This window comes from Lissotriton helveticus, chromosome 1_1 (genome assembly GCF_964261635.1).
Source record: "Lissotriton helveticus chromosome 1_1, aLisHel1.1, whole genome shotgun sequence".
Classification (NCBI taxonomy): Eukaryota; Metazoa; Chordata; class Amphibia; order Caudata; family Salamandridae; genus Lissotriton; species Lissotriton helveticus.
This window is the reverse complement of record NC_136057.1, coordinates 1,889,649,028-1,889,917,285: the sequence shown is the minus strand read 5'-3', so window position 1 is coordinate 1,889,917,285 and position 268,258 is coordinate 1,889,649,028. Positions and strand designations below refer to the sequence as shown.

Below are 268,258 nucleotides of genomic sequence, written 5' to 3'. Positions count from 1 at the left end.
GTTAGTGTCCTAAGGAGACTGTGATTTGTGGTGTGTGTATTCAGGTAGAAATGCAGCTCTTCGGGTCCCTAACTAGAGTATCCAAGTTTCTGTAATGTTTGCAACCATTTGCAAGAAATGTCATGGTGTATGTGCTTTAGCTTAGTGTCCCTGGATGTGGTGTTAATGCCTCTATGGCATATGGCAGAGTTGAGCATTAGTACCCCTATGGTGCAAAAATGTAAACAATATTAGAGGCCCAGGTTGCACTGTAGAGTTTGTGTACAGGTTTGAGTACTTTCAGATTCAGTGAATTGCGGTTTGCTAGAATTTCTACTGTGATCATATAGCTCCATGAGATGGAGTCCACTGTGGTAGGTTGGTGCCATTAGGGTACTATTGCTACTACTACTACTATGTTGCTTGTTATTGTTCCTGATTTGCAATGTGAGGGGTGACTAGCCCTGGAATGTAGTGTGGTTGGTTAATGCTATTTGGAAGTAATTAAGTAATATCGGGGATTTCCCTATGACGCAGGGTGGATTGGATAATAAATGATCATTAACCGTGTGGTGAAGGACAGTATGGATGAATAGTTCACCTGAGTCATGTAGTATGCTTGTTAGTGAGTTCCAAAGGCTTGATGCAGTGGGACAGCCTGAGCACACCCAGTGTGGTTAGTCATTTCACTTGGATAATGAAATAATGTTGGTAATCTCCATTGGGTTAGTTGAGGTTATGAACTGTCCCTGTGGATCAGTCCAGTGAGGGAAATAGTTCACCAGTGAAGCAGAGCAGTATGTTTGGTAGCAAACCTTTCAAAGATTGAGTGCAAGTAATGGGCTGAACATGCAGAGCGGGCAGAACAGAAGCAGCCACACACATATATACAGCAGGTTGGTACATGCACTATTCTGGCGAGGCTTGCCACAAGCGCTCTTGTATCTCCAGTGAGTGGATGATTGCCCTTCCTTAGCCTCTGCTATTCCTCGAGATGTTGCAGCTGACCACAGATTGTCAGCAGTGGTGGCTGATGACATTTCCTGTAAAAGTTGTGGATGAGTTTTAAGTAGTGAAATAGCCCGACTGGAAGGTTAAGGGGGTCTCCTCTGGAGAAACGTTTGGAAAAGTCTATATTTTACTACTAAATAGGTAGCCACAAGTGCGGTTAACTTGCAGACAACAGGGTCATGGTCTGAATGGTGCAGTAGATGTATTAGCACCGGCCTAGAATTCATCCAAACTCCTCTAAACACATAATATTGCTATATTTAACTACTAAACAGGCAGTCACAATTGCAGTTACCTTACAGTTGAAAGGGGCTTGCTGCTTATCAATATAACCAAAGGTCTTCATTACAGACTTTGAGATAAATACCAATGCTGAGTACCTCACATAATTGTTTATTTATTGATATCTTTAGAAATTACGTATATTGAGGAAATACAAGCTACTGTGATTTATTGGACTGAACATGTTGAGACAGCAAGCAATAAACATTAACTGGTAGTAGGGCACCCTACAAGGACGGTACGTCTCATTAAGAGCAACCAGCCATAAATTGAACATTAAACTGATTGAATTTAAGCATAATACGTTAAACACCATTAATTTCAGTGTCTCCAATATCTGTACAGCAGATAAGAAACAACTGAGCAGGTCACAAACGAGCAGCATTAAAAAATGGCCACAAACTTCAAGAAATGTTAGGATTAACAAATTGTTCACTTTTTTTTAGACAAAATCAGCACGTCTGTCTTCGATTAGCAGCTAACTTCTCAATAAGTTGAACATTAAAGTCTGGGATTCTTTTACCTAGGTCTCTCTCTATGGAGAGCATTGCTAAAGCATTCAGGGGCATATTGGCAAGAACCTCGTTAAAATTATCGCTGTTTTAGCAGCAGGAAACTGCCGCTAAAACGGCGATAATGGGCTTGCTTAATATGCGTTATAGAATTCCAATAGAAGTCCAGGTTAGATGTGCAGGACATTTAACCTGGGATTCTATTGGAATTCTATAAAGCATATTAGCAAGTGCATTCTCGCTGTTTTAGCTGCAGTTTCCTGCCCCTAAAACGGTGATAATTTTAACGAGGTTCTTGCTAATAAACCCCTCAATCTTTCCTGAATCATGGTGTTCCTCAAGGATGTCTTAATTCTATTTGGAGTGGAAAAACACCATTCCGTCTCCATGTTGTCATAGGAGTAGTAAAGCCACTGTCTCTGTAAGTGACTTTTCAATTTTAACTTTCTGAATTAAAGCCAGCAAAGAAATGGCACCAGTGGCCTTCCAGTATACACTCATTCCATACAGTACAGTCAACTCAGTTTAGTTTTCAGGTCCTCTTTGTTGAGCATAGGATAAGCTTCCACAGCCTCATTCATAGCTTGCTCAGGGAAGGATTGATCATATTTTACAAAGTGTTCACTTTACAATGAAGCAGCACTCACCAAATGTTTTGTGAAAGAAAAATGTTCTTGTGCATGCACAATTATAATGTCACATATCTCCTTAGCAATTCAGACCAGATTGCTGATGTTTTTCCTGCTGTTTGAAAAAGTAGAATCCTTTGGCAGTTTGATGTCTAAATTGTCAACCCCATCTCTCACTTTGCTCATGCTGGTGACAAACATACTGGTATCTCTTTGCACAGAGACAGTATCTATGGCTTGTTATTGTAACTGGTTGTATAATATGTCGACATAAAGCATTATTTCATGAAATTAAAACAGAAAGAACTGAAACTCTCTGTCTTGTAGTGTACTAGCAAAGCCACTGGCTTCATTCTGACTTTTGAAATCAAAGCCTTCATTGGCTTCTATGGCGTCAAAACATTTCTCAAGTTCCTCCCTATGTTGATATATTAGGTTGATTGTTTGTATGGTAAAGTTTCAATGAGTTGAGGTTCCCATTGGAAGCCTTTTAGCCACAATCTCCTGAAGTACTTCCATTCTTTTGGGGGAACGTGAGAAGAATGCTGCAATGCCTCCTACATCGAAAAAGAACATTCATGTCTCTGAGATCTTTGATACTGCCTGTTGCATAATAAGATTAAGTTGGTGGGCGTAACAGTGCACATAATGAGCATTAGGGTACCCATCTCTAATTCTTTTCTGTACTCCACCAAGGCTTCCGCTCATTACGGACACACCATCATGGCTTTGTGCGATAAGTTTTGTTTTTTGAGACAGCACTGGAAAAACCATGTTCAGTTCATGCAGTATAGCTTAAGTAATGGTTTCTGCACTAGAGTCTCTTAAATGTGTGAAACCATAGAACCTCTCCACAACTTTACTGTTATTGTCAAGGTACCGAAAGACTAATACGGACTGTGTTTTTGTGGCCACATCAGTGGTGTCATCAGCCTGAATGCACCTCTTGGATAATATGGTTTCTCATAATTTCTAGCATACACTCAAGGAGTTCATTTTGTATAATTTTAGAGGTGCCCTTAAAGACTGTAGCACTTGCTAAATGTGCTTCCATTTCATTGTCTATGCTTGCTATTAAATCCACAAGGCCTCTGAATATCCCTGGATTTGAGGAAGTTTCAGATTCATCATGGCCTCGCAATGCCAGTTCGAAAGCACAACAGGAATGAATGCAATCAATTATTTTTGATAAGGTGTGTCTATTCCTATCAACTGCTTCATTGTGTTTCTGTATTGTTTTGCGGTATGCGTCGTTTATGTGGTGCTCAATTGGTGTGTCTCCCAACATTCCCAGTCTCATCAGGTTTTCTATATGGATTCTTGTGTGTGCAGTCATCCTTATTTTGTCAGACAAATGCTTCAAGTCTGTTACTCCTTGTTTTTGTCCAAGGAATGTCACCACCAAACAGCAAGCACGGGAAGCAGAACAGAGAATTTCTTGACGCGCACCCTGTAAGCCAATCAACTTTTATGTACCAGGTGTTTGAGAATGTACATTTGTAAGTCTTCCCTCTGTCCTGGGAAATTTGTTGTAGTTTTAGGTTGGGCGATCAGGTCCAAATTGCTTTATATTTAGTTTCTCTTCAAGTCTCTGTCCTAAGAATGCCCTTGCAAGTAGCTGTTCTACTGTATTCATGGTAATGCTGACCTTACCAATATTAAAGAAACCTGTCAATAATCAAAGTACAATGTATAAGGTTTGGTAGAATAATATAAAATTTCAGTATAAATACATATCTTGTGCATTATTGCAATATATCTCCAACAGATCCCCGTTGCACAACAGGACAGGACAGGCCTTACTGCCTGCTGTCTCTGTGTGCCACACTGGTTGCTGAAGGCACTGAAACAGACACTGCTTGAGGGCCTTTAACAAGGCAAGGGATAGATAGTGCCTTTAACAACCGTCATAGCCCAAAGCACTCGGCTAAGGCTATTAGTAAATTCCATCCACTGAGGGTACAATGTTCAAAATGTGCACCCACCATGTAGAGTGCCACATATATAGCCCTAACTTCAATGTCAAGAAATATAGCATCAGTTTCCTTACCTTTAACACTAGTGTTTGCTGGGTTGTAGGGGTGAAAGAGCAGCAAAGGAGGTTGGGGCCTCTTGTTCTTTGCCCCAAAATTGCCCTAAAATTAGGTAATGTTTGTCAGGCTTTACCGGGTGCTGAAAATAAAAATATAACAATTTAGTCAACCAAACACAGACGGTCCCCTCACAGATAAGACAGCGCCCCTCAGCCTTTAAATACAGGAATCAGTTCGTCCAACAACCCATCCATCCACACCCACCCACTTAGTCATGAATTCACACCCCTTCAAAAATGCAAACTGAACCCACAAAAAGTGTGTCTTTCACAAATAATTTATAGAAATGCAAGTTTTACATTACAATGAGAAAACTGTTCATATTCTGCCTTTCAGCTTACCAAGGTCAAACATCTGTACAAACAGTGCGTGCAAATGTAAAAGCAAACAGTATTTGGCAAATCATGACAGGCAAAACAGGCACAATGTCTAGTTGTAACCAAAAGCATGGGTACCACAGTGGAGCATCAGTTAAACAGGGTGCAGAACGGCTCCTTCATTGAGTGGTGGAGGTGACAAGGGGTGAATGGGGCAAACCCATGACAGTACATCGCATACAAAAACTTTGATTACTTTGCAAATATGTGTAACTCCAGCAGACCTTCAAACTTCTAAGCATTTTCACTGCCTGAGTGGAGGGGGCTGGGCCTTTGATGGGCTAGGCTTTGTGCCGAGCACTGCGTAAGAGAAACTTTTACCCCCGTGTCCCTAAAAAAGGCAAGACCTTCTTAGTCTGTCACCGATGTCCTTGGGCGTTTTCATACCCAAGGGGACATTGGTTGTACAAAGGCTCCAAATTCGAGCTGGAAACCCACTTCATGCTTGAGTTTCCAACCCTTCTTTTGTCCACTGTGTGATATCCGCTCCTCGGCAGGTGATCGTGTGAAGGGAGCTGATATCGTGTGACAAAGGGTGGTACTGTGTGTGTTAGGTCTGCATCAGGCTCAGGGAGCTAAAGTGATTCACCTGGAATGGCACAATTTGTGGTCAGATGCCAAAGTCAGATTAGACCCCAGTTACTCAAGTTCAACATGTAGTAACAACCACTAGACCTCATCTGCTCTTACAGGCAATGCTGGAAACTTTCAGAGCAGAGTTCTTACAGCAACTGTTGAGCCCCTTGCTCTCAGCTGTAAGTCTGCTTCTTACAGCCCAACTAGAGCAGGTAATGCAGGACATGACCTTGAAACTACCCTGGCAAAAGGGTGCCACTGAAGGAAATTACAAGATAGCAACTGTACATCACGCACTTCCAGATTATTAGCATGATGACCATTTCAGTGAACGTGGTATGTCATGTATAGCATATTTTAATGTACACAACACACATCTGTAACTTCATAAAGGGCGAATGTTATAGCAGCATTATATCCGCTCTGCTTGTAACTCGGCCAGAAGAGATTTAACAAACGGTATAGCTCATAGGTCACATTTGAAGCCTTCCAATTAGCTGGCCTGTTCCCGTGTTCCACAGATGGTGCTTACATGAATTAAACATATTAAACCACGCGCACTGCGCATCTTTGTCTCTACATTAGCGGATTGGTAGCAATTTTGATATGATGCGCATTTATAATTGACCAGACAGATAGATTAGTTAATCACTTCCAGCAGAACAAAAGCAGTGGTTTACTCTTGTGGCACTCCTGACTTCCTCTTGGTTTCAAGGAGTGCGCCAGATTTTAACGAGTAAGCCATATTTGAAGGAGTAACCATATTTTAAGGAGTAAGTCATATTTAAAGGAGTAGTTAATATTTAAAGGAGTTGGCCATATTTAAAGGAGTAAGTCAGAAATAGCAAGATCTGTATGGGTCGGGTCCAGTGTCTTTATATCACATTCTGGGACTATTTTTGCAGGAAGAGAGTTATGTGAAAGGTTGAGAGACACATGCTGTTGAGGCTGATCCCTCCATCTACCATAACAGTTCAGACACACTTATATACATATGCACTTGGAGCGGCATGGTTAATTAGTTACACGTGACTGGGAATAGTTTCTATTTATTCTTTTTTTGCTTGATTCGCTTTTCTTTTTGTTAAAAGTGACATCATCCCCCCTAATTTACTGGTAATCCCTTTTTTATTAGACTGGTTATTAGGTCCTCATAGATAGCGCTTTCAGAACTCCACCCTCTGCACCTAAAACACATGAAGACTTGCCTGTTTTAATAGATTTTTGGGACACAATAACTGTTTATGGCTTAGGGTGTGCAGACCCTACGCTTTTAAGGTTGCACAGAAGTGCTAACGAAGGTCTGTGTGTCCTTAAACATTTTTGACCTTACCATTGTATGGGACTAGTGCTTGGGAAACAAATTAAAATTACCAAAATATAACCATTACATTTTGGGACTGTACTCATCTGTCAACAGAACTCTCCATCACATCCCAAAACCGCAGACAGCAACATGTAAAGTATGGAATAACCTTCTAAAACATTACGAGAGCAGTGAATAGGTACATCAGTGCTTGCAGTATCAGAGTGGGTGTATGGTCTGCTGCGACGTCATGGTTCCTCGCCATTATCAACTATAGAAATCGGGCCAATCACTGTCTGCATGGCTTCACATAAGCCACAGTGATTGGTCAACTTACACTACAGTGTGTCACCCATGCGCGGCACCCAATGCCTCAGGACTGCGCTGGAGAGCGGGAGAGGCCTGGCAAACGCGTGCCTCTCAGCCTATCTAGGCTCTGCTCCAGCAGCGCCAGGATTGGCTTGAGCAGAAGATTCTCTCCGCCCATTAGGAGACCGGGGGCTGCTGCATGAAGCAACCCTCGGTCTCCTAATGTGTGCAGGCTAGTGCGCATGTTCAGGCTGGTCGGAAAAATTACCAGCCTGAAACAGAACATGCACACTCTGTCTTGCTGCTGCGCTAGTCCACCCTTGCTAAGAGAACATGCATTGCAAGCAAGCCTTGCTTGCAATGCATGTTGTCAAACTTGTCAGTCAAACCCTGCTAGCCCACCCCCTTCAGAGGGTCCTGACTACCACGGGCGTGGCCTGGTGACCGGCAGGCCTGGAATGCGAGTAAGTTAAGTTTGCTGCGCGGGCCTGTGCCCGATGTGACTCTAATGAATGTTGCCATGTGGCATTAGTGGGGCAATGCCCAAGCGCCCTAATGGATGCACTGCCACTCGATTATTGCTATAGTTTACTCCTAAACAAGACAATCACAAGTGCATTTATCTATCAGGCAATAGGTCATGATTTGAATGGTGCAGCAGGTGCAGTAGCACCAGAACCAAAAGCTCCAGGCACCCCACTAAATGCCTAATATTACTATGTTTTACTACTAAACAGGCAGTCAAAATTTCCGTTATCTTGCCGTTAAAAGGGGCTTGATTTGAATGGTGCAGCAGGTGCAGAGGCCCTGGGGTTGAAAAGCTCTAGGGAGCCCACTAAACACAGAATATTGCTAAATTGTACTACTAAACAGGCAGTCACAAATACAATTATCTAGCAGGCACTAGGGCATGATTTCAATGGTGCTGCAGGTGCAGTGGTAGCTGGGACCAAAAGTTGTCAGAACTGCTCTAAACACCAACTATTGCTATATTTAATTACGAAATAAGCAGTCACAAGTGCAGTTACCGTGCAGGCCCTAAGGTCATGATTTCAGTGGTGTAGCAAGTGCAGTGATACTGAGGCCCAAAGCTCTAGGACCCTCTCTAAACACCAAATATTGCAATATGCTTCTACTAAACAGGCAGTCACAAGTGCAGTTACCTTACAGGCAATAGGGTCATGATTTGAATGGTGCAGCAGGTGAGGTGGTACTGGGACCAAGAGTTGTCATAGCTCCTCTAAACATCAAATATTGCTATATTTTGCTACTCAACATGTAGTCGCAAATGCAGTTATCTTCCTGGCACTAGAGGCATGATTTGAATGATGTACCTGGCCCAAACGTTGTGAGAACTCTTCTAAGCACATACCATTGCTATTACATCAATTAATTCTATTATTTCCCTCTTTCATTTTATTTTTCAAAATTTGCTATTACCTACACACACTATACCACTAGTAACATCACAGTATATCGCCTTCTTGTACATAAACAAGTCATAACACTTTAACAGACTTTCTGTAACTTATATTGTACAACTACTCAGCAAGCAACAACTTACAAGAAAACCAGCTGATTATTATGAACATAGGCGATACCTAATGCATTTACCAATGCGTGTTTATATTGCACTGAAGGAATACATTTTCCATTACCCTCCCCACTCGATAGGTTCCAGGTTGTTGAGGACGCTGGTGGCAGAACAAAGATGCCTTGGTCTCCAATGCGAGAAATGTAAATGGCCCCTTGACACCAAGCTCGGTTGTCAAAAAAAGAGAATACAGCTAAGGTTTGCTGTGCGGGCCCCTCAGGCACTTATGCTAGACTGCGCACTACAGCTGATATATATCACTCAGCGCTGCATTTTGCCATGACGAATCGCTGTAAACAACAAGTGGCAATATGACCAAATGTGGTGGTGACACTTGCTTCGCCACTGGGTTGGCCACACAAAAGGTGGCTCCACTGTAAAATTCAAATCTTACCTGAAAACATTATTTTTCTCTGGGGAGGTTCATGGATGTTTAGGATCTGCATTGTGTCTGCAATCCAGACAGACTCCCTGACGCCAATGCTGTTTTTTTCTTTTGTACATGGGATGAACAAGGACTGATTTACATCCGGTATAGTTTTGAAGTATAGATTTTTTTAAATGTTGACATTCATGCGTTGGTTTTAATTCAAGTTGTTTTTTTTGTTTGTATTGATTTTTCAAGAAAGGAACAATAATAAATGAAATCACAGTAATAATAACATAACTACAAATAATAATGACATATAATGAAAGCTAGGAAAAAATGTACAAAAGAAGGAAAAGGACAGAAAGTTATCCGAGTGCGTTGCAGTAGGAAATGCAGTTATATTAGAGAGGTATAGGTGGACTATAAATGTTTGTGGTCAGGTCACCAGGCTCCAGTCCTGGGCTTTGTGTTTGAAAGTCATTGTTTTTCACGATGCATTCAGGATTTCTTGTATTTCTCATCATCATCATCAAGAAAGCTTTATTTGGACCAATTTGTCATAAAAAGCATTTACAGCATTGAGTGCAAATTACCAGTAAAAGATTTTTCCATCAGACAGGAACATTCATTTTAAAAGTTATCAATTCATCAAAGATACAGCTTAAAAATTGGATTACAATATTAAAACACTTGGAAACAGCGAATATACATGATAAAACATAGAATAGATTAGGGACCACGGCTCAGAGGGAAGTAGCCAATGAATCTTACATATATCTATAGCATATATAATAGAATACAGCTAATTAAAATCAAAGCGTATTGATTAAAACACCAGCAAAAATAGGGAATGTAAACATTTCAAATGGATGGATGGCGCCAAGGCTCAGCAGGAGCAGTAGCATATAGATAGCTCCCCGTTCACAATGTCCAGATGTAAGAATTTCAACATTTTCAGAGACTATAGAAAAGGCACATCTTATCATTCATGCAGTAGTGGTCAGCAAGAATGAGTTGTTATACAAAATGCAACGGGTATACAGAACCCATGTTCAAAAGAAACAATCGTCTGACAGCCCAGACAGACCGATGTGGTGTCGATGTTGATGGCATATGACTTTACATATTTATTTACTCTCATTAGCCACTGATTTTGATCTAATGCACCACATCCAGCTTAAAAATGTGGCTATGAAGATTGAGTAACATGTTGAGGGGTGCATCATCAAGATTCTCAGAGCAACACTACTTTGTCTGGTGCCCAGATTCTTGCAAGTCTCCACTAACCAGACCTTACGGGGAGCTGCATAAGCAGGACAGACAAACAGAATGTGTGAGTAGGTTTCTGCATGCTTGTTGCAGTGGGAGCACCTGTTATCTCCAAGTGATGACCATTTTACTGTAAAGGTTTTTCGGGGCAGGGTACCCACTCTAAATTGAAAGTAATGTTTACGATCAAACAATGGCAGGGTTTAGTTGAGATCAAACTCATGGTCAGAGTGGTACTATCACTCGGTCTGAAGGTCTTTTGCCCCACCATTTCCCAATATCTTTCCTTTATGGCTTCTTTAGATAGAGACTGCGTGCTGGATGGTTTTGGGACCCACTGGAGGGGAGAAAATATGCAGATTACTACAGGGCCCAGCTTGCAATGCGATTTGGTATAAAAAGTTAAAGGCACACCGGAGGCCAGAGACATTGATTGAAGAAGCATGCAGGGGCCACTGGGAAAGCATTTCATCATTCCAAACGCTGACTATGGCCTCGAGAAAGTAGGTTGCCAGTAGGTAGTTATAGTTAGGACCTACTTTCCATAGGAAATCCACAACATTCTATTTGGAATAACTTTGGCGCCGGTGGACGAATCTACGCGAATTTCTCCAAGAAAATGGCCTGCTCAGTCTCGCTCCTTCCTTGGGGGTGATTCGTGAAGTGGGGGCCGAGAAAAAAGGGGGGTCCCAAAACGTGTTTTCCCCATGCAATTTTCTATAGGGACCTTTAGCCAGGGCTACAGCCCGAACGGCTGAACGGAATTACACCAAATTTGGCAGAGAGGTCGAGTTTGGTTCGCAGATTGTGCTTTTTGTTAAATGGTGTAAATCCGTTCAGTAAAAAATTATAGCGATATCTAGAGACGAAGTACAGCACGCGTACCGAAATCCGTACAATTACGAGCACGAGCAGTGTAGAAAGATTCTGACCTTCTAGGCCTGCTCAGGGGGTCCCACATGGATCTTTAGGCTCCCAATTAAAATAAAAAATAAAAAAAATAAAAAGAAATCGCTGGGTACATGTATAGGTAAAAAAAACTAGAAATACGTTTTAATCTTAATTAGCCTCCCGGGGGCCAAATCTCGGGGGCAATTTTTATCCATAAAGGGGGGCTTGTAATGCCCCCGCAGCCCCAGGGACCACGACCCCCTCAGGTTTAAAAAAAAAAAAAAAAGTATGTTCTCAGCTTCCCCTCCTCCTGTACATGCCCCAGGGACAGCTACCTTCCTGGGGCAGTAAAATGTAAAATGACCTTTCAGTCCCTGGGACCTGCACCCCCCGGGGCTTTTTAATGTTGGGAGGGGGTCTTGCGGCCCCCCTCCTGGAGCCCTTGATGGCCATGGGGACCACCGCTTCCCAGGGCCGGCTCCTGCAGTGTCTCAGGGTGCCTACCCCCTGGACACTGCTGTTTGCTGTGGTAGGGCAGGAGCGTCGCTGTTCCCACTTTACCACAGCAAACCGCTTTCCTATTTGGAAGAGAGAGCAAGTTAATCTGCTCTCTCTTTAAAGTAGGAAAGCAGATTTTTTCTATAGAGAGAGCAGCATGTAAGCTGCTCTCCCTGACAAAGCAATGCCAGCTCTCGAAGGACGCGGGAAGGATCGTGGGGGCATTGGGGCTAAAAAAACAGGGCCATATTATCAAGCCTGGGCGATAAAATTATCGCCGCTTTATCGGCAGGAAACTGCCCTTAAAGTGGCGATAATGGGCTTGATAATATGCTCTATGGAATTCCAATCGAAGCTCATGTTAAATGTGAAGGACATCTAACATGAGCTTCGATTGGAATTCCATAGAGCATATTATGAAGCCCATTATCAACACTTTATCGGCAATTTCCTGCCGAGAAAGCGGCGATAATTTTATCGCCCAGGCTTGATAATATGCCCCACAGTTCTTTTTGAGAACTAACTTTACTGGTGAAAAAAAAAAGCTATCGGCCATATTATCAAGGACCGGTGTTAAAATTATCGCTGTTTTATCGGCAGGAAACTGCCGATAAAAAGGCGATAATGGCCTTGATAATACGCCCTTGTTAATTCCCATACAAGCCCATGTTCTGATGTTAACATGGGCTTCTATGGGAATTAACAAGGGCGTATTATCAAGCCCATTATCACCGTTTTATCGGCAGCTTCCTGCCGATAAAACGGCGATAATTTTAACACCGGTCCTTGATAATATGCCCCTATATTTCTATGATAGTATGTTAAACTTTCAGGGTTTTTTTTGTGCACCAGTTGTACTCTCTATGCATGAGCAGCCTTGTTTCCAAGACCATGTTTCTTTCTTTTTCTTTAAGTTCGCCAAGCAAAGCTGTCCTCATTTCAGGTATTAAATTTGCCGCTTTCTTTTCCCGGGCCGTGTGTGTCAATAGCTGCTATACTTTTGTAATATATTAATAATCATATTGCGGAGGCGCCAACCGTTGATTACATACTCCGTCCTCCGCTATTTTAGTAGTTTTCCTCCGTTTTTTTTTAATACTTGTTACTTTCATTTTACCCTCCGCCTATCTTGTCTGTGATCGATGAGATGTCCTGTGTTTGTCTTTGGCCTTCGATGTTATCAGACTTGGTCACACGTATACGTAAAAAGTAATTTAAAGCACGTAAGCCACAGCCATTAAGACGAGTGTCCGTCACCAGAAATCCATTATATGCTTATGCCTTTATCATGGGTGGTAAATGTATATGGCTAACGACATACTCGTGCTCCCATCATTATCATTGCAGGTTCTTCTCCCACTCAGTGCTTTGGGAACCACTAACTCAGTGAGCAAAGAGGCCACGCATGTAGTAGTGGGCCCCTTGTTCGGTACTTTGGGAACAACTCTAAAATGGCGTAGAACACGTGCGCCCCCTTTTTTTTATACATAGGGTCACGTGTGTAGTGACGGATGTGCTGGATAGGTGTGGTGTGGGTGTATACCAGCCATGAGAGAGTGTGTGTTGATCTGACAACTAGACCTGCAACTAAGAAATCACTACAATGGAAATCTGGGCTTTGTACTGTTGTTGTGTTTTGCTGGTAGCGTAAGCACAGTAGGCTGTACTAACGTATTCAGTCTCGAATAATTTCCCACCTCCCCCAGGGGCTTTTAAATGTTGGGAGAGGGGTCAATAATTGTGTTGACTTTTCTTCTTTAGTGTGCTGTGCTATATTGTTTTATAAAATGTATAAGTCTTCAAACTATCTTTACTCTTACGACGTACGTGCGATATTTCCGTAATTGATTTTAAAAGTAATATTCGCTTTTTTAAAGTTTAAAAAAACTATTTTTATGATTATCCCAGATAACGTCTTCTCTTAATATGTACATTAAATACATAAATATACATTTTTTTAGAATGTTACGTGGAGTACGTGTACGGGGCGCCGTATATGAAGTCACGCTGCATATATATATATATATATTTTTTTTTTTCAAAACGCACGGTACGCGTTTTGGGCAAAAAAGAAAAAAAAATACGCGAAGCCCGCTTTATTGTTAATTAGCCTCCAGGGGGGTCAAATCTCTGGGGCAATTTGTTTTTCATAATGGAGGGCCTAAAGGGTCTCTCCTGCGTGGGGATCACTACACCCCGGATCTTTAACTATATGTATGCGGGAGGGCTCATGGCCCCCCGGAGTTCCGGGGACCGCTTTCTCCACCGCTCGATCCCCCAACCCCGGGGCCTCTTTTTATTAAACTGTGCAAAGGGGTTGCAAATGTGGTATTTTGGTTTCGTTTCTGTCTTGTAGAGGAACCAAGGTAAATATAACGTTTTTTAGTACAGCCACTACTTTTCTGCCTGTTACCATAGTAACAGTTCATGGATCACTTGCGTGAGTACAGAGGTTAGAAGTTCATCGCAATATGTTGCTAATTGAAATACTTACTGTGCTGGAGATTTATATTTATTTTTTTCATAGGAACCGTTAGTCGTAGAAAAAGTTTGTGGAAAGGTTTTATTAAGGATTCCTTCCTGTTCGGGGAGTATTAGGGTAACGTGCTCCAAGCGGGACTTTACGAAGTTTAATGTTTATTGGCTGTAAAGTATTAAAAGTAGAAGGCTTAGCAGTCATTCCTTGCTCGTCTTTGGAACAAGATGGACATTTTATTGGCTAAAGTGTTCCGAACACAAGTTTGCTCCTTATTGGGTGGGAATGGTTCATTGTTGTCAGTGATATTGTGATGCATTTTGTAAAGGAGTATGGGGAAAGAAAGTAGTAGAGGGCAGGTTAGGAACACTATTAACTGTGTACAGTGCCCATAAGGTGGTGGAGAAGAATTATGGGGTAAACAATTTTTTATATATGTTTCAAGGCCATTTATATAATTGACGTGTGGTGTATAAATCACGGCGGAAAAATAACAGTGTCTTGCGCTGTTTTCTTTTATAAAGTTTGTAGGTGACATACTTCTTAGTAGTACAATTTACTTATAATGTGGTATTTACTTTCATGATGGGGAGGTGTGGTTGCAAAGCAAAAAATTCAGTCTAGGTTTGAAACAGTTTTCATTGAGCAAATACAAATAAACTTTCTTCAGAAACTGTTGCAGTATATATGAAAGGGGTGACAATTAAAAATGGAATTTCATAAAATATCAGTTAAGCGTGGCTATATAGTTCATTTGTGCTACAGTTTGTAAAACTGTTGCCCCACATTCTTGTTGATGTAAGAGGGTGTCAGTTACTTTTAGATAAAGTAAAATAGAAGTGCTACAGCAAACACTCCCGCACTACATTATCTCAGATCAAGAGAACAAGTAAAACAGTAAAATCTAAATTGTTTCATAATACATAGAAACACATGCATTATTATTTTTAAAATTTGTATTCTGTACAATTCAGAAACATGCTGTCGTAGTGTTTACAAGTTGCAGACTGTTCCGCTAACAAATCACATACTCACCAAAGAATATATAGAATGTTACTCTTATAATATAAAGTACTGGTCTTATATATTCTTTAGGGAGAAGGTGAATAGGAATTGCAAATAAGAATAGAAATTAGAAAATAACATTCAGAAATGTAGCGTTTAATAAATATTTAAAGTAACAAAGTATGCATGATAGCTATATTTTAATATATATATAAAAATATCTGATCAAGTTTTTATAAATATTTGATAATTATATTACGGATGGCGCTGAAAAATCTCCCATTCCTCTTCTGTAGCAATAGGACAATCTATTATAATATAACGAGTGATACCATTGTTACAGTAAAAAGAAAAGGAAAATAAAGTTATGTATTTAACAGATCATCCATAATGAAATAGTTTCGAGCGGTAATTATTTACTGAAGTTCTTTTCTCCGGGAGGTGAAAAAATTAGATCTTCATGGCGACGGGTCATAAACTCCTCTGAGATCATGACGGTGAGAATATTAACATGTATATATTCTCACAGCATATGATCACAAGGGGAAAATAAATTGAAAGCCGCAAGCCCGTAACGTTGCTTACTTATCGTTACTGTTTGTGACGACGGATTGTGAATTCGGCTAGGATCACTAAGACTGTTAATGTTATAATATACATATTAACAGTATGTGATCTCTAGGGGAAAACATAATAACAAGTGTATCATTGTCACGTTGATTGTAAATGTTTAGGGTTTGCGTTGACGGGTTAGCAACACTTCTCGAGCAAAGTACAGTATCAATATTATAATATAAATAGTCACTATATATAAGGTAAAAGGAGCCAGAAAAGGAGTAATATTTGTTATAATATATCTGTTTCTAAGAACAAGCTGCTGACGTTACAGAGAAAAAGCGGAAAACATGCAATAAAATTTTTTTCTACTTATAAATGTTTAAATATTGACAAATAGTCACAATTTATAACTAAGTACTATGCCTATGCCATCTTGAAACAACTTACAACTCCGGAATATGTTTGTTGACGCAAAAAGAGAATCCGATGCTAGAGAACGGAACCTGCAACAGAGATTGGCGAGTCAGAAATAATTCGGGAAAACGAAACTAATTGCACAGTAGGGGGCCGATTAGGATGGCGGTTAATCCACATCCCCCGGGCCGGCGGAAGCCACCGCCGGCCTGGAGGATGCGGATTAACCGCCGCGGCCACAGACAACACCCACCGCCTAATTAGGATGGCGGTGGGATTGCGGTGGGACCAGCGGTCGACGGCTGGTTCGTCCGCCGCTGATCCACGGGGTGGGGAGGGCTATTTGGTGACGGTGTCTGCAAGACACAGTCAGCCAAATTAGGATGTTCACGGACACATGCTTTTCTGCCGTGGAAAAGCATGTGGACATTGGTGTTTGGGGGCCCGTTGCGGGCCCCCAGGGTGTCGGGGGGGTGCAGGTACCCCCCCAACATTTACATGCACAAAGCGGCAGGCACCGCGCAGTGCCTGCCGCTTTGTGCATGTAAATGTAAAACATGCAGTTTTAACATTGCGGCGGGTGCTGCTTCAAGCAGCACCCGCCGCAATGTTAAACATACAGGATGTGACCGCCAGGGTGGCGGTCACATCTTAATTTGCACGGAGGGACCGCCGCGGCCCCTGCAGACGGTCCCTCCACCTCTGGGGTGGCGGACGGACGCAGGTCCGTCCGCCATCCTAATCGGCCCCTAGGTGTGGTTTATATATTTTTTTGTTATTTAGTAGTCTATGTAAGGAAGATGTGGCTCTGCCTATGTAGATGGCACTTTTTGCAGTTTACACGTGCTCACGTTTTAACTGTTTTTCATCTGCACTTGTTCGGAAAAGTTTCAAACTGTGAAGCTGTAAAGGTTTCGATTTTGAAAGTAACACATATAAGGTATTATTATCTACATACGTTGGAGAGTTTATAAAGTGTTACTCGGTAAAATGTGTTCTTTGCATTTTCATGAATTAAAGCATCTAAATAAAAGACGTATAAAAAAAATATCGTTATCATTAGAAGAGAAAAAAAAGGTTTAATATTTGTTAATTTTATGGTTCTTAATTTAAAAAATGCTAGCCTTTGTAAATCGTAATCCTACCCTCGGAAAGGTGTGCTGGTGCTTGGGGCTTTGGGAAGGTTATTAAATAATAAATGCCCCTTTCTATGCACCTGTAGACTTGGCTTTTAAACTTTCAATTGCCTAGTCTGTATATTTACACTTCCTCCAAACATTTTGGTACTGCTATTTTAGTATTGCAGTCAGCCATTCAGTAGTATGTGTTTATGTATACACTGTTCTAAAAGTGAAGCTGCTGTACATTTTGCCAGACACTCTCCTTGCAGAATTGTAATAATTCAGCCAGTACCCAAGTAGTCATGGTGCAAAGTGGGCCTTAGGGCATGGACTGCTTCAAACTACTATACACTATGCATGCAGTCTTCTATGCATGGCAAACTTGTCTTTTATAGCTTTTATTATCCAGTCTATATTCTTACACTTCCAGCAAACTCTTTGTGATTGCTGATTCAGTATTGCAGTGAAGTATTTAGCAGAATGCCCTGATGTATGCACTCTGCTAAAAATGAAGCTCTTCTAAATTCAGACAGACCCTCTCCTTGCAGAACTGTAATTATCCAGTCAGTACTCAAGTAATCATGGTGCCAAGTAGGACTTAGGCCATGTATTGCTTTAAACCTGTATAGAGTATGCATGCACTCTTTTATGTAGCTGCACATTTGTTTTTTATACATTCAATTGTCCAGTCTGTATCATTAGACTTTAACAATCACTCTTCCCTACTGTTTCAATATTATAGTGAGCCATTCAGTAGTATTTTCTTATATATGTACTGTGGTAAAACTGAAGCTTTTATAAATTCAATCATGCGCTCTCTTTGCAGAACTGTAATCATGCAGTCAGTACCCAAGTAATTATGGAGCAAAGTAGGCCTTAGTATATGGACTGCTTCAAACTCCTATTTACTATGCATGTACTGTTCAATGCACCTGCAAATTTACCTTTCATATTTTGAATTTCCCAGTATCTATCCTTACATTTCCACCAAACACTCTATCATTCCTGTTATAGTTTTGTAGTGACTCATTGATTAGTGTGTAGTAATGCATTCACTACATTCAAACAGTAATCAGCAGATGTACAATAAGTGGTACATTCCCAGAGATATGGCAGTTATTGTGCACTGTGATATCAGCACAATGCATGCACCGTATTTACAATGTAGTGTATTATGGAGCAAAAACGGCACAGATATGTGATGTATTTGTGTTGTGAAGATGGTGCATTGCTTGACTTGCGTTCCAAGTGCATCGCAGCTCCAGCAATGCTCTTGGGGTTCTATGCTCACAAAGCTGTGTCAATCCTTACACCTGTTTCAAGCAGGTGCAGGGTTTCCACGTAGCACAGGCCTAAAAGTGACTGAATGAAATATTATAGATTTCACTCAGTCACTTTTAGGAGGTGTTCCTCTGCTAGAACACCTCCAGTCCCCCCCCCCCCCTCTCTGTGCAGGAAAGTGTCTTTCTAGCGCAGGGCTTTAGAATGTGATGCATCTTACATATACATCACATTGTAAATATCAGGTACTATGGTACATCTTTTGCAACACCGCTGCATCACAAAAGTGACGGAAAAGATGTGTAAAAGAGGTACAAGGGGGTTGTAAATTCACTCCTAACACATACAAATTCAGCCAGGCAGTTTCATTAGCAGTGCAAATTGAAGTATAGACTTCTAACATATTAATATGGATGTGTTACATTGAAGTGCTTTGGAAGTACTACAGTATAGTATAGGTAAACACCTTATACATTTATGCTGTAGCACTCTCTTATAGTTTTGCACTGTCACATTCACCATACAGTACTAATTCATTCGTTCATTTATGCACTACACATTCATTCTGACAAAGTTTTACACACTAATATAGAAATATAGTTCTGTTCTAAGCCAGTGGAGGTAGTTTTGAAAAGAAGTGGGTTTTTTTCTTTTTAGTTTTCAATTTTTTTGTACTTTTCCAGCAAGTTTTTTTTTTTTTTTTTTTAAACCATAAAAATGAAACTGGAAACAAAAAAAACGTGGAACAGAAAGAAAAAAGAAAAAAATATATTATTGTTTTGGGCAACGGTGCTCTTCTTTACTCTTCACAATGAGGTGAATAGACTGCTCACCGTAACAAAGGAGTTCTCTGCAAAATTTACAATGAATTGTGAGATCTGCAAACTGAGGCACAATATTAGGATGCGGACTGCTCGGAGTAGGTGATGGTGCAGTTGAGGTAGAAGGAACTGCAGGTTGAGGGTTCTCCTGGAACCTTTGTGTTGCCATCCTTCCATAATTATTTGGATGCAATATTTTGACATGGCGAACCATTGAGGCTGTCCGGAAAGATTACTTTTTAGTGGGGTCAGCCCTAGAAAGTGTTACCTCACAGATGTTTTATGTTACTTCCGGTACATTCACCTTTTTCTGTCCCTCTGGAATTGAAGAAAACTGTTCTTCTTTTCTCTTTTTCTGAGGTGGCTCAGTAACAAAAACTTCCTTAGAGGAATGTACTGATGAAGTCTCAAAAAAAGCAGCCATGTAGAGTTTGGTGGTAAAAGACTACAGCTCCATAGAATAGATGTTTTTTCTAGGAAAGTCGAAGTAGGATGATCAAAATGAGAGGGGTCTTGCAACAGTTGGAATAGGAAGTATTATGAACCAATAAAAACTCTCCTTTTATGGTCACATGACTTTTCGTACGCGTACAGTGCTCTTACAGTGCTCTTAAGATGCGAGTACGTACGATGTACCTCTGCGATTTGCGTAATTGCTTTTAAAAGTAATATTTGCTTATTAAAAGTAAAAAAAAACTATTTTCATGATTGTCCTAGATACTGTCTTCCCTTAATATGTACATTAAATACATGAATATATGTTTTTGAACAATTAGAAGCTTTTGCGGCTTACGGGGCACCGTATATGACGTCACGCAGAAGCGTTGATGCGATGCGCAAGGTCAAAGCGTATCCGTAACGAGTGCGCGGCTACGCGCAGAGGACCATTTGCCGTACAAAGTGTGGTGCGATCACTGTACGCGTACGGTGTGATTAGCAAAATAAATATAAAAAAGGAATTATACAGATTTTAATTGTAAAAAATGGGAAAAAATGTTTATATAAAGAAAATTGGGATTTAGTTTTGTTATTATTTTACATTAAGAATATAAAATATAATTTAAAAAATCAAATAAATATAAATATTTTTAATAAAAATGTAAGAAATTAGTATAAAAAGAAAGAAATGTAAGAATTTATACATTTAAAAATTATCCTTTACTAAACCTTTGAAATTCACTGAAAAAACCATAGGTTTCAGCCACGTTATAGTTAGGAATTAGCATTTAAAAAACCTTGCAAATTCGCTGAAAAAACCATAGGTTTCACACATGGTATTTTTAGCTGGAGATTTCACTCATACAGAACCATTGAAATTCCCCCGTTGTAGTTAGTTCAGCTAACTATAACTTGCGCGCCCGCAATGCACTGCTGATGACATCACATACTACATCACTCATGACATGGTCAGTGACATCACTGATTTAAAATCACAACTTTTGGTAAAGTTGGATTTTAAGTTTCAAATCTGGAAGTGAGAAGAACTGAACCTGCATCTCTACATCCCCAGAACCTAAGTGACTCCAAGGGCTTGCCTCCTGTTCTGAAGTCTCAAGGACAGCAAAGACTACAACAACCGTGCTTTAGCCTCTGATTTCTGCCAACTGTGAGTCCTGCCCTGCCAAGAAATGCAAATCTAGTCCTGGGCCCTTGGAAGCGGGTTTGCTGGAAAAACCATTTATCGCTGTTGTTGCGCCGGTAGGAAACGACACATCTCCCCTCTGATGTAGTACTGCTGAGGACAAAAATACGCATTAAGCGATACAAAAGGGGATGATGGACGGAGCGTTTGAACAAATCAAACACTCATCCCCAGTCAACTGATCTGGGTTTAATCCATCACCATTCTTTAGTTCACTCAGCCACCCCAGTTCAGACATGGCTATATGCAAATCAGTCTGACCCTGTTGCCTCATGGGAACAGTCCAGCCCAAACTGCCAAGACATGTCTTCCCTGGACCGGAAACAAGCATCCTGGGACCGGTTTCGGATTCATAATCCTCATCAGCCAGGCTATCTTGAATCCAGTGGCCAAGTGAACAAGGGACTCACGTCTGAGCATACCCTGCCACACTTAGGGCGAACAAAGCGATACAAAAGGGGATGATGGACGGAGCGTTTGAACAAATCAAACACTCACCCCCAGTCAACTGATCTGGGTTTAATCCATCACCATTCTTTAGTTCACTCAGCCACCCCAGTTCAGACATGGCTATATGCAAATCAGTCTGACCCTGTTGCCTCATGGGAACAGTCCAGCCCGAACTGCCAAGACATGTCTTCCCTGGACCGGAAACAAGCATCCTGGGACCGGTTTTGGATTCATAATCCTCATCAGCCAGGCTATCTTGAATCCAGTGGCCAAGTGAACAAGGGACTCACGTCTGAGCATACCCTGCCAAACTTAGGGCGAACAAAGCGATACAAAAGGGGATGATGGACGGAGCGTTTGAACAAATCAAACACTCACCCCCAGTCAACTGATCTGGGTTTAATCCATCACCATTCTTTAGTTCACTCAGCCACCCCAGTTCAGACATGGCTATATGCAAATCAGTCTGACCCTGTTGCCTCATGGGAACAGTCCAGCCCGAACTGCCAAGACATGTCTTCCCTGGACCGGAAACAAGCATCCTGGGACCGGTTTCGGATTCATAATCCTCATCAGCCAGGCTATCTTGAATCCAGTGGCCAAGTGAACAAGGGACTCACGTCTGAGCATACCCTGCCACACTTAGGGCGAACAAAGCGATACAAAAGGGGATGATGGACGGAGCGTTTGAACAAATCAAACACTCACCCCCAGTCAACTGATCTGGGTTTAATCCATCACCATTCTTTAGTTCACTCAGCCACCCCAGTTCAGACATGGCCCAGGACGCTTGTTTCCGGTCCAGGGAAGACATGGCTTGGCAGTTCGGGCTGGACTGTTCCCACAAGGCACAGGGTCAGACTGATTTGCATATAGCCATGTCTGAACTGGGGTGGCTGAGTGAACTAAAGAATGGTGATGGATTAAACCCAGATCAGTTGACTGGGGGTGAGTGTTTGATTTGTTCAAACGCTCCGTCCATCATCCCCTTTTGTGTCGCTTTGTTTGCCCTAAGTGTGGCAGGGTATGCTCAGACGTGAGTCCCTTGTTCACTTGGCCACTGGATTCAAGATAGCCTGGCTGATGAGGATTATGAATCCGAAACCGGTCCCAGGATGCTTCTGTCCGGTCCAGGGAAGACATGGCTTGGCAGTTCGGGCTGGACTGTTCCCACAAGGCACAGGGTCAGACTGATTTGCATATAGCCATGTCTGAACTGGGGTGGCTGAGTGAACTAAAGAATGTCGATGGATTAAACCCAGATCAGTTGACTGGGGGTGAGTGTTTGATTTGTTCAAACGCTCCGTCCATCATCCCCTTTTGTGTTGCTTTGTTCGCCCTAAGTGTGGCAGGGTATGCTCAGACGTGAGTCCCTTGTTCACTTGGCCACTGGATTCAAGATAGCCTGCTGATGAGGATTATGAATCCGAAACCGGTCCCAGGATGCTTGTTTCCAGTCCAGGGAAGACATGGCTTGGCAGTTCGGGCTGGACTGTTCCCACAAGGCACAGGGTCAGACTGATTTGCATATAGCCATGTCTGAACTGGGGTGGCTGAGTGAACTAAAGAATGGTGATGGATTAAACCCAGATCAGTTGACTGGGGGTGAGTGTTTGATTTGTTCAAACGCTCCGTCCATCATCCCCTTTTGTGTTGCTTTGTTCGCCCTAAGTGTGGCAGGGTATGCTCAGACGTGAGTCCCTTGTTCACTTGGCCACTGGATTCAAGATAGCCTGGCTGATGAGGATTATGAATCCGAAACCGGTCCCAGGATGCTTGTTTCCGGTCCAGGGAAGACATGGCTTGGCAGTTCGGGCTGGACTGTTCCCACAAGGCACAGGGTCAGACTGATTTGCATATAGCCATGTCTGAACTGGGGTGGCTGAGTGAACTAAAGAATGGTGATGGATTAAACCCAGATCAGTTGACTGGGGGTGAGTGTTTGATTTGTTCAAACGCTCCGTCCATCATCCCCTTTTGTGTCGCAAAGATACGCATTGCCTGCTGGGCAGCTCGACAACTACGCATTGCGTTCATCGTTATGGGTTCACCGATGATGCATCTCCGACTGCATGGATTGGAACCAACGCATCGCTTACATCCAGCCGGATCGACAACAACACAATACCTCCTCTGCTCCTATCATCAGGTCTTCAACTATAATGCACTCCCCATCCAAAGGTACTTTTTCAACGGGGCAAGGTTGGTCCCTTTATCGGACCCATGTTCCATCGAGGTCCGCCTGAAGTTTTGGATTTACTCCGGTCTAGCGTGACCAGGTGTTCCCAGTTGGCCATTATGCTGTTAAATACTATATTTGTCTTGGAAGGTCTGTATAATTGTGGTGCTCTGCTGTATGCTGTGATACATTGCCCTATAGAGAGACATACCTCTCATCATGGATGAGGACTACAGACTTGCCAATGGACGTTGGCTGTTCAAAGTCTCCGAAAACGAGCTGGAAATGAACTGTTTATAGTGGTTTTCAACATGTTTTTTTCTCCCACTGTGTGACATTAGCTCCTCATCGGGTGACTAAGTGAAGGGAGTTGATATCATGTGTCACACAGTAGCACAGTGTGAGTTAGCAGGTCTGTGGCTACCAGCCACTGCCAGAGAATGATGTTGGACATCAGCATGCTGACAGTGATGAAGAAGATGGCAGTGAAGTCAGACATGATTTGATACAATGTACACTTGGTGCATGGTAAATTAGTAAATGCATCCCTGTACATTGATATTTTTTTAATAGATGATATTTAAGTAAATTACTACATACTATTTTCATTGTGTGTTATGTTAGAAATTAAAATCACACTGAAACATGTTCATCATGGTCTTATGTATGTTGATGTACTTTTATACAGTCATTTTACAAATTGTATAGTATTCACTGTTAATATTCAAGTAGTAATACTTTGTTTTATTTAAAATGTATTATGGTTTGCATATAAAGAAAATAGAAGTGCAGCTCCTATAATGAATATGTTGTTTCTTATTCATAGGTCAATTCATCTAGTCAACTGGGGCTTGTTATTGAGTCATGTGTGGATCCATTGAACCTTAATCAGAATCTGAAAGTGAAGCAAAATTAACTCCTAGATGCATGCACATTATTTGAATGAAAGTGGTTATGGATGCGGAATTCCAATTCTCAATCACAAATGTTGTGTATTAAACATGTTTATGTTTTTTTTATTCCTAGAAAATGTAGATACCTTGTGGAAACATAGAAGTTAAACTTTTTGAGAATCATCAACCAAAAATCCACCTGAAAATAAACGACTAACTGCACACATAGAGACACGACTTTCATAAGATTAGTATTAACAACAGAAAATGTTTATATTCAAATACAATTGGCACATTATATAGAAGTGAAATAATTTCGCCGTAATGCAACACATATATATCTCAGCAAATGGTGAGACAAATAACTTCTTTGAATTATACTGTAAAGTAAATCATTCTATGTCAACAATAGACATTTATCATGTTGTAGCATAATCTGTATTTCTATATGATGTCTTATTACTGCATGGAATGTACAAATCTTGGTGACCTATACAGCTCATGCCAACAAAATAATATTATTGTGTCCTTCGTTCCAAGGATGCGGTTTTACATTTGCCATTATTTAAAATGATGTAATTATATCGCATGTACAATGAGAATTTTTTTGTTACATTAAATTTGAAATTAAACGTAATGCATAAATAGGGTTGGAAATATTTCTTTATTAGCTAACTTGTATTTTGAATTCATTTATCTGAGTAAAAATATTCTTGCTTTGTAAAAATGAAATACAAACAATTAGAAATATGATATTTTGAAAACTATCTCTACTACACATCTTACATATACAGTTTTTCTATTCTTCTGCATTATATTAGCAAAAATAAATTAACACATTCTAAAAAACATGCATGTATGTGTACCATAAGACATTTGTTTTTGTATTTTAATGCACTTCATAGTTCTTTGGAGGAGTACCCTACTCCGATGATTTTGTCTTCAAAAACCACCTTCTCTTACTGGTCTTTTGAAAAAAATTCCGATTTAATTTAGGCATCTTGTATTTGAATCAAAGTCATTTTTTTGCCAATAGGACTGAATGTTTCTAAATGTGGTTTTTAATGTCCTTAGTTCAACTGATAACCATGCATTCTTTTTCTTAGTAGCAAACATCCTGGCACCTCTCAGTGTGCCATTGTACCAAAGTCTTTATTGTATTTGCCCACTAACTTAATTATAGTAGTCTTTGTTTCTGGGCCAAGACAAACAGAGCAGACACACAGAGGGCAGAGAGGGAGAAGGAAAATAAGAGATACACAGGATTCCCCTCACCCACAAAAGTGAAACAGTGGATCTAAGCAACCACAGAAAAAAAGGTCACAGGGAATTCTTTCAACATAAAGGGCATTCCTTAGGATGGATTTAACATTTTGGGAATGGTATTAGTTTGGAAAAATTGGAGAAAACAGGTTCATAGAGAAATGTTCTTCAGAACAGTTTTTTAAGTACCAAATGACCCGGAGACTGTAGCTGCAGTAAAAAGTCTGCTTACCTTCATATGGTCATGGGTCCTGACAGTTTGTATCAGAGTAATAAAGACCCATGTGGGTTTCGTGCTCCAACAAGGTTGTTTGACACAGTGTTTTCCAGGGAGGAGTTGTTTTAATTGAACATGGTATCAATGTAGGGCCCCTGTTTATGTCAGAGGTTTTCTGCTGGTTATCAGTCAGAGTTGTAATCTCGCTGAGTTGCAACTTCTCTAGTTTGCTTCTCTGACCAAATGGGTCCTTTGCTTCTGAATTATGTTTCCTTCTACCACAGCCCTATACTCCTGTGACCCTTTTGGGAAGAGGTCATCTAACTGTGGGTGAGCCATATAGGGCGTCTGAATTGATGTCAGTGGGTGGAGGGCCCACCATCCACCGGTCCGAGGGAAACAAGACGAACATCATGCTGACAACAATGGTGTGTTTTTAATGAAAGAGAACCAAGTGGCAGCGGACCCCTCTATGATGATCCAACAGCAATGTTTGTGTCACTCATGTTCGGGAGGTGTCAACGTAGGTGTGGGGATCCAAATGACCCTCAAAGCCCCTAACTCTGAGGATGCCTATAGGGAAACTGGGCTAAGGATGCTATGTTACAATTATTTAAGAAAGATGCACATTCACTTGATCAATTTCATACGGAATAGGCCTATTGTACATAGTTTTTTTTCTGTGTTACAGCCTTGAAAAAGCAGCAGGTGTTGCAAAACACGTTGGCTCTTTTTTGGTTTGATTACTGTGAAAAAATATTAACTATCCGTAAATCTGTGTTTAATTGTTTAAAAAAAAAAATAGGAAACATTAGTGTATCAAAAGGAGGGGTTGGGTGCAGTGTTTTTCAAAAGATAGGTCTTAATCATTGCCCGAAAATATGGTGTTCCAAACAAGGGCTTGAATTTTCCCTTGATAAATGATGAAATAATAATTTGGGAATGTCAAGCAGATACCCCCGATAAAGCTGAAGGCAATCTCTTTCTCCTGGAATTTTGTGAGAACTCAGAGAATAGATGCACAGAACAGGTAGAATAGGAATATCCACACACACTCTGATGTGCCCTGTACTGGTGCATCAATTCTATAGTATTGTGTATGAGGGTTGATCTATTAGCAGTTTCAGATCTGTGACATTCTGCAAGATACTGCCAACTTCTAAAACCAATTATGTGGTGCCATGCTTATGCATCTGGAGGAAAGAAACTTTTTAAGTAGCATGGAATATCATTTATTGGAGAGGACAGGAGGTAAGAGGATGGTTCCAGGTCAAATCAGTAAAAACAAAATAAAATAAAGGTGTCTTTTTAAACTCTTCAAAACGTAATTACTATTTTAATTTCGTTTTGATATCAAAACCAACACATCTCTCCTATTTTTTATTCCAATAATAGTGCGGGTGCTCTGATTTCGAAGCTTCCTTTTCCCTCCTTCCTTTTTACTTTAATCTCCCTGTTTTTCCAGTTTTTCTTACATGTGGTGTTCTCCCTCCCTTTACTGCCTCCACTCAGGTTCTCTTGGCTTTCAGTGAGAATTTCTTTCTGAATTATCATCACAGCATTTTGTCACTGAAGAAGACACTTTCCCAAGAAACACCATGTAAAGTTGAAAGACCTTTGAATGCCTTTTTTTCTATTTGAGGAGATGAATGTGTCCTAAAAGAGACACAACCATAACCACCGTGAAACAAGCCACAGGATACTTATAAGCTTGCTAAAGCCAGGTTTAGAAATGCAAGTAATTGTTCTGTGACTGTCACTTTAGTAAGAATGGATCAGTTCACCATGTTTAGTAGGGGTATCGTCACTCAGAACCTCCAGCAAGTGATGTATTGCTGTAAAGGTAGATTGCATAGGCACTTGAAAAAAAATGCCTGACTCTTCTGCAGGTAATATGGACAGTGTTGGTCATGAGGGCACATCTTTACCAATTTTAAATTAAAGATAAAAGAAAGCAAGCGGCTTTGTATGTCAGAATGCTAAATAGATAGGCCACTGCCTGAAGAAATGGTGGAAGTGTCTCTAAGATAAGAGGCATATTCTGTTTAAAAAAAGCAAAACACAAACAATATGGCAAAGAGGCCTAGAAGGACCGGCACCAAAAGCATGAGAGAATACTCTGTTTGAACTTTCACATCTCGATTTTTGGTGGCTGACACAATCCTGTCCCACTGAGTTAGAATGGCGTGCCGAGCTCCAGGCCACTTCCCTGGTCCAAACAAACGATACTGGAATGGTGTACAAGAGCCAAAGAAGAGCTCCAGAGCCAACCATGGATCCGTAAAGAAGAGACATGGGATGTTGGGCTTGGCACCAATCTCTGTGGCAAGCTCATCAAAATAATCAATCTGATCCAGCTGAAGGCAGTTCTTCCGCATTGTGCCAAACCTTGGAGACAAAAAAAAATGTTAGGATTAAATGAAACTGTTGGTAATTTGGATGGTTGTTGTTCGGCATAGAAGAGAGAAAATTAAAAAAGTTGAGAAGGCCACCTATGGTTGAAGAATCGTGTAATATATCATTATTTATTTGTCTGTGCATAAGTAGCAAATGTCACAATCTGCAACTCAATGGCACTGGATTGTTTGACTGCCCAAAGATACAAAAATAGTTCTGCTCTACCAACATGTGGCACACAACACTTAAGAGGCAAACACTAAACTCACTGAAGTCATACAGTGCATTTGCATAAAGGCATGAAAATGCTACTTACCCAGTATACATCGGTTCTTGGCATGTAGAGCTGTAGAATCTCATGCTTATGCATATATTGCCATCTAGTGTTGGGCCTGGATATTTGCACTTTGTTTTTCTTGAAGAAATCTTCCTAGTCACAAGGTAGGTGACTCCTCCTTTTGGTGATAATGCGCATGGTCATCGACTCCAACTTCAGATTGTTTTCCAGCAGAGGGTGAGAGAATGGAGTAGTAGTAAAGAATAGAGATGTCCATGTGTATGTATGAATAGTAACAAGAGAACTACAGCAGCCACAGGTACCCGGGGAGGTGGGTAGGCTCATGAGATTCTACACCTCTACATGCCAAGAACAGATGCATACTGGGTAAGTAGCATTTTCAGGTCGAGGTATGTGAGCTGTAGATTACATGCTTATGCATAGACAATACAGCAGTCTCCCCTAAGCGGTGGCTATCCTGTAACTGATGGAGTTGTCTGAAACAGGATTTTAAGTACCGCTTGGCCCACATTAGCTTGTTGTCTGGCTAACACATCTACACAATAATGCTTGGTGAATGTGTGTGGTGTGGACCATGTTGCAGCTTAGCAGATGTCAGTAATAAATATGTTCCCCAAGAAAGACATAGTAGCCCCTAGCTTACGAGTGGAATGTGCTCTAGGTAGTACTGTTAGAATCCTTTTGGCTTTTGCATAGCAAATTTGAATACATTTAACGATCCAACTAGCAATACCTGATTTGGATATAGGATTGCCCTTGTGAGGTGGTGCAAAAGCGATAAAGAGTTGTTTAGTCTTACAAAAAGATTTCATTCTTTCAGTGTAATACAACAGTGCTATTCTAACATCTAAGGTGTGTAGCGCTCCTTCTGCAACGGAGTCAGGTTGAGGGAAGAAAACAGGTAATTCAACGGACTGATTTATGTGAAATGCAGATACCTCCGTAGGTAGGAATTTGGGATTGGTACGAAGAACCATTTTATGTTTGTGTAGCAGGAAAAAAGGTTATTCTATGGTTGGTGCCTGAAGTTCACCCACTCTCCGCAATGAAGTGATTGCAATGAGGAAAGCTGTTTTCCAAGTGAGGAACAGTAGTTCACATTTGTGCAAGGATTCAAAGGGTGACCCCATTAATCTTGTGAGGACTATATTTCGATTCAACTCTGGGGCAGGTGAAAGTCTTGGTGGTAGAACTCTTTTTAGTCCTTCCATAAATGCTTTGATTACAGGCTGTGATAGAAGATAGAAGAGTGATAAATGTTGCCTATTTAGAAGATAGGCTGCAACTGCAGCGAGATGCAGTCTGATGGATGTATAGGCCAATGATGACTGCTGCAAATGTAACCGTTAGCAGATAATGTTTTGTATGGAGGCATCAAGAGGCTTGATGATATTGTTATTGCAATAGATAACAAATAGCTTCCATGGGGCTGAGTACCAGGCTCTTGTGGTAGGCCTTCTGGCTTCCTTAATGTTGTTAATACAGTCTGGTGGAAGGTTGAGATAACCATGCTCTATGACTTCAGGAGCCAGATCACGAGGTTCAATTGTTTGGGATCTGGGTGTTTGATTTCTCCATGGCTCTGTGTGAGGAGACTGGGAGTTAAATGTAATTTTTAATGCGGTACCAGAGAGAGGTCCAACAGGGTTGTGAACCAGGGTTGACGTGCCCATGTTGGAGCTACTAGGATTAGTGTGAGAGATGTTTGCCCGAGTTTCCGAACCACTGATGGAATGAGTGGGAGAGGTGGAAAAGCTTAAGCAAATATCTCTGACCAGTTCATGCATAGAGCATTGCCTTTAGATAATGGGTATGGATACCTGGAGACGAAGCTTTGACATTTTGTGTTTTGGGGTGTTGCAAACAGATCTATGTGAGAGACTCCCCAACTTTGGAAGTATGGGTAGAGAACTTGAGGGTGAAGCTCCCATTCGTGTATTTGGTACCCATGCCTGCTGAGGAGGTCCACGATCTGGTTGTTGATTCCTGGGAGGTGTCCTGCTAGGAGATAGGTGTTGTGGTGAATAGCCCACCTCCAGATGTCTTGGGCTAAGTGGGACAGCTGGAGAGAGTGTGTCCCCCGTTTCTGTATGTAGTACTTAGCTGTCATGTTGTCAGTTCAAACCAAGACAGCCTTGCCAGATAGGTGATCTTGAAAGGCTTTCAGAGCTAGAAAGATTGCCATCAGCTCTAAATGATTGATGTGGAGCAACCTTTGCTATTGGCTTCACAGGCCTTGCACTGTGTGTTGTTGAGATGAGCTCCCCAGCCAATAATGGACGCGTCCGCTCATAATACGGTCTGTGGAACCGGGTCTAAGAACGGCCATCCTTTTGACACATTTTGTGTGCTCCACCACTGCAGAGAGCGAGGAGTACGGCCGCTTACCAACACTAGATCGCTTAATAGACCCTGTGACTGATTCCACTGACTGACTAAGTATTCTTGAAGTGGACACATGTGCAGCCTGGCATGGGGAACGATCATGATGCAAGACGCCATCATTTCCAAAAGCTGCATAAAAACTCGAACTGGAAGTGACTGATTGCCTTGAAACTGGTGCATTAACGCCTGAATGTTTCGAATTCTGTCTGTATTGGGAAATGTTAGAGCCCTTTGAGTGTCTAAAGTGGCTTGAGGTATTTCTGAGTTTTGACTGGCTGAATATGTGATTTTAACACATTGACTTTAAACCCAAGTTGGTGAAGTAACTGAATGGTTACAGAAGTATGCTTGCAGCATTGTTGATACGTGCCGGCTTTGATGATCCAATCGTCCAGGTATGGGAAGACATAGATGTTTTGCCTTCTCAGATGAGCAGCTACTACCACCACGCACTTTGTGAAGACTCTGGGGCAATGGTGACTCCGAATGGGAGTACCTTGAATTGGTAATGTTGTCCTTTCTACCAGAAACCTGAGAAATTTGCGGTGAGCCGTGTGGATTGGAATATGAAAGTAGGCATCCTTTAAGTCTAGAGTAGACCGAAGTCGCCCTTTTGCAAGAGAGGTAGTATCTGTTGATGTGTTACCATGTGAAAATGGTCTGACTGTGTGTAAAAATTAAGGGGCATATTATCAAGGAACGGCGTTAAAATTATCGCCGCTTTAGCAGCAGGAAACTGCTACTAAAACAGCGATAATAGACTTGATAATATACCTTAGAGAATTCCAATAGAAGCCCATGTTCTGGTGTTAACATGGGCTTCTATTGGAATTCTCTACCGCATGTTATCAAGTCCATTATTGCCGTTTTAGCGGCAGTTTCCTGCTGCTAAAGCGACGATAATTTTAACGCCGTTCCTTGATAATATGCCCCTTAGTTCTCAGAGATCTAATATTGGTCTGAGAGAGCCATACTTTTTGGGAATTAGGAAGTAAAACGAATACACACCCGACCCTTGATGTTTTGGTTGTATGGGCTCTTTAGCTCATTTTAGTAGTAAGGACTGTACCTCTTGTTTGAGGAGGTGTAGGTGATCCAGTGAAAGTTTGTGTGACTTTGGGGGAATGTTTGGAGTAGTGTTTATGAACTCCAGGCAGTAACCAGAATGGATAATTTGTAGAACCTTCTTGTCTGTTGTTCTTGACTGCCACTTTGGTAGGAAATGTGACATTCTTCCCCTGACAGGTGTTAAGTAGTCGGGGGGAGCTATGGGCAAGTCACTTCTTTGTATTGGAGGGAGAGGTACGTGTGTTAGAACCTCTACTTCTGCCTTTGCAGTTGTTCCCTCTGTAACCCCCTCTGAAGTAATTTTTAGAGCCTGAGGGTTGGTTATTGCCCTTATAGGTGGATGCAGTTTCCAAGGAAGTATTTTTGGACCCTGCCCGATAGAAAGAGCGCCAAAAGGAACCACAGTTTTGTGCAGACTGAAGGGCTCCCATAGATTTAGCCACTTCAGCATCTTTTTGTATCTTCTCAAGTGAAGAATCTACCACTGGCTCAAAAAGGTGTTGTTTATCAAAAGGTGTGTTCAATATGGATCCCTGAACCTCAGGTTTGAACCCTGATATACGTAGCCAGGTGTGTCTTCTTAAAAGGATTACCGCTCTGGCAGGTGTGTCAGCAGCATCTAGGGAGCCTCTAATTTGGTTGTTTGAAATTAACTGTCCCTCACGTACTAGGTCTTGCACTTTAGATTTATGTTCTTGGAGTAGAAGTTGGATGAGTTGTTCCATTTCATCCTAACGCGCACAGTCATACCTGGCTAGCAACGCTTGTGTATTAGATATGCGCCAGACGTTAGCTGCCTGGTAGGCTGCCCTTTTCCCTGAAGCATCGAGAAGCTTTGACTACTTATCTGGGGGTGGAGCTTCTCCAGTAGTTTGGGAGTTTGCCGTTTTGTGTGCATTGTAAACTACTAATGAGTCTAAGGGTAAATGTCCTTTTATGTAGACTCGATCAGATGGTGCAGGCTTGTATTTTTGATCCACCCTTGGAATAAGGATAGGTGCCCTAACCAGATCATGCCTGGTCATTCCTTTCAGCATGGGTAACATATGTGTTGTTGAATTTTGTGTGCTGTTTAATGTATCAAAAAAGAAATCCTCTTCAAGGGTTTCTTTATGGAGCTGGACCCCATGGTAATTGGCAGCCCTGCCTAGCAATTCAATATAGCCTATACTCATCTGGGGGAGAGGGCCTGGTAGGATATAGGTCAGGATCATTGTCTGTAAGTGAGTCAGTGTTGTAGTCCCACTAATCAATAGGTTCATTATCATTATCCCCATCCCCATCACCCTGATTTGTCAGGTGTATGTGGTGGTGAGTGCTCAGGTGAAGTTGACACAGGTATAGACTGATGCGAACGTGGTGATGGAAGACCAATATTTTCTGTTTTGGATCCGGTTTTTGGAGTGGATCACCAAAACTGTTTCTTTAGGTGACTTTGGAGCATCAGTCTGTTTCTTTGCCAAAGGTTTTGGTGCCGACGGCTTCAGGGTTAATATTTTCAGATCCGAGGTAGTTTTCAGTGCTGAGTGGTGAGGTTCTGAGCCGGACTTTGGCTTCGACCCCGAAGGCTTTGGTTCAGTCCCTGACTTGGCGTGGGGTGTTTCGGTGCCCGAACGTTTTTGGTAGGCTTCGTTGCTGAGCCAGAAGGCGGGGCGTCGGAAGCGTGGTCTCGGTACCGACCGGGGGCCGAGGATGCGGGTTGGTCTGGAGCCTACTGACAGTACGTAGCCCATGCGTGATGTCTTCATCATGGTCGGAGCCGTCATCGGAAAGAGATCTGTTCCTGTTCCTCCTCAAGTCCGACAGCGTCGCTGGCTTCTTCATCAGATTCAAGTCCAAAGAGGTCCGGAATGGAGCCTGTGTGTTGGCTCTACATGTCGTGGTTGTTGAGCCTGACAGTTTCGGAGAGTCTTTTTGGAGTGGAAATCTCGGCACGCGTCGCAGTCCTGTTCACTGTGTTCTGGTGACAAACACAGGCTACACACTTCGTGTGAGTTGGTGAGCGGGTATTTCGCGTGTGACAGAGGACAGAATTTAAAGGGAGTTTGTTCCAAGGACTGCAAGACGAACCAGGGGCTAGGCCCGATGGCCTACCATGAGCTCTCCAATAGGGTTTTTATCAATAAACACGATCTGCGAAGAATGGAACACGCAATCGGAAACAATACCATCGAGGGTGAGTGTTCTCCGCACCACAGGAAATCGAAGGATCGACGTTGAACCGGAGCGCAGAGAGTAACATCTGAACCCGATGGCAGAAAAGAACAGTCTGAAGATGGATTCGATGACCATGCTCACCAAAAGGAAGAGTCACCTACCTCGTGACTAGGAAGATTTCTTCGAAGAAAAACAAAGTGCAAACATCTGGGCCCAACACTAGATGGTGATCTATGCATAAGCATGTGATCTACAGCTCACATGCCTCAATCGTGTTATTTCTAACCCGGGGCATAGACCTCCGCACTGCTCGTGGAGTGTGCGGAGATTTGCCTTCTCCGCCTTCTGCAGAGAAGGCAAATCTCTGCACACTCCGCGGGCAAAGCGGAGTTGGCCAGCCCCGCCTACACCCCCACTATTACAAGTAAGTAAAGATTAAGTAAAAATACATTTAAAACACTTACCTACATACTGCAGCATCCCGGGCTGCAGTCCTCATCTTCCTTGCTGTATGGGTAATTCTGATGAAAATTGTACAGGCATTGTCCAGCATTCCGTCCATCAATTTTATAGTTGCATATGTACTATCAAGATGGCAGCCGCGAGTCGCTGAATACAGCAGTAGGCAACTGCAACACAGAGAGCCCTGTGAGGGTTCTACCACTGACCCCAAAGCTGCCCTGCTGACTGGGAAGAGCTGGGCCCTCAACCCTGGGCTGAGAGTAACCACAGCGCTGGCCCTGCAATCTGCTGCCACAGTTTGAACTGCTGCATACACCCTGGTGATGCCAGAGGCCATCAGAGAATGCCTGATAGCTTGCAGGGGCTGAACTATTGATTTGGTGGTGGGGACCCCACCTTGGGAAGGGAGGAGCACAGAGGTCAGATGTGTGACAGTGAAAACAAAGGCACCAACAGTGGTATTTGTACTGGAAAGGGCTCCAAGACAATTAGACGTCAGGGGAGAGGCCTGGGCTTCAGTGACTCTGACTACCCTGGTTATAGCCTTATAGACTCCAAGGGCCTGGGTGGAGGGGCTGCTGAGAAGGGGTCCCGAGTGGGCAAACGACACAGCACCTAAGGCCCATTAACTCGCCAGTGAAGCACCTGGGTAGACTTGAGGCCTCCATTTGACTTCCCCTGGTGAATTGACTGTGACACCCACAGACATAAACCTAAAATGAGGAGCATAAGATCCATTAAGGACTTAGGAGGCACTGCTGTTCATTATACTACATCCCCTCAGAACTGGACAAGCCTGGAATCATCCTGCCTGTGATGCACAGGAGGATTAGCTGTATGAGATCCTGGAGGTGGTGCATAGCTTCAAAGAATGCCTAGAGGCCAACATTACAAAGTGGTGATTGACCTGGGCATACTGAAAGGTAACCACCTCAAACTATGGGATAAGGAGAAACAGCACAAGGAAGCAGTGGATGAGTTGTGTCTCACAATGATGGAACTGCAGTCCCAGGTAACTTATTTGCTAAATAGGATGAAGAACCTGGATTAGAGAGTGGATGATGCGGAGGTTCACAACCACCACAATAACATCCGGTTGATGGGCCTTCAGGAACAGTTGTAGGGTGGAGACATGATCTTCTACTTGGAACATGCTGCAAGCTGTTATGGTTCCCGAGGGACTGTAGCCATTCTTCTCCCTGGAAAAGGCGTACATGATACCAGTCTGGTGACTGCCGCTGGGGGTGCCACCCCGGCCTGTGGTGGCACGAGTCCTCCACAATAAGTACAGAGGTCAGATCATTGAAGAAGTGTGCTTTAAGCCCAACCTGCAAGTGCAAAACAGCAGAGTGCACATCTCTCCAGACTATACCATGGCTATGCAAAGACAAAGGTCCTCATTCTTTGGAGGTCAAGGGGGAGTTGAGAGTGGCGGGTATCTCATACATGCTCCTCTTCCAGCGCAGCTCAAAGTCATGGTCATGGTAAGCATGACTGACTAGAACAGTATAAAAATGGCACAGCTGTGAATCCTGAGCAATGACCACCAAGACATGGCACAAAATTCCAGAGATGGCAGAATAGACCAGCGGATCGGCACCAGTCAAGGGAACAGGTGGCATGCTCCCAGGCAGAGGCAGTGGAGGTGGCATCCTCTTTCTGAGTGTCTGACCACTGATCGGAGGAGGACAGTCTGACTGGCTCAAAGCGAAACAGCATTGAACTAGACTCCTCCAGTGTAGGTACATGAGGCATCAATACTGTGACATTCAAGACCAACTGTAAATTCACCTAAGTGGCGCCTACTGGCACCCCACACATACGGTGGGTGGCAAAGTGGGTAGAATGTTAGCTTGGCTCGTCCGAGCAGAGTGCAGGTGCCTGAGACCCAACTGGGTGCCATTGATCCAACTCAGTTCAGAGGAGTGTGGCATGGTGCATTCACAAACAGACATCCATAATGTCTTCAACAGACACTATTGCGAACTCTATCAGCAGTGGGGGAAGTCTACTACGGAGGACACCGAGTCCTTTGTGAAATGAGTTCTGCTACAAGGCCTGCCAGGAGATGATAGTACAACTTTAGAGGAATTGAGTACAGAAGCAGAGATTAGGGGGGCACTGAAAGATTTGACTGGGCAAGACCCTGGGCACTGATGGCCTCCTGGCAGAGTTTTACCAAAAATATACTGCAATTCTTGCTCCTCTTTTGGTAGGGCTGTATACAGCCTACAATAGGTGGCCGCTCCACGACACGGTTTGAGAGGCGATCCTGTTGACAGTCGCTAAACCACATAAGTAACCAGCCGATGTATCCTCCTATGGGCCACGATCGATGCTGAATCTTGACTACAAGATCTTAAGCAAAATACTAGGAGATTGGCTCTGCCCTCTCATTATTTAATCAGGAACAAAATAGCTTTATTCCACAACACGACACGTCCTCTAATATACATGGACTGTTTTGAATATTAGGAGAGGCTCATCCCGCGGCTTACCCAAACACGGCGGTCCTCTTGTTTGATCTCCATCAGGTGTTTGACTCGGTGCAATGGCAATACCTTTAAACAGTCATGAAATGGATGAGACTAAAGGACATATGGGAATGATGGGTGACACTCCTCTATGGATGGGTGAAGGCCCGGGCACAGAATGGGCAGCTAATATCAGACCCCATTGAAATTGACAGAGGCACCCGAGAGGGTTGTCCCCTGTCTCTCTTACTATTTTCCCTAGCCTTCGATCCATTTGTGGCCCTGATACGGATGGAAGGACTACACCGAGGCATTCACCTAAGGGATCATGAACACTCCATTTCCCTGTGTGCAGACGATATGCTGCTGTTGATTGGGGATGCGGAGGCAGATGTACCTTGGGGAGCTCAGGAACTCAAACATTTTGGGAAAGTATCGGGACTTAGACCTAACTGGGACAAAACAGGTGCATTCCTGGGGTTAACCACCATGCTGGAAGCCCCACAATCTGTGCTGCTCAACCTACACATAAAGCGGGCAATGACATTTAAATAGATGAGTGTCAAGGTTTATCATGCAGATGGAGATATTAGAGATAGCAATTTGGGACCTGCACTACACTTGTTGTGGGCTGCAGTGACTTTCTGGCGCATGCTACATATGCACCTCACGGACTGAGTGGCCCTATCTAAAATGGTGATACTCCCTCCAATTCTATATTTGATTGCAGCACTATCAATTGCATACCGCAGATGTGGTTTAGGGCCATGAACACTCTCCTGAAAAGCACCGTGAATAACGGCAGCTCACACTCGGTTGTTCCAGTGCTTTTGTAGTAAATGTTTACAGCAAATCGCACGTAATTATGTAAAGTGACATAATGGCATACTTCTTGAAATTTCACACAAACACAGTGAAATTGACATATAGAAGCACATGTAGTCAATATTTGGAGTACTGCTTTGCTTCTGAGAAGCAGTGGCACTCTTCAATTGAAAGTATTGCACCTCTGCTGAGAACCGCAGGCTACCCCCCCCCCCCCCGCCCTCCCACTCAAAATAAAGAAGTGCAGATACTCAGTGCCTGACAGTACTGGCTCATTTAGAGCACTGAACTAGCGTAACATGGAGTTCCCAAACTTACCCAAATTACACTATTGTAATTTATATATGCCTTGGCCTAATTGGAATGTATGTTAATGCCCTTTCGGAACTGCCTGATAAGCAGTTTGCTTTGTAGGCCAAAATTGTATTTTAAAACATACAGGGGCATATGTACAAGACACTGGCAGAGTGCGGTGTTGTGGCAAAGTTGGTAACGCTGCGCTCCAACAGTTTGAAAATGCAGGGATGCGCCATTTTCACAAGAATGCGGTGCAACCCTGATTTACCCATAGCGCTGGCACTAAAAGCACTGCCTAGCACCAGGGCAAGCACTCTAGTGTCATTTTGCAAAGGTGCCTGCTCTGTTGGCAATTGTTAATGTGCAGGAAGGGACACCTTCCAGGACATAGACAATCCTTGTAGGTGATTTGCTCCATCTGTGTGTGCTGCTGAATGCAGCACACGTGGAAAGAGTAAAATCCGCAGAGAAATAAAACATTTCTCCTCGTATCGCCTGCTTAAGACCAGGTATTCCCTGGCAGTACTTTTGGAGCTGCTCCCTACCTTGTAAATATGGAGCATATAAATATAAAAAACAATGGGTGTTGGGGCATAATGCACACGGCAACACCCATTGCATGCCCCTTTCAAATAATGCCCCTATTACTGAGTAAATTGGGGCAATATTTACAAGGCGGTGTTAAGCTACATTAAGTGGCTTAATGCCACTTTGTAAATAAGGCAAAGGGGTTAACGACACCAGAACGGTGGCTTAACGCCGCCTTGAAAATGAGGCACAGGAGTTAATGACACCAAAATGTCGGATAAAGTGATGCTCTGCTGGCTTTAAATCCTTGTAAATATGAACCAGAATTTGACCCTATTCCTTTTACATTTCTTTACTGCAATTTCCGCATTGTGGCCAACCCGTGTTGGTCTCGGTCAGATGACCCAGAGTGAAACTGCTATTTGGCAACACATAACCCTGGCAATGAGCCACTGGTGCCAGACTGCTACCATTTTTAAGTGAGCTTCCCGACATGAAGATCAGAGCCTAGACCTGGACAAGAGTATGTTTCTCACCTTTTTATCAGTATTTCATTCTTGTTGGCGATATCCTCCATGATCTTCTCCAATGGAGGAAGTTTACACAAGCCTAGAAGACAAAGGGTTCTTGTCACTCAACCAGCAGCATTGATCATATTTTTGTTCTTATTTAAAATATAAAAGAGCAAAATAAAATATTTGAAGAGTATGACAAAAGAGTTAGGCCACTGCTCAGTAGGTTCTGCGCCAACCAAGAGAATTCAAAATTACAGATGGCAATCCTTTGAGTGTTTTGTGGGAATGTTCAGTGCTCGTGATATTGTTCAGAGAGAGCTTAAGGAACACAAATTCTAACATTAAACTCGTGCATGATTTGTAAAAGAATAGATGCTGGGACCCAAAGTTTTTCTCACTCTTGCAGGTTATTTTTCATCTCTGCTATATCCCTTTGTCACTACCTTTTGATCCTACTCTTTCTCCATTTATCCACCTTTCCAGCCTTTCTGAGTCAAGAACTCTTCTAATTAGAATGGAGGAGCCAAATCTAAAAACATAATTTAATCAGTGACTTTTCTGCTGAAAATCTGAGCAACGAATAAAACTTATGGCAACTGCTACATTTGAGAACAGCCAGCTGGGGAACAGATTAAGACCACTTACGTATGGTAGTTGGCCAAAAATTGCCTGCAATGATATTCTTACAGTTACAAGTGTTCGGTGCCAGATTGGAACCGAAGACTTATTGTTGTTTATATTTTTATTAAGTCAGGATTAATCAGATCACATACATAATACTACAGTAAAATGAAAAAGAGAGCGAGAAAAAGGCCCGAGGATACTGCCCCATTGACAAGCAAATAGGTGCCAATAATTTAAGCAAACATTAGTATATCCAACATAAACGATACACCAAATGAACAGGCAAAGGAATGGGTAGACCTGAAGGAAAAAAGTACAATACAGTGCATGAGTGGCAAAACAGACAATACAGCACCAACAAAAATGCGAACATTCAATCTCTGCAAGAGTTTGAGTTTAAAAAATATTTTTAAAAAAATGAGTTTGAGTTTAAAATATTTATATAGCGCACTTTCACCAGCGGTTTCATGGCGCTGCAATAGACAGGTCTCCAAGGTAGGAGTAGGGGAGCAGAAGGGAAGGGGGAAAACATCAAGTGGTTTTAATTGAAACATTTGGAGAATAGGTAGGTTTTAAGTTTCTTCCGAAATTGAGGGTACAAGTTTGTGGATCTGAGGTCGAGAGGAAGGGAGTTCCACAGAAGTGGGGCAAGAGTGGCAAACTTTGATCCTCCCCATTTCTTTCTCTGAAAGCGGGGGGCTGATAACAGGTATTGCGAAGAAGAGCGTAATTCTCTGGTTGGAACATAGGGCACAATTGCAGATGTTATGAAGGCTGGAGTCGCGCCCAGTCGAGCTAGAAAGGTGATGGAGGCAAGTTTAAACTGGACGCGTTCGCGGACAGGGAGCCAATGTAGAGATCTTAGGAGGGGAGTTACATGATGGGATTTCGGAAGGTTGAACACTAATCTTGCCGCCTGGTTCTGGATTAATTGCAACCGCCGTAAACTATATGCAGGAATCCCTGCATATAAGGTGTTGCCATAATCCAGGCGGGAGATGACCATTGCCAAAGTGATCAGTTTCAAGGCCTCGAAGGTGAAAAAGTGAGAAACCTTGCGGATGGTGCGGAGTGACAAGAAGGAGGAAGATACCACTGAGCTGACCTGGGAGTGAAGAGTGAGCTGAGAATTGAGTTTGATACCTAGAGTTTTAACTGAGGAAGAGGGGACCGGGGGGGAACCTAGGGAAGGGGGCCAGAAGAGTGAGGACCAGGGACTGGAGCAACCACCTGTTAACACCAGCTCGGTCTTATCCGGGTTAAGTTTCAGGTGGTTGTAATTCATCCAGTCCTGGATAAAAATCATAATGGACTGGAAATTTGAGATGGAGGTGGGGGAAGAAGACAGGTTGAAAACAAGTTGGAGGTCGTCAGCATAATTGTATATGCTGACGTCCATTTGTTGTAGTGAAAAAATGAGAGGGGCAATATACAGGTTAAACAAAAGGGGTGAGAGGGTGGAACCTTGGGGGACCCCGCACTGAACTTTCCGGAAGTCCGCAGAGAACTCACCCAGGCGGACAGCCTGGGTGCGGTCCCTCAGGAAGGAGGATAGCCACACCAGAGCGGAGCCTCCGATCCCTGCCGCCCCGACACGGGAAAGTAAGATGGTATGATCAACCGTGTCAAAGGCGGCTGATAGATCGAGGAGAACCAAGGCCTGGGTCTGGTTGGTGTCCCTTCCCTCCCTGAGGTTGTCAAGGACCGAGAGGACTACGGACTCCGTAGAGTGTGCGGGGCGGAAACCGGCCTGGTGGGGTGCGAGGATCCCATACTCCTCCACGAAGGTGCTCAGGGACCTGGTGACATGGCGTTCGAGCACCTTCGCCAGGAATGGTAGGAGGGAAATAGGGCGGTAGTTGGCGGGGACCGAAGGATCAGCGCCAGGTTTTTTTAAAATGGGGACGAAAACGGCGGTTTTCAGAGGGTTGGGAACAACCCCCTGGGAAAGTGAACTGTTGAGGAAGTGGAGGGGGGGTCTGGACAGGTGGTATAGATGTGGCGGAGGATGTGTGCAGGGCAAGTATCCAATAGGGATCCGGATTTGATAAGAGGAATTAATGAGGCCAAGGAGTCTTTAGTCAAGAGAGGAAAAACATCAAGTTGTCCTTTGGGTGGGGGGTCCTGAGGGTCAATAAAGGTCGGGGAGGGTGAGGGAATATTGGTTTTAATAGTAACAATCTTCTCAAAAAAGAAGTTATTGAGAGAATGGCAGAGGTCCTGGGACGGGGAGGGCTTAAGAGATGTCCTGTCGGAAAAAGCCAGGTTGTGGACAATTGAGAAGATTTCCCTCGGTTTATTCTCAGCTGCATGGATCTTTGCAGAAAAGTAGGCCTTTTTTGCAGCTAAGATGGCATTTTTATATTGAGCGAGGAGCGTAGTAAACTCAATTTTAAGTGGGGGGGAGTAATTCCTTCTCCAGGCACGCTCGGCGCGGCGTACTGCCAATTTGGTGGTTTTAAGGTCCTCATTAAACCATAAGTTGGCATCTTTCTCCCGTTTAGAGGATACCCGCTTCAGTGGGGCGATTAAGTTACAGCTAGAAGAAAGCCAATGTTCAATGGCAACGGCCTGAGAAAGGGTGGAGAGGCCTTGTAGGATAGGATAGGAGGAAGCTAATGCTGCGGTTAGGTTCTCCGGAACCACACGGTTCCATGAGCGGACCCAGACATTCTTTGGGAGCGGGGGCCTGGTGGAGGGATTGATGGGAAGGGTAAACTCAATCAAGTGGTGGTCGGACCAGGTGCAAGGCGAGATGGTCAGAGAGTCTATTGGGCAGTTCAAGGACCAGATCTGGTCTAAAATGTGTCCTTTGACGTGAGTGGGAGAATGAGCATGTGATACAAAATTGAGGGATAAGAGTGTATCTGAGAATTCCCTAGAGGAAGGGCATTCAGCTGGGTCTGAAGGCCAAAAGTTAAAATCTCCCAGTAGAAGGATGGAGGAGTTGTTAACCGTCAGGGTGGAAAGTACCTCTTGGAAATCGGGGAGGAAGGATAAGGGTGACTGCGGGGGGCGGTAAATGAGCATGCAAGTGAGAGGAGGAGTGGTAGAAGTAGTGCAAATAGCTAAGTACTCTGTTGTGGCAATGCCTGGTAGGGATAGGCATTGAAAGGGGAGGGCGGACCGAGCGATCACTGCTACGCCGCCTCCATTTCTGCCATTGCAGCGGTCTGCTCGGAGAGCATAGTAAGGGAGAGGAAGGGTGGCCAGTAGGGTGGGGAGAGAATCCGCGCAAAACCAAGTCTCTGTTAGAAAGAGAAGATCGGGTGCGTGGAGGTCTAGCAGCACCGACAATTCGTGTGAATGGGCTACTGCTGACCGGGTGTTAAGATAGTAGGCCGAAAGACTTTTAGATGAAGCTGGGCTATCGACCACTCTAGGAGGATGGGGGAAGTGGGAGGAACAGGGGGGTTAGAAGATGAAGGAGCAGGTGTTAGGTCCAGTGTAGATATGAGAGAACGAGTAGAGGCAGGGAGAGGCCAGGGGCCCTGAAGGTTGCGGAGTTGTGTAGGGGAGTAAGATGTTAATTGAGCAGAGTGGCGTGCCCCTAGCCCCGGTCGGCCGCGGACAAGCGCAGACGGGCTTGCCTTAGGCGCGCCTTCGGCGCACAAACGGCGCGCCCACTGCGCGTCCGGTATCTACACATGATTTATGGGTCAGTAGGAGGGGCGGGAGAGGGGCGTGGCCTCAAAAAGGGGCGTGGCCGCGGCAAGCGCCGGAAATGGCGCCAAGAGTGTCCCGGTACCAACAGCCGTGAACGCTAAATCCGCTGCACGGGTGGTCTGGGCGAACTGAGGTCTGCAAGCAGCAGATTTGAGGAGCGGAGGTGAGTGATTAAAAGCACAGAAATAAGTGACATTCAATGTTTTAAAATCAGCAATATAAACAAAAGTGCGTGCTCCCGGCTTTCCGCCTCAGGAGTAGTCTGTCGATCTGGCTGGCGCTAGTGATTCAGCGCCTTTTGAAGCTAGGAAGGGGGCGTGGCCTCGAAAAGGGGCGTGGCCGCGGCAAGCGCCGGAAATGGCGCCAAGAGTGTCCCGGTACCAACAGCCGTGAACGCTAAATCCGCTGCACGGGTGGTCTGGGCGAACTGAGGTCTGCAAGCAGCAGATTTGAGGAGCGGAGGTGAGTGATTAAAAGCACAGAAATAAAGTGACATTCAATGTTTTAAAATCAGCAATATAAACAAAAGTGCGTGCTCCCGGCTTTCCGCCTCAGGAGTAGTCTGTCGATCTGGCTGGCGCTAGTGATTCAGCGCCTTTTGAAGCTAGGAAGGGGGCGTGGCCTCGAAAAGGGGCGTGGCCGCGGCAAGCGCCGGAAATGGCGCCAAGAGTGTCCCGGTACCAACAGCCGTGAATGCTAAATCCGCTGCACGGGTGGTCTGGGCGAACTGAGGTCTGCAAGCAGCAGATTTGAGGAGCGGAGGTGAGTGATTAAAAGCACAGAAATAAAGTGACAGAGTCACAAGTGTCGCTGAATCTAAAGATCCCAATTGAACCTATTCATGTTCTTTCGAATCTCCTGGGTTACCGAGCATTCCTTGGTTTAGCCAGAGCCTGTTCCGAGTTGTGTATTTGCCTGACAGTTGCCCAACACTCAGTAGTTCGCGGGGGACTACTGATCACCAAGTTCTAGCAGTACAGAGTCTGGCACAGACTATAAGTATAGACAGCAACCTTCTAAGCCTTATATCATATTTAATTCTGCATCCTAACAATATTTCCATAGGAGTAAACGGAGTATCATATCCTGAACTTGCCGTAGCCAGTAGTCTCCCCTTCCCAGAATTTCATAAGGGCGGGCATCAGTGCTTAATTTGTAAAATATGAAGTGCAGGTGCTCACAGTTTTTAAAGAGGCCACACCCCCTTTCCCAACCCCACCCACTTCCTCCAGTGACTCCACCCATTTCCTTTATTGATTCCAACCACATCCACAAGTCTCAACACATCAGAGCCACCTCCTCACTTCTTGAGTTCCGCAAGAAGCTGAAGGCCCGGCTCTTCACAAAAGCACCTTAGCCACCTCACACTTACACACCTGCCCATGCCCCTGAATACCCTCCTGGGTGATTAGTGCTCTATGCAAATCGATATAAGATAACATAATAGACCATATAGGAAGCCTATGACAAACACTTAAACGTGAACTCAAATTAGAGAATGTGTGTAAATCTTAAAATGCAGCTTTAGAAAAGGTCATTTGAGGACTTGAGGCAGCTTTGCAAACAAAAGAAAATGTGCTTGTACGGTGCTGTTTAAAAGAAAGGAGGAAAGGATGAAGGAAGGAATACATTAAAGAAGGCAGTAACAATTGCAGGCAGGAAGAGGAGCACTGGAGTAAGGAAATAAGTAAGTAATGGATGAAAGAAGGAGGAAATAAGTAATTAATTTGAAAGGAAGGAATGAAAGGATAGAGGGAGAAACATACCATGTATGTTTGTTAAGCACACATTCACTAAAATGGGCCTTGACACCAAATTAAAAATGTTCTTATCCGGCTCAATTGCATTAATTTTATCTAAAGATGAAAGACTGCATGGCCACACCAAGATTTCAATGTATGACCCTGCAATAGACACAGATTCCCGGAGTGGATATAAACATGTGTGCAAGAATGAAAAAATTAAAAGGGAGCGTGAGGGAGGAGGAGAGGTCAGAAGGCAAAGATAGATACGATAGACAAAGAAAGTGAAGAGAAATATGGAAAGCAGAGATTGGGTTTGCAAGATTGGAGTAGAACGTGATGAGAAGGAAAAGTGAAAAGAGGAGAAAGGCAAGGGAAGAAGACCGGACAGCGGGGAGCGTGTGTGAGTAGAGTGGCAGGGATCGGAGTGCACCGCACGGCTGTGTAAGGCCCGTACGCTCGCAGCGTACCAGCCGCCTTGCACTGCGGTATTGAGATCCCCCGGCAGCCCTGCACTTGAAGAGTACGGCCCGTACGTTTGACACGTACCGGCCGCCTCTTGCCGCGCTGCCTCGCGTCAAAAAGGCATCCCCGCTCTGAAGGAGCGGCTTGTACGCTGCATCCGGAAACCAATGCGACCAGACCCGGACCGTCTGCCTCGCCCCCGTGGCCCCCGCTCTACGCCTCGCAGAGGATGCCGCAACGAGCCGGGGCTCGCATCAAGGAGGGGCCCACACTGCTCCTGGCCCACCTGTTTCTTTTGCCCGCATCGTCCAAGCCGGACTCTACAAGTTTAAAGGCACTGTGCCAAACGACTCGCACCCCAGTGGTGTACACCTCGGACCGGAGTGTCCGCAGCGCTGATTCCTCCTATTAGACTCTTTTCCCAACGCTGTACGAGTCGAGCCAAGGGCGCGAAGTGCACAGAACCAAAAGATACGCATTTTTAATGAACTCTGAAATTGCTAGAGGTATTGTGGCCTAATTTTAAACGTGATTTGGTCTTGTGCTAAGCCTCATATAAAATAACTATTTTTGATACAACCCTAGTGTGGTATCCTTTTGTGGTGTTGTCCCTGAGTTACTGTATGTGTTCACAAATACTTAACCTGGAAACGCTTCTGAGATAAGCCTTGTCTGCTTGCGCCACACTACCTAGAGGGTGAGCAGGGGTTATTTTAGAGGGTGATCCCCTTATCCTGACTAGAGGAGAGGTTCCCTGCTTGTCACAAGTAATTACCTGTGCCAACCAGAGACCCCCGAATCTAACAAAATCCCACTGTCAACTATTTTCAAATGAAGTTAGACATTCAACTCCATTCAGACAGGCTTCCACATACACTTTTTAACTAATAAAGCACAAAATTCAACCAAGTATGCTGCCAGTGCTATATTAGGATTGTAATGTATGATCAGCAAGTAACAAAAGGAAGTCTGTGACAAAAACAGAAACCCACTGAGCTATCCACATAAATACAGTTCGGTCATCTCCATGGTACATGTTCTACGTTACCCCTCTGCATTACAGTCAAAACTACAAATAGACAAATCTCTGATCTCTCTCCAATAGGCACATAAGGCTGTACTGTACGTATGCAGCAGGGGTCTATGGGACATGGGTCTTTGGAGGTGAGGAGACAGTTTGGGGTGATAGATCTCAGCAGGCTTGTGTGGGTCGGGGGAGGTACAGAGTGCTCAACACAGCCTAGCTCCTCTGATAGCACGTTATGAATCAATGCTATTTTTCTCCAGATCAAAGCAGAAAAGTTCCCCTTGTATCCTCTCTCTGGTTAGGGGGTAATTGGGAGAGCCTCCTGGTTTGAGTGTCCAAGACTGAGTAGGGATTTGTGGTCTCACGTGCAAACTCTTAAAAGTATGGCTACTCAGGGCCCTGTGCAGGCTTCAATTCAAAGCTATAATGGGGAGGGGTACAGTGAGAGCGAGGGCGGGAGCCAAGGGGCACTGTAACAGGAGTGAGCAAGTGCTGTGGCAATGAGGGGCATTGTAATACGAAGTGGAAGGGGATTGTAAGCAGAGGGGCACTGAGAAACAGGTGAGAAAGGCACTGTGGAGAGAGGAGCATTGTGATAGTGGGAGAAGGCCACTGTGGAGAGAGGAGCATTGTGATAATGGGAGAAGGCCACTGTGGAGAGAGGGGCACTGTCGGAGGTAGCGGTGGGGCACAGTCACAGTGGCAGGGATGGGAGGTGTTCTTCAAGGCGCTTGTGGCTGCCACAGTGCCCATTGCAGAAGGGAGAGGATGGGTGTGATAGGAATGAGACGGTACCGGGACAGATAGGAGCGAGTATGAGTATACAAACACTTTCCCCACAAGCCTATGCGTTCTGTGTCTTTGAAACTCTGGAAGCTGCATGTACCCTGCTAGCATCAGCAAATCCTTTGCCTGCGCACACCTCATTTCACTGCCCCTTTCAACAGAATGCTTTATTAATCACTCAGTAACATGCAGTGTACTTTTTGCAAACTTCCCGCCTATCATGATTTATTTAAAATAAAGTTTTCTCAGTATCAGACAATTCTCAATTAAACCAGATTTCACTCCAGTGCTTACTGAAATGCCATCAATAGTGTATAATCTAGGTATTAATACACTGACTGCCAGGAAGAACATTTTCACTTTCGGACCACCCTCAGCTCCTTTCCATATTTTGTTATTACGCTGCAAGGCCATGTCTGTGCTACTGGGGCAGGCAGTTACTGGGCAGTTTGCTGCAGGTGCTGCAGTGCTAGAATCAATTGATGGTGTCCCACAGCCAAGCACTATTCTATCACTCTGTTACCTGTAGAATGTCAGTTGTGTGTAAAATAATGCACGCACAACTCGCCTAACCTTGCAGCTTCAGTTACACTGGAAAGCGCAGACCGTTAGCTGGTGCAGCTGAAATTAGACTCCCAGTTCATCGTGAGTACAGTTTATACTGCCCATGACACAACACACCCGCACTTCCCCCACCCTGAAGACCAGGCACTTGCGCACGCCAAAGCAAGCACACCAGCAGCATGCACCAAATCTGAACGTGCGTCTGTACAAACCTCAGGGCTTGTCCTACCTTATACTTACAATGCACCCTGCCCTTGGGCCTACCATAGGGGTGACTAATATGAAGTTAAGGTAAGGTTTGGGGACTGGCAAGTAGGTGCACTTGCCCAGTCAACATGACAGTACCAGACTGCACGCAGGTTCTGCAATGGCAGACCTTAGACACATTTTACAAGTCTGCTTCTGTGGGTGGCACAACCAGTGCTGCAAGCCCACTAGCAGCATTTTGAGTTACAATCCCTGGGCACCCCTGGTGCACTTTACTGGGGTCTGACAGTAAACCAAATAAGTCAATCATGGAATCCAATCTATATGTACATTTTACACAGGGAGCACTTGCACTGTGGCACTGGTTGGCAGTGGCCGAGTGCTCTGAGCAGCTAACACCAGCAAAACACATGAGGCAACAGTAACAATAATGGAAGGGAGACCCATGCCAATGGTGCCAGGTTTAACAGATTTCATGACTTATAGCCTGATCATGTAATAGAACTATTTGTTTTAAGCATGAGAGTGTGGTTCTTCATCAAAGTGTAATCCCAATGGTATAACTGGCACTTTATTATGGGGCCGATTAACAGAACTAACTTAAGACAAAGTCCTAAACTTACTACTTTTGGTATTCACAGAAGGCCTTTAGTAGTAGTAAAGTTAGGATTCTGTTTTAAGTTTGACTTAAGACAAACTTAAGACAAACTTAAGACAAACTTAAGACAAACTTAAGACAGACTTAAGACAGACTTAAGACAGACTTAAGACAGACTTAAGACAGACTTAAGACAGACTTAAGACAGACTTAAGACAGACTTAAGACAGACTTAAGACAGACTTAAGACAGACTTAAAACAGACTTAAGACAAACTTAAGACAAAATCCTAACTTAAGTCTGTCTTAAGTCTGCCTTAAGTCAAACTTAAGACAAAATCCTAACTTCACTACTATTAAATGCCTTCTGTGAATACCAAAAGTAGTGCGTTTAGGATTTTGTCTTAAATTAGTTCTGTGAATCGGGCCCTATGTTTTTATCAGGAATACCTAATGTGATGGCACAAAACATCTTTTGATAGCATAAAACTTAGCGCAGTTAAAGAATCGCGATTGTGTGTCTTGGACATCACTGCAATGCATTGATGATACAAGACAAGAAAGATACACTCCTGTCACCCCTCAACTTTACATAATTAATTATTGTATATTCAATAAAGCAGAGGTGTATTCTTGCTCTCCCTCAGTATCTGCTTTTCTTCCTCCCCTTCATACCTCACTCCTTCCCTTCGCTCCAATCTTCCATCACACCTGCCCTACATCAGGGTTTTCTCTTAATCGCCACCTCGGCTCATTAAATGCAAACCCAATCTCTGCTTTCCATATTTCTCTTCACTTTCTTTGTCTATCGTATCTATCTTTGCCTTCTGACCTCTCCTCCTCCCTCACGCTCCCTTTTAATTTTTTCATTCTTGCACGCATGTTTATATCTACTCCGGGAATCTGTGTCTATTGCAGGGTCATACATTGAAATCTTGGTGTGGCCACGGAGTCTTTCATCTTTAGATAAAATGAATGCAATTGAGCTCGATAACAACATTTTTAATTTGGTGTCAAGGCCCATTTTAGTGAATGTGTGCTTAACAAACATACATGGTATGTTTCTCCCTCTATCCTTTCATTCCTTCCTTTCAAATTAATTACTTATTTCCTCCTTCTTTCATCCATTACTTACTTATTTCCTTACTCCAGTGCTCCTCTTCCTGCCTGCAATTGTTGCTGCCTTCTTTAATGTATTCCTTCCTTCATCCTTTCCTCCTTTCTTTTAAACAGCACCGTACGAGCACATTTTCTTTTGTTTGCAAAGCTGCCTCAAGTCCTCAAATGACCTTTTCTAAAGCTGCATTTTAAGATTTACACACATTCTCTAATTTGAGTTCACTTTTAAATGTTTGTCATAGGCTTCCTATATGGTCTATTATGTTATCTTATATTGATTTGCATAGAGCACTAATCACCCAGGAGGGTATCCAGGGGCATGGGCACGTGTGTAAGTGTGAGGTGGCTAAGGTGCTTTTGTGAAGAGCCGGGCCTTCAGCTTCTTGCGGAACTCAAGAAGTGAGGAGGTGGCTCTGATGTGTTGAGACTTGTGGATGTGGTTGGAGTCAATAAAGGAAATGGGTGGAGTCACTGGAGGAAGTGGGTGGGGTTGGGAAAGGGGGTGTGGCCTCTTTAAAAACTGTGAGCACCTGCACTTCATATTTTACAAATTAAGCACTGGTGGTATAGTGCAAAAAAGATACAAAACGTTTGGAAGAAAATTCATTTTGATGATATTACAACGTCTGATCATGCTAATAGAGAGCCTATTCCACAGCCGTTGTTTGAAAACGCAGCCTGAAGCAGTGTCTCATAGTTTAATTTAAAAATCTTATCAACCTGAGCACTTACTTTTATTCCCTAGTAAGTGGCTGTAGTTACTACCCCCGGGTATTAGGGTTGCCAGCTCATGATTTAACAGCAGTTGGCTCTTAGCTACATTATTTTTATAACCAGAAACTGACCCAAATTCATCGGCCTCCTCCACTATGCATTTCATAGCTATAAGGGGCTCAGTAGAATATTTGGCCACATCATCAGGACATGCGCTCACCTTCAATTTGCATTCACCAGACACCATAGGCCGGATCCCAACATTATTCTACAATGATTGAAAAAAAGGTTCTAAAACAGTGCAAATAAAATAAAATAGGGAAGAGCAGGCACCCCTGCCAAGTGCCCAGCTAAATCTTAAACAGCGATGAAGATATGCCAGCACATACAGGTTTGGCTGAGGGGGACCTATACAAGGCCTGTACCCATTTACAAATTCGATTTACAACGAAGAACTAGTATATTTGCCAACCAGTACTTTAAAAAGTGGAGGTACTGCCAGGTACTTAGTACCTGCTGTTCTTTCATTTGGAATAGATAGTACCAGCACTTATCAGCACTGCTTCAATTATTTTAATAAGAGAGCACCAGCAGTTCTCAGAAGCAAATGGGTACTCTTGGATAAGGAGCACTTGCAATTCTATTTTTCCATTTCAAGCACCTGTACGTGCTCATCGATCCCTGATGTCCTGTGGGCTAAACCATGAGAATTGAAATTCTGCAGTTTATAATGCAACCTTTTTTATTCTCTAGAATTTCCAAACTGAATCCAATTCCATAACCAACTTGCACAGACTCATTTTTGTATTACTGAAGATAATATTAAAACAAAGGTTTTCATTGCTAGATCTTGGAAAGGAAAAGGTTATCTAAGGAGCATAGAATATCACATTGACATTAAAAGAAAACTTGTCATTACTTTTCACTCACCCTTAAAAACACGCGTGACCCAGGGAGCCTGCATCTCTGTGGTAGGCATGATGGCGCCAAGAGGCTGGATGAGGCCAATCACACCCAGGGTTGGATGCTCCAGGGTGGGAAGGAAGATCTGCCGATAGAGGGAATTCATGGTCTGGTTGTTGAAGCCACAGTCTTTGAGGAGAGGGCAAGAGTAGGTGTATCCTGTGGCAAAAATGACAACATCAATGTCCTCCTCCACAGTCCCGTCCTCGAATTGAGCAGACGTTTCGGTAAACTGCACCACGGTGGGTTTCGTCACCACGTAGCCACAAGTGATCCGGCCGGGCAGCTCATCATTGAACAGCGGCTCTTTCCACTGAGAGCTACATAGGGCAAAAAAGAGTTTCCATTTGAAAGAGCAATCTTTCAGCCATAAACCTGAATTGTCTTTGCTATTTATATTTTGCATTTTATAAGGCCCAGAGATTGAGAGCTTTAGATTTGTCAACCCTACTTGCCAAAGTAAACATTGTCCTTGTAGAAGGGTCATTTGCAAAATGAGGTATTCAACATGTAAAGGTCTGTGTGTGTTTACGCCTACCAATCTCTTTCTCTGGCTCTCTTTCTCACACACTCTTTGCACCCCTCTCAGTTTCTCTCTCTGTCTAATGCTCTAACACACAAAGGACGATAACATGAGTTGCCTAGAGGCAAACCATTAAAGTACCAGAAACATGAGGAGCCCATAGCTTCCTCTAAATCCCCTATGTGGAATGAAGGCTATAAAGTAGGGCACATTTCCATGTTCCCTAGGACAGACGGAAAATAGCGCAACCTGTGGTGTGGAAAGAGAGTGGGTGTATCAGCTTAAATGTGGATGTGTGCATAGCAGGGTGTCCCAAGTGCAGTGCATTTTGGAGTAACCTTAACTAACTAAAGTGCCACCACTACGTGCATAGCAGGTCTGGAATTCTTTAGATGTCACCTTTCCCCACAGCTGTATGTCAGAATATCAAAGTCAGAAATATCCACCATTACAACCATTGTTTAGTCAAGGTCAACATATACAACAAGTATCGATGTAGTATTCATAAGTTTGTATCTATGTACCTTGAAAAAAATATATATATATATATACATTCACTGAAAAAAACCATAGGTTTCAGGGACGTTATAGTTAGTTGCACATTTCACTCATACAAAACCATAGAAATTCCCCCATTATAGTTAGTTGAGCTAACTATCACTCGCGCCCCCGCAATGCACTGCTGATGACATCACACATTACATCATTCATGACATGGTCAGTGACATCACTGATGATTCAGTGAATTTCTAAGGTTTTTTAAATGCTAATTTCCAACTGTAACGTGCCGGAAACATATGTTTTTTTCAGTGAATTTAAATACTAATTTCTAATTATAATTAAGGCTCCCTGTTTTCCATTTTTACAGATTTTTACCGATAAATACAGACAGAAAACAATGTGTTTTCTGTCTGCATTTATTTTTTAAAGTGGATAAATACAGAAAGTGGTGCTTCTTTTAAGTGATTCTCTGCGTTTTCTTTCGTGAATTATAGGCCAGCAACTGAGCAGATGGACAGCATGGGAAATTAAACAAGCATTAACATAGCCAATAGGTCTCGCTTTCTGGACCCTATAAGTATTTAGTAATGCAGCAGAATATCCTTGGTGCAATAACACCAACTGTTGCATGGATAAAAATGTATAAGGTCCCAAATGTGAGACCAATTGGCTATGCCAATGCTTGTTATCTATACTACAGTAGACCCCGCCTAGAGCGACATACCAAATGTGCCATCCCGGTCTATAGGTACCAGTATGAGACCCTCTGGTGAAGTATGACACCAATAGGGCGTGTGAGGGTCAACAAAAACAACGCAGGGTGGCCAGAGTCAGGATTGCTGACTGATACAATATGGTTATACAATGCATTTAAGGTGACAGTTACAGACTGGGAGAAAGTATCCTATCATTCCTAATTTCTCACCCCTTCCCATAACAATTTAGGATCTGGGTATATTTTTTCAGTACCTTATCAAATACATTACAGCCTGACAGGGAGAATCCACAAAATGACTTTATCTGCCATTCGACCTGACTCTTCCCCAGTGCTCCAGGCAAGAGGTCTTGTGACACTAGATTTCCCCAGAATATGACAGCTCAGCCCTTGGAGCCAAGAACAAAATTTCCCCGGACTTGCCCTTAGCTGTGGTCTGCCTGTGCTCTTGTAGTCCCTCCCTCCTGGCCCCCTCTCACTGCTGCATTAATTCCATTGCTTGACAACGGATCGGGGAGTCTGGCGGTGGAATTGCAGGTGAACTTAGGCCACTCTAAGGGTATCTAAAACAGGGGCTCCGGGCTACTGTGGAAAAGTAGGGCGCCCCACCGAGAAATAGGAGAAGCGAAGAAAGATTGACGGGTCCTTATAAGTAACAGGAGAAAACGAAAGAAAGATGATAACGAAAGAGAAACAAAAAGTAGAAATACGTTGAAAGAGATAATCTAAGCAAAAAACGAGAAGGGGAAAACAAAGAGGGAGGAAGGATCGACAGATAAATGCACAATACACAACGATATAAGGTGAAACAAAAAATTAAATAACTTGAGAAAGAGCTGGAGATGTGTTGGGATCTGTTAGACGCTGCTTCCGGCTGTCTATCTCTACTGTGCATGGAGGGAGTTAGCCGTGCAGGGAGTGGTCGTGTAACCTGCAGGACGTGTTTGTGCACTCCCTGCGCTGAGGGCAGACAAGGCTCTTTTAACACTGAGGACATGTGCTGCAGAGACGGTCATTGCCAAAGATCCGGGGAAGCGCTCTTTTCCTGCTCCTGCTGCTGACATGTAGGACCTAGCCCCCGGGCTGGAGTGCAGCATGACCCTTCTCCGGAGCGCAGAAGGCTGTGCGCTCCACTGGCTGCAGTGCCTGATGCTCCTGGGTAAGTGAAAGTCTCCCCATGTTGCTCTCAGCTGTCCAGTGTCCACGACACTTCTCGTTAAGAAAGCTTTAAACTCAGCACAGACATTCGTAGCACATGCTTCCCTCGTGCTCATAACAGCCCAGGAGTTCAGCCGCGAAAGTGAAAGTGCATCGCTATCGTGATGCACTTGGTAGAGAAAAGATTTATGGCTGCATTAAAAGCGCCCTCGGGAACAGGGGAAGTAAACAATAACATGGTCGGAGCTGCACGGCGTTTGCTAAAATGAAGGCATGTGTGCTGCCGTTAAAAAATAAAAAAACTGCAAAAGTGAAAGCAGGGGTGCGCGCACTCGCCGGCAAACACGCAAGTGGTGCGCGCGCATCACGGCCAAAAGTGATGCGCGTGCAGCAGTGATCGTGCTGGAAGGGAGGCAGATGGCGGCTGCGCACTTGAACGCAAGCGCTAGGCCGCCTGTGGCGGCACTTTAAAAACCCGTATACTAAATGTCTCTCCGAGCAGCGCATGCGCTGGCTCAGGTGAGACCTAAAAACCGGATGAAACTTCTTTAAATAACAGAATATGTCAACATACATTTATGGTATAATGCTAGTATTTACCAGTGGATGTACTGTTATGTAATATTTGGCACTTTAAATAGCTAAAAAACAACAGACATCATAGTATGAGTGCGCGTCTATCAGTCAAATGGATACGGAAATGTACAGTTTTACAACTTCATATATACGAAAGACACAAAATAAATATGGATAAGTACAGATAAAATGGCCAAAAAATAAATATGGATAAATACAGACGGAAATGGGCCAAAAATAAATACCATAAAACCGTGAGCCCTAATTATAATGTTCATTAAACCTATCTTTTTTGTCTGTGTTTTTAAATTATCATCCCATTCTCAACCTGGTCAAAACTACAAATCTCACCACTTTTCCATCAATACCTTCGCCCAAAAAAACACCACAAATGAGAGCCACAACTAATGCTAATGATAAGCAAAGTAGGCGTTCCCGTGAAAAAAAACCTAAATCACCACTTCCCCATATTTTCAACGACCAGCCAAATCTGCAATGCGATCCAAAAAGCAGGCGATAAACTGAGTTAGCAGTAAGAAATTAACATCAGCCTTTAACTGGTGTAAGGACGTCGACTATCTACAGTGTGAATTGGACCCAACTCACAGCCATATCTAAACACCAACACGTGATACAGCTACTGATCATGCAGCTCTGACAGCCAACAAGACCACAACACCCACCACCACCAGGACCTCCACCCGTAACACCCCCCCCTACTACCACTGAGGCAGCACAAAACAGGAAAAAGGACCTTCCCAAAACGCCATTGCCCCTTAGCCGCACAATAGCTGAATGTTGGGAGATGTGAGAACCAAGTATGTGTGAAGGAGGTATTTCACCCATCAATAATAATGCACACAATACCAAGTGTAGAGGGGATCTGCTGGAAAGACCTCAATATGCAAAGCACAAACCTCTTCATGTGGACATATACTACTGATACTTGAAGTGTTGTGCACAATGGACAGAACCATGTTACTTCAGGCAGTGGGGAAGATCTCGGTCATGTAGCTGTGTTTTTCCCCCCCCTGGAAGTGGGAGCGGAGTGGGCTGGTATAACGTACGGAACTCCAGCGTAGGAGTATGAATAAATAGGCTAGGGCTCTGGGCGTGGTTCACTTGTGGGAAGGTCAAAGCGTCTGCCAGAGCGGCTGACCTCACCCTGCCACGTGGCTGCCGTCATGACCACGGGCCTCCTAGACACAGGCCCCCTGCGAACTCAGCGGCACAGCACTGCAGACTTATGTCTGTACAGACTACTGCCTTCGATCTACACTGCCGACAGCAGGGCTCACAATTCAGATGCAGTGGCGATTGCAGATGACGCACTCCGGTAGGCAAGACACGTTGCTTACAGTGCGTCCCGTGCGGACCACGCATGATCGCAGGCTGCACACACGCTGAGCGCCAAAGGTACCATTAACTCAGTGCAGCACAAGTCAACGCCACGTGGCCTCATCAAGGCAAAATTCATTAGACAAAAGACATTGCTCCCAGTGTGGCCCACCGGGACCACGTATCATCGCAGGGTGCGCACACACTGAGTGCTCCAGTGCCACTAACTGGGCAGCTCAACTCAACGCCACATGGCTGTGCGCCCATCCTGACCGCTGCCTTCGGCCTCCACTGGGGTTAGCACGGTTCACAATTCAAGATTAGTAGCGATGCAAATTGTGTAAGAGACTATAATGGGTTAAGAAGGCCAAATGCTCCCGAACTGTGCAGCTTAAGTCAACATCACATGGTTGTGGGCCTTTGCTGCCCACTGCCTCCGTAGTGCCACTAACCCTGTTCAACAGAAGATGATCCCACATGTGGAACTGTGTCCCGAGTCCTGAATGGCAGTGACCCCAAGTCCGTGGCAGCGAACACAGCACCAGACTCCCTTCGATCAGTGAGGCATATTACCATATGCAAGGCCGGCGACACATGGTGCCACTAACCCTGTTCAACACAAGCCCATCCCACATGTGGAATTGTGTCCCGAGTCCTGAATGGCACTGACCCCAAGTACGTGGCAGCAACCACAGCACCGGACTCCCTTCAATCAGTGAGGCGTATTTCCATATGGAAGGCCGGCGACACGTGGTGCCACTAACCCTGTTCAACACAAGCCGATCCCACATGTGGAACTGTGTCCTGAGTCCTGAATGGCAGTGACCCCAAGTTTGTGGCAGCGACCACAGCACCAGACTCCCTTCGATCAGTGAGGCACATTTCCATATGCAAGGCCTGCGACACGTGGTGCCACTAACCCTGTTCAACACAAGCCAATCCCACATGTGGAACTGTGTCCTGAGCCCTGAATGGCAGTGACCCCAACTTCGTGGCAGTGACCACAGCTCCAGACTCCCTTCGATCAGTGAGGGATATTTGCATATAGAAGGCCGGCGACATGTGGTGCCATTGAACCTGAACTACACAGGCCGGTGGGGCCACCAACCTATGCACGTGGCTGTGGGCCCTTGCTCACTGCTACCTCTGGCCTACACTATGGTCAGCAGGCCTCACAATTCAAATAGAGTCCTGATTGCACATGACGCAGTCCAGTAGGCAAGAGACATTACTCCCAGTGAGGCCCAGCCGTGCCAAGCATCATCACAGGCTCATCCAGTCTCAATGCTTCTGGTGCCACTAACTGTGTACCTCAACTCAATGCCACGTGGCTATGGGCTCTTGCTGCTGCTACCTCTGGCCTACACTGCTGTCATCAGGGCTCACAACTACAATTATTTCTTGATTCTTTAACTACAGAGTCCAGTAGGCAAGTAATTATCCCAGTCCTAAACCCTACATAATATCCTTTTTGTATCCTTGCTTCAAGAACTTTTTTCATATCAGTTGAAGCTTTAGTACAATGAATAAGCTAAACAAAGTGGAGAGCAAGGGTTTTAAGGGGCGAGTCCTTTGGCCAAATGTATAATGTAGAAACAATGTGGACTAGCCCACTGAGTTTGTAGAATATAAATGAATATTCTGGGTCACTGTTGGCAAAGGCCTTGGTGCTAGACCCAAGCGGTCTTGTTTATAAACCCCTCACACACCAACCTGGTTGGTGTCATGCTTCATCATTGGGGTCCAACCAGGCAGCTGAGTGCCGCCTGGTTGTGCTACTACGCCTGACTACAGCGGAGCGGGTGTCGTGCAGTAGTGTGATGTGGATGAAGGTGAATGTTAAAATACACTTCTGGGAATCCTTGCCTAGTAATTTATTCTTGGCGGCCCAGAGTGTCAGGATAAAAACTATGTGATGCAACTACTAGTAGAGAAATTATATCTACGAGTTGACTCTGTGGTGGTGGTCTACATGTTTCAGTCCCTTAAAAATTTGACGAAACTTTCTTCAGGACCAGCAGACGGACTGCGAGTGGCAAAAGTGGTGCCACGGGTGTGTTATCTCCTAAACATGCGCTAAGGTGTGTGGAAAAAGGAAAAGTAAAGGGGTGCTGCTGTTTACTTACAGGCACCTGGTATTCGCGAGAAAAATCCTGTAAGGAGGGAAAAGAAGACGAATGCACAGCATACTAAATCAGGAAAATATGCAGGCCATGAGTTATCTAGAGGTGTTCAGGATTCTTTGTGACATGCGGCATGCATAGCTAGGTAAGTATCGACCAGGACCAGTGACGTACTTGAGCATGAGCGCAGCATGCACGTAGGGAAGTGGAAGAGCATGCTTATATTGAAATGCGCATCATACTGTGTGGCATGATGTTACATGTTATTGCGGCGGCGTGAATAGCTTGTTGTGTTCTATAGCCGCCTGATACAAGACCGACCTGGTGGTCTGTATAGAGGAGCCCTGGTGTGGCTATTACAAGGGCCGCTACCGTGTGGTATCACTTAATGGTGAGACAAAACAAACATTTAAAAATTATGTGGTTTTGAGATGAAGTTGCGCCCACGAGGGCAATCATTCACCGTGAGACAAAATAAACATATAGAAATTACGTAATATGTAGGGCACCAACAATTACTTCGCTATAACATGGTTTCCCAGAGTTTCGGGGCCCGGGGGAGAGGCATCTCTGTAATGGATCTGTGGGGGTTTGTAAAGAACAATGATCAATACCACAGATCGTCACGAGAGCGAGGAGAAAGGAATCCGCCTTGCTGTCCGGCAGATAGGGAGACAACACCTTACTTGTTACGAGCGTGTCCTCTGCAGGGAACCTAACTCGGGTCCCTCGGCGTCCCGGCTGGTGAGGAACCGCCAGTTGTTTGTGCATTATGTTCCATCCCGTTCAATGTCTGGGTTCGGCTAGGGGCGGCACCACCTTCCAATGCGCATGCGCGTTGGAAACAGGAACTGCGCATGCGCTGGGGCACAAGATAGTCCTGTGAACATGGCGGCCATCTTATAATGGGTTTTTGTTGGCGCAAATGAGTGTGTATAGGCATATATTACTGAGGCGCACGAGTCAATGTACTCAATGCAACTGAAGATTTCATATTTCATATCCCCATGTATGTCTAGTTTGGTTCATAATAGCGCATCGGTCGATATGAGGCACAGTGCAGCCCAGGGGTGACGATATGGGGTAGGTTTGTGAGGGAAATGCTGGTATCTGCGCGTCATTATCAGCGGTTGCTCAAGGTATTCCACTGAATGTTGTCGTTTAGGCCGGACTTGTGGGTAGACAGACGGTAAACCCTCCTCTGTTCTTTGTTCAAAAGTATGTCTTCGCTGTTTGACCCCTCAGGGTTAATGCTCTCAATCACGACCCACCGCATGTCATTGGTGGTGTGGCCCATTTCTAAAAAATGGTTGGTTAGTTTGGTGGTATTCGCTTTGCACCTGATGGTGCTGCGGTGTTCACAGATTCATGTCTTTATTTTGCGGCTTGTCATCCCAATGTACCAGAGGTTGCATGGACATGTGATGCGGTAGATAACATGCGTACTGTTGCAATTGGTGTGGCTGCGGAGCTCCCATAGTTTGCCTGGTTCCAATGCCAGGGTTTTTGTTGTGCTGGTCAGATGGCACACACTGCAGTCGCCACAGGCAAAGTGCCCTGTGATGCTTGGGAGGCCCCACGCATTGGTGATGGTGTTTCTAGGGGTACGTTCAACCTTGGGTCTGGTTGAGACAACAGCGTCCTTTATAGATCTGGCTTTTTTGTGTGATATCAGGGGGGATCCCACTGTAAGTTCCCTGTCTTGATAATATTCCAATGTTTTTAATTATTTTGGATACTTGGGTTGAGACTGTGTTCAAAGTGGTTACACATGTCAGTGGTATGGGTTTGGTCTCACGTTGGTATGTCTCTATTAGAGTCTCGCGGTTTTGGTTTTTGGCACGTTTTTGTGCTTTGTCTGATACTTTTGGGATAACCTCTTAGACTTAGTTTCGCACTGAGGTCTTTTGCCTGGGTTTTGTAGTCCGAGGACTCACTGTAATTGCGTCTAAGTCTCAAAAATTGACCATAGGGCAGGTTCTCCCTGAGAGGTCTAGGGTGGAAACTGGAGCAGTGTAACAGGGAATTGCGAGCTGTAGGTTTGTAATGAGTTTTGATTTTTAGTGAACCTGCGGACGCTTCTATGTCAAGGTCCAGGAAGGTGATTTTGGTTGCATTGAAACTGTATGTGAATTTGAGGTTCTGATCGCAGGTGTTCAGCCAATTGCAGAAGTTTGTTAGTGATTCTGTGTTTATTTTCCAAATCAGTAGGATATCGTCTATGTATCTCTTGTAGAATTTGATTTGGGGAAACTTTGGTACGTTGTCAGTGAATACATGCACTGATTCAAAATGGTGGACATATAGCCCTGCTATACTGGGAGCGAAAACGCTTCCCATGGATGTACCGTACGTTTGCAGGTACAGCTTGTTTTCGAATTCGAAGAAGTTTTCCTTCAGTGCTAGTTTGGCACAGTCCCATATGAATTTGGTTGACGTGCGGTGTGGCCAGTCAGTGTTAGCCAGAGCTGTTTCTAGGACTGTGAGTGTGTCGTCCTGTGGTAAGCTAGTGTATAGGCTTTCCACGTCCAGGCTGACTAAAAGATGTTTCAGGGTTGTACTGTAAACCGACTAGCAGCCTGAGTAGATATTTAGCGTCTCGTAAGTAAGTATTGGTGGACTGTACCATCGGTTGGAGGAAGAAATCACAATAACATGAGAGTGGTTCCAGGAGTGATCCGATGCTGGAGACGATGGGTCTCCCGGGAGGTGGAATCTTGTTCTTGTGGATTTTTGGTACAGAGTTGAAATATGGGATTTTGCCTTCAGTTGTGGTGAGGAATTTGGCTTCACTTGGGGTAATAAGACCTGTCGCTTCTGCTTCCCCGACTAGATTGGTAATATTTTCTCTGAGCTTGTTGCTCGGATCCTCTTGTAGTCGCTTGTAGTTCTTAGTGTCACTCAATAGCCTGTGGCATTCTTTTCTGTATTCTTCCTTGTTATTGACCACTGTCCCTCCTCCCTTGTCGGCCGGTTTTATGATGATGGCCGCATTTTCCCTGAGGGAGTTCAGGGACCTGCGTTCTTTAGTGCTTATGTTTTGGAAAGGGTGTCCCTCTTGGAGTTCCTCGATATCCTTAGACACTGCTTGCTCATACACTGAAATTTCAGCAGGGATGGCAGTTGGAGGTGGCATGAAGGTGGATTTAGTTCTGACGGTAGTGTCTCCCTCAGCTTCAGCGGATGTTTCAAAAGAGGGGGCGTTTTCAAAAAAGGCCTTCAGTTTCAATTTCCTGAAGAAGGAGGCCAGTTCACAGTGTAACTTGAATTTATCTAAGCGAGCGGTGGGGACGAAACCAAGTCCCTTCTCTAGGACAGCCTGTCGTCTGGGGTGATTGTATGCGTGGACAGATTTGTTACCAAGCTCACCTCGTGCTGCACCCTGGCTGTTCTTTCCAAATTCCAAAAGGATCTTAAAAAAATGTCATATTCCAAGACATACCCCTATTCAGAACCTGACTACAAGGCAACCAACAAGAGCGATACCTCAGTTGCATCCTCGGATGAGGACTCATCTGGAAGCAGCACTTCAAGCACCAATAGCTACAAGAGAAGACAACAGGGAAGAGGAAGGAACCCCAACTGGCAACCTCCCTGGACCACCATCCCTCCAAGTCCACAAGGACAATTCGCAGGCCAATACCCACCAATGCACCCACCGTATCGCTATGGATGGAGCATGCCTTATGGACCCCCGCCCCCGCAGCCTTTCCCGGGCCATAACCAGAGGTTTCCTTTTTTTAGGAAGAGGCCCACGAAGCAGAGGCAAGAGACGCCGGGGCAACCAGGTACATTGGGAGGACGAGAACGACGGAGCAGTGACAAGGAGCAAGGCGAACGAACAACAGCCAGGGCCCAGCACGAGGTAAGCTTGGTAACAAATCTGTCCACGCATACAATCAGCCCAGACGAACAGGCTGTCCTAGAGAAGGGACTTGGTTTCGTCCCCACCGCTCGCTTAGATAAATTCAAGTTACACTGTGAACTGGCCTCCTTCTTCAGGAAATTGAAACTGAAGGCCTTTTTTGAAAACGCTCCCCCTTTTGAAACATCCGCTGAAGCTGAGGGAGACACTACCTTCAGAAATAAATCCACCTTCATGCCACCTCCAACTGCCATCCCTGCTGAAATTTCAGTGTATGAGCAAGCAGTGTTTAAGGATATCGAGGAACTCCAAGAGGGGCACCCTTTCCAAAACATAAGCACTAAAGAACGCAAGTCCCTGAACTCCCTCAGGGAAAATGCGTCCATCATCATAAAACCATCCGACAAGGGAGGAGGGACAGTGTTCATGAACAAGGAAGACTACAGAAAATAATTCCTCAGGCTATTGAGTGACACTAAGAACTACAAGCGACTACAAGAGGATCCGAGCAACAAGCTCACAGAAAATATTACCAATCTAGTCGGGGAAGCCGAAGCTACAGGTCTTATTACCCCAAGTGAAGCCAAATTCCTCACCACAACTGAAGGCAAAATCCCATATTTCTACTGTGTACCAAAAATCCACAAGAACAAGATTCCACCTCCCGGGAGACCCATCGTCTCCAGCATCGGATCACTCCTGGAACCACTCTCATGTTATTGTGATTTCTTCCTCCAACCGATGGTACAGTCCACCAATACTTACTTACGAGACACTAAAGATCTACTCAGGCTGCTAGTCGGTTTACAGTACAACCCTGAAACATCTCTTTTAGTCAGCCTGGACATGGAAAGCCTATAAACTAGCTTACCACAGGACGACACACTCACAGTCCTAGAAACAGCTCTGGCTAACACTGACTGGCCACACAGCACGTCAACCAAATTATTATGGGACTGTGCCAAACTAGCACTGAAGGAAAACTTCTTCGAATTCGAAAACAAGCTGTACCTGCAAACGTACGGTACATCCATGGGAAGCGTTTTCGCTCCAAGTATAGCAGGGCTATATGTCCACCATTTTGAATCAGTGCATGTATTCGCTGACAACGTACCAAAGTTTCCCCAAATCAAATTCTACAAGAGATACATAGACGATATCCTACTGATTTGGGAAGGAAACACAGAATCACTAACAAACTTCTGCAATTGGCTGGACACCTGCGATCAGAACCTCAAATTCACATACAGTTTCAATGCAACCAAAACCACCTTCCTGGACCTTGACATAGAAGCGTCCGCAGGTTCACTAAAAATCAAAACTCATTACAAACCTACAGCTCGCAATTCCCCGTTACACTTCTCCAGTTTCCACCCTAGACCGCTCAGGGAGAACCTGCCCTATGGTCAATTTTTGAGATGTAGACGCAATTGCAGTGAGTCCTCGGACTACAAAACCCAGGCAAAAGACCTCAGTGCGAAACTAAGTCTAAGAGGTTATCCCAAAAGTATCACAGACAAAGCACAAAAACGTGCCAAAAACCAAAACCGCCAGACTTTAATAGACACATGCCAACGTGAGACCAAACCCATACCACTGACATGTGTAACCACTTTGAACACAGTCTCAACCCAAGTATCCAAAATAATAAAAAAACATTGGAATATTATCAGGACAGGGAACTTACAGTGGGATCCCCCCTGATATCTCACAAAAAAGCCAGATCTATAAAGGACGCTGTTGTCTCAACCAGACCCAAGGTCGAACGTACCCCTAGAAACACCATCACCAATGCGTGGGGCCTCCCAAGCATCACAGGGCACTTTGTCTGTGGCGACTGCAGTGTGTTCCATCTGACCAGCACAACAAAAACCCTGACATTAGAACCAGGCAAACTATGGGAGCTCCGCAGAAACACCAATTGCAACAGTACGCATGTTATCTACCGCATCACATGTCCATGCAACCTTTGGTACATTGGGATGACAAGCCGCAAAATAAAGACACAAATCTGTGAACACCGCAGCACCATCAGGTGCAAAAAGAATACCACCAAACTAACCAACCATTTTTTCAGCAATGGGCCACACCACCAATGACATGCGGTGGGTCGTGATTGAGAGCATCAACCCTGAGGGGCCAAACAGCCAAGACATACTTTTGAACAAAGAACAGAGGTAGGTTTACCGTCTGTCTACCCACAAGTCTGGCGTAAACGACAACATTCCGTGGAAAACCTTGAGCAACCGCTGATAATGACGGCGCAGATACCAGCATTTCCCTCACAAACCTACCCCATATCGTCACCCCTGTGCTGCAATGTGCCTCATATCGACCGATGCGCTATTATGAACCAAACTAGACATACATGGGGATATGGAATATGAAATCTTCAGTTGCATTGAGTACATTGACTCGTGCGCCTCAGTAATATATGCCTATACACACTCATTTGCGCCAACAAAAACCCATTATAAGATGGCCGCCGTGTTCACAGAACTATCTTGTGCCCCAGCGCATGTGCAGTTCCTGTTTCCAACGTGCATGCGCATTGAAAGGCGGTGCCGCCCCTGGCCGAACCCGGACATGGAACGGGATGGTACATAATGCACAAACAACCGGCAGTTCCTCACCAGCCGGGACGCCGAGGGACCCGAGTTAGGTTCCCTGCAGAGGACACGCTCGTAACAAGTAAGGTCTTGTCTCCCTATCTGCCGGACAGCACAGCGGATTCCCTTCTCCTCCTTCTCGTGACGATCTGTGGTATTGGTCATTGTTCTTTACAAACCCCCACAGATCCATTACAGAGATGCCTCTCCCCCAGGCCCCAAAACTCTGGGAAACCATGTTATAGCGAAGTAATTATTGGTGCCCTACATACTACGTAATTTCTATATGTTTGTTTTGCCTCACGGTGCATGATTGCCCTCGTGGGCGCAACTTCATCTCAAAACCACGTAATTTTTAAATGTTTGTTTTGTCTCACCATTAAGTGATACCACACGGTAGCGGCCCTTGTAATAGCCACACCAGGGCTCCTCTATACAGACCACCAGGTTGGTCTTGTATCAGGCGGCTTTAGAACACAACACGCTATTCACGCCGCCGCAATAACATGTAACATCATGCCACACAGTATGATGCGCATTTCAATATAAGCTTGCTCTTCCACTTCCCCACGTGCATGCTGCGCTCATGCTCAAGTACGTCACTGGTCCTGGCCGATACTTACCTAGCTATGCATACTGTATGTCACAAAGAATCCTGAACACCTCTAGATAACTCATGGCCTGCATATTTTCCTGATTTAGTATGCTGTGCATTGGTCTTCTTTTCTTTCCTTACAGGATTTTTCTCGCGAATACCAGGTGCCTGTAAGTAAACAGCAGCACCCCTTTACTTTTCCTTTTTCCACACACCTTCGCGTCTGTGTAGGAGATAACACACCCGTGGCACCACTTTTGCCACTCACAGTCCGTCTCTTGGTCCTGAAGAAAGTCCCGTCAAATTTTTAAGGGACTGAAACATGTAGACCACCACATAGTCAACTCGTAGATATAATTTCTCTACTAGTAGTTGCACCACATAGTTTTTATCCTGACACTCTGGGCCGCCAAGAATAAATTACTAGGCAAGGATTCCCAGAAGTGTATTTTAACATTCACCTTCATCCACATCACACTACTGTACGACACCCGCTCCGCTGTAGTCAGGCGTAGTAGCACAACCAGGCGGCACTCGGCTGCCTGGTTGGACCCCAATGATGAAGCATGACACCAACCAGGTTGGTGTGTGAGGGGTTTATAAACAAGACCGCTTGGGTCTAGCACCAAGGCCTTTGCCAACAGTGACCCAGAATATTAATTTATATTCTACAAACTCAGTGGGCTAGTCCAAATTGTTTCTAGGCTTTAGTACAATGACCAAATTAATCTTCAAGTGCAAACGAATACGCAAAAGCAGTATACACTGCGGGCAACACAGCTTGCAATTCAAATTTTAAATGCTAATTTCTAACAAGAAAATTGTACTCAGAAAATACAACACTTCGACAGTGTATTCTATACTTATTTCATCTATTCATGATACGCCTACACTGCGGTCAGTAGGGCTCACAATTAAAATTAAATCTTGATTCGTTAATTAGAGAGTCCACTAAGCAAGTAACTATCACAGACCTAAAATCTACATAATATCATTTTAGTATCCTTTCTTCAAGAATTTTTTTTATATCAGTTATAGCTTTAGTACAATCACCAAATTCATTTTCAAGTGCAAACGAACACTCATTAGCAGTCTACACTGCGGGTAGCAGAGCTCGCAATTCGAATTTTGGACACGTCGTGCCACTAACCCTGTTCAACACAAGCCACATCCCGTGGTGCCACTAATCCTGTTCAACACAAGCCAATCCCACATGTGGAACTGTGTCCTGAGTCCTGAATGGCAGTGACCCCAACTTTGTGGCAGCGACCACAGCATTAGACTCCCTTCAGTTTTATTTGTTGAGGTTTTCTTTAAATAAAATGTTTTATATGTAAATCTATACATGACTAAGATTCTTGTTTGTCTAATCGCACAGGGGCACCCTGGCCCATGAAGGTTGTTGGGGGTATGTTGGTAATGTGGGAAGAGGGTGTGTTACCTGCTGATGTGGGGAGAGGCAGCGTGAAATGGGTATCTCTCTCAGAAAGAACTCCAGTATGCTTTCAGAAATGCCTCGAACAGATGCCGGCTGACGGACTAAATCACAAAATGTTTTTTCAATACTTATGTATTGTGAGTTATGAACAGTTCACACCCGGCCTCGCAGAGGGACAACTGCAGCCCGTCCGCTCAACTCACAGATGCAGTACTACGAGTCGTCAGCTCCCAAAGGAACAGAAGCGTAGTAGCTCACAGAGGTACAGGCACAGGAGCGTACTAGCTCGCAAAGGTAGAGAGCTGCGAACCAATGGACTGGCTTCTAACGGCATAGCTGCGAAGTGGTGATATTGGGCAGAGGGAGCGTGAAAGAGCTATCTCGCACAGACAGAGCTCTGGTATATTAAATTGCCCCCGAGACCTTTCTTTTATATTTTCCCTCTATGCGAAAAAGCGTGCTTTCTGGAACAAGATCTTTCTCCCTGCCAAATTTGGCATAAATCCGTTCAGCAGTTTGACCTGTAGCCTTGTCTAAAGTTTCCTATGGAAAATCCATTGAGAAAACATGTTTTCAAACCCCCCACATAGCTACCTGGCGCAGGCGTACTCGCTGTTGGTGTGCAGGTCAGTGGTCTTGTTGTCAACATGTCACGTTCACTCCCTAAGGATAGGTTTGCACACACACCACACACATCCAGCACATGCGTCACAGGCCATGTGACCACGCAACTATAATGGATCGACAACGTCACATCCTTTATTGCCGGTGGTGACTGGATGGTGGTCGCTCCACTGGTCTGAATCATAAAGAGTCCATGAAAAGTTGCGCAGAGGGTTAGTCGCACCCTAAGCTGTATGGCCATCAGGGGCCTACTACCACGTGGCGCGGACTTGAGTTGCACAGGGTTAGTGCCACCCAAAGCTCATGTGGCAGTCAGGGGCCTACCACCACGTGCCGTGGACTCGAGTTGCACAGGGTTAGTGCCACCCGAACATGATGTGGCCCTCAGGGGCCTACTAGCACGTGGCGCAGAGTTGAGTTGCACAGGTTAGTGCCACCCGAAGCTGATGTGGCCATCAGGGGCCTACTACCACGTGGCACGGACTTGAGATGGACAGGGTTAGTGCCACCCGAAGCTGATGTGGCCGTCAGGGGCCTACCACCCTGTGGCGCGGACTTGAGTTGCACAGGGTTAGTGCCACTCGAAGCTGATGAGGCCGTCAGGGACCTACCACCACGTGGCACTGACTTGCATTGCACAGGGTCAGCGGCACCAAAAGCTGATGTGGTCTCCATCATTGATGACTCAGTAACATGTGTGAGATCTGCCAGGTCGCGGAGAAGCTGATGTGGTCTCCCCATTCATGACTCAGGACTCAGCGACATCTGTGAGATCTGCCGGGCCGCTGAGCTTTGACGGGCAGGTGGAGTGCCTACTTGTAGACACTCCGGTGGCAGCAGGTAATTATTTGGTCATGGATGCGCAGGGGCGGCAGTGTCTCTCGCTCTCTCTCTCACTTCCCTCTCTTCACTCTCTCTCTCACTCCCTTCCTTTCCTTCTATCTCTCTCACTCTCTCTCCCTTCTCCCTTTCTCTCTCCCTTTATTTCCTTCCCTCTGGCTTTTTTTTTCCAAGCTGTGTCGTCGACATTCATGCTCCTGACAGGAGTTTTCCGCCTTGTTGTTTTGTGTTCATTTTGTTAAATTTAGTTATCCTTTATATATACGTTTACGGAAAATAAAGTTTGGGAAAAAAAATTCAATCAAGTTTTTGGTTGTTACTTAAGTGCTGTGACTTTCTCATTCTTATTACTGTTATTTGCTGGTGTTCACCATGGTGTTAAATTTTGGGGCAGTTATCGCGGGAATACTGGAGATGTCTGCAGTTTGCGACAGCTTCTGAATAGTTTGTTAGATTTATCGCAACTTTAGTTTCATTAAAATGCTGATAATGAAATGCAGAGTGGGCATTCCCGTGCAAAAAGACACAAATGTGCACCTTTGCTATTTTTTGTAAATACTAAAATCCTGTATTGAATTACACCGTGGTAGTGGGTGCACTTACAGTGTACATACAAAATCAATGAAGAAATCTCATTGTATTGATATTGATTGGGAATAGTGGGTGAGGTGCTGGATTTTGACGGGATACACTGCCCAGTTCATTATTTTTTCTGTACACGAAAACACCACATCACAGCTTTCATAACAACTGCGATGCGAAACAAATTCCTGTGATAAGCCGCGTTAGCACCGGGGATTTTACATCTGCTTTCTGCTTGTGTTAGGCAGGATAACTACCTGCAGCATGAAAGGGAACACAGCCAAGAGCCACACCGGAACACCCACAGGTGCCATAGAGTAAATGAGCATGATACAGGGATACCCATGAGGGCCATAACACTCATCGCAACAACCCCAGGACCGCCAACGCCACCCGAACCCGCATCTGAGAGTGTGTGTCTGTGTGGTCATTGTGTGAGCATGATAGGCACAGGCCCTGCAACATCACAATGTGCTGTCCTCAGCGGATGTTACCATGTCACCTCAACACTGGCAGTGAGCCTGGACATGTAGCTACGCACGCATCCTCCTGCATGCACAACCGGCGTCTGCTGGTCCGGCGTACACAGGTCAGTGCAGGGGTGTCCCTATCTGGCAAGGGGAACGGGGTGTCTCGGACATGTCCGTGTGCAGGAAGTGTGGTAAGTGTGTCTCTGTGTTCTGGTGTGGCCACCACAAGGACCGCAGCAGTCGATGTTGTAAAGTGGCATGCACCACCTCCAAACGACAGTGTCACGGTGTGGTTGGACATGTGCAAATAGGCATTACAATGGTGTACTGTTGGAGTGTACAGGATACAACAGCGCTCAGTACAAAAGTGTGGAGGCTCGTGGGAGGGAGGAGCAGCTGTTTGGCAACATAACACACAGTGAACACACCCATGTGCCACATCCTGGGCATCTCATCCATGATGACCAGGGTCACAGACCTCCCACAAAACCCACAACCACCATTTGTACTCATCCTGTATGAATGCAGCTAGAGAAGTTACTGTAAGGATGAAAGGTTCTTTGTCTGAGATATCTTGCGCTAGCACTTCTGCTGCTCCAAGAAGGAACTTGCAAGTGGCCAACCGCCCACCAGACAAATACGATAATACTTGCATCCGTCTCCCACACTACGCACTGCCCGATCTGAGAACGAGTACACATCCCACAATCAAAAGTCCTTCGTCGTAGTTAGCCTGCGTGAAATGGCCTTCACACGTACTCCCACCACACCCCTGCCCTGTTCCCATTGCACAAACACTCATTGCACCAAGCTGTGCCATTTCCTCCACAAGACTGGCACACGGCAAGCCAGGGCAGCTACAAGCAGAGCCACTGACGCAATGGCAGGGCATCCCGAACACATGGTCATCAACTCCATTCACGTCCACCTATACATTGCACGTCTGCTGCATGTCCTGGGTGCACTGCCTTTGGCAGTAGTGCTGATCACTTACCGGGTAAGCTTCAGCATTGCGGACGTCACCTGCATTCAACCTGTATTGCAATGTCGCACGTGCCTATCCGAGTGGTGCATGGATGTGTGCCTCTCCAACGAGTGGGTAGCTGACATGGATTACGATGGGTTGTGCGTCCCCTGTTGGACCAGGAGCGTCATGGTGAGTCCAGCTTATGGCATGCATAGATGTTTGGCAGGCATGTTGGGAACTGGGCTTGGGAGATTGCACGTGTTCTAGTATGCAGTGAGCAAATTGACTCACTTCCCGATTCTGCTTTGGTGCACATTGGGTACAATGGTTGGCGTCAGCACATCTATCCCGGTCAGCTGATTTATTACGTCAACAACATGTCAAATATTGTGGCCAATCATTACTCATTAGAGATAGCAGCTTATGCAGCTGCACTCGAGTTCATGGATGAGTGACAAGGTACCAGCAACCACGACTCAATGTGCTACATTGCATGTGTCCCGCCGCATCATTGCACATTGTACATCTGGTGACATGTCAATAGTGCATTCTACATCTGGTGACAAATCATGTGTCCGGCGCGGACAACCAACGCCGCTTGACACTGATGTGTGTTGGTGATGAACTACCCCGAGGTGAACATGGACGTTTCCCTACATTCCTTATTCAGGCATGCTGCTGCATTTGTCTGCATATCGTGGCACTACTCTTGGCCGTTCTGACACACACTTTTTTTTAATAAAGTTTCCACATTTTCACTTGTCTCCAAATGTGTTGTGTCTTCATTTGTATGCAATGTGTGTGTCACGGACTCTCTGCCTGCCAGCCATACATGAATTGCTAACACATCTGAACTGTGGGTTTGTACTTATGCGTTCTCATGCGCCTGTTTCGTACTGATGATTTTGGATGCTTATTCGCCACAGGCGAGTGCATTTGTGCCTTGTGTTTGATTGTTCGAATGTTTGTGTCTGACAACAATGTGTTGGATGTTGGTGTACTCTGCTTCCTATGTGTGTGTGTGCTGCATTGTGTGCGAGATGTCCCTTCATGTGAGCTTTTGTTCACCCATCTCCCTTTCAGGCAGTGTGATCTTCTCTTCTATGCTTGTTCAGTGGTGAGATGTTGGCAGGTTGTCTGACTTGTGCTCCTTGTTGGTGTGTTTTATTTTAGCCATGGTTTGTCTATAGTTGTGCTGTACTTAATTGTGCATGTGTGCCATTGTGCCCATCTCCCCCTGTCCCCCACTCCCTGCTTCTTTCTCTTCTTGGTGCTGTGTGTCTGTAATTTTGTTGCTCCACACATAAATACATGCAAAGAACAAATTAGAATAGTTCATTGATTCTTTTAGGTTTCAAAACTTCTCTATTGTTTTTTAAAAATACTCCAAATAAACAGTTTTTTGAATATTCAAGGACACATACAAGTCAGAAGTGCAACGTATTCTATCAACACACTTTCTAGAACATTCTACAACACGTGCAGGTTAAAAGTTCATCAATTTTTTTAAACCCAATATTCGTTTGCAACATTTTCTTGAACATTTAATGGCACGTGTAGGTTAAAAGTTCACGATTGTTTGATTGTTTTAGGTTCGAACAGTGCCTTCCAAATACAAGTAGCAGGTGTGGTTGAGTTGAGCAAATTTTATCCTATGATATGTACTCCAGGTTTAAACTGCTTTTTCTTAACCAAACACAAAGATGCTTTTCCACAAAACGAATGTGCACCCTACTTTTAAAAAACAATGCTTTTCATCTCCCAATCAGTTAGCATTTTGCATGGCGAAAAAGTAGTTCCCCTTCTTTAAACATATCTTTTATTATACGAACGGACTGCATGAGCTACAGACATCTATCCATTCCTCCCACCCATACCTTCAAAATGCTAGTGTGGTTCATAGGACATAGCTATGTTTTCTGGTGCAAGAGGTATGCAGAACAGAGACGTATTGACTTAGACCTAGGTGTACAAAATGTGGACATTAAATGGTTTGGACAGAGAGGATTGAAGTAGCACCTATTGTTGCCTTTGGTTTAAACCCGTTTGCATCTCCAACACCCTGACCTCATGATTGTACACTGTAGTGGAATCGACATAGGCACATTGACTAGGGTAGGTTTGGAAATGCTAATGAAGGACACCTTTTGACAATGATGTTGCTTTTGCCTCAAACTGTCTTTGTATATTCCAATATATACCAAAGAGAGAAGTGGAAATGGTCAAACTAATTTCGTCCTCAGATTGAAAAATCTAGGAAGAATGTCAACAAAGCTGTGTCTGCATACCTCAGAAACCATAGAATGGGGTCGATCTACAACAACAAACATACGTTTTGATATGGCTGCTATCTACAGAAGTGATAGAGTACACTTTACAGATCAGGGAAATCGAGTTTTTCTGAATAACCTAAAGTTGTGCAGCCATACTTATATGTAGCTCCAACTAATAAACACAAGGGCTCTTTTTAGAGTCGCTTTATATTCCCAATATCGGTTTGCAGAGTGACAGCTGTGATCCGGCTAGCACAGGGAGACCTGCGGGCCGTCGAGCAGCCTCGCAGAGGGACACCTGCGGCCCATGGGCTCAGCTTGCACAGAGAGAGCTATGGGCTGTCGGATCGCACAGTATAAGCTATGGGCCATCGGCTCGCAAATGCACACCAGCGTGCTGGCTCAGAGAGGGAGAGCTCGGGTCTAATTCGCAAATGGACACCAACGGGCCAATGCCCCTGCTAGCAGAGACACACCTATCACCTAACAGAATGACTCACACATGTACAGCTAGGGACACAATGGCTCGCTGACGGACTGCTACTGTTTTATACTTTAGGGTAGTACAGTGGTGTTTGGGTAGTGTAGGGGGTTGTGCTGGGGAGCCTATTTTAGGGTTTAGCGTAGTGCAGTGGTGTTTGGGTTGTTTAGGGGATCGTGATGGGTTAGTGTTTTAGAGTTTACGACAGTGCATTGGTGTTTGGGTAGTCTTTGGGTAGTGTATGGGATCATAGCGACAGACTGACTCACAGAGCTCTGAGCCCACAGACGGGCTTCAATCAATCAATCAGTCAATCGGAGTACTTGTAAAGCGCGCTACGTATCTGTGAGGGTCTCAAGGCACTGAGGGGAGGGGGGGGTGCCGCTACTGCTCGAAGAGCCAGGTCTTGAGGAGTCTTCTGAAGGTGAGTAGGTCTTGGGTCTGCCGTAGGTGGGTAGGGAGGGTGTTCCAGGTCTTGGCGGCGAGGTAGGAGAAGGATCTGCCTCCGGAGGTTGTTCATTTGATGCGGGGGACAGCGGCGAGGGCTTAGCTGGCGGAGCGGAGCTGGCGGGTGGGAGTTGTAGAAGCTAAGTCTGCTGTTCAGGTAGGCTGATCAGGCGTTGTGGAGTGCTTTGTGTGCGTGGGTGAGGAGCTGAGCTTCTAAAGGCATACCCGCGACCTGGTGATATGAGGAGAGGCAGCGTGAAAGGCATATCTCACACAGACACAGATGCCAGTGTTGCCTCGCACAGGTAAAACTGCAGACCCGATGGCTTCTACACGGAGCGATGCGAGCTCACGGAGTAAATCACAAAATGGCTGCCAAAACTTCGTGGCTTCAACCATTCACAGCCAATAAGCCGCAGGCAGGTGCTTGTAACCCCTCAGCCAATCACATGTCAGAATTCTCAAATATCGATATCTGTAAAATTTTATATTTCTCCAAAAACTACTGAACAGATATACACCCTTTAAACAAAAGTGTGCTTTCTAGACCATCACCTTTCTCCCTGCCAAATTTGGCGTAATTCTGTTCAGCAGTTTCACCTGTAGTCTTCTGTAAAGTTTTGTATGGAAATTCCATTGAGAAAACACGTTTTAGGACCCTCTTTTTTCTCAGCCCCTCATACACCATTCACCCCCAAACTTTCAATATAGGAGCTAATCCAAAAAAATGAAACTTTTTGGATACTTCAATAAAGATTTGTCAAACGACGCCAAAGTTACAAGCACATAAAGGCCCCAGGAGGGGGGCCTCGCAACCCCCCTCCCAACATAAGTGAAGCCCCGGGGCTGCGCAGACCCCCACGGACCCCCGTAACCCCTGCGAGCTTCTGCTATTATTTTTTAAGAAATTACCCCTGGAACCTAGCCCACCCAAGGGCCTCATTAAAATAAAACGCGAGAATCCGCGACCCCAGCACCAATTTTTGCAGATTTTTTTTTTTTAATGATTTTTTGGGCCCTTAGTAGAAGCGAGTCACCCGAAAATGGAGAAACAAAGGTATAAAACAAGGGAAGGGGGCAGGGTAGAAACACCCTGACCTCCTAGGCCTGCTGAGCCACATGATGGCTCCCAACACTTCCTGGTTTGGAGTGCTAGCAGCCAATCACAGTGAAGCTCGCGCATGTTACTTATGCTCCGCCCAGATATCGAAACTTTTATTTTTCGAATTTCTCAGCAACTACTGAACGGATTTACACCATTTTTAAAAAGGCCGCTTTCTGCCCCAAGCACTACCTTTCTACCAAATTCGGAGTAATTCTGTTCAGTAGTTTCGACTGTAGCCTTGCACAAAGTTTCCTATGGGAAATCGATTTTTTGAATTACTCAAAAACAACTGAATGGATTTACACCATTAAAAAAAGGTCACTTTCTGAACCAAGCCCTATCTTTCTGCCAAATTTGAGGTAATTCCGTTCAGCTGTTCGAGCTGTAGCTCGTCGCAAAATTTCCTATGGAAATTAAGATGGAGAAAATGAGTTTTGAGACCCCCCTTTTTTCTCAGCCCCCGCTTGACGAATCACCCCCAAACGTTCAGGATAGGAGCTGAACTGGATAGACTTTTTTGGGGAGAATTTCAGAAAGATTCTTCAATCGACGCCAAAGTTATTAGCAAATCAAAAAATTATTTTCCCATGGAAACTAGGGGCCAGATGTAGGGGGTCAATTACCCGTCGGTAAACCCGAAATTCAGTAAATTTCAGGTTTACTGACCGGTATTGAGCCAATTGTGGTGTAGGGGAGGATTCGGTAAATAACGAATCGGTATTCAACAATTCGGTATTTACCGAAGCATCATTTACCGATTCGGTATTTACCGAATCGGAAAATGACATGTAGGAAGCACTTTAAAGAGTGCTCATGCGCTTTAAGGATTCGTTATTTACCACCAACTATTAGTTGTTGGTAAATAACGAATACCTTTGAAAATGCAAATCTGTGCATTTTCAACTGTGCCATGTGACAGACATACATGCCCTTAGGGCATGTATGTGTGCCACATGTGCATTCAAGCACTATTCACGGGTGCAACAGGGTGTCAATGTGACACCCTGCCACCCTTGAAGCTTTCCCTATTTTACCGAATCGGTATTTACCAATTTGGTAATTCACATTCATTCAGGCCCATAGGAATGAATGGGAATTACCGAATCGGTAAATAATGGTTCGGTAATTTTTACCGATTTTTTAGCTACATAGCATTTACCGATTCTAAAATACCGAATCGGTAAAATTCGGTATTTTAGAATCAGTAAATTTAAATTACCTACATCTAGCCCTAGGTTCTAACTATAACTACCTACTGGCAACCGCCAGTAGGTAATATATATATATATTTATACATACATATATATATATATGGCTCAATTTCTGTCCCCAGTTGAAACCACAGAAGTAACGGACCACCACACGGCTTGCAGAGTGTCACAGCGTACTTTTATTATCCATTTTACAGCAGCAGTTCAGGTAGGCATGACGCGTTTCGGGCAGGGACTGCCCTTGATCACATTGATATATGTATATATATATATATATATAGATAGATAGATAGATAGATATACATACACATATATATAAATAATGTATATACACCTTCAAGATATATATATATATATATATATATATATATATATATATCAAGAATTCTCCTTTCCAAAAAAATATATATATATATTCACTCAAAAAAACATAGGTTCAGGGACGTTATAGTTAGTTGGACATTTCACTTGTACAAAACCAGAGAAATTCAGCTGTTATATTTAGTTAAGCTAACTATAACTCGCGCCTCCGCAATGCACTGCTGATGACGTCACATATTACATCATTAATGACATGGTCAGTGACATCACTGATGACATCATCCAGTGACTGTGTGTTTCTGTAAAGTTTAAATGTGTATTATATATATGCCAAGATGTATTGAAGAGTAGGTGTAGAAGTGTCTGGATGTACGATTTAGGAGGTGTTTGACTGATTGTATAAATATCTGTGTGTATGTCTTTATCAGTCTGTCTGTTGTCGTGTAAGCTGGTACATGGGTTGGTCAGTAGCTACATGAGTGTCTATATGAGTTATTTATTGTTTGCCTGAGTATTTGTATGGGTGTTTGAGTGTGTGTGTGGGTGGGTGGGTTGGAAGTGTGTGACTCAGTGCATCGATGTGTGAGTAGTTGATTCACTGGGTGTATGGGTTCAAGAGTGCATGTGGAAAGACCTCTATGTGTGGGTGAGTGTGTGTATGAGCGTGTTGGAGAGTGAATGGCAGTCTCAGTGGTACATGTGCAAGTAACTACATATTTAAAAGGCAGTATATGCGAGTGATGATGGTGTATATAAATAACTGTATGAGAGAGTGAGTTATTGTGAAAGTGGCTATATGAATGATTGTGTACTTGTATCAGTGATTATGTAAGAGAGTAAGTATGCGTTACTATCTGTATGAATTAGTGAGGTGGTGTGTGTATAACTGTAAAGGTGAGTAAATGAGTAAATGAGAATGTGATTAATTCTTTACATAAATGACTAGGTGTGTGAATAACTCCATAGATGAGTGGAGGTGTGTGAGTGTCTTAATAGGTGTATGAGTGCATACGATAGTGTTGTTTTCATGAGAGACTGCATGTATAAGTGATTGTATGGGTGAATGAGTGGATGTGTATATAGAGCTAGGAATCAGTGAGTGCGTATTTAGTAAGTGGTATTGGTGTCTCGCTGGTTTCGAAAATGGTAGTCTGTATTTTACAGTTGGTGTATCAAAGCTCATATTAGAGTCTGAGGAGGTGCATAAGATTTTCACGTGGATGATGTAATCAGTGATGTTGTATATTGCATGCTGGGTTCCAGTGGCTAGTCAATCTTATCACCAAGAAACATGTGGCAATGGGGAAGAAAAATAACCAATGCAGCAAAAGTTGTAAGACAAAATCTGTGTTATTCCATTACATCAAACAGGAGGAACATCCAGAAGACAATACATTGAGGGCCATATTTAACAACCTTTTCACAGTGCAGCAAACCACCTTGCTCTCTGCCTGCGCTGGCACACCTTGTGCTGCCTAGCGCCAACGCAGGCACCTTTTTACCATGGGGCAAGAGTGCCTGATTCGGAGGCAGGTTTGTTTTTGTGCTCAAAGGGGCACCTTCTTGCATAAAAACAATCCTCAGAGGAATTTTACTCTATGTAAGTGTGCTGCAGAATGCAGCACATTTAGAAAAGGGAAACAACGAGGAGAAATAAAGATATTTCTCTTTGTTGCACCTCTGGTGGGGAGGCGTACAATTCCGATGCATTCCCAGGGCTACCACTCATACTACATCTGAGAATTCATCAGGATACATGGGTGGATGCGTGGCAATGCCCATAGTCCACCAATGTAACACCCTAACCGCGCAGTTTAACGCAAGGTAACGACATCTGCTGCCATGAATTACATTAGATTTAAGGGGGCGTGGCTAAGCCAGCAATGGAGCCGGACGTGCTCGTGTAGATCTCCGTCGCAGGCTCCCTTCCCTGGCCTCGAAGCTCTGATAACATGCATCCGCAGAGGGCTGCCAACCAGCACGATCACCCCGGGAGCTGCCCTTAAGCTCAGGTGAAGCTGGGACGTGGCAGATGAGGGAGGTCGGAGCGGCCCACTCGGGTCCTGAAGCCGCCCAGCGGGTCCCCGTTATCCATGGAGACATGGACTACGCCACATCGGGGACTGGCCCCACCCACTAGGCCCAGTCCTGCGGCGCAGCTACTAGTGGGTGCCATGAATATTCCCAGTGTCCGGGACGGGCTAAAACTGCTCCACTGACGGTACGAACATCTGTGGCACAGCGTGCATACGGCGTGCCTTCTCTTCCTCTTGTAAGAAGACAGCACACTCAGCGGCGCGAGCGGACCGCCGAGCTCCGGCCTGCTGTCCCCGCTGCTCTTGGCCCTGAGGTGACGCCACACGGACACATCACATTCTCTCCCCCCCCCCCTGCATTCCTAGATGGTCAACGCAGCTGTGTCATGCTGCAATGAACAAACACTACAAGTGAGTACTGAGGTGCTGGGAGAGCGGCGCCTGCTGGAAGTGGTGCTTGGCGGTGGTGACGCAGTGAGATTGAGCCCGACTCTCCGTTAAGGGCCCCACTAAGACACTGCCCCATACCCCACACTGCCCTGTCTGCCCCAACAACTCTGCAAATGAATGCCACATCACTCCAACTGGGGTCTGCTATATACTGTCGTGGAGGAGACGTGGGAAGAGGCGGTGGGTGCAGACAGACGGGCAACGTGAAAGCACGGGAGGCAGACTCCATGGGGCGTCTGGTGGCCGCTGTGGTATGGTCCCATATCCTGAGTGCTTTTGCCTGCGTGGAGTGCATCAAGCAATGGGAAACCACGCGGGGAACTGACGGTGGCAGCCTCCACAAACCCACCCCATCCAACAGGCCAACGATGCAGCCCACAGAGGTGACTGAGCGCGTGATACAGTGGCAGGGCCTTGCCCACCGCCTGCCCCTCTTGAGTGAATGTCCAGAGGCCCATGTCACGTGGGGGGCACAGAGACCGGTGTTGGAGGCACACCAGCCCCTCCCCCACACACCAGAGCCCAAGCAGACAAAATGGCAGGCGTGGAAGTGACTGACCCGATGTCTCGCAAGTTGGATGCTGTACTGGCGGCGGTAGAAAATCTGGGGGAGACCATGAACCAGATCCGTACCTCCCTGGAAGGCAAAATAGACAAGGTAGCTGTCGACCTTACTCTCCTCCATGTAGACCACCGTAAACTCGCAGACCGCACCGCTGCTACTAGAAATTACATTGCTGACGTTTCTCCGTGAGTGGCTACAGTGGAGAAACATATCCAGGGCCTTCTCAACCATGTGGAATTCTTGGAAGACAGGGCTGACGATGCTGAAGGTCGGGCTCATCGCAACAACATCCGCGTGGCGGGCCTGCCAGAGGGGAAGGAAGGAAAAGATGCAGTGGTCTATACCGAACATTGGAAGCCCTATCTCCCCATTTTGTCATTGAATGAGCACAGAGTGCCAACCAGGCACCCCCCCCCCCCCGGGCTCCAATTCGCGGCCGTTCTTAATCCACCTGCTGAACTACAGGGACAGAGATGCTGTACTCCAAGAAACCAGGAAGTTGCAAGACATACAGATAGACAATCACAAAATCATGTTCTTTCTGGACTACACACTACAGGTTCAGAAAAAACGACAGCTTCGACAAAACAATCTCAAATATTCATTGCTGTTTCCGGCAAAGCGGAGGGTGGTGCAAACGGCAAAACCCATTTTTTCACTACCTCGGAGGGGGGGGGGGGGGGGGGGGGGGGGGACTGGCTCGACACCTACGACCCCGCTGGGGACAGGGACTCCACCACCGGACGGGGAGAGCTTAGCCCGGAGGTCTCCTCATGGTCCTCTGTGTTGACCAGAACAGCGCTTTAGATGTCTCGCTGGATCACTCCCCCCCCCCACCCCCCCACCTGCCAGGTACGGCTACGCACTCTGATGTGAAAGAGTTAAACAACTGGGTGACACAGTGGCACTTAACTAATGGTACATTAATGGTATTTCCAAATGACTATTAAGACACGAAACTGTGTCTTGAAGCAAAGTGTTGCATAGTACCATGGCATTTAATTTCATTGCTGTTTGGTGTAGTAGGCGTGTAACAATGGCACCGCAAGCTAATAGTTTTTTGGTTGCTGATAGAAAATGCTAGATTTTGTAGTAGTCTTGTAGTACAGTACTTATAACATGTAACACCTTTTAACACTTGCAACTGCAAAATGTGTAGTTGAAAGACCTAAGTAATAATGCCACCGCAAACCTTTTTTTTTTACTTGCTGTTACAGAGTTGGAAAGGTAACTGAGGTGCAAGTCAAGCAAAGATTTTGGGTTTCTACGCTAAGTGCAGCAGAGTAACACAAAAGGTAAAAAAAAAAAGGCCGTTGGTGGTTTAAGAGTGAAGCAATGAGATGTAAAGGCAAATTTGCTATGTGGTGATTGAAGTCATATTTGTACATTTTTTTATTCCACCCAAAAATGTGTTGGGTTATTGACGGCAGAAAATGCATGCTTATTTATTTCGATTGCAGTACTGTGTGCATTTATTGACCGGCATTAGCAAAAATGTGTCTCTTATCTTTAAAATGCATGTTTTTGTTTTGTTCCCACATCAAATGTCTATCTTATCTTTAAAATGCATGTTTTTGTTTTGTTTCTACAGCAAATGTCTGACCCAAAGGTGGCGAAATACATCACCTCAAGCAGAGGAAACCGCCTACTCAAACACAGCGGTTATATATATTGTAAAGAGAGAAATTCGGAGCCACGGGGTCATTGGAAGTGTGTGCAATACTACTCAAGCCAATGCAGAGGACGAGCGGTTACTGTGGGTGAGTCTGTTTTAAGAAGCACAGACCATAACCACTCGGCCTCTGCAACTGCTATTGAAGTCAGAGAATGTATAAACGAAATGAAAGTGATTGCAGGCAACTCCAATAACCCTTGTGGTGCCATTTTAAGGGAGGTATCCCAACACATGACTGAACATGTGGCTAGTAGTATGCCTGCCATCCCAAACTTACGTAGAATGATCCAACATAAGAAACACGCGAATCACCCAAAACGCGTGGCACCACAAACTTTTGGGGATATTACAATTCCCGTTGAACTCTGTGTTACCGTTTCAAAGGAACCGTTTATTATGTATGACAATGACAATTGTCATAGGCGCATTATAATATTTAGCACCCCCCGTAATCTCAACCGCTTGGAGAACAGTGATGTGTGGATGATGGATGGAACCTTTAAAAGGACGCCCACCCCTTTCAGCCAAATCTACACCTTTCACGGGTATGTTAATGACATTGCAGTCCCTTTAGTCTACAGTTTACTACCAGACAAACAATCCTCAACATATACTGAGTTTTTGTCAGTCCTCAAATCCAAAATCCCAAACAAAAGTCTGAGAAAGGTCATCATGGACTTTGAATTACCCATGATAAATACTATAAAGAAATTGTACCTGGATATCCAAATACAAGGATGTTTTTCCACTTTTCTCAGGCTATTTGGCGCAAAATCCAAAAAACATCCCTTATTGAGGATTATGTGTCTGATAGTAAACTACAGTTTGAGCTTAAAAAACTATCTGGACTTTGCTTAGTTCCTCCTAATAGTGTAGATGAGTACTACACATCGATTACAGAGTCTGAATACTTTATGGTAAACGAAGATAAATTGGCACCAATATTAAATTATTTCGAAGACACATGGATTGGCCATCTAAGCAGGTCGGGTTGCCGGAGGAAACCACGTTTTCTTGTGGACTGGTGGAACTGCTACTCCACCTGCTTAGAGGGAGGAGCAAAGACAAACAATGCCATAGAGGGTTGGCACAACTCTTTAAACAAAAGTATTGGCAAACCGCACCCAAAGTTCTACAGTTTTCTGGAGATTTTGCAAAAGGAGAAAAGCTACCAGGAAATAAGCATGTCACAATCTTTAGCAGGTAATCTACATCCACGTGTTTCTCACCGCTCAAAGGAAATGTCTGCCTGACTTTTGGCAGTATTAAAACTTTTCACCGTGTCTGTGCCTTCTGACTACCTAGCTTCCATCGCACATGTACTTAATTCCTTTGCGTAAAGAAGTTTGTACTTGTCTATGTTGGATTTCATCATCTGAATTCTTACTGTAGTGTACCATAATCCGATCTGTAAATTGTACCCCTTTTTATAAAAAATATTTTTAGGGATATGTACCATCCTTAAATTGTTAATGCATAGTGTCATTGTTTTTTGTTGTTAATTTTTTTGGCTATTAAATACCTAGTAAGTATTTAAGTATTTGATATCAATGCAATGTAAATATAATAAAGATAATAAAAATGTTCCAAATTGTTTATTGGGGGTGACATTACATATCACCTTCATTTATATTTAGATTTACCCATTGGCTTCATTTTTGCATGGCACACCACAGCATTGTGTCCGAATCATCATTCATAAATGTACACTTACAGGCTTACTGTTTTTGTGAAAATGTTTCCACCCGTCTACACATCCATCCCCCACCCATACCATTCATCATTCATACACCCTGCCTCACCCTTTCGTTCAGCCATGCAGACAGTAGACATTTTGTATTCCATAATAATTTCATGAATAACGGCACGAATAACAAACTTTATTTTTCTGTTTTTTATTTCTGATGTGACTGCTTTAAACATTGTAAAGCGGTCGAACTGCCAATGCAAGCGGCATGAATGTGAAATGTATTACACTTAAGGCATTACATTGATGTCGACCGTGAGACCTGGTGGTACTGATGTGGGTGAGCTCCAGGGAGAACATCAGAGCTTGGGCAAAATTTCTGTTCATGGCTAGCGTGGTGTTGTGTGCCTTTCTGATTCTACCTCTGTGTGTTTTTTACTGGTGGACTCCATTTGCTTCGCCCTTGTACCAGGGTGTTGAAGAACCCACATTTTAGATTTGTTCTTGCTTGTGTTAACACCTCGTGCTTGTGTTTTGTTCGGATACACCCATCCATCATGCATCCATCCATCCATCCATATATTCCATCATGCATCCATCCAATCAATCCCCCCATACATCCACCACCCACACATCATGCATCCATATATCCCATCATGCATCCATCCACCCACCCTTCCATCCATCATGCATCCATCCATCCACCCTTCCATCCATCCATCATGAATCCATCCACCCACCCATCCACCCATCCATCATGCATCCATCCACCCAGCCATCCACCCATTCATCATTCATCCATCCATCCCCCATACACCCACCACCCACACATCATGCATCCATATATCCCATCATGCATCCATCCATCCACCCATCCATCCATCATTCATCCATCCATCCATCCATCATGCATCCATCCATCCCCCATACATCCACCACCCACACATCATGCATCCATATATCCCATCATGCATCCATCCATCCATCATGCATCCATCCATCCCCCCATACATCAACCACCCACACATCATGCATCCATCCACCCATCCATCATTCATCCATCATGCATCCATCCATCATGCATCCGTCCATTATTCATTCATTCATGCATCCATCCATCCATCACCCATCCATCCACCCATCCTTCATTCATGAATCCATCAACCCACTAGTGATAGCCAATGTTTTTTTTAAATTGTAATCTGCACCATTATAACATATCTAGGCTGTCATTACACCAAAGTTATGCATGTGAATACATAAAAAGTTAATGTAGCGCTGCACTTGTAAGTGTGGTGACTTGATAGGAGGCGTTGATAGGAGGCTCGAACCCTGGTTGACAGCACCAAAGTCGTCATAGCTATCCATCATACCACATCCTCTCACTGTCATCGATGCGGTAATTCTAAGATATATAAAATCATAAAAACATAGTCGCTGGTTGTTAAATCTTGGCAACTGTTGCTTTAATATTTACATCTACGAGGCTGAGCAATGTCTTGTCGACACATCTTGTTGACACAATATGTGCACCTGGCACCTGTTTCTTAATAGTTTAGATTTGCAACCCATTGTAACGGGTGTTCCCCAGGAAAAAGCCTTGGGGTATTACAAATCAGTTTATGGATGTGAGTAGGCAGAACAGAAACATGACTTTACCCCATCTATGCATCCATCCAGCCATCCACCCAGCATCCATCCGCCCATCCACCCAGCCATGCATCCATCCATACAGGCATCCATTCATCCATCCATCCATCCATCCATCTGCCATCCATCCACCCATCCATCCATCCATCCATCCATCCATCCATCCATTCATCCATCCATCCATTCATCCATCCATCCGCCATCCATGCATCCATCCGCCATCCATCCATCCAGCCATCCATTCATCCATCTGCCATCCATGCATCCATCCATCCAGCCGCCCACCCACCACACACATCATTATACGGTCCACCATCATGCAGCCATTCATCCATCCGCCGCCATGCACCCATCCACACTTTTCCCCATCCATGCATCCATCCATCCATCCACCCAGCACCCATCCATGCATCCATCCACCCAATCAATCAATCAATCATAGCATTTGTATAGCGCGCTACTCACCCGGAAGGGTCTCAAGGCGCTTGGGGGAGGGGGTCCGCTACTGCTCGAACAGCCAGGTCTTGAGTTGTTTCCTGAAGGCGAGATGGTCCTGTGTCAGCCGTAGGTGGATGGGGAGGGAGTTCCATGTCTTGGCTGCCAGGTAGGAGAAGGATCTTCCTTCGGCGGTGGCTCTTCGGATGCGTGGTACGGCGGCGAGGGCGAGGCTTGTAGAGCGTAGCTGGCGGGTGGGTGTGTAGAAGGTCAGGCGGTCGTTGAGGTACTTGGGGCCCAGGTCGTGGAGAGACTTGTGTGCGTGGGTAAGGAGCCTGAACGTGATCCTTTTGCTGACTGGGAGCCAGTGCAGGTCCCTCAGGTGGCCGGAGATGTGGCTGCGTCGGGGGATGTCCAAGATGAGTTGGGCGGAGGCGTTTTGTATGCGCTGGAGTCTTTTCTGTAGTTTGGCTGTGGTTCCCGCGTAGAGTGTATTCCCGTAGTCCAGTCGGCTGGTGACGAGTGCCTGGGTTACCGCCTTCCTGGTTTCGGTCGGGATCCAGCAGAAGATCTTTCGGAGCATGCGCAGGGTGTTGAAGCACGACGAGGAGACGGCGTTGACTTGTCTGGTCATCGAGAGGGAAGAGTCCAGGATGAAGCCCAGGTTGCGTGCGTGGTCTGTTGGCTTGGGAGCGGTGCCCAGGGTGGGAGGCCACCAGGAGTCATCCCAGGCGGAGGGCGATGGTCTCAGGATGAGGACTTCTGTCTTGTCTGAGTTCAGTCTCAGGCGGCTGTTCTTCATCCACTCGGCGACGTCTTTCATCCCTTCGTGTAGGCTCGTTCTGGCGGTGACGGGGTCATTGGTGAGGGAGAGGATCAGCTGGGTGTCGTCGGCGTAGGAGATGATGTTGAGGTTGTGTTGGCCTGCGATGGCTGCGAGAGGGCTCATGTAGACGCTGAAGAGGGTAGGGCTGAGCGATGATCCTTGCGGTACGCAGCAGATGACTTCGGTGGCCTCGGATCGGAACGGGGGGAGGCGGACTCTTTGTGTCCTTCTGGCAAGGAACGAGATGATCCACTCCAGTGCCTTTTCTTGGATACGGATGTTGCTGAGGCGTTGAACTAGGGTGCGGTGGAAGACAGTGTCGAACGCTGCAGAGAGGTCCAGGAGGATGAGGGCTGCTGTTTCCCCGTTGTCGAGCAGGGCTCAGATGTCGTCGGTGGCTGCGATGAGGGCGGTCTCGGTGCTGTGGTTGGCTCGGAAACCGGACTGCGAGGGGTCGAGGGATCCGTTCTTCTCGAGGAAGGCTGCAAGCTGTCTGTTGACGGTCTTCTCGATGACTTTGCAGGAAAAGGGAGGAGCGAGATGGGGCGGAAGTTCTTGAGGTCGGTGGGGTCTGCGTTTGGTTTCTTCAGTAGGGCGTTGAGTTCGGCATGCTTCCAGCTCTCCGGGAAGGTGGCGGTGTTGAAGGAGGAGTTGATGACGTCCCGGAGTTGGGGTGCGATGATGGAGTCGGCCTTGTTGAAGACGTGGTGGGGGCAGGGGTCGGTCGGAGATCCGGAGTGGATGGTGTTCATCGTGCGGGCTGTGTCTTCGGTGGTCACCGTGGTCCAGGTGCTGAGGGTGGCGGTGGGGGGCGATGGTTCAACGGTCGGGTGCTTGGAAGGTGCGCCGAAGCTGTTGTGGATGTCTGCGATCTTGCGGTGGAAGTACGCGGCGAGAGAGTCGCAGAGATCTTGTGAAGGAGTGATGTCGTTGTTGCCGGTGCTGGGGTTGGAGAACTCCTTGACGATGCTGAAGAGTTCCTTGCTGTCGTGGGCGTTGTTGTCCAGTCGTTCCTTCAGTGATTTCTTCTTGGTGGTGCGGATGAGCTAGTGGTGCTTGCGGGTGGCGTCTTTGAGGGCGGTCATGTTGTCTGTGGTCTGGTCGAGGAGCCAGGCTTTCGAGGGTGCGGCAGTTCTTCTTGGAGTCCTTGAGTTCGTCGGTGAACCAGGAGGCTTTCTTGCTTCTGGGTCTGCTGGGCGTGTTCTTTAGTGGCGCGAGGTCGTTGGCGCAGGCGGTCAGCCACTGTGTGCGGTTGCGTGCTGCTTCGTTGGGGTTTGTTGTGCTGGCGGGTGGGTTCTGGCTGAGGGAGGTGGTGAGCTGCTCGGCCGTGATCTTGCTCCAGTTCCTGCGAGGAACCTGTTGCGGGTGGTGGTGGGTCGTGGTTCGTCTGAAGCGGAAGTGGACGCAGCTGTGGTCGGTCCAGTGAAGTCCGGTGGAGTGGCTGAAGATGATGTGCTTGCTGGATGAGGAGACAGGATCAAGCGTGTGGCCGGCATAGTGGGTGGGGGTGTTGACCAGTTGCTTGAGTTAGAGGTTGGCGAGGTTGTCCAGCAGGGCGGCGGTGTTGCGGTCCTTGTTGTTCTCCAGGTGGAAGTTGAGGTCCCCTAGGAGGATGTAGTCAGCGGAGCGGAGGGCGTGCGGGCTGATGAAGTCCGTGATGTCTTCGCTGAATTGTGTACGTGGTCCTGGGGGTCTGTAGACGAGGGTGCCTCTGAGGGTCGTCTTTGGGTCGGTGTGTATCTGGAAGTGGAGAAACTCGGCGGTGGCGAAGGTGTCGTTGGAGTCGGCCCATACCCATACACCCCATCCATGCATCCATCTATACAGCCATCCATTCATCCATCCGCCATCCATTCATCCACCCATTCATCCACCCATCCATCCAGCCATCCATCCCTCCATCCGCCATCCATGCATCCATCCAGCCGCCCACCCACCACACACTCATCATTATACGGTCCGCCATCATGCACCCATTCATCCATCCGCCACCATGCACCCATCCACACTTTTCCCCATCCATGCATCCATCCATGCATCCATCCAGCCATCCACCCTGCACCCATCCATGCATCCATCCAGCCATCCATTCATACATCCATTCATCCACCCATCCATCCATCCAGCCATCCATTCATCCGCCATCCATTCATCCACCCATCCATCCATGCATCCATCCATTCATTCATCCATCATCCATGCATCCATCCGCCATCCATGCATCCATCCAGCCGCCCACCCACCTCACACTCATCATTATACGGTCCGCCATCATGCACCCATTCATCCATCCGCCGCCATGCACCCATCCACACTTTTCCCCCATCCATGCATCCAGCCATCCACCACCCATCCATCCATCCATCCATCCATCCATCCATTCACCCACCCATGCATCCAGCCATCCATTCATCCATCCATCCAGCCAGCACACACCCATCCTTCATTCATGCATCCACCCAGTAGTGATAGCCACTGTTTTTTTTAAATTGACATCCATTCATCCGCCATCCATTCACCCACCGACCGACCACACACACATCCATCCACCCATCAATATTGACATATGCGCCATTATAACATCCACCATCAGCCATCCTTCCACCCATCATTCATGCATCGATCCACCCAGTTGTGATAGCGACTGTTTTTTTAAAATTTACATCTGCGCCGTTATAACATATCTAGGCTGTGAATACGCTTGATAGGAGGCTCGAACCCTGGTTGAGAGCACCAAAGTCGGCAGAGCTATCCGTCAGACCACATCCTCTCACTGCCATCGATGCGGTAATTCTAAGATATATAAAATAATAACAACGTTTCTGTTGCGATTGTGTCGCCCAACAAGATTGTAGCCAGCATCTCAGATTGTTGCATGCGTCGCATCTCGTACCGTTTCTGTTCTGCATTTTTATAAAGTGGGGCATGTACGTGACATTGTAATGGCATCATTTTTTAAAGTGGTCTCAGCCCGTCTCAGCCCGTTAATTGCATGCATTGTAATGGCATCATTTTTTGTTTGTAAAGTTGGGCATGTACGTGACATTGTAATGGCATCATTTTTTGTTTGTAAAGTTGGGCATGTACGTGACATTGTAATTGCATCATTTTTTAAAGTTGTCTCAGCCCGTCTCAGCCCGTTAATTGCATGCATTGTAATGGCATTATTTGTTTTTTGTAAAGTTGGGCATGTACGTGACATTGTAATGGCATCTATTGCGTTGTATGCATTGTAATGGCATCATTTTTTGTTTGTGAAGTTGGGCATGTACGTGACATTGTAATTGCATCATTTTTTAAAGTCGTCTCAGCCCGTGCATGCGATGTTTTTCTATTGCGTTGTAATGGCATCTTAGATGTTTTTCTATTGCGTTGTAATGGCATCTTAACATCGTATGCGTTGTAATTGCATGCGATGTTCATGCCATTGCGCCGTTGTAGCATGCGGACTAAAAGGCTGCGATGTCAACAACCATGCGATGTAAAAGTCGCGGTAATTTACATCGATGTAATTGGGGTTTCCCGGCGGACGCACTCGGATGATAACCCGAATATGCTGGAACTGGAGTGGGAAAACAGAGTGCAGCCGTTCCCAGTCTGGCATCTCCAGCCGGACGCTTTACTTGATGCGCCTTTTCGTGATCTGTTAGCTACCAGCATAGCACAATACTTTGAGGAAAATGCAGGCACGGCCTAGTCCACACTGTTGGAATGGGACACCCTTAAAGAATTTGTGAGAGGGCACTGTCTGGGGGCTCAGGCGGGCATTCGAGTGCAGTTAGAGAGAGATCTCACTACTATCGAGCGAAAACTGGAATCTAGCGAACAGGAGGCGATAGAGGTATCCCCAGGGCAACTTGCACGACATAGGGAGGAACACGCTCGCCTGCTGGAGCAACTGCGCTGCCTTAATTATGCGGCGCACTTGGCGCAAACACACCCCATGGGGGACAAAGCTAGGAAATCAGTCATGTGGCTGATGCGCCAAGAATGAGTCGACGGCCCTCATGGCTTCAATACGTACGGCATGTGGGTTTACAGTATACACGCAGCAAGACATACATTGCAAATTTATGACGCGTTATAAAGATTTATATAAATCCCACATGCAGGCTACCCCTGTGGAATTGCAACTTTACATTGAGGGACTCACCTTGCCACATTCCACGAGGGCTCAGAGAGCGGCACTGAATGACTCCATCCTTCTAGAGGAGGTCCGGGATTGTATGTTTTTGATGTCAAATGGGAAATCACAGGCATCAGATCGTCTACCGACTGATTTTTGTATGGCCTATGCACACATACTAGTGCCACAACTGCTTAAAGTGTATGAGGCAATGGTAGACGACTCTACACTTACTGACACGCAAAACAAAGCGTTACTGGTCTCTCTCCTTAAACCCGGCAGGAACTCTGAATCCCAGGGCTCCTATTGCCCGCTGGCCCTCCTGAACACGGACTACAAGATCTTCACATTGATTCTTGCTAAGCGCTTGTCGGAGTTGGTAAAGACTCTGGTGTACCCTGATCAGAATGGCTTCATCCCCGCAAGAAATACCTCACTTAATATATACGCAGATTCTTCTGGGTGCACAATTATGCACTATACAGCTGGCCATGCTCTGGCTGCCTAGTGCTAGACTTGGAGAAGGACTTTGACTCCCTGGAGTGGCCCTATCTAGCTTCGGTACTACACAAATATGATCTGGGAGATCACTACACGAGCATGGTCCAGCTATTCTACCAACGACCCATACTTCGGGTCTGAACTGGTCAGCTTATATTGGATCCCATTCGAGTGAGATGAGGGACGCACCAGGGTTACCCTTGTCCCCATTGTTCTTCTCTCTAGCTATGGAACCGCTTGCGATGTTACTCCGCAGGGGTGGTGACGAGTGGGGCATCCAATTGGGCGATGGGATTCATGCTGTCTGTTTATACGTGGATGATCTGCTGCTGTACGTACGCAACATACATAACATTCCTGCTTCCATAAAGGACACACTCCGGACCTTTAAGATGATGTCTGGCCTTCAGGGAAACTGGGCCAAAATGGAAATGTATTCCATTAGTGAGCACACGGCTGAAACGGAGGTGCTCCTCAATGGCTCCACTCTTCAGTGGTACTCTGCTACATTCCGCTACCTTGGTGTTTTCATATACCGATCGCCCGCTGATATACTTGAGGGCAACCCGACTAGAGCTATTTCGGCTGTCAGAGCCCAGGTGCAATTTTGGAAGTCACTCCCGCTGAACGTCATGAGCCGTATTACTCTGATAAAGATGATCATCCTTCCTAAGTTATTATATTATTTTTTGAATCTCCTGATCTATGTCCCAACCAGTGTTTTACGCGAGCTGGAGCGAATGTTCCATGACCTAATCTGGAGGAGGGGCAGGCCCCGGGTGGCATTGTAGAAACTATATGCCCCCACCAGCCAGGAGAGCAGCAGTACTTGGCGGCCCAGTTACAATGGGCGACAAAGTGGCTAAGTGGCAGGAATCTGGAGGAAATGGCAACCATGCAACAACCCTGGACCCAATCCCAAATTTACCACTTGTTCCATCCCATTGCCAAGCCTCCACCCCATCCCAAATACACCTGGAACTGGCGCATAAATGTTACAGGAGGAGCCTAGGCCTCACCAGAGAAGTAACCTCATATGCCCCGATACTGCCACTTGTGGAGACACCCAGAGGAAGAGCGGGCACCTCTGAGGAGATCCTCACTAGGCCTGGGCGAAGCACTCCGCTCCGCTCGCGGAGTTTGCGAAGTTTTTGCAACTTCGCACTACGCGAGCGGCACGTAGCACAGTGCGAACATGCGTAGTGCAGCGTAGCGTAGTGCAGCGCTCATTTTTTGCTTGTTCGCGGTCCTGAACGTCATGTTCGCGACCACGAGCAAGCAAAATGACATCCCGGCGAGATTCTTGCTTGTTCGCGGTCCTGAACGTCATGTTCGCGACCACGAGCAAGCAACGCTCAACGCGAGGAGGTCAGGTTTTTCATTGCGAGTGGTTGCGCATGCTCGCGACCGCTCTCAATGAGAAACTACCTGTTCGCGTTGAGAAAGCTGCCGCTCGAGTAATAATCTCCTCGAGCAGCAGAAAACTACAGCTCGCACTGTGCAAGATGCCGTTTTCAATGCTTGCACAGTGCCGGATGCTTGTTCGCACTGTGCAATCATTGAAAACACATCTTGCACAGTGCGAACATGCTACTACGCAGCTCGCGTAGTGCTACGTGAAGTTCGCGTAGTGCGAAGTGCACTTCGCGTAGCTTCGCGTAGCACTACTTCGCGAACTACGCCCACCCCTAATCCTCACATACTGGCACGCAGTGGGCATAGACACAGTGGGCGATTTATATACGGATGGCTCTCTGCTTTCCTTTGAGATGCTAGCAGAGGATTTTGGCTTGCCGGCAGGACAGTTTCTCTTGCACACTTCTCTCACTAGAGCCCTCTCGGCTGCCTGGGGGGACATGATGGATGAACCAACGACACACCTGCTATTGCAGTACTTGCACGTAATGGGTGAGGGTTCACACATAGTGCACTGGCTAGTGACAGCTCTGCTTACACACACGCTGAAACCCATGCTGAGTCTTCGCACAGGTTGGGAGGTGGACAGAGGGAAACGGTGGACAGAGAAAGAGTGGACTACCATCCTGGCCAGCCCCACCTCTATATCGAGGAGGTCAAAATTTAAGCTTGTACAAACATACATTATACATAGAGCATTTCTTTAGTCCAAGAAAATAAACAGATACTTCAACATTGCCACTTCCGTATGTCTGCGCTGTCAACAGCTTAATGTGAACCTGTTACATATGCTCTGGTCCTGCTCCTCCCTACAACTCTACTGGCACAAAGTAACCACAGCACTTGATGCCTGTAATGACACGCCCCTGCCGCACACGTGGGAGGTTTGTATGCTGGGACTATATGTCAGATCAAAGAAAAATATGGTCACATCCCGGTTTCGAGATCTGTGTCTGATAGAGGCGAAGCGAATGATCACGAAGAGATGGAAACACAATACCCCTCCAGAAACAGTTAGCTGGATAAGATTACTCACGATATGGGCACAAGCGGAAGGCACAACACTGCACAGGGAGGAGACAGCAGGGCTTTGCAAGTATCCAATAGCACAGCAATGGGACACCATACTTACATCTTTCACGCACATGGATGACACTGAAATTGTTGATGCCCCCTCTGACAATGCCTAGCGTACATAGCAAAGACTCTGAGCCCGGGAATCAGTGGCAACTATCACTACGATTGCAGCCCATGGCACAACATATCTGAGGCCTAAACCTGCCAATGTTAATCTCCCCTGATCTTTCATCAGCTATCTAATATACCCTGCCCCTTGTAGCCTTAATAAGTCATGGTGCTCCCCCCCTATTGACTGTAAATGGTATAATCGGTTAGACTTATGTACCCACACCCAGTTGTGCATGGTTCCTTGATGGTAGTTTGTTTAGTTAGATATTAGTTTAGTATATCAGTAAACGGATCTCTTATTGACACAATTTGTGAATTCCTAATTTATACTGAGATGGCCATACGTTCACAGCCCCCACATGGTTCGCTTTTGTATATTACAAGTATTCGCAGTGTGATATCATATGAGTCGGGACTGCATATTTTGCAGAAGTTGTTATCTGCGAACAAGAGGCTGGTGTGATGCAATGCGGAGAATGAGCAGCATGCAACTGTTTAATGACATAGTGCACATGTGGAGGTGCGTATATGCATATGTGCCCATTACTCATGTTCCTGCTATACACTTCCGCTATGTGTACTCATTCACAGTACAGATCTATACTCATATGTGTATTTATCTGGATGACCTCTATGTGTTATAAAACCTAAAAAACCAATAAAGATATAAAAAAGATTTACCAAGCCACGTAAGTGTAAGCAGGGTGGGCTTTGGTGGCTTGATAAATCTCATTCTAGGTTTTGTGCCACCCTGTGTCACCTTGCATGGCACAGGGTGATGCAAAACATATATGCCCCCCAGTCTCTGCACAGCCCAGACATCAAATGCACTTCTCATTTGAACGACAACATGGTGTCATGAAGTACATTCCACTTACTAAGAAGATTCCGTTTGGAATGCAGCGTATTTCATGACAACAGAAGCCCAGTATATAACATAGTGTTTCATGGAAGAGCCAGATGTAAGAAGTGGGCAACATCTTTGGCGCCATGATTCCTTTTGTAGGAGTAGTTTTAAATGACCTGAATATTAGAACGCAGTCTACATTGGTTGGCCGTCTTGCACCCAATAGAGAGGGTGCGCCAACTGCTATTAATACAGAACTTTTGGTATTTTGGGCAATAGTTTTGCAGAACAGACTTCATTTACATATCTTACTCGCCAAGCAAGTCGTAGTCTTTCACATGTTAGTCGTCCACCAGTGCTGCACTTTTATGACTAACAAGAGTAGTGAAATTAATGCATTTGTTACTAAAATTACTGAGGTTTCTAAAGATTTGAAAGGGTTAGTAGAAACAGGTGCTTCATAAGCTACAGGGAAAGGATTTCCTGCACTTGGTAGATCGCTTAGTATGATATACTTTTTATTGTTACAATTAATTAGAATTGTTACAATGGAAAACCAGCGGAGATGTTCCAACACTTAATTAATTCAGTTATGGTCGGTATCTATTCAACAATTAATAAATACCACATGAATAAAATAGATTTAAAATGTTACATTTGAAGCTAAAACAAGTAAAACAGTACAAATAGTGTCAATGCCTTAAATGAGTTACAATCCCTGATTTGGCAATGATTTAGAGTTCTCATTGAAGTGCAAACTTTCGCTAATTTTTGTGGGACCTATAAAAGTTTCCATTGCGACTGTGCTGGTACGTGTTCGGTGCTTTTGTTGCGAGGACTTCAATTAAAGTGCAATGTATGAGGCATTAGCTAGAAGTTCTTTCACCTTGTGTGCGAATTTCGCAAATCTTGCCAATTCGGTTTGAATGTCCATGCTAAAGAGTAGTTCCATTGCATTTTGACATGTACGTGTTCCATATTTTAGAAACAATGGTTTTAGTAAAGTGCGGCATGCCTGTGATAAACAGTGGCATATGCAGACCAAATGAGCAATGGTTTCCTCATACTGTTGGCACAGTCGGCAACTACTGACCACCTCCAATGATTTCCAGGGCATGTTAATGTCTTATATCGGCAGTACCATAAGTCTCACTGCTAAAATTTGCTTTAAGATTGACTTATTTAAGGTGGCGTCAAGGTAAGACTGTTTTGGCCAGTCCTCATAGGAGGTTTCAAGAACCCTAATGTTACTACTGGAGAACCTCAGTTCCTTCATATCCTCTTCCTTAGAGAGTAATCTAACTTGTTTTCTTAAAATCGATTTTAGGATACCGGGCTGATGGATAAAATCCGGCCAGTTGGACATGTCAAGATGCTATTCAGTACAGGCAGTGTGCAGGCTGTTGGACCACAAGTTATTTTCTTCCTCAAAAATAGTTTTTAAGATTGCTTTCATTGAATGTGGGGTAGCCGCACATACCCCACGATAGAACCGCACAATCGAGTCCCAATGCTCGTAGCTCTGTTTGTTTAGCGCGAATTCCAGTCGGAGCAGTGCATTCCAGGCATGTATTGGTATTTGAAAGATTCACTTAAACGCTCGACAATTGGCTTGTTCCAAGAGGTTACTATAAGCTGCTGGGAATGCTAATTGGCCATATGTGAGAATTAGTATTGCCATTGGTAATGGACTATTAGGAACTATATTGATTGCCATACTAATCATTGTAGTCTTTGTGAGAAGCTTATTTCTTTTCCTTAGGGGAATTAAACTAATGACTGCCAAAATGAAAGGGAGGAGAACTGGTGACAAAGGGGAATGGGAGAAAAAGAAAAAGAGAAGATCTGAAACGAGGAGTTGTAGAGTCATATTTATGACAAATTATAAAGGGACCTACTAGAGTCCTTTCGTAGGCAACAAATGTCAATCACTGGTATATGAAATAAAGTTTCAAGGGTATGTATTTATTTTATTTTAGCTGTTTTATAGCGCGCTCTATTACTACCAGAGTATCCTGGCGCGAAAAGAAAGACAAGCAAGTGGCCAGCAGAAAAAGTTATAAAAAACTAGTAAGCAATTCTGAAAAGATACGTTTTAAGTGCCTTCTTAAAAGGAACAACATTTTCAATTGATCTCAAGGGTAGAGGCAGAGTGTTCCAGGTCCGTGCTGCGAGAACAGCAAGTGACTGGCCTCCCAGACGTACTCGCTGAAAGCGGGGCACTCTCAAGAAATTGCAGTCAGCTGAGCGTAGAGACCGAGTGGCGGTATAGCGGCTCAATCTTTTCCTCAGGTAGGGAGGCCCAAGATCATTGACTGCTTTAAATGCTAATGTTAGGATTTTAAAAGTAATCCTTTGAGCAACCGGCAGCCAATGTAGTTCCTTCATATGTATACGCACACTTTCTCTACTAGGCACATTACACAGCAGTCAAGCGGTCGCATTTTGGATGATCTGCAATCTCGCGACTAAGAAGGCAGGAGTTCCGCTAAAAAGAGTTGGCATAGTCGAGCCAAGATAAAAATTAAAGCCCTCGCAACAGACTCTCTTGCTGAAGATGGCAAATAAGGAAAGAACTTTCTCATGGCTTTAAGGGATCCGAAGCACACCCCTGTGAGTTTTTTTATGTGTGCCTCAAATCTCAGATCCTCCCCAAACCAAACTCCCAAGTTCTTTGCAGGGATAGAAACCGAACCTGGTTGGGGAAAATCAGACGGCCACAAGAGTTCTCTAAAATTAGGCGGAAATTGGCCATACAACAAAATTTCAGTCTTGTCTTCGTTGCATTTCAGCTGTGCCACTGCTAGCCAGTTGAATACAGCAGAAAGGCACGAACAGATAACCTCTGTGTTAGTTACTGCATCAGGCCATGTAAATAAAAGTTGCGTGTCATCTGCATACGCTATAATTTTAGCTCCCATTTGTTCGGCCAACACAATAAGGGCGGTAAGGTATACATTAAAAAGCAGGGGGCTTAATGTAGATCCCTGAGGAACCTCAGAAGTAAGGGGCCTAGTCGAGGATGAAAAAGGTGGGATCCAGACCTGCTGAGACCTATCCGATAGAAAAGACTTCACCCATTCTAGTGCAGAACCCAACACACCAATCTCAGCCAAACGAGTCCGGAGGAGTGAGTGCGGGACAGTGTCGAATGCGGCAGAGAGGTCCAATAAAATCAGAGCCGCTCTGCCGCCACTGTCCAGACACTCCCTAATCGCCTCAGTGACCTCCACCAAAGCCGACTCCGTGCTATAGGCTGCACGAAATCCAGACTGAGCAGGGTGTAGAGCCTCTGAAGATTCCACAAAGGCATTCAACTGAGCAAAGGCAAGTTTCTCTCCAATTTTTGCCATGGCTGGGAGTAAAGATATGGGTCTATAGTTGCTCGGCACAGCTGGATCCGCACCTGTCTTCTTCAACAAGGGAAGAAGCTTAGCCTGTTTCCATTCATTAGGAACCCTAGCTGTTGTAAAGGATAAACCCATTATTTGAGAAACCTCTGATGCCACTAGTTCTGCCGCTTCAGCCAACACCCGGGCCGGGCAGGTATCACCGGGGGCACCAGATTTTAGCGATTTGATTGCCACCAAGGTATCATCCACTGATGGGGGGATAAATCTCTCCATAGTATGGATAGGTGAAACATTAAGTCCAACATTATCAGCAATCATACTCCCCCCACTGATTGCTCTAAGACTTTGTTGAATTTTAGCAATTTTGTTAAAAAAAAAAAGAGGAGAGATTTTCACACCATTCAGTGGAGGGTTTCATCGATATTTGCTCAGCACAGGGAGAAAGAAAGCTCTTAACTATAGAAAACATTTCACGGCTGTTATTAGCCCTCTCAATTCTTCTGGCAAAATATTCAGATTTAGCCAGTTTAATGCTAGCATAATATTCTCGCTGTGCCGAACGGTAAGCTGCCTTAGCTTGTGGGCAATAGGCCACCCTCCATACTCGCTCCAATTTTTTGCAAGCTAATTTAAGAGTGCGTAGTTGGGGCGAATACCAGGGTTGCGAAGGGGTCATCCTATTTCTGCCTGAATCTGTCCCCTTCGATGAGGCGGACATTGCTGTTCTTAGCCAACTATCAAAAATCTGAAATTCAGGATCTAATTCCCCTCCCAGAATGGGCCTGTTTTGATCAAGCCAGGCAGTAAAATTGCCTACATTAATCTTTGGGGGGCACATTTTCCTAGAGGACTTGGGTAAATCTTTCAAGGCTGACCACGTAAATCTAATAAGCCGATGATCAGTCCAAGTTAAAATTTGGGGGGCATCAACCTTCAACGGAAAGTTAGAACATATAACGTCTAAAGTGTGCCCACCTGTGTGTGTAGGGGAGGATACCCATTGGGTTAGAGAGGCCAGATCTAAGGAGTCATATAGAAGCTTACTTTCCTGACGTTCCTGACAGTCAACATGAATATTTAAGTCACCGAGCAGTAAAAAACGAGAAAACCTCACTGCTCGGGGAACGAGAGTCTCTAAAAGAGCTTTAAGAAAAGGACCGGAGGGGCCCGGAGGTCGGTAAATAAGGGAGCCACCCAATGTAAAATGTGGGGACAGGAGCAAAGAAAAGTTCACAATCTCACCCTCAGCTAAATCATCTGAATTTTCAATATTAAGGACCCAAGAGTCTCTAAAAATGATAGCTAACCCACCACCCCTACCACTAAACCTATCTTTCCTTCGGATCTTAAACCCTCTGGGAATGGCCAGTTCAATGTCAGGAGCACATGAGTCATTCAACCAAGTTTCCGTAATAAATAACAGGTCCAATGTACCATCTTCTAGCAAAGAAAACATTTCTGAAGCATGTTTGCACATTGAGCGCGCATTTATTAAAGCCGCAGAAATAGAAGCTAAATCTAAGATAGAATCTGATGGAATAGTGTCGTTAGTACAGCAAGCAAAGCCGCAGGCAGAGCAAGAGTTAAGACTTGCTGGATCAATGTTTACACAGGTTAGTCCTATATCAGGCGGCGGGCGTAGCGCCATCAAATTCGATCGAGTGTATCTAATCGTAGTATTAATCGAGTTCTGTGTCTGCAAGGCAGCCCGCCCTGCGTCCGCCACGTCCAAGGCGCGGACGGGCGCAGACGGGCTGACCTTTGGCTTAACTTTGGCGCGCCTATGGCGCGCCCGCCATGCGCGACCGCTGCGCGCTAATGAAGGCATGCTAATTTTATGCCGTGTCCTCTCTCCCCCAGATAGAACGCTGCCACCAGTTCTGCTGGGGAGAAGGACTACTCTCAAGATGGCCGCCCACCCTCGCCACAACCGTAACAACAGCCGCGGTGAAAGGGGCCAGGAGAGGCTTGTAAAAAATAAAGGGTGAGTCAGAGCTCGCCGGCGATGTACCTGCACAACAAAAAAGGGTTAGGCAGAGTAAAATGTAAATAAAAGAAATAAGATCGTTTTGTATTAAAAATCGAACAATCAGTCTTAAAATCACCGCTGTTCTAACTATTATGGCCACAAGCTAAGCGGAAGTAACAGGGAGCTGCCACCACCCCAAACACACTGTATGAACGTAATGTGTGATGACTAAGTCATCAGAGGGGGAATTGGGGGTGCTTTTTATTACTAAACACTTTGTACGAGCATTTAAATGAATCTGCAACCCGCAATATATATAGTGTGTGATTTTCACATAAATGTTGACAAAAGTTAATGTTAACCTTGATTAAAATAGCTCATGTTAAGTTGCAAAGCTTTACAGTCTTTTGTGTATTTGACTTTTTCTTGTTTCAGGAGGCAAGCTGGAACAGTCAATGTTAAATAAAATGCATTATATTGTTTTTTGGTTTTTTGGGGGAATGATTCTCTGCATATGTTCCTTGGAGAGCTGAATATTGAACTCTGCACCTGCAAAAAGGAGCTTTTGAACGAATTGTATCATCCCAATACAAGATATACACTGAAGGTCACACATCAGAGACTCCACTGGGCAGTAGCTGGGAAGAACACTGAAACTGTTATCACAAAATGTTCGATCCGGATTGGTTCTCTTTATGGAAATCAGAGAGTTGTCTTTGATCTAGAAAGCATGATTTAAGCCATGCATTGAAGAGTTAGTTAGATCAGATGCCTTTCCACTCTCATTTAAAGTATACACCTATTTTTCTCCCTTTACAGCTTATGTCTGTGCTTCTGCCCCAAAAAATAGACTACTTGCCAAATCCTTTCTCGCTTCCCTGAATGAATATTTATTTGATTCCGCCTTTAGACGTTTTATTTTGCAAACACCTTCTCTAGTTTAGCGAATTAGAGAACTTTCCCTTCATTGGAAAATGTGCCTGTTTTGTTTTGTACTGAAGATCTGCATGGCGCAAATCGGCTGTATCATGTGTGTATCCCTGCCACTACATTCCTGCCCACTGAGGTCCATTGTGCTAGCCTGCTGGCACGCCCCCCATGGTCAGCTTTCAGCCCCTGCAATCCATTATCAATGTGTGCACCTCTGCACCATGTTGCCTGCCCTTTACAGCTGGTTTTTGAGGGTCACAAAAAGGAGTGCATATGAAGGGTGATAACACATTTAAATCATTTTGTTTGTGGTTTTAAACTTATTTTAAGAATTCAGGTGACTTCTCAGTGATTTTACTCTATAAAAAAATACTAATCCTCTTCTGGAATTTGATAAGCCACTTCTAAGGAAAACTGTTTTCTCTCATGATTTTCTCATAGAGTGTATGGGAGGTGCTCCATAAGCTAAAGTAAGAGCTTTTTCTCTGTAAATTCACAATATCTTTCTCAGCCATATGAGGATAACATCTCAAATACTAAGTAAAAACATGCACTCCCAACTGCAATACATGTCAACACACCCAATTCAGGTGGGAGACTCCCAGTTTGTAAATCCAAAAATTGCTTTATTTGAGCAGTCTCCCACCTAAAATTGACTCCGGTTCAATACAATTCAATGAGGAAAATAAATGACTCTAATTTATTTTTCAAAACCTCCCTGCTTCTTCCTTCCAAATGTTGGCATGTATGAACTTCTGCAAGCAGCCGGTCAGATGATGCCCCGGTGCTGTACTGCATCCTTCCTCAGTGTTCTAATGAAGAATTGAAGAGCTAGCATTCTTTATCATGACAAAACATTTGGTACACCTGAAACCATAGTGATTAAATCTAAGCTGTAAAAATTAAAAAGAATTCTTTGGAAATTAACAAAATGAGGTGAATCGTTTTGCCATAGAAATTAAGGTTAGTGTTGAAGAAAGCAAATGTAGGACACATTTTTATGTACTTCCAGCACCAGTAGCAGTCTATCAGTTTAATTCCTGGTGATCAACTACAGCTTTAACATAATGAACAACTAGAGAGCCAACATTCTGAATATATGACAGCAGTTTGGCACACCTGAGCACCATCTTGATGGAATCAAAGATGTTTTAACAAAGGAAAATTAGAACTGCAACAAACATTTTCATTTACGAAGGTACTCCACAGAGAGATAGGAAAAGTGAACACATGCAGGCAAACCCACTCTTCAGCACCTGCCTCCAAGTATCCTATAGCAGGAATTTGATTAGTACATTTACAGTCCATTAATTAGGGAAACCGTATGCCCAGAAGTGGGTCCCTTGCTCACTTTGCCACTGGATTCAAGCTAGCCTGGCTGATAAGGGGTGTTACCCCGAGACAGTTCCCAGGATTCTTGTTTCCAGTCCAGGGAAGACCTGGCTTAGCAGTTTGGTTTGGACTGTTCCCATGAGAAACAGGGTCAAGACTGATTTGCATATGGCTGGGTCTGAACTGGGTGGCGAAGTGAGCTAAAGAACACTGATGGATTCAACCCAGATCTGTGACTGGGGGTGAGTGTCTGAAGAGTTTCAGCGCTCTGTCCATCATCTCCTTGTGTTTGCCTTAATTAAGGTTGCCACCTTTCCTAGAGAAAAATACTGCCCATATTTTTGTTGTTTTAAGTTCCTGCAAAGGCCTGGACTTGATACTAAATAGTACTGTACACAAAATCGTATTTATTCATTCATAACATGTGTCTTCGTTTACTTTAATTATTACTAAGGGATAATTAGCAAAGCTCTAGAACTCATGTAAAAGTGTTTCCTCTTTACATTTGCTGTTTGACATCTACAGAGATCAAGGGTAAAATGCCGGCTTTTGGTTAGTTTTTGTACTAGCCGGACATCAAAATACCAGTGGTGCCGGTAGAAAACCAGCGGTGTGGCAATCTTAAAAGATGTGAAGAGACTTTGGCTGGATTTAGAAATATAAATCCACTTACATTTTCTGGGCTGTATGCATACTCAGGAGCAACTTTGAGGCCTCCTCACTTACTCTTAAATGCCTTTGCAAATTGACCTCAAATCATATAAAATGAGAATAAAATGGGAATAATCAGGCTATATTCATGTACAGTTAGTACAAATAGAAAGGACTATTCACTAAGACATTTATGTGTATGTGAAGTAGTGCTACTGCAGTACCAATTTGTGTGCTCATAAATGCCTTTGTGAATTGGTTCTACAGTTTATTGTGCTCTATGTACACATAACGACCCTTTAGTACAACTGCTATTTTTTAGTGAAAGAAAAGAAAGCAAACAACCCGGTTTGAAAAGCATTATTCTTAAGCATGTTGTGAAATTACAGGACACAGAAACAAAATAATGGGGTTGATGCACATCACAGACACCTCCAGAGAACATACCTGTCCTGGGGGCGAAGTCCGTAGTTGGCATGGTCAAACCAGGAATTCATCTTACGGTCTGTCAGCCAGATGGAAATGGAGGTGGGCAGGGAATTCCGCAAGCAATTCCTAAAGCGGGTGTTGAGCACCATATCAAAGGGGTAGCCCATGTCGTGCACTCGCCTCATTACCCAGGAACCACTCCTGGTGCTTAGGAAGACCTGTAGAACACATACAATCACTCAAGGCTAGGCTAGTTTAAAGAGTTGACTTATCTTGCAACCTTAACAGAATTCCTCCTAGACTTGATTTCCAATACGGGACTTCTTTCCAAAGTTTACATGAAGCATATTCATGCCAGCTTACTCTAGCAGGCATATGTTGGCCTTGTGCCCTTGCAATACAATGTTACTATTCCTAGGTTTTTATTTAACAAATCAATACATTCTGCAGCTTATATTCTTGCAGGGCAGGTTAGAGGACAAACCAAGGCTAAACTACTTCCTATGGTGCCGCACTGTCCCTAAATGCACCAAATGTCACACTAGTACCAGAAAGGAGAAGGAGCAAAATGCTACATCACCTACGACGACAAAAATCCTAGCGCCGTGCCTCTCGGCATTCTAAATAATTGAATCAATCCGTCATAAATTGGGTTGCTGGTTGAGGAGTGTGAGAGCCTGTCTAAAGCAACAAACCACAATCCCCGTTGGGGTAAGCTACAAAAGTCACTGAATTCACTTGCGCTTAACCATCTGGTAGTGTGACACAAAAGCTGTCATGCTTAACTTTGAGGCAATGTGTAAAGTATATATGCAGCACTCAAACATCAATAGAGTCAAAACACAACTCCAGGCAAATCTCATATTGATTAAGAACAATAGAGTAAAATGTAATACATTTTTTGACACCAAAACAACAAAAATACAATCTGTAGAACCAGAGTTTAAAGTTTAGAGGTAACAATGCCAAAAAAACCAAAGCGCCAACTGGAGATATTTGGTTGTGTGAGACCAGGGCAAAGTTGAATGTTAGAGATGACCACAATGGAGTGCAGCTCGGATATACAGAGTGGATTCTACCCAGTTTGTCCTTACCTTTGAACTTAGAAGAATTTTGAAGGAAAATTTGTTGAGATGGTACATATTCAGCAGGGCCTGGCAGCTTGTGGTATCAGAGAAGGGGTCATCGTCAAGGAGCCACTGCACAAAGTTTCAGTTAAGATTTCTGCGTTCAGACTTAGTCTCTTTTTGGAAAAACGAAAATCTCCAGCAGAACGAAGCTGCAGGCTGCAGGTGGTTGCCAACGAGCTCTCCAGGAGGACGGACATCCTTCTGAAGAGGAGCTGCTGAAGAGTAGTCACTGAAGAGGAGCCGCTTAACAGAATTGGCTGCTGCGAGGAAAAACGTAGCAACCTGACTAGCGATGCAACTTGGGCGTATGGCGAGCAGGTAAGCCCCGGTCTCCTCTCATTTCTCAGGGCACTTTTTGACGGAAAATTAGGAGTTTGGGATTTGAGTTATCTGGTCACCATTAGCACCAATTTCAAGGCTCCAGAATTAGATGGGAGCCACTTAGGGGGTCAGGACTCACTCAGACTGAGTGCATGTGCGGGGTTCAAGGTGATTGGAGCCTTTTCTGTACCTGGGACTCTTTCAGGAGGCCAGCCAACTAGCTATTGGAGTCACACTGGAAGCCCTAGGTTCAAGCAGAAGTTCAGGTCTCAAGGATAATCCTGAGGGCAAATGGTAAGCTTCAGGAAGCTGGGCAGTCCTCTTGGAGCAGCAGGGCAGTCTTCTGAAGCAAACAGCAGGCCACAGGCAATAGGGCAGTCCTCCAAGAGTCCTTTGCAGGTCCAGAAGTGAAGTGAAGAGAGGTTCTGAGAGTCCTATTTGTATACAGGGTGCCAGCTTTGAAGTGGAAGAAACTTCTGGTTTTTTCCCCCCACAGAAGTGTTGGGAAGTTTCTGCCTCACTCCCCTTGTACCCAATTGTCAGGAGTCACAAAAGGCTAGTCTGAAATTCTTTGTGTGTGTTCTGATGCAGTGTCTGAAGAGAAAGTGGGCTGGGCACATCTCTCACCCTCCCTCCCCCAATCCTGCCAAAGTAGTTGCTTTGTCAATATTATCCCCCCAGTGACTTGGGTCCCTCTCTAAGGTTTACAGAATATTACATTTGGAATTGAATTTTTAGGACGAGCCTAGCACAGCGCGCATGCACTGCTCTAGGAGATGACCTCTTGGAATCGGTCTGCACTTTTCTGAAACTCGTGCGTGTGGCGGCCTCCACCTTGCAGGAGCTAGCAGAGGCTCTCAGGGTGCCATCTGTTCCTAGTCATGTTTCCAAGGGTCGCTTTCAATAATGCGGCCGCATGGCCGCGCTTCTTATTTGCCTGTTCCCTCCATTCTTTTTTTTATACATGTAACATTTTAAACAAACAAAACAACATATCCAAGTTAAGAGTGCTTTAAATGGGCCTGTACCAGCATTTTTTTTATTTTGCGAGGGAGAGTACCTGCATTTCCCAAGAAAAAAGTAATAGTTTTAATTAGAGAGTAACGTTACTTCTCAAAACAAGCAGGTACTCTGGTGCAGCAGTTCTATTTTTCCATTTCAAGAATTGCCCGCAGGCATTCACAACAATGTCTACTCGTGCCCGCGCTTTCCTTGAACACGCACACTTTTCCTCAAGCTGGCTGTTCTTGATACTGTAAATCGCTCCCATGCGCGCACAGTACACTGGTGTGTGTTTCTACAATCATTTGTGCAGACAACTCATGCAAAGCCTAGTGCATTTCAAGTTGTGTGTTTCACTGATATTTTGATTGTGGCAACGGACAAATGCTTTACTTACATTTATTCCAATGGAAAGAACACGAGAGCACCGATTCGACAACAGTGTAACAGTTTCATATATGACAACGAGTCTGTCTGTGCCAAAGCAAATGTGCGAGTTGGGAGTCCAAACCCCTTTCTTAATTAAATCTCCCTAATCCTTATGTAAACTAAACACAAGACAGAGGGGCATATTAACGAGGCCTTATCTCCGATTTATCTACACCTTAACACATCAAAAGTGGAGATAGATCTCCACGGTAGGGGACATTTGGCACAAGGGGAAGGTTATGACATTTGAGCGCCTCCAGCAGCAATATGAGTTAGCGTCCAATGAACTTTTTAGATACACACAGATGAAACATGCTCTGTTAGCGGCCCTATCGCCAGGTACTGAGGTCCAGGAAGCCTCGCCTCTCGAGGACAGGTTCCTGGCGGACTGCATGCATAAGCGGGCTACTTTATTCACTTACCGGAAGTTAATCAACAACCTCTCAGGCACCACGACATTGCTTAGAGGGAAGTGGTCCCGCGACGTAGGGGACATTGATGACACGGACTGGCAGCAGGCACTTGCTTCGCCAAAGGAGGTGGGTATACCCTCACGGCTGGTACAACTCAAAATACAGCACTGAGTGTATTTCACTAGACTCACCCTACATACAATTGGTAGAATATCACATCCATACTGCCTAAGGAGATGTGGGGAGGAGGGAACTTTTTACCATACCATATAGCAATGCCCGAAGATCATGGATTACTGGGTGCAAGTAATGAGAACGGTATTGCAAGTGGGGGAGTTGTCATTATTGCCAGAGCCCAAAAGATGCTTGTCAAATGTGTGGGAGCCGAATGACCTTACTCACCCTATGCAAGACTGGGCCACTCTGGGGTTAATAGTTGCAAAGCGCTATATTGCTCAGAAATGGGGGGCAGCAGAAGTGCAGACGCTCACCGCATGGTGCACAGACATGGATACGGCAATGATAACAGAAAGAACAGTGTTTATTAATCGTGGTTGTGCCAGGAAATGGAGCAAGATCTGGGGGCCATGGAATGCGTTCAGGGGCAATATCTGTGAACCACCACAGGATCACATAGATGAGGCTTTGGAAGAAACCCTCTAGGAGGGAAGAGGTGTGGGACAGATGGGGTGTTGGACATGACTTTGATGTATTGTGTAATGCTGTAATAATGTACTGGAAATGTATAATGCTAGGTCTTTATTAATGTACATGTATCATCTGGAAGAACAATGCCTTGATAAAGCGGATTACAATAAAAAGAGTTTAAAAAAAAAAGTGGAGATAGAACTAACACCCCATTCAGAATTCCAGCGATAACAGCCACAAAACCTAACACAACGGGGACACCACCAACTAACCCAAATGAGATGCACAATAGGCATTCCCGGGCAGAAACATATGAAAAAACAACAACACCACTTTCACAGCGAACTGACAGATCCACGAAGCGAACCAAAAACAGGTGATAAGCCACGGTAGCCGCAAGTATTTAACACATGCCTCAAGTAGATGTAAAGACTGACGACTCCCTGCAGTAGGCAATGGAGCCCCGCACACAGCCATACCCTAAGAACAAACAACGCCATAGAGCTATTCATCATGCAGCTCGGAGCCCCAACAGGGCCAAAGCACCCACCGCCACCACCCCCAGAACTGCCACCACCCTCAGGACCCGGACCCGCCCCACCCCCCGGACCACCACAGAGGCAGCGCAGAGAAAGACAGCGGACCTACCGAAAATGCACCACTCTCACAGACCTAACGCCCAAGGAAGTAATTGCCCAGTACAGGCTCATAAGGACCACCATCATCCGCATCATGACTCACATCGTCCACAGGTTGACGGTGCCAACACAGCGGAGAACCAACATCCCTCCACAGACAAAGCTGCTGGCTGTGCTGCACCTGTTGGGCTCTGGTACCTTCCAACCAACAACTGCCAGAGTCAGAGAGGTCTCACAGCCAGCACTCTCAAAGTTCATCACACCTGTCCTGGATGCCATCCTCAGCTTCATACTCCAGTACCTTCACTTCACCAACACTGCGCAGGAACAGCTGGAGACAAAGCAAGGCTTCTACACCATAACCAGATTCCCGGCACTGTTGGGGGCAATCAACTGCACACAGGTCCCACTTGGGCCCCGTGCGGGTACTTCGCACCACCACCGAAGCAGAAAGCACACGCATTCCATCAATGTGCAGGCAATAGTGGACCACCGGGGATTCTTCACCAATGTTGTCGCCAACTACCCAGGCAGTGTGCATGATTCCTTCATCTTCCGACAGTCCATCAACCAGCGCTTCCACGATGGCACATGTGGAACGGGACTGCTCGTTGGTAAGTACCAAATCAACATCCCAAAGCCTCAAAAGCACAATGCACAACTGTGGGGATGCATACATGACCAAACCACATTCAACATGTCGAACTTCATGACCACCTACCAGACACGACCATACCACTCCATCGTCATCCGGGCCTACCTCTGCACCCAATACAGACATTTCATGGCACCACAGCCACACACCAGTTGGAGATGCGGAATGCAGCCATGACACATTTGAGGCACTGCTGTGCCCACATGACCCTACCCCAGTCTCCCGCAGGTCAGCGTCCCATGGCGGTGGGCCTGTGTCGCCCGCTGTCCATCCGGGGCCACCAGCCCTGTGCGACTCGTGTCATCCCCCTTGTAGTTCTGACATTGCATTCCTGAGTGCCTGATGTCTGTTGGTGTAGTTGTCAGTATCAGCTACTCCCTGCGGGCTGACTTACAATCACCCCACACACAGCCAGCACAGGCTTCACTGGATTGGTGGACCTGCCATCACATCTTGCCGAACCAAGTATTGACTCTTTTCTCCCTGCACTGTCACAGGTTGTCAATGATATGCACTCTGCCCTTGGATGATGACACCCTTCTGAGACCTGGCCACACCCGCCCAGCGGTAGTACAATGAAGCCCACATACGCACCAGGGGAATTGTTAAACGCACATTGGGCGTGTGGAAGTCACGTTTCAGGTGCCTGGACGACACATATGGGAAGCTCCTGTACAGCCCGGACATCATGTGCAAGCTGATCGTTGCATGTTGTGTGTTGCACAGCAACTGTGTTCGCACTAGGGCCCCATGGATCTCAGTTCCAGAGGTACCGGCCGATGGTGGTGGTGGTGGTGGTGGTGGGGCAGATGGCCCACATCCTACTGCAGCAGCGGCAGGAATGGCCCATAGGAATACCATCATTGACACTTACTTCTCATGAGCATGTCACATTGTGACCATCCATGGCAATCATGCGACAGTAAAAGATGTCCAAATGCACTGCATGTGTGAATAAAACATATTTGCAGGTTACAGACTGTACTTGTACATTGTTGTGAGAAAATGGCTCTATATATACTGGACTAGAATGAAATACAGTGTGTATAGAGTCCACCAACCCCAGAGGTATAACAGAGGTAAAAGTCAGAACTGACCTTACTCTCCAAGTGGTAGCTTGGTCGAGCAGTGAGGCAGTACCAGAGGACACTGTAAAGCATGTGTTGTACACACTCAGTCAGCAAAAGGTTTCACACACTCAAGGACTGAACTCCAGGCCAATTGTTTTTATATCCACAGATATAGTTGTTTTATTTTTTGAACCAACAGTTATAAAAAAATAACTTTTCTCGTTATGAGTACTCTCATGTAATTACTTTGCAAAGGAGCAATAAAGTTTGTGCACACAATTAATACAGTATTGACAGTAAGCAGCACAATCCTAAAACACACTATAGCATTGAGCTCAATGAGTTTTCCACATGCAAGTACAGTTGATTACTATACAGATTACTTTAGTAGTCCCAGGACCAGATCCTAGGTTCAGTCCTGGGGTCTAAGATGAAACCAGATTAGCAACAACATTTTAGTTACTGTAGTGAATTTTCCTGAATATAAAGCTGTTTTTCAAGTTCACACTTAGAAACTTTTCAATGTAAATCTGACAATGTTATTCAATGGGAGAAAATTCATGGTTGCAGGTAAAGTACGATCGCGTCACTTTTGTAATCCAGCACTGGCCTCCTGTGGCCAGCACTGGCGTCTTAACTTAAAACAGGTAGGTAATTGTGTTTCAGTATTTAGTACGATTTTTAAAGAATATTTCAAGTTTTCAAAAGTAGACAGAAGAAATTTCATAGAAAAGCAGGCAATGGGTTCCTATGGAGAAAATACAGATTACTAGTAAACCCGGCACAGGTTACTTTTACGGTTCAGTATTGTGCTGAAAGGTACAGTATTGACTTCTCCCCTGATCACAGGTGAGTAGTTCGGAGTTCGGAATTCGGCTGATTTTATATGAATATTTTCAGTTTTCAAAACTTCACACGGAAGAAATTTCACAGAAAGCAGGCAATGGTTTCCTATAGCAGAAATTTAGATTACTAGCAAACACGGTTGTGATTACTTTTGCGGTCCAGTACTGGGCTACAAGGTACAGTACTGGCTTCTCTCCTGATCACAGGTGAGTAATTCAAAATTTGTTATTCGGCTGATTTTAGATGAATATTTCAAAGTTTCAAAACTTCACACTTAGCAGATTTTTCGAGTCAAACCAGTCAATGGTATGCAATGGCAGGAAAGTGAGTCATCGGTTTTCAGGTGAGTACTCGACTGGTGAAGTTAAAGTTCTGGGCTTAGACTCAGGGGTCCCCCAGGGTCAGGTAGATACAGTTAGTACACCCTCATCGGCACAGGGGCGGCCGGGTGCAGAGGTAGTTAGGCCTTCGGTTGGTGGCTGCTGGCTAGCAGGCAACGCGGCTGTGGGAGCTGGGCTCCTGGTCATTTGCTCAGGGCAAATAGGGAAGTAGAATAGGGGACAGGTTGCACTGCCAGGGGCACTCAGGCGGCTGGGTGCAGGGTGCTTTTGAGCCGTCAGACGCTCAATGTTATCCAATGAGGATCTTGAAAAGGGAGCAAAGGCTGCAGGCTCGGGGACGGTGGATCTTCAGGAGTGACCAACACTTTGAGGGGTAAGTTGGGATCTTGGAGGATAGGTAGGCACCCAGGAGTTGGGCACAGGGGGCTGTTGGGCGCCGGGTGCAGGGGTGCCTTTTGAGGTCAGGAAATCTTACCCCCTGCTGGTCGCGGTCGGAGGGGTCCTTTGTCCTGAAGCTGCAGGCGTCGTCGGGGTCGTCGAGGAGGGTCCTTGGGCACTGGATTCAGAGTTAGAATCGCCGGGGGAAGTCCTCAGGGTCTTGGTTCACTCCAGCACAGGCCAGGCTTGGCGGGTGCAGAGTGTGCAGGATTTGCGGTTCCGGGCTGATGCCAGGGCTTGTTACTTGCTTTCCAACCATTAAGAAAATGGGGTAACTCAAAAGTCGTGGACCTGGGTAGATTGAGGTGTCGAAAACAGCGGTCCTTGACCTATTATTCAATCTGACAGAATCAATCAGTATATAGTTAGTTGATCACACACCATTTAGGAGCATATCTCTCAGTAAAGCTCTAGCTGATAAATGCACAGTACAAAGAAAAATAATGCAACAGACCTGATTCAAAATAACTAGAGACAATTTAATTCATTGTATCTAGATTGAATGCAATATATCACAGTTATAAATTCATACAAATGTGAACGTGTAGGCTGTCCCAAGGAGAGAGTGCAAGAAAGGGTAAGTGATTAGGACGAGTCAAGTGAATAGAAAAATAGAGAAAATTCCATATGAATAGTGACATAAAATATTTACAATAATTATATACAAAAGGAACGGTCCACAAAATCACCGCCCTCGTTGACCTGACCACAAGGATTAATTATGCATCCGTTTATACAGAAATTCAACAATATGCACATTTAGTTCACAGAGCTTTGCACAAAAATGTGGCAGGACAGGGTTCAGGTAGAAAAGCAACAAGGGCGCCGACGTTTCGACTTGTCTTAAGGCATGTCGGTTAGTTGAGCCTGAGCCATGTGAGTCTTCATCAGGACTAAATTGAAGGGACAACCAAGGGTAGTGGATGACCCTAAAAGAAGGAAAAGGGAAATAAAGGCTGTTGCAATAGATTTGGGGCTAGAATGAATCACAGTAGGGGGGCGAAAACCGAAGGCTTACCCATATGGAGGGACCGAGAGGTATTCTCTGTGTGCCCAGTTTAGGATATTCACAACTGTAAAATAATTAAGTGTCATCAGTTAACCGATTCTAAAACCGTATGACCCAATCAAAACTAGCATGATTGGATCTAATGGTGAATAGTAGCCCAAAGGAGCGAACCTCAATAAATGTAGTTTCAAATCTGGTTACACGTGGTGTGTGCTGTAATCGTTAATAATTCAAGCCTCTGTCAGAAATACATAGATGTTTTTCTTAAACCCATTGCCATATTGACACCCACATATTTAAGGGACACTATGCATACTATCCAGCTTGTTGATGGACGGCCATATGATTCTAACACATGCCTTTTAGCCACCATGGACATCACTGCCCTTTTATACTAATATCCCCCAGCAAGCAGCCTTAGCATGCATTGAAACTGTTCCTATGGGGTTTATCATCCAACTATTAACTATCGCTATGACACAAAATTTCTTTACCTTTCAAGACAAATATTACATACAAACGAAAGGCGTAGCTATGGGGGCAATATTTGCCCCCAACTTGGCTAATATATATATATATATGAGTGAGTATGAACAAAGTTATGTTCTACATCATCATAACCCCTACCAAAATCACATTTCTCTCTGGACTTATATTGACGATGTCCTGCTGATTTGGCAAGGTGATAAGGAACTCCTTATGAAATTCCTTCAGTGGCTTAATACATGTTCGGAGGACATCAAGTTCACATTGGAATCAGATAATGTTTCAATCAATTTTTTGGACGTACAAATTAAAAACTGAGTCAGGAAGGTTGTATACCAGTCTTTATAGAAAAAGTAGTGAGCGGAACACTCTCCTCAGATACACGAGTCATCATCCCCGTAACCTCAGGGATAACTTGCCATTTGGCCAGTTCCTGAGGGTACGTAGGAATTGTACTAGGAAGGAGGATTATTTCGATGAGTCCTCGCTTTTACTTGCCAGATTGAGTGAACGTGGCTACCCTTTGAGACTTCTTAAAAAGGCACGGAAACGAGCCTGGCACAACCACCGTGAGCACCCACTCACTCCCAAATTGAAAACTACAGGTGAAGACCGGTTGGTATGTGTTACGACATTCAACACAAAGAGTAATGCGATAAAAAAGTCAATTAACAGACATTGGCACTTAGTGAGTGAAGAATTAGGGGGTATACCTCCCCCCCTACATGCATTTCGTAAGGGTAAGAACATCAGGGATCACTTGATCAAATCTCTTCTCCCTACTACCCATACTGTGAGTCAAACCACACTATGGGGTCTTCCGCCATTGATGGGACACACCAAATGTCTGTCTTGTACGGCTTGTACTCTAACTATAGAATGCACCACTTTCACTTGCAACAACCATGTACATTCGTTGAAGCAACATAGCAGTTGCAATACATCGGGGGCAATTTATGCCATAATGTGCCCTTGTGGGTTTATGTGTGTCGGACAGACCATCCAGAGAGTAAAATGCCGCATCCTACAGCATTGCAGTCGGATACGCTGCAAAACACCAGGAGCACCATTAGTGGAACATTTTACCACTTTTGAACATGAACCCAACAGCCTCAGATGGTGGGTTATTGAAAAGGTGACAGCCAACCCACGAGGTGGTGATCTTAGTAGTATCCTGAGTAGGAGAGAATGTAAATGGATACACTCTTTGGATACAGTCAACAAAGAGCTTAATGAGTTGAAGGAGATCAATAGACAAGTGGCACTTTTAGGGATATGAAGGATTCCCCGTGTCATGCCTCTTTCTGTGAAGATATCTACTCATTAGTATTATGTGATATATTGTCCCTTATTGTTGTAATTGTACAATTTGCATTTCCTCATGTATTATAATGTCAAGTACTGTTGTTTTAACTGTGTGTCTAATAATTGTTGGTTTTGTCACATCCAGTTCTGAACTAGACTGTAGAATATTTGGTCTATTTGTGTGTTTGTACACTTTCAATGTAATGTCCATGGCAACTACGTTTAGGCTTATTTATGACATGTAGAATGTTCTTGGTTTGGTAAGAAAGAGGCTCATTAGTGCTACCATCTTCCAACATGGTAGCTGGGTGGAGTCCGTTTTTTATTTTTGTGATTCCATCAAGGTTGTACAATATCTATAATTGACGGTTGTATGTCCATATAATGTCGCCCAATGCAACATCATTATTCTCTGGCTCTCTGCTATATTTATCAATTACAGAGACGTCTACTTGCATCGCCTTGGCAATAGTAGACATATCTACGGCCAAACTTTTTGGCTTTTCGATAGTCCCTGTAGTCTTTTCTCTACTTCCATTTGTCACGGGGTTACGTCTTATACGCCCGCTCCCTCTAGTTCCGGTGTAAGCTGTGTTTGAAGCTACACGCTATTGGGAGATACCAAATAGAGCCAAAACGCTGATTTCGACAGCGGAAGGGTAAGTGCCTTACCCACGGTTATACCTCGCCTTTTGGACTACATATGAACTTGCCGATTTTGCCAATATTAATTTCAAGTTTATTTATTATTCCCACAGCCGCCTGATCTTGTGTGACAGAGGCTTGAATTAATAACGATTACAGCACCAGATTTGAAACTACATTTATTGAGGCTCGCTCCTTTGGGCTACTATTCACCATTTACTCGGACAAGGTAACATGGTATGCCAGATCCAACCATGCTAGTTTTGATTGGGTCATACGGTTTTAGAACCGGTTAACGGATGACACTTAATTATTTTACAGGTGTGAATATCCTAAACTGGGCACACAGAGAATATACTCCTCTCGGTCCCTCCATTAGGGTAAGCCTTTGGTGTTTGCCCGGCACTGTGATTCATTGTAGCCCCGAATCTATTTCAACAGCCTTAATTTCCCTTTTCCTTCTTTTAGGTCATCCACTACCCTTGGTTGTCCCTTCGTTTTAGTCCTGATGAAGACTCGCATGGCTCAGGTTCAACTAACCGACATGCCTTAAGACGAGTCGAAACGTCGACGCCCTTGTTGCTTTTCTACCTGTCCTGCCACATTTTTGTGCAAAACTCTGAACTAAATGTGCATATTGTTGAATTTCTGTATAAATGGATACATAATTAATCCTTGTGGCCAGGTCAACGAGGACGGTGATTTTTTGGACCGTTCCTTTGGTATATAATTATTGTAAATATTTTATGTCACTATTCATATGGAATTTTCTCTATTTTTCTATTCACTTGACTCATCCTAATCACTTACCCTTTCTTGCACTCTCTCCTCGGGACAGCCTACACATTCACATTTGTATGAATTTATAAGTGTGATATATTGCATTCAATCTAGATACAGTGAATTAAATTGTCTCTAGTTATTTTGAATCAGGTCTTTTGCATTATTTTTCTTTGTACTGTGCATTTATTAGCTAGAGCTTTACTGAGAGATATGCTCCTAAATGGTGTATGAACAACTAACTATGTACTGATTGATTCTGTCAGATTGAATAATAGGTCAAGGACCACTGTTTTCGATACCTGTTACTTGCTTTGAGCAGTACCACTGCTCGTGGGAGACCCAGGTAGTCAGAGTCACAAGGCAGTCAAGTACTCCGGGGTTTTTGAGGTTGCTGACCACTGGAGACGCCAGGGTTTAGCAGGAGCAGGTTCGAGGGTTGACAGGCCGGTAGGGCTGGGGCCAAATCAGTTGCTGTCTTCCTCTTCTTAGCAGCTGCACGGCAGGTCTTCTTGTTTCTTGTTCTTTCTTGTTTCGGTATCTGGATCTGAGGAAGGAAGGTTCAGGGAGCCCCTAAATACTAAAGTCAGGGGCGTTACAGATAGGGCAAGGGCAGGGACCAATGGGTCCCTGTCCTGGGGTGAGTACCCCCTAGCCTGCTCCTCTCCTGTGGGAGGGGGGCAGGAGCCTAGCTGGGATTGGGCAGGGCTCCCCATCTACAAGATGGCTGGTGCCCGGGGTAGTGCGTCACCTCGCCTCCCCCACCTGAGGGGTGGAGTTGGCAAAGGTTGGCACACCCCCCTTCCTGACGTAGTTTTTCCCGCTAATCTTCCTGCCAGAGTGGGGGTAGAATGCGTGGGGGCCAGTTGCTGGGTACAGCAAATGGTCTGGAGAAGCTCTCAGAGGCGGCATGCCCTTTGAAGCTTCCCCCTGTCCATCCTGGGGGAGGCGACATAGCACCTCGCCCAGGATGTGCATTGTTGCAGGCCCAGGAGACCGGGGGGGCTCTCCACCGAGGGGTCCAGCAGCATGTCTGCTGTGTGGCAGCCTCTGCAGCCACTCAGCCCAGACGTGGATTGTAGGTTCGGTTTCATGGGGCATCTCTAAGATGCCCTCTGTACTGCATTTTACATTAAATCCCGCACTGGCATCAATGTGGGTTTAATGTGCTGAGAAGTTGGATATCAAACTTGTCAGTGTTCAGTGTAGCCATTATGGTGCTGTGGAGTTCGTAATGACAACCTCCCAGCACCATATATTCTTAATGGCATCACTGTACTTACAATGCCCAGGTATGGCCCTGGGTACTATAGGGGCACAGGGCTCATGCACCCATGCCCACACCACTGGCATAGGGCACCCATCTAGAGGGGTGACTGATGTATGCCAGGGCAGTGGGGTTGTGGGCATGGGTGCATGACACACAGGGATGTGTGCCATGTCGACTCTTTGTTTAGTTCTGCACCTAGACACTCAGCCTGCAAAGGCAGTGTGTGGGTGTCAAGGTGCAGGGCCCCTAAGGGTGGCACAATAAGTGCTGCTGCCCTTAGGGGTCTTCTCTGGTCACAATGCCCTGGGTACCTAGGGTAGCATTTACTAGGGTCTTATATGTGGCCAGAGATGTCAATTGGGTTTAGACTTTAGTATAGTTTTTAGGGAAGAAACAGGCCCGGAGTACCTGATTGGCAGGGACCCAGAGCACACCTAGGAAAAGTGCATCACGTATCAGGCAAAAAGTGGGGGGGGTACTACAACAGGGACTCACTTTCTCATGTTACATTTCCCTGTGATTTCAGATGTGATAGTTATCACACGTAACTGAATATACTCCAGAGTTTTTTACATTTCTAGTGCTATGTGTACCTTTAACACCAACCCAGTTTCCTTGCATGGAACCCAAGCTATACAAACACAACACGGGCACTTCATCTCGGATAACTTACAAATCCATTTGAAGCCAGTTTGAGCTGGTATCTGGCCTAGTTCCAGGAACTGGCGTGCTGTAAAGGCGAGGAGGACTGGGAGGGAGGGTTGCGCTCAGTCCGTGGCTGCCCGGCACAAAAGGGGACACGCATACCTGCCCTTGCTCCTGCTGTCCCACAGACAGGGTTGGTGTATACTCGAAGGTTGTGTAGTTTATTGGCCAACCAGCGGTGTCTAAATCGAGGGGCCTCTGTTTTCATAATCCCGGCTTTCCTACTCAGCAGTGTGATCTTGCGAGGATAGTTCTATCTACTGCTGAATTTGTTTCCTTGTTGCAGACAATGGGGAACACTTGCAAATTGGTGTTCTATGCGGTCCCTGGACGTTCGCTTTGTCCTTCTTTCAAAAAGCGACCCTCCCGCATGTAAAATAAGCTATGAGCGCCTCTCCCAGATCCTACAGTATTGGAGTTCTCTGAAGTGGCAGGACTGTGCGTTTACTTTTAAGTTGATACATGGCCTGTCTGTGTTTGTAAATAAACTGCCGGACTTTAAGTGGGATGAAAAAACTGGGGCATCTAGAGTCAGAGAGCATGTGCTTCTCTACGAGGCATGCTATAAGCTGTGACGTTTGAACATGCCAACTTAGCTAACAAACGTTGGCAAAACCAATAGCTCAAGCTAAACACTTATAAAGCTCCAAAGGCGTGACCTATTGGCTATGCCAAAGCTTTTTTGGGATTGCAAGGATTTCAAGTTGTGTGCTAAACAGTTTTTAAATTTTGAAAATTTCAGTTAAGTTACCCAACAATTTAGCACCACTCAGGCATAAATGCTTCTTTATTTCTTATGAATGTTATTCAAGAAATGTGGAATGGATAATCTGGCAAATAATCACATGTAAAATAATGCAGGCTAGTTTACGCAAAGGCACAGCAATGGAGATCAAAATGTCAACGTCGTCAAAATAAATGTTCAGATCTTTAAAAAGCTCACAAAAAAGGGTGAACTTGTTCTATCTATTTGCATTGCCAAAAAATTGTGATGGTGGCGAAAACCAGAAATGGCAATGGAATCAGCTCTTCTGAGGTCACTTTTAATTCTGACTTGGACCCTGACTGCTTAAATCAGCCACAATCTCTGGATGAATATCCATGAGGGAATTAGAAATTACAGGTGGAATCTGATGTAGAATTATTGGAAATATTGATTGTAAAGCCTCATTTATTTGTGGTTGTACATAGTACAAACTACCAAAGAATATTAGAGAGGGGTCCAAGTAGACCAAAGGGACAGGACGCCAAGTTCAAAGACTTAAAACAAAATATCCCTTTGGGTTCTCTTTAGTATGCACACTGCACACAAATCACAATAACAATCACTCCACACTCAAATAGCACCAATAGGAACTCAAGAATACAATGTCAAAAAAGTCAATCTTTTTACTGTTGTATTTTAAAAAATATATGTAAAAACGTCTTCAGAAGTCTCGTACCATGAATAAAAATTGTTTAAATATACAAACCCACATTTATTTGTCAGGGGACACCGAATAATATATATAAAGGGAGAAACGCATACAATATAAATAAACACAAAAATTATACAACTCAAACAAATGTTTAAAAGAGAATAATTTAATTAGAAAAAATCCACACTTTGGAAACCAATCTCGTATATAGACTTTACAAAGTATATATTGCACAGGTTAGTACTTATACTCAGCATCAGATGTACTGACAAGTTTTCCCTTGAATCTTCTTTAAAACCAATATATACTTTGTAAAGTCTATATACGAGATTGGTTTCCAAAGTGTGGATTTTTTTTCTAATCAAATTATTCTCTTTTAAACATTTGTTTGAGTTGTATAATTTTTGTGTTCATTAATATTGTATGTGTGTCTCCCTTTATATATATTATTCGGTGTCCCCTGACAAATAAATGTGTTTGTATATGTAAACAATTTTTATTCATGGTACGAGACTTCTGAAGAATTTTTACATATATTTTTTAACATACAACAATAAAAAGATTGACTTTTTTGACATTGTATTCTTGAGTTCCCATTGGTGCTATTTGAGTGTGGAGTGATTGTTATAGTGATTTGTGTGCAGTGTGCATACTAAAGAGAACCAAAAGGGATCTTTTGTTTTAAGTCTATAGTACAAGCTTGACATTTTAGGAAGGTTGAACATTTTACACATGAAAACAGCTACAAGTGAAACAAGAGGCAAACATTTCTCAGCAGACTCTCAGGGTTCAACTTCTAACTCCATTACAATTCAGCCCCTCATGCTCAGAGTTGCATCTCAGTATTGGTACGCTTGCAGGGGTGGATTAAAAAAATCTTATTCAGGGATGCATATAACAAACGTCCTAGTGTACTATGTAACAATTCATATATCAGTGTTGTCCATTGTGATCTTTAAGTGCTACATTCTTGTTTTGCTGCTGGGCAAAGTACAGAAATGTCGGTCAATATCCACTAACCGAATGAACCCTCTCCTTGTTATGAAAATAGTTTTGTTTCTTTCATCCTCTTTTTTTAAGATTCGAGATCTAATCTTGGAAAACAAAGCCAAATCCAATGTGATTTTCTGGTCCAACGACATTTCAAAGAATTTCAAAGAAATTCTTTACAAGCATGCTTTGAGAAAACTAGCCTGATAGAATGTGTGTTTAGGACTGTTTTATACCCATCTTTAGACTCAGACTTGTGATATTGTTTATGTGTGGTAGGGGCATACATATATTACTCAGTGGTGGTCGCCACTGGGTAGTTATAGTTAGATCAGCAATTCCATAGGGAAAGTGTTTTTTGTGTTGCTAATAACTTTGGCCCTGATTGACAAACTACCACAAAAGTGCTACTTATTAACTAGCATGTGCTTGGAAAGTTGTGGGGTGATCCATCAAGCGCGGAGCGTGAAAAAAGGGGGGTGTCCAAATGTAAAATCTCTATGCATTTTCCATAGACCATTTCAAGGAAGGGCTACAGCAAAACTGCTTAACGAAATTGCACCAAATTTGGCAGGAAGCTAGATCTTGGTCCGTAGATTGTGCTTTTTGTAGTTTGGAGTAAATCCACTCAGTAGCTTTGAGAAATTAAGGTTAAAAACAAATTGTATATCTGGATGGTTGGGTCTGCGAGATACTCAAAAGACTCTTGCTGGAGTGGCAATTAAAAACTGGAGTATTCTCGTTAGCCCAGAGGGCTTTATTATCCTTGGGCAATCTCGCTCCCATGAGAGTCAGACTTCTGTGGGAGTGATTTGCCCGATTATCTGCCAGCAAAATTAGAAAACTTTTGCTGCCAGCCATTACAGGACCCAAGGACTTGGTACCCTGTCCTGAAGTAAACAAAAAATAATAATAATATAAGGGGTAGTGTAGGGATAAAATGACTCCCTAGGCCCTATTGGAGGGGGTCCAGAGGGACCCCAACTTGGGCCAAAAACAAACCCCCAAAAAATAGTTTAAAATTGCTGTGATCCACGGGATCGGAAAAGAAATCCGCCCAGGCCACATTGTTCAATTATAGTCCCTGGGGAGCCCACCTCTGGGGCCATATTCAATAAGGTGAGGGGGGGCTTGCCCTCCCCCCTGACAATTAAAGACCCCAGGGGGCCCACCCTGTCGGAAGCTGGCTATGTATATACTATTCAAAGTAAGGTATAATGTGTACAGTGTCCAGTGGATCCCTAAAGGCTTACAGAGGTAAAAGTAGATAATACTGTAGTGGTAGTGTGGACTTTATCAGAGGGAAGTGTTAAGCATTTATTGTACACACTCAAGCAAGAAATGATGTCACACACTCAAAGACAAAAAACTAAGACCAATTGTTTGTATCAAAAGTATTTGCTTTGTTGTATAGTATTTTTAGAATTAAGCAGGGCTTGGTACAGGTAAATTGAATTAAACTTTTTAAGACAGATTGATCCACAAGCAAGCTTGCTGAGAATAATTTTGGTTACAGGTTTTTAATAATCATTGTGCACTCCTACACATCCTTTTTGCCTAGTGTGCACTCCAGGCAGGTATCAGTCATAGGAAAATCAGACTTGATTCTGCTCCAATGGAACACTCCAACCCAAACTGATAGATGATGTCTCCAATAGGAGGTAACACAAGAATCCCCAGACTAATTAGAGCCCCCAATAAGGTACAGATAGTCCTATTACAGCAGGACAAAGTCCAAGTTGCATATTTATGAAGTGGCACAGTGGGTGAAAATGATGGACTGAATGCATACCAACTAATTAATAGTGGATGAGATCAATTAAAGCAATCTACCAATCTCTTTTTTATACTTTTACATATACTTATAGTGGGGTTTAGGTCTTCCCAATGTTCACAAGTTAATAGTTTCTCCTCTATTTCAATTCTATGATCAATAACTTCCCTCCATATTCCTGTACTTGCCTACTCTTGGAATATTTAGGTTTCATGTCTATTTTTGAATGGTACAAAAAACTTCAAACATAAAGGAATTATTTTTGTGTGTGATTTTTGTAAGGTATTGGTGATTTAGCACTTTCCCTCTCCAGGCTCCCTCTTTTGCGCTCCACCCAACTCTCTCTACATCCCCTCTCACCTCGTCCCCCCCCCACCCGGCTCCGTATGCTTCTCTTCTGCTCCAATGACTGCGGCTGTGGACCAGTGCCTTTCTCTCTCCATCAGCCATTCTGCTTCCTAAGTTGTGCTATTGGCTTTATGTACGATTGTAATAGTCAAGTCAAAAGTAGAGGCTAGCCTCCTTGGAATGGTATTTTCTATACTTCCAAGATGGCTTTCCTGTTGCGTGTTAACACAATGTGGTGGCGATTTTGGAATACTGGATATAAGGATGAAAGATGGCCAGCAAGAGCAATTGGCTTTGCCAGTGCTTGCAATGCAAGTTTACAGTGAATAGCAGCAGCTGAACATATTGGATGGTTACTTTCTAGTTGGCCACACATTGTGGGATGCAATGTGGCAGCCATCTTTTGAGTTCTGAAAATAGATTAGAAAATATGGTTTAGCAATGTTGAAATTTAAATTTGTATACTTTAATGGTGACCACCATGTAGTATCTTTTCACAACATGGGAACCATCTTTTCAAGTATAAACAATAATAATCCAAGATGGTGGTTCACAGGTATTGGCTTTGCTAATGCATGTACTGCATTGGTAAAACCAATAACTGCAAATTACAAGCATTGGCAAAGAGAATCTAATTTATTTTTCCAATGGTTTTAAGTTTGTTCAACATTATTAATCATCATAAATGTCTGAAATGTTATTTAAGGTAATTTGCCATGTCACGAAGTAAGAATGCAGGTAATGTTTTCAGCCCTTTTGCATGCATTATGTCTGCGCTTTATGGAATGTTAGAAATTCTTGAAAGGAGTACTCAATCTTGGTGTGCCAATTGCAAACCTGAGGGCAATTTGCTTTTAAGTTAGGTAGGTTTTGTTTTTTTTATCAAGGAAGTATAATCAATCTTTCTTTTCAGTGATAAAAGTAGGGTATACTAGAAATTCAAAAATCAGCCACATTACTCGTAAGAGACGACGTCTAAGAATTTATGTTGAATTAGAATCTTCATGCAATTTGAGTCACACTTATTATGCTGCACTAGACTGTTCATCATACAAATTTCTTGGACTGATTTGCATTGAATTAAAAAACCAATGGTCATATTTAATATACATTTTTCATTTATGTTGTATTCTAATAAGTGACAATGAAAATTTACCAGGTGTGAGATGGCGAATGAAGGCCCAATGTGGCCTGACAATGGTGTGAAAGTGAGGACACCCTTCCTTCCAGTCTTTGTGCCCCCTTTTACTGCCCTCACATGTACTCACATGCCACTGGAATAACTAAATTTAGATTAAAACTATAATAATTAGATTTCTAAAAAGGTAATACAGGGTTAGGAGGCAGGAGAGGAAAATGATTATATGTCCTGACCCACCATGCTCGCTTCTGGCTGTCAAAACTCAGGGAACAAACTTTGCATAACAGAAAAGGAAGCAGAGTATATTGTGCTCACCATACCTACTCAAATACACAAGCAGTTTCAACAAAGAAAAGCATTGGAAACTCTGGAAGACTGGGCCATGGTGGTCATGAAGATGGTCTAGGCTGCCAACAAGATTAGAAGCACTCACCTTTAGGGTTAGGGGTTCACTTCCAGGTTGTTATAGGCAGCACAAGTACTTAAACCCCTTAGCTTAGTAATTGAGCGTAATTGAGCTGCATTACAGCAATATTTGTACTTGTAGAATTGCTTTGCTTGCCATCTAGTACATCAGCAAGCTATCCTTTCCTCCACTGTGATATTTTCTTTCCACTTCTGTTCCCTCAGGTTCTTAGGTAGTGTCTAGCAGGGCTGTCTCTAAGTCTGTGTGTTTGTTTGCGGTGTCTGTTGAATTGCTTCTGCGGCTACATTTTCTATTTCTAAGGTCCAGAGGTTTGCTATCCATTCCCTGATGGAGCAAGAGCTCATCACTGCCTTGGGCCCACATCCCTCCTCTCAATCCGCTCAAAGAACCTTAGAATAGTATTTGACAACTAACTCACTATGATATGCCAATTTAATGCAGTCTCTGTGTATTGCTTCCACACTCTCAAGATGTTCAATAAGATATTCAAATGGCTCTTCACCAGTCTTCATAGTACAGTCTCCTAGGCCCTCACCACCAGCAAGCAAGACTATGGCAACACACTCTATAATGGAATCAAGGCTCAACTAACCACAAGATTCCAATTGCAAAAGAGAACGGGGAATGGGGTCAAGCACAATTGCACCTATCCTGAGTACTGCTTAGTATTTTTTTTTAGGTGCCGCGGACCGGAGATTCACAAGCCCCTAAATCGCCTAAGACAAAAAGTATTTCTCACAACTTCATAGCACACAATGGTCCACCACACTAATTATGAATACATTCCAATATTTCAACAATAATAACAATTTTTTTGAGTCGATGAAGAGTGGAGTTATTTGCAGTTCATTCTTTATTTCTTTATTTTTCTTCAAATAAAAGACTGTAGCCGTAGCCAACGCATTTCGTCCTTCACGGACTTCTTCAGGGCAGAAAAGATAATGATTTTTTGTCTTTAACAAGGGTTTTAAATCTCTCCCCAATGGCATCCAGCTTGGTTTCAGATTGCCTTACAAATTCTCTGTCTTTTGTATATATTCAGGGAAGCTGTAGCAAGGGTGCTCCTGTGTCCAATATCCAGTCCTATATTGAAATTCCTGACATTTAAAAATGAATTTGTCAGGTTCGGTCTTAGCCGCGCCTACCTTACTTGTTTTGGACTTCACCTCCCATGATGCAATAGGAGGAGGAGGTACTTAAGGCGGAGTCACGCTGGGACCTGTGCGCGTAATTCTGAATCTATTTCCTGTTTACTTCCTGGTTGGGCTCGGCGGTGCTGCGGAGTCAGCCCCTACTGGATTGTGTGTGACGTGCAGGGGGAGGCTTCTTCCTGCTCGCATGGATTCTTCGTTGACTGCAGACGTAAGGTCAGTGATACGGAGCGCAGGGGTATTGTTACTGCCCGTTACCGTTTAACTCGGCTATTGGATTAGGGATTCAGGAAGCGGAGCGCGGTGGTAATTCCTATCACGCGTTGCCGTGTTCTCACTATTCCAGATTGATCTTAAAACCTTGCAGAGCATAGCGGTTTGTCGCTACGTGCTGCCGTAATATTTATGGTAATATTGGACTGTAGAAGCGGAGCGTAGTGGGAGTTCTACACACTACCGTATTCTCTCTCCTTTTGGAGTATCGGAGTACTAGCGTTATCCCTATCGTATCTACGTGAAACGGAGCGTGGTTGTGTCCTGCCACACGTTACCGTGCTCTTGGATCGAGTGCCTTCGTTTGACTATTGGGTGTTGCTTCGTAGTGAAGCGAACTACAAGCTGCCGCCTTTGAGATATTTAATTTAGTACTTTTCAGAACTTCTAATCCACTGGATTGTTATGTTACTTCCATATAGGAATGAAGGGGTTCTTATTTCTCCCTAAACCGATTACTAGATTTGGGAGGCTTCCCTCATTTGGAATCAGAAGGAACACTTGCTTTTAGCCTACAGGCTTACTATGGTATGAATGTAAAAGTGACTAAATGTGGAAATAAGAGCGCTGATGTGATATTCCACTAATTATGAATGTTCCGGTCTTTACAGATTTTACAAGGGAAGAGAGCGGTGTTGGAGGAGCTATAGCATTAAGAGTGTGTTCTATCCTCCACCAGGTATTGAGAGAGTTAGTGAGATCAAATGAGAGTAGACTTGTAGGTTATGCTGTGTTTATATCATTGTGTTCTCTCATTTCAGGTCCTTTCTCCCTGCTGTCCCCTTCGCCTTCCTTTCCCTCGCTTGATGGTTCAAACACCCTGTGTTCATGCTTCAGGGTGTTAGTAACGTCAAGAGGTGGACCCCATATAGCAACAAATGGATCCTGTGGAGCATACCTGACAGAATTAGAGCCGGCTCCATAGCGTGGCGTCCTCCATGGTAACCACAAGATTCCAGACCATACAAACCAAGCAGCCAGGCTCACCCACAACCTTTCATCCTGCCCTCACATAACCCTGCACCTCAAAGATCTCCATTGGCTCCAAATCCACAAACAAGCGTTCTTAGAATTCCTCACGCATACATACAAAGCCCTGTACAACATTGGCTCCATATACCTCAACAACCGTATAAAATTCAAAAACCAACCAGGCTCACCTAGAATCCTAATAGCACACACACCTTGCATACACAGAACTATATCCGACAGTTGTGACTACTGATACCTCGCTTCCAAAGCCTTGACATGCCCCTGCAAATCAGACCCTCTTCCTCATTTCCGCAAGAAACTGAAGACCTGGCTCTTCACCTAGCCCTGACCCTTGCTTTGCCCATACTACTGCTGCTTTAGTGTCAAAATACCCTACCGGATGTGTTGTGCATGAAACAAATATTCATAACATCTACCCTAGAGCTTGTTAGGTCCTGAAATTGGTATTCCCTATAATGTATAGCTGATTATGCTTGCCCTTTCTTACACGTGTGCTATTTTTCTCTTACTAACGAGAGCCCTGTATATGTAGACCCCACAACTGAACATGCCTACACTGATGGCTGGCTCTTGTTTCTCTTTCACTTTCCCCATTCATCTCCTCACATCTCTGGTAAATATTTTTCCTAGTATAACATCTTTTTAGAGAGCGGCCTGCAAGAACTGGAACTCTCAATGGATCCCTAGCCTTCAGCCAATCTTCACACAGACCCACTCACAGCCTGCCTCGTCCCTCCAGTCCCAGTGGTTTATAAATTAGCTGAAAGGAGCGGATAGGCCTGTACTATCATTCAGCTGGATGGAGGATCTCAGCTGTTCCGTATCGTCCCCTTCTTCCTGGCCAATATGCAGCCTAAACCAGCTCTTCCCCATTCAGTGGCACTGAAGTGCAAGCATAAATTCACTCCACAGTTTAATGATTTGTGGACCTACATTACTAAAGTGTTCTATAATTTATTGTGGGTATTTTAAGCATTTACTGATCCAGGGATGTCAAGTCAAGTCAAGTTAGAAATTTGTATAGCGCGCTACTCACCCAGAGCGTCTCAAGGCGCTTAAGGGAGAGGGGTTCGCTACTGATCGAACAGCCAGGTTTTGAGTTGCTTTCTGAAGGAGAGGTGGTTCTGTGTAAGGCGAAGGTGGGTGGGCAGGGAGTTCCAGGTCTTGGCCGCTAAGTAGGAGAAGGATCTTCCTCCCATAGTGGCTCTTCGGATGCGTGGAATCGCGGCGAGGGATTGGTTGGACGATCGTAGTTGGCGGGTGGGGGTGTAGAAAGTCAGGCGAGTGTTGAGGTATTTGGGTCCTAGGTCGTGGAGGGCTTTGTGTGCGTGGGTGAGGAGACGGAACGTAATTCTTTTGTTGACGGGGAGCCACTGCAGGTCTCTTAGGTGACCGGATATGTGGTTGTGGCGAGGTATATCTAGGATGAGCCGAGCGGAGGCGTTCTGAATGCCTTGAAGTCTTTTCTGCCGTTTGGCTGTGATTCTGGCATAGAGGGTGTTTCCGTAGTCTAGTCGGCTGGTGACGAGTGCTTGGGTGACCGGCTTCCTTGTTTCGGTGGGGATCCATCGGAAGATCTTACGGAGCATACGCAGGATGTTGAAACATGATGAAGAGACGGCGTTGACCTGTCTGGTCATTGAGAGGGAGGAGTCTAGGATGAAACCCAGGTTGCGAGCATGGTCCGTTGGTTTGGGTGCGTTGCCTAGGGCCAGGGGCCACCAGGAGTCGTCCCAGGCAGAGGGGGATGATCCTAGGATGAGGACTTCCGTCTTGTCAGAGTTCAGTTTTAGGCGACTGTTCTTCATCCACTCGGCTACGTCTTTCATCCCTTCGTGTAGGTTGGATTTGGCGGTGGTTGTGTCTTTGGTGAGGGAGAGGATCAGCTGGGTGTCGTCTGCGTAGGAGATGATGTTGAGGTTGTGTTGGCGTGTGATGGATGCGAGGGGACTGAGCGATGATCCTTGTGGCACGCCGCATATGACTTCGGTGGCCGCTGAACTGAAAGGGGGGAGGCGGACTCTGTGTACTTCCGGCGAGGAACGAGATGATCCAATCCAATGCTTTGTCTTGTATCCCGACGTCCCGGAGGCGTTGTATAAGTGTGCGGTGGCAGACCATGTCGAACGCTGCGGAGAGGTCCAGGAGGATGAGGGCCGCTGTTTCCCCGTTGTCGAGCAGTGTTCGGATGTCGTCTGTGGCTGCGATGAGGGCGGTCTCGGTGCTGTGGTTGGCTCGGAAGCCGGACTGTGAGGGGTCAAGGGAACTGTTAGACTCAAGGAAGGCGGCGAGTTGGCTGTTGACGGTCCTCGATGACTTTGGCGGGGAACAGGAGGAGCGAGATGGGGCGGTAGTTCTTAAGTTCGGTGGGGTCAGCTGTAGGTTTTTTCAGGAGGGTGCTGAGCTCGCCATATTTCCAGCTTTCTGGGAAGGCAGCGGTGTTGAATTTGAATTTGAATTTTTAAAATATTTGTAGAGCGCTCTTATACCGGAACGGTTTCATGGCGCTAGATAGCTATGGATCAGTGGAGGCGGAGAGGAGGACTAGGCTGCTACAGATCTGGAGAACAGGAAGGTCTTAAGTTGCTTGCGGAATTCCAGATAGGAAGATGACGTCCTAAGAGCAAATGGGAGTGAGTTCCAGAAGGATGGAGCCAGCACTGCAAATCTGGCCCCCCCGGACTTCTGTTTCCTGAAGCGTGGAACAGACAAGAGTGCCAAATGAGTGGAAAGAAGTTCTCTGGAAGGGAGATAGGGGAAGATGGCTTCGCACAGGAAGACGGGGGCGGTCCCTGATCTAGCCTGATAGGTGATGCAGCCCAGCTTGAAAAGGGCCCTCTCCCTCACTGGAAGCCAGTGGAGGGACTGCAGCAAGGGGGTCGTGTGGTTGAACCTGGGGAGGCCAAAAATCAGGCGAGTCGCCTGATTTTGATTCAGTTGGAGTCGGCGGATCAGGTAAGCCGGCGCACCGTTGTAGATAACATTCCCATAGTCGAGGCGCGAAAGCACCATGGCCATGAGAATGAGTTTGAGTGCAGCGGCAGAAAAGAAACGGGAAACCCTCCGGATGATCCGGAGGGAAAAAAAGCAGGCAGACACAACTGAACTGGTCTGCGTATGGAGGGTGAGGAGGGGGTTGATGAATATGCCCAAAGTTTTGACTTTGGGAACTGGAAGGGGGGGAGGGCCAAGTGAAGGAGGCCAGAAGGAAGGGGACCAGGGACTGCAACCACCCCCCGTCAGGACCAATTCGGTCTTGTCCGGGTGTTGAAGGAGCAATTGATGATGTCCCGGAGTTGGGGTGCTATGACCGAGTCAGCCTTGTTGAAGATGTGATGGGGGCATGGGTCGGTTGCCGATCCGGAGTGGATGGAGTTCATCAAGCGGATGGTGTCTTCGGTGCTGATCGGGGTCCAGGCGCGGAGGGTGGTGGTGGGGGGCTTCGGTTCAGTGGTGAGGGGAGTGGGCTGGTCACCGAAGCTGTTGTGTATGTCTGCGATCTTGCTGTGGAAGAACGAGGCTAGAGAGTCGCAGAGGTCTTGAGAGGGAGTGATGTCGTTGTTGCCAGCGTTGGGATTGGTGAGTTCTTTGACGATGTTGAAGAGTTCCTTGCTGTTGTGTGCGTTGTCGTCAAGTCGATCCTTGAATGCTGATTTCTTGGTGGTGCGGATTAGCTGGTGGTGTTTGCGGGTGGCGTTCTTGAGGGCGGTCATGTTATCTGTGGTTGGGTTTCTTCGCCAGGCTTTCTCGAGGGTGCGGCAGTTCTTTTTGGAGTTTGAGGTCGTCGTTGAACCAGGAGGCTTTTTTGCTTCCAGTCTTGTTGGAATGGTTTTTCAAGGGTGCTAGTTCGTTAGCGCAGTGGGTGATCCACTGTGTGAGATTGATGGCTGCTTGATTTGGGTCTTTTGATGTGGCGGGAGGGTTTTGGTTCAGAGATGTGGTGAGCTGGTCGGTGGTAATTTTGTTCCAGCTTCTGCGGGGAACTTGTTGTGGGTGGTGGTGGGTCGTGGTCTTTCTGAAGCTACAGTGGACGCAGCTGTGGTCTGTCCAGTGGAGTCTCGTGACGTGATTGAAGGAGATTTGCTTGCTGGAGGAGAAGATTGGGTCGAGCGTGTGTCCGGCGTAGTGGGTGGGGGTGTTCACCAGTTGTTTGAGTACGAGATTGGCGAGCTTATCCAGCAGGGTGGTGGTGTTGTTGTCGTTGTTATTTTCCAGGTGGAAGTTGAGGTACCCTAGGAGAATGTAGTTATCGGAAGGGAGGGCTTGTGGGCTGACAAAGTCAGCAATGTCTTCGCTGAATTGTGTGCGGGGTCCCGGGGATCTGTAAATGAGGGTGCCTCCGAGTGTGGTCTTGGGGTCGGTGTGTATCTGGAAGTGAAGGTTTTCGGTGGCAGCGAGGGTGTCGTCGGAGCTGGTCGTGATGCGGATGGTGTTCTTGTGGACGATGGCGATGCCCCCTCCTGTTTGGTTGATACGGTCCCTTCGGATGATTTTGTAACCGTCCGGGATGGCTATGGCGATGTCGGGCGCTGATGAGGTGTTCATCCAGGTTTCCGTGAGAAAGGCGATGTCCGGCGAAGTGGTGTCGAGTAGGTTCCATAGTTCAATGGCGTATCTGTGGACCGAGCGGGTGTTGAGCAGGATGCACTGCAGGTGGTTGATGTTGGAGCTCAGTTTGGCGTTTGTGGTTGTGGAGTGAGATTTGATGCTGCAGAACTTGCAAGATTGACAGGTGAAGGGTCCATGGGTACGTCCTGGGGCGGCTCGGTGGCAGTTGTGGAGGCGGCCGGTGTGGAGTGCAGTGAGGGTTGCGGCGTCGTAGGTTCGGCGGGGGGAAGGCCTCTGCGGGAGCCAGGGGGTCTGGCGCTGGGCGCGGACCAGGCGCGGATGGGCGTAGACGGGCTTACCTTTGGCGCGCCTTCGGCGCGCATTGGGCGCTTCCGCTAAGGCGTATGCGTCTTTGCCTTAAGTGGAGAGCGGAGGGGGGACGGAGCGAGGGAGGAGCAGCTGGGAGGCGGGAGCGGGGTGGTGAGTGGATCGGTCGGCGATGCTGCAGGGAGCGGGGGTGGGGCCGCGGGGGAGCAGCGGCAGGGAGCGGGGAGCGGGGTGGAGAGACGGGCTGGGACAACAAAATGGCACCAAACGACAACAAAAATAATGCAGGGCGAGATCGGGGGCACAGTCTGGCACAGATACTTAATTAAAGCAGGGTAAATACGATAAAATGCACAATCTGGCACAAATACGATGCAGGCGAGATCGGGGGCACAGATACAATACCACAGGAAGCGGGCAGAGTCAATACGATATCAGCACAGGATGCAGGCAGTGTCAATGCGATATCAGAACGGCCGTGAGCGGGCGGAGCGACTGGTTCTGACCAGGTCAGGACGGTCACAGCTCTTCACCTCCTCGGGTCTTTCCTTATGTTCCAGTGGGAGGGCGGAGCAGCTGGGAGGCGGGAGCGGGGTGGCGAGTGGGGAGGGGATCGGTCAGCGATGCTGTAGGGAGCGGGAGTGGGGCCGCGGGGAGCAGCGGCAGGGAGCGGGGTGGAGAGACGGGCTGGGACAACGAAATGGCACCAAACAACAACAAAAACAATGCAGGGCGAGATCGGGGGCACAGTCTAGCACAGATACTTAATTAAACTAGGGTCAATACGATAAAATGCACAATCTGCCACAAATACGATGCAGGCGAGATCGGGGGCACAGATACGATACCACAGGAAGCGGGCAGAGTCAATACGATATCAGCACAGGATGCAGGGAGTGTCAATGCGATATCAGGATGGTCTGGAGCGGGTGGAGCGACCGGTTCTGACCAGGTCAGGACGGTCACTTCTAATGACGTATCTTCATGCGAATGCAGACGTCAAGACACGTGATGGATGTTCCTGTCATGTCATTTCATCAGTGGTTGAAATTAACTTATTGTAGTGTATGTGCTCGTTGCTCCAAAGCACCTGTGCACTACTAAGATGTGTCCTACTCCTTAGTCTCCGAATAAAAGATGTGAATGCCCATTTAGAAATTCAGGTACTATCTCTTTAAAATTAAAGAAATGCAGTTACTCATTACAGTTCCTGCCTATTTAAAACACTGGATGCCACTGAAATTGCTAGGGTATTTACACCTGATAAGATCGAAAACATGACTCGGAACATGTTTGGTTAAATGAGACCACATCCAGTGCAAACAATTATTCATTAGGAAATGCTGCTAAGGCAGTGATCATGTTACACAAGATATAAAAGTACACAGTCTTACCGTGTCCGCTGTGTGACTTATCTCCACAGCCAGGTCAGCTCCTGAATTTCCCATTCCAACGATTATCACACGTTTCCCCTTGAATCCGTCGGGGAACTTGCTCTCTCTGCTGTGAAAATACTGACCTTTGAACTTTTCAATACCTGTCGGTTAAATGTGTAGAAAATGAAAGGTAGAAGTGAAAAAGTTTCATAGGCAATGATACATTTTAGATGGCATATGAAGTTTGTGTGTAATTAACGTCATATAATATTCCTCTAGAGTGTACGTGTCTTGGATAAAACAATGAGATATAAAGGTTGTTTAATTAGTAGGCAATGCAGTGTGTTCTAATTGAAAACATTTTATCAATAACATTACAAAAAGAAAATAAAGAATGTACACTGTTAGAAGTTTAAGCCAATATTTTCAAACTCAGTTGCCTTGGCCTGGTTAATTTGCATGTAGCCCCTCTCTTAATTTGAAGATCCTTCAGATCGCATTGTAAAACAGTCATTACACTATTTTGTCCCACATTCAATTGAGCTATGATAGTTAAACTCTACTGAAATAAAACTAAGCGCTCCCAGCTCTTCTCCTTCTGAACTAATTCCAATACTAGACTTGACATTGATCTTTTACTAGCCTTAATGTTCAGCTGTACCTTTGCCAAGATTCAGCCTGATTAGACATGATATTCATAATAGACACATCAAGCTGTAAAATAATAGCAGATATCTGTCTACCGAGAAAAGAATCCTTCATAATAGACAAATCAAACCATATAATAGCAGATATCAGCCTACCTGGTAAGGAATCCAAAGGCAAGTTGGGCTCAACATGATGCCCAATGCAAAGAAGGACAGCATCAAAGATGTGTGACTCTTGTTTTCCATCCTTCTCTGTGACAATGTCCCACTGGCCTGTGGTGACGAAATCTGGACGTTTTCTCACACTGCGAACTATGGTCTTTTTTAGGAAACAAACCAAATACTAGTCATTAGGTATGAACATATGTATCAGAATTCTACAACAGCATTATAATTTCCTATACATGACATTTAACAATCGGTAAGGATCATAATGCTGATCCCTTATCTTTCTTTCCAGTCTTCCACTCCCATCTTGAAATAACTCATATACAATACATTTCCCTTTTCGTCTATTATGTATTCTTAACCTTGACATAGCAATGGTTATATAAATTCAGCAGCGTTTTCAGTAAAACTATTTTCTAATATTGCACCTGAGATACCTGCCATACCCTCCAGTTCCTTCACCAAGCCCAGTCTCAGACTGGATCCTCTTCTGTATTTTAATCTTTTACTAAATTGTAGTGTCTCTCCGTTTCTCCATGAGGATCTTCTTTCATTGACATTTGCAGAACACTCATAAAGAGGGCTAATCTAGTTTATAGATGAGTAATCTCGCTTATCATTAGGCTTATGTTTTAAACCACAGGTGTCCGATAGTGATCCGCTTGGATTGAACTACAAAATATCAAGCATAGGAATACGGTAGTCTCATAATATCATAGATACAATACCATGGACCACATTTTGAAAGTTAAGTGCATATAGAGGAGGTGTATGTATGTATGTATGTATGTATGTATATATATATATATATATATATATATATATATATATATATATATATATATCACTGAAAAAACCATAGGTTATAGACCATATATAGTTAGGAATTAGCATTTACAAAACCTTATTTTACTCACACAAAACCATTGAAATTCGCATATATAGTTAGTTGCACTAACTATATATCGCGCACCCGCAATCCACTGCTGATCATGTCACATATTACATCATTCATGACATGGTCAGTGACATCACTGATGACATCACTGATGACATCTCAAATGACATCACTGATGACATCTCAAATGACATCACTGATGACATCTCAAATGACATCACTGATGACATCACTGATGACATCTAATTTGACATTACTGATCACATCACTGATGACATCATTCATGTGATAATACGATGAACCTCTTCAGACTCTAATATAACTTTAGATACACTCAGTGTAAACAGACACTCACAGACTGTCACTCATCCATGGAGTTACTCACACACCTAGTCAGTCATGCAAAGAATCAATCACACCTCCATTTCCTCAACTATACAGTTATACACACCTTACTTATTCAAACATATACTAACACATATTTACTCTCTTATACAATCCCTGATACAAGTTCACAATGATCCATACAGCCACTCACACATTCACTGGCTCTTATGCACAGTTATTTATATATGTCAACTCTCACATGTACTGTGTTGTACATATGTACTTACTTTGACATGTAGCACTGAGATATCCATTCACTCACCAATACACTCATGCACACAGTCAACCACCCATACAGCTGTTTCCACATGCACTTTTGAACCCATACATCTAGTGAATCAACTGCTCACACATCTATGCACAGAGTCATACACCTCCCAGCCACCCACACACACACTCAGTCTCCCATACAAATGCTTGGGCAACCAATCAATAACCCATATAGTTACTCATATAGCTACTGATCAACACATGCAGCAGTTTACAGAACAACAGACATAATGATGCACAAATTAAGACAGTTTAGTCACTAACCCATGCACTCAGTGAGACACATTTAATCACTCACTCATACAGTCAGTCATGCACCTACTAAATCATTCATCCAGACACTTATACATCCACTCATTCTTCAATATGTAAGACATATTTTAACTTTACAGAAACATACAGTCACTGGATGTTGTCATCAGTGATGTCATCAGTGATGTCATTTGAGATGTCATCAGTGATGTCATCAGTGATGTCACTGACCATGTCATGAATGATGTAATATGTGACATGATCAGCAGTGAATTGCGGGTGCGCGATATATAGTTAGTGCAACTAACTATATATGCGAATTTCAATGGTTTTGTGTGAGTAAAATAAGGTTTTGTAAATGCTAATTCCTAACTATATATGGTCTATAACCTATGTTTTTTTCAGTGAATTTTCAAGGTTTTGTAAATGCTAATTCCTAACTATATATGGTCTATAACCTATGGGTTTTTTCAGTGAATTTCAATGGTTTTTTAATAGCAAATATCAAAAGCTGTAAAATGTATTCTTCTTTTAAAGGAAAAATATATTTTATATGTATTTAATATAATTTTTTTATGTATATAATTTTTTTGAGGGAACGAATTTATCAACTATCATGCTGAAGAAGAGTGTGGGGAAAAAAAACCAAAGAGGAGGACTGAGAGGAAAGAACAATCAGTTCAAAAATACAATTGCTTTAAAGCATGAAGTGCTTTTCCACACATTTACATTTAAATAACCCATATTAGAACATACAAAATATCTACAGAGGAGACGGTGTACATTGAATTTTAGACTCTTCATTGGTACCTACATGTTGGTACTTACATCACCCACACAACACAACAGCTCTATTCAGAGCTACCCTACCTCAAAGCACTCTAAAATATTATTTTACTATTTCCCCTTTTTTTTTTTACATATATGGGCCTCCTCAGCCACCCTCAGAAAACCTAGGGGGTAAGGATATGTCTCCCGTGCCCCCTTATACCGATTCCCAACATTGTTTATCCTCCATCTTGTGACTAAATTCGTCCAAAACACAAGATTGCGGACTCCCATTACGCTACCGGTGAGCTACCCGGTTCGCGTACCGGGTAGCGCTTCCACCGCGAAAAATCGAAAAAAAAATGTATTTTATTTTTTTTCCCCGTGGGGCCCTTTAATAGCCCCCACATCAATCCTAGGGGGTCAGGAGGGGTCTACCTTGCCCCTTTCATTCATTTCCCCCTTCGTTTATTTCCACCTCTTGTCTCTCGATCCTACCGAGAGACAAGATGGCGGCCGCTCCGGACTGTTTAGAATGTTGAGAGTCACCGGAGAGCCAATCCGCTTCTCCTCGCGAAGTTCCGTTACGCGTCTGGTACGCGAACCGGGGCGCTAACCGGGACGCTGTCACAGATATATATATTTTTTTTAACGTTAATTTCTCAAAATCCACTGGAGCACATATCTTGAAACCTAGCAAAGGCACATCGGGCAAACAGTCTCTACAATTTTGCCAAGTTTCATAGAAATCCATTCAGCCGTTCGAGCTAAAAGTGAGTCCAACCGCCCTGTGGAAAACTCAATGTTAAAAACACGTTTTGGGACCCCCCTTTTTTCTCGGCCCCCGCTTGACGAAACCCCCCCCCAAACTTGTAGGGGACGCTCAAAAACAAAATGTGCCATTTTCCTGAAAATTTCAGCCAATTCCGTCCATCAACACCAAAGTTATTCAACATAGAATTTTCAGAAATCCCTATTCAAAAAAATTGTAACTATATATACCTACTGGCGACCGCCAGTAGGTAATATATATATATATATATATATATATATATATATATATATATATATATATATAACATTTCTATGGCAAAATGAAACCCCTCATTTTGTTCCTTTGCAAATTAAATGTTTTAAGTGTTAACACTTTATTCCAATCAAGATGACTTCAGGTGTGCCATACTTTTGTCATAAGTAAGACTGTTAGCGCTCTAGTTGTTCTTTAGACTATGGGACATTCTGTCACTGGGCTATAGTTGGGCTACATCTGGCTGATATTTGGGCTACATTTGTTTTTTTTTGTCTCTGGTGGCCATCTTTGGGCTACATTGGGCTACATTGGGCTACATTTGGGCTCTAACATATATATAGCCCAATGTAGCCCAATATATATTTTTCAAAGTAAATTTTCGTAAAAACCACTGGAGCATATATCTTGAGACATAGCAAAGGCACATCGGGCTACCAGTCCCTAGAATTTTGCCAAGTTTTGTGGAAATCCATTCAGCCGTTCGAGCTAAAAGTGAGTCCAACCGCCCTATGGAAAACTCAATGTTAAAAACACGTTTTGGGACCCCCATTTTTTCTCGGCCCCTGCTTGACGAAACCCCCCCAAACTTTTAGGGGACGCTCAGAAACAAAATGTGCCATTTTCCTGAAAATTTCAGCCAATTCCGTCCATCAACGCCAAAGTTATTCAACATAGAATTTTCAGAAATCCCTATTCAAAAAAATTGTAACTATATATACCTACTGGCGACCGCCAGTAGGTAATATATATATATATATATATATATATATATATATATATATATATATATATATATACATACATATACATATACATATATACACATATACATATACATATATCCCAATTAATCCTAATTCACACAAAAAGGAGGCGGCACACCAATTCTGTCCACAAGTGATTTAATGTGCAAAACAACACGTTTTGTTTGGAACAGGCTTTGTCAAGTTTGCATACCACAAATATTTTTTGTTTTTATTTCAAGTTGTTGCACACCTTTGTTTTTTTTTTTTTAGTTTTTTATTAAAGTTTTTTTGTCAGCACTTAGAGCACACAATACAATTTACATACGTCATCAGCTATATATACAGACAGCAAAACAAAGCAAAACAACCAACACTAATAAATAAAAGCAGAGACTTTAAAGAAAAAAAAAAAAGAGGGAAAAAAAAGGATATCTTTGACAATTATATACACTCCTGATTACATAACATTCCTAGAATCCAAGCCACGTGGTTGTAGGTTGCCAAATTCGATAGCCTTGTCTTTTTTTCCGCCGACCCTTAGTTCTATACAATGCCATCTCGAGATGATATATTACAAGCAGCTTTTTTTGCCAGTTAACAAAAGATGGGGGATTAACATCCAGCCATTGCGAAGTTATAGACAGCCGGTACAAAGCCATGCATATGAATATCATCCCCTCCTCATAAACCGGTCTCCCATTACATTGCCATCCAAAAATTGCCAAAGATGCACTTATTTGTACTGGGATTCCTAAACTGCACAGCATAACAGTCTGTATTTCCCTTATGAAATCTTTAAGCTTAGGACAATTAAAAAACATATGGAGCGCGTCAGCTGCATATTGGCCACAACGGCTACAGCTAGTTCCTCTACCTGTGTTCCATTTAGCCAGTTTCCCCGGGGTGTAATAAAGTTCAAAAATTGCCATGTAGAACTGGCTTTTCAACGGGCCATTAATCAGAACATTACGTGGGATTTCAATACATCTCGTCAAATTAACCCCTTCAGAACCCAATTTAATGGCCCATTTTGCCTCCTGAAGCTCTAAATCATCTTTAACCTCAATCAGAAATAACTGATAAAAAAGACCCAATTTGCCTCGTGCTTTAAGTAGCTCCATGATCTCAATTTTCCGTAAAATAATTGCATTTTGAGCTTTTTTCCCCTCACAATAACTACGCAGCTGGAGATATTTGAAAAAATCCCCTCGCGGTAGCTTGAATTTACTTTGTAAGCTTTCGAAAGACATAAATTGCAATCCTACAAATAAATCCCGTAAAGTGCGTATCCCTAAATTATACCATCTTTTCATAACCGAGTCAGCGAATATTATGGGTAATATAGGACAGCCTTGTAGTGGAGTGTATATGTTAAAATTCTGGCCAATATCCAACCTCTTTTTAGTTTTCCTCCAAATAGTATAGGCTGCTATAACCGGCTTAAACCTCGTTTTTTTTAAATAACTAGGCTCAATTATACAGTTTAAACACTGCTTAGATTCTTGGCCCAAGAGCATCTCATATATTGAGGGTGACGCATAATCAGGAGTTGTGTCTTCAGATAACAATAACACTCCCATATTTTGTAGTATTGCAACCCAATGATATAGCTGAAAGTCTGGTAGTCCCCAACCTCTTCTTTCGCGTGGCAAAATACACCTTTTCATGGCGCGTTGTGCCCGGTGGTAGCTCCATAAAAATCGTGAGCCCATTCTCTCAATACGAGAAAAATATACTGCCGGTATTAAAAAAGGAATAGCCCGGAAAACATATAAGAATTTCGGAAATATCAACATTTTGACAACATTACAGCGACCATACAGAGATAAATGAGGATTATTAATTCTTTGGAGTGTTTTATTTGACGAAGATATAATAGGGTCAAGATTTTTAGCAATAATATCCTAAACATTGGCTGTGATTTTTATGCCTAGATAAGTTGCCTCAGAGTCTAGCTTAATATTCTCAGGTCGCCCAGCCTGCGAATGAATCACCTGTGTTTTTGCCACATTTAATTTACACCCTGAGTGTCGTCCAAAGGCTTCAGCCGCTTGAATAATTCGGGGTAGTGATTCAGTTATATTAGCAGTTACAACCGCGATATCATCCGCATATGCATAAACTTTATGGCATTGTGTCCTGATCTGTACCGGATTAATATTATTGTCTGCCTCTATTATAGAAATAAAAGGATCAATGTATAGCGCAAACAAAAGCGGAGAGCAGGGACACCCATGTCTTGTGCCCCTGGCTATGGACACCTGTTTCGATATACTACCCCCGATCCGAAGTGTTGCTGTTGGGTGTAGATACATCATTTGTATAGCTCTTATGAATTCAGAGGGGAAACCCTTCCAGGCCAGAACTGCCCACAAAAACCGCCAGGTGACCCTGTCGAATGCCTTTTCGGCATCCAACAGGGCCACTCTGACCGGTGATTTACTGTTCCTAGCCCAGTCCAATATAGCTATTATTCTACGAATATGATCCGTAGTATCTCTGAGCTGTATAAAGCCATGTTGACGTAGTGACACTAACTCTGGCATCAGGTCATTCATCCTGTTGGCTAAAATTTTGGAATAGATCTTGTTGTCGGCATTTAATAATGAAATGGACCGGTATGAGCCCATTTCCAATGAGTTTTTCCCTTTCTTTTTGAAAATAACTATTGTAGCCTGCGACCATGAATCTGGTGCGTGTCCACTAAAGGCTTGGTGACATGTTTCTAATAATTCTTTCTGAATTACTGTGCGAAACGTCCTATAAAATATCAGAGGGATAGAGTCCTGGCCCATAGCCTTTCCCTGTGCTAAACCCATTAGCGCCACTTCCACTTCCTCCAAAGCCGGTGGGGCAGAAAGACTTACCCTATGATGTTCAGCCAGTACGTTGGTCACTAGAGGAAAAAGATAGTCTAACTCATCCTCACCAGTTATTCCATCTCCAGGCTCACAATATAATGCTTGGTAAAATTCATGGAATGCATGAAGTATCCCGCTTTTTTCCTCTTGTAGCCTTCCATTCAAATCTATAATTTTAACAATATCACTATATACGGCCTTTTCCCTCAACCTTTTTGCCAAAAATCTCCCCGTGTTTTCACTATACTCATATGCTTCTTCTTTGTATTGTTTATATTTCTCCGCTATCTGCTCAGCCACATTGGAATATGCCAGTGTCCTTATAACAGTTAGATCTTGTTGAGCTTTTTTTATTGATTCTGAGTCTCCACCTTGGTTTATTACTTGCGCTAGTTTATGTTCTTTCCGCATGACCTCTGCAAAATCTTGATGATGCTTTCTCAGCCATTGTTTGCGTTTATAATTTGAAAATTTAAGTGTTTCCCCACGAATAACGTACTTGAATGTATCCCATACAACCCCTTGCGAGGCCGTGCCCTTATTTATCTAAAAAAACTCCTGAATTTGATTACCCATTAATTGACAGTAGTCTTCATCCCCTAATACCTTCCTATCAAAAGTCCAAGTTCTCTGCTGTGCATTTTGTACCAGTTTCAACTCAAGCTCTAGAATTACAGGATTGTGATCCGAAACCAGTTTTGGATGAATAACTATATTGACCTTCTTCAACACATCAGCAGAAACCAAAAAATAGTCTAATCTAACAAACTTTGTGTGGGGTGCCGGAAAAAATGTATATCCAGAGTTCTCTGGGTATAAAGCATTCCAAACATCATACAAGCCTTGATCCATCATTAGACCACGTAAGGCGCCATACATCAGAGTTTTTCTTCCAGTGTATCTATGATCCGATCTAACATTTAGAGCTGCAGGAATATTTATATTCAGGTCCCCACATAGTATCATAGATTGTGGCCATTGGGCCAATTCTTCATTAATAAAATTGAACAATTCTGCATCGTCCAGATTTGGCCCATACATATTACAAACAGTAAATGTCCTACCTTCGATCATTAATGTTCCTATAACCCACCTGCCCCATTCATCTGCAGCGGTGTTAATACACTTACCCAAGCCATGTCTCATCAGTATGGCCACCCCTCTTTTTATCCCGGTTTGTCTAGAACAAACAACCAATTGCATACCCAGATTCTTCAGAAGTGCTTTTTTCAACCAAGGCACATGTGTCTCTTGTAGACATAATATATCAATTTGCAATATTTGAACAATTTTTGCCAACATTTGTTGCTTCTTAACATTATTCATACCAGCGATGTTCAACGTACATATTTTCACCTTTTTATTCATCCTTAAAGAAAAAAAAGTTCTGCCCCCAGCATCTTAACCTTAGACAATGCCTCTTCTTCTCTCAATAATAAACACATTGCCGAAAAAGTATAATTCTCATACTTATGAACCTTCCAAACCCACTTGTGCTCTAATGCTGACTTTTCACCCTGCCACCGCCACCCCCTCTGACCCCCCCACCAACTCCCTCCCCGCAATCCCCACCCAGCCACCCCTCGCCCTCCCCCCACACATGAGGCCCAGGGACTATTAGTCCCCGCATAATATGGAGTACCATGCCTCCCTTTTCCGAGTCTACCCGGGAAGAAAAAACACTGATATTGCTACATAAACATAGACATATCATATCCACGTCTTAAGTCTTCTAACATATGCTCTAAACTCTATAAATCTTTCTAATTACACCATTCCACTGATTGATTCTAAGTATTCTTTGGCCTTGCTCTCCATAAAAAAGAATTTCATCTGCCCTTTAAACAAAACTTTTAGCTTTGCTGGAATCTGCAGGTATGCCACTGCCCCTTTACTCTGAAATTGAGGAATCAGTTGGCGCAAATGCCACCGTTTGGAAACGGTTGCTGCTCAGAAGTCAGGTCTCACAAAAAAGCTACAGCCTTTAGCGCTTTTTTTATAGTTAACATTTAAAAAACCATTTTAAAAACCATGAAAAAACCCAAAATGGTTATTAACACCCCCAAAAATGGTGAGAAAAAAAGGTTCCTTTTTAGAACCGTCTGTTCTTCTTTAATGGAAGACAAACTTTATAATATTTGTTTGCATGTAAATGTCTGGACACCAGTTACTATATGCAGACATATATGTTCTATTAACTGGGTATATTAGTGTTTGTATAAGTTACATATCAGTGTCTGTATTAGTGTGTTGCTGGGTGTGTGAGTAGCTGTATTGGTGAGTGTTGGAATGTGTAAGTGGGCATTTAGATGAGTAAGTTGCTGTTTGAGTGGGTATATGGTCGAGTGAGTGGCTGCATGAGTTGTTATGTTATGTTATGTTAAATGGGTGTCTTACAGCGCGCACGGCTACTCGGGCAGAGTGGCTGTATGGGTGACTGAATAGGTGTGTGAGTGGTTGTATAGGTGAGTGACTGGCTGTGTCCATGGATGCATGAGTGAGTGAATACCAGTGAGAGTGACTGTATGGAGTGTAAGTATGTGAATGGGTGGGTGAGAAGGTTTGTGAGTGGCTGTTTGTTTGAGTGAGTGTATGGAGTGGCTGTATGGGCGAGTGAGAAGCTGTGATGGTGTTTGGGTGGGTGTGATAATAGCTGTGTTGGTGTATAAGCAGGTGTGTGAGTGGCTGTATGGGTGAGTATGTGAATGGTTGCATGAGTGAGTGACTGGCCCTGTGAGTGAGCTGTATTGGTGTGTAAATGGGTGTGTGAGTAGCTGTATGGGTATGTGAGTGGCTGTATGGGGTGTGAAAGGCTATATTGGTGAATGGCTGTGTGACTGGCTGTATAGATGAGTGAGTGGGATATGAGTAGCTGTATGGGTGAGTGGGTGGGCCTGTGAGTGGCTGTATGGGTGAGTGAGGCTGTGTGAGTGGCATCATAGGTTAGTTTGTGGGTATATGAGTAAAGACATCAGTGAGTGAATAGCTGTGTAAGTGATTGTATGGTAGTATAAATGACTGTCTGAATTTATAAGCGAGTATCTATTATGTTTAAGTTGTATTTTGGAACACCCTGAGAATGTAACGTTATGATGCAACATTGAAAGAACTAATTAATAAACTATTTTACTCCAAATGATGGTGCCATTGATGTGTATAAAAAGAAAACAAAGAGAAATATAAATTAGTATTCCGATTTTTATAAATTAGTAAATAAACTTCAAATCTCAACAATTCCTATATTCATAATACAAACATATCACTACACATTTCTCATGGTGTAAAGGTATTTTATAATATAAAAAAGCATTTCAATTGTCCTTCTTTACTATTCTCAGGTTCTATACTGATACACCATAAATGATGTACTGTTAAAAGAATCATCATTGAACAGTGGGGAAAAGAAGTAAGAACTATCTTTCCGATTGTAGGAAAAAACCTCAAAACTGAACACTATATAACTGCAACTAAGCAACACTGTGCATTGCACTCACTACAATGTTTTAATGTTTGTTTACATCTTCTGCTGAAAATCAGCCCCTCACTAGCTAAACTACTAATAGATATTTAAGGCACAACAGCATATGGTAAGCCTTATAAAGACATCACACCAAGGAGGTCAAATGATGTCATAAATACTGATAATGGATCTAGAACAAATTTAAGATACTACTGTCGCAACTGTAATCCTCCTTAGAGTTCCAGAAACAAAAGATAAGAAGTTGTTAGCTTATAAGGCAGTCTTTGCTTACATATTAGGTTGCAATCATTACATTCTGTCCATCGACTATTACGTTTTACATAGACAGTGCAGTGACCAGATGCAATAGTAACTCCTTCATGAAATATGATGCCATAGTAGTATATGCTCTTCCACAAATAGATATTTGTCCAGCTTTGAAGTTTGTAATCTCTGTTTCCATTTTACTTCCATCTGTTCTTCATTATTGTAGCATTGAAAGACTTCCCACTTCGTGGTAGAGACAATGTTGACATAAGATCTGATCGACAATTTGGGCAGGAATTGTTTTGTGTAGCTTGTTTGAACTATCTGTCAAAAGACAGTTTTGCAATCTGGTAGTGTTAAATAAAAAAAATCACCCCAAATATATTTCGGTACTTGATGTAAATTAGCAATATTTATACTCACAGGTTCATGAGAAAGTATGTAAAATAATTCATCAATACATATTTCCTTCTCTCTTAAAACTTCAAAGATCACCATTAGAAACCCATGCACATCCTGTTGAGTATTTGGAGTAAACTGTACAGAGCCACTACATATATCTACAAGATGTATGGCGCACAATGTTTTATAATCCAAATTACTATGTAAATGTTACAACAAAGTACACAGTGCAGAGCACAATCTCTTCTGTGTTTTCTGTTCAACTGCATACACAAAATGAGGAAATTGAAACAGTAGGTTTAGAAGAAGATTTGCAGAGCAGATGACACCTGAGAGGTTTAACAACTGGTAACTAAGAATATCTCCCCATTGTCAATTGTTGTGTTAACAAATTCCTTCTTGTCTATCATATCCTTCTTTCCAACAAATCACTACACTCTTTAAACGTTTTCACTTTGGCCAAATATGGGTGGGTTTTTCAGGAATGGGATACTGTCCTAAATGAGGAGCATAACGACTTTTAATCAATTGTATTCTTTAACAAAACTTGGATCATCACATACTTTGCTGTCATCAAATACAACTAGATACAAACCGGACAATGTCCTAAATTGAGATAAGGCTACATATGACATACCTTCCTTAAACATTGTACTCCCAACATTAACAAATGTTGCATCTACACTTAAACTGTGAGATTTATGAATATTTACAGTTTACGTTGCACATATACATTTTTCACAAGCAAAAGAAGTACAATAACCCTTTCAATCTGCTGATGATTATATATCTTATCAAATGTACTTGCTAGGTACTCTATCTCACTCCAAAATCAATATTGTTACCCATAGCTCGATTAACTAATCCTTTTTCAACATTTAAATGTCAGCGCAATCATTTCTCAACTCCTGCAGTTCTTGAAATAGATTTTTTCAAAGAATCCAATTTTCTTTGCAATTTTTCATTTAGGAATACTGCGACACCCTGGTATTCGATTTGGTCTATTGCTGTCAGTTCCAAAATGTCTTCTTACTCCAATTCCAGCAACTCTTTGTTAAAAGAGGCACACTCTGCTATTGTAGGCATTAGACACACAATTGGTTTTCCTTCTTCAATAAAAGTGAACATTATCTTTGCTGCTGTCTTGTTTTTTGGAAACACTTTAAGAAGACTACTTTCTAGTAGACACTTTCCCTCTTTAGAAAGAACACCTACTTGAATATCCTTCAAACTATTCCCATATTCAATGTCCGATGCTCGTCACATATTCCCAAGTAATTCTTTGCATTGGAAGTTTAACCAAATATTGACATTTCTAATGTTTCACAAAGAATTCTGAGTTTCATCATGAAACAATATTTTAAACACAGGCTGTCCTTACAAAAGTGCAGGTTGCAGTAGATCTCTGAAAACATACAAGTAATTTCCTTCCAAATAGGACATTGTAATATGTTTTTAGAATCTGTTGCATTCTCAAATATACAAAGTCAAGCATTAAGTTTTTCGAATATGCTCACCTCATTGATGATTAAAAGTTGTAACTTTTTGAGCACTGGCTACACTTCATGGCAAGCTTTACCAGGTAAATTTTAGTATTCTACTTTGTTTTCATGCTCCACAGGCAGCACCAAAAGTCGATGTAAAGTAATTCCTTTGATATTATGTGCAGCTAATTCAGTGGGTGCTGTTACTACACCTGACAAGTTACACTCTGTAGTGTTCTGTTGGAAAGAAGTGAGAGCTTGTATTTAAAAGCTTTTACATGTGCCAGCTTGACCGTTAACATTCAACAGTATAGGCTTAAATGATGTGCTTGTACACTCTTTCTTGTGGTGAAGGAATCCATGCTCAATTCTGTCTTTCATCTCATATAAATTTGATGTGCTCATCATCTAGTTATCCAGAGCACTCTTCGAAATCATTAGTTTCCTGTCTTGTTTGTCCCATTGGGGTTTCCACCTCATTCCTTGCAATGGCAGCTTCATTTCAATTATTGGTTGTCTAAGAGGATCTTGACTTAGAGGACCTGACCTCTGGCTGCTTTGTGAACTTTCCTTAGCTATCTCAGCAGTAGTTGTTTCTTTCTGCTCAATTTCATAATGTAACATTTTAAAATATTTAGGAAATGCTAACTACTCAATGCTATCCTTTGCAGCATTAAAAGAGCATTTAGTAGCAGTCAAACTCTCCAGTAATTATGATTCAGAATGCCAAGGTGTTAGACCTGGCACCATTGGCGTGGGTCTCCCATTTTTTCTGTTGCCTCATGTATTTTTTCTGGTATTAGAAGCTTTGAGAACTGTGCCACTGCTATCCAGTGCCACAGTGCAAGTGCTTACTATTGTAAATTGATGTATTAATCAGTGGTTCCATGTTTGGCTATTTTGTTTACTTTCCAGACCCTAGTCTAGTGCACTGAGTGTTACCAGGGCGTGTAAATCCAAATGCTGCTGGTGGGCCTGCAGCACTGGTTTTGCCACCCAAAGAAGCAGCCTTGTAAAATGTGTTTAAGGTCTGCCATTGCCGAGCCTGTGTGCAGTCTGGAACTGTCATGCTGACTGGGCAAGTGCACCAACTTCCCAGTCCCTGAACCTTCCCTTTTCCTCATATCAGTCACCCCTATGGTAGGTCCAAGGGTAGGGTGCATTGTAAGTATAAGGTAGGACAAGCCCTGGTGTGTGTGGCATGTCCTAATAGTGAATTACAGACATTTTCGTTTTTCCCTATTGCAAGGCTACCTGTCATAGGCCAGAATGGGCTGTTAGAATTGTTACATTTTATAATCCTAACTAATGTTCCCTCTAATTATTTTCCTCTGTGTGCCGTAACACTGTGCTTGTGGGCTCACTGTACCTGACTGTGTGCGGAATCAATAGTAGTGATGGATCAGTATGGGAGTGATAGTGCTGAGTGACGTTGACAGTTAGAGTGTTGAATGTCAGAGGTAAAAGGCTAAAAAAAGGGCAAATAATAATAATAATAATAATAATAATAATAATAATAATAATAATATAGCCATTTCTAGAGCGCCTGGTTACACTAAAACAGTGTGTCTCCGCGCTATAAATTGCTGTAAGACCCTAGAAGGCAGAAGACCGGAGGGAGGGGGAAAATTAAGCTAGAAACACTAGTTTTGAACGGAATCTTGTTTCTGAGGGCTCCATACGAAGATCTATGGGCAGTTCATTCCAGTGTTTACTTGCCAAAAACCTAAAGGAACGGCCTCCCATCCTGGCCTTGCGAATGCGAGGGAGTTTAAACAGCATTGCTCCGGCCGATCTCAGGTTCCGGATGGGGCGATGGACGGTAAGGAGCTTTTGCAGGTATCTTGGGCCCTTTCCTTGGGCAATGAGGTGGGCAAAGCAAAGCGCTTTGAACTTAATACGCTCCCTGATGGGGAGCCAGTGAAGTCTTGACAGAGCCAACTTCCCAGATGCTCTGCGGGGCAGATTGAGAACCAGGCGTGCAGCAGCGTTTTGTACACACTGCAGTTGGTGTAAGCCTTTCTTACTTAAACCTAAGAGCAGGGCATTACCGTAGTCAAGATGAGGTGTGACTAATGCGTGGATGAGTCTTCTCCTAGCGTTGATGGGAAGAAGGTCGAGGATTTTGCGAAGAGTTTTGAGTATGCTGTAGCATCTACCCGTGACTTTGCTGACCCGGTGTTTAAAAGAGAGATCAGCATCAAGCATAACTCCGAGGTTCCTGACTGATTCCGATGGAGAAGGAATTGCGCCCAGTTCAGTTGGCCACCACTCAGGTGACCAGTCACAAAAGGATTTACCGATGACTAAAAGCTCCGTCTTGTCGCCATTAAGGCGTAGGCAGTTGTTATTCATCCAACCTGCTACTGTCAGAAGGCAGTTGGAAAAATTGGTGGCATCTTCCTGATTGTGCGTGAGTTTAATCATGAGTTGGGTATCGTCAGCATACGTGACAATATCCACTCCGAAAGATTGCACAATGTTGACCAGGGGTTCCATATAGAGATTGAACAAGGTAGGGGGTCAAACTGGAGCCCTGTGGAAGCCCATGTCTCAGCTTCCTGGGGGAGGATTTGAATGGAGGACAATGCATTTGAAAACTCCTGTTTTCAAGAAAGGATTTAATCCATTCAAAGGCAGATCCTACCACTCTCATATCCGAGAGGCGAGACAGTAGTGTTGTGTGCAGCACGGTGTCAAGCGCTGCACTAAGATCTAAAAGTACTAACGCTGCTGTCTGCCCCTCATCCGCCATTTGCCTCAGACATTCTGTAGAGAAGAGAAGAGCTGACTCAGTAGAGTAACAGGCTCTGAACCCTGACTGTGTGGAGTGAAGGAGAGACTCATCTTCACGATGTTTCATGAGTTGAATGTTGGCTATCTTCTCCACCACTTTCATACAGAAGGGGAGGAGGGAGATAGGGCGGAGATTCTGAAACTGGGAAATTTGCACATTGGGTTTCTTTTTTAATGGGATGACTTGGGCCATTTTCCATGCATTCAGCACATGGCACTCTTGGAAGGATAGAGTTATCATATGACCAATATGATCAATAGTGCTTTCTAAAATTCCCTTACAACGTTTCGGAGGGATGACGTCCATGGGTGAGCCGGACTGAATGCTATTAGCGATGCTAAGCAGGTCTTGTCTGTCAGGGACTTTAAAACACGACAGGCAAGGTTTATTGTCTGAAATATCCACTGTCGCACCGTGATCAGACGGTGGATCAGTGCCACTCGTAAAGGTGGTGTGTATTTTTCCAACTTTGCTTACAAAGTAGTCTGCAACAGAGTCACATAGCTCATTGGAGTAGATGTCCTGGGCCTCTAGTCTAGTGGGTACCGTAAGTTCTTTATATACCGAGAAGAGTTATTTGGTGGGGTTGTCTGCCAGTTCTATTCTTTCCCTGAGATAATTGCCTTTAGTAGCTCTCAAGAGTTTATGATATTTATTTGTTCTGCTCTGTAATTAAGCTTGCTTTCTGAATCATAGTTTTTTCTCCAGGAGCGTTCAAGCTTTTTACATTTCGCTTTGACCTCCTTGAGCTCATTGGAGAAGCCAACATGACTGTAAAACAACTGTCAGTAAGATAAGACTGCTCTATGCTGCTTGTAAGTGATCTTGTTGTAAAATATATCCTATTTCGGGGAAAATTACTTGTCTGCACTGTGTCCAGGTCTATTATTTCCATACATGCCTAAGTTATGTACATAAACTGGGTTACAGTTTGCAGTAGTAGGTTCAGTTAATCCCACTACTGGTTTTGTCAGTTTTTGCAGTAGGGCAGCGCTGCAGGCCTTTCTGCTGCTCTGCCCTACGACAAAGATAAGGGCAGGAATGTTGCATACCTATGAGATACGGCACATTCCTGTCCTTTTCCCCTGCGCCGGCGTACAATGGCCTACCCTGTGCCAATGCAGGTACCTTTGCACCATGGTGCAATGGTGCCTGCGTTGTGGGGATTTTTATTTATGTCCAGGAAGGGAAACAAAAGCAATCACAAGAGACTTTTTCCTCTTTTTATGTGTGCTGCATACTGCAGCACACATAGAAAGAGGAAAAATTAGGAGAAATAAAGATATTTCTGCTCGGTGAGCCTCCCTTATGCCTTCCCTGGGGAAGTGTAAGTTTTTGGAGCTGCCTCTCATAAATCTGGGGCACTGTCAAAAAGTCATGGATGTTGCTGGGAACACCCCAGCAACATCCATGGAACGCACCTTTCATGCAGTTTTCTGCATGAAAGGGGCAAATATTTATAAGGCCATGAAAAGCCACGTAACATGGCTTTACGTGGCCTTATAAATATGCCAATGGCATACTGCGCCACCGGATCATTCCAGCGGCGCAATAGTGCCGGTAGGGCCTTAGATATGAGGCCCGCTATGTTTAACAAACTTATTAACAGCCATAAATGTGTATATTGAATGCAAAATTCTTTGAGGTAGTGCTTTGGTTGCATTAATTCCTAAAACGTTAGAGTGGTGAAACCAACAGGGAGAGCTTGCATATTCACCATTGGGAAGATACCCAGTGAGTTTTTCATCGACAGTCTTGAATCCTAAAGTATCTCCCACTGAGAAACATATCTAATAATATGTTGTTATACCATCTCTTTCTTAATGAAAATAAGCATTTTCAAAGGTGTTAGACTGTGATCTTGAAACTGAAGGCAAGTTTTAGAATATAATTGGAATTTAAACAATACATCACACACATCTCTTATTACAGTAAGTGTGAACAAGCTGGTTCATTTTCTGCAGAGTGTAATAGCGCATTGTGTTTTTCACAATCCATTTCACTCTTGGAGCAAAAAAGGACATTGTGTTTTGACCAGAGCTGCCGACTATGGAATTAGGGAACCAGGTTTGAGTTTCTTCATCAGTTCAACATCCTGTGATTCTGAGTAAATCACTTTATCTCCCCATGTGTAACAATTGCATGTGATCTTGTGCAATGTAACTAGTGCTCATGGTGCTTTGAGGTGAGTTTGTGATATAAAAAAACTGCAACAAAAAAAGAAAAAAGGATGGTGTAAAAGTAGCATTCAAGTGCATTCATGAAGGACACAATCCCAACAAGTTGGTTAATACCATTTTAAGCAGTATCTCTTGAATGTCAATGTCATTTTCTATAATAACCAGTTTATTTGCATTGGCACTGATATTCGCTTTGAATCAATAGGTTTTAAAATGCCAAACTACCTAGAAAATACATCCACATAATGCGCAGCCTGAATTTGGAAAACATTTTCCCTTTTTTTGACACAAAAATTGAATTTTTCTGGAGGCAAAATGTTGGCAACCCTGTCACTTCATTTGGTCCTCCACTGCTGCGTGATCTGATTGGCTGTACTTGTAAAGCAGCAGGGTAGGGATCCGACCCTTGCCAAGAGCACACCAGGCTGGTGATCCACTAATCACAAGAAAGGCAACTCTGCCTGTGCATCTCAGTCATTCACTGCAGCAGCATAATAATGTATCCTGTGCTTCTGGTGTGTGCACAGCTCTACCAGTACACCTCATCTTTTCATTACACAGACCGGGACTGTTCAGCTCCATCACGGAACACAACACGCTCTGCATGGGGACTTAAATTCACTTCAATCCTATGCAGCAGCAAAAACCATGTTATTTTACCTTTGGTAAACCCACAACTCTGCTAGTGCACCTCATTTCCCCACAGCTGCCGCAGCACTTTTGCTGTTACACCATTGGGCAATACAAAGCTATGCCAATGCACCACAGCCCTTCAATGCCAGGGGCTTTTCACATGTCTGTGCATCCCATGCAGGTAGAGTGGTGGGTCACAGGTCTACGCTCCTGGTTTTTGGGGAAGAGGGAACTCAGCCAACTTTCATCTTCACCTAGAGTCTCTCTGGGTGTGGAGGACATCTGCGTACTTTGCAGGGTGTATGTCCTCAGGTTGTTTTTCTGCAATGTAAAAAAGTGGAGTTTGCAAGTGCATGCTAACTAATCGATCGCATGAGGTGTATTTTGTTGTGCTCTTCTGTATATCTTCAAAGGCATGCATTTTTTCTTCCTGCAATAGTCTTCACTTCTTTTTTTTTTTTAAATCAACAAAAAAGCACTAAAGTATTATTTCGACAAGGTTTGCTGTATTTAATTTAAAATGGGACTGAAGTCTTCTGAGAGATTTGTGGTCCCTGAGCAGAATCAGTAATATGTGAGGCAAGCCGCAGCTCTACAGGCCCTCCAAGGCCCTGGTGTCTTGTGAAATAAGCAGATCATTTCACAGGCCAGTGCACCTTGGAGGTTGAAACAAAACTGATTACAAATATTTAGATTTTATTTTCCTCCGACTACTTCCTGTAGTAGGATGCAAAGAGGGTTTAAATAGGTTGTTCGCCTTCCTCCTGGTAATTCCAGGAACGATATTTACACGTTTGCAGAAGCCTGTAAATTTGACTTTTCTTTCACACTGGGTCGGTACTTAAGGGAGAAAGGGAAGCTTAAAGAGCATAATCTACTGCCTCTTGACTCAGACATTATTGAGCTTTGTGTGCTCACACACACATCACTTTATGTGTAAAATTGTTTTATTTATTTATTTATTAATATAACTTATAGAGCGCGTACATTTGCCCGCGGGCGTCTTGGCGCTATGAATACCAAATAGGATTTTTCTGAGGTAGCAACATCTGGAGACAAACCCATTACTGATTGAACAACCAGGTTTTCACCAGTTTCCGGAATTGAAGGAGCGATTGTGCAGTTCGGATTGTCAATGGGAGCGAATTCCAGAGTCTGGCCGCAGATACCGTAAAACGCCTGTCTCCCCAAGTGACCGTCCTAGTGCGTGGAACCGCTATGTGATGCAATTACATCGATCTCAGTGGTCTTGAAGGGCAATAGATGGAGAGCTGAGTTTGTAGAAACCCAGGACCTTGGTTATGGATAGCTTTAAATGCTAAGCAGAGTGACTTAAATTTAATTCGATTTTTGATTGATAGCCAGTGATAGTTTTTTATTATATGACTGACTGAATAAAATTTTGGAGTTTTGGAAAGTAGTCTTGCTGCGGCATTTTGGATCATTTGTAACTTAGAGATTACCCGTGCTTGTGCGTTAACAAACAAACCATTGCAGTAATCAAGCGAGGAGAGCACCAATGTGCTCACTACTGTTTTTCCTGCGCTATCCGACAAAAAGGGGATGATTTTCCTAATTAATCTGAGTTTATGATGAGCATTCGCCACCATTTGGTTGGCGTGAGCTACAAAATTTAGCTTGTCATCAAACACGATGCCCAAATTTCTGACCCTAGCGGAAGGGGTAGGTAGAGCTCCTAACGAAGGAGGCCACCACACCGGTGACCACTGTGGGGTGATTTTTCCAAAAATGACCACCTCCGTTTTCTCGGAGTTCAACCTCAAGCAGTTGGCTTGCATCCAATCTTTAATAGCCAGCATGCCCTCTTGAAACTGTGCTGCTACATGATCCCCGTCATTATTGATAGCAAGTACCAGCTGGGTGTCATCAGCATAGGAGGTTAGGCTCATCTGGTAGGTTTTAATAACTCTCGCCAAGTCCAACACGTAGATATTAAACAGTGTTGGACTTAGCGATGAGCCCTGGGGAACTCCACAAGGCAGGGCAAGCTCTGGTGATTTAAAAGGACCTAGTGTAACTGCCTGCGATCTGCCAGAGAGAAAAGAGGTGAGCAGCTCCCTCGCGCTGGATCGGATGCCCAGACTTCCGACACGGTCAATCAAGATGGAATGATCGACCGTGTCGAAGGCCGCTGAGAGATCCAGCATTATGAGAATAGCTGCCCCTCCCTGATCCCTGATGGTTCTAATATCATCTACAGCTTTAATAAGGGCCGTCTCTGTGCCATGGAGCTTTCGAAAGCCAAACTGCGTATCATCCAGCAGTTTATTTTGCTCAAGATAGTCCGCCAACTGGATGTTCATGGCCTTCTCGAGTACTTTGGATATATACGGTAAACTGGCTATAGGCCTATAGTTTTTAAGCTGTTCCTTGTCTAAAGAGGGCTTCTTAAGAAGCGGTTTTAACAGAGTGGTTTTTAACATGTTCGGGTATATCCCAGACCCAAGGATCAAATTACAAACTTGCATGATAAACATGCTAATTGTGTCAAGAACTGGTAGATAAACTCTGGGAGGGCAGGGATCCAGAGCAGATCCTGACTTTATAGACACCATAAGGTCCCTGACTTGTTTCTCCTGCAACACCTCAAATTGATCTAGTGTGCAAGTATGGGATATGGTAGATGCGGCTGGGGATGCTTTATCAATAATGGAGAACTCAGTGTAAATGTCGTGGACTTTGGTGAAGAAGAAGTTAGCCAAGGAGTCACAAAGGGCCTGCGATGGAATGGGGGCAGTATGTTTCTTTGTAGCGCATTTTACTAACTGGATCATAGGACCTTCGCCAATGTCTTTCCTCTCTACGACATTCTTGTTTTTGTTTCCTAAGTTCTTCTGTAAACCATGGGGCGGATGGTACCTTTCTATTCCTAGAGATAGTCTTAAGGGGAACTAGTGGGTTCACCGCATTATCTATCCTGTCTACAAACTGTTTAACTGCTGTATTCGGATCCGCGGATATGGTAGGGCGGGACTTAATCAGTAAGTCAGTAAAAGCTACGTTGTCTATGTCCCTCCAGACCCTGAAGGGCTCCTGAGGTAGATAGGCTAGTTTGATTGGGGGCATAGTGGGAATTGAGAGGGCACCAAGAATGACAGAGTGATCAGACCAAGTGACCGGTAAAACATCCAGGACGGCTATGCCTTGTATATTAGTAAAAATGCCATCCAACGTATGGCCGGCCTCATGGGTCGGGGCGTTCACCAGTTGAACCAGCCCCAAACTTTCCAGATCTCCCTTTAATGCTTGAGAATCCGCATCATTCTGTTTTTCTAAGTAAAAATTCAGGTCTCCCAATATCATAAAAGAATCCTCAGTCACCAGAGATTCAATAAGTGAATGAAGATTAGCCAGGAACATAGACCGCGAGCCTGGCGGTCTATACATGAGCACTCCCGTAAGATTATATGAGGGTGTGATCTTGATGGAGAATTGACATGCTTTCCAGCATTTAGACACAATTGGAAATAATCTAACAGGGAAGTGATTCCGTGTGACAACCGCTAAACCGCCTCCCTTTTTTCCCTGTCTGTCAAGTCGGTGTACTGAATATCCTGAAGGTATAGCAACCACCAGATCAGGATCGGATTCCGCGTTCATCCAAGTTTCAGTTATAAACAACATATCTATGTTCTTATCTGTTATTAAATCATGAATTTCTTGTCTATGTTTACCCAGAGATCTCACATTAATAAGTGCGATAATTATTTTACTGGTGTTGCTATTGTTGCAAGAAATGGCGCGCACTTTGCCGTTAATAAACGGCAGGGAGGAGGCACAATTGGGACATGTGAAGATAGCAGATTGTACAATGTGCTCTGGGTTGTGGCGTGGGCAGCTATTACATGGAGCTGGCTGTAGCAGTAGAAGATCCATACCAGAACAGACTCTACGGTCAGCTTTACCATTTAGTCCAGGGGTCATGGCCCTTGGCCCGGTCCCGGCGCGGACGGGCGCAGACGGGCTTGCCTTTGGCGCGCCTTCAGCGCGCCGCCGGCACGCCCGCTGCGCCCGCCCGCTGCGCGGACGGAATGACATCGCCCTTAAATCCTGTATGGAGGAGGGTGGGATGTGGCCAGGAACTCGACCGCCACCCTTTCCCCGACCCAGTATGGCAGCTGTAATCACTTCTGGCCCCTGCGCCAGCACGTAGTCTGCTGCGCAGTGGGTAGTGATGTCAGCGAGTACAGGTTAAAAAATGCAGTCAAACAAAATGAATTATGCCACAAATTAAATAAAATGCACACGTTTAAAATATTCCGCCTCCGGCTTTCCGCCTCAGAGGCAAGCTAGATCGTATTCAATCAGCGCGCTTGATCCTAACAGCGTTTAAATACCTTAGGAGGGTAATCCATTTGTTCTAGTGTTTGCATTTCAAACATTTTCTACACAAACACATACCAGCCTTCCAAATAAGTATCCCCTCCCTCATAAACACTAACAGGAAATTCTTCCAGCTCCGACTGCCCTAAACCAGCAGGGGACAGCTTTAGAGTCTTTGCATCAATGGCGCTGCCATGAGGACCTTGATAAAGTTAATGGGCAGTTCACACTTGGTGTGCGTGATAATTGTTCGTCTTTGTTTCCCTTTAGTGCGCGCTCTCAGTCTCTTCATGCGCGGCATGAGAACAGAGGCTGCGCGGATGCCCTAGCGTGCACGTTAGAGGGAAAAAAGATCCTAACAAGCCCAGAGAACATGGTAGAAATTCAAGTTTAGTATGCCTGAACTCAGAATATTTAAATACATTGTTTAGTGAAGTTTATTTTAATATTCCGTGTTTGCAAATACCACTTTTAGAAAGTAGGTATTTGCTTGTCTAATCATTCAAACCTGCCTCTGCTAGGTTGTGTATTCCTTTGTCTGGTTTTGTGAATGACAGGGCTGGGGGATTCCAAGAGACAGGCTGAGTCACCCAGTGGTGAATAGAGAGATCTGCATCTAGATTGGAGGGAGGAGTTGCCTCTGAACCTTGAATAGGGCTGTGCCTGCCTTCCACAATGCTGGCTCCACCCCCAGGGGAGCGGCTGATGTCTCTGCCCTGCACTCTGAAAGAAGAGAAGGAGTCCTGTAAATAAAGTGCTCCAGGACTGTACTTGCCTTCCACAATGCTGGCTCCACCTCCTGTGAGGCGTCTGATGTGCCTGTCCTGCACTGTGAAAGGAAAGGAGAGGTCTGGTAAACTAAGTGCTTCAGAACTGGTTTGGACTGGGCAAAGGCCCCTCTCCCCTCAGAGTACAAAGGATTTTGGGGTATAAATATTGGGACCCTGATCCCATGAAATTAGATCACTTTTGGACTACAAGAAGAAACCTTTACTGAGGAGGGGAACCTGAAGAAACTGAGGAGAGACTATTCTCAAGCTGAAGTGCTGCTTGGCGGATTGGCCTGCAGTGGTTGCCTTTCTGCCAAAGGAAGGAGAAAGAAACTTTGTGTACTTTGCTTTCAACTTGTGAAGGATCTCCAAGGGCTTGGAACAAAGCTTGCCTCCTGCTGAAGTCTCAGGGACAACAGACTTCAACCCCCAGCTCCTAAGAGTTCTTTTGGAAGTGCCTGCTGCTGTTTTGGGCCGTCTGAGGAACTGCGTGTCGCAAGGAGCTGGAAGCGCGACTCAACGAGAAGAAGCGTGTCGTCGTCGCTGTGCCTGCCGTCGCAACTCCAAAGGAGGGTGTTGCCGCTGGAACTGTCGCACTGCACCGCATCGGAGAGAAGCGTGCCGCAACGAAGAGGAAGCATGTTGCAGTCGTTGCTGCTGCCGTCGCAACTCCGAAGGAGGGTGTCACCGCTGTAGTTGTCACACTGTACCGCATCAGGAGAAGAATCTTGCAACGAGGTCGGAGTGTGTCGCCGTCGCTGTGCCTGCCGTTGCAACTCTGGAGGAGGGTCTCGCCGCTGGAACTGTCGCCCTACACCGCATCGACCAAGAGCACCTCGAATCCCTGAGAAGCACGCCGCCGTCGGAGCTGCTGCCGTCGCATCTTGGAGGTCGCCGCTGTAGTTGTCGCATCAAACGGAAGCTTCATGCATCGTGGGAGAAGAGCGTAGCTGCTGCCATCGCATCTTGGATATCGCCGCTGGAGTCCACGCATCGAACCGAGAACTTCTCCCATCCCTGAGAAGCATGCCACATCTGGAAGATCTTCACGTCTTTATTTCTTTGTATCTGAACTTTGCCGCATTTCCCATCGCTGCGAAATTGCTTGTCGTGGAAGCGCAACGCAACCTAAGGTACATTGACGCAAAGTGTTGCATCTAAGAACTAAACTGAACTTAACTAAGCTTAAATCTACCATCTTAAAGTAATCATAGTGTGTATTTGTCGTTTATGGTCTTGTGGTAACTCTATATAAAGTATACTTATTTTTTATATAAAACCTGTGTGGTGTCCATTTGTAGTGTTGTCAATGGGTTACTGTATGTGGTCATAACTGCTGAACTTACAACGCCTCTGAAGTAAAGCCCTTATGCTTATGCCAAGCTGCCAAGGGGGTGAGCAGGGGTTATTTTAGGAGTATAATCCCCTTATCCTGACTAGTGGAGAGGGTCCCTATTTGTCACAAGTACATACCTGTGCCAACTAGAGACCCCCAAATCTAACATTGGTAGTCAGCGGTGAGGATCCTGGATTTGTAGTTGTGACTCATGTGCAGTGACTGGTGAACACTACTTAGTGAGTGCAGACCATAACAATACCACACACTTTTTGGTAGATTCCTTTTTGGATTTTTGAAAGTTGCCTGATTCAGTTGTAGTAGAGAGAGCAGAATCTGTAGCCTCCCTTAATTGCGAATGGGAAGAAGATAGGCTGGAATTCTACACAGTAAAGCAGCTGAAGTACTTTTGCAAAAAATTCAAGGTTCCCACTGTTGGATGCACCAAGAAAGATGAATTCTACAAGGCGCTCAGGGCCTGGGTAGAAGCAAGGAAAATTCCTGAGATTGAGGAGGATGATGATGCAGAAGTACAACAAGAAGAGCCATTGGGCTCAAGAGAGGAAGGAAGTCCCCTTCCCCTGCAGGTAGCATTGTTTCTAACAAAAATCTGTCTCCAGAGGAGTTGGAAGACAGAGAGAAATAGAAGGCAGGAAATGGAGATGACCAAGTTCAAGGTGAATAGGCAACTGGAAATAGAAAATAGGAGATTAGACCTTGAGGAAAAGAAAATGCTGTTTGAGCATGAAAAATTTGAGGAAGTTGGAGTTTAAAACCAAAAGTTTAGAAGTTACTCCCCCTGGTAGCAGCGTGCCATCAGTACATACAGAAAGTAGAATGTATATTCCCAAGGATGTGGTGAAAGAGTTTTACAAAAATGATCATATCGGTCAGTGGTTCAGAGCCTATGAGGTAGCCATGTCTTCCCACCGGGTCCCTGAGAGAGATTGGGGAGCGGGGTTGTGGGGAAGGTTCCTTAGTGAGAGGTGGGATACATTGTTAGTTTTGCCTTCTGAAGTCCACAATTCATATAGCCACATGGAAGATGCATTGATGTCTAGATATGGTTTGACACCTGAGATCTATAGGCAGAGGTTCAGGAAATGCAAAACGTTAAAAAACAGTACTTGGGTTGAATATGTCACTTTCTTTTGCAAAGCATTGGATGGTAGGGTAAAGGGCAGCAAGGTTAATGATTTTCAAGGTCTCTTCGATTTGATTGCATGGGAGCACTTGTCTGATAATTGTTTTCCAGAGCTGTGCCAGCATCTGATAGATAGCAAGCGGACTAACCCTAGGAAGCTTGCGGAGGAGGCGGACCGCTGGGTGAGAACCCGGGTCCACAAGGGTCACATGGGAGACTCAGCCAAAGGTGGGCAGGGTCCCCAGCAGAAGAGTGGGGGGGGACCAGGGTAAACAGAAGGAGTTCCGCAAAGGGCCCCAAAGTAGTCCCCAAGGGAATCCCGTGAATGGTTCCCAGCCTCCCCCTGGGAGAAAGCAAGGAGCCCCGACAGGTAGTCCTGTTCCCCAGGGGCCCCTAAAATGTTACAAGTGCGGTGACCTGGGTCATAAGACGAATGATACCAGGTGCCGCCTGTTTGGTAAACAAGCACCCACTGGTGCTCCGCCCCGGCAGATGGCTAGTGTAGCCTTGGGGAGGTGATTGATGTCCAAGGTGGGTAGGGTCCCGCACAGATGACCTTAGTCTCTTTAGGAGACAGTGAGATGGTCTCAGAGGCTCAGCTGACCAGGAACACTAAGAAATATGGGCAGCGAGTGACCATCAGTGGCCAAAAGGTGGAGGCTCTTAGAGATACAGGAGCCAGTGTGACAGCTGTCAGGTGTCACCTGGTGTCTCAAGAGCAGATTGTCCCTTATGCATTTTGCTGAGTTGTTAACACCGACAACACACAGAGTCATTGTCCAATGGCTCAGGTTCCCTTGGAGTGGCGGGGGTCTCTGGTACTCTTCAGGTAGCTGTGAGGCCCGCCATGCCTGTTGACGGTTTGTTGGGAAATGATTTGGAGAGCTCCCCTTGGGAAAAGGTGGAGAAAACAACTCATTTGAAGATGGTTGGACTGCCTGACTGGGCATGCGTGACCACCCGGTCAATGCCAGCCAGTAGGGGTTCTCAAGAGGACCTGGAGCCTGAGAGGGAGGCCCAGGAACCTGCCGAAGAGAGAAGTGGCGGGAGCGCAGGAAACCAGTCCCCTAAGTTGCCACGGCCCAGGGGGAGGTAGACCCTGAGGGGGATGCCCTGGAGCCTACCGGGGAGAAATTAGCTGAACTGGGGGACCTGCCTGAGCTGACCCATTGGCAGCAAGAAGAAGGCCCGCCAGGGAAGAATTTTGCAAGGAGCAGAAAGAATGCCCTTCTCTTGAGGGCTTGCGGCAACAGGCTGTAAGCCAGGCAGCAGGTGATCAGTCAGAGTCACACTTGATTTACTGGGAGAATGATCTCCTGTACAGTGAGCCTAAGGTTGCTGAACCTGGGTCAGCCCGAGTGCTGGTGGTACCCCAGAAGTTCAGAGACTTCCTACTGGGGCTGGCTCATGATGTGCCATTAGCAGGACATTTGGGGCAGGACAAGACCTTTGAAAGGCTTGTCACCCACTTTCATTGGCCCCAAATGCGTAAGAGTTCAGATACTCATTGCAGAACTTGTCAGATTTGCCAGGCAAGTGGAAAGAGTGGGAGGAAGCACAAGGCTCCTCTCCAGCCATTCCCTGTGGTCAGTACCCCCTTTGAACGGGTGGGGATTGACATTGTGGGGCCACTGTACCCCAAGACAGCCATGGGCAACAGGTTCATCCTGGTCTTGGTGGACCATGCCACCCGGTACCCGGAAGCCATACCTCTGAGGACAGTCACGGCCCCCGTGGTGGGACGAGCACTGATGGGAATAGAGTGGTATTCCCTCGCGAGGTAGTGTCTGACCGGGGCACCAACTTCATTTCCAAGTATATGAAGTCCCTGTGGCAGGAGTATGGTGTGACCTACAGGTTCAGCACTCCTTACCACCCCCAAAGAAATGGGTTGGTTGAAAGGTTCAACCGAACCCTAAAGGGCATGATTATGGGTCTTGAGGAACCTATGAGGGGTACCTGCATACCCTGAGGTGCCACAGAACTCTCTAGGGTTCAGTCCCTTTGAGATTCTCTATGGACACCCAGTCAGAGGACCTCTGAGTCTGGTCAAGGAAGGCTGGGAGCAATCTCCCAGGAAACCTCCCCAGGATGTATATAGCTACATGCTGGCCTTCAGGAACCAGACCAGGTGCTTCAGTCAACTCGCTCCGGCGAATTTTAGAGGCCAGCCAGGAGGAGATGAAGCGCTGGTATGACCCAAATGCCACTCTGGTAGAGCTTCAACCTGGACAGTAGGTGTGGGTCATGGCCCCAGTGGTGCCCTGTGTGCTCCAAGATAAGTGGACTGGACCTTTTGAGGTTGTGGAGCGTAAGAGTCCAGTTACCTACTTGTTGGACTTGCAGTCTCCTAGGAACCCCTTGAGGGTCTTACAAGTCAACCGCCTTAAGCCCCACTTAGAAAGGTCTGAAGTGGGCATGCTCTTGGCAACAGATGCTGGGATGGAGGAGGAGACTGAGCCTCTTCCAGACCTCTTGTCTGCCACAGAGCGAGATGGGTCAGTGGATTGTGTTAACCTCTCTACCACTCTTCCACCCTGACCCATGAGCAACAGAATGACTGCCGCCAGTTGTTGGGACAGTTTTCTGATCTGTTTTCCCTGGTTCCTGGTGTCACCGATTTGTGCGTCAATGATGTGGACACATGAGACAGCTTACCTGTGAAGCACAAGTCTTACAGGGTAACTGACAGGGTGAGAGCTTGCTTCAAAGAGGAGGTGTCAAAGATGCTTGCGCTAGGGGTGATTGATTCATCTAGCAGTCCTTGGGCCAGCCGAGTGGTCTTGGTCCCGAAGGCTGCAGCGCCGAGTGCCACACCCGAACTCCGGTTCGGTGTGGACTACAGAGGGCTCAATTCAGTCATGAAGACTGATGCGCACCCCATCCCCAGAGCTGATGAGCTCATTGATCGGCTAGGGGCTGCACGGTACCTCAGCATGTTTGACTTGACGTCTGGGTACTGGCAGATCACCTTGACTGATGGGGCAAAGGAGAGGTCAGCATTCTCCACACCAGATGGGCATTTCCAGTTCCGTGTTATGCCCTTTGGGATGAAGAATGCCCCTGCCACCTTTCAGAGGTTGGTCAACCAGGTGTTGGTTGGACTGGATGAGTTCAGTGCCGCCTACCTGGATGACATCGCAGTGTTCTGTGCCAGTTGGGAGGAACATCTGTGCCACCTCTGGGAAGTGTTGTTGGCACTGCGATCAAGGAGAGTAAGTGCCAGATCGGGCAGGGTTCTGTGGTGTACTTGGGACACCAAGTTGGGAGCGTGCAGGTGGCGCCCCTAAAACCCAAGATTGAAACCATCCTGGCTTGGGAGCCACCCAAAACCCAGATAGAGGTAAGAGCCTTTTAGGACTCACAGGGTATTACAGGAGGTTTGTCAAGGGGTATAGCAACATTGTTGCACCCTTGACAAAGCTGGCTTACAGGAAGCAGCCCAAGAAAGTGATTTGGACTGACAACTGTCTGAAAGCCTTTGTGGCCCTGAAAGCTGCCATGTGCATGGCGCCCGTGCTCCTGACACCCAACTTCTCAAGAGAGTTCATCGTCCAGACAGACGCTTCAGAGCATGGTGTGGGGGCTGTTTTGTCACAGATGAATGAGGAGGGCCTAGATCAACCTGTAGCCTTAATCAGTAGAAGGTTACTTCCACGGGAGCATAGGTGGAGTGCTATTGAGCGTGAGGCATTTGCTGTGGTCTGGGCATTGAAGAAGCTGAGACCATACCTGTTTGGGACTCACTTCCGGGTTCAGACAGACCACAAGCCCCTCAGATGGTTGATGCAGATGAGGGGTGAGAATCCAAAGCTGTTGAGGTGGTCTATTTCCCTACAGGTTATGGACTTTACGGTGGAACATCGCCCTGGTACAGAACACGCCAACACTGATGGTCTGTCCAGATTTTTCCACCTTAGTGAAGAGAACTCCCAGGAGTTGGTTTAGTTCCAATAGATGTTTCTGTAGGTACATAGCATGTTTCAGAATCGAAGGGGTGTCACCTTGGCTCGAGCCAGAAGGCTGAGCATTGGAATCAGAGTCTTTGTGCCTACCATGGCCTGGTGGTCTCTGCATTTCTGTTCGTCGAGCTCGATAGTCCCGCAGAGTCTTTTTGAATCGGAGCTACCGACAAGCGTGGCAGTCTTCTTTCTTATGCTTTGGGAAGCGACAGAGCTTACAGACCTTATTAAAGGTTGGTGCATGGGTATTTGGAATAGCACAGAGGACAGAATTGAAATGGCGTATATGCCATCGACTGAAGGCTCGATGATTGATTTTCAAGTGGAAGTAGATAGAGGAAAACGATCTAGGCCCAAAGACTGTGGTTAAAATTTCCAGACTGGATAATGAACGTTTTCTGCATTTTCAACATGTAGAAGGTGGAAAACGCGTTCAAAACAATACCCACATGGATAGAGCGAATAGTGTACCGAAAGAATCCAGATTAACCTCTTCGAATCGGAGCCCTGCAATACACGTTGGAACCGTATGGTGGAAAGAAAGCAATTTAACAATAGAATCAATGCCCATCCGCAGTATCACTGAAAGGAGGAGTCATCTTACCTTGTGGCTGGAAAAAACTTCTTAGAAGAAAAAAACTTGCAAAAATTCAGACCCAACACTAGATGGCAGGAGTAAGCAAAGCACGTGTATCTACAGCACACATGCCTCGAACAATATATTTAACTAGCCTTGTGGCTAGGTCTGTCTCAAGAGAGCTGGGGTAGCCAGGCCCCTTTGCCCCAGGCCCCACACTTATTGGTGATACCTAGGCCCCACACTTATTGGTGGTACGTGTTAGTGTTACAAATGTACCCAATAAAAAGCAGAAAATGTTTTTTCCTCCATAATGCAGCTGAAGCTGCAATATCAGACGGCACCAAATACATAAAAATTAAATAATAAATAATTTCCATTTGTTATTTTATGTTAAGAAGATTTGTACAATGATCATTTCACCCAGAGGGTATCCTGGCAACTAAGAAGTGGGGGAGCTATCCTGACTGAGGTCTAATGGAACAGCAAGCTTTTCAGTTACTTGCATATTTCTCGGAGGGAGATGGGGTGTTCTAATGTGTAACATTTGGTCGTTACAGGGTTTGGGAGCCTGGCAAGAAAAGGAAAGACCTTCAACTCAGTGTCTTCGAGTGCATGGAATGTGGGTGAGCAGGAGGTTGGCAGAGCCTAGGTGTCTGTTGGTGGTGTGGAAGTTGATGGTAAGAGGGCCTCAATTGTGTAGTGCTCTGTAGGTGAGGAGTTTCAAGAGGATGCGTTTGTTTATGTGGAGCCAGTGGAGTTCTCAGGTGTTTGTATATGAGAGTGGTGAGTCGGAGGTTGAGAATGAGTTTCGCTGCTGTCGTATGAATGACTTGGAGTCATTTGGTGACTTGCACAATGATTCTGACATACAGTCGTTAGGTGATTAGTGCTTGAATGTCACATCTTTGGGTGTTTAGTGGGAGCTAGCTGAGAACTTTCTTCAGGAGTTTGAGAGTGTAGAAGCATGTGTAGGTGACCGTTTTGATCTGGTTAGATTTTCTTGTCTATCAGGATCGCTATGTCTCTTGCTGAGTTGGATGGGGAGGGGGTTGGTTCAAGTTCTGAGGACCAGCATGCTGAAAAGTAGAGGGAGGTGTCTTTTGCAAACAGACCACTTATGTCTTGCTGAAGTTGAGTTTCAACAAGCTAGTCATCATCTAGTTTGTGACTTCTGGCATGTAGGTGATGAATTTCAGTTGGGCCTTGGAAGTGTTGTCAAAAAGGATGAGCTGGGTGTCGCCTTCGTAGAATACAATGTTATGTCTATGGGATTGGACAATGCAGGTGAGCGGGCCGTGTAGATGATGAAGAAAGTGGGTTGAGCAAGGAGCCTTGAGGGAGTATACAGATTAGGTTGGAGGCGGAGAACAAGTATGGGGTTAGGCTTATGGGTTGCGTGTATTCCGAGAGGAAGGCGCTAATCCAGCAGATGGAAGATTTGCATATTCTGGTGTGGAGGCATTGGATGAGGATGGGGCATAAGACTATGTCAAAAGTGGGCAAGAGGGTGAGTAGGATTAGTGGCACTGTGCCTCTTTTGTCCATGATTAGATGCAAGTCATCAGTGGCGGAGATAAGGGCAGTCTAAGTGCTATGGTTCATTTTGAATCCTCATTGGGAGGGGTACAGCAGGTGGTTGGTGTCAAGGTGGTCAGCAAGTCGCATGCTGATCATTTTTTCCAAGACTTTAGCCAGGGATGGGAGGAGGGATTTGAGTGCACCAAGAGCTTTTTCAGGAGAGGTAGCATAGTGGGCTGTTTCTATGAGTCCAGGAAGTTGGCTGTCATGAGAGAGTCATTGAGGGTCATGTGCCCGTACTGCATGTGGGGTTGAGTCCTTTTGTTAAAATAAAGGATCTCTTTTCTTAAGTAAAAGTAGGGCAGCCAGTACACATAGGTTACCAAGTCATAGGTTTATTGGAAAGATTACAAGGTTACAAGTTACTTAATAGGAGACCCACACCAGGAGCAGCATCCTCTCTGCTCAGCCCACTGTCTCTCTAAATATCCACTCTTTCAGTCACACACTAACGCCTTTCTTGAAGATGAAGTGTAGACATGGGTCCGAGGGAGTTCTCGAGTGGATGAAACGCATCATGGTGGTGGTTTCCTGTGAGGTGAAGGTCAAAAAACAGGTCTGTTTTCTTGAGTGTACTTCTCATTGGAATGGAGCATGGCAAGTGCAGAGAGGTTCAGCTGGGGGTGAAGTTGTTGTATTTGGTGGTTATTTTGGTGCTCAAATTGTTTGAGAGCTTAGAGCTCAGTTGCTGTGACTGATTTATTGTTGGGAAGCTGGTGGAGGGGGGTGTTGTTGGAGCGGTTTGGAATTATTTCAGTACTTCTGGAACGCTTGTTGGTACTAAGTCATTGGTGGTAGATCCATAAGGTTGCTTTGAGTGGGTGTGCTTCCAATGGGGTGCCAACTGTTTGCAGTGGCGTTTTTAGAGTCAGAGGTCTTGGGTGTACTAGCCTGCCTTTAGCTTGTTTTGTGCTCTGTGGACGGATCTGAGCAGTCCCAAGGTATCTGCGCAGAGGTGAAACAGTTGCTGGAGAACAAACTGGCAAGGTAGGTGTGGTGTTGTGGGTTTCGAAATAGGAGTTCTGAAGTCCAGACTTCCTTGGGAACTTTATTACAGTTGCTTTGCGACGTTATGGTATGTGTGGTTCTGTATTGATTGGGTAGGTGTAAAATCCAGCAGACTAGGGCATGGCCAGTGAGGATGGTTGTTTTTTCTATCATGATGTCAGTTTCATCAATTATGAGCTGCAGAATGAGTGGATAACCAATAAGCACTATGCAAAATATTTGATGGTGTCGCAGCCCAGCGTTCTGACATGCCTACTAGTGGCAACATTGTGAACCACAGTCTGATGACCAGAATACAAGTTTCAAAGTAGGTAGTGGAAAATGTGCTTAATTTGCTTAAAGCAATAGTGATCCAATCAGTGCAAAGGCCTCTTCTGAAAAAAAATGGTTTATTTGTACATATATTTTGTATTACAATGAAATATGACCTCATAATTATGTAAACCAGATGAGACTTTAACACATTAACTGATCAGATAAATATGTTCTAGCTTTCTACATAAAATATTGGAAGTGTCCGTTATCTCAGGAAGAGTCCACTGTGTACTCACCTTGAACTGGATGTGTTTGAAAAAGTCAAAATGCTTTGCATACATCCGGAAGTAATCCACCAGTTTGTGATTGGGCAGGAAGTTGGGGAATCGTTCGGGCATAGGAAAATCGCTGAAACAGCTCATCTCCTTGGAGGTGTTGGTGACCAGAGATTTGTAGATGCTGGCCCGGCCATCTTCTACATGTTCCTGAATTAGATATTGAAATCATAAAGAGAAAGTATAAAACAATGTAGCAAATGAGCTGTAGAAAAATAAGTTACTAGATAAATTACAATATTGGAAACATGACCAACTGCACATGTAAGCTCAGGAGCAGATGTCACCATCATTTCAAGCAAGGTTTCTGCTTTTCCAACTGTGTAAATCCTGCAGACCAGGGTTGCTGACATCTATGAAGGTAGGGTTCTTGTCAGTAATTCTGGTCCACAAACTAAGTATAATGATTGCTAATGAGTCATTATATTTAAATTAATTGAATATGGATATTCCAGAAGGTTGGGCATGAATTAATCCTTCATGGATCAACGCTTGCGATATCCACTACAACTGCAGGCAAATACGTTTTCCCATCTTTTAATTCTCAGACGCTGAATTATGCCCAAATCTTTTATCGTTACATAACAGTGAATTTATTCAGATCTTAACACAGAATGAAGTCCTTTCAATCGTAACACTTTGTTACACTAACATGTTTATCTCTTGTACAAGTTAACACTGAGAAGGTTTTTAAACATCTCTATCCTATCACCTATCTCCCCTAGAGCTGAACTACTTAAGCATTTAGATGCTTCCCTCAAAGGGCTAAAGGTGCGGACACCGCCTTATCCTATCCTGATGTCTGATGACTGGTCTTTTTGGTAGCAGCTGAAGAGTCTTCTTAGTGCAGAGAAAGGGCCCTATCCCTCCAGTAAGAGCCTCAGGGCCCACATTGCAACAGAAATCCAAGAAGTGCAACAAGAAGTAACTGAAGTTCAGAAAAAAGCCTTTCACAGCGTCTGGAAAGTCGACAAGATGGGCAGAACTTTCGTAAATAAACCTTGATGCAGAAAAATGAAAAGGCAAGAGCACAAACGGAACCCAAGGAATCCAACAAGCGAGAAAATCAAAGTTTATGCAAGGTGAACTCAATTTGGTCTCCTTATATAGGAACATTTAGGAAGTAGACCTGCAAACCAAAACAGAAAGTAGTATTCTATCATATTGCCTAAGAAAATATTAAGTGCTAATGAAGAAACCATTATCTATTTTCTGACTAAAGACCTAGGGGTCCATTAGGATCACGGGCGGATCGCCACCGCCCGCATGGCGGTGGCGATCCGCCCGTGATCCGACCCTGCCCGCCACCCATTTCCCCCGCCATATTACTATGGTGGGGGGACCGCGGCGGACGGAAATACCGTCCACCGCTTTTCTGCCCGGACAACGAGTTGATCGGGCGGAAAAGAGTTTAATATGGTGGCACTGTCTGTTAGACACCGCCAGCCATATTACCATGGGTGCGGTAACATGCCTTTCTGTGGTGGCAATGCCGCCACGGAAAGGCATGAGGAAATAGACTTCGGGGGACCATTGCGGGCCCCCAGGGATTCTGGGAGGTTGCGGGTGTACATGGGGGGTACCTATGGTACCCCCTGCAGTTCCATGCACTACATGGCAGGCACAGCGCAGTGCCTGCCATGTTGTGCATGGAAGTGCATGACTTGCCTTCCTGGCATTGTGGCGGGCGGTGCTGAGTGCACCGCCCGCCACAATGACATGAATGCAGGATGCGCACGCCACTGTGGCGGGTGCATCCTAATTGCCCCACAGGACCCACGCCCTTATGGCGGGCGGTCCTGCTTCCCGATAGGATGGCGGGCGGACTTTGTCCGCCCACCATCCTAATGACCCCCTAGAGTGGAATTCAGGATACAAGAAAATGTAGGCCTCAAAATGCAGGCATTATTACATAGGCTCTGCAGCTGGAATCCAATCCCCTTAGATGTTTTGTTACAGAAGCCCTGGCTCAGGATCCCACACTCACACCATATAGGCTAGCGCATATGCTGTTCTTGGTCTCCAGTGTCAAGAGAGACCACACAGAAACATGGCCTGAATCCAGCCGACACTTATGGGTTTCAAGTTTACTGGTATTTTTTATTTATTTATTTATTGTTCCACAGTAAAATAATCAAACAATACAGCTTATCACAATAACACAAATTCATACATGGTCAACAAAAGCGCCCCTGATACTCAAACCAATCTTCTTTTTTTGAGCACCCTTAACAGAAAATAAACTGAATTCCTAAATTAAACAAATTATACATTTTGGCCCTCCATAACTCAAATGCAGGGGGTTCAGTTTGAAGCCACTAGGAGACAATGCACAATCAAGCAACTGCCATTGACAAAAATCAAATAGCGATGTTTATACAATAAAGTACCTTTATCAATTTCCAACCCCATCCCTAATAACATTATAGCTGGCATAATCCTCAGCGGACAATCAATAATAATAGACTTACATTTCTCTAAGTCCATTATAAATCTAGACAGGTTACAGCAACTAAAGAAAACATGTGAACTATCAGCATTATCTTCCTGACAGCGGAAACATTTTCCATCATAAACTCCCCCCCCACTTGAACATACGAGCAGGGGTATAATGCAAATCAAACACGGTCTTAAAGAATTGCATTTTCAAATTAGCCGACATTAACACAACCCGAGATCTAGCAATAGCATCCTCGATAAATAAGGTCTGCTCTCCTAAAACTTTAGACCATTTAGCATTATGTTTCCCTAAATCATCTAATCTATAAAATAGTATTAACTTATACAATAACCCTATTTTTCCCTGGCACCTTACTGCCTCCACGACAAGGTTGGGTGCAAGCAAAGCTTTCTTGCGTGATAGATAATCCCGAATTTGAAGAAATTTAAAAAACTGAAGATTGGAAACATTATACATTCTCCCTAATTCTTCAAAAGACATAAGCCCCTCCTTTGCAAAAAAAAAATCCTCCAATATTATAATACCTTTATTCCTCCATACAAGTGATACATCATCCCAAAAAATAGAACGGAGAATCTTTTCGGCATTCATGGGTGTGTAATAAGATAATTTCTCTAATACATAAAGTTTACGTATTAGTTTCCATACTTTAAGAGTACATTCCAAAACTTTAAATCTTGTTCTCTTAAAATGACTGCCATCAATTTCTTTAAATAAACATTGACGAGCCTCAGATCTTAGCAAAATCTCAAAAAATCGAAGGGCCTCTGCTGTATTAGACATTCCTTCCCCAGTCAATAGGAACCGCATTTTTAACAGAAAACATACATAAAAATATAAGGCAAAGTCCAGTATAGCAAGACCCCCCCTCTCCACTGGGAGGGTCATAAACCTGCTGGCTCGTCTTGGTTTACCAGGGGCCCATAAAAACCTGGTGCATAAAGATTGAAGATGTTGGAGCTGAGCACCTGTGATTTCCAAAGGAATTGATCTAAATATATATAGACCCTTAGGTAAAATGTTCATTTTAATAATGTTACTTCTACCAATTAAAGTATAGCGTGCCCATTTATCAAGCGAATCCTTAACACTCTTTATCAACTCATTCCAATTAGCGTCAACCATCTCTACCATCGAGGTTCTGATTTTAATGCCTAGATAAGACACTTCATTTAATACTCTTATGTCCTGCAAGCAAATGCTCTCTAAACAAACCATCTGTGTTTTTGTCACATTAAGTTTATAACCAGATACCTGGCCAAACGATATTGCTAATTGCTCAATCCCTTCAAGTGCAAGCATTGGATCTACCTATGTGACTGCAATGTCATCCGGATAAGCGAAAACAGAAAATGGGATGTCATTTACATAAAAAGGTTTGATACGAGGATTATTGCCCAACTGCTCAACAAAAGGATTAATACATAAAGCAAACAAAAGTGGAGAGCAGGGGCAACCTTGCCTGGTGCCTCTAGTAATTTTCACAACATCTGATAACACCATAGCAGTAATTCTACCAATCGGTTCAGTGTATAAAACCTGAAGGGCAGTCAAGAATCCCTGTCCAAAACCCATACCACGCATCAGTTGCCATAAATACCCCACTCCACCCGATCGAAGGCTTTCTCCGCATCCAATAAAATTAATCCTACATCTCGATTTTCCGTAGGGGCAACATCAAACAGTGTAATCACTTTATTTACATGGGTAGTAGTCCCACAAGAGGGTATAAACCTATGTTGGTTTACAGAAAATAAAGAACTAATAACCTTGGATAAGCGATTTGCCAATATCTTAGAGTATATTTTACTGTCACAATTCAACAAAGAAATCGGACGGTATGATCCAACCAACTCCCGGGTCTTTGCCCTGCTTACATAACACGACTATAGTGGCTTCAGCCCATGATTTAGGGGCATCACCCTTCTGAGCAGCCAGAAAGGTATTCAGCATTTCATCCTTTAGATGATAAAAAAAAAGTTTGTAGATCTCTGTGGGGATTTTGTCAGGGCCAGCCGCTTTTACTATCGCAAGACCATTAACTGTCACTTCTAACTCTGACATTGTAATTGGGCTATCCAATTGTTCTGCTTCTAATAAGTTTAAAAATAATATTCCCTCCTCCAGGAATACACTATCAATGACCCCAGCCTTATCATGTTTTTTTTTTTTTGCAGAGTTTTATATAGCGCGAACTAGAACCGAACCGAATCAGTTATCAGAGCGCTTTAAATAGCACCAGTTACGTTACATGAGGACACACTTTCATTTTTTTTAGGCACGGGGAGATGAAGTGATTTGCCCAGAATCACAGGGGGTTTTTGGCGTCGTTACCGAGACTCAAACCAAGTTCCCCAGGTCCGAGGTCGAGCGCCTTAGCCGTTAGGCCAACCCTACACTATAACCCAACACTATAAGTGGGTATAGAACTGATGAAAGATAGATAAAATCTGCGGAGGGTCCTGGCATGTTTGACCAGTCTTATCTTGCATGGACTTTATTAACCAAGATGATTCTTTCATATGTAAACGTAAGGCCAGGCATCTGCCAACTCTTTCTCCAAATTCATGATTCTCCTTTTTATAAACTAAATACTTTTTGACACTTTCCATATTCCACAAACCTTGGATTTTAGCCCTAGCATTTGCAACCAAATTTTCTAGCTCCATAATATTATTACATTGCTGCACGACTCCACTAGTTAAATTGCCCTCAACTTCTCTCAGGGCATCATTCAGCCCCTATAACTCTGATCTGATTTTCCTTTGCTGATAAAATCCAAAAATAAAAACTTCACCACGAAAACAGGCTTTAAATGTATCCCAAATGATTGAGATATGAGTTGATTGCCTGTTATTATCAAAAAAATCCTTCATCCAGCAACCCATATATTCTCTAAACTCAAACGAAAAAGTCTTGGGTAACATCTTCCGACTCAATACACTTAGTTCTAAAACAATTGGGGCATGGTCAGAAGAAATCCTAGGATATAATTGGAATGAAGTCCCAACCAAGGAAGTAGTGGATGTAAAAAAATAATCTAAACGAACTAACTTTTTATGGGGGAAGGAATAGAATGTATAGCCTAGGTCTTTAGGATTTGATCTTCCCCAAACATTAACCAATCCATGATCATTGATTACGTGGTTTACGCCCTTTATATCTTTGCGGGCCATCCAGTAATTCTTGGTTAGCCAGGTTAATGTTTATATCTCCACAAATAATCAAAGGTCGTCCCCAAGTAGCCAACTCTAGATTCAGTTCCTCCAAATTTTCTGCCTCATCTAAGTTGGAGCCATAAATGGTGCAAACAGTAAATTTACTATCCCCAGATCCGCATTCAGCAATGGCCCAGTGCCCTAAATTGTCAACCAGCAAGCGATCCAAAGCCTGTATATTTGATTTGGCCAAAATAGCCACACCCAGAGTCATATGAGATTGTTGAGAGGCCGTAATCAATGAGAATCCCAGCTCTTTTAAAATATGTCGTTTGGGCCAAGGTATATGCGTCTCCCGAAGACACACCAGGTCTGGCTGAATAACTCGCAGTTCAGCAGCTACCCTCTTTCTCTTCGACAAATCATTAAGACCAGAAACATTCAACAAACAAAATGTTATCCCTTTAGAAATCCTAATGACAATATAACAATAACGCCTCCCATAAATACCGATTTCCAAATAGTGTAATATCTACACATACCTGTTTCCATTATGATCATATCAAGATTTTTATTTTTGATAATATTCTGCAGAATACTTATTACTGTGGATTTTTCCCAATTTTTACCCCACCAACGTGCCCAACCCAACCCCCACCAATACCCCCCAAATTCCCTCTTCCCCCCTCCCACCAACCATAACGAGGCTTTAGGACCGATGGTCCTATAGATGCAAGCTCCCGTAAACCTCCTGCCATCCCTGCAGACCTTTCTCATCAAATACAATTATTTAAAGTTATATGAGAAGTAGAGAATAATGAATAAGGAAGACAAAAAATCATAATATGCTATCCAACATCCTAGAAATAAGGAAAAGACAAACAAAATTTTCCAAATTAGCACATACCTAAATTCATAAGTAAACATCAGAATCTACCTTACTAAATAGAGTCCAAAAACTCTTTAGCATGCCCTTTATTGGTGAAAGAATTAGTGTTCCCTTGAAAAATAACTTTTAGTTTTGCCGGAAACATTAAGTAAGCTTGTGCCCACTTAACTTGAAATTACACAATCAGCTGCCGAAGCTTCCAGCGGAGCTCAACACTATGTTGACAACGATCGGGTCTTGCAAAAAATTCATCATCCCCCCTCCAACTTGTTTTTTGTCAGGTCATGCTAGCTGAAACTCTTCTTCTCATGCCCAAAAAATATTACATGAAATTAGGAAGGCTCTTGGTTTAGAATCCCCTTGACCGGCTCTAAGACGAATATTAAAGGGAAACCTGTGAGCACGTTTGATTTCTCTGTCCCAATGATACCTAGTCAGCTCAGGAAAAGCTTTTTTAAATAACTCTATAATAAATCTGCGTGGATCCTGTCCTTCCTTTCCCTCCAGAATTTGTAGTATTCTCAGATTGTTTCGACGCGCTCTGTTTTCTAAGTCCGCCACCTTCCATTGAATATCCTCCCTGGTGGCCTGCAGCTGCTCAGTGACACCCTTTTGGTGAGTAAGTTCATCCTCCAGGTTAGAAATCCAGTTTTCAGCCTCGTTAAACCGGGCAATGAAATCACCATGAGATTTTGCAGTGCGTCTCACTGAGTTCTGGAGTTCACGACATACATTTTGCACTCTTTGACTCTCTTCTCTAGTTTCATCATGATGGGACATAATCGACTGATAGATCAAAGTTAGGGAAATTTCTTCCCCATCCCTTTCGGCATTTAACTGCTCCTCCAAGTGTGATGTTTGCACAGTATCACCCTTGTTGAAATTTGCATTCAGCTCCAAGTTTTTCCGCACTGTATGAGGGTGATTCTCAGAACACTCTTCTGTCTCTTCCAAGCTGCTATGGTCGCTGCCATTGCCATACTCATCAGCGTAGAATAATGTGTGGCCAAATCTTCACATGAAGACATATACTGTTCAGAGAGAATAAAAATCCCCTGATTCGGGATCCGGTATTTGTAATTGCTCAGGGCCCTGAGGATTTATCGGGAAATCAGAAAAAGGAACACCCCCTGTAACACCAGTATCAATATCTGTCTTATCTCCCATTCCTTCAGTACAGGTCATAGCACCATCTGCAAGCTCCAAGAAGGGCTGAGACATATTAGAAGAATACAAAACAGGGCCCATATTTCGTAAAATGACATCCTCTGTAAGCGTGGGGGCTGAAGCTGATGCTGTGATTAAGTTTGCATTTTTGCCATTCGCTGGCCCCCCGCCATTCAATCCACCTGATTCTGTTCCACTTTCCGATGTTATTTCACCCTTTTTGCCTTTTTGCTTATCCTTGGCGGCAGAAAAGAGTGCTGGAATCTTTTTCGCACCAGGCCCCCCCTTGGTTTTAATGGCGGCAGCGCTACCATTCTTGCCTAAGTCAGCGAGGCTGCCCGGACTCTTATCTCTCACCTAAGCCTCATCCGCTGACTTCTCCGGTTGCTCAGCCTCCTTTGGCCTCTCACGCGTATTTTTCGGGGGCATTTTTCTGACGTAGATCCTGCCCTCTGCAGACACAAACAAAGAAGCTGAGGATTTTCACCAGGTGAGCCTCGTACCGCTGATCTGTAGCGCAGCAATGCCCACCAGCTGTGCCGTTGCTGGGACAGCCCTGCTGCTACACCGAGCAGCGTCTCGGCAAACAATCACGGAAACCAACAACTTGGTGCGTTTTACAGTCCACAATACAATTTTTCCACGAAGGAGGTCCCATTTCAACAAGAGCCCGCTGGTAGAGTACAAAGGCCGTATGCAATCATCTCTCCACTCCCCAAAAAGCGAGAGCCATGAGGTCCAGCAGGAGCGGTCAGCTACACGTCCGCGATCATGGGCGCCATCTTGCCTCGGTTTACTGTTTTTTTTTTTATAGAATAAATGATTGAGAAAGGAGACTAGCACAGGTGCTTCAGTCGGCTCCCAAGAACAGTCACAAGGATGGTAGCCCTTCCAAGCAGGGAGAAACTGTCATGTTCCTCTATAAAACTAAGAATCACAGATCTCGTGTACTTCATTCATGGTTTAACGATCCACAAAAACAGTAAGAGGTTTTCTTGAATGAGTGTTCCCTAACCTTTCTTAAAATGTCTTAGTTGAGAGATATGAAAAGAAGGATGTTTCTTTGCAGATATGTAAGTTTAAGTCGGACAGTAACTGGATTGATACTCCTAGAAATGCTAAATGGACCATGGTACCTGGGAGCGCGCTGCCTTATGGATGGAGGGAGGCTGATTGTCTGCCGATAACCAGATCGTGTAGGAAAACACTGGTTGTTTGTGTCAATTGGCCTGATAGTTTTGTTTTAATATTGCAGTTTTTAGATTGGGAAGAAGATGTCTGGTATGAATGTTGCTTCTTAAAATGCCTTGAACTGCAGTAACAGGATTCAAGAAGTTAGTGACCTCTGGAAATGTTTGAGGAAGAAATCTATTTAAAGCAATGAATGGTAAGCATCCAGTGCAGCAACAGCGAACAGAATTATTATAGGCATATTGGGTAGAAGCTTAGGGGTAGATAAGCATTTCCCAATATTGCTTGGGCAGGAAACTGGAAACCACTTATCATGATCACATTTTTTCACTTTTCTGCAGATGTTGTGAAAGTGTTACAATGTCTCCTTCCCTTTCAGAACCATTATTTCCAAGGAACTTTATCCGCTTTATGCCATATTATGAGGTTTAAGTAGTTTACAGCGTGTAACGGAGGCCCCTGCAGCGCCTGTGGAGCAGGAGGGCCCCCAATAAGGGCTTGCAGGGCACCCATTCTGCAAATGTCAATTAATTTGGGAGACTCATGTGCCCTTCTTCACATTCTGCAGTGGAGCCCCATCTTGTTATGTTACTTCACTGGTAGTCTACCAGAAAGACCCCTTTGCCACCTCTTTTGCTTGATATGCTATGTTCTATCTTTCTTTGGGTATTGATCATTTATGTCTGATGCTTTTTTTACTGGTTCTTAAAAAGTTTTTTTTATTTTGCTTTGTGTGATTGTTATGTTAATATATCAGTTCTGTCAATTTAACCAGGAAATCTTGTTGATTTAAATGTAGTATTCAGCCCATATGAATTACTTTGTTAATCAGCTTTGCAAATGTATATGTTAAATGACGGATGGTACACATTGAACGGCTGTATTAATTATTTTGAGGCTTTTGTAAATTAGCATCTATGTGTGCTTTTTTCGGTAAGGGCAAAAACAACAATTGAAGGACAGAATGCAGAACAATGTCATACCTTCATCCCAGTACAGAGATCTGAGCCTAAATCCATTGTTTTTTTGCTCACCATGCCATTCTTGTTTGGACCCAGCCATATGCAAATCAGCCACGTGGCATTCGGCTACTTGGGATGGACCCCGATGATGAAGCATGTCACCAACTAGGTTGGCGAGTGAGGAGTTTCTTAAATAAATAAAGAATTCTTTCTTTGTTGCATCTCTCCATTTCTCAAAATCACTAGGACGCTGTGTCCTGGGGACACTCCCTCTTATTGTTTTTGATTTATAGAATGTAAACAGCTACCTCAAACAAAGGTGTCCTGGTGTTGTGCAGAAATCATTTATGGAAACTGAAACCTAGGAGCTATCCTTGTCTAAAGAGCCAGGTCTTCAAGATCTTCCTGAACTCAAGTTCTGTTTCCACCATGTGCATAAATGATGGTAAGGAATTCTTTAGCATGGCGGTCCTTACTGTAAAGGACCTTCCTCCCATTCGGGCTTTAGCAAAGCGAGGTACACAAAGTAGAGGCTGGGCGTTTGATCTCAACGTTTGCTTAGGTTGATAAGGGCAAAACCTATGTCTGATGTATCTCAGTACTTTGCTGCACATGGCACGAAAAGCTAAGGTCAATGACTTGAACTCTATATGTTTCACTACCGGGAGCCAATGAAGATGCCTAATATGCGGGGAGCTGGCATGGCAGAACGGAACCCATCAGATGAGTCTTGCTGCCGCATTTTGACCCATCTAAAGTCTTTGGATTAGGCACAATGGTAGCCCCAAGTACAGACTGCTTGCATACTCCAGCTGGGAGGTCACACTAGCATGAACTACTATCTTAAAGCTATCCTCCAGTAAGGGGTGTAGGAATTTATTTCAGCTTTTCAGTTTCCAGAAACAGAACGAAGAGATGTGATGAATTTGAGTTTCAAAGGATAGGTCAGAGTCCCATTTGATGCCCAAATTCCTTGCAGTCTTTGCTGAAATTGTAGGTGATCGCAACTCAACTGGCCACCATAGTCCTGTGGGCAGGGGAGAAGCCTGGCCAAATAGGAACGCCGGCTTATCCTCATTCAGCGTCAGTTTGTTATTGTTCATCCAGCAAGAGATGTCCTTTAGACACCCTGTCAATTTAGCAAATGAGTCCTTAGAGTGGTCTTTGAATGAGAACACCAGCTGGGTGTCATCTGCATACGATACTGCCTTCACACCCCAGATGGCAATGAGAGTGAAAAGTGGCACCAGGAAGGTGTTGAAGAGTAGTGGGCTTAGGGCCAAACCTTGTGGAACACCACACCACAGAGGCTTAGGGGCGAATTGATGCAGTTGGAAAAAACCGTTTGAGAGAGGTCTGTGAGGTAGGCCTGGATCCATGCAAGAACTGCTCCCCGCAATCCTAGCTGTTAGAGTCTGACAAGAAGAATAGGGTGTTCAATAGTGTTGAAGGCTGCGGACAGATCCAAAAGCATAAGCATCGCAGATGCTCCAGGGTCCACCGACATTCTTACTGACTCTGCCACCTCCACCAAAGCGATCTCAGTGCTGTATCGTGAACGGGAGCCTGACTATCATGTAAGATGTCTTGTGCATCAATGAAATTGGCGAGTTGACGTTGAGCCAATTTTTCTAGCATCTTTGCGGGTGCCGGTAACAATGAGATTGGGCAATAGTTACCGAGCTCCGTGGGATCAGAATTCATTTTTTGCAGCAGGGGCAGTAGGATGTCCTTGGAGGAGACCCCCAACATGCTGCTCACTTAATCACACCTCTGACATCTATGGCGTTGTGGTGCTATCCCCAATCCAGACAACTATAATTCATGGAGCAGTGATGGATCAAAAAATCCCAAATGAGTATCCTCCAACAGCTCAGAAGGAGTCCCCACTTTTCTGGCTCTTCAGATCTCCTTGAGATGCCACCTAGGTGGGCGCTGTGGGGGGAAAACACAGGATGTCCTGATAACAGCGTCAAACTCTTAGAAGGGCCCTTATTACTTGCTGACTTAAACAATAGAATATTTTCTCACCAGGCAGACTTTAGATGCACCCTCTACTTCACTCAGGCCCAAACAAGTGGTCAGTCAAAATATCGAATTTTAAATATCGGACTACATTAATAACGAGTTTTTAATATCGTAGGGACAAAATATCGAAGTCAAGAATATCCTTGACCAGAATATCAACCCCAAGGTAAGTAATATTGTTTTTTTAATTTCGAAGTAAGTAATACCGTAAGCAAAAATATCGTCAATAATATCGACATTTTTATTAGTGTTATGTATTTCAGTATGTATTTTATATGTATGTTAAACATTTGTTTAATGTATATTCATACATTTTAAAATAAACGTTTAGAAATTAGTAATGTTGTTAAAGTTAATTCTGCGTTTTAGTATCAGAGCGGGTTGTGGATTTATAGGGGTATAGGGTGGGAAGTAATTTAATTATAATGAATTAATTTTTTTTCAAAACGTAGTTTATTGATTTTGTACAAACATTCCTAATTCTTCGCACAAAAATAGTTATCACATCCGCAAAAGCCTAATAAAGGAAATCCCCATCAATGAGTGATTACATGAAACGATAAGCCTCCATAATGGGGCCTCACTGTCAATGCCCCGGAGAAAATAACCCTACACAACCTGAGGTCATCCCCAAATTATCACAACAAACTAAAGTGTCCCACCCCCCACCCCAACTCCCCATCGCGGCTCAACAGCTACCTGTCCTACTGATAAACGTTCGTAAGAGAAACCATAGGTTGGTCTATGCATCACGCCCGGCATTGCGAGTGGCTCCCCTCCTTCTAGTAGTCTGCCCCTCTCAGTCGACATGTGGTTCGCAATCTCGCAGCGCCTGCACTAATGCTTCCCATGCGGTTGCAGCCTCTAGTGCCTTGTCATCATTACGCCTACGCGCCACTTGGTATTTCAGCGCGCTGTCAGCAGAAGCCCATTTCAGGAACTCCCCTCTCCATCTACCACTGGCGGGAACCACCGCTGCCTTCCAGTGTCTCGTGATTTCTCTCTTAGCCAATATAAGACCCATATCAATAAATGTACTCGTAGTTTTAGTCTTGGGTGTGTGGGGGAACCAATGTAGAATGCAGATAGCCCTGTCAAACTCTAATCTGCGCTCTGTGATCGCATTCAGTGCATCTCCCACCTCCTTCCAATATAGCCCCATCTCCGGGCAGGACCAGAGCATGTGGTCTAATTCAACTCCCGTCCTGGCACACCTAGGGCATGCCGCCTCTTCCACCTTAAAATATTTCCGGATCTTCCCCGGCGTCAGGTATGCCCTGTGGAGTATATAGAAGTGCACCAATTGGAACCTGGTGTTCCGCTTGCTCTTCCAGGCTCGTCGCACTATTTGTTTCCAGGTCGTCTCCGGAATATCCTTGCCGAGATCGGTCTCCCACTTTCCTTTTAATGCCTCCAGGGGTTGCAAGCCCTCACCGAGCATTCTAGAGTACAAGCATGTGACCGCTTTAAATGTCCCTGCGGCCATCATAGTGTACTGGCAGGCCGTCGTCGTTTTAGGTTCTGCCAATCCCTCCTTCCAGTGCACCTGCATCGCTCTGGTCACTGCTCTGTATAATAGGAAATCTCCATTCGGTAGGTCAAACCTCTCCTGGAGAGTCCAATAGGGCAGCATAGCTCCATCTTCATAGAGGTCCCCCAACATTTGCACCCCAGCTTCCTCCCAGCTCTGCAGCCGCGACCAGTCTCCGCCATGTGGCAGCGCCGTAACCATCCCAAGCGGTATCTCGGGCGCGTAAGGATGCAGCACTCCTGCTCTGCGTTGAGAGCGGTTCCAACAGAGTCTGAATGTTTTCTCCTCTGAGAGTAGATCCCTAAGGTCAAGCCTCTGCTGCAAAGCTATATATGAAGGAACATGGTGCGGCGTTCCCCTACCTCTCTCATGGTCCGGCCCCCTGAATTCCCGCGCAACCTCCTGAGTAAATACCTGTAGTTGAGCCGCCAAGTAGTATAGCTCAAAGTCTGGGACCGCCAGTCCGCCCTCAGCTTTGGGTTGTATGAGTGTCGTCTGTGCAACTCTACGTCTACCGTTGCCCCAGGGAAAAGATACAATTAAGGACTTCAATAATCTGAAAGTGGAACCAGGTATCCACACCGGTAAGGTTCGGAAGTAGTACAAGAATCGGGGGAGTGGCACCATTTTTAAGAGGGATGCGCGACCCGTCACCGAAAGTGTGGACCAGAAGGCCATGCTACCTTTTAATGCCCTCACTCCCCGGCCCACATTGCCCTCTAGCATGTCCACCGCCGTGTGATAAATGTGTACGCCCAAATATTTGAAACAGGTGGGTTCCCAGTTTACAGCCTGGGTCAAGCGCGGCCTGGTTTCGCCCTGCCTCACCGGGAATAGACATGTTTTGGACCAATTTAAATTCTAGCCTGAGACTTCTCCAAATCTCGAGAGCAAATTCTCCGCTCCGGCCGCATCTTCCAGAAAGAGTAAGAGGTCATCCGCATAAAGCGACACGTACTGTTGCACTCCTCTGCTCGCTAGGCCTCCATAGTGGTTTCCTGTTCTAAGATCAGCTGCTAGTGGTTCCACCACCAAGGCGAACAGTAATGGGGACAATAAGCATCCCTGCCTCGTCCCTCGTTCTACTGGGTATTGCGACGATATTAACAAGCCTATTCTCCCTCTGGCTACCGCAGACGTGTACAGCACCTTTGTCCACTGTAGATAAATGTAAAAATGTAAATGTGGGATACTTGTAAAGCGCACTGTTACTCTACCCGAGTGTCCTGGCGCTGTAGACCGCTGGGGAACCCGTCCTGGTTCTCCCTGTGAGATGGTCCCTTTCTGGGTATCTCCAGGGTGAAACTAGGCATCCCCGGCGTCTGTGGGGGGCCGTTGTAGAGATGAGGCAAGCTTAATGCCCAGAGTTACCGAGTGTGTTCCCTGGTTAGAGTAGGCACTGAGGCGAGAATTATCGAGTCCGTTGACCCTGGTCCAAGACCCTGCCGCGTCGGGAATTGAACCCTGGTCCCGGGCCGTTCTCTGCTTACAGGTCTGCCGCCTCTAACCAGTGAGCCACACCTCTCCACAGATAGCCTTCTCCCAGTCCAAACCGGCCTCTCCACAGATAGCCTTCTCCCAGTCCAAACCGGCCCATCACCTTGTACAGGTACTCCCATTCAAGACTATCGAATGCCTTCTCGATATCTACTGATAAAATCATTGGCTTTCGCACCTCCGAGTGGTCCTCGTCTAGTAACCTCATTAAGCTTCTAATGTTCACGGAAGTATTCCGCGTTGGTATGAAACCAGCTTGGTCAGCATGTACCAACGTGGTCATGTGGGGCAACAAACGGGCTGCTAAGATACTGCTCAGTATTTTGTAGTCAGTGGTTAACATCGAGAGAGGTCTGTGCGAGGCCGTGGCTTCGCCTCCTCTCCCCGGTTTCAGCAGCGGAATCACCAGTGCTTCACGCATTGATTGGGGCAACTGTCCCAACTCCCTGGCCTCCTTATAACGTCTTGGAGCTGTGGTGCTAATAAATCGACATACTTCACATAGAATTCTATGGGTAGTCCATCTAGCCCCGGAGTTTTATTATGGGCCATAAGTTTGATCGCGCCTCTGATCTCCCCAATCTCTATCTCTTTGCCAAAGTCTTTCTCCTGCTCTTCCTCCAGTCCCGGCAATATCAATCCCTCCAGGAAGGTGTCAACGGCAGGGTCCCCGGGCTCTAGTCGACTAGTATATAGTGTCTCATAATAGAGCTTGAAACACTGCAAAATCTCATTCTGTGTGTGGACCACCCGACCCTCTTCCGTTCGCAAAGCTAGGATAGGGGAGCTCCTCTTCGCAGGGTTGGCCAGCCAAGCCAGCAGCGTCCCCATCCTGTCCCCATCCGCATGCGCTCTCATCGTGTACGCCCTATGGTCAAAGCTGCGCAACCATTCCACTTCCACTGCCACCGCCTCTCTGGCGGCGCCAACCTCGTCCTGCAATTCGGGATTCCCAGGTCTCGCTATCTCTGCTGCTCGAAGTTTAGCCTCCGCTTTGGTCAGGTCTCCTAGGAGTACTTTCCGTACTCCGGTATATTTTCCTATACAAAGTCCCCTGACAACCACCTTGAAGGCATCCCATTCTGTCGCCCTTGTCGCCGTGGTACCAGCGTTTTCCGCAAAGTACTGCGCTATCCCTTCCTCCAGCGCCGCATGAAAGAGTGGATCTAATGTTTCCGGGCGCAATCTCCAAGTGGGGACACACGATATTCCAGCCATCCAGTCCATGGTGGCCAACAGAGGGTTGTGGTCCGATATTGTCCTATTGAGATATTCAGTCAGTACAATAGTTGGCATTACTGTTTGGGAGCAAAGCACTGCATCTAGTCTCACATGCAGATCATGCAGACCGAAGAAGTAAGAGTAATCCCAGTCTACAGTATTTTGCACGCGCCAGGCATCTATCAATCCCCAGCTTGTCTGCCAGTCCAGCCGGCCCTTAGTTAATCGGTGTGTCGGAGAATCTGCCAGTGGAGGGTGTGACCTGTCCATAGTAACATCCGCTACGGAATTGAAATCACCCCCTAGCACTAGGGGACCCGCTAGATACTGCGCTATTGCTCCAGATAACTTCGTCAGGAATCCCAACTGATCAACATTGGGTGCGTACACACTGCAAAATGCAATGTCCCTCCCTCTCAATTTCCCCTCAATGGCTACATATCTACCCTCTGAATCTACTGTCTGCCTGGTCATCTGGAAAGGGAGTCCCACCCTGATCCATATCAATGTCCCCCTAGCAAACGCAGAATATGTGGTGTTGTACACTTGGCCCCTCCATCAGCGCTGCAGCGGTATCCCCTCTGCCTTCGTTAAGTGCGTTTCTTGGAGTAGTGCAATGTGTACTCCCCTGCGAACTAAATAAGCATGAACTTTATGTTGTCTGGTCATAGGTTGGAGCCCCCTCACATTCCAGGTTATACACCTCAAATTAGTTGAATCAGCCATTGTCCCATAGCACTCTGGGTGAACCTACACAGTTACTCGCTGCCGCGTCGGCAATGGCCCTTCCCCAACTTGTCCCCAACTGCCCCATGCCCCCAAGAACAGGACCTAGAAGCACCCAACTAGTTCCCATCCAAACCATGAAAACTGTCAAACAACAGTTAAGCCCAACAGTCGACACTGTAGGCGAGCCTTATGGGCAGCGAGGGGGGGGGGGCAGTTGCCAGCAGGTAGCCGCAGTCAAGTGTGAGTCGGAATATCTCTCCGAGCCCACTATATGCATGCCCATCCATTACCGTCTCCCCCCCCCACCCCAGGCAGGGCGGAGCCAGTCCCACCCTACTTCACACATACAGGAGAATGACCCTACACCTCATAGTCCAGCCGTCTCTGCGGGCTTACGAGAATATGTTACTCACATCTTCAGCCACCTCCCGCCGCCATCCCACGCCCCAGTCACAAAGCAAACCTGTGCACAAAAGTTCTACAAGTTCAGGGCGGTGTATCTCGAGAAGGCCCTGCTTCAACCTAGCTCTCATCTAGCATCCCATCTGCCGTGGCAGGCGTGACCTTCGGTAGGTGCATGCTATCCGCCTCAGATTGTTCATCGTCCGATTCTTCAATGTCTTTATTGGATTCTGCTCATTCCGGGGGTAGCCGATTCTGCTGATTCGAGAGTGCCATCACCGCCTCCAGTGCTAGCCGCCGTTCCGGTTCTGTTTCCTGCGACAGGGGTCTTTTCAAACCCGCCTGGCGGCGGCGGAGCCTCATGGACTTTCTCTGCGGCAATTGGTTAGAGGGGGGGTTCGCACATCATGTTCTGTTCCATCTTTTCCCGCTCTGTACAGTTCGAGCCATGAACATACTTCCTCAGGTGTGTCAAAGAATGTCGTCATGCCGTCCACTATGACTCGCAGCCTGGCAGGGAACAGCAGCGAATATTGGAGTCCCTCAACCCTTAGTTCCCTTTTCACAGCTAAGAAGGAGGACCGGCGCCCCCTTCCGTTTTTTCAGGAAGTCCCACTATTCGAACATTGTTTCGGCGATTACGCCCTTCCGCCTCCTCCGCCCTCTTCTCCAACGCTTCAACTCTCTCCAGCACATCAGCCATAGTCGCCGTGAGGGCAGTCTGCTTCGGGCCCATGGACTGCAGCGTGCCCTCCACTTCCGTCACCCTGTCCGCAAGCTTGCCATGGTCTGCCCGCAAGAGGCCCAGGCCCGAGGCCACCTGCGCTATGTCCTGCTGCAGTGCCATCTTGGTGTCCACTATTGCCTCTAGTATTTTGTCCAACTGTGATTGCAGGTGCTGGTCACACGCCCAGTCCGACTCCTCATGCTCACCCTGCCCCGGCAGCTCCGTGTCTGACTGTGGTTGCACACCTTTCTTCTTGCCCTTAGGTTTCCCCATGGTGGAGCGCGTGGAAGCAGGAGCTCCGTCCGATCTCAAGGGCTCCCAGGGTTTCACAATGCAGGTGGGCATGCGGTCCTCGCTCATCAGACAGGACAATCCCTACGAGGCCCCAATCGTGCGTCAAGCCAGCGCGGGTTTCTCATCGTTCCAATCACTGCCACTGTCGCCGGGCGAGGGCCGGCGGCTCATGTCCCTTCTGCGCAGCCCCTGCTCGGTCCCAGATCCCGCTCCTTGGCTGTTCTCTACTCACCTCCAAACGTCCGGTCGGCAGGGAGGAACACCAGAGGACCCAGACTGGCAACCCGCCTCCGCAGGCCAGCTCTCACCGATATACTGCACCAAGGGGGAGAGCCCTTCCGACCCGAAGTCCCGTGCAGCTGGATTAGTGCACAACAGTAGTTTCTACCTCAGGGCGCCAGGGGGGGCTCACCGCCACCCGGTCCCGGCCGCCCGTTCCTCACAGGACCGGCACCTCCAAGGAGAACTATGCACCAGCGGTGGCCTCCATATAGTCTATGACCGCTGCATGGTCAGGTGCTCCCTCCAAGTGTACTCCTGTTTCTTCGAAGCCCAGGCGGGTCTGTGAGTTATCTGGCTGGGTCCTCTGCACCATCCGCCTCTGTACTGGGCCCCAACACATCACTGAACACCACCACAACAGTCTCTCCTCACCGCCTCTTCCCCCTCACCTCGCCACTGGCTGTTGCTCATATGTCTGGGGGTATATTCAGCTGATTGTGTCCGACCCCACAGGGGACCACACCGGTGGCCGCAGGGCCCAGGCTCCGATCTCGGCAGGCACCCGATCAGGCCCTCAGCATGCCGTTTAAGCTCCGCCTCCACCGCTCCGCGAGCAGGGCTGTCGGAGTCTCCACCAGGGTAATACAGGTGGCCAAAGTGCACTCAGCCGCTCCGCATCTTGCCCCCTCTCCACCACAGCATCCGTGTCTCAGGGCCCCGCCCCACAGTGCCGCACAACAGTGCTATTGCCGAGTCAGACGGCCGGGTCCCGGCAGCCACCGGCCCGCATCTGCCTCACCGTCACAGTCCAGCGAGTGCACTGCTTCAGGTCTCCCAGCTCCGCAATCACTGCCGCATGCGTGTGGGCCAGCCCTTACGTACCCCGAGGCCCAGTTCTTTTTGCGATCCCCGTAAGCGGCTCCCGCACTGGTTCTCCTCCTTTGTCGCCGCACTCGGAGTGTCGTCGAAAATCGGGAACAAGCTCACGCCGTCCTCCTTTCACCCCGGCAACAAACGCTCCACAGTCCGACTCTTCCGGCACCAACTCCTGCCTTCCACCAGCCAATTCAGCCGAGCGCCGTTAGGCAAGCGCTCTCAGCCGCCACAGACTGCCCTCTCCTCCGTCAGGCCGCCATTTCGGGGTGCAGCAGGCAGATTTTTAAGTCCTGTTATCCGGGTCGTCAGGCAAAGTTTTTCCCTCAAGGAGATCCTCGGGTCGTCCCGGCTCCCCCACACACCCCCCGGTCGGGGAGAGGGGGTCCGAGGGCACTTAAAATCAGGATAATTACGGACTCGAAGACGGAGCTCGCTTTCTAAGCGGCCGACATCCGCGGCTCCAAGCCACGCCCCTAATTATAATGAATTATTAGGTTTTTATTAATTGGGATTGATTAATTGTTAATTAATTATTAATTTGAAATTAATTTTTATTAATTCGTTAATTATATTAAATATAGTGGATTTATTATTATTTTTATATTTATTTATTTATTGTTATTGTTAATTAATTGGTGATTAATTCTTATTAAGTGAGTAATTGATAATTAAATTAGTTATGTGATTTTTTATGTGTAGTGGGTTTATAGGGGAATAGGGTGGGAAGTAATCAATTAAATTAATTAATGAGTTTCTATTTATTGGTAGTTGTTATTAATTAATTGTTAATTAAGTATAAATTGGTAATTAATTGTACTAATTAGTTAATTATATTAATAATGTATTTATACTTTGTATTTCTTGTTGTTAATTTATTGTTAAATAATTAATTGGTGATTAATAACTAATTGGTCATTGATATTTATTAAGTAGTTAATTTATAATTATATTAATTATAATTCATTTATTATTAATTATTAATAATTGATTAATTGATAGTTAAAATAATTGTGCTTTTTTGTATGTGTAGAATGTTGTGGGGCAATAGTGTGGGGTGTCATTTAATGTTATTTTAGTAAATATTTATTTTAATTAATTGGTATTTATTAATCATTTTTGTGGGAAATTATTAATGTTATTTTTTTATTTAAAAAGTATTTAATATGTAAACTTTACGACTTTTTTTTCTCAATATTTTTGTACTTACCTTTATGTAGATAGGACTTCGATATTTTTGACTTATGATATTTCTGTCTCGATATTTTTGCAGGTCGATTTTCTGTCTGTCGATATTTTGTCAGACATTCGCCCAAAACACACAGACATCATACTCATGTTTAGTGACAACCAAGCTCTGCTGAGGCAGTTGCGGGATCAGAAATTCAGAACCTTAATTTCGGAATGTTAGACCTGGCACCATTGGCGTGCGTCTCCCTTCCATTTTTGCTGTTGCCTCATGTATTTTTTGCTGTGTTAGATGCTTTGGGCACTGTGCCACTGCTATCCAGTGCCACAGTGCAAGTGCTCCCTATTGTAAATTGATGTCCTAATCAGTGGTTCCATGTTTGGCTATTTGGTTTACTTGTCAGACCCTAGTCTAGTGCACTGAGTGTGCCAGGGGGTGTAATCCAAATGCTGCTGGTGGGCCTGCAGCACTGGTTGTGCCACCCACAGAAGCTGCCTTGTAAAATGTGTCTAAGGTCTGTCATTGCAGAGCCTGCGTGCAGTCTGGTACTGTCATGCTGACTGGGCAAGTGCACCCGCTTGCCGGTCCCTAAACCTTCCCTTTTCTTCATATTAGTCACCCATAGGGTAGGCCCAAGGGCAGAGTGCATTGTAAGTATGAGGTAGGACAAGCCCTGGTATGTGTGGCATGTCCTAATAGTCAATTACAGCCATTTTCGTTTTTCACTATTGCAAGGCTACCTGTTTTCCATAAGCCAGAATGGGCTGTTAGAGTTATTACATTTTATAATCCTAACAGGCTCAGAGAACATAGTAGAAATTCAAGTTTAGTATGCCTGAACTCAGAATAATAAAAGACATCTTTCAGTGAAGTTAATTTTAATATTCTGTGTTTGCAAATACCACTTTTAGAAAGTAGGTATTTGCTTGTCTAACCATTCAAACCTGCCTCTGCTAGTTTGTGTATTCCTATGTCTGGTTTTGTAAGTGACAGGGCTGGGGAATTCCAGGAGACAGGCTGAGTCACCCAGTGGTGAATAGAGAGATCTGCATCTAGATTGGAGGGAGGAGTTGCACCTGAACCTTGAATAGGGTTGTGCCTGCCTTCCACAATGCTGGCTCCACCCCCTGGGGAGCGGCTGATGTCTCTGCCCTGCACACTGAAAGAAGAGAAGGAGTCCTGTAAACAAAGTGCTCCAGTGTACTTGCCTTCCACAATGCTGGCTCCAACTCCTGTGGGGTGTCTTATGTGCATGCCCTGCACTGTGAAAGGAAAGGAGAAGTCTGGTAAACAGAGTGCTTCAGAACTGGTTTGGACTGGTCAAAGGCCCCTCTCCCCTCAGAGAACAAAGGATTTCTGGGTATAAATATTGGGACCCTGCTCCCATAAAATTAGACCACTTGGACTACAAGAAGAATCCTTTACTGAGGAGAGGAACCTGAAGAAACTGAGGAGAGACTATTCCCAAGCTGAAGGGCTGCTTGGGGGATTGGCCTGCAGTGGTTGCCTTACTGCCAAAGAAAGGAGAAAGAAACTTTGTGTACTTTGCTTTCAACTTGTGAAGGATCTCCAAGGGCTTGTAAAAGAGCTTGCCTCCTGCTGAAGTCTCAGGGACAACAGACTTCACCCCCAGCTCCCCAGAGTTCTTGTGGAAGTGCCTGCTGCTGTTTTGGGCCTTCTGAGGAACTGCATGTTGCAAGTAGCTGGAAGCGCGACTCAATGAGAAGAAGCATGTCGCCGTCGGCGTGCCTGCCATCGCAACTCCGGAGAAAGGAGGGTGTCTTCGCTGGAACTGTCGCACTGCACTGCTTCGGAAAGAAGCGTGCCGCAACGAAGAGGAAGCGTGTCGCTGCTGCTGCCGTTGCAACTCCGAAGGAGGGTGTCGCGGCTGGAACTGTTGTACTGCACCGCATTGTTCAAGAGCACCTCGCATCCCCGAGAAGGGCACCGCCGTGGGAGCTGCTGCTGTCGCATCTTGGATGTCGCTGCTGTAGTTGTCGCATTGAGCGGAAGCTTCATGCATCGTGGGAGAAGAGCGTCACCGCTGGAGCTGTTGCCGTCGCACCGTAAGGGTGTCGCCGCTGCAGTCCACGCATCGAACCGAGAGCTTCTTGCATACCCGAGAAGCGTGCCGCATCTGGAAGATCTTCACGTCTTTATTTCTTTGCACCTGAACTTTGCCGCATTTCCCATCACTGCAACATTGCTTATCGTGGAAGCGCAAAGCAACTTAAGGTACATTGACGCAGAGTGGCGCATCTAAGAACTGAACTGAACTAAGCTTAAATCTACCATCTTAAAGTAATCAGTGTGTATTTTTGTCGTTCATGGTCTTGTGGTAACTGTATATAAAGTCGACTTATTTTTTATATAAAACCTGTGTGGTGTCCATTTGTAGTGTGGTCACTGGGTTACTGTATGTGGTCAAAACTGCTTAACTTACACCCCCTCTGAAGTAAAGCCTTGCTGCTCACGCCACGCAACCTAGAGGGAGACCAGGGGTTATTTTAGGAGTGTAATCCCCCTTACCCTGACTTGAGTAGAGGGTCCCTACTTGTCACAAGTACCTACCTGTGCCAACTAGAGACCCCCAAATCTAACACTGATACACACCAAAAGTTAGACCACTCCAAAATGTACCTCAGGCAGTTTCATTCCAACACCCGTGATCTAGTGATAAGAGTCACCACCCTCCTCAACAATAAGCCCCACAATAAAATTGGCAGTGTATTAACTAACTGGGAACACTCAATAACTCAGTTCTAGTTCAGACAAATGGTAAAGGGTTTTATTACCAGGTTTTAACAATCAGGTGGTGCAGAATAAAAGTAAAATCCATCCTTGGTGTCTAGTGAGGTTTGCTAGCCATGGCGCGGCTGCGATCCACGGCCTGGAAACTCTTACCCCTTTCAAACGAGGCCTCCCTATAAGCTGGGGAGGCCTTTTTTTGGCCTGTTTTCCCGCCTAGAGTCGAGCGCTGCCTTACCAGCATCTGTCCTCGGCTCTGGTGGGGAAAACTGTGTTGTCAGAGCACCATGCGGAGCGATGACATCACAGATGCGCGGGGCGGGTACAGACACGGAAAGCCTTTTGCGTCTCCCCAGGGGGAAAAAAAAAGAAACCTCAGGTGCTTAGCATCGGAGGATTTAATAGAGCCCTCCATGGTGTCGGCCAATGTATGTGTGCTGCACCTGGGAGGTGGTGCATGCGTCAGCGATTGGCCGACACATGCACCAAAAAGGTCAATTGTATGCGTTTTATATTGTTTGTGTAATTGTTGTTAATGTTTTTATATATAGTTTGTAATTTTAAGTTATTTCTACTTTTTTTATTTTACTGTAATATAGTAATTTATAGTGGAGTAGTGGGTAGTGAGGTTTGTAGGGGTACAGGGTGGGAAGTTAATTAAGTATAATTAATAATTTTATTTTAATACTCGATTATTAATTATGTACACTACGCAATTAAAAAAATATTTAGATGTATGTTAAATTATTTTTAAAATGTATTATTTTAATTGTTTTTTAATGTATATATTTAATTTTAAGGTAACAGTTTTATAATTTATATGAATATAATACTTGTATTAAAATAAAGTATGTGTTTGAAGTGAAGTACTTTCCCTACTGTTGCACAGAATGGAGTGTGAATATTACATTTTACCCTACCTGAGTCCAACACTTTACCTACTGTTGCACAGACTGGAGTGGGAATAGCACATTTTACCCCTCCCGAGTCCAATACTTGACCTACTAAAATTTTTGATGATGTTGTTTAAAATTACATTATTATTAGGTTTTTGTATTTAAAATTAGATTTATTTTTTAACGAGTAATTAAAAATGTTTGTGAGGGGGCATGGTTTAGCCACCAACTAAGGGGTCGATTAGGATTGCGGACGGACTTGAGTCCGTCCGCGACCCCTGAGGAGGAGGGAACGTCCGCATGGGCTGCGGCGTTCCCTCCGAGCAGATTAGGATGTGACCGCCAGGGTGGCGGTCACATTCTCTATCTTTAACATTGCGGTGGGTGCAGCTTCAAGCTGCACCCGCCGCAATGTTAAAAATGCATGCATCGCATTTGCATGCACAAAGTGGCAGGCACCGCGCGGTGCCTGCTGCTTTGTGCACGCAAAGGCAGGGGGGTACCATAGGTACCCCCCATGTGCACCCCCCACCCCCCTTCACCTAGGGGGCCTGCAACGGGTCCCCGAAGTGAAACTCCGTATGCTTTTCCACAGCGGAAAAGCGACCGCGGCGGAAAAGCTGCGGACGGAATCCCAGACCCAGCCGCCACCCTAATATGGCGGTGGGTCTTTTGAGGCTCCGCGGCGTTTTTTCCGCATCCTCGGCCCGGAGGATGCGGAAAAACCGCTATCATAATCGGCCCCTAAGTTGGCTGCAGACTAGCCAGACCCTCCAGGATTTCACGATTTGCAAAAAAATCGCGAAATCTGCAGTTTTGTAAAAATGCAGCGATTTTTACAAAACTGCCGCGCAATTTAGAAAGATATGAGCTTTTCACCTCGAAATACCCAACTTTTGGCAAACGAGGACCTCTTGTGGTCATCTTTTGATGTCCACAATATTATTCGATGAGTAAAAAGGTGTAGCCAGGCAAAAGGGCAGGTTTTGGCAGAAATGAAAGAGCAGTGCTCTCCAATGCCACCATTTTTTTGCTTTGAGGGCGGCACTCTGGGTCAAACTTAGGAGGAGCATTGCCTTCAACCTCATCGAAGTAAGCCGTTATTACTTGGATTACCAGGTCCAGATCAATAATTAAAACTGGTTTCTTGATTTTCTAGCTGAACGCATGCAAGCACTAAGTTCAGCTATTTCAAATGTAATATAATGTAAGACCGCAGAGATCTTCATTTCAAGTATTCTTTCCCTGCACAAACAGGTTATCACCATAGCTGAGGGGAGTGGGTAGCAGCATTCTGTGCCACACTTGCATTCTTGTGAGCCACAGCATAGACTTTTTTTTTTTTTTTTAATAAACTTTTTATTGTCAGGAGTTCAAAATGAAACAATCATACTTCCATTCGTGAGTCGTAGTTACATATCAGTGGTACGTGCCCTCAAGAGGGCAAGGATTGAACACATTTTGCATCAGTAAGTATCATTTTCAGTGACGGCCTAGTATCAGAACAGTGAGTAAAACAAGCATACGCACAACATGGCCCAGTTTTGTCCCCTGTCCATAACGAATATCCCGTCAATGCAGTTTCAATACAATTATCCGACATTAACTATATGAGGTCCTAGAGAAACAAGAAAGAACAAAAAACAAAAGAAGAAACAAACATTAAACCCAACAACGGTCATCGTTGTGCAATTGAGTGCGGTCATCGACATATAGCACTCTACAGGCTCAGCTAGTCAGCACATCCCCTCCGTTAGTAGTGTGTACCCGCCGCCTCCCGGCCCCCTTCTTCATTATGCTGATACTCCCTCTATCATTAGTCCTCATCTTCTTCCGATTCCGAGTCCTCACCCTCCGGCAAAGCCTCACACGGTTCGCCCCTATATTTGTTCCATGGCGTCCACACCTGATTCCACTTGCGGGGACAGGCTCTTAAAACATACACTGCTCTTTCCATTACCATAAGGAGGTCCATGTTTCTAATCCACCCTGCCTTCGTCGGCAACTCCGGGGCACCCCACCTCTGTGCAATGTCCCGTTTGGCCACCGTCACTGCCAGTGTGACCCACAGCTGTCCATATCTGTTTAGATCTGTAGGGTCCCAGATGTTCAGCAGGCATTTGCGAGGTTCCGGCAGGACAGATACCTTGATGGCCTGTGAGACTGTACGCATGATCTGCCTCCAATATTCCCTGATTAGTGGACAGTCCCATAACGTGTGGAGGAGAGTTCCCTCCTCCCCGCATCCCCTGAGGCAGTATGGGTGTGGTGCCCTCTGTATTTTGTGTAGTAGTGTGCGGGTGTAGTAGGTGCGGTGCAATATCTTAAGCTGTACTAGGCGGAACCTAGCCGAAATTCCTACTTCCCGTGGCGAGGCCATTGCCTCGTTCCACTCCGTTTCATCCATGTCACCCAATTCCCCAACCCATCTCTCCTTAAGTCGCTGCGTGGGATCTGGCAGGTTATTAATCAGTTTTTTGTATGTGAGTGAGGTCGCTTTCTGCTCCATGAATTCGGTGAGTAGCCTGTCCTCTAATGGCGATGATTCTGGGAGTGTGGTGTCTGGTGGGATTGCCTGTAACAGAGCATGTCTAATCTGTATATAACGGTATGTTTCAGTGGGGCGCAGGTCGTATTGTTGTTGGAGCTGCGGGAAAGGAATGACCGTATCTTTATCCCAGAGATCCCCTACCACCGAGGTCCCTATGTCGTCCCACCTCGCAAACCCTTTACAAGTCCGCAGGTTACCCAGTGTTTTAGTGTCCCATAACGGGGTTAGCCTGGTGATTTTACCCTTCCAACCTAGGCGGGATTGCGCCGCGTGCCAAAGTGTCGCCGTGTGGAATGTTGGGCCCAGTAGGGCTTTTACTTGCGGGTAATTGTACAGCACCGAAAGCATGCCCTCAGTCCCCAGCTGCGACCAATCTGCCTTATATGCGGGGTCATCCCGTGTGACGTGGATCCAATGATTAATAACCTTAAGTTGCGATGCCCAGTAATATAGTTGGAGATTAGGTAATGCAATCCCCCCCTCGTACCAGCTCTTCACCAATTTAGTCTGTGCTATCCGCGCTGGACCATTACTCCATAGCAGACTGGAAACCAAAGCCGTCACCTGTCGAAAATATTGTGGGTTAACCACATATGGGGAGTTTTCAAGCACATAAAGAAATCTAGGGAGAGCCATCATTTTATAGAGTGCCGCACGCCCCAGAAGGGTCAGCGGCAGTGCCGCCCAGTATTTGACAGCAGCACGCAATCGCTGCAGAGGTGGCTGCAAGTTTTCGGTATAGAACTGTTTAGCATCGGTCGTCACAAAAATACCCAAATACTTAAACGAGGAGGTGGTGATCTTGAGGGGACAGTCAGCCGGCAATACCGGACCCGGGCCCTTGAGGACATAGAGTACAGACTTGGACCAATTCAAGGTATAGCCCGAGGCCTTGCCATGCTCATCGCAGACGGACAACAGGGCGGGGACCCCCTCATTCGGCCCGGACATGTAGATCAACATGTCGTCTGCATATAGGGAGACCTTGTCCTCCCATCCTTCATCCCAGGTGATGCCCCGGAATAGTGGCGTCGCTCTGAGCAGGATTGCCAGCGGTTCCAGTACTATCGCAAATAGGAGGGGCGATAACGGGCATCCCTGTCTTGTTCCCCTCCCCAGTGGAAAGGTCGATGAAATGTGGCCATTTGCAACCACCTGCGCCATCGGTAGGGTGTAAAGTAGCCGCACCCACGCTACATATTGGGGGCCGAAACCCATCCGAGTTAGGACAGCAAACAGGTATTCCCACTCCACCAGATCAAATGCCATTTTAGCATCTAGGGAGAGTATCGCAGCCTGTTCCGTGAGAAGATGTGCCCTCGCCAGTACCCCATGTACCCTTCGCAGGTTCAGTGCTGTACTCTGTGTGGCATGAAGCCCGATTGGTCAGGGTGTACCAGGGTACTCAGGTGCTTGGTTAAACGACTGGCCAGGAGTTTCGCCAGGATCTTTGCTTCTGTGTTGAGTAGGGGAAATGGGTCTGTACGAGGCGCATTCTGTCGGTGGCTTGGCCGGTTTAGGGATAGCTACTATAGTGGCCGTACGTTGGTCGAGTGGAAGCAGTGCCCTTTTTACGCTGTCTTTATACATGTCTAATAAGGGCTTGGCCAGCACCGAGTCCACCGCCTTATACCACTCCACAGGAATTCCGTTGGGGCCCAGGGCCTTACCGGACTGTAACGCCTGTATCGCTAACTGGACCTCCCCCTCTGTCAGATCAGCATCAAGATCCTGCCGTGCTTCAGGTGTAAGCACAGGGATGAATATGTGACTGAGTGATGCTACGGCCTCCTGCTCAGTGACCGATCGTGTCGGCGTATAGATCCCCTGGAAGTGGTGAGCCAGTGCTTGGACAATCTGTTCCGGGTGAGTCTGCAGGTGCCCCCTCGCATCGTATAGCCGTTGTATCCCCTTGTTACTGCCTCCCCGCTTGTCCAGCCATGCCAGCATCGTCCCTGCCTTATCACCCACATCGTAGATGCGGTGCGCGGTGTTTGCAAGGTGTCCTTTAGTGACTGTAGTGAGATAGGCCTGGTGTTGCTGTTGACGGAGTTGTAGCTCATGTGCTGTGTCATGGGTGGGGTCCGCCATGTGCGCACTGTTCGCCGCGTGTAACGCCAATTCCAAATTAGCCAGTTCAGTTCTGGACTCCCTTTTATACCCAGTAATGGCCGATATGGACGCCCCTCGCATGACCGTTTTGTATGCCTCCCATAGTACTGAGGGTGAGGAGACCGACCCCGTGTTTTCATGGAAATAGTGTGTCGTAGCCAACTTAAGTTTTTTTCTGATGCCAGGTATCTGCAGATAATTGGGATAGATCGGGTACAGCCTAGCTCGCTTACGTTCTCTAGTAGAAAGGTGAAGGGAGATCGGGGAGTGGTCAGAAATGCCTCTCGGCAGGATTTCAAGTCCGTCCACTAAGCCCAGCTCCACCCCCAGAAAAAGGAAGTAGTCAATACGTGAGAGGCTATCGTGGGGTGCCGAGTAATGTGTGTATTGCTTCGTGGTGGGGTTTAGGTGACGCCATACGTCCGTGAGGCCCATGGCCGTCATGAATCCAGGAAGCGCGGCCGCCCCTCTGTGGCGATCCCGCGTGGGAAAGGTGTCTAGTTATAGCATTGAAGTCTCCCCCTAGTATCATATCCCCCTCCGGGAGATCGATAAGAAATTGGCTGAGTGCTGGTAATGCTGTAGAGTGCAGTGCTGGGGGGATGTATACCGATACCACATTCAGGGCCCTTCCCTCCCACTGGCCTGAGAGTGCCGCAAACCGCCCCTGATCATCCTTTTTGTGACCTGTGACCAAAAAGGATGAGTTGTTTTTGAGGAGTATTCCGGTGCCTCTGGAGCCAGAGGTAAATTCGGAGTGTACTGCCATTGTGTAGCCACGCCTGTTTAGTGCTTTACATGTGGTCCCCGCTAGATGTGTTTCCTGCAGCAGCACTAGTTCAGATTTATGTCGTTTAATAGTTTGCAGCACTAGACCACGCTTAATTTTGTCCCCCAACCCCCTGACATTCCACGTGAGGAGCTTCAGTGGGGGCACCAGTGTCGCTACAGGAGTACCCCCAACGGGTATTGATCGGCTGTGTTGTGCCATACGGGTTCACTACCCACGATATCAGTGTGCAACAATATGGTGAAGCTAGTGTGCTGATACGGCGCCTGTCGGTGGCGGCTAGTGACGGAGCCATGCCTTGTAGAATCGCAATGGTGACGACCAGTAAATGTAACTTTAACTTTAACTGTAACCTCACTACCCCCCTCGTCCCACCCCCTCCCTGCTCCCCTGCACCACAGACGATATCCCGCCCGCATCCCCAACTTGGCAGAGTGCTTTTGTTCCCCCCCTATCTAGTCTTACTTGCTTGTGGGGTTGGTGAGTCCCCTACAGGCACCAGCCATGACCCGCCCTACTCAGTTCCATCGACCCGAAGTCCCAAGGGCTGTGTCCAGTTCGTGTTGCATCCAGCTCAGGCAATCAGCCCCTGTTAGGCTGACCAGAATCAAACGGGTCCCTCTCAAGATCGGAGTCTATTCCCCCGGCCGCTCCCTGTTCTGTAACCGGGCTGACCGCACGGTGATCCGTCGTCTCTTCGCTGCGGCGGTCTTGGCGGTCCTTGTGTGGGCGCCGGGGTTTACCCCCCGGTCTCCAGCCATCCAGCCATTCTCGTGCCACCTCGGGGGTGTCGAAAAACCACGTTTTCCCCTCCGCCACAATCCGCAGTTTGGCGGGGAAAAGCATTGAATAGGGCAGGCCCCTATCACGCAGAGTCTTTTTGACTTCAGTGAAGGATTTTCGACGTCTGGCCACCTCGGCCGTGTAGTCCGGGAAAAATGCCAGAGTAGAGTTTTGAATTTTTACCGGCGGTGCCGCCCTGGCCGCTTGCAGGATGGCGTCCCTGTCCCTGAAGTTGAAGAGTCTAGCCAGCACCGGCCGCGGTGAGGCTCCTGGTTTCGCCGCACCCCCCGGGACTCGGTGTGCTCTCTCGACGGAGAAGAAGTTGGACAGGCCTTTAGGCTGCAGTTTGGTCTGGATGAGGTCCTCGATGTAGAGGTCCATGGCCCCCTTCCCCTCCGTTTCCGGAAGGCCTAGGATGCGGACATTATTCCTTCTGGACCGCCCTTCCTGGTCATCCAATTTTTCTTGTAGGTGCTTGGCGGTTTTCTCCAGCCTCTCCACCGTCACCTGTAGATCAGCGGTGTCTTCAACGAGGGATTTCGTGACGACCTCCACTTGGGACACCCTCTCCGACATTTTTTTAAAGTCTGCTCTCAGTAGGGTCACCTCGGTGGAAATGGTGCCCACCGTCGCCTGGACCTCGGTGAGGGTTCTCATAATGGCTTCTAGTGTGACTTTCCCCGTTCCATTTGCATCAGAGGAGGCTCCGGCGGAATGACGTCCAGACCCCTGCGAGTGGCCGCTTTGGGAATAGGCAAATTTATCGAGTTTCGCCTGCATCGTCGTCGTGCTCCTCGTGTTCTTGCCTGCCATTATGTTGAGTCCAGCACTGTATTGTCCAGTCTATTCAGTGGTCCTTGGCCCGGCCTTCCACCGTGTTCACCGCCCCCAGGGCGCACGCAGTCGAAGCAGGCGTTAAAGGTTCGGATCGTGGCGCACCACAGCCCCCCGATGCCAGGCCCGTGTCACACTCCTCTTGGAAATCAGTCATACGTTCCAGCCACGTGCGATGCCTCCGTTTCTGTGGCCGCTATGGTCGGAGTCAGTAGGAAGTCTCGCTGTTTCGCGGCGGTGTCCGCGCCAAGTGCGCCTCACCGTTGCTCTTGCACTCAGGGCGGCGCCCCCTCCACGCGGGCAACCCCGCCTCCCCCCAGGCCCCCCACGGATGGTTGACGACTGGGCTGCTGGTATCTCTCCTTCCCAGCGTCGTCCCAGACCAAGTTTAGAGCTGGGGGGGGGCCGCACCGACCCAGGCGCCCTCCGCCCTATCTTGCCGTATGTGTGGAGCGGGCGCCCGGCAGCGCCGTTCCCGGATGGTTCCTCCGCTATGCCGGGGGTCCTTCGTCCCTGAGGACAGGTATGACGTGTTTCAGAGGGACCGGTGGTCGATCCCCGGCGCAGCGCTACTCAAGCGCCGTGGTGGTGGGACCCGGCTTCCGGCGGCAAGACGGGGGCGCCGACTGGAGGTGGCGTCCTCCCGCCGAGTAGGGTGCACTTCCGGTCAGGTACTCCCAGTACTGGAGGCCGGTGCTGCTGGGCTGTTGCAGGCCTCACCACGCCGCCGCCGAACGGAGCACTTCTCGGCTACGGATTTTCACCGGGGCCGGCTCGATGTGCGCCGCTTGGTTCCCGGAGCCGATTTCACTCCTTCAGGCGGGTCAGTGTACGGATCAGCTGTCGGATCATTGCGCGGGCCGGTCTGCCTTGCGGAGCTCCCTGGTTAAGCTGCCGCCATGTTCGGCAGTTGGCCACGCCCCCCCATACAGCATAGACTTTTAGTGCCACTTTACAAAGTGCCTTTTTTCACCTTTTGTACGACAACACATTTGGTGGTTTGAGTACTTGGTACAGTGACTGGAACACCATTTCCTTTTATTTGCATTTAAAAAACTTAATGGAGGTAAGACCTATCTCAAGTCACCCTGGTCTGTGAATTGCAACTGTGGTTGGATGTGTTTGAGACACAAATGTTAGTAGCAAACAGAAACATTACACATTTACAAAAAGTGTTGAAAATGATTAATTAGTAGTTTCCAAGAAGGAATAAATACATCTATTTTTTATAAAGTACTGATAACATCGATCTTGCAGATGATGTAATGGTTCATTGTATGTGTGAAATGACGTATAACATCATACAGAGTAGAGTTACTATCTTAACATCTTTTCCGGTTTTGAAGACTAGAAAGTATTTAAAGTAACCCTGCAAGCAATGTACTTACCTTTCGCAGACAGTATTCAAAGTAACCATATCTATCATTACTTTTTATGAAATTCCCAGATTACTACACAAGAATGTGTGTAATTATGCAAAAAGCAGTATAAACAGGGACACACTTCCCACTCATAACATTTCTTGAGATCAGCATGTAATGTGACAAGCACAATCAGTCATTTTAAGACAATGGCCAGGCACCAGTCCTGCTTAATCCTGCCTGCTGACTACCATCACTTCCATTTTACTCTAGCTTTCCCCTTTTTCCTAGTTTGTCCTTTTTTTCCTTTATGTCTGGTTCATTTTTGCTGTGTTTTTTTCCTCCATTTTTTTTGCTTAGATTTCTTTTTTTTGGTGTTTTTACACTGCACTCATTTTTAGGTCTCGCAACTGCGATACTGGGCGAAGCCCTGTCGCAGCTAGACCTATTGTTGTCGGCACTGCTTACAAGGAGGCAAGAGGGAGACAAAAGATGGGCACGTGCCGCATGCCGGAATCGGATCAGGCCACGCGCGTGAACACGCGCTCCGATTCCGGCATGCTGTTGACACTCACAATGGATCAGGACGCGCGCATGCACACACAGACAGACAAGCATACACAGACACACAAACACAGACACACACACAGACACAAGCGCGCACACACACGCGCGCACAAAGCCCCTCCCCCCCCCAACTCACCGGGCTCTTTCCGCTACAGGCTCCGTCACATCACCTGGCACACGCTCTCTGCGAGAGGGCTCCATGCCTCCATCACACGGGCTACAACACGCGGGGCCCCCTCAGCTCACGGGAGCCCCAGGCAAAGTTGGCCGCATGCATGCGCAGTGCGTAAGGACTGCGTGTGTGTTCCTGTGAGGTCGCACGCTTTCGCTTTCACTTTGGCTAAACCCGTCTGCTGGTCCTGCCTCTAAGGAACACTCATCTCCACCCTCAGTGCTCCAAGCTTCTCAACACGACCCACAAGCTTGTTTTTATTGCAGATTCTGATCAGGGTGGCCGGGCATGTCCCGAACCGGCGAGCAGCAGACACACCCACCTCGTTTAGTTACAAATCGGTGGCAAGCCGGTTTTTAGGCTGAACGCAGCCGTTGACATTTCCTCATTACGGCTGGTTTCAAATTCCTATTAATGCAGCTCCTCCAAATCACGAATGTCAGCTCATAGCACTTCCGGATACTTTCCCACACTAGTTTCTAGCGTTACTAGCAGAGGCTTTAAATAGGTGTTATCAGCTAGAGCAGCCGACTTTGGAGCCGAGGTACCGGGTCTGTGTCTCGGCGCAAGGCTCAACATCCTGTGAAGCTGGATAAATCGCTCCGTGCCTAAAAATGAATGTGTCTGCAACTCAACTGGTGATCACATAGAGCGCCCTGATATCTGTGGGTCGAGTTCGCGCTATATAAAAAACAACTGCAAAAAGAAGAAACCAACAATGTACGTGGCAAGACACCTACATCACAGGGCGGGGGCTCGGATCGGCTCTCAGCAGTTGACTTGGGCAGGGTGTGTCTGTGTGTGGGGAGTAATGAAAAGCAGGGGGGCTTTGCGGCCCAGGGAGCAGCCGCGCAGTCACCCATTCATAACAAAAGGCCCTATGATCCCTGCAGGGGAGTCAGGCTGCTTGGGAAGGAGGCTAACCGTGATAGTGTACGGGGTGGGGCGAGGCAACAGGACATGTTTTCTCTTTTTTGGGGGCATGTTATTGCGTGAAAGTGCTTTTTTTCCCCTGGAAGTGCGATAACTTGGTGTGAATGCCTCGGCTTGTTTTTGGTAGGCTAGGGGAAGATTAGGTGATTTGCCCAGAATCACAGGATGCTGAGCAGATGTCAGAGTCTCCAACCTGGTTCCCCAACGCCATGGTCGCCAGCTCTGGCCTTACGTCACATCTTCTCCCTGCAGCAGACTCGAGCCCGGTTCTCATGAACAAGCGCAGCCCCGCGGCCCCATCTCTTGTCCTCTTGTCCAGTTGCCATCAGGACTCTGCAGTGTTTCACGCACTGCACGTGCTGCGCTGCTCGGCACGTTTCAGGGGGGCTGTATCCTGCCCCCCCCAGACATTAACAGCCCATAAAGGCCTTTTAATGGCCTTCCTGCCTTCCTCAAACACCCCATCCTCGGATCAGAGGAGGCGATCATTGTTGGATTACGGACCCCCCCCCTTCCTGCTCCCTCCCCCACCCAGCAGACGGCACCAGGAGCCCCCGGTGGGGCTGAGTGAGGATTATCCAGGCAGGGGGTGGGGGTGTCCAGTTACCACGTGCAGGACCACCTGGCAGAGGCCCCCTCCCCAGCAGGGAGGAGGGCAGTGTGTGGGGGGGAAGCGGTGTGAATACCTTGGAACTAAGTATGGGTGAAATTTACGAATTCGCGGTCCGTGAATTCACGCGAAATGGCAAACAAATCTGTGAGTTCGCGAATCTTCCCGCGAACTTGCGGATTTTTTTGCCATTTGCACAAATGTGACCACATGTGCCTGTAACGTTGCCAGCGCACCAAAAGGCGCCGAGGTCCCTTGAGTGAGCTGGCCATTATAGTGGGGACGGGCGGGAAGACGTTTCATACCGCTAGCGTGTGGTGGATGGGGCCAAATGGGCGGGACCAAGCAGAGCAGCAGATGAGGAGAAAGCAGCCTCCTGGTCACAGGAGCTACACGGGGATGGTGCTCGGGAAACTCATGGATGCAAAAATACGTTTGGCACAGGACCCCAGAATCCTTCAGATGTCCAAGATAGCTCTGCTGCGCGTTTTGGTACAAAGCCATTCTGATCCTGCTCAGTGGGTTCAGGCGCATGTAGCTGCTGCTGCTGGACAATGTCCCATCTCACACTAAACTGCCCCGTACATGCATATGCTGGCGCTGGGCAGTAGGGTGCAGTGGCATGTGGGTGCTGCACGCCTGGTACATGCGCATACCGGTGCCAGGGGGGACATGTGTCTATTGGTGCTGTGTAGCAAGTTATGACTTTACATTTTGACTGCACCAGACGATGGTACCACCTACACGGATCAGGAGCATCCAGGCACCAGACGTCATGGTGCAAGAGCATAATGGTGCAGTGCGGTACGGATATATGTGTACTGGGGGCAGGGGTGTACTTAACACAATGTGTGCTCACACCCAGAGGGCTCCCAGGCAATTGAGCACAAATGATTTTCACACTGACAGGGCCCCGGGTCAGTTCAGTAGCACGGGGGCTCACAACCCCTGGGCAGCTCAGCAGCGCGGGGGCTCACACCCACAGGGCAGTTTAGCAGCGCCACCCTCTGGTTCATCACTGCCACCCTCTGGTTCACCACTGCCACCCTCTGGTTCATCACTGCCACCCTCTGGTTTACCACTGCCACCCTCTGGTTCATCACAGCCACCCTTTGGTTCATCACAGCCACCCTTTGGTTCACCACTGCCACCCTCTGGTTCACCACTGCCACCCTCTGGTTCACCACTGCCACCCTCTGGTTCACCACTGCCACCCTCTGGTTCACCACTGCCACCCTCTGGTTCATCACTGCCACCCTCTGGTTCACCACTGCCACCCTCTGGTTCACCACTGCCACCCTCTGGTTCACCACTGCCTCCCTCTGGTTCACCACTGCCTCCCTCTGGTTCACCACTGCCTCCCTCTGGTTCATCACAGCACCCTCTGGTTCACCACTGTAGATTATGGGGAGAAAGCACACCTGCCCAGCCTCAACCGAGACAATTTAATTTGGGGCTGGTTAATGTGTTACTGAATTTGAGCTTCAAGTCCAGCACCTGCTTCCTTATCTGCAAGTGCTTCCTGTTGCGGTTTAATTTTTGTGACAGGAGCATTGTGCTATAGTTGTAACTATTCTCTGACCCTGCTTAGAGGGTCAGAGCAGGGTCAGAGAATAGTTGCAAGTAGGCAAAAAACTCTGGATGCGCCACTCAGGAAGCACTTTCAGGGTTACAGCAGGTGCCCAAGTTGAAGTTAATTTCTTTGTAACCATTTTGTAAATGGTTACAAAGAAATTAGCTTGGGCACCTGCTGTAACCCTGCAAGTCCTTCATGTACTTCAGTTTTGCAAAATCTGTTCCGCTCGCGATTCCGCGAGCGGAACAAATTTTCCGCCCATACTTACTTGGAACCTCTGCGAGGGTGCCTCCCCCCCCCAGACACCCGAGGCGCTACCTCGGGCACGCCTTTCATCTTGTCTGACGTGGGCTCTCACCTCAGGCTTTTGGCACCGGGAGGGCAATGTGGGGGGTGGGGTACTTTAGGGGGGGGGGACAGTGTGAATACTTTGGAACCTATGCGAGGGCGCCTCCCTCCTCCAGACACCCGAGGCGCTACCCGTGGCACGCCTTTCATCTTGTCTGACGTGGGCTCTTTTGGCACAGGGAGGCAGCAGCGCAGCAGAGAAGCCAATAAATAAATAAACATCCATTGGTTGTGTCAAGAATACCAAAACTCCAAAAGCAAACACTTGAGTGCACGCCTTCAGCAAGCACGGGACCCGTCGTGCCAGCTGTGCCCAGGGGCTGTACGGGCTGCCTGCGTCATTGGGTACAGTGTGTGCGTGCCACAGGCTACCGTCACCGACCCCAGCAGTGCGCATCTTATTGACCTCAGAATGATGAAAGGCTGAGCGGGCATAACCTTCATCAGGAAAGAGACAGACCCCAGCAGCGCGCATCTTATCGACCGCAGAATGATGAAAGTCTGAGTGGACATAGCATTCAACAGGCAGGAAACAGACCTTAGCAGCAGGCATTAAACACCTTGAGCTGAGATGAGCGCAGCCTTGTGATGTCAGAGAAGACTCCGAGGCTGCGCTTACCATGTGTGTCTCTCGAGGTCCCGTGCTCCGCATTTCATGTGTCTCACGAGGCCGCACATTCCACTGTTGACAAAACCAGGCCTTTAAGAATGCGGCTGTCCTCGGGGTACACACTTCCTCGCCTCTTGTCACGATTAACAGTTGAGCTACACAAACCCAGGCACTTTAAAAACGTGTTCTTTGAGTAAACACTTGGAATGACCCTTTCGTGGCCTCGAGGCACTTTACTGAGCCACTAAGGCCACGGATTAAAGAGCGAGCTCAGGAGACGGTGCCCCTCTCACACCACTCTCCCCTCTCTCCTCACTCTCCCCTCACTCTCTCCCCACTCTCCCCACTCTCCCCACTCTCCCCACTCTCCCCACTCCACTCTCACCTCTCTCACACCACTCTCCCCTCTCACACCACTCTCCCCTCTCTCACCACTCTCCCCTCTCTCACCACTCTCCCCTCTCTCACCACTCTCCCCTCTCTCACCACTCTCCCCTCTCTCACCACTCTCCCCTCTCTCACCACTCTCCCCTCTCTCCCCTCTCTCACCACTCTCCCCTCTCTCCCCTCTCTCACCACTCTCACCACTCTCTCCTCTCTCTTCTCTCACACCACTGTCCCCTCTCACACCACTGTCCCCTCTCTCACCACTCTCCCCTCTCTCACCACTCTCCCCTCTCTCACCACTCTCCCCTCTCTCACCACTCTCCCCTCTCTCACCACTCTCCCCTCTCTCACCACTCTCCCCTCTCTCACCACTCTCTCCCCTCTCACACCACTCTCTCCCCTCTCACACCACTCTCTCCCCTCTCACACCACTCTCTCCCCTCTCACACCACTCTCTCCTCTCACACCACTCTCTCCCCTCTCACACCACTCTCTCCCCTCTCACACCACTCTCTCATCACTCTCCCCTCTCTCACACCACTCTCCCCTCTCTCACCACTCTCTCCTCTCTCACACCACTGTCCCTCTCTCACCACTGTCCCCTCTCTCTCACCACTCTCCCCTCTCTCACCACTCTCCCACCACTCTCTCCCCTCTCACACCACTCTCTCCCCTCTCACACCACTCTCTCCCCTCTCACACCACTCTCTCCCCTCTCACCACACTCACCACTCTCCTGATTCTCCCCTCTCACCACACTCACCACTCGCCTGAATCTCCACTCACCACACTCACCACTCTCCTGACTCTCCCCTCTCACCACACTCACCACTCTCCTGACTCTCCCCTCTCACCACACTCACCTGACTCTCCCCTCTCACCACACTCACCTGACTCTCCCCTCTCACCACACTCACCACTCTCCTGACTCTCCCCTCTCACCACACTCACCACTCTCCTGACTCTCCCCTCTCACCACACTCACCTGACTCTCCCCTCTCACCACACTCACCACTCTCCTGACTCTCCCCTCTCACCACACTCACCACTCTCCTGACTCTCCCCTCTCACCACACTCACCACTCTCCTGACTCTCCCCTCTCACCACACTCACCACTCTCCTGACTCTCCCCACTCACCACTCTCCCCACTCTCCCCTCTCACCACACTCACCCCTCTCACCACTCTCCCCTCTCACCACACTCACCACACTCACCTGACTCTCCCCTCTCACCACTCTCCTGACTCTCCCCTCTCACCACACTCACCACTCTCCTGACTCTCCCCTCTCACCACACTCACCACTCTCCTGACTCTCCCCTCTCACCACACTGACCTGACTCTCCCCTCTCACCACACTCACCACTCTCCTGACTCTCCCCTCTCACCACACTCACCACTCTCCTGACTCGCCCCTCTCACCACACTCACCACTCTCCTGACTCTCCCCTCTCACCACACTCACCACTCTCCTGACTCTCCCCTCTCACCACACTCACCTGACTCTCCCCTCTCACCACACTCACCTGACTCTCCCCTCTCACCACACTCACCACTCTCCTGACTCTCCCCTCTCACCACACTCACCACTCTCCTGACTCTCCCCTCTCACCACACTCACCACTCTCCTGACTCTCCCCTCTCACCACACTCACCACTCTCCTGACTCTCCCCTCTCACCACACTCACCACTCTCCTGACTCTCCCCTCTCACCACACTCACCACTCTCCTGACTCTCCCCTCTCACCACACTCACCACTCTCCTGACTCTCCCCTCTCACCACACTCACCACTCTCCCCACTCTCCCCTCTCCCCACTCTGCTGACTCTCCCCACTCTCCCCTCTCCCCACTCTGCTGACTCTCCCCACTCTCCCCTCTCAACACTCTCCCCTCTCAACACTCTCCCCTCTCAACACTCTCCCCTCTCAACACTCTCCCCTCTCAACACTCTACCCTCTCAACACTCTACCCTCTCAACACTCTACCCTCTCAACACTCTACCCTCCCTCCCCACTCACACCCTCTCACCACTCTCCCCTCTCACCACTCTCCTCTCTCACCTCTCACCACTCTCCCCACTCACTCCTCTCAACACTCTCCCCTCTTACCACTCTCCCCTCTCTTCTCCTCTCCTTCCTCTCCCTCTCCTTACTCTCCCCTCTCCTCACTCTCGCCTCTCCCCGCTCTTTGCTCTCCCCTCACTCTCCCTTCTCTCCCCTCCCCTCTCCCATATCTCCTTTCTCCTCACTATCCCTTCTCTCCCCTCTCCTCTCCCATCTCTCCTCAAGTACACACAAATGTCAATGAGCAATTACACTGCACTCTATGCAACATACACTCCAAATACCACTCAGTGCCACATAATTACACTGCACTCTATGCAACATACACTCCAAATACCACTCAGTGCCACATAATTACATGCTACATATTTACAATGTGCTCAACGCAACATAGACTCCAAATACCACTCAGTGCCACATAATTACACGCCGCATAATTACACTATCCATCTATCGCCCTCAGTCTATCGCCCTCCCTCTCTCTATATATCTATCGCCCTCCCTCTCTCTATATATCTATCGCCCTCCCTCTATCGCCCTCCCTCTATCGCCCTCCCTCTATCGCCCTCACTCTATCGCCCTCCCTCTATCGCCCTCACTCTATCGCCCTCCCTCTATCGCCCTCACTCTATCGCCCTCACTCTATCGCCCTCACTCTATCGATTGTTGGAGAAGTGTGGCTCACTGGTTAGAGGAGGCAGACCTGGAAGCAGAGGTCAGCCCGGGACCAGGGTTCAATTCCCGGCTCGGCGGGGTCTTGAGTCCAAAAATGTCCATGGACTCGACAATTCTCGCTCCGGTGCCTACTCGATTCACGGGTTCACACTCTGCGACTCTGGGCAATAGCTTGCTTAATCTCCACAACGGCCCCTCGCGGCGGGATGCCTGGCTTTCACCTTGCGGATACCCTGCCGGGGCTATCTCACAGGGGAATACCAGGACGGGTTCCCTAAGCAAGCGCTTAGAAACCGCTTGGTGATTTGCGCTATATAAATTCCTGTACATTTACATGTACATCGCCCTCACACGATCTATCGATCGCCCTCACTCGATCTATCGATCGCCCTCACTCGATCTATCGATCGCCCTCACTCGATCTATCGATCGCCCTCACTTCATCGCCCTCACTCTGACTATCTATCTATCGCAATCACTCTATCACCCTCTCTCTATCGCCCTCCCTCTATCTATCTATCGCACTCACTCTATCTATCACATCACCACAGCATCACTCAGCACCACCACAGCATCACTCAGGGGCACCACAGCATCACTATGCGCTACCACAGCATCACTGAACGCTACAGCATCACTCGTCGCCACCACAACATCACTCAGCGCTACCACAGAATAAATCTGTGCAACCATTCAACAACAGCTGGTTCAAATATGTTCTCTCAATGTTTCAAGCTTTATTACAAATGTCACAAAAAGATATTAATATTTCACTTCTGTTCTTGGATTTTCGTCACAATAAAATACACTGAACTATGGGCCCGATTCACAGAACTAACTTAAGACAAAATCCAAAACTTACTACCATTTTGATATTCACAGAAGGCACTTACTCGTTTCGGTATTCACAGAAGTGATCTGTGCTGGGCCCCGAGAAAGGTGGCGCAAATACCGGCGAAGCAGTCCGGTCAATCAATTAATCCAAAGAAACAAAGTTCATCATGCGCTCTCAGGCAAAAAGGCAAAGGAATCCGATAATAGGATTTGCAGTTTTAATTACACAACGCGTTTCAGCTCAACAGCCTTGTTCACGTGTCCACCTTTGTGGACACATTGGATCAAGGCATGGAAGCACTGCACAACATTACAACAGGATTACCATAATGATAGATATATACACACACATATATATGTGTGTATGTATATATATATATATATATATATATATATATATATATATATATATATATACATATACACACACACACATACACACACACACACACACACTTGTTAAATAATACAATTTAAAAGAAATTGAAAACTTTTATATAAATTACAATTATTTTAATAGTTTTACATTTTCTATGTGTAAATAAACCGACAGATACATATATAAGTGCGTGCGTTTGTTTAACTGAGTATATGTATATACATTTTTCATATTAGTTAAATATATTTAATTTACATTATATTACTGTTACACATTTCTGCATTTAATGTTTAACTATTTTTTAAAAAACAATAATTTGTATATTTTTTCGATATTAGAGTACAACAATATTTGTTTTCAAAAAATTTTGTCATTTACATTGTAAGTATAAGAAAATAATATTTTCGTGCTCAATATTTGACAATTTTTATCACAATATTTTGGATTTCAATATATTGTCAGTGAATCTCAGGATGCTACAGTGGATATTGCTACTTTCAGAACACAAATAAAGGTTCATTCACAATACAAGAACGTTTAAGAAAATATCTAGCCACATTACAGTATACTATGCTATGCAGAGTATGTGGAAAGAGATGAAATTCAGGAGGACACTGAGTGGGAGATTTTTTAGCAGTATCACAGGGATGCATTCATTTGAACAACAATGGTGAATTTGTCAAATGTGGCACAACTAAAATACATTAATAAACATACGTCTAAACATCTGTTTTATATAGCTTTGAGCACATTTTCAATCAGTTACGGCCAATATTCATCATCAAACTTTTGCTCTAAATTCTGCACAAAAGGAAGAAACCATAACATTTGTCTTCATTTGTGGGACATCTTCCCCTTGAAATCTGTTAGTATTCTGTCAGCATTCCCTCTTCCAATGCCCACTTTTTCCACAGAAGTGACAAGCTGTGTTCTTTTTTATCATCTCAACATTCATGCAATCATTATTCCTCATTCCTCTTCCACCACGTTGTTGCATCACTCCATTTACCATCCTTACTCCTTGCATTTGATGTATCCCATTCATACTAAACTGTGCAAAATTCATATTTGAGCCCATTTAATTTCAGAACCTTTTTTCACATTTTTTCATTTGAGCAATCATCAGCTTCTGTTTAAGCTTTTTTCTGTTTTGCTACAAACTAATCACTAATATTTTGCCAACTTCAAGATCTTGTTTATGGTTTTTCACTGCCAAGACAATTCACGTTGTTGAATGGGATTGATAATATCTGATATCAAACCGGATATGAAAGCAGCTCAGAATACACTAGCCTTATCTTTGTCAGAATTTTTGACTCCTCTGTGTTTCTTAAAGACCTGCTATCATAATAAGCATGCAATGACTCTTCGTTCCTGTGAGGTGCTAAAAATCTTTTAACCAATCTATATCCTTTTCTGGAACTTGTTTTTCAAATATTCTATCACAGCCTGATATTTGTTCATTACTTTTGCAGCCGGAGCATTATTTGGAAATATTCTAACTGGTTCTTGTGCCGGCTTTATCACTGGGAATTACAATCAATGAATTGAAATCAGTCCATAATACTTGAGAAATATGTGTCAATTTGTGTACTTCCTTGTACCTTTTTCCTGGTGCCGCTCGCAATTTTAGAAAATGATGAGTAAAAGGTAACAGATCAGATCACCACCATTGTAAATGCACCAAATTCTCTCCATGAACTTCTCTTGAAGGAAACTCCAAAACAGTTTCTGTCCCTTCTGAATCATTCACCACACCCTCGTATTACTTTCTGTCCATTTTAATTTCTTTATACTTTTTGTTTGATTTTCCCATTGTTCTCGATATTTCTTTAAACTACTATAAGCCCTGGTTTTCTCAATCAAATCTTAAATGTGAGATTTCAGAGTTGTTAATCCCATTTCTCTAATCTCATCATAGGCTAAAGTCATTTTATAATTTTGTTTCGCATTTTTTATTCTACTGATATCAACATCTAATTTATCAGCTAATTTTTCTAATTCATCATGTGCATCATTTGCACATCTAGCTTTTTCTGTAATCAACTATCTCATTTGATCTGAATTATAAAACAAAAGCCTATTCAAATCAATGTTGTTCAGTAACATTTCATCAAATTCCATTTTTAAAATACCAATATTAATTTATTTGGTAGCCCCTTCTACTAGACTGTTCAAACAGGTGTGGTAGAATTGTATTTCAGATTGCACATCTCGATTTATATTGGGTACTGCTGTCATCATTCTCTCAACTTGTGTACTTAGTTCAAATCCGGTAAGGGCTTACACAGTAGTACTAACTCTCCAGGCACCAAGGTCTACTCTTGAGCCAATATCATCAGTTCTCGTTGTTTTGGCAGTATATGGGGGAGTTCTCAATTACAAAAGCGCATTTATAAATTTATCATCCTCATCAGAAACATCTGTAATCTTCTCATCTTTTTTCCTTTTATTTTTCTCATCACCCTCTAACTATAGCAGGAATTGTCTTTTTTACACATTCCATCATATCCTCCCACCAACTTTTATCCTGCTGATTCATTTTTCTCACAAGCTAGAGTTTAAATGAGCTATTTACCTGCTTGGTCATCTTCTTTCTCCCATTTTGAACAGTCATGTAATCCCATTTATTAAGAGCTTCAAACTGTGTAAGTTTGAGTATCCATTTCATGAAATAGTTTGTCTCAAGAAATCTAGTTTTTAGATTTAAAGTTACCTTCTGATGGAAATTCTAAAATGTCATCATGGTGCAGTATATTTATTCACTATCTGAAATCCAGTTACATATACAGTTCGCAATCTCTTTCATCATATTGTTGCTGGCTTTCCCTCTGCTAGCAATTTCTGACCCTTCCTAAGTACTACAGTAATCTTAGGCTTTACTAACAAACTTCCCATCATTTTCTCTAAAAAATAACCTCAAACAAGTTTAAAATTACGATAAAACATCCTGGCGAACCATAACCAATCATAGGGCAGCTCTGCCAAAGGTCAATCTATCACAACGCGCCTTTGTCAGCAACCAACCAATCAGAGCACAGTTTTGTGGTAACGTCTCACCACTCCCAGTGTGACTCCCTGGCTGACAACCAATCATAGCACAACTTCTCCATGAACTAAATAAACCCTTGTCTGTTTACCCTATATAGTGCTCACAGAAGACTGCAGAGACTGTTGGGAGAGATGGCATTCAAGAGAACATTGATTGGGAGGGTGAATGAGCAAGAGCAGTTTGAAAAGTACCTCAAGGCAGCATCCATTTTAATAAAAATGATGAACTCGTAAAATGTCGCACAACTAAAATACAATAATAAACATACTTCTAAATGTCTGTTATATATCATTGTAAACACAATATTATCAATTCATCAGTTACAACTAAGACTAATCATATAACTTATTATTATTTCAAATTAATGGTCCCCCAAAATTGCACTTTTTAAAAACACTCCATCAGTCCATTAGTCTACCCTCCTGTTGCTAGGGCACACTAAATGTAACTCCACCACCTTCAAGGCAATGTCGGATACTGCCAATGTATGAGATCAACGCGAGGCCACACACAGTGCATTATCAAACTCCTGACAGTGACTCAATGTGACTTGGTTACAGCGTGTGACAAACCCTTCACTTTTTTTGCAGTTTATCCTGTGTACATTATATAGTAATGTATCTACCAGTCGGAGAAATGTTAATGTTTCTGCATGTGGCATTCATGTCCTGGTGATAAATGAAATACCGGACTCTTGTGACTTACCATGAATTTCCAGAGCCCTCCAATGTCATCACCTCGCTCAAAACAGGTGGGATCCAGCCCCTCATCCAGACAACACTTTAAAGATGCGAGACCGCTGACCCCAGCTCCAATCACTGCGACGGTCTTCACCATGGTCCAGGCTGCTGAATTACAAATCGTACAGTCTTAGGAAACATTCAGTCTCTGTCACACAACAGTAGCAATGTAATGATTGGCCTGAAGACAGCCTGTATATATCTCAAAGGCTAAATAAAATAAGGTATCAGCTATTTCCATGGCCACCTGTTAATTTGTGGATATTTTCTGCTATTTTCCCAACCACTGGCTAAATAGTAGAAATTATTTACTATTTGGTCTGCAGCCTTAAGAATAGCAGAGATACTTCTCCATTTACTGGCTAAATATTAAAGATACTGCACTGTTTGGTGAGCAGCCATGAAAATAGCAGAACAACTTCGCTATTTTCCCAGCCACTGGCTAAATAGGAGAGATTCTGCACGGTTTGGATGACAGCTGTTCAAATAGCATTAAAACATCGCTATTTACCTGCCCACTAACTAAATAGTAGAAATTTTGAACTATTTGGTTGAAACCATGCAAATAACAAGGATTTACATGCCCACTGGCTAAATAGCAGAGGTTATGTACTATTTGGCCTGCAGTCAAGCAAACAAAAGATCTTCAACTCATTACACAGCTGCTGGCAAAAAGCAGACATGTATAATTAGGCCAGCAGCCATGTAAATAGCAAATAAACCTAATTATTTACATGGCTGCTGGTAAAATACCAGAAATTTTACGTTAGTTGAACAGTAGCCTGGCAAGTAGCAAATACACTTTCAATATTTACCAGGCATCTAGCTAAATAGCAGAAATGATGTACTGTGTTGACAGTGGCCTTGCACATACCTTGAAAAGAAACATCATTATTAACCTGGTGGCTGGTTAAATAGTAGAGAGTGTGCACAACTTGGGCAATAGCCATGCAAATATCAGAGGAACATCTCTATTGACTCAGTTGCTGTCTAAACAGCTTAAATTCTGTTTTATTATACCGTGCGCAAATTTCAACAGGTACTTACAAGTAGAACTACAAACTAGGAGTGAAAACAAGTGGTATCCATCTCCTTATGAAAGTAAGGATCCTGCTGTATTATTTCATTTGCAAAAAGTGGTAGCGTGTTCCACACGTTTTACAAATGGAACATTATTTTGCAAACCAACATATGTACTTTTTGGACGGTTCACAAAATACTCAATTGCAGGGAGTTGCTGAACAGCATGCTTCATTAATATTCATTCATAATATTCATTAAGCAGGTGTATATTTGCTACACTCAGTGAGTGGCTGTAATCACAGAGATGGTGGCCTGCAAGGGCAGCACACTATGACCTCCATGACTACATTCCAAAATGGATACTTTTTTTCTCCCAAAGCAGCCCGTGTTCCTCTAAGAAACCAGTGCTGATTTAACATTTTTTAAAGTTTTCAGTTTGAGGCTGCCAAAATGATTAGACGGGGAAAAGAACCTTAAGGAGATCTCTTCTCATTTGCAAATTATATATATATATATATATATATATATATATATATATATATATATATATATATATATATATATATATATATATATATATATATATATATATATATATATATATATATATATACACATATACATATACATATATACACATATACAAGCATACACCCTTGCACCCCAAACCCCCCCTAAACCTTATAAATCCCTTGTCACCCAAAAACTAATACCCACCCTAAAGCCTAAAAATACCCCTGGACACCCCATAACCATTACCCAAATACCCATACCACCCTGAACCCTAAAATACCCTTGCCACCCAAAAACCCATACCTACCCTAAACCCTACAATTATCCTTCCCACCTACTCTAAACCATAAAATGTACCTTACCACCAAACACCCAAACCCATCCTAAAACCCAAAAAGTTCCCTTACCATCCTAAAACCTATACCCACCCTAAACCGCAAAAATACCCTTGCTGTCCAAAAACCCATACCCACCCTAAACCCCCAAAACCCATACCACCCTAAACCCTAAAATTCCCTTTGCCACCGAAAAACCATACCCACACTAAACCTTAAAAATTACCTTGCTGCCCAAAGACCTAAGCCCACTTTAAACCCTATTAATTCCCTTACTACCACAAACCCCATACTCACCCTAAACCCTAAAAAACCCTTTGAATCCCAAAACCCATACCCACACTAAACCCTAAAAAAACCTTTGCAACACAAAAACTAATACTCTCTAAATGTATCCTTGTCACACAAAATTCCAAACCCAAACAAATCCCTACCACCTAAAAACCCAAACTCTAGAAATTCCCTTACCACCCAAAACCCCAAACCCACCCTAAACCCTAAAAATGTCTTATAACTCAAAGACACTTATACTCCTACCCACCCTAAACCCTAAAAAACCTTTCCCTAATATATCTATCTATAGATATTACCTGCTGGTGATAGCGATACTAGTTATAGTTAGGACCAAGTTTCCATAGGTAAAACATTTTTTGTTTTGCCAATAACTTTGGTACCGCTAGACGAATCTGCACATAATTTTCAAACAAACTTCTCCTTTTTGGTTCAGCAGCTGTGCTGAAAGTTTTGGAGTGATGTGTCAAGCGGGCCAAGAAAAGTGGGGTCCCAAAACAAGGTTTCCCCATTTTATGTTTATGGAGATTTTTCATTTTTTTAACACAACTACAGCCTGAACATTGAAGAGAATTACACCACATTTGGCAGAAAGCTAGATGTTGGTCCAGAAAGCGTGTTTTTTTGTGATTTGGTGTAAATCTGTTAGGTAGTTAAAAATCTAAGCAGGGTAAAAACACAATGATCTGCTAGTCTCTGTGGGGGGACCCCTGCGAGGACCCAAAAAAAAAATGGGTCTTATTACAAATTTGGCAGGATCCATGTATCCAGCCGTAAATGAAAATAAACCCACAAAGCAGGGGCTCCTACGATCCTTAAATTTTAGTACCCAGCCCCGGGGGCCACCACCATTCCAGCACTTTAATTATGAAAGAGAGCAGAGGGGCCACGCAGACCCTCCCTCAGCAGCCCTGGGGACCGCTACCGCCTCTTGGCTTTTGAAAATTTGAATGCGGGGTGCACATGTCCCCGCAACCCCAGGGACCACCACCTCCCTGGGGCAAATGAAAAAAAGGAAGGAAGGGGGCTGCGTGGAGACAATTATGGCCCTGGGGACTGCCACCCCTCAAGGTGGCCCTGGGGGTGCCCACTCCTGAGACATTGCAGTTTATTATGGCTTGGTGGGAGCATTACCGCTCCTGCAAGCCACACCAAATGCTGCTACACCTTCAGTAAGCGAGAGCATTGAAAATGCTCTTGCTTGCTGAAAGCGGAGCAGAATTCCTTTTGGACAGAGAGAGCTGCATGTTCAGCAGCTCCCGCTGTCCAAAAGCAATGGTGGCTCCTGCACATCGGTGGGGCCTTCATGCTCCCCCCAAGGCCTCCAATAAAGTATAAATGTGCCCTGAGTGGGACCAAATCACACAGACTAGAGGCCGACACCTTGGGGATGGGTCCCCTCATGTTTTAAAAAAAACTCAATTTAAAAATGGGGCAGATCCCGTGGGATAGGGTCCCCAAGCCCAACATTGGCCAAAGGAAGGGGGCTACGCAGCCCTGATTCACTAAAAAAAAGAAACAATAACACCTGGCAACTCACTGGAGGCCCCACCCCCTTCTCAATGACTCTGAAAACGCACCTACTGGGATGCTGCTGGTTGGGGGATAAAGTCCCCTTGGTTGCTTAGGGTCCTTGGGGGCCAATAAGACCGCCTGTTACCTCCAGTAAGTCCCACACAGTGGGACTGCTGAGAGGTTTTTGGAGGCCACGCCCCTTTCTACACCACTCTGCAAAAGCGCCTCCTGGCACACTAATTGTTGGGAGACAAAGTCCACTTGCCTGAGAGGGCCTCAAAAGCGAAGATGGTACCAGCCTCGAAGAGAACTCAGATCTAGTAATGAGTCTCTGCTGACGCCCCTCAGAATACAAACCTCCAGAAATGGCGGTTGCGCTTTTTCTTTTCTCTCCCCCGCCTTATGGAATAAAATGCCTCTTAATCTTCGCATTATCCCTGAACACAGCCGCTTTCGCAAGAGGCTGAAGACCTGGCTTTTTGTAAATTAAACCTTCTTAATTCTCTTGTCAGAGCTGTCTGCAAGAGCCATGAGACTCCTTGGATGTGATTTGTGCGCGATACAAATGTCCTTGACTTGACAGGCACTCATACACCCACTGATTAATCAATACACCTTGGTATACATAATATATATATTTTTTTTAATTTATTTTTTTAAACATATATATCAGTCCACAACAAGTTCCTTCCAGGATCCCTGACCCGTGGTCAAGTGGTGCACTGAGCCAGGCGTATGACCACACAACAGAAGTGGAGAAGTGTGGCTCAGGGGTTAGAGGCGGCAGACCCGGAAGCTGAGATCGGTCCTGGACCAGGGTTCAATTCCCCGCCTCGGCGGGTCTTGGGCTAAAAATTCCACGGACTCGATAATTCTCGCGCCGGTGCCTCCTCGACTCACGGGTTCACACTCTGCGACTCTGGTCAATAGCTTGCTTAATCTCCACAACGGCCCCTCGCGGCGGGATGCCTGACTTTCACCTTGTGGACACCCTGCCGGGGTTTCTCACAGGGGAATACCAGGACGGGTTCCCTAAGCAAGCGCCAGGATGCCCTTTGGGTGACAGGTTTGCGCTATATAAGTACACCTACATTTACAACAGAAAACGAATGAAGCGCACACTCAGGAGATGTTACTCAGTGCAGGTTTAATAACCAGTCATCAACGACTGGTTATTAAACCTGCACTGAGCAACATCTCCCGAGTGTGCGCTTCATTCATTTTCTGTTGTGTGATATATATAGATATATATATATATATATATATATATATATACACACACACATACACACCTACACACACTTGACGGATCACCACAACATTTTCAAGAAAGGAGTTTAGGTGAGCGTCAAATTAGTTTTGAAAATGTTGTGAAGATTTGTCAAATGACCCCAAAGTTATTAGCAAATCAAAAACTGCTTTTAATAGAAATCGGGTCCTAACTATAACTACCTACTAGCGACTGCCAGTAGGTAATATATATGTAAAAAAACATGTATTACTTAAAACAATTAGGGCCTCGTTACGATGGTGGTCGGAGGAGCAGGAACTAGACCACCCGACAAGGAGTCAGCAGTCCCACTCGCCAAAATATGATAAGACCACTGCGTAGGTGGTCGGAAACGGTCTTTTTTACTGCAGGTTGTGCTGGGGGGCGGAAAAGGGCGCCAGCACAAGCTGCAGTAGAAAAGGTAATTTTTCAATCATCAATACACTGTGTGCCTGGCACAAAGTGCATGATATTTGGGGGACACCACATGTGTCCCCCTGACCACTTAGCAGTGGCCCATGGGAAATGGAGGCCTGGCTTGGGGCCCCCAAAGTCTCTTTCAGACTGCCTTTCCATGGCGGTGGGACCGCCATTAAAAAACAGTTGGAAAGGGACATCCTACTTCTTGCGGCGGTGCCTGTCCAGGCACCTCCTTCATGGAAGGGATAGGAGTCTGACCGCTGCCCTGAAAGGTTACTTGAGTATGTCAAGAGACTGCGCTCATTGCTCTGACCACCAGTATTGTAATCCAGCAGTCGGAGTCAGGTCAAGTCAAGAGATTTATATAGCGCGCTACATACCCAGAGGGTCTCAAGGCGCTTGAAGAAGGGTGGGGAATTACTTGTCGAATATCCACGTTTTAAGTTGCTTTCTGAATGCTAGGTGGTTCTGAGTAAGGCGAAGGTGAGTGGGAAGTGAGTTCCAGGTTTTGGCTGCCAGGTAGGAGAAGGATCTACCTCCCATGGTGGTTTTGTTGATGCGAGGTACAGTGGCAAGGGCTTGGTTGGAGGATCGTAGCTGGCGGGAGGGGGTGTAGAAGGACAGTCGTGTGTTGAGGCATTCGGGTCCAAGTTCGTAAAGTGCTTTGTGTGCGTGGGTTAGGAGGCGGAAAGTAATCCTCTTTTTGACGGGGAGCCATTGGAGGTTTTTCAGGTGACCAGAGATGTGTTCTTTGCGCGGGATGTCTAATATGAGCCTGGCTGAAGCGTTCTGGATGCGTTGGAGTTTTTTCTGGAGTTTTGCGGTGGTGCCGGCGTATAGGGTGTTTCCGTAGTCCGCGGCTCGTGACCAGTGCGTGGGTGACCGTTTTTCTAGTTTCGGTTGGGATCCAGCGAAATGTTTTTTTGAGCATGCGAAGAATGTTGAAGCAAGATGAAGAAACGGCGTTGACTTGTCTGTTCATCGAGAGTGAGGAATCCAGGATGACGCCCAGGTTCCGTGCGTGGTCCATCGGGATGGGTGCTTTTCTAAGGGCCTCTGGCCACCAAGAGTCATCCCAGGCGGAGGGGGAGGTGCCTAGGATGAGGACTTCTGTTTTGTCTGAGTTCAGTTTCAGACGGCTGTGCTTCATCCACTCGGCTACTTCTTTCATTCCTTCATGCAGGTTGGTTTTGGCAGTGTTAGGGTCTCTGGTGAGTGATAGGATCAGTTGAGTGTCATCGGCGTAGGAGATGATGTTGAGGTTGTGTTGGCGAGCGATGACCGCGAGGGGGCTCATGTATACGTTGAAGAGGGTGGGACTGAGTGAGGACCCTTGGGGTACGCCGCAGATGACTTCAGTGGCCTCTGACTTGAATGGTGGAAGGCGGACTCTCTGGGTTCTTCCGGTGAGGAACGAGGTGATCCATTTCAGTGCTTTTCCTTGGATTCCGACGTTTCTGAGGCGCTGTAAAAGGGTGCTATGACAGACTGTGTCGAAGGCTGCGGAGAGGTCGAGGAGGATGAGGGCGACTGTGTCTCCATTGTCCAGTAGGGTTCGAATGTCGTCTGTTGCTGCGATGAGTGCGGTTTCAGTGCTGTGTTTGGCTCGGAAGCCGGACTGTGAGGAGTCGAGGGATTTGTTGGTTTCGAGGAAGGCGGCGAGCTGCTTGTTGACAGCTTTCTCGATGACTTTGGCCGGGAATGGAAGAAGCGAGATGGGGCGGTAGTTTTGGAGTTCGGTGGGGTCAGCTGTGGGTTTTTTCAGAAGGGCGCTGAGTTCTGCGTGTTTCCAGCTTTCCGGGAAGGTGGCAGAGTTGAGGGAGCAGTTGATGACATCTCGGAAGTGTGGTGCTATGATGGAGTCTGCTTTGTTGAAGATGTGGTGAGGGCATGGGTCAGTTGGGGATCCTGAGTGGATGGAGTTCATCAGGCGGATGGTGTCCTCAGTGGAGATTGGGTTCCAGTCAGTAAGGATGTTCAAGGGGGGTAAAGGTCCTGCAGAAGGTTGGATAGGTTGGTCTCCAGGTCGGTTGTCGAAGCTGTTGTGGATGTCTGCGATTTTGCTGTGGAAGAATGAAGCTAGGGAGTCGCAGAGGGCTTGAGAGGGGGTGATGTCGTTGGAGTTGGCTGATGGGTTGGTAAATTCTTTGACGATGTTGAATAATTCCTTGCTGTTGTGGGCGTTGTTATCTAGTCGGTCTTTTAATGCGGCTTTCTTGGCAGACCGGATTAGTTGGTGGTGTATGCGGGTGGTGTTTTTGAAGGCGTCCCTGGTGCTGGTGTTTGGGTCTTTTTTCCAGGCCTTCTCGAGGGAGCGACAGAGTTTCTTGGATTTCTTAAGATCATCGTTGAACCAGGAGGCGTTTTTGCTGCCTAGTTTGATATGACGTTTTTTCAACGGTGCTAGGATGTCGGCGCTGTTGGATAGCCATTGGGTGAGGTTAATGGCTGCTTGGTCGGGGTTTGAGGAGTGGGCGGGGGGGTTTAGAAGAAGCGATGAGGAGATCTGGTCGATGGTGATTTTGTTCCAGTTTCTTCGCATGGTGGGTTGAGGATGGTTGTGGATTGTGGTCTTATTGTAGGTGAAGTGAACGCAGCTGTGGTCCGTCCAGTGAAGAGCTGTGGTGTGACTGAAGGAGACATGTTTGCTGGAGGTGAAGATAGGGTCGAGTGTGTGACCTGAAATGTGGGTGGGGGTGGTGACAAGTTGTTTGAGTCCGAGGTTGGCGAGATTGTCCAGAAGGGTGGTGGCGTTGCTGTCATTGCTCCTTTCCAGGTGAAAGTTGAGGTCTCCCAATAGGATGTATTCCTCAGAGGGGAGGGCGTGTGGGGTGATAAAGTCAGTGATGTCGTCGCTGAATCGTGCACGGGGTCCTGGAGGCCGGTAGAGGAGGGTGCCTCTGAGTGTGGTCTTGGGGTCAGAGTGGATCTGGAAGTGAAGGTGTTCGGCGCTGGCAAGGTTGATGTCTGAGCTGGTTAAGATGCGGATGGAGTTCTTATGGACGATAGCGATGCCTCCTCCTGTTTGGTCGGTGCGGTCCTTACGGATGATCTTGTATCCTTCCGGGATGGCAATGGTGATGTCTGGGGCTGATGGGGCGTTCATCCATGTTTCTGTTAGGAAGGCGACGTCCCGAGAGATGGTGTCTAGTAGATTCCAGAGGTCGATGGCGTGCCTGTGGACCGAGCGGGTGTTGAGCAGGATGCATTGTAGGTGGTTGGGGTCGGATATCTGTTGTGTGTTCGTAGATGAGGAGTTGTTCTTGGTGCCGTCAAACTTGCAGGAGTTGCAAGAGAAGGGTCCATGGGTGTGTCCAGGAGCTGCTTGGACGCAGTTGGGGAGACGGCCGGGGTTTAGGGCTAAGAGGGTGGAGGCGTTGTATGTAATGCGGGAGGGGTGGGTGGTACGGGGGACAGGGGGTCTGGCGCTGGGCGCGGTCCAGGCGCGGATGGGCGTAGACGGGCTTACCTTTGGCGCACCTTCGGCGCGGCCGTAGCGCGTGGACGCTGCGCGTTGGGACATCAGGCATTAATGGATAGTGGAGGGGGCGGAGCGTGGGAGGGTCAGCCGGGAGGCGGGAGCGAGGTGGGGGAAGGGCCAGGGGATGCTAAAGAAAATGGCAGAAACAACAACAGGGCAGCAATAACAACAAGGTATGCAGCAAACTAAACGGACGCACTTTAAATATTCTTATCTTTTATGCAAACACAGGCAGGATGTGCGCGCTAGCGATCTCAAGGGCAATGATAATGCAGCCAATTTCAATTGTTACCCCAGAGCACACAATCGCTCCTAGAAGAGAAATACTTTGCACACAAGCGCTACGATCCAAAATGCAGAGACAAGCGCTACAATAACAGCGTGGTGGTGAAAGGGCAGCAGAGTCAGGCGCTACAATACCACGTCTGCGCAGGAGGAGGCAAGGGGAGCGGCCGTTCGTGTCCAGGACAGGACGGTCACAGCTCCAAGGAGGGTGCGAGGACGGCTAGTGGTTTCCGTGGGTGGGAGGGTCAGCCGGGAGGCGGGAGCGAGGTGGGGGAAGGGCCAGGGGATGCTAAAGAAAATGGCAGAAACAACAACAGGGCAGCAATAACAACAAGGTATGCAGCAAACTAAACGGACGCACTTTAAATATTCTTATCTTTTATGCAAACACAGGCAGGATGTGCGCGCTAGCGATCTCAAGGGCAATGATAATGCAGCCAATTTCAATTGTTACCCCAGAGCACAGAATCGCTCCTAGAAGAGAAATACTTTGCACACAAGCGCTACGATCCAAAATGCAGAGACAAGCGCTACAATAACAGCGTGGTGGTGAAAGGGCAGCCGAGTCAGGCGCTACAATACCACGTCTGCGCAGGAGGAGGCAAGGGGAGCGGCCGTTCGTGTCCAGGACAGGACGTCGGACCTATGACCTGGATGTCGGGCGACTCACCACCAACGGCCTGTCGTTGGCATTCCGCCCAATATCAAAATGAGGGCCTTAATACTTGCCTGCACTGACCTTCAAAACTTCAACAACAAATATGTCTTTCCCACTCATGCCTTTAGAACAAAATTAATTATAATGGCATTAGTGGTAAAGGCATCTTCGCTGTAAAGACTTGCGTGGTGGTTTTGCATGTGTGGTAAAGCCTGCTTGGGAAAGACATGCAGAGTTTCGGCTTCATTGTAATAGGTGTTTCCATATAGGGGTTGGCAGGTTAAGAAGCATGAATAAGAACCATTTACTAAAGGGATGGCCTAGATTCGCATGGATGGCCTACTGCTCCTGGTCTTCTTTTTTCTCTTCTAGGTCCTTCTGTGCCTTTAAGTGTCGGCCCTGCTATTAGTCCTATTCCAAGTCCTCATTTTCTTTGCTGGTTTGGCCCTCCTAATTTTTATCCTGGCCCTGGTCTAGCTAGTACTGGCCATCCTAAAACTGGTTTCCTGAATCGGGTGCTCCTGTCCGTCGTTCTTTTTGACCCTGGTATTCTAAGTCTTGCTCCTGGGTCATTCTTTTAGTCATATTGAGACAGCAGTCATTGACTGTGGCCCTCTGGATCCAACTTCTAATATTTCGGTTCCTCCAAGCCTGGTCATTTTGGTCCTGGTCCTCCTAGCCACCACAGTCCCCGTGCGCTGCCCCCATGTGATAATCTGAGACCTGGACCCCTAGGTACTAATCATTATGGTCCTCCTAGCCCTGACATGGTCATGGTCCTTTTAGTTCAGCTAAACTTCCTTGCTCTGGTCTTCTGGATGCCCTTAGTATGAATCCCCTTGGTCTCTCTAGTCCCTGTCCTTATCCTTGAACTACTGGTCATTGCCCCAAGTCACTTTCAGTTGTTTCAATTTACATACAGTTGGATTGATGTTAAACATGGTTTATTTAGTTCATTATTTTGTTTTAATTGGCTTTTAACGCATATTTGCAGTTTTATCTTATGCCTTTAAAAATTGTATCATGGAATGTCAGGGGTTTAAATCACCTATCAAGCGACAGAGAGTCCTAACACATTTAGCTAAACTGGATACGGATATTACATGTATACAGGAGTCACATTTATCAGCTGAGGAGTCTGCAAAGTTGAGGGGAAGCTGGGTGGGGGAGGTTCTTTTCTCCGGGCGATGGTAAAAGCAGTGGAGTTCTTATTCTTTTCTGTAAGTCCCTTTCGGTTAAGGTAATAACATTGCACAGATCAAACAGGTAGATGGGTCTTTGTTAAGTTTACAGTGGACAATGTTCCAATCTCACTCCTGAATATTTATGCACCTACAACTGGTGACACTTCCTTCTGGACTTCCTTAGCCTAACAAATTACACAGTGTTATGATGACAATTTCAGCCTTGCAGGAGATTGTAATGAGGTTTTTGATCCTTTTTTAGATCGAAACTCGTCAACTCCTTTCATCCCTCATAAAGCTCATAAACTTTTTACACAAACAATTAAGCAACACAAACTTGTTTAGGCATGGAGACTCTGTAATCCTACTCTGAGGGAGAATTCCTTCTATTCACCAACACATCATACTCAGTCACGATTAGACTATTTTTTTATTTCTCACCATATCTCTCAATCACTTATGGCAGCGGATATTGGCTCTATTTTAATATCTGATCACGCCCCTGTCACTATACCTTTGGATGTCTTACACAAACCCAAACAATCTCAGAAATGGCATTTTAACAATACTTTGCTTTTAGACCCGATTTTCACCTCATCCTTTGCTTCCTTCTTTAATGAGTATTTTCTCCTTAATCACTCCGACCCCATTCCTATTCATATTGTGTGGGACGCATTTAAAGCATCAGCTAGAGATTTTATTATAGGGTTCGTCTCACGAAAACGAAAAAAGGCTAAACAAATCACTAATGCCATGTTATCCAAAGTTAAAAGACTAGAACATTCATATTACTCTTCTAAGTCAAAAGACTATCTGAACTTTTCAATGCCAAATTCCAATTCAACCAAGATACAACCAATAATGCTTCAAATTACTTGTTAAAGTCCAGTTCAAAATGTTATGGGGGCCAAAATAAAGCTAGGAAATTACTAGCTAATTATTTAAAGGTTAAACAGAATAAACTCAATATAGATTCTGTTTATGGCCAAGATCATTCACTGAAACTCAAAGATTAAGAAATCTTAAATGAATTCCTTCACTTCTATAAATCATTATACACTTCTGAAACTCTCTCTTCTGATCAATCCATATCTCAATTTCTATCCAAGATTCAGTGCACCTCCAATGACCGCCCAGATCTTTCATCATTGGAAACTGATCTTACAAAAAAAGAACTCATTGCTGCCTTAAAAACACTCAAAAATGACAAAGCCCCTTGCCCGGATGGTCTCACTGTAGAATTTTTTTATCACTTTGCACACCTAAATTTGCTAAATTACATTCCCTTATACTTGCCTTCCTACAATCTGGTGCATCTTCGGGCTCTTTTTCAGACGCCCTCATCTGCCTCATTCTTAAGGAGGGCAAGGATCCACAATATTGCAAAAATTATCGACCCATTTCTTTGGTCAATATTGATTACAACATTTTTTCTAAGGCTCTGGCTTTACGTTTGGAGGCTCAGTTCCCTGACTTGTTAGGGACGGAACAATCTGGTTTTGTTAAAAGGTAGGCTTATAACGGATAATATTCGGCTATTTTTTTATATCCTTTCTAAAGCTTCTCATTCTTCTCACCCTTTGGCAGCCATAGCTTTGAATGCAGAAAAAGCATTTGACAGAGTTGAATGTCCATATATTTTTCATGTACTTGATTGGTTCGGCTTTGGCCCAAAAAATTCTGCCTTCATTTCTATTCTGTATTCTAACCCAAGAGCAGCTGTTTCAGCGAATGGTGGTATATCATTGTATTTTCCCCTCAGCAGAGGTGTCCGGCAGGGCTGTCCACTTTCTCCCTTTCTTTTTAATCTCGCTCTAGAACCTTTTTTGTTACAGATCCGTCAGAATGATAACATTCATGGCTTTAATTTTAAACAACATATTTATTGAAGGGTAGCACACCGTTGCTTGTGCAACTTCATTTCTATTCCTTGTTTAAATGCCGTTTACGTCGCGTGCTCACTAGTGACATGCTCAGCCCGTGCAGCACATCATTTTATAGACAACATCATAATGGAACACATGAAGGCTCCAACTTAAGGCACAGCATTGTTCCATTGCATATGCAGCCGTTTTTATCTTTTCGCCAGTTTGACCATTGTACTCCTAATTTTATCCTTTTAACAATTTCATCTCTGTTTTGTCAGAATGATAACATTCATGGCTTTAATTTTAAACAGACTAATGTTAAAATGGTGGCTTACGCTGATGATGTCTTGTTATTTTTATCGCAACGTCAAATTTCCTTCCCCACTTTTTTGGAATAAGTCGATTCTTTTGCATACTTTTCTGGATACAAACTGAATAAGGATAAATGTGATATATTACCCCTAACCAAATATACTTTTATGGCCGACTTTGCAAATTCAGGTTTTACATGGAGTTCCACATACATTAAATACTTAGGTCGCCACTTTACTTCATCTATCTCAGGCACAATTGCTCGTTGTATGGAAAATTGCATACAAAGGCTATCCACTTTAACCATGAAATAGACCCCCCTATACTTATCCTGGTGGGGCCGGTTAGATACCATCAAGATGATGCTTTCTCCTATAGTTCTCTATATGATCTCCAATATTCCGCTATCCATCCCCTTAAAACATTAACTCCATTCTATCTACTTTTTTATGGGGTCATAGGAAATCACGAATGTCCCATTTCAAAACTAATTCGTCTAAAAGCAGAAGGTGGGGCAAACTTTCCTAACTTTCCTCTCTACCATAAATCCTTCCTATTAAATCAGGCAGCACGATGGCTTTCCGAGCCCTCTGCAAACTATCCTCTTTGGACTACACTTGAACAGTCATTAATTTCTCTACTCTCATTTCAAGAATATCTTTCATTCTCACGCAAACCACAGTCTATATCTACCCCCATAATCAAACATACTTCCAAAATCATTCCACCTCCCTCCTTGACCTCTTTTCTTGATAATCCCATCTGGCACAATGTCTCTATTTTAATAAATATTAAACCCATTTTCTGGAAGTCCTGGAGACAACGAGGCCTAATTTGGGTGCGTCAATTATATGATCATGACGCAATTATCTCTTTTTCACAGGCTGCCGTTTCTTTTGGTCTACCATCAAGCTTCCACTCTAAATACTCCACCCTAACATATACCATTCAATCTGCATATATGCATTACACAAATTCCCACCATAATTCTTGTCCTAAACTTGTCCTCACGGCTACACTTCGACCCCTATTACTTCATGGTACCAGAGCCTCTACTATATATAAACTTTTCAACAGTTCATTTGTTCCGAGAGCTAAAACTAAGACAGGGGTATTGTGGGAAGGGGATTTGGCAGTTTCTCGGTCTGTGGAGTTTTGGTATAAGATATGGCTTAAGCTGCGATAATCATCTAGAGCTGCAAACACCACTCAGACACTTTTTTTCATATACAACAGGCTCTTACTTTCTCCACTTGTTCTCAGTTCAAGACACTCTGGTCTCCCAGATACTTGTTGGACCTGCTCTTCACCACATGCGGATTTATTTCACTTGCTTTTTAAATGTAGCCTTGTCCAAAAGTTTTGGGAAAAAGTATGGTCTCAAATTAATTCCATTTTCTCTTCTAGTCACCCTTTTTCCATTTTGCATATTTTCTTAGGTAGCATGTCTCCTATTTGGAAAGACTGCAATTCCAATATAAAGATAATAGATTTACTATTAGCAGTGGCTTTCCAACAAATAACCAAGAACTGGAAGGACTTTACCAAACTGTTGTATCAAGCTTGGTGGTATGCTATCTGCTACAATCATAGACTTGACACAACATTTGTGTATCCATTACACTTGGCATCAAAACGTTCGGACCTCTGGGCACCTGTTACGCTATTCGTTGATATAAGTGCTAGGCGTTCTCTGTTTCAGACTCCTTTGCAGCAAGAGGTGTCTAAACCTCCGTGACTTCCTTCATGTTGATATTCTCTAGTTTCATCTTACTTTATTTTGATACACCTTATGTAATAATATAGTTCCTTGATATTACTGATTTTTATGAAACATTGTTCTGTTACCTTTACCTGATAAGGCTAATTGATTTTATTTCATACTTTATATAATTGCCAGTTCCAATTGTTATACTGTATGTACTTCTTTACTTTCATTGTTGTTATATCTTATATATTATTACATTGCTTTCTATCAATAAACTTACTTTGAAATGAGAAAGGGCAGAGTGCGCATGACTGGTTTGGGCCACCCCACAGGGCAGACCAAACAGTCAGTGCCCTCAGCAGTGGGCAAGCCTCTCCTTCCTTGCCCTAGAGCAGACCCGCCCGTCCCCAACCAAACACTTCTGCGTTCTCGCAGTGCGAAAATCAGAAACATAAAATGGTAGTTATTACCATTTTATGTTTCTGCTTCTCGAACTGCCAGAAAGCATTGGGGAAACGCACCTCCTCCACCCTAGTGGAGGAGCCACGCCTTCTCTCCCACCTTCATCAAAAAGTTGACATTTATGATGCGGAAGGAGCATGGTTCTCGCCCAAAGCGAATCCAGGAAAGCCAGCCTTTGCCTCAGGCACCCTGGGAATGCATACTGAAAATTTGGAATCCCAGTACAATACTGACACCTCCATAACCCTGCACATCCGGATCTTTCACAGCAGTAGAGGGATTGTTAGTGGGCCACAAGTCATTTTGTTGAGGCTACAGTGATGTTCTTGCTGTGCTCATTTTGGGTAGATATGTGGAGTTTCACTAAGGTGCAAGGAGTATGCCACTACGTAATGGAGGATCACGCCCACCCCTGACTTGTACGACAAGGATGGTTTTACCTATGATAATGTCCGTGTTTGCTTAAAAGAGTCAATACAATGAGGTCGTTCCACTCGGTTATTCACCTTGCCGTCTATGGGTAGGTTTGGTTCTACGTCACGTGCATCCAGGATAGGGGAAAACGTTATACTATACAGTTTCAACGCCTCGTCTGGGATAGCAAGCGCTACATAAAATGCAATTTCAAAACCTCACATTTTCCAGTGTCACGTGTGAATAGTCGCCCGTCTGTTGTTTCTATCATGGTACTTGCGGTTCTGTGCGATTAGGGGGAAAATAAAAACTTCAAGTACCTGAATGCAGAGAAACCAGAGGCTCGGAACTGGGTGACCTATTCTCACCTGAATGTGTGGACATGGACTGCAAGGGTGCGTGAGGTTGTATTGATTGTGCTAAGTAGGCTAGGATGTGTTTGTCCCTTCATCCGCTCAATGGTGTCTGCGAGGCACTAGTGTTGCACTGCGGAGACTTCTATGGCTTAACTCACCTGTGAAAGCTAAAGTCGCAGTTCTTTTTTTCACCCACTAGAGCAAGCCAGAGCAGCGCAGCCGGTAGGCATGATGAGCAACTACTTTGCAATTAAGTCTTTGGTGCCCCTTTCTGAAACAAGTGCCCGAGAGCTTCACTGCCACAAAACGCGCATCTAAAATGGCAGCCGCCCAGGATTGTTGGGGAGCGGTGAAATTACTCTGGAGACTCCACAACGAACAGGGGGGCCCTTTAGCCCTCGCATTAAAAAAATATATATATACATATAAGTATGCATACTAATGCCACAGATGCAAAGATCAAATTCACATATACTATCAACAAAGAAAGGATAATATTTTTAGATACTGAAATCTATGTACAGAACAATGAATTACATACCACCCTATATCGTAAAGAAACATCTACAAACTCTATTCTTCATGCCATGAGTTTTCATAAGACCTCAATCATCGAAAACATTCCATATGGAGAGTTCCTAAGAATCTGCAGAATATGCTCAGATGAACTGGAGTGGGAAAAACACAGCATGAAAACTGCCTCCAGGTTCAAACATTGTGGATACAGAGAACATATAATCAAGAAAGGATGGGTGAAAGCAAAATCAGAAATTGCGACAAGTTACACTCAAGATAAAACCAAAACCGCAGGACAACACAGGATTGAGTAATGAACCCGTCAGATTAATCATGGATTACGGCAGTGAATCAAAACAAATTGCCCAGGTATTGCGAAAGAATTGGAAACTATTACAACTTGACCCAACGGTAGGGAAAATGATGGGCAATCACCCTAATATAACCTACCGAAGAGCACGAAACCTGAAGGACAAACTAGTCCACAGCCACCATCAAACCCTTAAAAAAATCAAAGGGAATGGAATGGTTAAAAAAAATGCTACAATTGCAAGGTGTGCCAGATTGCTAAAAACATGAATCAAGTAGCACTACCTAACAACAAGACATGCCAAATCAGGGATCTGATCACTTGCAAGAGTCAGTTTGTGGTTTATATGATTGAGTGCCCATGCTCCCTCAAATATATAGGGAGCACAATATGTGAATTAAACAAGAGAATCTTAGAGCAGGTACTAGCCACAGTCAACAAGGATCGAAGCACCGCGATTGCTAAACATATGGAGATGGAACACGAAGGCGATTGGAAGCTTCTGACTTTCTGGGCACTTGAAATGATACCCCCGAGTGAGAGCTGGGGGAACAGAGAGAAAAAATTGAGGCAAAGAGAGTCCAGACAAATTCGCAATTTCAGGACGTTTACTCCCTTTGGTCTGAACCAGAGTGAAGAACTTTATATTCATTTATAATTTGTGAACTGTTTGTTGGAGCATAGGGAACATATTTTTTCAGTGTACTCTTAAGGTAAGTGCAAAAAGGGAGGGTGAAAAAATCTCCTTACCGACATCGGCGTAAGAATTATACACACTCGCATATAGAAAATTAGAACATATATAAAAACCAATAGATTAAAAAAGAGATCAAAATAAATACCCATAAGCCGCTTAAAGTCATGGAATTTGGTTAAATGAGCCCTTCCTTAGTTCATATGCACTACGATACTCAAGACGCAATAGGAACTAAGAATATATTAATATGATTGGAATTGCCGATCCAATAAATAGTTAGTCAATGCCCACTGGAGGGCCTTATTGTATTATCATATATAATTTTTATCATCATCATTGTATGATTGCGCACAAACATTAAAACTGTGATCACAGCAACAATAAACCTCTCATGAGAGGAGTTAAACTTAGGCCAAATAATATCTATATATGCGCTTAGATAAAAATTCCTGATGCAATCAAATTGAGGCAAAGAATGACGGCATAAAGAGTGGAGTCAGACCTTCGCTCTGCATTAAACATCATATGTAGTGCCTGAAAGCGCACTATGAAGAGAAATCTACATGACAAAATAAAGGGCGTACAGATCGGGCTAATACATGGGTCATGTTAAAAATGTAAAAAAAGGAGTAAGATATAAGGAAAAAGTCTAAAAATTGTAATTAATACATGGGTAAAAACCGGTATTCACACATTATAAATACCTTTTGCACGCAGGTGGACAAATTTAATAGATATATTTAAAAAAAAATCTTTTGTACATATAAGTTGAATTGACATAGGAGCAAACCACAATTCCCAGAATGCACTATGTATATAGAAAAAAACACCACTAGTCACATGATGTTCTGATAATGATTTTATTGGTTGAATTGTTTGTTTTCCAAACTGAACCGTGAACAAGCTATCAGGGATAGCGAAACTCGTCGGTTTGTCTCCTCAATCTTGGATATATTTGAAATAAAATAATTGGGGAATGGAAAAGCCTGTGAGTGAGGATTCAAAACGTGGCAATATATATATATATATATGCATAGTGCGAACTCGACTGGAAGGTATTGGGGCGCTTTACATGAGCACCAGTTGTGTTACACAAGGACATCTTCATTTTTGGGTAGGCACGGGGAGTTCAAGTGAATTGCCCAGAATCACAGGATGCTGAGCCGACGCCGCGACTAACCTGGTTCCAAAGTCGGCAGCCCTGGCCTTAAGGCCACATCCTCTACGGACTAACCTATACGAAATAAAGCGATCTCGTCGGCTATATCGTTCTGAGGTTGGTAGGTCAACAAGCGCTTACCTTACAGAGCTCTCCGTCGCTTCTAAAACCTCAACACAGCCCTCCGAGTACGCAGTCGGTGAGAGATGAGGTAGTTACACTGAACGGACAGAAAAGGCTCTTGTTAGCCCGCAGTTGAAGCGCCCAGTTGTAAGCGAGACAGTACAAATCCGTTTTCACTGCACTGTTGTAACCGAAGTTATACCAACCTCAGTAATGTAAACAACCCTTACCTAACCACAACGAAGAGTCTCGGGTCTCGTGAGGTGTGTGAAGCACTGTACTGATAACCGGTGCAGATGCGAGTAACTAATCCTGAAATAACAGCGGGGGGGGGGGGGGGGGGGATAAAGAGGACGGCCACTGGGTGGGGGCAGGTATAAGTACCTGACCCCAGCCCCCAACCCCCCGTGCCCGGAAATGACGTAAGGAGCGACGATGGACATGGGAAACATTCCTTCTGCCCTGGCGAGTCCCAGCCAGTGGAGTGCGTGGGTGTGCCAGAATGGGGCACTATAAGGTGGCCGCACTCTTAGAAGGGCACACTGCGGGGGCTGCGGGAAGCCGCGGAGCCGCAAGCACTATAATACAAAGCAACACAAGCTTAAAAAAAAAGCACATAGAGAACTTTCTGAATAAAAGCATTATGCAGGAACTTTCGAAATGTATTAAGTTCCCCCACACCCTTTCATAAGAATCATTGGATACCCAATTTGGCAGCGATCTGCATTTATTCAAATGCATCGCCTCAAACGCAAAGCTGCGAGGTGGACCCATGTCACGTGCGACAGCTTAAATCAGTCATAGCCAGGGCACACGTCCTTAAAAGAAGTGGGGGGGCTAACCAAATTAATCAGTATGCTAGTGTCATCATGGCATGTGACATCGTGGTACGTGAGGCGCGTGACATCACAGGAATTTACATCAGATCTTAAGCCCTCACATATATGTTTAGCAGGTCTATCATGAGTACATTGGAGCACATTTCGAGTATACATGCAAACCCTCCTGATTTAGGCAGAAGCTTCACACTTTTGTAAACTTCACATGAACCAATGTTGCCTTTTGTCACCGTAAAGCTTCCTCTACCCATAGTGCTTTAAAAAGAAAATGTGATATTTAAATTATTAAAACGCCTCCTCAAGGGTAGTAAGCGCTATGTAAATTATATTTATTTTATGTAGATACTGGGAAAGACCAACACATCTGATATTCTTACAGTGCATGCACATCTTCTAAACAGAGCCTGAACAAAGTGAAAAGCTGCCTCTCTTAAGTATGTGTGAAGTGCTAACAAGGTGTGAGACTTTGTTTCCCCTTGTTACATGTGCTTCTAAGTGTGAGGCTCCTGACTGCTGCCAGCCAAGAGACTCAAACAAAAGGAGGCTTGATGACCCCTCCGATTCGGCCTTTGTTATGGGCCCAACAGGAGTCAGAAATAAGAGAGTCCCCTCCCGCCTGCAGGTTGTTGCCGATTGAAAGCAGATAAAGTGCAGGCGCTGCTGAAAGTGTCTCAGTGTTTGGAAATTACACCTGGACAAATTCAGCATCTTTTTCAAAGGGGCCTAACTTCTTGGCAGGGTGGACAGTGTCCACCCTGTGAAAAAAGTACCCCCAACTTGTGCCCTGGTCATAGCTTTTTGGCCAGCAGTAGTTTCCATTCTGGAACTTGTGTTTTAACGTTTACATTAATTATGGGCTTGAAAAGCCAAGCCTGGAAAGTGTTTCTGGCTAAAACCACGACTACCCAAAGGTGTCACACTTCACTGGGCAATTAAATGGCAGGTAAAGAAGACCTCCGACGCACAATACCACCCAACATCTGCCCGACCTCATGACCCAATCCACTGGAAATCGTCTCAACTGTGCCATCAAAGTGACTTCTAAGTTTTTACTTACCTTGCCTTTGGCTCTTTCCACAGTAGCTGGTCTTCCAGCGCTGCAGGAGTTCCACTTCCCAGAGCTAAAAATGTAACCTCGTTGCACAAAAGAGTGGATACTTTACAGAGGTGACACATGGATTTAAAGCAAACCAGAAAATGTTTCCATTACTTACCAGTAACCACGTTACTCCTAGTCTTACTCTCACTATTCTCCATAACACAATGAGGCCCCTGTGCCTCGAAGACACACCTCCTACCAATATAAAAAGGCACCTCCCACTCCACAATACCTGTACGTTACCAAGCCACCGTAGACACAGTTGGCCAGGCCACCGGTAGGCAGGGCGGGCCGCAATTGAGATAAGCGAGAGTAGGACTAGGAGTAATGTTATCACCGGTAAGTAATAGAAACATTACCTCCACGCCCCTCTCGCTTATCTCCTTTACGCATTGAGACATACCAAGCCAAGGAAACACAAGGCCAGCTGCCAAAGCATCAGCCCAGAGCATCACAACAAGATGCCCAAATGAAGGGCAAACAAACAGGAAACACAGACCAGTCTCAACACAGCGGACCTAATTCTGGAGGTACGCCCAGCTCCAAACACGGGAAAGAAGAAGACCCACAAGACAATGAGCCGAGGACCCCGAGCCTGCAAGCCAACACACACAGCAACCCGAAAAAAAGGATGAAAACCAGCAGAGCCATAAGGCATAGCCCCCACAGATGAAAGAGACAACGGGGATACCAGAGAGCCCGAAAAAACAGAGGGAAATCACCAAGAGGGACACACCCACTGAGGGAAGGATCACTCCACAAAGGACCAGGAGACCAGACCAATAAACAAACCCCAGCAAGAGGTCCGAAAAGCCTCTAAAGGCCAGCCGGAGTGCCAGAGACAGCGAAACGGAAAGGAGCCACCTTCACACATACACACCAAGCCCCATCCAATAGTCAACACAGAGCACAAGAAGACCAGGCAGACCCCCCAAGCGGTGCTTTCACAGAAGGGGCGACCAAAGCCGAGAGAACAATGCCCCGGCAGCCACCATGCCTCATCCGCTAGACACCATATCGGGAAACACCCTAGAGGGAACCAGGAAAAAAGAAACCACAGGGCCATTGTCACCAATGGAATCGAAGAGTCTCGACTCCCCACCAACTCCAACAACAGAGGGACCAAAAGAACAGGACAGGCTGGAGGCACCAGAACAACTGGACACCTATCCCACGGAACCAGAACCCTGTAACAAGGCCAACATGCCAAGGAAACCGCAGGGCAACCACCACTAAACCAACACCCCCGACATCCACAAACAAAATCGAGGAACAGTGTAAAGGAGGTGCCTGAACAGCCCCCATGGCCACCCACACCCAGGGATCCACAAGATACAGCCCGCACAGCAGGAACCAAAAAGGCCCAGACAGCACAGCGACCACCCAAAAAAACCATAGAAGACACGGACATCGCGTTCCCTGATCACCCCGCACCTTATGATAACGCGTAACGAGTAATTAAGTTGTTTCGAGTAAATTTGGCATACTGGTCCGAGCACGCCTGGTTACACAATTGGTCAGCTGCACATTTGTATTCTTTCTGGCATGACATCACGCACTCGGGTTCTATTCCGTTTACGAGCATTCTGTATATTGTTTTAAGCACGTTTGGTCACATGGTTTCTTTTGCTTCACGTCTGCATGTTCTTAGACCGTTTCTCACAATGAGAGTTCTGGATTTACTGCGTGCATGACACACTGATCACTTTTTAGTCACACTGTTGCAATAGGCCACTATATTACTTTATTTTGCGCATTCTGTTCTATGACCATTAAGTGTATCTTATTTGTTTTACAGGGAGAACCCCCTGAAGAAGGGCTAGTTTCGAAATGCATCGGGGATTTTGTTGATATTCCTGTTAATTAAATAAATGCTCAGTACTTCATTTTAATGAAAAATGAAAATATACAATTTATACAAATGAATGGACATTTCACTATTGGAATATGATGTCGAATAAACCCTAGTGAAATACAACTAATGGAGTGCTAACTTTCTAAAACAATTCATTTTCGCATAGGAGTGCTTACACAAGTTTGCCTTTCCACTGGTGAAGGACTCTTTCTATCAATCCTAGGGTGCAACATCATCCCTCCACCCCCTATCCCAATCCTCCTGCAGAGCATGTCAGACAATCCAATATGGCACCATCAAATGGTCTGTGTGCACATCTCCTCTGGAAAATGCAGCTTTGCCCCTAGTTGACATCACTGCCAGAAACTATCCAACCAGCAATTCAAAAGGTAGCCATCTCATGTGTGTGCCAGAGGTCTGGGATTCCTCCCTTGGTCAGTATGCCTGGGCTGAACCAACCTGGGTACAGTGTGACAGCTAATCAATATATTTTGTTTCCACCCCTTCCTCCTCAGGAGCAGAATGACGCACTATTACTCCTTTTGAGTGGGTAGGCCTTAGTTCCCTCTATTTGGGAGCAGAGTAATTAACTTGGCCCAGCAGGGTGACAAAAGGCCCAGAATTTGATCCTGAGCTGAGTCAAAGAAATATGACAATTTTAGCTGAACCATAAATGTACATGTAGGTTCTTGAGACCTAGATACTCAAACTTGGCCCACATGTTTCACACCAGTTTGATACATTTATGCACAGATTTCCCTGTATATGTATAATTCAGTGAAACTGCAAATGATCCAGTAAACGCTACAGACAATACCTATGAGTACCCACAAATGTGATTAGGTCTATCCCAGGTCAACATCTAACCTTGCAAAGTCCCCTTTTGGAACAGGCTATCTGTGCATAATTACCGGTCTGGGCACAACCATAGTGTCCAGGGTGGAGCCAGCACATGTGTGCGAACATAAATTAAAAATGAGAACAGGAGTCAATCTAAGGCATCACATGTGAAAATCCTATGGGCAAAAGTGCTTCAAATGAGTACCCGTATCATAGAACAACAAGTAAACTAATAAATGAAAGGATATTTGTGAATAAATCAACCCTTGCATGCCTTATGATTCATTGAACACAAGGAAGTGAGACTTCATACAATGTGGATAATGAAGCAGCACAATAAAATGTATTAAAAAGCAAGACATTCAAGATTTACTATGAGTCCCCTTAGATGATTCTGTCCAGTCTTTTCAACTAAAAGATCTTTGTTTGTAGTAAAGGTTTTTTCAAATTGCATGCAACATTTTGTTGTATTGCCTTGAAATCTGGATGATCAATTGGCTAATGGTATTGTTATTGCCACAAACTGTGCTGCAAAAGTTAATTTAGGAATCCTAGTTCTGAAGTTACTTTTACGTTCTGAAAATGTTGTTTTCATCTTCCGTTCTGTTTTCATATATATAAAAGTCCACCCTGCCACTTCAATGCAAATATTCAAGTGATAGTTTCACAAGTAGTATATTCCTTTACTTGAAATTTGAATTTCCTCTTAAGAAAGGGTGCTGTGTTCTTCATGAATTACATTGTTACAGTGTGCAAGCATAGATGCATGCCCTCAGTTTTACTCTTGTTCAGTGTGATTACTGTAGTAATCACTCTATGGTGGACAAGTGGAGTATCATTTTTATCGGGAAAAGTGTCAGAACGCTGGGTGTTAAGAATTTTGTGGATTCATGAAAATTCTAGAACTTTCCCTCATAGAAATGTGAGGGAAATCCAGGATTGCAGCCAAAGTTTAATCTTTGCAGGCATTCAGTGCAAGACAGCATAGTGATATCTACACAAGTCACACCACCCTGAGCTTCCTAGGCTATTCATTTTTCAGAAATGTCTGGCGGGCATAGGTTTCCTTGGGTGCCGCCTTCTCCAAACACCACAGCTACCTACATGGCAGAATGGGTCCATTTGCAAGGAAAAATGTTGACATTTCCGTATTGCATTTGGGGGCCTTTTTCTGTCATGAGCGTTAGGCATAGCCACACAAGTTGGATACAGATTATACTGAAAGAACTGTAGAAATGTTGGGTGGTAGGAATTTTGCAGATCCTCGCACATAAAGGAACTTGACATTGCCGTGAGGGAAACGGCTATATTTAAATCGCTTACCGACTCCTGACCTGCCTGCACTGAAACCCGGGACTTGCGCGGGCATGGGCCAAGAGCGGGCCCGTTCCGTGCCCGTCAGCGCCAGAAAGAGCCAGGGCAGGGCCAGCCCCCCAGAGATCTTTAACTTGCCAGCTCGTGGTGTTTCGAACCAAACTGCTGAGACTCTCGAAAAGGTACTGTTTTCCTGCTCCCGATATTGCTTTTGCAAGTTTGAAGGGCTCTTTCTTTCATTTTGTCGTGGACTATTAGTGGATTAATAGAGATGATTGTTGTTTAACAAAACATTTTAGAATCATCAAGAGAAGGGCCTATTTGCATGGGTAAGTGCAAGTCAATGGAGGGGAGGGGGGGCTGAGGTTGGGATCTCTTCTAAACCCCATAAGGGAAAGAAGGCTAGAAAGGCGGCTAGGCACGCCGCTACCAATTGCGTCCTTGATCGTATTGATAGTCTTGTAGAAGAGTGTGAGGCTATCTTAATCACTGAAACTAACATAGAAGCAACTGGGTCACTACTCAACTGACCACAGGTAGTTCGGGGACCGACCGTGAGGGTATCGCTTCCCCTGTCATTCCTGCTATGTTTCTCACAAAGCAAAAGGCTTTAAACGGAAGTGACCTTACAACAAGAGGGACCTTACTTGTAACGGAAGAGAGTACTATGGTTAACGGTACTGTCAACCCTACCCTAGTTAATAGTAGTCAGCCATTTGTATGTGATCTATCTGTTCCTTTTACTAATAGGTTTTCTGTTCTGGCGAATGTACATAGCAAGAGTTTGATGCCACAAACACCGCAAACAACTGACATTGATGTAGACCCTACTTTAAATTCCGCTTCAAATCTTTTGCCAAATTATGTCCCAGTTTCTCTAGCCCAATCTAGCGATAAGGGTAGAAATGATCCACAGGATATTTAAGACCTAAAAAATTTAGTATCCCTTCTAAGGGATGAGATTGAGTCTATGAAAACCCCTGCGATCGGACATCCGTTGCACAGTTAAGACCCCTGAAGAAGGGTCGCTTGATTTTGACCCGAAATGCATTGGGTTCACGAAGGATTGGGAATAATAATCAATGATGAAATATAATCATTAAATCATAAGATGCACATTATGAACATGTGAATTTGAAAATAAATATTTGAATCATCGGAAAAGAGATGCATTAAGTTGTGACTATTATTGATTTTGAAACTGGAAGGAACGTGAGGTTCCTCTTGCTACGGAGCGCACATCTTTGTGAGAATTGGTCCTTCTCACTCCATGTTTCTATTCCTGCTATGTTTCTCACAAAGCAAAAGGATTTAAACGGAAGTGACCTTACAACAAGAGGGACCTTACTTGTAACGGAAGAGAGTACTATGGTTAATGGTACTGTCAACCCTACCCTAGTTAATAGTAGTCAGCCATTTGTATGTGATCTATCTGTTCCTTTTACTAATAGGTTTACTGTTCTGGCGAATATACATAGCAAGAGTTTGATGCCACAAACACCGCAAACAACTGACATTGATGTAGACCCTACTTTAAATTCCGCTTCAAATCTTTTGCCAAATTATGTCCCAGTTTCTCTAGCCCAATCTAGCGATAAGGGTAGAAATGATCCACAGGATATTTAAGACCTAAAAAATTTAGTATCCCTTCTAAGGGATGAGATTGAGTCTATGAAAACCCTGATTGTTCATCTATCTGCTGTGGTAGGGCCTCAATCAAGTGGGGGGACACGCACTTTATTAAATCCTAGTACAATAGACACTAACTCATTTCCTTTGAAATCCGGTAGTGGTAGGACTATCTCGTTGGCCGTGGGCAAGATAGTGGATGATGGGCACAAGGCCCACCCTCTTACAGTGAGCTGGTTAGGGCAAACAGATCCATGTCACCCCGGAAAGGTCAAAATAAATCATCAATACCGCCCGAGTATAGGTCTGTCCATCAGCCGAAGATACCTGAGAGGGAGTATCTGCCAGGCTATACTAGGTGGGGTATTACCAAAAAAGTGCCTAACAGAGATAAAACCCCAATTAGAAGAGACGGTGCGAAAACAAGTAGATCATATAGAGCCAACAAAATCTACATGACAAATGTTCCCAGGTTAGCTGAGGGGAGAAAGATTGCGAGTGCTGACTCCCTGACTAACAAAGCCATTCATTGGCTACACTATGCTATAGGATGCCGATCAGTAATCAGGGATGATATCACTAAGGCGACCAGGTTAACCTTTCATTCTGAGCAACATGATTGTATTGAATTGACTCTACGGTCTGAGTTACTGTCCGAAAATCTATTTGCTCTTGAATTTAGAACCAACCCACCAGTGAACTTGCGTATTCAGTTAAGGAAGATCCCCCCTTTATTTCAGGGCTATTCACCTTCCGGGCGGAGATCATGGGGTAGCCTTGGAGGCTCTGGTCTGGAAAATATTGATTGACTCCCTGATACATCTAAATAACATATGGTGAAAAAGGGTCACAGGGAAATATTTAAAGACCAACTGCCAGGATGAAGTCCCCTAATCAACTATCTAAACACAAAACACAACCTGGGGGTCTATAAGGGAGCTATATAGTGATCCCTACGTCCACTATGCTCCTGTCTAAGTGAGCAAGTGTATTGAGTACTAGAACTCGCTTAGTGCCTAAAATAGAAATAGAAATATAACCTCACAGATCTATGATCCACTGTGATTGCTTGAATGAGCCCATCTAGAGAGAAAGGATTTCCATCAACATATTGTGTAGATCAAATTGTTATCATTTGGTCATCAAGAACTGGCTGGTGTGTCTCTTGATCAATAAGACCATACCAGACCACAGACTCATCGGGGTCAAACCCTCAATCACTGTGACGACCACAGAGCTCTGATCTAGATGGGAATTAGTGCAGTGCGAAAGAAAAAAGTGGTGTAGATTAAAACAGGATAGAGAAACAATTGAAGTAAACTGCTTATCAAAAAGGCCAACATGTTTCAGCCCAACCGGACTAGTACCAAGGGCTTTCGTCAGGGCCACAGTTCTTAATTAAAGCTCCTCTGTATCAACTCTGCTCACAGCGGAACTTTTTCCACAGAACCCCCGGTCGTGGCAGTAGCTCGTTTAGAAGAAGACACGGTCATCCACCTATTGAAGAACCGGACCCTTGGAAGCGCAGCATGCAAGAAACACAACGTTACTAATCAGATCATGGCGCCCTAAACGAAGCTCCCTAAAGTTTTACTGACAATACATCGTGTACTTCCTAACAGAAACTACCTCACTGCCCTGAGAAAACGCCCCGGGTGGCTCCAAAAAATTAAGGAAATCTTGAGGCATGGGCCTCTCATTCTGAGCACACACTTCAAAAAAGTCCAGCAAGAATCTTAAACATTTATATATGCAGCCTCTTCAAAACATAGAATTTTGTATGTTGCCCTCATATTTTAAAGATTTTGTGTCACTTGCCTGTTAGTCTTTTGTCTTTGGCCCTGAGGAAGGTGGCTTTCCACCGAAACGTACGTCGGCCCAACACCCCTGTCTTGGATACGCTTTGGTCAAGTACATCATAACCAACAGAACCACTCCATCTAGGTTCCTATACGTACCCTCTCAAATACACCTTAGAGCTACCACTTATGTTAGTCAATGTCTTGTATAATTTTGTTTAGCTGTATTTGTTAGGTATGTTCATTATTATATTTTGATATTGTGTGACAAATGTGTGTTTTTGTGTCTCTGATCAATAGGATCAATTGCTACTAGAGGGCATTTTTGGTATGATAGGACTATCACCAAATGTATGTAAAATGTTGATTTGTGAAATGATAATGCAATGTATTTTTTATATATGAGTCTTTAAAAAAAAAATTTTATTATAAAAAAAATGACAAAATAGTCTAATAAAAATTTTCCATGTTTGAATAACATTTCAAAGATCTTTTTTTGGCATCTTTTGACTAAACATTTAGGATATATTCAATGTTGAAAGAAATATAGGCCCTTCAAGAGGTTCTGTCTCCTTGTTTCAACTCGGCGTGTCGTACATCCAGGCCTCCCACTGAGCTCAGATGAGCGAGCAGAGGTCGCGACGGTCAGAGCGGGACCTCCTTCTTACCCTGAGCTAGGTTCCAGGAGAGGTGAGGCATACTCCCTGTACAATATGGATGTACGACACGCCGAGTTGATACAGAGGAGCTTTAATTTCACATTTGCACACCGATATCCTTTTTTTACACTTTTATAAGACAGTAGCAAGTAATTAAGAACTGTGGCCCTGACGAAAGCCCTTGGTACTAGTCCGGTTGGGCTGAAACATGTTGGCCTTTTTGATAAGCAGTTATTTGTTTCAAACTGCTTCACTTGCTTGGTTTTAATGAGGGAGAGTACAATGCCGATTAAAGTTTACTTCAATTGTTTCTCTATCCTGTTTTAATCTACACCACTTTTTTCTTTCGCACTGCACTAATTCCCATCTAGATCAGAGCTCTGTGGTCGTCACAGTGATTGAGGGTTTGACCCCGATGAGTCTGTGGTCTGGTATGGTCTTATTGATCAAGAGACACACCAGCCAGTTCTGGATGACCAAATGATAACAATTTGATCTACACAATATGTTGATGGAAAACCTTTCTCTCTAGATGGGTTCATTCAAGCAATCACAGTGGATCATAGATCTGTGAGGTTATATTTCTATTTCTATTTTAGGCACTAAGCGAGTTCTAGTACTCAATACACTTGCTCACTTATACAGGAGCATAGTGGACGTAGGGATCACTATATAGCTCCCTTATAGACCCCCAGGTTGTGTTTTGTGTTTAGATCCCTGATACATCTGCCTTAAGTTTGTCTAGCCCTAGTGTTAGGGACTCAGGCAGGGGAGAAATTGATATTCATATTTGACAAATGATTTTGGCCGAGTTATAGTGTAGAGAACCAAACTGGTAATATTGACATTGCCGGTTGCACCATGGAAATAATATTCCGCCAAGGGTCTGGAAACTGTCCGGGTGACTGCCCAAATGCTAGGGCTGATAGCTTGCAGACAGATAATACTAGCACCTCTACTGTCTCCACTCAGGGGAGGTCTTTTAGTGTAATCCAGTCAAATAATTCCCTTAACTCTGGATTAAAGAGTCGACCCAGGCTAAATGTCATGAGCGAAGGAAATATTCCACCACCTATGAGTCATGATCTTAAGGGGGGCACATTCATTTCTTGGAATGTAGCAGGTTTGGGTACTAAAACATCATCACTGGAATGGATAACATTCATTAGTGAATTTGACGTTTGTCTCTTCCAAGAGACTTGGTTGTCTGAACCGCACTTTTGCCCGGATTAACTACATTTTATTTGTACCTGCAATCAAAGCGGCCAAGGGGCGCTCAATGGGTGGTCTAACTATCTGGGTGCGCCAACAACTCCCCTTAACTACTAAAGAACTGCCCTCAAAGAGTAATGATATCCAGGTCCTAAGACTGGACTTGGGTTCTTTGGGTTGTCTGGACATCTATAATGTCTACTTGAGGGGGTTTGGGGGGGGGGTAAGTCCCAGGTTATAGCGGCCTTGGATTCCCTCCTCGAGCTGCACTCGGTACACAGTAATGTGATTGTTGCGGGTGATCTAAACTCAACCTTTGAGCCTTTGGTTGCTCCCGACTGGCACCTTACTGATGATAAAGATAGCCAATGGGGGGTACCGAAATTAGAATTTAACCCCGTCAAGAAGTGGACAGAGGTTGTTATCCAGATTAACACCATTTGCTATGAAAGGGGATTTAGGGCGCTTAACGGTAGGACTCTAAAAGATAGGTTTGGTGCTGATACAAAAGCAAAAGCAGGATTGATTATGTCCTTTGTAGTTTGAAGCTCTGGCATACGATAGCTGATATGATGGTCAAGGATCACTTGGAAAGTGATCATAACCCCCTGTGTGTCACTCATGATTGGTGGAAGTGGGAGCAACCACGGGTTGATGGGGCTGAGCTTTGTACCCCCAAATATTGTCCCTACTAATGACATGCGGCGGCTTAATTGGTCACATGTTGTTACCAAGCTGGAAGTCTTGGATAATATAAGCGAGGAAGTTGATAAAGCCATGCTGGACCTAGAACATGTAAATACCTTCGGAGAAAACCTGAGCAGTGTAACTCCAATACACAACAACCTTTTTAAGCGTATTAGCGCTCATTTTCTAATGCCCATTAAAACTAAGAATTTAGCTCCCCCTAAACCACTATGGTGGTATAATGATGAATGTAGGCGAGCTAGAATTGCCTTGGGTAATGCTATCAGAGTTGGGAAACTGGATGCTGTCCGCTTAGCTAGACAGGAATATAAAAGAGCTAGTCATAAAGCCAAGAGCCTATGGGATGAGCTCCAGTGGCAGGACCTCAAAGAAGCAAGCGATAAGAAGAATACCAGATTATTCTGGAACATTGTCAGGTGGGGTAGAAGGGGAAGGCCCAAAATCACGCCTCGCAGGAAGGATGGGTTAACTATTTCAGACCACAATACGTGCGCATCCCTTTAGAGAATCAAATGGAAGATCTTAGATTTGTCTTTTATAAAGATGAGGTTTTTAACGACAATGATGTTTTAATAGCTCTTAATACAGTGGCTGTAGGCAGAGCGCCAGGACCAGATGGTGTGCCCGCCGATGTCTTTCTTCACGATAAGACACGGTGGGGCAGATATATCCTGTTGTTGGCAAATGCTACAGCGCAAGGTGCCCTGATCCCAGTCTCCTGGAAAGGGGCGGTGATAATTCCAGTGTATAAAAAGGGTGATAAAACTCAACCGGGAAACTACAGACCATCAGTCTGATAGACACGATTCAAAAGATAATTGAGAGGATGATCCTGAATAAAATTTTAGATTGGATTGAGGAGAGCAGCATACTGTCCCCCTTTCAAGCGGGTTTCCGCAAATATATTGGTACTATCGATCAAGTCTTCCGTTTTATTCTCCTATATTGGAAGACTGTGATCCTGGGAAAAGGCAGCCTTTATGCTGCCTTTGTTGATCTACGGGCAGCCTTTGACTTTGTTCCCCGCTCACAGTTATAAGTGACACTAAAGAAACTAGGCCTCCCTGATGAGATCTTAACTATGGTAATGAGGCTGCACGAAGATAATTATGCTAAAATCCAATGGGGTGGACAGGGTAGGGTCACCACCCAATTCCCGGTTGAACGTGGTGTGTGGCAAGGTTGTGCCATGGCCCCAACCCTATTTTCTTTGTACATCAATGGAATAGTCGACCGCTTGTCACCAGTAAACACAGATGCTCCTTCTCTAGCTGGTGCTAAGATCCCAATTTTAATGTTTGCGGATGACGCGTTAATTATATCTAAAACTCCGAGTGGCCTCCAGCGCGCTTAAGTAATCTTTGAAGAGTTTTGTACCGCGCGAGGCCTAGAAGTTAACGTGGCAAAAACTACATTTATGACTTTTAATCCGCATCCTAGGTTTAAGGGGAAAGTTTTTATGAATGGGAAACTGCTTGAATTGGTCAAAGCTTTTACTTATTTGGGTGTTCTTTAGGAAAAGATCTCAAGTGGGATTACCATATAGATATAGCTTCTCTAAAACATAGGCAATCTTCAGGAGCTTTAAGCTTGGAGCACAAAAAGTCGCTAACGAAACCAATCAAGCCTGTTCTCCAAGTTTACGAATCAAAAGCTGTTAGCTCCACGCTACATGGCGCGGAATTATGGGGATTTGAAAAAATGGTACCACTAACCCTCTCTGATGAGATCTTAACTATGGTAATGAGGCTGCACGAAGATAATTATGCTAAAATCCAATGGGGTGGACAGGGTAGGGTCACCACCCAATTCCCGGTTGAACGTGGTGTGTGGCAAGGTTGTGCCATGGCCCCAACCCTATTTTCTTTGTACATCAATGGAATAGTCGACCGCTTGTCACCAGTAAACACAGATGCTCCTTCTCTAGCTGGTGCTAAGATCCCGATTTTAATGTTTGCGGATGACACGTTAATTATATCTAAAACTCCGAGAGGCCTCCAGCGCGCTTAAGTAATCTTTGAAGAGTTTTGTACCGCGCGAGGCCTAGAAGTTAACGTGGCAAAAACTAAACTTTTATTCCGCATCCTAGTTTTAAGGGGAAAGTTTTTATGAATGGGAAACTGCTTGAATTGGTCAAAGCTTTTACTTATTTGGGTGTTCATTTAGGAAAAGATCTCAAGTGGGATTACCATATAGATATAGCTTCTCTAAAACATAGGCAATCTTCAGGAGCTTTAAGCTTGGAGCACAAAAAGTCGCTAACGAAACCAATCAAGTCTGTTCTCCAAGTTTACGAATCAAAAGCTGTTAGCTCCACGCTACATGGCGCGGAATTATGGGGATTTGAGAAAATGGTACCACTAACCCTCTCTGAAAATAAGTTCCTCCGTAAAATCACCAGTCTCCCACAGAATACTCCCGTAAAGCCGCTAAGATATGATTTGAGCAGGAAAGCTATTGCAGATGTTGCCAAGCTGCGCCCTATTTTATACTGGCACAGGTTGTGGACGACACCTGAGCTATCTTCATACGCCGCAGGGTTGTGGATGTTATAAAATCTAATTCCTTTCACAAGATCCGCTGGCTAAGAAATGTTAGAAATAGCTCGGTTGTTCTGGGCATGCAAATGTTGTGGGAAAACCCAGCAGAAGCCTTATTCCCATCTAAAAATGTTTTAAAGGACATATATTGGGAACAGGCTGCATATCTCGCCTGGAGCGGTACTGATTCATCTACCATGACGGGGGTTTTTCTAGGGGCAAAACCTATGCCCAGGCTCGAATCCTATTGGGATATCATTACCAAGCCTGGGAATAGGAAGCTTTACTTTCAGCTTAGGGCTGGATCATTACCCCTGAAGTCACTGACATCCAGGTGGTCTGATGCAAGTAGTAATATCTGCCCGGCTTGTGGGTGTCAAAAGGAAACAATTGCTCATGTTCTTTTTGCCTGCCCTGTATATGTAACCCCAAGGCGTGTTTGGCTAACCCCAAGGCGTGTTTGGCTTACCCCAATATGCAAATTACTGGGCACTATCAGAAGCGCTGAAGCAGAAAGGCTCATACGCACCAGTACTCTGCCATTTATTTCAATAGCGGTAGCCAAATACTTAGGATGGGTCTGGGTGTTAAAGCAGCATTCAATCCGGAGCCAACTGAGTGTTTCTGAATAATAATTCTAATCTACTTAGATTGACCATGTAATGTGATTGGCTATAATCTGCTATTAGTCATTTATAACTTCATAGTAAATGATTTTTATCCTATTGCAACTAGTGAAAATAAATTTCTTATTCTTCCATTTGTCCAGATCATGTTTCTTTTAATAATTCTTTTAAGCATGTAAATTTTAATTTATCTTGTAATTTTGCAATGTATGAATCACAGATGTTTTCCTTTTGCTTTTATGAGTTTACCTCGAATAAAGCTATTTTGACTATGACTATATAACTTTCCCTCACAGAATTGTGAGGCCAATCTTTGATAATAGACATGTTCAAATTTTACAGGACATTTTGGGTAAGAAAACCTAGTGGGAGCCACACACAGCACACCACCCTGGATTCCCTTGAATATCTAGTTTTCAGAAATATCTGACTTTAGGTGCCAGCCGAACTAGGGCCCAAATATCACAGACATCCTCATTGCCAGAATGGGTCAATATGCAAGTCAAAATGTATGTTTCCTTGCTGCATTTTGGGACTCTTCTGTCATGCACAATAAGCTCAGCCTCACAAGTTGGATTGCATTTTTCCCTGGAGAAGAGGGGTAACACTGGATGATAGGAATTTTGTGAATCCCCACAAATTCAGAAATTTTCCCTCACAGAAATGTGGAAAAAATCCAAGATTTTAGTCAAGCTTGCAGGGCATTCTGGGTAAGAAAATTCAGTAGGATCCTCAGGAGCCACCCCACTCCGGATCCCCATGGTGTCTAGGTTTCAGAAATGCCTGAGATTGGTAGGTTTCCACAAGTGCCGTCTGAGGCCGGGTCCAAATACTACGGCTAACCTCATTGCCAAAATGAGTTAATTTGTAAGGCAGTGGTTCCCAAACTGTGCACAATGGCGCCCTGGTGCGCCATGAAAACTAGCCAGGGGCGCCGTGTGCTATGCTTGTGCCCTCTTGCATTTTCTCACAGGCCCCCCTCCCCTACACGACTGCCTGCCAAGGATTGCATGCAAACACGTCTGTGTTTTACGGCCTTTGCCTTGAAACTTATTAGGATGGGCAGGTTCTCCTCAAGTTATGAATTTTTATCACCTTCCTGGAATGTTTCGTGTGAAATATCTGTGGGGGAGCATTAGAGGAAAGCGCCACAATGACATTTTAAAACGTCACAAGAAATAACTGTTGCTAAAATCCAAGCATACACTCACTTCTAATTTTCTGTGCAGTGTACACGCACGAAGCTCCACCATAGTTTATGTAGTAAATTAGGGAGAGCTTCTCCCGTAGGAGCCTGGGTATAAATAGGTGATGTGGCGAGAAACTCGACTACTATTGCCCATCTTTTGCAAATGTATGAAGACAGCTTTCACATTTCGATTATGGAAGTGTAATATATGAAATTGTCTGAGCAGACAGAAAAACTGAAGTTTAAATTAGCTTGAACCCAAAGGGCAACAAAAATATGCAGACTGCCAGGATACTCCGGATGAATGCTTGTTGCTCATTTACTTGGAGAGATAGGGTCCCAGAGATTTTTCTGATGTTACATCACAAGAACCTCTGAAAATCAGGAATACCTGTCTCACATGCACTTGGCGGTTAAGAGACCCCTTCAAAATGTTCATACATTTCTTGTACCTGCCCGTATTTTCTGAAATTCCATCAGAGTTTTTCAATTTATAAAGGCATTAATTGCGCTAATCATCAAAATTAAATTAAACTCTTAGACTATGTTAACAGTTGTGTCTCAGATTTGCACAACTGCTTCACAAAAAATGTGAAGCTGGAGCTCCTATGGCTATTGTGTGTATTTCTGGGACTTGTCAATCTGGCCCTCCTACCTTGGCCTAAAGCCAGTCGCTGCCCCTCATCTGAAAAAGTGCAATACATTCGACCCTGAACTTTGTATGCTTAGTCAAATCAGTGCTTGATTTTTCAAACTTTGCACTAAAAAACATAGCCTGTAGCTGTTCTATTTTTCCATAAAAGTGCAAATTCTGACAGCTTTTATTGCAACGATCTGGACTATTGTAATTCATTCTACCCGCACCTGTTCAATTCACTAAGGAGAAGCTACACATTGTGCTGTCAAAATAGTAATGTGTTCATATTTCTGCCTCCCTTGCTTCCTCACATTGGTGGCCTGTTAAGGAACAGGTTTTGTTTAAGTTGGTCTTTCTGGTGCAGTAGGAGATATCTATCTATCTATCTATCTATCTATCTATCTATCTATCTATCTATCTATCTATCTATCTATCTATCTATCTATCTATCTATCTATCTATCTATCTATCTATCTATCTATCTATCTATCTATCTATCTATCTATCTATCTATCTATCTATCTATCTATCTATCTATTTTTCTATCTATCTATCTATTTATCTATCTATCTATTTATACATCTATCTATATATATACATCTATCTATATATGTACATCTATCTATATATACATCTATCTATCCATCTATCTATATCAGCTACTCCGTTTTTGATAATCACGATTTTCTTTTTAAATCATGGCAGACAGATATGACTATTTTCGACTATGGGGTGTCTTGATAGATATAGATATATAGTGCTACCCATCCTTAATATAGCTTTGTTTTATCCACATTACATCATTGCAGTACTTCATGTTTTTAATACTTTCATCGCCTTCATCAAAGTTATTTTCAGGAAGAAAGATTGAGGTACTCCCAAGGCCGGAGTTACATTCCCCATCCGCCCCAAAAAAAGGTAACATAATGGGGAGCGGCGGCCAACAGCCAATAGGTCAAGGGAGCCGTGGGTCGAAAAAGTTTGAGAACCACTGTTGTAAGGGATAATCTTGATGTTTCCTTGTGATTTTTCAAGGCCTTTCTGGCTGCATGCTATTATCCCAGACACACGTGTGGTACTGTTCTTTTGGAAGAAGTGTGGTAACACCAGGTGATGGGTATTTTGTGTATTCCCACAGACTCTAGAAATGCTCCTCCCAGAAATATGAGGAACGTTTGTGCATTTAGCCAAAACTGGATGTTTGCATGTCATTCTGGGTAGGAAATCATCATGGGATCCAAGCAAGTTACACCACCCTGGACCCCCGAGTAGACAGTTTAAAAAATTTCTGGGTTTGTTGAGTGGATTGGGTGCTGGATAAGCACAGGCTGAAAATTAGATCTACCCACATCACCAGAATTTGCAAGGCAAAATTTTGATGTTTTCAAGTTGAATTTGGGGGTATTTTCTGTTCCGAAAGATAGACCTAGCCGCTCAAGTGGGGTAACCTTTTTATCGAGAGAAGTTTGGATAGTCTGGGTGGTAGGGAGTTTGTGAACCCCACATATTCCAGAACTTTCCCTCATATAAATATGAAGAAAGTCTGTAGTTTTAATCAAAATTTGACATTTGCAGGCGTTCTGAGTACAGAAACATAGTGGGATCCATAGTGGGAATCAACTAATTTCCCTGGCTGCCGCTGGGGCATCCCTCAAATATGGCAGCTACTCAAATTGATAGAATGGGTCAAATTGCAAGGCTAAATATTGATGTTTCCTTGTTGTGCTTTGGGGCGTTTCATGTAGCAGTTTGTATTAGAAGTGTGGGAATGCAGGGTTGTAGGAATTTTGTGAATACACAAAAAATATGATACTTTCACTCATAGAAATATGAGGATAATCTGTGGTTGTATCCAAAGTTTTACACTTGCAAGCCAACCAGCATAAGCACATGCTGTGGGGCTCTAGTAAGACACACCATCCTGGACTTCCCTGGATATCTAATTTTGAGAAATGTATGGGTTTGGTAGACTTCCATGGTTGCTGCACCGGGTCCAAATAAATACTCCAGCTATCCAGATTGCCAGAAGGGGTCCATTTGCAAGGCAAAATCTTGATGTTTCCGTGTTACATTTTGGGGAGTTTCCAGTTAGATACAATAGGCTGAGTCACACATGGGGGGTACTGTTCTCATCACAAGTGTAGAGTTGTAAAAATACTGTTTTTCCCCAGCGATTCCTTCAATTTCCCTTATAGAAAATGAGGAAAATCTTCCATTTAGCCAAAGCTTGACATGTGTAGGTCATACTGTTATGAACCCCAATATACCACCATATAGGCCTATGTAGTTACACAAACCTTTACCTACATCTGTGCTACCATTGTTCTCCATAACAAGTCTGACGCTGACCTTTTACCTAGTTAGGTGCTAAATGACAGTCATGTGGTGTTCTCCGAAAACGAGCCTACAGTATTATGCATGAGGATTCTCAGTATCACAGCAGGATTACAATCTCCTGCATAATAACTCTGTATAAGGGTTACCTCTATTGTCATCCTTGCCCGACATGCCCATAGTACACTTCTAGGTCGAACCCCTTAGGGTACCTATTGGGTATATAAGCACTACATCTTTGCTGGGCAAACCGGAGACAAAAATACTTCATGCTACCACACCGACGCGAGATGCTGAGGTTCCTGCATGTAGACACTCAAGCACGCAGTGGTCTAACCTCCCTCGTGGGGTGTTCATCTTGAGACCACAATGGGGTACTTTGCTCTCCCACATCAGGTAATGGGGCTGGTTCTATCCTAAAGGGATTCTTGGCTTTACACCTTCATACATGGTAGGTACACCAGGTACACTTAGGTACATCTAGTTAGGGTTGCATTGTAGGAGTACGCATTATTACTGTCATGTATTCAAATGCCTGCATATATTCATTGTTTTAGCACTATGGTAGAATTCTACCTTTTCTTTACTCTACTGGTGCTTATAAGCGTTTATATCTGTTTCTGTTTCATGGTTGTTGCAGAACACGTATTTTATACTAGAATGACACTAGTTCAATAAATGTTTGTTGAAAACATCTCCACCGTTTATTCTGTGTATCTCTCTGAGTCAAAGTGAGCACGAGTGACTGAGCGAAAAGTACTGTACTGTTTCCATGATCTTTGAGGGGTCAGAGCTGTCATGCTCGATAGTTACCATAAGCAATTCACTTCTTGGTAAGATGGGCTCATAGTGGCACTGCGAGCTAGCCGGTCTACAGACTAACATATCTTTTGGGGGTGTCTGGAATCAGTCTGGACACCAATCCCTTAGTTTATGTTGTCTAAACACCCAGATCCTATCTAGAGTTGTAGGAAATACACGACATGGCGCCACCAACGTTGGTTTGGTTCTTATTTAATGGTCAAATCTGAGTAGTTCAGTTGCGCTTTTCACAGAGACCCGTATTCAGATCTACCAGAGACGTCTGGAGCGGGAAGGGAAAAATCCGCCACAGCTGAGTAGGCATATCCTATGTATGGGCGGTAGATTTAGTCAAGCTTGAAGGATACATTGTGCATAAAACCTTATCTAATTTGCCTTGAAACCCCTTCAATGATGTCTGTTGAAGAGAACATTGCTTTACATGCAAATGCAGCGTGTGAGCGGGAACAGGAGGGTGCTGTAAACATTTCAGAAAATGTCAGAAATGCACTTACTTCAAAACTAGAAGATTTTGGAGTCACCGAATTAGGTGGGACTGTAACATTTGTGATTGAGGCACACAAGTCATTCAGGCGGAGGTATTCTATTCATGGGTTAAATTCCTTCCTGTGATGCACGCACTAATACATTTCATTCATACACTCCGGATGAAACACAGGACAAATCTTATCCATATGAGGACATTGAAGTTCTGCTCAGTTATCAAGAGCATATAAACTGGTTTAAAGGTGCCCTCCCACGCACCACAGAAAAAGTAAGACTCTGTCCGCTCAGCAGAGACGAAGCTATTTGGCCAGTCCTAGTGGCTTACACCCTGCATCCAGATGTTGACACATTGCCAATCGCAGGCTTATGTCCACTTCACAAAGAAATAATAAAACTTTACAGAAACCTGACACAGATTGTTATGAGAACACTCACACTTCAACCAACTAAAATTACCCCAGCAGGTTAACTACAAGGAACTGCAACTGAAATTACCCCACAAACACCAAATGCAGTTATTGGAAGAATGCCCACGAAACGTGAGCAAATGCCATTCTGGATAGCACAGAAAATAGTACAGTTAGAGGCAGTGTTTCCGCACACAGGCCCTCCAGAAAAACACAGAATAATGACAATTTGCCTGCCAATAGGATTAGCTCCACTAATAGAGGTCTGTACCACTTGGGGTACAATTTTCGCTGCCATCTATACCAGAACTCATGGTATCCCTTCAATAGCAGTGATACCAAAAGTATTAAGACAAATACAGAATGAGTATAGAGCAGGACCATCTCTGAACTGGGATGAAATTGTTAGGGATTTTTTCTCAGGTATCTACAATTATGTTAGCAAATATAAAAGGGGAGGCAGCAGTGGTGGCTATATGCCAACGCCTTAGGGAACACACTCCTGTACAACAGGAGCAAGAATTTTCCAAAATGATCAAAGATACATACTCCGAATTAGGTAGAGATAATTTGGGAGCCAGAGCTATGAAACCACAAGTTTCTTAGCACCTGATTCTTCAAAAAAGAAATGGGACAATAAAAAACTAAAAAATAGAGAGAATAGATCACAATCAAGGCGTTGGTCTCCTCAGCAGGAGCCTTCCGAAAGGAGGCATAACCTCAGAAATCGTGATAAATTAAAAAACCTGACGGGTATCAGGATACTGATACAGGCACCTCTCGTTCCTTTCAGGGTTCATTAAAACACTCAGAGAGGAAAAGAAGGGCCGGATTACAGATCTAAAGAATGAACAAAGTCAAAAGATACACAATGCAGTTTAGACTTTAATATCATAAAAGAAGATAAACCAAAATCAAAACCTCAATCTAAGAAGAAGAAAGTAACAGGACTTAAAACAAGAAATGCCCAGGCTACTGAGGACTCAACGTCTGAATGGGGAATGGGCTCTGACGATGCTAGACAGCGCAGCATAAGTAACAATAGCTCGCCAGAACCTGATGGAATTTCTGTTGACAGCGGTGTTGAATGAACATATCACGGTGGAGACACCTTATACTAGGGTAAGTGTCCCACACCAGTTATATGAAATAACACTCCATATGAAAAGGGACATACCCAGGAAAGTTAAAGGTCTCGTTTGGGAGAACTTGTCCTTTGGATACAACATTCTTGTAGCAGAAAAAGATTAGCTGCCTGAGTTTGTTATGGATTGTCCAAAAGGAGAAATAGTAATTTTACCAGCTTTCTCTGACCTCGTTTCGGAATCACTGAAACATTCATACACACAGGAGTGGGAAGCACTAGCTGCACGAGAAAAGTCCACCCATGCGAATTAAACAAGGGCTCATAAAGAGTCCACTTATTTTACATTACAACATGGAACTCACCACAGGGCGACATAGGGGTCACAAAGTAACATGGATTACCGATATTGATATAAGAAAAGTCTTTATTTCCTTTTTCACATTATTTAATTTGTATATTTTTTATTCAAAACATTAGATTACATAAAACATCAATAAATAGTTACACAGACATTACATAAATAGATACACATCATACCAATCCCCCACCTCAACCTCTCAAGACCACACTCTGCTCATCCAGTCACACACAGACATCCACAGATATACCATACTAAATACACATTCCTCAACGTAATCCCCAGAGTGACACAAGGAGGGGACCCTGCAGGACCTTCGTGGCACACCCCCAGGAAGCCCAGATCGATAAGACAGGATCCAGAATCCGAATAACGCCAACGCGCGTTTCGGTGCAAAGCCCAGATCAATGGGCGCACCTTCGTCAGGGCTTTCACGCCGAGGGAGAGGGGAAGACACGACACATATAAGATACACCAGTGACCAATCTCAGCCACAATTTGTGGATCCAAGTGGTCGCAGTTAGGAAAGTCACTGGTCCAACCAGGTAGATAAGTCCGCTAATAATATTAATTCCTCTAACGATTTTGAAATCTTCCTGTCTCAAACGATACTTGATACGTACATCGTTAGGTATTATGCGACGGGGGTCGTAAATCCCCGCCCACAGCCGAGAGGAAAGTCTTCTAACGCTTCCGCTCACAGATGGAAACCTTTTTAGATTCTCAGATAAATAGCCGTAAGCATGACTCTCCTCTCGTCTGACGGTTCCAGGCGGTCAGTGGATACCGAGCAGCAAATATACAAATTAAATAATGTGAAAAAGGAAATAAAGACTTTTCTTATATCAATATCGGTAATCCATGTTACTTTGTGACCCCTATGTCGCCCTGTGGTGGGTTCCATGTTGTAATGTAAAATAAGTGGACTCTTTATGAGCCATTGTTTAATTCGCATGGGTGGACTTTTCTCATGCAGCAGTGTAATTTTCCCCTGACGTCTGCCCTTATTCGTTGCAGGGGGCCCCTTTATTATTGGCGTGGGTAGCACTAGCTCCTGCATGATACCGCAATCAGGCAAGGTGGGAATACCAGTAAAAACTACTTCAACTCTGCAGAGACAATACCCATTAAAGTATGACATGAAAAAACAAGTTAGAGAGATATTAGATCTACTTGAATATCAAGATGTAATAGAGAATTACACCTCTTCCATGAATAATCCTTTGTTTCATATAATGAAACCCAATAGTTCATAACATCCAGTTTTGGATACAGGCATTTCAACACATGCACAAACACATTTGCAGTACAAAATGCACACAGTGCTGCATTAATGAATAACATTAGACATATCAAATGGATTTTTCTGCCAGAATATAGCACCTGAAAGCAGATGCTTGATAGCATTTTCATCCCAGGCTCTAAGTTTCAATTCTGTTGACTGCCTCAAGGGTATTAAAACAGCCCCAGGCTGTTCTCAGCAAGAGTAACAGAGTTGCTTAAAAGTTTTGACGAGGAGGCATTGTCCTATGTAGATGATATCTATCTGACGGACAATTAATTATTGGACCGTTTGAAAAGAGTGAACAACATAATTCTGGGGTTCGCCTCCGAGGGCTACAAATGTAACTTTAAAAAATCAAAAATTGCCCACATTAATGTCCTATTTTTGGGATATGCGCTCTTGAATGAAGGGAAAAGCCTTGCAGCTACCTTTTTGGAAAATGTGTGTTGGTCTAACCTCGAAAGTATCTGAAAAACTTACCATCCATTTTAGGATTCCTAAACTTTGGCAGGACATACATTTTGGATCACGCAGGAAGAGTAAAACCATTCTACAATTTAATTAGATCTGATTTCACAGTTCAACATTGGCCTCCCAGGAACACACATAGATACTTTGTTCCCTACAAGCTGACATGCTAGCCTCCAAGCATTTACACTTACGTGAAAACACCACAAATTTGGTGATCAGTGTAATGGAGGGTCAATCCTGGTACACTTACCTCACCTTCAATGAAGGCGAAACGGTACCCATCGCATACAAATCACATTTGTGCACAAACATTTAAATGCGGTTTGCATCAACGGGAAAAATACTGACAGCCGTACAGGCTGCTGTAGTGAGAGAAAGAGCACTGGCTCAGGAGAAACAAATAATTGTCGTAACTCCTGTTCCAATCTTAGAGGCTGTACGCTAAGGTGCTACATCCACGATGGGTACAATGGACTAATTTTCTCACTGCAAGAGATGTAGACCACAAATTTGATTCTACATTAAAAACTCAAGCATATCTACAGTACGAACAAGAATATCCTCTTACAAATTAAATACCTCTAGATCAGTATGAATACTTCACTTACACTGACGGTACAGCTCAGCCAGCCACAGCAAGTAAACAACAATCCAGTGCAGCATGTGCGATTATAAAGGGTCGAATGCGGGACAGCAAGTTCTATCCTACCAATACGCAGACGCAGTCTCTAGGAGATTGCATAGGGATCACTGAAATTATATCGACTACCAAAATATCGAGTACCTAAAATATCGAGGAAAAAATATCGAGGGACATAATATCGAGTTCCTATCTTTACAAAGGTAAGTACAAAAATATCGAGTTTAAAATATCGAGTGTTAAAAATATAGACTGTAAAAATATTGTTTTTTTTATGTCTTTAAAATAATTTGAAAAGTATTATAATAATAAATATATTTAATATAAACATTATTAAAATTATTAAAGAAATTTAACATTATTAAATATTTAATGTAACTTTAAAAAAAATATATAAAAAATATAATACTTATATATATATATAAATAAATACATATTTATATGCCTTTAAATTAAATTGCAACTAATATACTAATAAATATATTTAATATAAACATTATTAACATTATTAAATACATGTAACATTATTAAATAATTAATGTAACTTTAAAAAATATATATAAAAAATTAATACATATATATATATATAAATACATATTAATTGATAAAACATATATAATAAATTTACCGTAGCATAGCAAAAGGTTAAAATTTAATATAACCACTCCAGTGGGTGCTACATTAGGGAGATCGTTGGATAGCGTAGGGGTAAAAATTACTATTCCCACTCCAGTGAGTGCAACAGTAGGGAAAGCGTTGGACAGCGTAGGGGTAAAAATTACTATTCTCCCTCCAGTGGGTGCAAGAGTAGGGAAAGCGTTGGATAGCGTAGGGGTAAAAATTACTATTCCCACTCCAGTGGGTGCAACAGTAGGGAAAGCGTTGGATAGCGTAGGGGTAAAAATTACGATTCCCACTCCAGTGGGTGCAACAGTAGGGAAAGCGCTGGATAGCGTAGGGGTAAAAATTACTATTCCCACTCCAGTGGGTGCAACAGTAGGGAAAGCGCTGGATAGCGTAGGGGTAAAAATTACTATTCCCACTCCAAAGAGTGCAACAGTAGGGAAAGCGCTGGATAGCGTAGGGGTTAAAATTACTATTCCCACTCCAAAGAGTGCAACAGTAGGGAAAGCACTGGATAGCGTAGGGGTAAAAATTAATATTCCCACTCCAATGGGTGCAACAGTAGGGAAAGCACTGGATAGCGTAGGGGTAAAAATTACTATTCCCACTCCAGTTAATGCAACGGTAGGGAAAACGTTGGATAGCGTAGGGGTAAAAACTACTATTCCCACTCCAGTGGGTGCAACAGTAGGGAAAGCGTTGGATAGCGTAAGGTTAAAAATTACTATTCCCACTCCAGAGGGTGCAACAGTAGGGAAAGCGTTGGATAGCGTAGGGATTAAAATTTACTATTCCCACTCCAATGGGTGCAACAGTAGGGAAAGTAAATACTTCATATATATATATAATTAATAGAAATATAAATAGCAATTAAAATTAATTATCAAGACCAATTATTTTGTATTACCAATTATATTTTATTTAACTAACAATTAATAATTAATTAATAGTTATAATTAATTTACATATTTAATTAATTATAATTAAATTACTTCCCACCATATTCCCCTATAAACCCACAACAGAAAGTATTTACTAAAAATTAATTATTTATCGATTAATCAATTATAATTAATTACCAATTATATTTTATTTAATTAACAATTAATAATTATTTAACAATTATAATTAATTTACATAATTAATTAATTATAATTAAATTACCTCCCACCCTATTCCCCTATAAACCCACAACCCGCTATATAAAACAATGTTCTAAAAAACTGTTTTTTATCAATAATCAATTAAAATTAATGACCAATTGTTTTACAATTATTTACAAATTAATAATTAATTAACAATAATTATTATTGTACATATTTAATTAATTATAATTGAATTACTTCCCACCCTATTCCCCTATAAACCCACAACCCGCTACTGAAAATAATGCACTAAAAATTAATTATTTATCAATTATTCTATTATAATTAATTAGCAATTAGATTTTAATTAATTAACATTTATTAATTAATTAACAATTACAATTACATTACATGATTAATTAATTATAATTAAATTACTTCCCACCCTATTCCCCTATAAACCCACAACCCGCTACAGATTTACATTACACAATTATTAAAAAATATTAAAAACTTACCTTATTTTCTATCTAGTCGATATTATGTCTAGTCTATATTTTTGATTTGATATTTTGGCTATTATTATCGATATTACTCGATATTTTTGTGGTCTATATTATGTCTGGTCGATATTTTTGCTAGTCTATATTTTTTACTCGATATTTTGTCCAAACGATATTTTGGAATCGATATTATGTCTGTTTACCATTGCATAGCTCAGCTGGCAGAGCTAAAAGCCATAGTACAGGCCCTAAAAATATAGATCGAGAATTCCCCACACTTATTGTGTGCGATTCATTTTATTGTGTCCAGTCATACAATGAATATCTTCACTATTGGGGCCAGAATGAATTTAAAGATGCACAATAAAGCACAAGTTGCTTTGGGAACAAGTGGAAGAGCTGAAAAAGGCTTGTCGCGGCTCACGTGATTCATACACTGAGTCATCAACGTGTTGGCGTGCACGTTGAAGGGAATTCATTGGCTGATGAAGTCGCCAAGGCAACAGTGTGAGCTGCTGCCGTAGCTGCAATTACTCGTTAATGCACATGAGTAGATGGACAGATAATGGTAGCTGTCATCGCTTCACACAAAAACTGCACAGCCTTGCCAAAAGGTTTTCCACTCAAGTACTCCAACAAGTTAGATGCCGGAAATATACTGTATTCTCAAATTCCAGGAGTGGGGAATAGAGTAATACCAAACATGGATCGCAGGTTACATTTAATACTAGCGGGACTCGAGGGTCTTGGCTAAGTGCACGCGTGTATCACCGCAACAGTTTAATTGCTGAAACAACATTATTAGTGGCCAGGTCTTACCAAACAGACACTATCATTTGTCCTTAAGTGCGACATCTATCAGCAGATAAAGGGTTCCACTGTAGCACACCCACCACAAACACCACTACTGATTTTAGGCAGCTCTCTCGCACGTGTCTATTTGGACCACTGTGGCCCCTTACAATCTGACGGGGCTTACCAGTACATCTTAGAGGCAGTGGATTCATGCTTTAGATTCCTGTGGGTTTGGCCTCACTGCTCGGCTGATGCCAGAACTGTTATAAAGGATTTGCGAGTCTTCATAGGGACACATCAAATTGGCACGTTACATTCTGACCGTGTCCCACATTTAGCTATTGGGCTTACAAGGAACCCATGGTAAGTTTGGGTATAGCATTGTGGTACTTCTCTCTGTATCATCCCGAGGGAAATTTGATTGTGGAAAGAAAAAACTGGGACTTAAAGCAACGATTAACAGAATAGGTACTAGGTTTGGGTGGAAGCTGGGTCAAGCACCTATTTGGGGTCCAGAAGGCACCCAATAACATGCCGAGAAGCTCCCTGGCAGGCTGTACCACATACAAGGTCCTGGTTGGGACGAGAATGTGGATACCCAACCTTGATTGTGGCAACAGAGTGGTGCATGAAAAATTAACCAACATCAATAGTTGTTTGGCTGTTTTACAGGAACTCAATGAACTCTGGGCATTATAAAGCAACGCCCATGTTAAACCCACCGCTACTGGGGAAGTTAAAGCTTTTCGTGCAAGAACTGCCTGGGTCCGAAAGATCAGGGACCTGGCCAGGGTAAAGATTGTGGCCCCAAAAATATTTGGGCCATCATACCGAACACCTGTACCTGTTCTGGCTGTCGAAGGAACAAGAGCAGTACTTCTTCCACCCTTTGCCAGCAAAAACGAAGAGATATTTGTCTCATTTGATTTGATCAACTCTATGTGGCTGATACTGATAAGCAGGCCGCATCGGCTCCTGGGTAACAGTCGATCTCCTCTCATTACCATACAGGAAGTTCAGACAGAAAGAGTAATAACATTTGAAGATTCTATTCTACGAAGTAATGGAGTTGCCAACAAAGGAATGTAACTCGTGCCTATTGAAATTGAACAACAACAAAGCACAAATGAAACACAGATCTCAATTCGGCCTAATACGACATCTATGTGAATATGCCTCCAAATGAGTCATCTGCCAGTTCAACAAAACCTGCTGAGCTACTATAGATAGATTGCACAGCATCTGGCTACTTCATCAATTTTTATACCTTCTCTCTGGATCTGAGTGAACCTGAGTCGCCGCCATCTTCTGTTTCCCGCAAAGACTAGCTTTATGAAATCTATCTTTGGCTGAAAAAGACTTACTTTGTTTCTCCATGGCTACAGCTCTGGATTGCAATTGGTCTACTGTTCCTAGTCCTCTGGCTAGGTGTAGTGGCTGTCTTTTTCCTGCTTGTGAGTGGACAATATTTCTCAGAACCCTCTGCAGTACAACATATGAACTTGGGCCCGAACCACATACGTCATCTCATCGTGAAAGAAGGGACCTGTCCTTTGTAAACATTACAGCAGTTCCAATTCCTGAAGAAATAGTTTGGGATAGGGTTTCATATGATGTATTTGGTCCCACTGAACTCTTAAAAAAACGACATGCATTTAAAATTTCTTTAAATTATATCATCACCTCCAGTACATTCTCTGATGATTGGGACTTTGAAACTGTGAATAACATGCTATCTGATTTAGAACAAAGTGCTGATTTTTCAAAAAATGAACTGTATGATGAAACATCGGATTTTGATGCCATGTATTGTTACCAACACTATGGTCCTCATTTCTCGCATAAGACAAGTATTCCAAGTAATGTTTTTACTTACTATCAATGGGAACATTGCTCGACACCACCGAATGGTAGTTCACAAACATTTACAAAAGTTTGCTTATTTTTCTGGGTTTAACACTTCAGACCCGGCATCATATTATTATAATGTTGTGCCTAAATCTGCAAAGAAAAATATGCTCACAAAAACGAAACAGGTATACTCTGCTTCCTATATTCCACAGCTGTCTTTACAAGGTTTTGACTTTTGGAGGGACACCATGGACACAAAAACTGTCTGGGGGACTAAAGATTGGCAAGTGCAGGGAACTGAGGTATTATTTATAGCATGCCTCATACCACAACAAATTATCTTCCTGAACGATACTGTGCAACAAACTTTCTGTCTTGGACTAGCCAAGATTAAGGCCTTGAACACACCTTGGATTCCCTCGCTTTTCCACTTTAATTGGTGGAACATACAAAGAATACACTTGATGACATCATACTTGAGGGTTCATACAATTCTCCAGACCACAATTGGAAGGGATGTTTAATTTGGCCTATAGACACAAATGGGTGTCAATCAAGGGTACCACAGAAGGGTTTAGTATCAATAGGCTGGACTAAACCTATGTTGAACGGGGCAGCGGAGGACGGCAGTACCATCGGGAGGCAGCTGGAGGACGCGGAGCGGCCCTATCACCCCGCTGCAGGACAGTGAAGGCGCCTTCAGCACCTGGGCTGCCTGACCCCATTGTGGTGCCCGGCACTCGGCCGCACCCCCACGTGGCGGGCTAGGAAACAACAAACGCCCTGCGGTAGGTGACACAGAGGAGGGCAAACCCCCCCCAGGGATTGCTGTATACGGGGGGGGCACAGCCATCCCGGGCCTTACTGAGACGCCGCCTCCCTGACCTTGCAATGGCGGCCTAGTGTGCTGCTTCTTCTTCAGGACGAGTTCACCGATCCCTACTCTACTCATTTGAAATGTGTGAAAATGTCGACAGTGATTAAGTGTTAGATATAGACAGGTAGTAAATACTGCAAGTACCACACAATGGTCTCAATATGAAATGCTAAATGGAAGTTCCATAAGTACAATCTGAAAAAGAAACGCAGTTTTTTTAAAAACCATCAGATGTGCAACCTCACTCTGGATGCAACAATGGTGACCTGCAAAGGTGATATTTACAGTGCTTATTATGAAGAAAAAGTGAGCTACTCGCACCGGTGCAGTGTCCTGTAAAAAAGAAAGACTGATACAAGACGTGCAAACAGTTAACAGAAAACACACACACTACATGAAAGAACGCTCCAAAATAGTCTTTACTGTGACTATAGAGTTAGGTAAATCATTTGTGAAAAATGACAAAAGGATGCCAAAGAGGATTCTGGTAACATACTTGCTGTATTGAAGTCAACTGGCCTTATGAGCCTTAAAAACGTGGGGGACGGTGTCTAAGATGGCGGCGTGATCGGACGCAGGTCTCCGGAGCTCCCTGCCCGATCCCGCCATTCCGCCGTTTATTGCTGCAGTCTCCCCCATATCTGCACTTGGGGGCGAGGAGAAATTGCCTGCTTTAGTGCCCCCGCCACGGCTTTGCGATTCCTAGGGGCGGCGGGGGCGGAATCGCCGAGGACTCCGTTTGGCGCCCAGCAACAGCGGCCGCGCCGGCAAGTGAGGGTCCCCTTGGCGCCTCCGGGCGGACTGTGGCCCACCCCCGGGGGGGTGTCTCAACACACCGGCGAACGCCCGGTTGCCTCCCGCAGCTGCCGACACCCCCACGAGGGCTCCCGGACACCGCCAGCATCTCCGGCGCTCTGCCCGGAACCGGGACACTCCGGACCGGCTGCGCTGCCACGCGAGGCCCCGGCTTCGGGCCTAGACCTGGACCATCGGCGCCCTCTCCAGCAGCCATCCGGCGCACTCGGCGGCAAGTCGGGTCCCCTCCCGCACTGCGGGGCATGCTGCGAGCCCCCCCCTTGCCGCCATACCCTCTGGGGAGAGTAGCAGTCGCCGCCCAAAGCCTCGGTAGCTGCCGGGGGACCTGGACCGGCGGAGAAGAAATCGAGGCCCCGGCTTGGGCCTATCACTCGTCCGGCCCGAGCTCACTTCGGAGGGGCCGGCCCGACCCGCCGGAAAGGTCCTGCATGCGGCGTGCTCCAGCACCGACCCCCCACGTCTGCTGGTGGTCCCCGACAGCCCGGACTTGATCCTGTGGCCCTCCTGCATCACTGGGCAGCCTTCCTGACGCCGGACCGGCCTGGTACACGGTGACTCTCATGCGCGCCCGGCTCTACAGGTGAGAAGAGCGAGAGGGGGAGCGGGGAGAACTCGGGGGGCACGATCGAGCCTCCGGTGTGGGGATAACTGTGTGTGCTCCTACTGCCTGTTCTGGACCAACTCGGGGAGAGCCTCCCTAGCATCGGGGTGCAGCAGAACTCCTTGCGCCTGGGCTCCACACAGAACTGGGTGCCTGCAGACCTAGACGGGCGCCTTCCCTTTGCCCCCCTAGTCGAAGGGGGACTGAGCCCTAGCACCAGCCTTTGCCCACACGCCAGCCGGGGGACTGCCAAAGCGCTCTCACATTTGCCTCCCCATTCATCACTGCATTGTCCCTACCTACACGTTTGCCCATCGGGCCCTCGCGCCCCCGCGCCATGGCAGGGCACCGCAGTAGGAAGGGGTCGCAAACTCTCCCGGAACTGTTAGCTAAATCGCAACCCAGAACTAGCAAAGACCCTCCATCCCCAGTGACGGGGAAGGCGCCACTTGCGGCTGTGGATGACCAGGTGCCTATCACCAAATCTTTTCTGGAGACATTATTCAACTCCCTCCGCGAAGACTTTAAGTCCCTGAAACAGGAGGTTGCAGGAGAAGTTAAGGAGCTCCGACGCGACGTAGAAGACCTAGGCGAACGGGTGGTCGCAGTTGAAGAGGCAGACCAAGCTAGAAGTGCCGAAATTGAACACCTCCAGCAAGAGGTCCTGCGGCTCACTGACCAGCAACTGGATCTCCAGGCCCACGCCGAGGACTTGGAAAACCGCTCCCGTCGCAACAACGTACGGGTCCGGGGGGTCCCTCAGAAAGACGAGGGGGCTGATGTCACTGCGTACCTGCAAGCCCTCTTCAGGAGCATTCTGGGGGAGGCAGAAGATTTCCACATCCGCATTGACAGGGCGCATCGCGTAGGACTGCCACGCAGAGCCCCAGCCCCACCGCCGGACATATTGGCCTTCCTTCCAGACTTCCCGCTCAAAGAGAGGATCCTCCGGGAAGCCCGGAGAGCTCAGCCCGTCCAGTTTCGCGGCCATCCCATTGCCCTGTACCAAGATCTTTCCGCCACGACTCTACAGAAAAGGAAGGACTTCAAGCCGGTCACGGACTTCCTGCGGGGTAAAGAAATCTCATATTCTTGGGGGCACCCCTTTCGAATCATATTCAAATGGAACGGACGGCTACAGCAGCTCCGATCTCTTAAGGATGCTTGTGGTCTCCTGGGTCTTGACCACGTGGATGATGAACCGGTTTTCAAGAGCTCGCAGGGCTCCTCCAGAGGGGGCTGGCAGACTGTAAGCCACAGACGATCCCCTCCTCGGCGCTTCAGGCCCGATGCCTCTGCCATCTCCCGGGAGCGTGAGACTGCGGTGGCGGAGGTGATCAGAGAGACTTCTCCCCCAGAGTGATACTACCTCTTGCTTTGGAGACTGTGTATCGCACCTGCTCAGCCCTGACGGCTGGCGGTTCGGGCGGGGAGCCCGGTGAAGCTGCCATCGGAGATGACCCCTTCATTGTTCTTAACCACGATCCTGTGTGCCTTGACAGGATTGGGACTACAATTTTTCCTTTTGTTGGGTTTGGGTGGGGGGGAACTGGGTTTGGGGTTTTGTTATTATGCCGCGGCCTACTACTGTCCTTATTTGCCTGTGCTGAGTTGCATACTTTGGTGGCTGCCGGCTGTTTCTGGGAGGGATGTTGGGTTAGGGAGGGATCCGGGGTGGGGACCAGTGTGCCTCGTTACTTCAGCTTTCGCGCGTAGAGGCCCCTCACCAGGGTGCATGTGCCGACTTGGAGTCTTCGCCCACACGTTCGGCTTATACCTAGCCACAAACAGGGACCATACCATACACTACTCACCGAGAACTGCCATGTGCTCCCTTGACGTGCCTATGGCCCCCTCAGCGCTGCATCACACACCCACTGCGCGATGACAGACAACTCCCTTAAGATTATAACGCTTAATGTGAAGGGGCTCAACAACCCGATCAAGAGGAGAGCTGTTCTCTCTTACTTGGAAAACTCTGAAGCCACTATTTGCCTGCTACAAGAGACGCGTCTCCTCCAAAAGGACTGGCACAGAATGCGCTCGCGAGCCTTCCCGCAACAATTCTTTTCCTCCCTCCCAACAAAGAATGCTGGGGTTGCGATCCTAATCTCTAGCTCATTTAGGGGGAGGGTGGGTAATAAGGTGGGGGAAATCAAAGGCCGCCTCCTTGCATACACTCTCACCGTGGGTGACACAACGCTCACGATCGGCACCCTTTACGCTCCAAACACAGGTCAAGAGGCCTTCTTAAAAGGCGCCATTTCCGAAGCCCTCCAGACACCACACACACCCCTACTCCTGGGTGGGGACTTTAACATTGTTATGGATACACATGCCGATCGATCTGGCCACCGCTATGGGGATGTTGGGGCCCTGTCACCTGCCGGGCATGCTTGGCTATCCGAAAGGGGCTTGGTAGACCTCTGGAGGACACGTCATCCGACGGCCTCACGATTCACGTTCTACTCGCATGTGCACCACACCTACGCCAGACTCGATCATTTCCTGGGTTCTTCGGATCTCCTTACGACCATTGAGGACATTGCCATCACACCCGCAGCCCTCAGCGACCATGACGCGGTGGAACTTTCCCTCGCTCTCCGAGCACCTCGACGCCCTCGAGGCCCATGGCGCCTCCGCGAACCCTTGCTACAGCGCCCTGATGTCACCAAACGTATTGGGGAATGCATAGACACTTACCTATCTACCAACGACACACCGGGCATCTCAGCGACAGCTCTTTGGGGGGCTCTGAAATCGGTCGTGCGGGGCGAGCTCATAGCTATCTCGGCTGCGGAGGCTAAAGACCGCAAAAGCAAGAGGGAGGAACTTACGGCGCGGGTGGCGGAGCTGGAACGGGTGCATAGCCGCACATGTGCCCCTCGGGTGTGGAAGCAGCTGAAAGCTGCTCGGGCCCAACTTGCCAGTCTGGACACGGACAGGGCGGAGTTTGCGGCTCTTCGCCTACGGCATACTTATTATGTTGGAGGGAACAAAACTGGGCGACTACTGGCCAGTGCTCTACGGGCTAAGACCCAACGGGCTAAACTCACCTCTTTGGTTGGCACCAATGGTGAAGTGCTCACAGACGATGCCCAAGTGGCTGAGGCGTTTCGTTCCTACTACGCTTCCCTGTACGGGGGGGAGGATGTCTCGCCCGGGGATATTGAAGCGTACCTCAATACTGTGGCTATCACAAAGATCTCTGAGTCCACCGCGGAAGCTCTTGATGCCCCCATAAGCCAGGAAGAAATCTTAGCTGCCATCTCTCGACTGCGCCCCCTTAAATCCCCGGGCCCGGACGGCTTCTCGGCGGGCTTCTATAAGCTCTTCAATCGACGTTTGGCCCCGGTGCTCGCTCGCCTCTTCAACTCTTTCGAAGGGGCGGCTTCCATACCTCCGGACATGCTAGCCGCTGAAGTGGTAGTGCTTCCTAAACCCGGGAAGGAACCCACGCACTGCTCTGCGTTCCGCCCAATCTCGTTACTGAACCTGGACCTGAAACTTTTTACGGGCATCCTCGCTGCCCGCCTTGGTCCGTGCCTTCCTGGTCTTTTGGAACCGGACCAATCTGGCTTTGTTCCAGGCCGCCAGTGTGCAGACAATACCAAACGGGTGCTCCACCTTATTGACAAAACGCATTCTCGAGCTTCGGACTCTGCGCTTCTGGCCATCGACGCGGAGAAAGCGTTCGATCGCGTGAACTGGGATTATATGCAACTTGTACTCCGCCGGTTCGGTCTCAGTGACCGTTTTTGCTCGCGCATAGCGGGCTGCTATCATCATCCACAGGCCACGGTTCGCCTGGGGAACCTGCGCTCGCCCCCGTTCGAGATCCAACGGGGTACCAGGCAGGGGTGCCCCCTCTCCCCCCTCCTATTCGCGATGTATATCGAGCCTCTAGCACAGAGAGTCCGCGACAATCCGAGGGTGGAGGGCATCGACTTCGGGCGCGAACCCCATCCTATCAGTTTATACGCGGACGATGTCATAGCCACTGTACATAGCCCTGCTACTTCGGTGCCTGCCTTCATGGAGGAACTTGACTCGTTTGGGGCTGTTTCAGGCTTCCGCATTAATATCGCAAAATCCCTCATCTTACCTCTAGGTAAACATGCGCGCCCGCAGGCCCCGACATTGGGTCACCTCAGCGGCCTACTGGTGGTCGACCGGGTACCATACCTAGGCATCACCCTGACTCCCTCAACTGACCTCACGGTCTCCACTAATTACGCAGCTCTTGTCACCCGGATCCGCTCAGACCTGGCTAGATGGTCCAAACAACCTCTTTCTCTGCTGGGGAGAGTGGCGGCTATAAAAATGTCAGTCCTGCCGCGGATTTTATATTTATTTCAAACGATTCCCATTGTGCCTCCTGCGGGCACGTTGAAAACCTTACAAGAATTACTGTCTGGCTTTATTTGGGAGGGGAGGAGAGCCCGACTTCACAAATCGCTCGCATACAAGAGCATGGATGAGGGCGGTCTCGGAATCCCGGACTTGACGCGGTACTTCCAGGCATCCCAACTCCGATACCTGGTGGAGTGGTACAGGCCTGAATCAGAAAAGAGATGGCTTTTCCAAGATAGAGCTATGGCTCAGACGCCGCTGTGGCGGATTCCATTCCTGGCCAAACGCCACAGGCCCAGTTATATGTCACGGTCCCCGATCACTCGCACGACCCTGCAGGTGTGGAACCGGGTAGCGCTCAAATGCGGACTGACTACTTTCCCTTCCCCTTTCACTCCCCTTCTGGACAACCCTGACTTCCCCCCAGGTGAGGGCCCAGGTGCATTTTCTCAATGGCGGGGCTCGGCGTGCCGAGCTGCGGGACATCTTTTTGACATGAACGGATTCCTTTCTTTCGACGACATTAAACAAGGATACGGGATAGAACACCCCCACTTCTTCCAATACCTCCAGCTCCGACACTGGCTCACAGACCCGAACGTCATTGCCCTGGTGGGACGCCCCATGACGGACTTCGAGAGGTGGCTGCTTACTAAGTCCACAGATAAGCGCCTCGTCTCCGAACTCTATAAAATGCTTGCCCCTTCACCCTCTCAGGCTAAATCACCTGGTCAAAGGCGCTGGGAGGCTGAACTTGGGAGGACCTTGTCATCCAAAGAATGGGGATACATCTACCATAGAGCCTCACACACTACACGAAACACCAAAGCAAGGGAAACTGCAGTCAAACTCGCCATATATTGGCACCTTACCCCGGTCCGATTACACCAGGGAAACCCGGGGCGCAGCGACCTTTGCTGGAGAGGGTGCGGGGAACGTGGTACCTTGACTCACATCCTCTGGGGGTGCCCCGAGCTGGGAGATTTTTGGAAACAGGTCCTAGATGACATAGACTCCACTTTCGAGACTGAAGTCCCGAGATTCCCAGCATACACCGTGTTGGGTCTGCCCAATGCTTTAATGTTTCCCCTCAAATCACTACGCGGCCGGCAGATGGGCGTTGCTATGCAGGCAGCCACACAGCACATCTTGTCACTATGGGGCACTACAACCAAACCTACGCACACGGGATGGCTCCACAAACTGTGGTTCACCCTTGGGATGGAGCGTATCCATGCCACTCTCACCAGCTCCACAGACGCCTTTCGC

General features: G+C 45.1%; 1 protein-coding gene across 3 annotated transcripts; it reads right to left on the bottom strand.

Annotated features, from left to right (window-relative positions):
- Positions 1 to 24,982: 24,982 nt before the first annotated feature.
- On the bottom strand, positions 24,983 to 230,963 carry LOC144775490 (dimethylaniline monooxygenase [N-oxide-forming] 2-like). 3 transcript variants are annotated; one of them, XM_078659232.1, is made up of 9 exons: positions 230,879 to 230,963; positions 211,714 to 211,856; positions 166,145 to 166,333; positions 132,425 to 132,587; positions 131,640 to 131,782; positions 102,743 to 102,942; positions 51,864 to 52,216; positions 39,444 to 39,516; positions 24,983 to 28,404 (listed from the first exon to the last, which is right to left on the bottom strand). In XM_078659232.1, the coding sequence occupies exons 2-9, from the start codon at positions 211,843 to 211,845 to the stop codon at positions 28,062 to 28,064; spliced, it is 1,596 nt and encodes a 531-aa protein (XP_078515358.1). In that variant the 5' UTR covers positions 211,846 to 211,856; positions 230,879 to 230,963; the 3' UTR covers positions 24,983 to 28,061. The 3 variants fall into 3 exon arrangements, with proteins under 3 accessions (XP_078515358.1, XP_078515359.1, XP_078515357.1); XM_078659233.1 differs by having other exon boundaries at positions 211,714 to 211,853; XM_078659231.1 differs by lacking the exon at positions 230,879 to 230,963 and adding an exon at positions 230,667 to 230,762 and having other exon boundaries at positions 211,714 to 211,853.
- Between the last annotated feature and the right edge of the window lie 37,295 nt (positions 230,964 to 268,258).

Coding starts and splice junctions, on each gene's coding strand:
- LOC144775490 (XM_078659232.1), bottom strand. CDS start 211,845: ATGGTGAAGACCGTCGCAGTGATTGGAGCTGGGGTCAGCGGTCTCGCA. Junction 52,217..102,742: donor GGACTTCGCCCCCAGGACAG/GTATGTTCTCTG, acceptor TGCCCTATGTAG/CTCTCAGTGGAAAGAGCCGC. Junction 28,405..39,443: donor AATGAAATACTGATAAAAAG/GTGAGAAACATA, acceptor TTTGTCTCCAAG/GTTTGGCACAATGCGGAAGA.